Here is a 280,881-nt window from a genome sequence, read left to right as displayed (position 1 = left end):
CCGGGGCGGCGGGGAGGGGGCGCGCTCGGGCTCCGGCGTGGCCGCCGCCGCTTTGCGCGGCTCGCTCGGTCGGCTCTGGCGGCGGAGCCGGGGCCGCGCGCTGCGACCGGAGGGAGGGCGGCCGGGCGGCCGGGCCGGGCCGGGCGGACCGTCCCCGCTGCGCACAGGCCCTGGTCGGGAGGGAGCTCTGGCGCCAAACCCGGGAGGGCCGGGGGGTGGGGTGCCGACGGGGCTCATTCACATTCAGCGTTTAGAGGCTGGCGGAGACAGAGCGTCTCCGAAAGGGATGCAAGTCTCCAGAAAGTCTGGAAGGGGAGCCTCACAACTCGCTGTTCTGCAGAGCCCGAGCGGCGGCGGCGGCTGGGCCCCGGTGCCCTCTGCGCAGGCCCTGGAATGTCGCCCCGTTTCCCGCGGCCCGGGGGTCGTGGATCGACTCCCACCGGCTCCGTTTACTTTCGGTTTGTCTGGGTCGGTAGCGCGGGGACGGGCTGGGCGCGTGCCCCGAGGCTTTCTCGAGGAGCAGGCGCTTTGATTTAGAAGTCGGAGGGGAGGCCCTATTCTAAACGTGGAGCTCGCGCCTTTGCCTTCCTGCCTCCCCCACGGGAGCTCCGAGGATGCTCCTCCGGACCCTCCGACTCCGGGTTCCCCTGCTTCCCACGCGACCGCAGGGCAACCCCCGGTTGCCAGTAAAACCCGTGGGACGTCCATGTTTTAATACCTTATACTTTCTTAATAACGTAGCCTTACTGCGTTTGCACGTGATGCTGAAAGGCTCGCTCTACACTGAGGGGGCTCTGGTTCAATACATATTTTAAAAACCGCTTAAATACATCTTTTCTCTTTGCATTTTTTTTGAGCACTTAAGCAACCATGATATAAAGTTCAGGTTAAGTCACACGTGCATATTGTGGGGCTGTGCAAGATGATCTGATCAAAGACCTCAGAAATGACAGGCCAGCTACCTCTGGATTTCCCAGTACATATTCAAAAATAAAAAATGCGTGAATCATGATTCTCAAGTCTAGAGAGTTTTTATTTTTTAAGTCATTAACCTACCCCCCCCCCCCCAATAAAACAATACTTAACATGGCTCTGGGACCTCGGGGGAGGTATTATTCAAAGGGCATTGTGTGTTTCTGTATTTATTTCAACATAACAAGTTGCATTCAAAATTTAAGTCGACAATTTAACAAGGTTACATCAAGTACATGAGGTTTTAAAAAAATTGACATGGCACATGTCACTTCATCTGTTTCCAAACTCAAAATGTATTCATGCTGAATATTACAATGTAAATGGTACAGCCTTTCTAATTAGAAAATTTTAGCCCTAATGTTGTGGACATAAGCATTACACAATTTTCCTTTGAAGTGTGGTGCTGAGAAGAATGAAAAGGAAGTTTTTTCTTGGGAAGTGATTAAAAACAAACACCAGAACTTGACAATTTATACACACAGTTCCCTTTTTTACTTGACTCTCCTCTTTGGAGAATTACTACTCAAAACACCAAAGTTACAGGATACTAAGTTAACTGTGGTCTTCAGTTTAAATATTTTATTTCTACTTCTGAAAAACTGGCTTTCATTTGTCTCAGGAACTTTTAGGGACAAAGTCAGCTAAGACACTTAGTTGAATAAATAATGAGACAATAGCATTTGACTACTTTCAATTTCCATTTAACTTACAATTTTTAAATTTTTAAACTACAGTTTGAGTGAACCTCTCAAGTGTACTGAATAGAGGAAACATACCTAAAAACTGCTTAAATACATATTTTCTCTTTGCATTTTTCTGAGCACTTAAGCAACCATTATATAAAGTTCTGGTTAAGTAAAACATGAAAAATACATACCCAGTTTACATATTCTTATCATATTCAAATATTAATACAACCTGCTCCCCACCCCCTGAATATTGACGAGATTTTAAAACTCTTTTTTTCTTTTCTTTTACTACCAGAAAGAGAAGCTAACAACCAAAACTTTTCCAAACAACACAATTTCCTTGGCCTTGGCCCTTTTCCTGTGTCCCAGTGCCAAGACTAGATAGGAAAAATATGACTTGTTATGTCCAACAGCAGCCTGGCTCTAACCTCTCAAAGCGAGGGAATTCAGTGTTTTCCACAGTTTTATCCTGAAGAAGAAATTATGAGAAGCACAGAATTTTAGAGCCTTAGCACTCTCATCATAATGCCCACCACAGGCGTGTATCGAGACTGGCAATCCTCAGCTTGTTGGTGGTCAAAGGGGTCAAAACTAGGTGTCCAGGGTGGTGGTACTTCCCTCACCACACCAGTTCCATGCAATTTGTCCACAATACTAGGTACTGTGTCCTGGATTGTGCTCAGGATTAAAAGCCCAATTAAAATACCTTTTGACTGAATGTAAGCCTAAAGCCGTGGTCGGCAAACTGCGGCTCGAGAGCCACATGCGGCTCTTTGGCCCCTTGAGTGTGGCTCTTCCTAAGCCTTAGGAGTACCTTAATTAAGTTAATAACAATGTACCTACCTATACAGTTTAAGTTTAAAAAATTTGGCTCTCAAAAGAAATTTCAATCATTATACTGTTGATGTTTGGCTCTGTTGACTAATGAGTTTGCCAACCACTGACCTAAAGCATCCATCTGCCTTAAAGGGGTTGGAATTGAAGATGACCTGGGTATCCACTGTTAATCGCAGATAGGAAATGTGCAGTGTTGATAGAAATGACCTTCAAAGCTTGGGTTCTGGATGATGCTCGAGAAATGTCTCTTGGGTTTAATGTTGATGTTTCATTGGTGACCGTTTCCCTGACTGAGTTCAGACTCCACTGAAAACTATAAGAAACTGTAAGCTTCCTGTCTGAATATGCCTGTTACCTGTCTCTTTCATGTGTCTTGAACACTGCCTGGACATATGCCTAATATTTTATAGCACAGAATTCCAGTGCAAGAATTCCATGTTTAGTAATAATTTGATAGAAGGAAAGCAGGAATGATCCTTCAGGAATCACTATGTGGAGTTATTAGAGAAGGATATGAATCAACTGACAGTAAGAAAGAAACATTAAAGAATGAGGAAATAAAAAAATGAAGTAACTACCAAAGGAGACTGTTTTATTCATCAGTAATCATAATAATGAAAATGGGTTATAATAACAGCTAAAGGCATTTTTTCATCAATAAGCTGCCTTTACTTATTCCAGTCCATGTGACACAAAATCTCATTAACTTCTACAAGGAAGGTGTGGCTCAGTATTAACAAACATTCTGAAGACACACTTCCTATTTATAATGAATGTGTCTGATAATCTCTTAGCAGTGAAACATTTGGAAGCATAATTAAGTCATGACTACCACTTTCTTTGAAATACCCAGTACCTTGTTGATGCATATGGGTCATAAGCAAACTCAGTACTATCAAATAAACAAACCACCCCTCCCCCCAAATATCCCTTTTTCAAACATTTCCTAATGTATATAGAGAGGTGGGCAAAAGTAGGTTTACAGTAATTAAGAAAGTAGGTCTACAATAATGAACAAATAACACAAGAATAAACTGTTTCACGTACTCATAACTGTAAACCTACTTTTGCCTACCCCTGTATATAGCCTGTACAAGTTAGAACTGGAATTTTTTTCTTAAACTTTTACTGCCCCCACGTGTCCCTTTAGGAAACTGAGTGTTAAATCGAAATTGTTTATTTAGCACCTCTTCTACAGTATTCACAGTTGAGATACATAGAACTACAATCAGAGAAAAACTCTAATTATTGTAAGAGCACCAAAGACAAGGTGAGAGAAAGGTGGAGAAAAGGTCTACTTTTGCCACAGATTCCTGATATAATCTCTGGTAATCACATAATTTCTCTGTGCCTCTGTCTCTTCCAATATTAAAATGGGTGGCAGGTTGGTGGGATGGGGAGAATGGGAGAGCCAGATTTTTTAAAATATATTTTTATTGATTTCAGAGAGGAAGGGAGAGGGAGAGAGAGAAAGAAACATCAATGATGAGAGAGAACCATTTGGCTGCCTCCTGCATGCCCTCTACTGGGGATCGAACCTGCAGCCCTAGCATGTGCCCTTGACCGGAATCGAACCGGGGATCTTTCAGTTCGCAGGCCAATGCTCTATTCATTGAGCCAAACCGGCTAGGACGAGCCAGATTTTTTTTTTTAAATCCCATCTAATATTTGTTTCCATCTAATTAATATTTGGTCATTCTCATTGAGGATAATAAAGCAGAAGTAGGAAAATCTAGGTATCCCATTGTCGGCTAAGTAAATTTGGAGACATGCCAAAAGCTCATGAATGAATTTCCTGTTTCGTCATTGGAATCCATTACCTTGGTCCTCTGTCATGTTGACAAACCTGCTTCTCAAAGTCTAAGTAGCTCTGAGCCTAAGGAGAAAGAAGGAATTAATTTTCATTAATGACCAATGATATGTAGGAGATTGTGACTTCAAAAATGAAAATCATCTTCAGTGTGTATAGTATATATCCACAACAGTGCTTTTACAGCTCCAACTAGCTCTTAAGTCTTCTCTGTAATGTCATAATGGATCTGACAATGCCATTCTCTCCCTACTATCTTGATATGAAAACCCCAATTTTGTTCAGTTATCAGGCAACCATATGTTTCAGGAAAGGCTGGGTCCCTCTCTTACCCAAGGGGACCAATCGCAACTCATCTAAGAATTAGATAGGTTCTCACCCCTCATTTTTTTTTTAATTCAAAAGTTTTTGTTTTATTGTTATTATTGCTTTTTAAATTATGGAGGTATAACTGACATATAACATTAAATTAGTTTCAGATATACAACATAATAATTGAATATTTGTATACAGGGTGGGACAACGTAGGTTTACAGTTGTGAGTACACAAAACAGTTACTCTTGTATTATTATTTATTAATTATTGTATTATTTTCCATATGAACAACTGTAAACCTACTTTTGCCACACTCTGTATATTGCAAAATGATCACCACAATCCGTCAGCACAAAATTTTTTTCTTGTGATGAGAACTTCTACGATCTACTCTCTTAGCAACTTTCAAATATACAGTCCAGTATTATTAACTTTAGTCACCATGCTGTACATTGCATCCCCAAGACTTATTTTATATCTGAAGTTTTGTACCTTTTGACCCCCTTTCACCCATTTTGTCCACCCCTCCCCCACTCCCTGCTTCTGGCAAGCACCAATCTGTTGTCTGTATCTATAAGCTTGGTTTCTGTTTTTGTTTTTTTCAGATTCTGCAGATAAGTGAGATCGTACAGTACGTCTCTCTCTGTCTGGCTTAGCATAATGCCCTCAGTGGTCATCCATTTGTCACAAACAGCAAGGTTTTCTTCTTTTTTATGGATGAGCAATATTCCATTGTGTGTATTTGTTTATATGTGTATATACAGTTATATATCATATTTTCTTTATCCATTCATTAATCTATGAACATTTAGATTCTTTCCATATCTTGGCTATTGTAAATAACTCTGTACTGAACATGGGGGTGCATATAGCTTTCGAGTTAGTTTTTCCCCTCTTTGGATAAATACCGAAGAGTGGAATTGCATATGGTAGTTCTATTTTTAATTCTTTGAGGATCTCCGTATTGCTTTCCATCATGGCTGCACCAATTTACAAATTTTATTTCCACCAATAGTGCAGAAGGGTTCCCTTTTCTCTGCATTCTCACCATCACTTGTTATATTGTCTTTTTGATAACAGCCATTCTAAGAGATATCAGTACCCCTCACGGTTTATCAGAATCTTCTGGGAACTCTGTGAAAATACTGATACCCAGGCCCACCTCCAGAGAACGTGGTTAATTAGTCTAGAGTTTGACAGTTTTTGAAAACTTTCCAAGTGTTGTCAGTGTGCAGCTTGGGCTGAGAAACACGTTCCTAAGCCAACGATGATCATTCCACTCCCCTCTCTGGTGACTGGTTTGGGAATGAGCACAGGATGCAGTTTTCAGCCTTACAAAGGGAAATCGGGTTGGAGTTGGGGCATCTGAGATTGTTGTTCTCACTCTTAGGAAGGAACAGAATATAGGGCTGTGTCTTTATTTTCTCTTCTAGGTTTTGGTTGTTATTCTGTGGAGATATAAGGGAAGTGATGTCTGGAACTACTGCAGCCACATTTGACCATGAAGGAAGCCCCCACAGGCAAGATATAGCAGAATGGAAAGAAGAAAAGAATTCTAGGTCTTTGATGGTCTTGTTAAGCTGCTGAATTAACTGACCCTGTGGCTGTTCTACCTCAGGACTTAATATGTGAATAAAAGACATTTAACTTAGTTGGAACCAAAATCATCCTAACCCCGTGGTCAGCAAACCACAGCTCGCGAGCCACATGCGGCTCTTTGGCCCGTTGAGTGTGGCTCTTCCACAAAATACCAGGTGCGGGTACACACGTACAGTGTGATTGAAACTTCGTGGCCCATGCGCAGAAGTCAGTATTTTGTGGAAGAGCCACACTCAAGGGGCCAAAGAACCCCATGTGTCTCAAGATTCACGGTTTGCCGAGCCGCAGTTTGCCGACCACTGTAAACCGATACACAGATAATTCCAAAAATGCACACATTTTACATTGGGTTCCTCAAACTACGTTCATAGGAATGCTAGAATCCCATGGGGTTTTGCTAGTATTCTCTAGAACCGTTTTATAAGTAGGATTTTGTATGGATGTGTACGTATTTATATAGTAAAATGTGTGAAGATATAACTCCATAATATTTTGTCATTTCTGTCTTACAAAGTAAAGCAACTCATTTATTTGCAAATATGAAACAAGGACTGGAGCAGAGATCACTACAAGTGGAACATTTCTTATTTGACCTGGATAAGATTAAACCTACAAAGAAAACCTTATAATTCATATTAATTTAATCCCTAAACTGTCATAATATGTACAATTGTTATTTTTTACTACCACTATCTTTTGCGTCATTATTAGTGATATAAACTTTATTGCCGCTTGCCTTGAATATGTAAATCATTAAAATTTTACCATCAGATAAGGTTTTTGATTGTTTCTTAACAGTCGTTTAGCTGTGAAGATTGTGACTAAAATGTTTGAAAACCGCTGGGCTCAAAATATATTATTCTTTTGCCCTGGCTGGTGTGGCTCAGTTGGTTGGGCATCCTCCCATGCACCAAAAGGTCACTGGTTCAATTCCTAGTCAGAGCACATGCCCAGGGCGCAGCCTCAATCCCCAGTAGGGGGCATGCAGGAGGCAGCTGATGGATGTCTCTCTCTCCCTCTTCCTTCCTCCCTCTGTAAAATAAATAAAAACACATATTAAAAATATTATTTTTTTAAAGAAGTGTTTTTGAGGTCCTCCTTTTTACTTTTAGCTTTTGTTACCATTTTCATCATTAATGTGCACTTCGTCACTTGATGTACTGTGAAACCCTTTAACTCTTTTCCTTTGTGTTGTATTTGTTGCACACGTAAAGCATTAACACAATAGTTATGCACCTAATGCACAGGATTCTAAGTCATACTCAGATTTATGAACCCAACTTTGGATAGCATGTCTTAGTGTTAGAACGTTTATATGCTAGCCTATATGCTCGATAAGTGAATGCACGATCTGTTGCTTGGAGGAACTGGAGTCTAGTCCGGCATTCTTGTGTGTAATAAGTGTGCCTGTGTGCTAGTACATGCATCTTGTTATGTGAGTTATATGCATGTGTACCCTAAAACGTGTGCAAAGGTATAGGAGAGGTATTACTTTTAGCTTGATCACCCTCTATTACAACATCATAAAATTTAAAAATTCAAAGCCCCAAAGGCAGGAAATACAACATTTCAGATTAATTTGGGTGGGTTTTCAAACCATTTTCTCAATTACCAGATGGCCTACTATGTAATTGAATATAGAAAACAGGCTTATGGTGTAAAATATTTATGTGTCCTTATTTACATAGGGATTCTGTTATTCAACTTCTTTCTCTGGACAAGAGACCAATGAAATGCATAGGCATTATTACCAACTATAATTAGAGCGACCTGCTGGTAGCCACAGATGAGATGTGCGTCCTCAGAGCCAGGTGCAGAGCCACAGAACCGCAGTTCAGTTTGGAGCCCGGGAGAACGGCAGCCCACTCTTCATTACCAGGGTTTTATCACTGCCACAGTGATTCCCAAACGCCAGTCCCCACACACAGGCTGTTCCCATCCTCTCCTGAAGCCATAGGATCTGCTCTAATACAATACATACCCTTCTGAAAACTGCCGCTATCACAGGTAGGGCAGTGCTCAATTCACAGTGTTTTGGAAGATCCACAGGTTTTCTGAGCATGGGAAAAAGGAAAGAGACCGGCTGGAATCGGAGGAACCGGATTCTAGTGTCAGCCTGGCCATAAGCTACTGTATGCCGCTGGGCAAGTTGCTTCATGTCTCCCGGGCGCATTTCCCCGCGGTCTCTGAGGCCCCTTCCAGCTCTAAAAGCCCCTTGAGTCAGAGTCATACATCTGTCAGCTGAGTTCTGAAACAACATTGTTTTCAGAAAATGATTCTAGAAATGAAACATACAACTAAAAAAACCACAAGTCACAAGACGAGGAGACGCTGCCTAATGTATTTTGTCACCTTCAGATGGAAACTTAAGTAAAATATTTGGTACATACGAGAATCAATCCTAATTTTAGATTTATTGTTATTAGGCAAAGCATGTTCACATATTTGTATTTCGCTCTGTACCCTAACTTATAAAATTCAGATAAGTTCTGCCTGATGTGGAAATAACATGCTACTAAATCACATTATTGACCTCTTTGAAGAGAGCTTTATAAACACGTGTTAATAATATTCAGGGATATCATAAAAATTGTGACATTTCCTGAAGGGAAGGGATTCAGACAAGCCTATGAATGGATTATATACAATAATCTTTATAGGCAGTCTGCTGTTTTTTAAAAAAAAATACAAACAACAGGATTAGTCTTACAATGCTCTTTGTTGTCTACAAAATCCTCTAAGCATGGAACAATGCTGCATTTGGATATTTAAATGCACAAAAGTTAGATAAAGAAGACATTTATTTCAGCTGTAGATTTCGGGGCCTGGAAGGCCACTTGAAGCCATCCAATCCCTTTGTGTTCAGACACACTGAAGGTAAATAGCACCAACATATTTAGAAACTGTCCTATTTTCCACTGTGTCCAGGGATTTGGTAGTTTTCCTTTATAGCTTATTGCAATACTTAGGAATTCTCAATGTCTGATAAATTTTTTTATTCTATCTAATCTTTCATATAGTGGTTTATATGTGATTTCGTTTTGTTTTGTTTTCTCTCTGTGAGATGTTGGGAATTCTTCTTTGCACAATTACCCTTCTTATTCTTTTTGTAAAAAATATTTTTATTGATTTCAAAGAGGAAGGGAGAGGGAGAGAGAGACACACACATCAATGATGAGAGAGAATAATTGATTGGCTGCCTCCTGCGTGCCCCCACTGGGGATCAAGCCTGCAACTCAGGCACCTGCCCTTGACTGGAATCAAACCTCGGACCCTTCAGTCTGCAGGCTGATGCTCTATCCACTGAGGCAAACCAGCTGGGGGCAACCCTTCCTATTCTTAATTATTATCTCTAGGTTCTTTCAGTTATTGACTATCTTCCATGTGCCATGCACTGCTCTAGATTTTGGGGCTGGAACAGTGGAAAAAAAAAAAAAAGGACAACCATCCCTGCCCCTGTGGTGTTTATATTCTAGAGAGGAGGAAGCAGGCAATAAACAAGGTAAGTAAAATATTTAGTGTGTTAGATAACTAAGATGAGGGAAAGGGCAACATAAATGAAGAAAGAAGTAAGAAGTACTGGGAGTGTGTGATTTGCAATTTAGACAGTCATGCCCCCAAGGACATGATGCCATCTGCATCACCAGGGAAATATTCCAGGCAGAGAAACCAGCAAGTGCAAAGGCCTTGAGGAACAAACATGACTGGTTTAGGTGGTGGGAGTGAGTGAGCAAAGGAGAGTAGTAACAGATCAGGCCGGAGAGAAATTTAGAAATAGCAGGGGCCTGGGGGCTAGAGGTGCTCACGGTGCAAGTCCTTGAGAGCCATTTCCTTTTGTTCTGAGACAGAGGAGAGCCTTTGCAGGGATTTGAGCCAAAAAAATGACATGATCTAACATGACTTTATCAGGGACACCTAGGCTGCTGTCGCTGTAGGGGGACAAGTATGGAAGCAGGAAAACCAGTTTGGAGGCTGTAGCAATTCCCGTGAGACTGGTTCAGATCACCAGGGAATGCCTGCAGATAAAGAAGAAGCCCAGGCCAGGTTTAGAATCAAGGACATGCAGGGACACCAACAAAGCCCACCGGAGAAGAATGACCAAAGAAGTAGGAAGAACAGAAGCGAGCATGGGCTGTGGAAGCCAGATTTCCAGAAGAGGGAGTGAAAACCTGTGTGAAATGGTGCCTATAGGTTGAGCACAATGAAGACAGAAAGTAGACCCTTGGCTGCGGCCACAGAGAGGTCATTGTCTGCGGTGGAACCAGCCAGGGACATTACAATCAGGGAACCCTACAGTGAAGTGTTTTAGACTGGATACTGTTAATTTATCCCTTTCCCTCAGTGTTCTCAGTACAACAGATATAGTAATTCCTACCTCAGGGTGGTGAGAACTTAAAGATATAATGTTAGGGAAGTCTGTGTTAGTGCCTCAGGCTGCCATACAGAATACCACAGACCGGGTGGCTTAATAACATGAGCTTATTTTCTCACATTTCTGGAAGCTAGAAGTCCAAGGTCAAGATGTCATCATGATTGTTTTCTGGTGAGGACTCTCTTCCCGGCTTGTAGATTCTGCCTTCTTGCTGTGTCCTCGCGTGACCTCCCCTCTTTGTGTCCACAGAGAGAAAGGTGTCTGGGGTCTCTTCCTCTTCTCATGGGGACACCAGTCTTAGTGGATTAGGCCCCACCCTTGTGACCTTACTTAAACTTAATTATCTCCTGAAGACCCTATATACAAAGGCAGAGTGTGGGTAAGGGCTTCAACATATGAATTTTGAGAGGTCCATAATAAAGTCCTTAGCCCTTGTTAGCACTCAATGTTAATTACCACTCAATTATTGTTTACGTTACCACTTGAAGATTTTCCTTATTTTTACCATTTAGAGCACAATATATAATTTAAAAACACATTCAATTCATATTTAGAAATTAAAGAAATATTTAACTTACCCAACAAAATTTAATTAGCATCTTGAACTTAATTTTTTTTAAGGAAAAAGTTAGCCAACACTGCCATCTACTGGAGTTTTATTAAAAGTTTGTTTGTTGGACAACATTCTTTATCAATACCATGCTTTTTATATGCTGCCAGGCTTAATTTTCCCTTTCTGAATGTATATGGACTTGAATGATTTTTAAAAAATTGAATCCCTCTAAGAAATCCACGAACAAAGAGGGTAGTCTCTGCAGCCTGCTAGTGGACAATGAGGTTTCATACCTGAAGCTGACAATTGTTCACCTGCTGATTCTGAGGACCAAGTTCGATAGTGCATAGGTGGTTTAAAAGGCTGTGTGGGAGCGCCCTGGCAGGGTAGCTCATTGGTTAGAGCATCCTCTTGAGATGTCAAGGTTGCAGGTTTGATCCCCAGTCAGGGTACATACAAGAACCAACCAATGAGTACATAAATAAGTGTAACAGCAAGTGGATGTTTCCCCTCTCAAAATCAAGAAATTATTATTATTTTTTAAAAGGCTGAGTGGGAGGATACTAGAAGATGGCTGCCAAGTAGATAGATGTTACACTCACCACCTCCCAGGATCAAACTGGAATTACGGTTAAAATATAGAGCAATCTACCTGAATAAGCAACTGAGACCAGCTGAAGAGAAGTCTTATAACCAAGGTTTTATAGAAGCCACATTGAGACAAGGACAAGAGGTGAAAAGGAGTGGCCCTGCTCCCATCGGTGGCAGCTGAGGTGCCTGAGGAATATGTCAGCTGCAAAGGCTCCCCCTGAAGAGTGTGGAGTTTCAGCCCCACACAGGGCTCCCCGGCTCAGAGCACCAGAGCCTGTAAGAAGAACCCACATAACATCTGGCTGTGAAAATCAGCAAGTATTCTGTCCACCAGGGAGAGACAGGAGCCTGCTGGAGACATGGGCACCTTCTTAAAGTGCCAATACACAAAATCTCGTTCACAGCCACTCACCCTGGGCTCTAGCGGAGGGAGAGAGTCACATGAGAAGAGGCTCTGGGGAGAGAGCTGAAGGGACAGCCACCAGTATTCCTGTGCTAAGGAACACCACCACAGATACCATCTTTCTTGGGTGGTACATGCCCATCTATAGGGCATCAGCCTGGGGGGATGCAATAGCCCCACCCTCTGTACTCCCTCTCATGCCACCCTGCAGAGCAGGCACCTAGCCGAGGAGTAAGCTGCTGGGCCGAGGTGTAGATGTCCGAGCAGATTCAGGCAGTGTCAGTAACTGAGTTGTGTGGTTTGGGGTGGGAGCCGTTCCCCATAATTTCTCATGAAGCTCACTGGCACCTCTCCTTCATAGGAGATCCTTTAGCTCCACTCACTGGGATCCTAGCAACCCCCACCCTCCGTACTCTTGGTAGCTCCACCCTGCCGAGGTCTGAGAAGATCCTGGGACAGACTGAGTGGTGTGGCTCATTCCCCGAAGCCTGACTGGCACTTCCCCCTCTTGGGGGATCCCACCCTCCTAACTCCCAGCAGCCCTGCCTGCTGAGCTTGGGCCCCTGGCAGAATGTGGGACAGAATGAGTTGTGTGGCTCGAGGATGGGGGACATTTTTCCCTTGCACGCCCAGCGGATACAGAGGCCTCCTTTCACACAACCAAATCTTGGTCTACTTGGGCCTGATATAAACTGCTGGTCTCATCCTGATGACTCCCTGAGATCCTGCCCCACACAAAGGTGTGCAAGCACCCAGCGGGTGGCAGCTGGATTTGGTGTACCCCGGGACATTTGCTGAGTGGCCTCAGACCCAGCACTGGCACTATGATCTGGCGAACACCACTCGCCCCTACCTGATGACTCACTGAGAACCTACCTCATGTAACTTGAGTACCACCGGAGGCTCTTTCAGTGACTGACCTAGCAGGCAGCTGGCAGGTGGAAGCAGATCTTGGGGTGCCTTAGACTTTTTGCTGACCTGCTCCCAGGCCTGGTGCTGGTAAAAGCCAGCTTTGGTGCACAACTAGGTCCTTCCCACACACACCCAGGCCAAGCAGAAGCAGGCACAAACTGTGGATTGCTTTGTATCTCCAAACACATTGCCCAAGGCCAGTCACAGGCAGCACCTAAACAGCAATGAGCAGCTCCTAAAAGTTTGGGATGCTGTTTTAAGAAGAGTGGGAGAATGGCTGCTGGGATAGGCAACTTGCAGTCTTCACCATGGTCTGCTCATATTTATGTGGTGGCGAGAGGGCACAACTAATATATATGTCTTTGTTTGGAAAATCTTGGAATATCTAGAAATATACAAGTACCTAATAACAATATTGTCTTTGCAAAGACCTGGATGGCTGAGAGAAAAGTGAGGAACAGAGACCATTTTTGCAACTTATAATTTCGTATCTTTTGAATGTTATAGAATATACATGTATCTTCTATAGAAAAAAAATTTATGCAAAAAGCTGCTATTGTAGCAATCAGATTGCAATATATAAATGTATCAAACCAACACATTGTACACCTCAAACTTATTCAATGTTACATGTCACTTATATCAAAAAAAGGGAAAACATTTAACTTTGAGATTTTACACCTGAAACTGCTTTGTTAGCTAAAAGTTCCTAGAGGGAATAAAATGGAGAGGAGAGGTAAAATACCTCTAGTGGAGGAAAAGGCCTGGAGAAATCTGAGTTATGTTTTCATTGTGACCACTGGGAGCAAGGAGTTGCAGTCCGGTTTCAAGTTGACTCACACACCCTTCACATGACTGACTAGAGCAAATATTTCTTAGCTGAGATGAGATCTGGGAAGAGTTTGAAATAACAGAGAGAAAATAAAAACTCAGGGCAAAGTAAAATATTTGTCTTCAGCATCACTAACTTTTCCTTTATGCTATGCCTGCATTCTGACACATATACCGGTACATTTACAAATGAAAAATACACATTCAAACATGGAATTAGGCACCCTGGACAGAAATGCTCAAATCAGTTGAACGCATTTTCTTTTCTCCAAGAGGAAGACTTGGGGAGCTTGAGAGGTGTGCCCAGTGAATCAGATCAGGAAGAGGAAGGTCTTCACCAAGGGGGCAGTGGCTGAGTGGAACATATGTGTGAGTGGCCGCCTACAGGACTGGGTGTGGCTGGCCTCGTACCCCACCTGCTTATTGATGCCTGAAATTCCCTAACACAAGATGAAACTGCTCATTCCACAATCTATCCTATCTAATAAAAGAGAAACATGGTAATTAACTGTAACTTCACTACCCTTCCCATTGGCTAATCAGGGCGATATGCAAATTAACTGCCAACCAAGATGGTGGCCGGCAGCCAGGCAGCTGAAGTGAACAGGAGGCTTGCTTGCTCCAGTGATGGAGGAAGCCAAGGTTCCCCGCCTGCCACCGCCCAGCTCTGAGCTGCACTCTAAGCAACTGTGTTGCAATTATAGAAGCTAAACAAACCCCAGAAACCTGCTTTCAGCCAGCCGGGCCTCAGAGCTGGAGCTGCAACAGTGTTTCAATTATAGAAGCCAAACAAACCCAGATACCTGCTTTCAGCAGCAGAGGCCTCAAGCTGGAGCCAAGCCTCAGAGCTAAAGCCGGCTCTCAGTTCCAGTGACAGTCATAGAAGGTAAATAAATCCCAGAATAAAAAAGAAAAAAAGAAAAAAAGGAGAGGTTGGGAGCTTCAGTCACCCACCAGCCTGAAAATGGCCCACAGCCCCTCACCCAGGCTGGCCAGGCACCCCAGTGGGGACCCCCACCCTGAAGGGGGTGTGACCAGCTGGAAACAGCCATCATCCCCTCATCCAGGCTGGCCAGGCACCCAAGCGGGACCCCTACCCTGATCCGGGACACCCTTCAGGGCAAACCAGCCGGCCCCCACCTGTGCACCAGGCCTCTGTCCTATATAGTAAAAGGGTAATATGCAAACTGACCCTAACAGCAGAAAGACTGGGAATGACTAGTCACTATGACACACACTGACCACCAGGGGGCAGATGCTCAATGCAGGAGCTGCCCTCTGGTGGTCAGGGCGCTCTCACATGGGAGGAGCTCTGCTCAGCCACAAGCCAGGCTGATGGCTGCCAGTACAGCGGTGGTGGTGGGAGCCTCTCCTGCCTCCTCAGCAGCGCTAAGGATGTCAGACTGCAGCTTAGGTCTGCTCCCCACTGGCAAGTGGACAACACCTGAGGGCTGCCGGGCTGCCAGAGGAATGTCTGATTGCCAGCTTAGGCCCAATCCCCTGTGGAGCAGGCCTCAGCCAGCAGATGGTCATCCCCTGAGGGGTCCCAGACTGCGAAAGGTCACAGGCCAGGCTGAGGGACCTTCTATCCCCGAGTGCACACTGGGCCTCTAGTTTCCAATATTTGTATTTAGTGTACAGTATTGTGATTTCAAAATGGATTCTAGATTTAGCCCAACATTTTGGAATGTATTTTTCTGTATAAAAATTGGTTCAGAAAAAAACAATATTTTGAGATTTAAAAAACATCTTAACAGTTATTCTAACATAGATTTTAGTCACATTTATATTCTGTGGTGTTCAGTGATTCCACTACATTACAAACTCAAGGAACAGATAAAATTGTTTTACCCACTGCCACCTAAGCAATGTGGGACATTACAAATAATATGTATTCACAAACAAGAGCCGCAATGGTATGGCTCCTAAAGCAGGAAGGACATTACGACCAGCCTGTATAGGAAGAGCCTGACTGATTTCTTCCAAGCAATGCATTTTCATTCAAAGCTCATACATATTCAGTGAAACAAATAGAAGGCCCATGAATTCAATGAACTGCCACTGAAACCAAAACGTCGGTTTCCTAGCATCTGTTTGTGGGAATTATGCAAAATACTGAACGCAATGTGTTTTCACTGCAATCCTGTTTTTGTTTCCCAACCAGTAAATTTTCATTTAAACCAATATGTTTACCTCAGACCCATGTGCGTGCATTTATTGGAACTGAAATACAGTTACAGATACAGGCAACGTGTCGACGGAGGCCAAACCAATGCATTTTGATTCAACTCAGCCAATTTTCCACCACATGTATTCTGATTCTCTGGGGACACGAAGCCCCTCTAATGATAAATGCACGAGGCTGTGAGGGAGGGCAGGAGAAGTGACGTCCTGGGTGGCAGGGAAATGGCACGAAGCAGCAGCTCTCTTAAATCCTTGTTGCCCAACGTGTACCCTGTGGCCCAGCAGCCCTTGGGAGCTTGTGAGCAAGGCAGACTCTCAGGCCCACCTTAGACCCACTGTTTCAGAATCTGCTCTTAGCAAGATCTCCAAAGTACTTCATTTGAACACTATCATTTGAGAAGCACCAGTTTAAAACAAACTCTTAAATGTCCTTAGGTTGATACTCAAAGTTTTCTGAGACAAACAATTTTTCCAGTGGAAGGACAATCGGGTAAAACAGAGTTTCAAACCAGCTTGCTTGCTTTTTATTGCACACGATACATGAATACACGTTCTTCTTTAAGACTCAAACAATTAAAAGTCTGTAGAGCAGTGTCTCAAGTGAGAAATCAATGGCAGAGATGAAACTCTGTTTAAGAATGCAAATTCAGCCCTAGCTGTGGACTGAAGTGTCCTGGGTTCAATTCCGGTCAAGGGCATGTACCTTGGTTGCAGGTTCCCCGGCCCTGGTCGGGGTGCATGCAGGAGGCAACCAATTGATGTGACTCTCTCACATCGATGTTTCTCTTTGTCTCTCCCTCTCCCTTCCACTCTCTAAAAATAAAAGAAAAAAAAAGAGAAAAATACAGCACATACAGTAATGCACAATATACAATACTTGGTCATAATAAATACCTATGTTGCAGTTTGTTAGAAAAAAAGGAATGCAAATTCATAAGTTAACATATTTCAGGTTGCATGAATGAGTCTCCAGTCTTCTTTGGGTGGTAGTATATATTGCAGGATGTACAAAAAGTAAAGAGTCAAGAACAGCTGAATACAGTGCAGCTCTAAGGAGGTCAACTTTTTGCCTCCTCACAACTCGCTCCCCATGTGGTGACTCAAGCAGGCTTTCTGTTTCCAGGTGGGGTTGTTTTGGCCAACCACCTTCAGTCTGGCAGACTTAATTTTCAAACTCAGCCACAAGGGTTACCTTGAGGAACCTTGAAATGATTGAGAACAGAAGTTTTTTTTTTTTTGGATCTGAAGACCCCATTACATAAACTTTCATTTGGCCTTTTAATGGTAACCAATGCAATAAATTATTAAATGTTATTAAGCTTGGTAATGATAAGTTAAAATCCATTTACTGAGGATTCTGAGTCAATATTCCAGCAAGAAGTCTTGGTCTTGGCAACTTTACAATCCTGCTGTGCACATTGTGTAGTCACAGAGATATTTTGAATTCCAGCAAAGGGAAAGGACACTCTTGAACAGGTGACATGCCAGCGTTATCTTGAATTCTTGTGGTTCTCAATGATTGCTACTTCGTTGCTGTTGTTTAAAATTTTGTTCAAAATTATTTATTAAAAGGACCCGGGCTAGGGAGGAGCCTGAAACCAAACGAAATTGTTTATTAAAGGAACACAGTTTGTATCTATTGGTTTGTGCTAATTGGTCAGGCTGGTGTCTTTAGCATGATATGAAACACATCCACGTAATTTTTAAAATTACATCCATGTAATTTTTAAAAAATATGTTTTTTTAGAGAGAGAGAAAGGGAGAGGGATAGAGTGATAGAAACATCCATGAGAGAGGAACAATCAATTGGCTGCCTCCTACACACCCGCCACTGGAGACAAGCCCACCACCTGGGCATGTGCCCTGACTGGGAATGTAACTGTGACCTCCTGGTTCATCATACACCTGTAATTTTTAAAAATTAGGTGAGGTAAAAGCTTAGCATTAACACTTTTTTAGGTTAAGAGATATAGTTTATTCCTGAAACGAATGTATCTTCAAATGGAAGGGTTTTTCTTTATGTGAGTTTTAAATAATTTTCAGTGCCCAAGAATGTTCTCTATAAAACAACAAAATGCATAAGAATAATAGTTCAATTGAAAATAGTTATCTTAAGATAGGATTTGATTTGCAATTCTAATTTCCCTATGACTTGAGTAACAAATTTACTATAAGATTTGGTCAACTATAACTTATCATGTGGGTGGATATAGTATAATTTAGAAAGTGTTTATACTTACTACATGTTTCACTTATTACATCTTCCCATATCTATATTATTTAAAATAAACACTCTTAGTTTTATTAAAAAGTAACACTCATGCCCTGGCCGGTTTGGCTCGGTGGATAGAGTGCCTGCCTGCGGACTGAAGGGTCCCAGGTTCGATTCCGGTCAAGGGCATGTACCTTGGTTGCGGGCACATCCCCAGTGGGGGGTGTGCAGGAGGCAGCTGATCGATGTTTCTCTCTCATCAATGGTTTTAACTCTCTATCCTTCTCCCTTCCTCTCTGTAAAAAATCAATAAAATATATATATTTTTTAAAAAGTAAGACTCACAGGAAACGGAAATTATTTTGTAGTAACTATAAATAACAGAGAGGTTAAAGGTGATATTATGTTATTAAAGAAGGAGTCCTCAGTAAAACAACAATAACTAAATAACCTGTTCCATATTGCTTATGCTAGTATTTCCAGAATTTACTTTTCCATGTAACTCTTTTCTTCACAAAATTCTCACTAATGCTACAGGAACGGCTGAGTTAGGGACTGTGTAGTCAGAGAACATACCGCCTTAGGGAAAGACAGTCCAGAACGACAATGGGTCATAGTTAAATATTTGATGCAAGCCTAAGGCACATACTGTTCTTGTGGTGTGGGCTAACCATGTGAATAAATCACATGGGATATTATAGCCACTCCATGTTCGGTGTAAGGACTGAAGAGCTAGGGGCCAGATTTCTATGTTCATAGCAGCAGTTTAGAAGAACTAAAAGAACCTGGATCTTGGAGTTCAACTCCTGACCTTGAGGTTGTTTGAGATGAACTTAAGCTTTCTGAGCCTGGTTCCTCCCTCGTGTCATGGGGATAATTTTATCCTTACCTTAAGCATTGTTGTGAGAACACAGTGAAATAAAGCATTCAGTAGATGGTAGCTGTTATTAATATTACAGTAATGTTTTATAACAGGTAGGCTATAAGGTATTTTGCAAATGTATCTCAAACCTAAATGAGAACCAGTTAATTCTCTTTGCCTTGTTTTTTGTTCTTTATAGTATTTACTACTATCTAGCATGCTACATATTTATTGTTTATTAGTTCATCATCTGTCTCCCTAACTACAATGTAGGCCTCTTGAAGGTGGCAGTATTGCACATACTAAGCACTCAATATATATTTGCTGAATTAAATAATCACTACTAAAAGCTCTCATGTATTGAGTGTCACTATGGACCACACCTTTTACTAGGTATTTAACATATACATTTATATTGTATCATTTAATATTTACATTAACCCTAAAAGATGGCTATTATCCCCCTTTTAAAAAGTGAGAACTGAGAGTGAAATTAAGTAACTTGCCCCAAATGACACTCTAGAAAGTGACAGAATCAAAATTCAACCCCAAATCTCAATTTACACTTCAAATATTCACTTACTGTATTAGCTTCCTAGCACTGCGGTAACAAATCACCACACTCTTGGTACCTTAAATTAGCAATTTATTATCTCACAGTTATGGAGACCGGAAGTCAGTATCCCTGGGCTGAAATCAAGGTGTTGGCAGAGCAAAGCTCCCTCCAGAGGCTCCAGGTTCTCCCAGCTCCTGGTGACTGCCAGCATTCCTTGGCTTGTGGCTGCACCACCTAATCCCTGCCCTAGGATCACATCGCCACTTTCTCTTCTATGTAAAATCTCCTTCTTACAAGGGCATTTTGATTATATTTTAAGGTCCATCTGGATAATCCAGGATAATCTTTCCACCTAAAAGTTCTTAATCACATCTGCAAACTCCTTTTGTGCATGTAAAGTCACATTCACAGGTTCCAGAGGTTGGGATGTGGTCGTCTTTTGAAGAGCCATCAGTCAGTCTGCTATTCTTGTATCCTAAAAAAATGACTTTGCATTGAGGTCCCAGTCCCCAGGTCCAAGACAAAGACTGCTCACCACGACAGGAATGCCAGTTACAACACTCAGGCCCAAGAGGTGAGGGGAAACTTTACAAGATGCAATCATTTTCCCTCTGGGTCTAGGGGAATATAGTCTAGGCCTAAGTGCAGGAAAAACTGGATAGGTCAGATGCTGGGAAGGTAAAAAGATAAATGCTCATTTGTCACAGAGACAGCGATTTGTCTCTGAGACCCCCTGAAAACAGAAAAAAGAGAGAAGGAAACAGCCTGAGAATTCGCTTTAATTAAGTAATCAAGCTTAGAATCACCAATAATCGGAAAAACTGATGCTTTCTGATGTGATGCAATAAGAGATACTTGACATATCTATGCAGTATCCTTAACAAAGAAAAGAAAAGAAATCATGTAGAAACCATCAGAGAAATCCAGAATATGAGACATCATATCTTGGACTCTTCAAAATATTTCAGTGCCATGAAAAAAAAAAAAATTCTGAGATTGTTCTAGATTAAAAGACACAGCAGCTAAATGTATTATTTGATCCTTAACTGGGCCCTGGATTGTGTTGTTTTGTTTTTTAAAAAAAGCTATTAAAGTCCGGCCGGTGTGGCTCAGTGGTTGAGCATTGACCTATGAAGCAGGAGGTCACAGTTTGATTCCTGATCAGGGCATATGCCTGAGTTGTGGGTTCGGTCCCCGGTGTGGGGCGTGCCGGAGGCAGCCAAGCAGTGATTTTCTCTCACCATTGATGTTTCTATCTCTCTCGCCTCTCACCTTTCCTCTCTGAAATCAATAAAAATATACTTTTAAAAAATTAAAAAGCTATCAAAGTAATTTTTTGAACTATTAGGGAAATATGAATATAGGTCGTCTTATATGATGTTGAATTGACATTAATTTTCTTAGCTGTGACAATGCTCTTATGTCAGGAAATATTTTTAATCTTGGAAAACACATGCCGAAGTACTTAGGGATGGAGTATCCTGGTGCTCGCCAGTAAATTTAAGTGAAGGGCATGTGGATGTTAAGTGTACTATTCTCCAACTTTTCTGTAGGCTTTGAAGTTTCTTCCAAATTGAAATGAGAGAGAGAGAGAGAGAGAAAACAAAATTACTTTATGGTTACCTTGTGAATTGGTGGTGCTCATCATGACTGGGGTGGGTGAGGAGAGTACTGCACAGACTTGCACAAAAGGTGAAAAGAACTTGTAATTGCTGCATTCTGTCTTTGGACTGCCCTATTTTCAGTAACAATCAAGAAACAAACAGCGTGGGAGACTCACTGGGGCTCCAGGGCTGCCATTCTTACTATACCAGTCTCCAAAATGTAGCTATGATGTGGACTAATATAAATAGATTATTTGTGGTTTTCTGTTATCTGTGGTTCTGTTCTCTTCTATTGAGATGAATAATAAAGCACTAATTATTGGTTTAACTGTTTTTGTGAGCATTTATTCATTGAATACATTTGCATTGAGCACCTACAAATGGCCTATAGACACAGGGGATTCAGCAGACAAGATATAGTACTTGCCATCAGGGAGATAACATTCTAGGTAATCTAGATAACATTAAAACACTTGAAAATTCTAGAAGGAGTGAATCTACTTATGCGTGCTCTTCATTTTACTCTCATCATGTCTAGCAGAACACAGCTGAACATGTTCAGAACACTATATCCACACCCTTGTTTAAAGCCCTTTCACTAATAAGATGCTCAATGACTGTGTTTATTTTTGGAATGGATGGGATGGCCAATGGAAGAAGTATAGATAGAAGAGAGAAAACTTCCCAAATCCAAGTCTTGGGTACCCCAGGGATATAAGGAGGAACCAACAAAAAAAAACTACAAAAGAGCCCCAGAGCAATAGGAGAAATTTCAGGTAAATGTGGTGTCCTGGAAACAAAGCAAAGTAAGTTTTTAAAGAAAGATGGATGGATAGATCGATAGATCGATAGAATGGATCAACTGTAGCCTTATCACAAATTTCCTCTGTTGCTCAAGTGGTTGATGAGAGTTTATTACTTGCAAGCAAAAGAGGTGTGATTATAGAATGTAGTAGTTCTAGTACATAGTAGTTGATTAAGAAATAGTAGCAACCATTTCTAGTTCTGGGAAAGGTTTCGTTTTTGTGTGTGTTTGTTGTTGTTGTTGTTTTTAGTTAATTGACCAGAATTGAATCATATGTCAGGTGGGTGAAGAAAAATGTCAGAAAGTGGTACTATAGAGAGAGCAAATCTGTGCAGAGTTTTGAATAGGGTGGTCAGAGGGGCTTGAGGGCCCTGTCTGTTTGGCCACCTGTGTAGGGTGGTGGTGGAAGCAAGCACTAGAAGATCGCATTTACCTGCCTTTGGCTTCACCTGGTGGGACCTGCCCTTGCAGGATCAAGGTACAAAACTAAGGAGAAAAGGTTTAATACACAAATACTGCAGTTAATACTTATATTATTAGTACTTAAAGGGAAAATATTTTAGGACTGACCCTCTTTTTGTAAACTGTCTTTAAACCAAGAAAAGGCCTGCCAACTCAAAAGCAGTTTTTAAGGTAGTGTTGTTATTCTATTATTTGCCTTCTGAAAATATAGATTCCCTGCTGCGCCCCCCCCTCCCCCCCGCCCCTGCTCATTCTTACAGCAAGTTTTGCTGAATAAACTTCTCTTCAGACACTTCCTGAGTCCCCTTTGTTCCAGTCATGGATAAGGCATATTTGTGTACTCAGCATTGCTCATCTATCTGTCCAGCAATCTCTTTACCCACATCCTGCAACCCTACACACACACACACACACACACACACACACACACACACACCTGATGTCTGTCCTTTACCTGTCAGCCCAAACCCACCTTCCTATTGCTCTGTGGTGCTGGAACTTGGAGCTTCACAAGCTAGTTCTTTAGCAGCTGGTTTTAGCTTATATTTTGAGCGTAGAAGACCATGGGGGAAGATTGAGGGCAGGAGGAGGAGGGGAGAAAAGCCTTTTCTTTTTGTTTGTTTGTGTGTTGTCCCAAAAGTGGTGCTTCACCCACAGCAGCCGCTGGTTTCAGCCTCCATTTTCTTCAGCATTCCCAGGACTAGCCTCCCCTAAAATGTACCAGCAGCCAGGCAGAGCCATGCTTCCTCTGACGGCTCTAGGGGAGAATCCTTCCTTGCCTCTTCCCAGCTTCCGGTGTTGTCAGCAATCCTTGGCATTCCTTTGCTTTAGCAGCATCACTCCTATTTCTGCCTCTGTCTTCACATGGCATTCTTCATGTGTCTTGTGTCTTTACCTGGCCTTCTCATCTGGACAGCAGTCATCGGATTTAAGGGCCCACTCTAATTCACTTAGACTTCATCTTAACTTGATGACATCTGCAAAGATCTTATTCCCAAATAAGGTCACATTCACAGATTCTAGGTGGATATGAATTTTGGGAGGAACACTATTTTTCCACCAAGCTTCTAGTGTTTGTTTTCCAGTTTTGGGTAGGCTTGTTTTCTTTCTTTCTTTCTTTCTTTCTTTCTTTCTTTCTTCCTTCCTTCCTTCCTTCCTTCCTTCCTTCCTTCCTTCCTTCCTTCCTTTCTTCCTTCCTTCCTTCCTTCCTTCCTTCCTTCCTTCCTTCCTTTCTTCCTTCCTTCCTTCCTTTCTTCCTTTCTTTCTTTTTCTTTCAGTCCTCCGATGTCTGTGGTACCATTTCTCTTTCTTGAATTCTCTCTGTTGAAATATATTATGTATTATGTTGTTTCTTCTTTCCTGATTTGACCCTGAATGATAGAGTACTTGCTACCAAGAGTGGTTCCAGAAAACAGACCATCAAAAATTAGATTCTTGGCTCTAGCTGGTTTGGCTCAGTGGATAGAGTGCCGGCCTGTAGACTGAAGGGTTCTGGGTTCAATTCTGCTCAAGGGCAACTGCCTTGGTTGGGGGCTCTTGATCCCAGTAGATGGGCGTGCAGGAGGCAGCCGGTCAATGATTCTCTCTCACCATTGATGTTTCTATCTCTCTCTCCCTCTCCCTTCCTCTCTGAAATCAATATGATTCTTGGATTAGCTTGGAAATCTCCCTTGCCTTGAACACAGTGCTAAGTTCCTTGCAAATCAGAATGACAGTAATCCATGCTATGCTGTAGCCCCACAATTAGTTATATTATCACCTCTTGTGATTGTGATACAATGCCTAATGAAGCAAGTGTTGGGAGACCAAGTAGCTGCTGCACTGGACAGTTTATTAGCCATGATCTCTAAAAGGACTATATACTGATGTCTTAGTTTTCTTCTGCTAAATGACAAAGAACCACATACTTAGCAGCTTAAATCAAGATTCATTTATTAGCTCAGGATTCTGTAGGTCAGCAGTTCTGACATGGCATAGCTGGAATCTCTGCTCACAGTCTCATGAAGCTAAAATCAAGATGTGGACTAAGAGCCATCTTCAGCTCTTGTAGTCCATCCACATTCCTTACCACATGGTCCCTTCCAGCTCCAAACCAGCAATGGAGAAATTCCTTTACATCAAATTCCTCTCATGCTTCAAATCTCTGGCTCCCTCTTTCTCTGACTTCTAGACCCAGATTTAGAAGGCTGATTCGATTAGGCCAGGCCCACCTAGATGATGTCCTTTTGGATAAGCTGAGTGTCAACTGATTAGTATCCTTAATTGCAATTCTTTTGGCATCATGATACTGATATCCCATCATATTTACAGGTTCCACCCACATTCAAGAGGAGGAAATTACATAAAGAACATACAAAAAGGGGTGGGAATCTTAGTGGCCATATTAGAATTTTGCCAACCACAGATGGAGTGACTATTTCTGACTTCCCCAGAGAGCTTTCAGGGGTTAAAAAAGACGGGCTAAGACCACAGACCACTCAGCTCGAGTCAGAATGAGAGAACCAGAGTATATCTAAGTCAAGCCCTCCCAAAAAATCTCTCTCTCTCTCTCTCTCTCTCTCTCTCTCCCTCTCTCTCTGCAGGCAGCCCTCGCTGAAAATAAAAAAAATAAAAATTTAATTGTGCAGGTTGTGGAATTACAATGTAAATGGACTTCAGAGACTTGCCAAATCTCTTGTATGAAAGAGCACTGATTGGCATCTGGATAAACTTAGACAAAGCTGAGAACTTTGAATCCTCACGTCTCTTTGCCTTCAGAAGCAACACTTCCTTGTATGTGAGGAGATAAGCTTTCCCTTGCTTGGAAACCTTGTAATAGCTTTACCTGAGGCCATTACCTTGCAAGAAGATGCTTATTCTCTTCAGATCTGCCTCTTCACTTCTTTGTGCTCTTAGACCTCTAATTGGAGGCAGAGCTCAGCATGTTTTATGGAGGAAAGTCCAAAGTGCATCCTGGAAAGAGATAGCTTAAACTCCCACCAAATTCAAGGTTTCCCTAGTGTATATTGGTAGAAACCTGGTAAATATGCTTGGAACTGGATTCTAAGAATGTTAGAATGAACTATGGCATGCCTTTAGGTCAGCTTATGAAATGGGCACGCTTCCTGGGGTTTCTGGATTCAGTGTGTTAGCTTGAGCACCTGGGAGTGGTTTTAACAATTTAATTGATTAGTTGGGTAAAATTTGGATTTAATGGTAGTCTATATTCAATAAATTAAGATGCCAAATCTTCCTGTATAATACAGAGAAAAGAATCTAAACAAAGGCTAAGAGAGAAAGAAAAGTTGGAATGGACAGGAAGGTTAACCATGTGCCACCACATCCCCTTCCCTAAGCACACACCCCGGAGGGCCCGGAGGACACTCCCTTCACTCTGTGCTTTACTACGGACCGTGGAAGGTCACAGATGTCACGCCCATTACACAGTTATGTACTTTATTTATGTGAATACGCAGGAACTCATGGCACCCGAACCAGAAAAAACAGCTCTTTATTGATACATTCAGATCAACAGCCAGAGCAACATTACAGCATCGGTGCCCTACACCTCCGTCCTGCAATTAGCGCTGATTGAAACGTCCTATGTGCTCACAGGTTATACCCTTTTGACAAAGATTGGAGATCAACAGATTTTCTCTTTGTAGATAGAAGAGAGAGATAGTCATTCCTCTCCCCTCCCCAGAGGAGAGAAAAAACCTTTTACTCCTTTGAGACTGGACAGAAAGGGCCTGGGGTTCTCACCCTCATCTTTTGGAATGGGAATATGTTTTTCCAAGGACTTAATCGATCGATCTATCTATTATCTATCTATCTATCTATCTATCTATCTATCTAGGTGAATCTTGCTGTTATGACCCAGATATGGGACCAAATTCTAGGCTTCACCCCTTTGGACATACAAATCCCTAAGGAAGTAGTGTTTCAGTTTTGCTATCATCTTGGGGCTTAGCCAAGGGTAGAGTCTAGACTGTAAACATCTGGCCCTCTATGGGAGATAAGAATTTTATTATCCTTTCAGATCTGGGCAGTTAACTGGACAAATGGTTTATGGAATGTGAAGAGTAAAATATTTCTGAAGGAAGTGAAAATTTTTATCTTTAGCCATACAGGTTTCTGTGTTTCAATAAGCTAGGGTTTTTGCAGAAGCAACAATAAATTCAAGGACATTTTATTTCTCACAGTATGGCATTAAGAAATGTGAGTGGGAATGTCAGCAGTATTGAAAAGCTGAATGAAAAGAAGATGAATGTTCTCCACAAAGAAATGACAGTGGAAGATGTTGCCATTGAGATGGGCCTCCTGATTTCAATGGAATATGGGCTTTGAGAGCCAACTTTACTTCCAGAGTCAAAGTGGGTACAAATGTCATAATAGACAACAGGGATGAAATTTTAATCAGAATGTTTTGACCTATAGGGATCTTCGGTGATGGCTAAATGTTCACATTGTCTCTAGGAATTAAAAAAAAAAGATGATGGCTTACTTAAATATGATTTGATCTATATTATAGAAAAACTCTAGATCTGAGGACCAGAAACCTGGTTTGGGTTGCCACAATGGAGTGACACTGTCTGTCCTCCAGTTTCTAGAACCAAGCCAGTTGTTAGACCTGGAGAAAGAGCCAGAAACACTATCAAGTGTATTTCTTCCTTCAAACCTGCCCCAGTAATAGATCTGTGATCACTCCTAGGGTTATTGTGCATATAGAAAGAGAAATACTCAGCTGCATTACCTGGATCTTTTGTAGATTACTAGGTAGATACTGATTCTGACCTGCTGCTAAGTTTGGGAGATTGAATATACCATTACACTCCACAGCTCAAACTGGAGGCTTCGTAGTAAATGGGGTTTATAACCAGGCCATCTCACTGTGGGTACAGAGGGTCTATGGGCCAACCTTATCTATATACTCTAGTTTTTGAATGTATAATTCAGGAGTTGGTAAACTTCTATAAATGCTTAGAAAGTAAATATTTTAGTCTTTGCAGGCCATATGGTCTCTGTGGCAACTATTCAGCTTTGTGATTTTATTATGAAAGCAACCACAGACAGTATGTAAATAAATGAGCATGTTCTACGTTTTAATAAAACTACATCTACAGAAGCATCTAGGCGGGCCAGATTTGAATCACCACCATAGTTTGCCAACCCCGAGTAAACTTGATGTAGCAGTATCTGGAAGAATCCCCACTATATCTCTGATCCATTAATGAGAGCTGCTACATTAGGAAAAACCAAGAGGAAGACCCTGGGATTTTTCTTTCCTGCTAGAATGATACATTTTAAAAATTGTAAACAGTGCTGCATCCATGGCAGAATAGCAGAGATCAGTGACAACATCAAAGATTCAAAAAAAATGCAGAACTGATGGTTCCTAACACATTTCCGTTTAACTTGTTTAATTGGCCTACATGGAAGGCAGATAGACCTGGGAGAATGATTGCTATTCATTAGAAATGTAACCAGATGACAACTCCTGTTGCAGCTGCTATTCTAGATGTGGTATCTTTCCTGGGAAGTTCAGCATGTGACACTGAGTAGGCAGCAATTGACCTAGAAAATGCTATTTTCTGATTACCGAATTGCAAGGCCCTCCAGAAGCAGTTTGCTTTCACCATGCAGGCACAATAGTGTATTTTCACATTTTGTGGTACCAAGGTAATGTTAATTCCCTTACCTGCCATAATCTAATTTGCAGAGATCTTGACGGTCTTTATATTTCAAAATATCACTCTGTTCCACTACATGGATGGAACATGCTAACTGAACCTGATGAGCATACATGACAGGATCTTGGATGCCTTAGAGACCTGAGTGCCATAGGGTGGGAGGTAAACACTATAAAATTCAAAGTCCAACAACTTGAAGTTTCTGGAGGCCCAGTACTTTTGGCATGTTAAAATATTTCCTCCACATTGGAAGAGGCCTACCACTTAAAAGAAAGGCATCACTTGGTGACATCACTAGTGTAAATATTATGGAGGCTGCAGAGATTTCTCCTCATGAGAAGAGATATGCATTTGGGATATAAATTTGCCTCTCCTACATGCAGTGCTTCTTATAACATTGCTATCCTTGACTTAAAGAATGCTTCACTTATCATCATGGTATTCTTACCAGTTTTGCCTCTGATCAAGAAATTACTTCAATGGCAAAAAAGCAGCAATAGGTCCATGCAATATGGAATTCATTGGCTTTACCATCCGATGACTGATAAAATGGTGGAATTACCTACTGAAGATCCAGCTATGATGTCCATTGGGAGGCTACACAAAAAGACACCACATGAAAAATATCATAATGACACACACAAAATAGAGTAATGGATTCATACACATGAAATTCACTGCTTTTATCTTACTCAGAAGACAAACCCAATAAAATGGTGGAATGGCCTACTGAATACTCAATTGTGATGCCAATTGGGAGACAACATACCAAAAAGATAAGGTTCTCTCTTACAGGATGTAGTTTATACTTTAAATTAACTGCCAATTTGTTGGGGGCCAGATGTAAGCTGGCAAGGTCCTTGCACCTGAAGGGACTAGCAAGGCTGGGACCCTTACCCACACAGGTTTCCCAGACTTGTTTGGATGGTGATTATCAGTAGAATGAGAGCAACATTTGTAGAATGAGAACAGCCTTTCATAGCTTACCAAGAAGTCTGTAACTATTTACTGAGATATGCTGTACTGAGAACTTGTCCTTCTGCTATGTCTCTCCCTTAGAGATTAAGAGGAACAAAGAATACATTCCTCTTGACAGACCTCCTATTCAGTGTGTTATCTACACTAATAAAAGAGAAACATGGTAATTAGCGTACGACCGCTACCCTTCCCATTGGCTAATCAGCATATCCTTATGCAAATTAACTGTCAGCCAAGATGGCGGCTGGCAGCCAGGCACTGAAGCGAGCAGGGAGGCTTGCTTTCTCCAGTGACTGCGGACTCCAACGTTCCCGCCTAACTTGCCGGCCTCTCAGGGGCAACTCTAAGCAACTATGTACTATGTTGAAAATAAGAAGCTAAACAAAACCCCAGAAACCGGCTGTCAGTCAGCCAGGTTCAGCCAGCCGGCTGCAACATTGTATCAATGTTTTCAGCAGCGAGGCCTCAGAGCTAAAGCTGGCCCAGAATAAAAAAAGAAAAAAGAAAAAAAGGAGCAGTTGGGAGCTTCAGTCACCCGCTTTCGGAAAATAGCCCTCAGCCCCTCACCCAGACTGGCCAGGCACCCCAGTGGGTACTCCCACCCTGATCCAGGACACCCTTCAGGGAAAACCAGCCATCCCCTACCCATGCACCAGGCCTCTATTCTATATAGTAAAAGGGTAATATGCCTCCCGGCACCGGGATCAGCAGAGCAGCGAGGCTCCTGGCACCGGGATCAGCGTGACAGGGGGCAGCACCCAAACCCCCTGATCAGCCCTGCTCTGTGTGTGACAGGGAGGAGCTCCTCAACCCCATGATCGGCCCTGCTCTGTGCATGACAGGGGGGAGCTCCCCAACCCCCTGAACGACCCTGCTCTGTGTGTGACAGGGTATGGAGCCCCCACCCCCCTGATGGACCCTGCTCTGTGAGTGACAGGGGGCAGTGCCCCAACCCCCTGATCGGCCCTGCTCTGTGAGTGACAGGGGGTGGCGCCGCAACCTCCTCATCGACCCTGCCTTGAGTGTGACAGGGGACGGTGCCCCAACCCCCCAATCGTCCCTACCCTGAGCGTGACTGAGGGTGGCATCGCAACCTCCCGATCCGCCCTGCTCTGTGCATGACAGGGGGCGGCGCCCCAACTCCCCAATTGGCCCTGCTCTGAGTCTGACCAGGGGCTGCACCTAGGGATTGGGCCTGCCCTCTGCCACCCAGGAGCAGGCCTAAGCCAGCAGGTCGTTATCTCCCGAGGGGTCCCAGACTGAGAGAGGGCACAGGCCGGGCAGGGGGACCCCCCCCCGAGTGCACAAATTTTTGTGCACCGGGCCTCTAGTGTATAAATAAGATTGTGTGGCTAGTAAAGTTGCTTCAGTTCATCGAGAGAACTGGAGTCCTCCCGATCCCGCTTTCCTGTCTTTCTTTCTTTTCTCAATTCCCACCTCCCTGCCTCAGCCCGGCTCAACCTTGTCAGGCTGGCCCTGACACCAATTTACATACTGTGTCTTCCATAATCAGGATATACAAGCTCAGGTATCAAGAGGTGTAAGAGAGGGGTACTCTCTCTATGATACTTAATAACCCACTCACAGAATTTTTGCTTTCCAGCCCCCCAACTTTACACTCCACTTATTTGGAGGTCTTAGCTCCCAGGGAAGGAATTTTTCCACCATGGGACATACAAGGCTCCATTTAATTGGAAACTGAGACTGTCATCAGCCATTTGGGACTCCTTGTGCTACTAAACCATTAGAGAAAGTTAAAAGTATTGTACTGACTGGGGAGATTTATCCTGGATACCAAAAAGATATTGGGGATCCTATATAATAAAACCCTAATATGCAAATCAACTGAACTGCAAAACAACCGGTGGAACGACCGGTCACTATGATGCACACTGACCACCAGGGGGCAGGCGCAGGAGCTGCCCCCAGCTCACAGGCCCCTACCAGAGGTGGCGGCAGGGGGCAGGAGGCGGGGCTGGGGAGCAGGCGGTGCCAGGCCAGCCAAGGTGGGTGCCAGCGGGGGGGCCCCCCAATCGTCCCACCAGTTGCCCCACAGATCAGCCCTGATCGCCAGCCAGGCCTAGGGACCCTACCAGTGCGCAAATTTCATGCACCGGGCCTTTGGTTCTTACATAATAGAAGCAGACAGGAAGTTCTGGTTATCTCCAACTATACTCAAACTGCCTCAAACAGAGTGGTATAAGACAACCATTTATTATGCTCACAGATTCTGTGGATTAGAGAAGGAAGAATAGAGATGCTTTGTCTCTGTTTCATAAGTCTGGGGCCTCTGCTGGGAAGTCTTGAATGACTAAGGATGACTTGAATGACTGGGCTTGGAATCATCTGTGAGCTTCTTCACTCAGTGCCTGGTAACTGGACTGGAATGACTCAAAGACTGAAATCAGCTGGGATGGTCAACCAGAGCATGTATATGTGTCTTCAGTGTGGCTTGGGCTTCTCACAGAATGGTGGCAAGTTTTAAGAGGGAGCATCCGAGAAATAAGGCAGAATCTATAAGACTACTTCTAGCTTAAGCACAGAAGTCACACAGCATTACCTCTGCCTGTTCTATTGATTATAAGTGAGTCACTAAGGCCAACCCAGATTCAATGAGAGGGAAATTAGACTTCACTTCTTGATGGAAGAGTGACAAGGCCACACTGAAGAAGAGCATGTGAGATAAATGATATTGTTGTAGCCATATTTGGAAAATACAGACAGCTATGTCTAGAACCCAAGAGATTCTCCAGGATGCCTCTTAATAATTCCTTGTCCAGTAGAAAAAGTTAATGAAAAACTATAGCAACCATAAAAAGGCTAGAGGTTCAAGAATAAAAGTTTGGGTTACTCCACTAGGTAAATAACTTCAACCAGCTGAGGTGCTGGCTGAAGGCAAAGGAGACATTGAATGCCAATGGAAAAAGGAGATTAAAACTATTAACTACAATCTCATTACCAGTTACTAAGATGGGGGCTGCAGCTATGTCTTTTCTTTTTTTTAATATATATATATATACTTTTTATTGATTTCAGAGAGTAACCGAGAGGGAGAGAGAGATAGAAATATCAATGGTGAGAGAGGCCCTAGCCAGTATTGCTCAGTGGATAGAGCATCAGCTTGCAGACTGAAGAGTCCTGGACAGATAGAGTGACCACTCACTGAGCCCGAGTTGTGGGCTCAATCCCCAGTGTGTGTGTGTGGGGGGCGGGGGTAGGGGTGGCAGGAGGTGAATCAATGATTCTCTCTCATCATTGATGTTTCTATCTCTCCCTCTCCCTTCCTCTCTGAAATCAATTTTAAAAAAAAGAAAAGATTCTCTCTGTCTTTAATAGTTGGCATTTTAATTATGATGTGTCTTGGCATGAACCTCTTTGGAGTCCTCTTATTTGGGACTCTTTGTGCTTCCTGGACTTTTAAGTCTATTTCTTTCACCAGGCAGAAAAAGTTTTCTGTCATTATTTCTTCAAATAGGTTTTCAATATCTTGTTCTCTTTTTTCTACTTCCTGCACTCCCATAATTCAAATGTTGTTATGCTTGAAGTTGTCCCAGAGGCTCCTTACACTATTTTTATATTTTTGGATTCTTTTTTTTTTTTTTTTTAATTAAATCTTTATTGTTCAGATTATTACATTTGTTCCTCTTTTTTCCCCCCATAACTCCCCTCCTTCCAGCTCCCACCCCACCCTCCACCCTCACTCCCCACCCACTGTGTTCATCCATAGGTGCATGATTTTTGTCCAGTCACTTCCCGCATCTCCCACACCCCTTTTTCCCCCAAGAATAGTCAGTCTATTCCCTTTCTATGTCCCTGATTCTATTATAATCACCAGTTCATTCTGTACATCAGGTTATTTATTCACTTGATTCTTAGATTCATTTGTTGATAGATGCATGTTTGTTGTTCATAATTTGTATCTTTACCTTTTTCTTCTTCTTCCTCTTCTTAAAGGATACCTTTCAGCATTTCATATAATACTGGTTTGGCGGTGATGAACTCCTTTAGCTTTTCCTTATCTGTGAAGCTCTTTATCTGACCTTCAATTCTGAATGATAGCTTTGCTGGATAAAGTAATCTTGGTTGTAGGTTCTTGGTATTCAGCACTTTGAATATTTCTTGCCATTCCCTTCTGGCCTGCAAAGTTTCTGTTGAGAAATCAGCTGACAGTCGTATGGGTATTCCCTTGTAGGTAATTGAGCCTCTTTCTCTTGCTGCTTTTAAGATTTTCTCTTTGTCTTTTGCTCTTGGCATTTTAATGATGATGTGTCTTGGTGTGGTCCTCTTTGGATTCCTTTTGTTTGGGGTTCTCTGCGCTTCTTGGACCTGTAAGTCCATTTCTTTCTCCAGGTGGGGGAAGTTTTCTGCCATTATTTCTTGAAATAGGTTTTCAATATCTTGCTGTCTCTCATCTTCTGGCACTCCAATGACTCTGATATTAGACCGCTTAAAGCTGTCCCAGAGGCTCCTTACACTATCTTCACACTTTCGGATTCTTTTTTCATTTTGCTTTTCCAATTGGGTGTTTTTTGTCGAATCTTTGGTTTGATTATTGTACTCCTCTGGTCTGCTATTGGGTATAATATTCTTTATTTCAGTCCGTGTATGCTTACTTTCTAATTTCTTTATCGTAGCATCGAGGGTCTCATTAGTTTTCGTGAGGCTCTGCACAAATTTATGGCAAGCCCTCAAAATTGCGATTCTTAGCTCCATATCCTCCATTTCTGTCATGTTTTATTGTCTCCGCATCTTTTATGCTTTCTTGGTGCACCCCCTTGTGGTCTCTGTGCGCAGTCTTGTTCTAGCCAAGCCTTAATTGTTGTAGTTAACACTAGAGGGATTTGACCCCCAGGCCCCTTTTTTTTTTTTTTTTTTTTTAATATATTTTATTGATTTTTTACAGAGAGGAAGGGAGAGAGATAGAGAGTTAGAAACATCGATGGGAGAGAAACATCGATCAGCTGCCTCCTGCACACCTCCTACTGGGGATGTGCCCGCAACCCCAGGTACATGCCCTTGACCGGAATCGAACCTGGGACCCTTCAGTCCGCAGGCCGACGCTCTATCCACTGAGCCAAACCGGTTTTGGCTGGATTCTTTTTTCTTGTTGTTTTCTAGATGGGTGTTTTTTTTGTTTCTGCATATTTCAAATCATTGATTTGATTCTCAGAATCCTCTACTGTTGAATCCCTGTAATTATTCTTTATTTCAGTTAGTGTACACTTAATTTCTTTTTATTTATTTACTTATTTTTATTTATTTATTTATTTTTTTAATTTTATTTTTTTTATTTTTCGCTTAAAGTATTACAAAGGGTATTACATAAGTGTCCTTTTTTCCCCCCCGCCCTTGACAAGCCCCTGCCCTCCCTTACCCCCCAGTGTCTTATGTCCATTAGTTATGGTTATATGGGTGCATACAAGTCCTTCGGTTGATCTCTTAATTTCTGACTGGTCTTTTTTTATGTTTTTGACATCCTCACTAAGATCTTTGAAAGTCTCACAAGTCCCTTGAAGCTCTGTGCTCCTGCTAAGGCAGCACCTCCATCTCCTTCCAGCCGCCATCATGATCATCTACCAGGACCTCATCAGCCATGATGAGGTGTTCTCCAATATCTACAAGATCCGGGAGATTGAAGACAGGCTGTGCCAGGAGGTAGAGGGGGAGATGGTCAGTAGGACAGAGGGTAACATTGATGACTCGCTTATTGGTAGAAATGCTTCCACTGAAGGCCCTGGGGGCGAAGGTACCAAAAGCACAATAATCACTGGTGTTGACATTGTCATGAACCATCACTTGCAGGAAACGAGCTTCACAAAAGAAGCCGACAAGAAGTACATCAAAGATTACACGAAATCAATCAAAGAGAAGCTTGAAGAACAGAGACCAGAAAGAGTAAAGCCTTTTATGACAGGGGCTGCAGAACAAATCAAGCACATCCTTGCCAATTTCAAAAACTACCAGTTCTTTATTAGTGAAAACATGAATCCAGATGGCATGGTTGCTCTGCAGGACTACCGTGAGGATGGTGTGACCCCATATATGACTTTCTTTAAGGATGGTTTAGAAATGGAAAAATGTTAACAAATTGGGCAGTTTGGCTCTATCACCTGTTATTGTAACTGGCTGCTGCTTTTCATCCACACACCAAGACTAGGACAAATGGGACTGATGTTATCTTGAGCTCTTCATTTATTTTGACCTTGATTCATTGGGAGTGGAGGCATTGTTTTTAAGAAAAAAAGATGTCATGTAGGTTGTCTAAAAATAAAATGCATTTAAATTTAAAAAAAATCCTTAAGCATCCTTATAACCATTGTTTTGAACTCTGTATTTGCTGGGGGTCCAACCCCAGCGGGTCCAGGGGTCCCCAAAGGTGTGGACGGAGTCGGCGAAAAAGGAATGACACGGAGACAGCGTTCAGTTGATCAGCAGCCTAACCAGGATCTCTAGCCAGGAACTCCAGCCAAATTCTGTGTAGGTTCTCTCGCCATGTCTTGTCTAGGTTCTACAGCCAGGTTCTATCCAGGTTCTCCTGCCATGTTCTGTCTAGGTTCTCCAGCCAAGTTCTGTAGCCAGGTTCTGTCCAGGATCTTTTGCCATGTTCTCTCCCTAGGTTCTCTCTCTAGGTTCTGTGTAGGATCTCCAGCCAAGTCCTGTCCCTAGGTTCTGTCCCTAGGTTCTGTGTCTAGGTTCTGTGTCTAGGTTCTGTGTCTGGGTTCTTCAGCCAGGTTCTCTCGCTAGGTTCTGTTTCTAGGTTCTGTCTAGGTTCTGTCTAGGTTCTGTCCCTAGGTTCTGTCTCCTGTTGTCTTCTTACATCTGTATTTATACCAGTTGATTTTAATCCTGTCAATTTCTATTCCAAAGGTTAGGGTGTTTCTTATCTCCATTCCAGGGAGTAAAGATTATGTAGCTTAAGTGTGATTGTTCTTAGTTAAAGTGATTAACTACCCGCCTGGCACTTAGTGAAGGGGTTTTATTCCCTCCCTAACTTCAGGGAAAAATCCCTACTTGGGGAAACAATCTTTCTTGGAGAGGTGACCTTGGTTAAAACACATAGCGCCAAGAAGGAGAGCAATCATATTAAGAACAGTATGCCTTATACGCCAGATTCCTTGAAACATATGCTGTGCAGATGTTTCTTCCCTGCAGCGACTGTGTCAAGCAGCAAGGATGGACCGGCTCCCGGCATGTATTCAGTAGTTTGCTTGCTTCCATTTCTTTCATTTGTGACGTTTCTTTGTCTCCGCATTTAGGCTGCTTCCCTGTGTTTGTTTCTATGTATTAGGTAGAGCTGCTATGTCTCCTGGAATTGGTAGTGGCCTTGTGTAGTGGGTGTCCAATGGGGCCCAGTGGCTCAGCCTCCCCAGTCACCTGAGCTGGGCTCACTAGGTGCACCCCTGTATGGACTGTGTGCACAGTCTTGTTGTATATGAACCTTGATTGCTGTTGGTGTCACTGGGAGGAATTGACCTCCTGGCCAATTGGCTGTGAGGACCAGCTTCAGTGGAAGAGCTGCTGTGCAGGAGATACCCCTAAGGAGTAGGACTTGCTTCAGGAGGGCTTTGGTGCTCACTGAGTCTTCCCCTTGAGTGTGTCGCTTGTGGATATGTAGAGTTGTAGTCTGATATGATCTGAAGCTGTCCACTGGGTACATTGGCTCTGGGGTCTCCCAGGAGGTGCAAAGTCAGCCACTGCTTGGGGCCACCTGGCAGGAGCTACCAAGCAATCTGCAGATGGCTACTACTTGTATTGGGCTTGGAAATGCCCAGGTGAGGCCCAGCTGTGAAGGAGGGCAGGCTGGTGCTAGTGCCAGGTCTTGGGCCTCTTATTGATAGATTTGGGGCATGCTGATGCCAGCTGCTGCTTGTTTGAGAGATTTTAAGAGTCTGAAGCTTGAGCCAGGGTAAGCCATTCATATGAAAAAGCCACTGCAAACAGCTTGGGTGAGCTGCAAATTGGATGGAGCAAAGTCTCAGGGAATCACCAGGGTGGAGTGAACAGTGTGGGCCACTATGATGGGAACTCAGATATGGCTTCCAGTTAGCTCTGTGACAGAGGAGGTCCAAGCATAGGAACAATATCCCCCGCAAGCACCCCCATCTGTGAGAAAGCCACCCCCAAGTTCTTGTTCCCATGCCAGACAATCCAGTTCCTCCCAGTTTGTTCCTGGATCCACCAAAGCTGCCACCCTCTGCTGGAGCTCAGAGGAAGCAGGACTGTGTAAGTTCATGTGCCGGCTCTTTAAGAGGAACACCTGTGATTCCAGCAGCCTCTGTATCACTTAGCCACAATCCCACTGGTTTTTACCGGCCAAAGTTAAAGAATTCTCTTCCCAACTCTGAACCCAGGGCTGGGGGTCTGGTGTGGGGCTGGGACCCATTGTTCCTCATGGGAGACCTCTTCAGCCACGCTATCGCTTCTGATTTTAAAAAAACGCCACATGTGGGTGTTGGACCACCCCTCCCAGTCTCAGTGTATCTTTACTTATCTAGTTGTAGGACTTTCATTCAGCCAGATTTCAGGTGGTTCTGAATGACGGTTGTTCTGTATTTTAGTTGCAATTTTGATGTGGTTGTGGGAGGCAGCGAGTATAGGCATTTACCTATGTCTCCATCTTAGTTCTCCATTCTGCAGCTATGTCTTTCAAAGTAGACAGTGAGAGAGCTTGTCAAGCAGGATATTCATTAGGATATATATTTAACACCTCTAGAAGGGTTGGGAAGCAAGTAGGATTGGGCAGAAGTCAAAGTACATTGCATATCCAAAAAAAGCCTTGGCCAATCTTATGGGAAAATCTGGTTCTTATACAATTTTTCAGAGTTGTCCAACATTTGGCCAAAATGGTTGGGCTTTTATGCCTGTGTAGCCAACAGCCACTGGAAGTGAGCTGCATCATGAAGGGCCTGAGGGTTGTAGGCTGTGGCTTACAGCATTCCCAGCAGCCACTAGTCTTTTATTGAATGGAATTTTTATATTCACCTCTAGTGTCTCCATTACTGTGCTGCTCAAATCTACTTCTTCATCTACATTTGGGGAACAGCTCCTGAAGCATTCCAGTGAGCCTCTCTTCCTTGGGGGAAACATAAAAGAAGAAGGTTCAGAAGCATGAACTGCAACTTTTGTTGCTGCAGTTGGTCTCAGGATCACAACTGATATTCATCATTACCTTCCTCCACCATTTGTTCGTGGTTTCCCCTCACCTCTGCTGGTCTATGTGTGGGACCCTGATCCTCATCCTTGTGGAGTCTGAACTCTGGTCACCATGCCCTTTTCAAAAGGATTGCTGCACTTGTCCATTTATCATCACAACTGAGCAAGAGAGTCCCATGAGTTGCCCAAGTGGATCACAGGTGCCACCTGTCTCCTTTCCTGTCTCCATGTAACTGCAATCTTTCTTCCTCCTGATGATCAGGGTCACAATTACCCCTGCAAGATGATAACTTCTCTTTTATTGCTGGTCCCTGGTTATAAGAAATCCAAAGCACCCAGGCAGCTGGCACAGCTTGTAATTCAGTGGGACTCTTGCTGTGTTCCCTGACAAAAGTGTGTCCCCTTTCAGTTACAGGATCTCTGAAACTAGAGTTTTAGGGACAGGAACACAAAGTCCTCCAGTGGGTCATTGGGAATGATGGTAAGTGAAACACACTTGCTTCATTCCTTGGATCACAGATCAGGATATTCTTCCTACTGGGAAGACAGCTCCCTATAAAAACGTCTTTGATTCAATGTAAATACTGCATCCTGGAGGATAGAGCCCCATCCTCATAGAGTATTGCCTCTAATCTGGTGTTTTAAATGTGCCTTCTGCAAGATATCCCAATGCCCTACAAGGCTGCAGCTTCTGGGTGGTGTAATATATAATACAATCAACACCATTATCATGGAGCCCACTGATCTTACACAATCTACACTAATAAAAGAGAAATATGCAAATTTACCATACCTCTGCGATGCCCACCAGCCAATCAGGAGTGAGTATGAAAATTAACCTGACAAAGGTGGCGGCGGCCCCACCCCCAGCCGCTCTGGGCCTCTGGGAAGCACGCATGCAGGCACGGAGCTGCTGAGCGGGGCGGGATGCCTGCTATGAGGAGGAGGACAGGGGGCGGAGGGAGCTACAGGAGCGGCGCTCCGGCTGGAACGAAGGCTGAAGGCTCCTGCCACAGTGAAGGCTCTGACAAGAGCAAAGATTCCAGCCAGAGCAAAGATGGAAGGCGGTGGCCAGAGCGAAGGCTTGGGTCCCGGGTGCTGGAGGAAAACCGGTGCCAGCAGCCAGGGGAAGGAAGGCCTATTGCACAAATCTTTGTGCAATGGGCCTCTAGCCTATACTAATAAAAGGATAATAAGCTAATTAGACTGGGAGACCTTCTGGATGTCCTTCCAGACAAAGCCATGGTGGTGGGGCTGAGGCAGAGGCAGTTAGGGGCGATCAGAGGCAGTTGGGGGTGAGCAGGCCAGCAGGGGTGGGGCAGTTGGGGGCGATCAGGCCAGCAGGGGGGTGCAGTTGGGGTTGAGCAGGCCGGCAGGGGGCAGCTGTTTGGGGCAATCAGGCCAACGGTGGGGGGGGGGGGGCACCTGTGGGCAAGCAGGCCGGCAGGGGGTGGCAGTTGGGGGCAATCAGACTAGCACAGGGGGGGCATTTGGGGATGAGCAGGCTGGCAACAGGGGGTAGTTGGGGGTGAGCAGGCCAGCAGGGGGACAATTGAGGGTGTCAGGCCAGCAGGGGGGCAGTTGGGGGCAATTAGGCCAGCAGAGGGGGCAGTTGGGGATGAACAGGCCTGCGGGGGGGCAGTTGGGGGTGAGCAGGCTGGCAGGGGGGGAGTTGGGGGTAAGCAGGCCGGCAGCGGAGGCAGTTGGGGGTGATCAGGCAGGCAAGCAGGTGAGAGGTTAGGAGCCAGCAGTTCTGGATTGCGAGAGTGACTTCCCCCGGGGGGTCCCAGATTGGAGAGGGTTCAGGCCAGGCTGAGGGACACCCCCGCCCCACGCACAAATTTCATGCACTGGGCTACTAGTACTGTATAGAATTCCATGTCAGTGAATCAAACATTCCTTTAGCTTCAGATAGTAGTTCTGGAGGAGGCTCTGTGAGCAGGGAGGCAAAGTCATACCTGGAATATGTGTCTATTCCTGTTAGAACCAATCTTCGCCCTTCCAGAATGGAAACCAATGTAGTTAACTTTCCACCAAGTCACCAATTAGTCTCCTGGAGGAATGGTGGCATCTCAACAACTCAGCACTGGTCTCATTGCTGGAAGTTTTGACACTCCGCAGAAGCGGTTGCAAAGTGGGCCCTGAAGTGCTTTTCCTCTCACGCTGCAGCTGCTTTCAGTTGGGAGCTCAGTTGGAGCACTGTGGTGTGACCCTGATCTCCATCCTTGCGTGCCGGAAGCCGGAGCCTGAACTCTGGTCTCCACGCCCTTTCCAAAAGGATTGCTGCACTTGTCCATCTATCATCACAACGGACAGGATGAGGGTCAAGGTCACAACACTGGGTTCTCTCTTCACAGGTGCCTCATCCTCCAGGGCCTCTTTACACGGCCTCCCTCGGCAGGAGGACAGCTTTATAGCGTGGCAGGTGGGTTTGGAAAGCACAAGCACAATGTGCAAGCACTCATCAAATCACTGATTGCGTGCTTCTAGTGTCTGTTAGCCAAAGTAAGTCACACAAATGGGAATGAGCTTTTCCTCCAACTATGAGATACTGAGCCAGCACAAACAAGTGAAGTATATTGAAATATTATATAGTCAATATAATACACACTCAGACATTCTTTCTCTTTATTTATTCATTTGACTGCATTACCTACCAAAACATCAAAACAAACAAAACACTTTTTTCATGCTGTGAAATTAGTATATTTTACTTTATTACAAAATATGAGTAATTCATTGTGTGTCATGCAAGGCCACTTGGAGCATGGAGGGGGGTGTTTCAGGAAATTAAGAAAATAATTCAATTTACAATATCATCAGAAAGAATAAAATACTTAGGAATAAGCTTAACTAAGGAGGCAAAAGACTCATACACAGAAAACTATAAAATGTTGCTGAAAGAAATGAAAGAAGACACAAATGCCCTAGCCAATTTGGATCAGTGGATAGAGCATTAGCCTGCAGACTGAAAGGTTTCAGATTCTATTCCTGTCAAGGGCACGTATCTCGTACCTTGGTTGCAGGTTCCTGGCCCTGGTCCACGGGCATGCGGGAGGCAACCAATCAGTGCGTCTCTTTCACATCGGTGTTTCTCTCTGTTTCTCCCTCTCCAGTCCACTCTAAAAATCAATGGAAAAAATATCCCCAGGTGAGAAGAATAAGAATAAGAATAAGAATAAGAATAAGAATAAGAATAAGAATAAGAATAAGAATAAGAATGAGGAGGAGGAGGAGGAGGAGTTGGAGGAGGAGGAGGAGGAGAAAGAGGAGGAGGAGGAAGAAGGAGAAGGAGAGGAAGAAGGAGAAGGAGGAGGTGAAGAAGAAACAAATAATCAGAAAACTTCACATGTTTATGGAGTGGAAGCCTTAATATAGTTAAGATGTAGATACTACCTAAAGCCATCTACAGATTTGGTACAGTTTTTATTAAAATCCCAATAGTATATTTTTTACAGAAATAGAAAAAAATGTATCCTCAAATTTATGTGGACACTCTCAAGGAAGTAGCCAAAATAAGCTTGAAAAAAACAAAGTTAGAGATCTCACACTTCCTGATTCCAAAACTTTTCACAAAGCTACTATAGTCAAAACAGGATAGTACTGACATAACATCAAAGCTGCTGGAATAGAATTGAGGGCCCAGAAATCAATCCTGAGTATATAGTCAAATGTGGCTACCATTAACAAATCAACAAATGACAAGTGCTGGTGAGGATATGGAGAAAAGGGAAACCTAGTACACTTCTGGTGGAATGCAGACTTGTGCAGCCATTATAGAAAATAGTATGGAGTTTCCTCAACAAATTAAATATGGAACTGCCATTTGACCCAGTGATCATCCCACTTCTAGGAATATATCCTAAGAAACCCAAAATACCAATCAGAAAGAATGTTCATAGCAGCACAATTTACAATAGCCCAGTGCCCATCACAGTAGATGAGCAGATAAAAAAGCTGTGGTACATCTATACCCTGGAATACTATGCAGCAGTACAAAAAGAAGAATCTCACCCTTTGAGTCAGCATGGAGGAACCTGGAGAGTATCATGCAAGTGAAATAAGTCAGTCAGAGAAAGACAAGTATCACATGATCTCACTCATATGTGGAATCTAAGTAACAAAATAAGCTGATGAATGGAGTGAATCCAGAGACATGGAAGCATGGAACAGAGTGCAAGATCTCGGAGGGAAGAGGAGAGAGGGTGGGTGGGTGGGAAGTAATCAACCAAAGAACTTGTATGCATATATGCATAACCCCATGAGACAGACAATAGAGTGGTGAAGGCCTGGGGCGGGCTGGAGGAGGGCAATGGTGGGGAAAAAAGGGACATATGTAATACTTTCAACAATAAAAAAATTATTTTTTAAAAAATGGTTAAGATAATAAATTTTATGTAATGAGTGTTTTACCACAATTTTTTTAAAAAGCCAGGGGGACATTGGATGGAATGGCTACAATTAAGTTCCCTTTTCTCTGGAAAATAATAAAATCCTATGTAATAAAAAGGTAATATGCAAATTGACCATCATGCCCTCATACAAGATGGCTGCCCCCATGTGGTCACAAGATGACTGCCCCCATGTGGTCACAAGATGGCCACCACAGATGGCTGGCAGGGGAGGGCAGTTGAGGGGGCCAGGCCTGCAGGGGAGGGCAGTTGGGGGTGATCAGGCCTACAGGGGAGGGCAGTTAGGGGCAACCAGGCCGCCAGGGGAGAGCAGTTGAGGGAGGACCGAGCTGGCAGGGGAGGGCAGTTGGGGGTGATCGGGCTGGCAGGGAAGCAGTTAGGCGTCGATCAGGCTGGCAGGGGAGTGGTTAGGGGCAATCAGTCAGGCAGGCAGGCGAGCAGTTTGGAGCCAGCAGTCCCAGATTGTGAGAGGGATGTCCGACTGCTGGATGTCCCACAGGGATCAAGCCTAAACCAGCAGTTGGACATCCCCTGAGGGGTCCCAGATTGGAGAGGGTTCAGGCTGGGCTGAGGGACACCGGGCACCAAATTTTGTGCACCGGGCCTCTAGTGGTAACAAAAAACTGAAAGCAATTGCCAGGCAATTGCAATCTAAGTGTGGTAGCCAGCAAGCCTTCCAGAGACAATCTCGTCTGCATTGCGAAGCCAGAGAAAGCTGAGGACCAGGCCCAGCAATTAAGCATCTGAGCCCATGAAGACTAAACTCCCAACCAAGGCAGAATGACTGTGCCAAGGTCAAAGCCTTGGCTGGGACAGCATGGGACAAATAGGATGGGATATCTGTGTGTTCATACCCCTCCCTCATCTTGAGTTTCTAGCTTCCTCTGAACCATCCAAGCCCACAAAAATGAACTGTTCCTCCATATTAAGAGCTAACACTCACCCTTCTTGCTTGAAGACAATGCAAAGCCTCTTCCCTTTGAGATCTCTTGTGTTCCCCATCCTAGGATGTGCCCCACCTCCCCTTCTTGCCCCCAGGTATAGCACTAGATGTAAGCTGCACTGTAACCTCGCCAAAGTTGTGCTGGGCCTTAGAAGAAAAGAAAGGGCTACACTCCCCAAGCTGTACAACTGCCCGGCATGTCAGCAGTGCCCGGGAGTAGGTGCAGGGCTGGATCCTGAGGGTGCCTGATCCAGGGGCCAAAACATAAATGTGGAAAAGGGAGAGCTCATTGACTTGAAAACCCTGCTCAGAGATACAGGATTTAACCACTTGGTAAAGCCTCTGGAAGATACATTCATCTCCCGTGTTGCATTCATTCCCCTATGCGCCTTATGCGCAGGTGCACCGTTTCTCTCCACTAATACTAGCAGAGAATATTTTAGCAGCTGATTGCCATGTCTTTAGTCTTGGACTGACTTGTTTGGTGTGCGCAACAGGAAACATTTCGCTTTCAGAGACCAAGAAAAATAGGTTTATTTGCATTACACTTATTAATTTGTGCAGTTATTCAGTGTCTGGTGAGTTAATGTTCAAGAAAAAATATTAATTTTTATTAAAATATTTATGTTAACGATTACTCATTAATTTCAGTCCTTTGCATTCATCATGTCTCTGTCGAAATAAACCTATGTTTCTATGAAAATTGAAGCTTTTGGTGTTTGTTTGTTTGTTGCGGCCCACATAACCTTAAACTTCGTTTATTTGGCCCGTGTTAGCCTTTGAGTTTGCTTGGTGTAAGCTCATGACTAGAATGGTGTAGTGGGTTAAATGGTTCTCCCCCACCCTCCTAAAGCAGATACACCTACATCTGAATCCCCAGGACCTGTGAATGGGGTGGAGGGACAGTCTTTGCTGAAGTAATTTAGTTAAAGACCTCAAAATGAGATCATCCAGGATTATCTGGGTGGGCCATAAATTTAATAACAAATGTCTTTGTAAGAGACACACAGAGCAGGATCGCATAGCCTCAGATACTTGGGATGCAGCCACTGCTCTGGCATCCATGCCCTTTTCTACCCCTGTCAGGGGAGATCAGGAACAGCTTGCATTTGCATTAGTTCACAGCACACATCCACATTTTGCCCCAGGGCTGTGTTAACTATTCCTGAAAACACTTAAACCCTGAAGGACATAGTGCGAAGTATCCCATTGGTCCACTACCTCAGTAACCTTTCCTAGGGGTCACTGTCTGAGTTACTGTTTTGGGATCCAGAGTAACAGTGCCCTGGACCAAGGAGACTACTCAATAATGAATGAGGTGAGCACAGCCACAGGGCCTGCTGGTCCATATGCCCACCCCAAATCTCCTGTCCTGGCTGAGGCTGAGATAGATTCCTGGAGCACAGCTGGGACTCCAGCTTAGGTTGACACCCTGAAGGGGCTAGCCACTGTCCTTCAACACGTGGAATACACCTCGGCCTCTGTGGTTACAAAGTGTTTCAAGCATATTGAAACAGAAACAAGGGTCTAGGGTTTTCCTCTAATATTTCCAATTTGTTAGCTTTTGCTGTGATCTGAAATGACTTCAACAGAAAACAAAAGTAGAGAGTAACTTCATTAAATGTAAAACAGATTATTGTAATTCAGAGATTAACCTGCAGATGGTGCCATATTACTGCTTTCTCTCCTTTATGTCTGTTGAAATGCCACCGTCTTAGTGAGGACCACCTTGTCCACCCTTTTAAAACTGTAGCCTGCTTCTTCTGCCAGGGCCTCTCGCAGTAAGCCTTCCCCTGCTCACTCCCCCCCCCCCCCCCCCCCCCCGCCTTCTCCATAGTGTTTAGCATCTTCTAATACAATGTAATTTATTGTGTGTACTGCTTGTTTTGTCTTCCTTCTCCCCACAAGTAAACCCCATGAGGACAAGGACCTACTGTGTCTGACACATAGTGTTTAATAAATATTTGCTGCGTGAATCAGGAGACACATGATATAAAACAAGAGGAAGGTGAGGGGGACCCTTGTTTGGGAAATGGCAGTGGTAAGGGACAACAGGAGATGAATGTGAGGTAGCTGTGAAAGAAGTGTGCCTAGAACTTGGTGACTAACTAGAAGGGGGAGTGGGTGGGATTATGGATGACTTCAAGAACTAAGGCTCAACAGCTGGTGGCAGATGCTATGGCTGAGAGCACTAGACAAGTCTGGTGAGAGGGCTGACCCTGCCGGAGCTGACCAGCAGACCCTGAACGAGTGACAGATGAACAGATTACTCTGACACACATTTCTGTGACAGAGAGGGCTAAGGCATTACTTGACTATCGTACCCTGTTCTCCTGCCTCCTTTGGCTTTTATTGTTATAACAGCTTGAACTAAAATTAGCCTCTAGATACAATTAGCAGGGTAAGTATCCTTGAGAAAGTATATGCTTCTACAAGGTCGGGTCTAAAAGACTAAACAGAGATTTTAGCAAAACATCCAGGGGATCAGACTTGTTTGGAAAAGTCAAGGTAGGGGCTGTCGCCTTCAACAAGATCCCCCCAGGGGCCCTCAACCTTTCAGAGAATCCTCCTTACAGACATTCCAACCAAGCAAGTCCCGTGCTTCCCCCACACTCCTCGCTTTTTGTTTTGCTGTCCGTAGAAGATAGAGGGAGGCAGCGAACTTTCTGCTTTGGAAGGTCAGGGTCTGTAAAGCGCATTCACTGCTCAAGTTCTGATTTTGTAGACTATAAGAAAAACAAAGAGAATTACAATGATAGTAATGGTTACTAGTAGTCTAATTAAGAAAAAAGGGTGCTTACAAGTATTAAATCTTGCATTCTAGCAAGGTGTAGGGGACAAGATTATAAAGGGGAAGGGGCTAGGGTGAGGAATGTAGCTACGTGCAGGCCTGGGGTCTGTAGACATTAGCTATTGTCAGGCGATGAGATGATGTTGAGGAGATGCTGACTCCCGGTGGGTCGGTCTGACCATGCCTATCGGTTCTGCTTGCTGGATTCACAGCTGAGTCACTTACCTAATTACTTCGAACAGGCCTTGAAAAGAAAACTTTAAGAAAAACTTAACCCCCTATTCACATATAAGTATATGTGTTCTAAGATTTAAAGTAATATGATTACTTTCTAGATTAATTCAGGTGTTCTATCTATTAGATTATTCAGTAGACTTCTAATTCCTTTTAAGATTTCTTTTTATAAACCTTCTATGACCTTTATAAACATTCTTATAACTTTTATAATAAACATTCTTATAATTTTCACAAAGTATTCCTACTCTAATTTCCTTTCTTCCTGCTATATTCCTTTCTTTATATTTCTTCTTATAATTTTACTTACTCAACTTTAGCTCTTCTTTACTTGTACAGACCCTTTGTAACTTATATATGCCTTTTACAACTTACACATATCTTCTGCAATTTATATATACCTTCTGTAACTTACACATACCCTTTCAGTTTGTCTACTGCACTTCCTTTTTCCTTTATCTCTATACCTTTTATTACACAAAATCTATAAATTCCTTCAAATTAGTTATGATTAAAGGTTAGTTTTATACAGGTTCCTTTATTCCTAGCTTTAGAGTAGTTGGAGTGGTGAGAAGTATGTCTCAGAATCTATCTCTCCTCTAGTTGGCCTATCATCCTTGCTCTGCTCATGTCTGTCTAACTGCCTACTATATCTCCCTCAAGGATCTTGGCTCTTAATTCTTTTAGGGAAAGGGGACGTCAGATTTCTTCTGTAATTGCTTCATGCTGAGGCGGGTTGAAGGTTTCTCTCAGAGCCAAGAGATCCTTGCTCTCTGTCAGAGGGACGATGAGGCCTGGGCACATAAGGAGGTGGCCATGGTGCCTAGTGGTGATAGTCCCTAGGTGTAAGTAGGGCTTATAATCTTGTGGAGACAAACTGTGACTGTATTATAAAATTTAGTATTATTGGGCAAAAGTTAGAACAGTTTCTAATAATTTTCTGTTGAAATAATTTTTCTCCCTAAAATTACTCACATTTTTATTAAGACTCATTTTCTTACTGTATAAAGTCTAGTTATAATTTGGCCTGTTTGCATAAACACAACAAGAATAACTGTTGATCATATAGGCTATTAAAAAATATGCTTTGCTGGAATCTCATGAGAAAGTTTACTCTGAGGATCAAGAAGCCAAGCCACACAGTTATCATCAGGCTTTGCCTGCAATACCTACAGAATTGGGGTCTATTCCTCAAGTTGAGGTCCCCACAGATGTCTTGAGGTTTCTTTCATGCCATCTTTCAGGAAAGCAAACTTCGTTCCTTACTTGGAAAGATTGCTATGAACTATATGACCAAGCAAGGTACCAGGTTATTTATCCAAGGGGCTTATTGGCTTCGAAGTGAATCTTCATTCCTTAGAGCTTTCTGGTGACATCCAGAGTCCTGGCATGTCTCTCTTTCAGACATGACATTCTAGCAAAGTTTTGGTTAATAAAACTACAATTGGAAACTGACCTATGTCCTGCTATGAAGAAATCAGAATCTTATTGGATTTATGCAAATAAACATAGAGCCATGAGAATAATAATTAACAAAACTATAATTACTTTTAGTTCATTTAGTCCTATAATCAAATTCTTTTTCTCTTGATTTTTCTTGCCAATATTTCTATAAATCTAGATACTTTATAGAGTAATATAAATGACATGAAATTTTGTCCTTTATTGCAAAACACAATATTATAACTTATAACAATTAGTTATAAATGAAAGCTTATTAGAGTCTATTTAATATGCATATATAAATAGGATATAATTTTTTTTATCTGACAGAGCTTCCCATATACCTTAAATATAAACTTTCCTTCATAAGGAGAGAAAGCAATTCTTAAAATTTAAACCCTGGGAAGGTAGTCAAATATATTATATTATTATATATTATTATTATTAAACAGTATTAAGTAATCTATTCATTTAAAGTAATTAACTTCCTGATTAACATAACATAACTATTTTAATAATATGTAAAACCTTTTTTTTCCCCTTACTTTTAGAAATAGGCTTATTTTTCTAATAGAAAACATTTTCACGTTCTTAAGAAGCATAACAGAGACAGTGATTTCCTTAGCTGAGAAACAATTCCCTCAAACTTAGAAATCCCAAGCGGGCTGCAATGACTTACTGCACAGTTACTTTCATTTCTTTTTTTTTAAATAATTTTTATTTCTTAAAGTATTACAAGGAGTATTACATATGTCTCCTTTTTTCCCCTCCTTGACATTCCCCTGGCCCCTACCCACCGCCCCCCCCCCCCCCCCCGCCCCTACTTTCATTTCTTACTCTTAGTTTTTGAGGGTTCCATTGCATTTCGTTGCATTCCTGGTTCCTCCTCACATGGGAGGCACCACTTTTGGGGGATTGACTGGAAGACCCTGAGCTACGGATGAACAGATTACTCTGACACACGTTTCTGTGAAAGAGGCTAAGGCACTACTTGATTATCATCGCCAAATAGCCCTGTTCGCCTGCTTCCTTTGCCTTTTATTGTTATAACAGCTTGAACTAAAATTAACCTCTAGATACAATTAGCAGGGTAAGTATCCTTGAGAACGTATATGCTTCTACAAGGTCGGGTCTAAAAGACTCAACAGAGATTTTAGCAAAACATCCAGACTTGTTTGGAAAAGTCAAGGTAGAGGCTGCTGCCTTCAGCAAGGTCCCCCCAGAGGCTCCTGACCTTTCTGAGAATCCTCCTTACAGACTTTCCAACCAAGGCCCATGCTTCCCCACAGACCCGAGGCAGACTGCAGTTTTGTTCCTACTAAGTTTGAAAGGGTAACCAGAAACTCCAGAGAAAATATTCTGTGCTGGGAACATTTAACTAAAAACAATACCTTCTTGCCCTGGCCAGGTAGTTCAGTTGGTTGGAGCGTCATCCTGTATATAGAAGGTTGCAGGCTCAATTCCTGGTCAGGACACATACCCAGGTTGGAATTTTAATTCCCAGGCAGGGAGAGTAGGGAAGGCAACCGATCAATGTTTCTTTCTCACATCAATGTTTCTTTCTCTTTCTCTTTCTCTCCCCCGCCATCTCTCTCTAAAATCAATAAACATATCCTATGGTGAGGATAAAAAAACAAAAACTCCTCCAACCCAGAAAACCTCTCCAAAAAAGGTAGTAGGGAAAGAAAACAGCTTTATTACTGAATAAGCATTATGTCCCAGTGTGAGATACATCACAGGCAATCCAATAAGAGATTAGATATATTACTGAATATAGCCAAGCAGATACAACCCATGTTCTCAAGATAAATTCATCTTCCAATGAGAGGACAGGATGGCACCATTTGTTACACATGGTTTATCCTAAATTCACCTGGTAGTTATGAGACCATTATAATAAGTTGGTTATTATTTAACAGGAAAGGAGTAAAGGAAAGACTAGATATATAGGCATGCCATTTATATAGCTTTGCTAATTTAACACTATCCAAGTATGTTCCCTATTGATCTATGGGGGATGAGACTGGGCAAAGACAGTTTGGATGCATGTCCAGTAAGGTCTGAATGATGTGGGAAGGTACCTACCTGTTTGTCAGTCACATCTGGGAGCAAGCCAGTGGGCAGAATAGGCATGGCCACGACAAGGGCCAGAAACCTGAATATTTAAACTTCTGAACAAAGGGAGTTCCTCCCTTTTTGTCTCTCTTGGCCTTGGGCCCTCTGGCCTTTGGGACTCCTGTTGCAAGGGTGCACTCCCCAGCTCCCATGTGGCCCATGGCCATGTGGGACCCACACAATGGACCAATGGATTTTCATTAGCCTGAATGCTGACCTGGACCCGGCTGCAACATGGAACGGAAGCTCTGGACACTGGCCCTCCTTTTGGCTCTACTGGAACCCCAGCTGCGCCTTTTCCAGGACTGGGTGAAGGAGCATGAGACTTTGCACCCTGAGGAATGCAACTCCACACAAATAAAGCCTTTTACCACATCTCATTCTCCCATGGTGGCTTCTGAAAATGTTTACTTCAGCAGTACCCCAAGAACCTCACACCCACTCATGTCTGGGAAATTTGGCTCACTAATTTCTTTGGCAATAGTTAGGGTGACCATCTGTGTTAGTTAATTAGCATTATACAAAGGAAAAACAAACTTCTTTTATTTTTATGATGCGAGGTAGTTTTGCAACTTGGAGCCAGGCACCTGCTAAAGTAGGTTCTTACTCTCTCCCAGAAACTAGGAGGTAGAGTAAATAAATAAAAAAAAGTGGGCAAGGGAGCCACAGGCCAGCACCTCTCTGCTTAGTCATGCTTCATGATTGTGTTAGCCATGATGTGACCACTTTGTAGAAATTGGAGACCACAAGCTCAAAATTTTCAATTAAGTCTATGCTATCTACTGCTAATCTGCATGTGGGGAGGGACAATAATTGGGAGAAACACATATATGACTGGGGTTCAACACCCCAACTCTCATACATCTCGATGTTACAAATATTCATGTGTTCAGCTTAATGAGAACTAGCTCAGTCACTTGAGCAGGATCTTATGATAACTGCCTTTTTCGGATCAGCTATCTGTATTTCCAAGAGCTTCCTTCTCTGCTTCAATCAGTGGTCATGAGTTTCTTGTGACACTGGAAAGCTGTGCTGTGTGTCGAGGTGGAAGGGAGTACCTTTATGACATGAGTACTGAAGGAGAGTACACGGTTACACAGGGAAGATCTGGATGGGGATATTTTGTGACAGAGACAGGTTGCAGAGATGTCTGGCAGATGAGGAAGGTTGGTAAGGAGCAGACTATTGGATATCGTTTTTTATTTATTTACTAGAGTGTCAGGGCCAGCCTGACAGGTTGAGCTGGGCTGAGGTAGGGAGGTGGGAATTGAGAAAAGAAAGAAAGACAGGAGAGCGGGATCAGGAGGACTACAGCTCAATCGAGGAACTGCAGCAAGTTTATTAACCACACAATGCTTTTTATACACAAGACACTGAATAGGAGGTCTGTCAAGAGGAATGTATTCTTTGTTCCTCTTAATCTCTAAGGGGGGACAGAGCAGAAGGACAAGTTCTTGGTACAGCAAATCTCAGTAAATACATTTGCCGTGGACATGACCACAAAACATTTCCCCAATAGGTTTTTTTCTGCTATGTTGGTAGCATAGCATTCAGCTATGCTTGGGAACATTTAAAAAAAAAATCTCAGTAGTTATAGACTTCTTGGTAAGCCATGAAAGGCTGTTCTCATTCTACAAAGATTGCTCTCATTCTACTGATAACCACCATCCAAACAAGTCTGGGAAAACTGTGTGGGTAAGGGTCCCAGCCTTGCTAGCCCCTTCAGGTGCAAGGACCGTGTCAGCTTACACCCAGTCTCCAACACTGGAGGCCTGGCACACGAAATTCATGTGTGGGTATGGTCCCTAGGCCTGGCCTGCGATCAGGGCCATTTTCCCCAACTGCCCGCTCACCAGCCTCATCCCCTGTTGCCACCCACCTCCGGGTCCCTGTTTGCCATCAGGTGATTAGAGCCTGCAAGCCAGGGAAAGGGACCTAGAGGTGGTCAGTGTGCCTCATAGTGACTGATGGAGCGGTCTTTCTGGTCGTTCTGCTGTTAGGGTCAATTTGCATATTACCCTTTTATTATATAGGATAGAAACCCGGTGCATGGGTGAGGGCTGGCCAGCCTGCCCTGATGGGGCCCCAGAATCAAGGTGGGGGTCCACACTGGCGGGCAGGGCAGGCCAGGGTGAAGGACCATGGGCATTTGCAGGCCAGCCAATCCAATGATTGGGGTGGGGATCCTACTGCAGGGCTGGCCAGGGTGGTTTGCAGGCTGGCCATGCCCCTGATCGGGGTGGGGTCCCCACTGGGGGGCAGGGCCGTCCAGGCCGCAGTCGTGCTGGTCTCTGGTTGTTCTGGTCGTTCCACGATTTCAGTCACTGGGCTTTTATTATAGAGGATAGAATTATTTATTTATTATATTATTATTGTTTTAAATCTTTTTTTATTTCTTAAAGTATTACAAAGAGTATTACACATGGCTCCTTTTTTCCCCCCTTGACATTCCCCTGGCTTCCCCCACCCCCCAGTGTCTTGTGTCCAATAGTTAGTCTCATATGCATGCATATAAGTCCTTCGGTTGATCTCCTACCCCCCCAACCCTCCCCAGGGTTCCCACTGTAGTTTGACATTCTGCTCAATGCTGCTCTGCCTCTGTATCCATTTTTGTTCATCAGTCTATAATGGTCCTTATTATCCATAAATGAGTGAGTTCATGTGGTATTTTTCTCAGCTTCCCATGGGCTGTCTCAGTCTCACAGAGGCCATCTTAGCCTCACAGGGGCCATCTCAGCCTCACAGGGGCCATCCCAGCCTCACAGGGGTCGTCTCAGCCTCACAGGGGCCGCCTCAACCTCACAGGGGCTGTTTCAACCTCACCGGCGCCATTGCATGCTCACCGGGGCTGTCTCAACCTCACTGGGGCTGATTCAACCTCACCGGGGTCGTTTCAGCCTCACCAGGGCCGTTTCAGCCTCACCGGGTTCGTTTCAGCCTCACTGGGTCTGATTCAACCTCACCGGTGCCGTTTCAACCTCACCGGGGCCGTTTCAACCTCACCAGGCTGTCTTGACCTCACCGGGGACGTCTCAACCTCACCGGAGCCGATTCAACCTCACCAGGGCCGCCTCAACCTCACCGGGGCCGTCCCAGCCTCACTGGGGCCGTCTCAGCCTCACGGGGCTGTCTCAACCTCACCGGGGCCATCTCAACCTCACCGGGGCCATCTCAGCCTTACCGGGGCCGTCTCAGGCTCACCGGGGCCGATTTCAACCTCACCGGGGCCGTTTCAGCCTCACCGGGTCCGATTTCAACCTCACCGGGGCCGTCCCACCCTCACCAGGGCTGCCTCAGCCTCACCGGGGCTGTCCCAGCCTCTTGGGGGCCCTCTTGGCCTCACGGGGACTGTCTTGGCCTCACAGGGGCCGTCTCAGCAACATGAAGTTTGGCATTCTGTCCTTTGTTGGGTGGCTCCTTGCTGGACAAAATCTCCAGGTGTTCCTGGTGGCTGAATATCTGGTATGCTTGCTTGGATTTCGTTTTCTATCAAGTGCACAAACTGCCTGTTTGCCGGCTCCCAGCGTCCCATGTGAGACTGGATCTGGTGGACCTGCCTGTGCGTTTGCTGGTACAGTGGTTCCACGTCACCGACCCAGCCATGTCCGGCTCCTGCTTCCTCCAAACCTGATTCTGTTTCTTGAGTGTGTCCCTTATGTATGTGAGAAGTTGAAATCTGCATTCTGCTGGGCTGGGCTGCAAAAGCACCAGTGGTTCTCTTTGTGCCACTGGCACAGCTTGGGTGGGGATGTAAATTGAGTAGGGCAGGGTCCCCGGGAATCACCAGGGTGGAGCAAGGGGCAATGGCATCTCCGTGACTCCTTGCCTCTCCGCAACTCAGTGTCTTTGTCCCCAAGTGCCGGCGAGCAGCTCCGCGAGACAGCCACTCTCGCTCTCCGGCCTGTTGCAAGGCCGTCCTGCCTCTCCCTGTAGGGGTCTGGGACCTCAGGATCCCGCCGCAAACACGCTCAGTGGATTTGAAAGTCTGCAGCCCTTTCCGATTGAAAAAAGCCATGCATACAGTTGCAGCCTGCCTGGCGCACAACTCCGTACCTCCATTCTTGGAGCCTCTGCACAACCTACTCAGTCTCAATGCTCTTCTTTCTTTTCTTCCAGTTGTAGAGCTTTCACTGGGCCAGCTTTCCCATGGTTCTGAATGATAACTGTTTGTTTTATAGTTGGTAGTCTCGATGTTGTTGTGGGAGGCAGCACGCACAGGTCTGTACCTTACACCGCCATCTTGGTTCTCCCTGTTTTAAACCTTTATTGTTAAAAGTATTACATAAGTCCCCCTTTTTCCCCTATTGACCTCTTCCAGCCTGCTCCTGCTCCTGCCCCCCGCACAGACAGGCCCTCACCACCCTATTGTCTGTGTCCACAGGTTATGCATATATGCATACAAGTTCATTGGTTGATCTCTTCCCACCCACCCTCCCCTGCCTTCCCTCTGAGGTTCAACAGTCTGTTCCATGCTTCTGTGTCTCTGGGTCTGTTTTGTTTATCAGTTTATTTTGTTCATTAGATTCCACATATGAGTGAGATCATGTGATACTTATCTTTCTCTGACTGGCTTATTTCACTTAGCATAATACTCTCCAGTTCCACCCATACTGTTGCAGATGGTAAGAGTTCTTTCTTTTTTATAGCTGCGTAGTATTCCACTGTGTAAATGTGCCATAGTTGTTGTTTTTTATACACTCATCTGCTGATGGGCACTTAGGCTGTTTCCAAATCTTAGCTATTGTAAATTATGCTGCTATGAACATAGGGGTGCACATATTCTTTCTGAGGAGTGTTTTGGGTTTCTTAGGATATATTCCTAGAAGTAGGATTTTGGGTCAAATGGGAGTTTCATTTTTAATATTTTGAGGAAACTCCATATTGTTTTCCATAGTGGCTGCACAAGTCTGCATTCCCACCAGCAGTGCACGAGGGTTCCCTTCTCTCCACATCCTCTCCAGCACTTGTTGATTTGTTGATGATTGCCATTCTGACAGGTGTGAGGTGACATCTCATTGTCGTTTCCTAGAGTTCCAAATGGGACCAGGGGCAAGAGCACCTTGGGCCCTTGGCTACCGCTACTTACTGTATGAGTCATAATGTCTAATGTACCTCTCACCCTCCAGGCCCAAGGCCAGAGGAAGGAAGTCTGGGATACCTGCCCACCTGATTTTCCCACCTCTTCTCACCTCTATTTCCCATTATTTTGGAGCCAGAAGGGCAGGCTGTTGCCTGCACGAGTCTTCCTCTTTCCTAACTCCCATGTCATAGCTATTTTATTTTATTTTTCAGCCTGGAAGTTGACTTTTAGTCATAAAATATAGGGGGGAGGGCAGAGGGAATGCAGGAGGTGGTGTGGTGTGCTGCCACACCAGAGTCAGGGCTGGCTACACAAACTGCTGCTGCTGCTTCTTGGTGGCTGCCTTGCTGGCAAGGTCCTTGGCCTTCTCTGTAGCTGCCAGTGCTGTCCCCTTGGCTTCCTTGGCTCAACAAGCGTTTTGGAAGGGGCCTCACCTTGCAGCTTGGCCAAGATGTATTAAAAACCCTTCAGTGACTTGGTCACATTGCTTTTGAACCGGGCAGCTCTGGAGAGACCAAATAAGCTAGAGGAGGCCCAAGCTTCCTGGTGGGTTTCGGTGCAGCTGCTGTTATCAAAGTTTGCACAGTAAACACATGGTTCCTCCACCCCCGTCAGTCGGGCACGGTTGATGTTCCAGGTGAAGGGGTCATGGTCTGGTTCTGTGGATCCACAATAGAACCCTTCAGGATGTACACCGAGTGAGCAACATTGGCAGGAAATAGTGGCTCGGCCCAGCGGGGCATCCTGTTGGTCTTGCTCAGGAGTCTCCAGGAGAGGAGCTTCTGGTCACCTCCCGGTGCACTATGTCTTCTGTCAAGACACGTTTGCTATAAAGATTTGGGTACTGCTGCCAGAAGGCAGTGAACACTTGGTCCCAGGAACTCCAGAGCACGCTGTGGCCCCAGAAATACTTCACCATTGTCCTGGCCGGGCAGGGTCAGCACCTGAGCAGCATCAGGGGTGCAGAGCCTGGGGGGCACGCAGAGGCCATGCCGGGCTCGGAGCATGCCCACCAGGCACCAGCTCAGTCACTGCCCCACTGCACCCAACCAACAGCCAATGCCTTGAGGAGTTGTAGGGCCATAGCTATTTTCTCTACACGTTGAGAGTCTGTTATACTAAATAAGAACTAAAGGGATTTGGAAAAATCTCTCTTACATAAAATCTGCCTTTCAAGTCTATTGTTTTGCTGCAAAACCCCATTTTGCATGTCAGAAGCTGAGAAAAATGCCTTATTATTTATTTTTCTAATAAATAACCAATGCTAGTCTAATTCCAAGAAATGGGGGCCTTGGGTTGACAAAAGGAAACCATCTACATGGAAAGACAAAAAAGTGGTGAAGGAGAGAAACCAAGATGGCGGCATAGGTAAATACCTGAAATTGCTGCCTCACACAACCACTTCAAAAATACAACTAAAAGACGGAACGGACATCATCCAGAACCACAGGAAGGCTGGCTGAGTGGAAATTCTACAACTAGCAGGAAAGAGAAAAGAATACTGAGACTCAGAGGAGGTGCGGTGCGGAAGGAAAATACAAAGGTGTGGAGGTGCATGCGGAGAGGGCTGGCGGCTGAGGACACGATTGTCTTTTTCAATTGGGGAAGGAGTCTCAGGCTCTGAGCTCCAGTTCCGGGAAAGACTCTGGGGACCCAGACTCATACGGGAGAAACGGGACTATCTGGCATTGGTCGGAACTCGAGGGCAGCTTTCTCTCGGAGGCACTCGCAGAGGCAGGACTGAGAGCAGCCATACTGCTCGCTCTGCCCGCCTTGTTGATCCCCTGGGACCCCGCCCCGCCCAAGCCATGCATGGAGGCTTTTGCATATGAAAGGCCCAGCCCTTTGTAATCTGAAAATTACTTAACAAACTGCAGCTGCCCCAAGGCCCCAGGGCAACTTGCATTGCTTTACAGCTGGCTTCTGCTGGGTAGCCTCAGGCAGCAGCTAGATTAGCACCTCTTTAGATCCAAGAGCCAGTGTACCTAGTGGTCAGAGTGGGACCATCCAATTACAACTCAGATCCATAAGGGAGACACTCAGGGGGCAGACTCACTGAGCACCAAAGCCCCACTGAAGCAAGTCTTGCCCCATAAGGGTGTCTTCAGCACAGAAGTTCTCCCACTGTAGATACAGGTGATTCTCACAGCCAATTGGCCTGGAGGTCAAATCCTCCCAGTGATACCTACAACAATCAAGGCTTAACTTTAACAAGACTGTGCACAAAGCCCACAAGAGGGTGCACCAAGATTGTCTACCTCAGGTAATTGGGGAGGCTGAGCCACTGGGCCCTATAGGACACTTAGCACAGAAAGCCACTCTATCGACACAGCAAAGCATAAAAAAATGCCAAGACAAAGAAACAGGACACAAATGACAGAAATGGAGGAAAGCAAACTACTGGATATAGAGTTCAAAACCACACTTTTAAGGTTTTTCAGGAATTTTCTAGAAACCGCCGATAAACTCAATGAGACCTTCAAGAAATCTAGTGAGACCCTCGAGGTTGTGATAAAGGACCAACTAGAAATTAAGCATACACTGACTGAAATAAAGAATATTATACAGACTTCCAACAGCAGACCAGAGGATCGCAAGAATCAAGTAAAAGATTTGAAATACAAAGAAGCAAAAAAACCCAACCGGAAAAGCAAAATGAAAAAATAATCTAAAAATACGAAGATAGTGTAAGGAGCCTCTGGGACTGCTTCAAGTGTACCAACATCCGAATTATAGGAGTGCCAGAAGAAGAGAGAGAGCAAGATATTGAAAACCTATTTGAAGAAATAATGACAGAAAACTTCCCCTACCTGGTGAAAGAAAAAGACTTACAAGTCCAGGAAGCGCAGAGAACCCCAAGCAAAAGGAATCCAAAGAGGACCACACCAAGACACATCATAATTAAAATGCCAAGAGCAAAAGACAAAGAGAGAATCTTAAAAGCAGCAAGGGAAAAATAGTCAGTTACCTACAAGGGAGTACCCATAAGACTGTCAGCTGATTTCTCAACAGAAACTTTGCAGGCCAGAAGGGAGTGGCAAGAAATATTCAAAGTGATGGGATGCCAAGAACCTACAACCAAGATTACTTTATCCAGCAAAGCTATCATTCAGAAGTGAAGGTCAGATAAAGAGCTTCACAGATAAGGAAAAGCTAAAGGAGTTCATCACCACCAAACCAGTATTATATGAAATGCTGAAAGGTATCCTTTAAGAAGAGGAAAAAGAAGAAAAAGGTAAAGATACAAATTATGAACAACAAATACACATCTATCAACAAGTGAATCTAAAAATCAAGTGAATAAATAATCTGATGTACAGAATGAACTGGTGATTATAATAGAATCAGGGACATAGAAAGGGAATGGACTGACTATTCTTGGGGGGGGGAAAGGGTGTGGGGGATGCGGGAAGAGACTGGACAAAAATCGTACACCTATGGATGAGGACAGTGAGTGGGGAGTGAGGGCAGAGGGTGGGGTGGGAACTGGGTGGAGGGGAGTTATGGGGGGAAAAAGAGGAACAAATGTAATAATCTGAACAATAAAGATGTAATTTTTAAAAAAAGTGGTGAAGGCCTGGGAGGGGCTGGTGCAGGGTGGAAGGGGTCAATGGGGAAAACAACAAAGGGGACATTTGTAATACTTTCAATAATAAAGATAAATTTTAAAAAGAAAGCACATATATAATTTTTTAAAGAATATAAAATTCTTGTTAGAAAGATATGAGAATTATTAAATCAACTAGAGGCCCAGTGCACAAAATTCGTGCATGGGGGGGGGGTGTCCCTCAGCCCAGCCTGCACCTTCTCCAATCTGGGATCCCTCTCACAATCTGGAACCACTGGCTCCTAACTGCTCACCTGCCTGCCTGCCTGATCCCCCTAACTGCTCTCCCCTCCTGGCCTGATCCCCCTAACTGCCCATTTGCTCTCCCCTCCTAGCCTAATCACCCTAACTGCCTATCTGTTCTCCCTTCTTCTCTGTGCCCTTTGGACCCCAGGCGCAGGCATGCTGAGAGCTCTTCACCACAGCCCGGTCCCCGTCCTGATTGGTCGTTATGTGATGGTGTCCTGGACAATTTGCATATTCTTCTATTATTAGTATAGACTAGAGGCCTGGTGCATACAATTTGTGCATAGGGACAGATCCTTCAGCCTGGCCTGCACCCTCTCCAATTCGAGATCCCCCTTGCAATTTGGAACCACTGGCTCCTAACTGCTCACCTGCCTGCCTGTCTGATGCCCCTAACTGCTCCCCTGCTGGCCTGATGGCCCTAACTGCTCTCCCCTGCTGGCCTGATCTCCTTAACTGCTCTCCCCTCCTGGCCTTATCTCCCTAACTGCTCTCCCCTCCTGACCTGATCTTCTTAACTGCCTATCTGATCTTCCCTCCTGGCCTGATCCCCCTAACTGCCTATCTGCTCTCCCTTCCTCTCCGCATCCTTCAGACCCCTGGCGCAGGCTTCTGAGAGCTCTCAGCTGTGGCCCTGCTCCCATCCTGATTGGTCATTACATGATGGCATCCCAGACAATTTGCATATTCCTCTATTATTATTATAGATGTTTTTCAGTGAATTGTTCTTAGAGGAATTAGCACTAGGCCTTTTTCACCGCCTGTCCAGGGCCATCATGGGTCGCATGTATGCTCCTGGGAAGGGCCTGTCCCAGTGGGCTCTGCCCTACCTCTGCAGACCCCTGGCTGAAATTGACGTCAGATGACCTGAAGGAGCAGATCTACAAACTGGCCAAGAAAGGCCCGACTCCCTCACAAATGGGTGTGATCCTGAGTGACTCACAAGGTGTTACACAGGTAGGTTTTGTGACAGGCAATAAAATCTTGAGAATTCTTAAGTCCAAAGGACTTGCTTCTGATCTTCCTGCAGATTTCTACCATTTAATTAAGAAAGCTGTTGCTGTTCCAAAGCATCTTAAGAGAAACAGAAAGAATAAGGATGCTAAATTCTGTCTGATTCTGATCAAGAGCTGTATTTACCGGTTGGCTTGATATTATAAAACCAAACGAGTCCTCCCCCCAATCAGAAATAGGAGTCATCCACAGCCTCTGCCCTGGTTGCATAAAATGTCTATGTACTCAAGTAATAAAATCATTGTTTAGTGAAGAAAAAAAAAGAATTAACATTAGGAGTGTTGACCTAAGTCCATTCTGTTTTCCTTGCTTTTAATCTGTCATCTTTTTGCTGTGTATGTGTGTATATGTGTCTGTGTGTGTATGTGTGTTGTTACTTTTGGTGCCTCACTTTTGAAAATGAGTGGGTAACCACCCTGGCAAGTGTGACTCCGTTGGTTGAGCCTGGATCCATGCACCAAAAGGTCACCAGTTCGATTCCCATTCCCAGTCAGGGCACATGCCCAGGTTGTAGGCTTGATCTTCAGTTCATCAGCAGGGGGCATGCAGGCGTCAACGGATCAATGTTTCTCTCTCACATCCATGTTTCTCTCTCCCTCTCCCTTCTTCTCTCACTAAAATAAATAAAAACATACGTATTTTTTAATGAGTGGATAACCTAACTTCCCATGAGATTATGTGGAAACAAGGCCTTTAGGAAGTAAAGGTTACATGAGGTATAAGGGTGGAGGCCTTATCCAATAGAATTGGTGGCCCTAAAAGAAGAGGGCTCAAGATGATTATGAGAACCAAGAGCTCCTGTTTCAACAGTTGACTTTGGGGGAGCTCTTGGATGACCCTCTCTCCCTTCGCTTTTTCCCTAAGATTTGTAGGACTGCCATTAAGGCTTTTGTCTGTGGATGTGTTCTCACTGGCACAAGTTGTCAGCACCATGACTGATACCCTCGCCACACTGTCTTCTAGGGAGTGTGCTTTAGTCTTACTTGAACTACCTCTGCCTTCCCCTCCTAGGGCTGCCACAGTTTTTTTAGTGTAGTATATCCCATGCAAACTCTGCTCTGGATACACTTATGCTAAATATTTTTAATTTAAAAAGTTATAATTAAAATTTAAAAAGTATTCTTTGTTTATCTGAAATTCAGATCTAGTTGGGTGTCCCATATTTTTATGGCAAACATACTATCTTTTCTACTATGCCCAGCTTTAATAACTGAGAGAACTTGGGCGAGTAAGCTTATTATTTCTTCCAAAACTGGGAAGAAGGCTTTTTATTAGAGCAGCCCCCACCTAAACTTAATCAGTGTGGTTTTATGCACATTTTCTATAACCCAGTGTTCTTTCAGGTACGGCTTTCTGCACCCATGTTTTCAACCTCAGTACAGGAGCACAGTTAGGTCCCAGTTTTCTGTTAACTGCTTAAGGAATCAACTAGCTTTGCCCTTGAGCTCTCTACTATCCAAAAAAATGCATGACTAAAGGCACTTAGACAACCTGTCCCAGTCTTGGAGATACTGAATTTTTAAGGGAGTTCAAACTTTGATGCCCTCCGTTTGAACAGCAATAACTTGGTTGGCTATGGAACAGCCACCTCACTGGGTATTGTTTCTTGTATTGCATCTCTTGTGAATAGTCTTAATTGTTGACAAGTTCCCTCAGTAATGTGAAAAATAATTTCCTCAGTAAATGCATCTTAGTGACAAGATTTACTCTTCAGATTTCTGACCTTGAGCATAGCTCCCAACTAACCTGAGTCGATCAGCCATGATGGGGTCTTCTTAGGAAGGAAAAAGCCATTGCTTTCTAAAAATGACTTCATCACCAAGGAAGAATCTGTGGATCACTTTCCAAGATATACCCTCCTCTAGTTCTGTCTGTGGGAAATTACCTTGATGCAATGCAGCCCCAAGTGTTCTACCAAGGCAAGCTATCCCAGAGGTCAGTACAGAAAGACCCACAAATAAATTAAATTCTCAAATCATACAGTTTATTATTATTTGTTAAATATATTTTTATTGATTTCAGAGAGGAAGGGAGAGGGAGAAAGAGAAACATCAATGATGAGAGAATCATTGATTGGCTGCCTCCTGCATGCTCCCTACTGGGGATCAAGCCCACAACCTGGGCATGTGCCCTTGACTGGAATTGAACCCAGGACCCTTCATTTCACAGGCCAATGCTCTATCCACTGAGTCAAACCAGCGAGGGCCATACAGTTTATTATTAAATGACACATGCATGGTGACATCTCCTCCTGATCTTGTAAAGAACCACCTTGTCCTTCATGAATTTATTCTGTCCAAGAGGCTTATGAGATCCAGGATGGATAAATGGTGGCTTGTTCATGAGTGATGAACCAGAGGACTCAGATGGTACTGTGTCCACTCGCCTCTACCTCTTGGCTCTAGTACAGGAAATCCCTCCCCCCACCCTACCCTCTACTTTAGGTACTTCCTGTTTCTTCTGTTACTCCTGTCTATCCTCTTCAGGTAAAGTTGCTATATGGCTCACTAGCCTCTCTCCTTTCCTATCAACTCATTTAACAACTGGGAGAAGAAAAGCAGGTGGTAATGGACAAAAACAAAATGAAATACGCATGGCTAAGACAATAACTTAGAGTTGGGAGACTATTAAAGAAGCAGAGTCTTATGCACATCTTGTGCCTCAGTTCTCAGAGCTGCTGTTAAGTTGTTAAACCTTTTGTTTAACTCAACTCAAGAGCCATAAACATCCAGTAATAAAACTGCCGCATGGACATATATATGGACTTTACTTTCTTCCTTGTGGTTTCTACCTCCCTCATTTACATATTAGAACTAACCAATTCCTGGTTAGTTGATTCTTTCTTCCAATTGACCAGATCTATTATTGAAGCTTTCTATTGAGTTCTTCAGTTTAGTCATTGTATTCTTCAGCTGAAAATTTTTAGTTTGGTTCCTTTTTATGTCTTTTATCTCATTGTTGAATTTCTCATTTTGTTCTTGGATTGTTTTCCTGATATCACTATATTGTTTATCTGTGTTCTCTTGCAGCTCTCTGAGTGGCTTTAGAACAATTACTTTGAATTGGATGTGGGACAATAACTGAATCTCCATTTTGGGGGGGCCAGTTGGAGGTTTACTCTATTACTCTATTTACTCCAATTGGTGGAGTATTGTTTCCCTGATTCTTGATGAACCTGTAGCCTTGCATAGGTGTCTGTGTATTTAAAGAAGCAGTGACTTTTTCCAGACTTTATGGACTGACTTCAGTAAGGGGAGACTTTCACCTGTAGCTAAGGACACCCTGGAGTGTACTTGCTATAAATCCAGGTCTAGTGGTGCAAAAAAGCCAAGTACAGAGGTGTGTGGTGACACTGAGTTCAGGGGGTGCATGGTGTCTATTCAGCTCAGGTCTCTGGAGTCCAGAGCATAGGCAACTGTGTGGTACTTGGCAAGAGCTGGAGGGGAGCCGGGGATCCACAGTAGATTCAGTGGCTGTTGGGATCCTCAGCCATTCTTCCAGGTGCCACCAGCTAGCAACCAGGGCAGGCAGAGACGGTGGCCAGAGCCAGTAGTGTGCACACACTCAGCTTCAGAGGCCAGTTGCAAGGGGCTGTGCAGTGCCAGGGGCTGGTTTCAGACACATACATAGTGGTGGGAACCAGAGCAGGCAGCAAGGGCTGGGGCCAACTGCAGGTGCACTGGTAGCTGTGAGGACCCTGATACGTACTGTGGCTGTTTGGTCTTGCCACGAGTCTCACAGCAGTGGATGCCAGTGACAGAGGTTGGGCTGACCACACACAGGTGCTAAGCTAAGGGGACTAGCTGCATATGAGCACAGTGATGCCGATCAGAGGCAGAAGACAGGGCCTGAATTGGGCCTGCAAGTAGCTATAGACGCCCTGGTTGTCAGGTAGGCTCTCCCATAGCTGTGCAATCTTTCCTGATGCAAGTGCATGCAGATGTGGTGGGTGACAGGGGTCAGATAGGTAGCATGCAAGTGCACAGCTGGAGGTGCTGTCCCCAAGAGTGTGCATGGTTGAGGGGGTCAGCTGTGGGTATTTAGGTGGCATCTTTCACTCATACAGTCACAGGGGCCTGGGGTGGCTGCCAGTGGGTTTCTGGCTCCAGCAGGTGAGGGAGGGAGAGGAAAGGGACTCAGGCTGCTGGAGACATTGAGTGTGAATACGGGGGGGGGGGGGGGGGGGGGGGCAGGGGGGGGGAGCGGATGAAGAAGCTGCTGTGCCATCCGCCATTTGCTTCTTCAGTGTTGAAAGTTGCTGGATTTGTCTACTTGGCAGGTCACTGTGACTGCAGTTGTGTCCACTGTGTGGCTGCTACTGCTAGTCCCTGCTTTTTCCACCTGTGTATCGCCATTTCTACACATCTCAGTTTTGCCCATCTGAATGGGATGATATTGAGCGGGGCCTTCATATGGTTCCCCAATATAGGCTGGGGAAGCTGGTTGCCACCCCACTCTTCCTTTCCCGCAGGTGAGAACTCATTTTGGCTGGGAGTTCCCTCTTGGCACTGAGCAGTGCCAGCTCTGGGGATAGGAAGATGCAGGCAAAATTACGCTGTCTGCCTTCTCTCTGTGTGCTTATTCTCAGGTACGTGACCTTGACCAGGAATCGAACCTGAGACCCTTCTGTACATGGGCCGACGCTCTAACCACTGAACCACCAGCCAGGGCTGACTTTTCTTTTAAGTACAACGTGACAGAAATGATTCTCTCCAGGGATGATAATGCTGCACAGGGGTTCCTGCGTTTTCCACCACCTCTGATAGAGATCGCCAATGGGAATGGGAAGGAAAGCCAATGAGCATGCCAAGAAGGCATTTCCCAAGGGATTTAGCATCTCCTATCATCCAGAAGCTGCTCCTCCACCCTGCAAGCTCAGAATCCAGTTTGTTAGAAGTCGAGAGCCACTCTGTCTGTCAGGAAATAGGTATTTATCAAACCTCAAAGACCGACACACTCTCAGAACACCATTTACATACACAAAAGGGACTGTAAATGCCTTCCGGCCAGAGCACATAGTTTGAAGGCATGACACACGGGAAATGAAATGCAGTCAGAGGTGGTGTGATGAGAACAAGAAGCGTTATTGCATCGGAGTATCTGAGGACTGAGTGTGTCCCCCAGTCTCCCCACACCGACTGAGTTCTCAGCCAGAGCACCGGCTCCCTGGACAGTGCTCCGACGGACACGAGGACGCCTCCCTCTCTCCTTGGGTGTGTTGGCATCAGCAGTCACAGTCGAGTCCCGTCTCTTGCCATCTATTCTGAGCTGATTTCAGTCTACCTCTCTCAGGGAAATATTTGATTTCCAAATTCTTGGGAGAAGCCTCACGGAAACTAACACCACCCCTATTATTCAGTGGCTTTTTTCCTTTCCACGGTTTTCCTTTCAGTTTCTGGGTCCATCCGAGCCTCTGCTGTGGCTCGTTATTAATGCCCGTTTGCTATGGACTGGGTTTGCTGGGAGGTGCATTTTCAGCATCACTCGGCCTTTGTATTTTGCACTGAGGCTGCCTTTGAGAGCTCTGTCAATGTCGCTGCCTCCCACCACAGCGTTAGAGCAATCTTTGCCATCACCACTTACTCCTTTGTGCACCATGTTCATTATTCCATGTTTATTGATTTCAAGTGGGGTAACATTTTTCAATGTTTGGATTCTGCTTTATTTTTTGTTTGACACTGTTCTGCTGCCCCCTCCCTCACACGCAGTTCATGTCGCTCCCCCCTCGCCGCCCCCCCATCTGCCCCCACCACCTGGTCCTTGGAATCTTTTCTCCTAACATCCCAGCTCTCAGCTCTGGTGGCACCTGAGAATCAAGGGGGAGAGTGACAGCTCCAGGTACCCAGGCTGCACCCAGACCAATTCATTCACATTTTCTGGGGTGGGGCCCAGCATCGGTACTTCCCAAAGTGCTCATGACTCCAGCGTACAGCCAAGGCTGAGAAATGTGGTGACTCCAAGGGATTTGCTCCGCCAGCTGCCTCCAGTCTCACTCAAGCAGGGGTCCTTTGGTTAAAAAGTTGAAATAGCACAGCTGGCATGGCTCAGTAATTGAGGGTCAACCTATGAACCAGGAGGTCACAGTTTGATTCCCAGTCAGGGCACATGCCCAGGTTGAAGACTCAATCCCCAGTGTGTGGCATGCAGGAGGCAGCCAATCAATGATTCTCTCTTATCATTGATGCTTCTATCTCTCTCTCCCTCTTCCTTCCTCTCTGAACTCAATAAAATATATATATTTTTTTTTAAAAGTTGAAATATATTTAACATCTAGCATTGTCTAAGTTTAAGTTTACAACATGCTGACTTGAGACCATACTGCAATATGATTGCCATGTAGGGTTGGCTAGCACCTCTGTCCCGTCACATTATCATTTGCTTTGTGGTGGAAATAAGGGGTTCTTAACCTGGGCCTCCAGCGTAGACTGTGATAGGTTCGTGCAACTCTGAACTTGTTTCAGTTTATCTGTTTTTTAAGAGAGGATCACAGCTTTCACCTGGTTCTTAAAGGGGTCTATGTATCAAAAAAAGGGAACTCTACACCTTACACCCTTCATTCCCGGATCTTATCCCAGGGGCTGTCAGCTTTTCCACCATGGAAGCCCCTTTCTTCTTTCCTTTAAGCACAGGAGTAGCACATGCCAGGGCAGCCATAGCAGGCACTCCTCCACATCCCCTCAACTCTGCAGAATTTGTTGTTGGTAGTTTGTTCATCTTGTGTTTGCTGCTGAAAGTCCCGGCATTCTGAAACCCTCACTGCAGTGTGTCCCTGGTTTATCTGATGCTTTATTATTTTGACTTGGGTGGTGTCTTTATTTTTCATTTTAGAGTCCTTATTATTTACAAATTTATCTTTCTGGGTTTGGTCCTTTTCATTGTTTCTGACATTTGCATTTTGGGGGGAATTTCTATAAGGGGAAATACCTTGAACTTTCTTACAGAAGAGAAAACTCCTTTGTGCTTTTTCTCTCGTTGTCTTCCCAGAAGTGGAGGCAGGAAGGGTCAGGGATATTTATTGAGCCTTGGATGCACCAGGAGCTGGGCTTCAGTACTTCCTCAGGTGGAATTCCTGCAACACCCTCTCAGGTAGCCAGTTCTATTTGCCAATGTGGAACTTCCCCTTTTTAAACACTGTTATTTATTTATGTCGATAAATCATTTTCAGGGGAGGGTAAGCTCCATTCTTTCACACCTTCCAACATGCAGAGTCACATATAGACTTGTCACCTGCTCCCCTGTCAGGAAGAGAACCTCTCATTCCACAGTCTGTGTTAAACTTACCCAACCCCCAGCCCCACCCCCTTTTTTTTGAGAGAGAGAGGGAGAGAGAGAGAGAGACAGAGAGAGAAACATCAATTTGTTGTTCCACTTAAGCATTCATTGGTTGCTCCTTGTATGTGCCCTGACTGGAGGGATCCAACCAGAAACCTTGGAGTATCAGAATGACACTCCAACCGAGCTGCCCTGCCAGGACAAACTTCACCCTTTTTCTTTTTCTTCTTTTTGTTAATCCTCACCTGAGGATATTTTTTTCATTACTTTTCAGAGAGAGAGTGGAAGGAAAGGAGGATGGGAGGGAGGTAGAGAGAGAGAAAAAGAGAAAGAGAGAGGGAGAGAAACATTGATGTGAGAGAGACACATAAACTGGCTGCCTCCTGCACGTGCCCCACTGGGGGCTGGGACCAAACCCACAACCCAGGTACATGCCCTTGCCCAGGAATCGAATCCTCGACCCTGGTATCTAGTGGGTAGAGACCAGGATTGCTGCTAGCCATCCTACAGTGCACAGGACAGCCCCACAACCAAGAATTACCTGGTCCAAAATGTCAATAGTGTAGAGATTGATAAACCTTGCTTTAAATGATAATGAAATAATAGATGTGAAAACACTCTACAAATCCAAACTGCTATTTCTATTGTCTTACATATAGATTTCCTGGAATGCTAGCCAATAGGAGGCTCTCAGCTCACATTTGTTAGATAGACCAGTGCATGTCAAAAGTGCTTCAGCAACCGTTATGCTAAAGTGAAATGTCAGTCACAAAAGACTTCACTTAGCCCTGGCAGGTGTGTGCAGTGGTTAGGGCATCAGCCAGTGCACCAAAAGGCCTTGGGTTCAATTCCTGGTCAAGGGCACGTACCTGGGTTGCAGGCATAATCCCCTATGATCTTCTACCCTGGTTGGGTAGGAGTTGATGTGTCTCTCTCACATTGATGTTTCTCTCTCTCTCTCCCTCCCTCCCTCTCTTCCACTCTCTCTAAAAATCAATGAAAAAAATGTCCTTGGATGAGGATTAAAAAAAAAAAAAAGCTTCACTTATATGAGGCATCCACAGTAGTCAAACTCATAAAAAGAAAAGTAGACTGTGGTTACCAGGAAAGAGTGGGATGGAGGAGGGGATGGAGGTGTTGTTCAATGAGTATAAAGTTTTAGTTATGCAAGGGGAAAAGTCGTAGAGCTCTGTTCAACAATGTATGTTTAGTTAGTACTATACACTTGCACATTTAAATATGGTTAAAATGGCAAATTTTATGTTATGTGCTTTTTACCACAATAAAATAAATGCTTTAGCAAGGCTTTAATGCCAGTGATTAGGAGTAGAATTTGAACTCTACCAGGTTTCAGATTTCAGTGGTAGGGACTAGAAAAGGATTCTTTGTCAAATTTTCCTGTGGCAGTGTGTGCACCTGAGTAAAAGCTACTCTTCCATCCTAGCTAATTTTACAGAAAGGCAAGAATATGTCAAATACGGAAGGCCAGGGGCAGGGGTGGTGGCAGGGAAGAGGGGTGAAGCGTCTGCAATAGGACCTAATGCTGGAGACATTGAGAAAGTGCTTGGAAATAAGCTGATGTGTTGAATGAACTCTTGTTTTCATGCGAAATAATCTATTCTAGAAAATAACTAAGAATTTAGAGAACATTCCGAAATATCAATGTTATTAGAATTGGGTGCCTTTAACAGGGGTCTGAATATACCTGTTGACTTTGGCCACAAAGGTTCTAAACTCATGTTTGTTTTACTTTGGATCTATTTACCTAATTTTGATAAGGCTAGCCCAAATTGGTGTTATCATGCTGTGCTTCAAAATGCAAATATTTTACTAGCCTCTTTTAAAAGCACAAATATTGTCTTTAGCTTAGGTTTCTGAGGGTAGAAACTGATTATAGGAATGAATCTCACGAAGTTAGGATAATCTCAGCCTTTGTTTAATTTGTCCTTCAGTTGACCAGTGGGGTAAGCCTAGAGAAGGGCTTGTAAGTTTTTGTTTCCTGAAGTCCTCTCCGTCAGCGAAGGGAGGAACGCTTTCTGGAATCCGCTCATCGCACTGGGCCAGCAGGGACCAGGTCGGGTGCCCAAGAGCTGCGTGACTTTAGGCGAGGCACTTTCCATTTTGCTTTCTTCTGGAAAATGACAGCATGGGTGGGACAAGATGACCTTTCAGCTTCTTTCCAGTTCTGTTTGTGGACTATTCTCTTATATAGCCATTTACTTTTCCAGAGAAAAATAGAATTTAAAAGTTGATATTCAATCAAAGTCCATGAAATGCATTAAAATGAAACTATGTAATTTTGATGTGAGTTTGCCTAGGACACTGGGGAATTTTTTACTTTTAAGACACCTCTAATTCTGAAATGAATAATGCAAGTGATGGTTCATGACCCCAAGTGCATCTTACAGCCTTCAGGTTCTCTCCTGGCTGCCCTCCACGCAGCACCTTCCAAAGGATCTGCAATAGCACCCATACTCCAGCCCTTGCTTGCTTTCCTTCCATCTAATCTAACCTGTACTTGCCCTATTTTTTCCTCAGAAACTCTACTGAGTGTTATTGGTTGCTAATGGCTTAATAAGACACTGTTATCTTTCTTGAGTAACCCAAACAATTGCCTTCTTATGAGACCTGTTTAATGTCATTGTGGAAACCTTGGCTGGTGGTGGGGTTGAGACCTTGAGAGAGGACTTTTCCAGTGCCCCTCAAATGCCCTGTTGAGCACTCTTTATGTCTTCAAAGACATGTTTTTCCCTTCAAGTTGTTCCCAATCTGGTGGGAAATAAAATGCTGTAATTCCATAAATATTCTCCCTACTCATCCACAAGATTTCAACAGGGAAAGATATGTGAAGCTACTCTGCATACGGCCACTAAGTGGCAGCACCACATCTTGCCACAGTGAAGTCAGGCAAAATGCAGGGCTGAATTTCCAATTCATCAGCATGCAGGTAAAGTCAAAAGGGACCGAGTGCAGGAAACAATAAATAGGTAGCATTGGCTCTGGCCAAGTGGCTCAGTTGGTCATTCCGATGCACCAAGGTTGTGGGTTCGATCTCCAGTCAGAGGGCATACAACAAGCAACCAATGAATGCCTACACAAATGGGTGGAACAACAAATTTCTCTCCCTCTTTCTCTCTTTCCCTCTCTCTCTAAAAAGTAATCAATAATTGTTTTTAATAATAGCTAGCACTTATATTGGTATTGTCTTTATTTTACAGACAATGAAACTGAAAGAGAAGGATAGAGCAACTTGGCCAAGGTTACACAGCTAGGAACCAGCTGAACCAGGAACCAAACCCACGCAAGGATCTCTTTAAAGCCCATGTCATGCTACTAAATAGGATGTTATTTACCAGAAAATCTAGAAAATAAAGGGAAAGTTGTAAAATTATGCCAAGTCCAAAACAGTCATCTTGATGTAGCAAAAACATATGGTTAGCTGAGGCATCAGTAATTAGAGCTAAGCTCTTCTGTCAACGGTCACATGGTAAATATTTTAGGGTTTGGTGGCCAGATGGTTTCTGTTGCAACTAGCAACTCTGCCGTTGCAATGTGAGAGCAGCCACAGATAACTCGTAAACAGATGAGTGTGACTGCATTCCAATAACACTATATTTATGAACACTGAATTTGAATTTCACGTAATTTTTACATGTCACAAAATATTTTTCTACTTTGGATTTCCCCCCCAAACATTTGAAAATGCAAAACTATTCTTAGCTACAGATTGTACAAAAACATGTGGTGGCTGGATTGGTTACTCCACACCTCCTTCCCCACTCCCCACCAAAGTATTGCTGACCCCTGGTATAGAGGGAGGAAGAGTAACTGGACGTATCCAATGATGAGTGCTTAGCCTTAGCTAGGTGACAAAAATACAGTGACCAGTAGACAGAACGAGATAATGATGAATGAAGCAAGCAAACAAGCCATTGCAAGGGTACGAGGTTCTATTAGGGCAAGTGGAAGGGCTCCTAACCCAGACTTGGGAGGGAAGGGAAGGGACTCTAGGAAAGCAATGCCACATGGGGACCACCTGATGGATCTGGATGGGAGGAACTCATCAAGAAAAGGTGTGGGGGCTGAACATTCCAGGTAGAAGGCCTGTGAAATCAGAAGAGTTAGGTTCCATTCCTGATGCTACCATTAACTCATTATTGGCTCTCAGGCAAGTCAGCCTACATAAGGACTTCAGTTTCATGTACAAAATATATGTAATGTCAATTCTTACCTCACAGGCTATCAATGACATAACAGAGGAAAGAGTAAGATAACATATCAGTTATAGTTCATTTTCAGTGTTCCTCATTTGTAAATCGAACGAGTTGGTCTGAATGATCTGCAAGATTCCTTCCAGCTATGAAGGTCTATGAATTTTTATTTTTTAGGTAAAGAGAAACACTACCATTGAGCAATTCTGGGTGCTGTACTTGTCAACGGTGGCCTGCCTCGTGACAACTGAGACTGCCCAAAGTGGAAGAAATATATTATCCCTTGTATTCAAAGATGACATCAGTGATTATTTCTGGGGAAGGGGGCTGCAAGACAGACACACACTGTATCCTCACTTCACATGGGGAGTGAGGAGTGGGGAAGGAGGTGTGGAGTAACCAATCCAGCCACCACATGTTTTTGTACAATCTGTAGCTAAGAATAGTTTTGCATTTTCAAAACTATTCCCTGAATTGGCAGCTGTCCTCTGGCTCAAACTCTAATAAACTCACAAAAATTTTCTACAGATTTGGACGGTCTTACGTTGACACTCTGTTAAAAGAGTTGGGCTTCTTTTAGTCTTTCCAGCAGTGAGTAATTTTAAGAATTGTTGATTTGCTGTTCTTTCGGCTTCTCTTAGCTCTACTCCCACAAAAAAAACATAAACTCCATTGAATTTTATAAGTTGCTTCAAGCCATTTATGGAAAAGAGATAAATGTGTGGAAGAGAAAGAAACTTTCCTCTACACTCAAAGTTCTTTTGACTGGTCTAATAATCAAACAGACATGAGACAGATTAACAAGAGAAAATAACCAAATTTAATACATATATATGGATGGGAACCCCACATATATGAGAGAGTCAGAGACCGAATGCATGAAAGGTTCAGGGATGAAAGGGAACATGGGTATATGACAGATCCTGAGCTAGGGATGAGGTGAGGTACTTTGGGGGCTTCAAAAGATCATTGAAGAATGTTAAAGAAAGCAGATGTTTAGTAAATAGAGGTTTGTCCTGCCATATAGGTGGGTCAAAAAAAGATTATCACTGATTAGTTAGGCAGTTAGTTAGATAAGGAAAGAGAAGGACACAAAACTGGCTAAGCCTAAACCTGATTAAGTCTGGAAGTTACAGCTTCAGACACCCCAGGGGATAGCTGAATCTCCACTAAGGGGATTAACATACCTTCATGTAGAGTGGGAAGACTGGCTTTCCAATCTCCACTGGGAAAACCAGGCCACTGGCTCAGAGTATGGGGGTGAGGAATAAACAACAAAGGGGAAATTCCTCTGCTGGGTGCATGCCTAGTAAAAGCCAGAATGGCACAGAGGAAGGTAAGTGCATGTGCAGTAGAAACCAGACGGTGAAGCAACACTTTGGGGCAGGGGTCCTCAAACTTTTTAAACAGGGGGCCAGTTCACTGTCCCTCAGACCATTGGAGGGCCGGACTATAGTTAAAAAAAAAACAACTATGAACAAATTGCTATGCACACTGCATATATCTTATTTTGAAGTAAAAAAACAAAACGGGAACAAATACAATATTTGTATTTGCATGTGGCCCGCGGGCCGTAGTTTGAGGACCCCTGCTTTGGGGCATGAGCAGTAGGAGCCAAAATGGTGACATAAAATGGGGGAGTCTAGCCTGAAAAACCTGGGGGAAAGACTGGATTGGATAGAGGGATGACCCAGCTCAAACCTCAAAGAGATTGGTTAGTTCAGCGGTTCTCAACCTGTGGGTCGCGACCCCTTTGGCGGTTGAATGACCCTTTCACAGGGGTCGCCTAAGACCATCCTGCATATCAGATATTTACATTACTATTCATAACAGTAGCAACATTACAGTTATGAAGTAGCAATGAAAATAATTTTATGGTTGGGTCACAACATGAGGAACTGTATTTAAAGGGCCAGAAGGTTGAGAACCACTGGGTTAGTTTGAAAGAAAGCCTGCTCTCTCCCAAACCCAAGGTAATATAATCAAAGCTTAACAAAGGCCAGTCTTGGTAGCGAGTTAGTGCATTCACCTGTTCCTTCGCATGCGTTTTTCACTCCGTAGCAGCCCCAGGGCTCCAAGTACAGCTCCAAGCATAGCTCTTAGCACAGGCCTGGGTGCAGCCATGCAGCGTCCACTGGAGTGCAGCCTGGAACAGAGACTATGCTAGGCTACCGGAGCTTAGGGTGATGGCATTACAGTTCTGGATCCTGACCTTCCTGGCAGGCAGTCCAAGCCCAGGATTTCTTCAGAGAGACAGAGCTAAGCCACCTGGTCCTGGATGAGACATTGGGTACCCGGGAGCAGTTATTTATTTTCACTCCAGTAAATCTTACCACCACACCTCATTCTCCTATGTGAAGGTCCCCAAAATGCTTTTCTTGCAATACCATGGAAGAACCCCTATTTCTACCGGCAACAGGATGACTAGCTCTGAACTCCCCCAAATGCACGAGAGCATTTAGCTTCTTCCCTGAAAGATGAATCATAATTCATTCCTAGAAGAGCTTATGAAAAACACATTGGCCTCCTGTTTGCCTGGCCTGGGAGGAGTCTGAGGTTCAGGGAGAAGTTTCTTACTGAAGATACAGAACCTGCACTGTGGAGACTAGAATCTAGTCTTCTAACTCCCAGCCCAGGTCATTTCCACCTGGGATTTCTCTTCCCTCGTAGGCAGAGCTAAATCTGTTAGAGGTCACTCTGGACCTGGGGCTATAGGATTTCCCAGCTGGAACTAAATTTAAGGGTGAACCTGAAGCACACCGGGTCTGTGAAGGGAATCCAAAAGTTCCTTCTCTGGGAAGAGCCGCGTCTGGGTGGGTAAACTGGAGAATAATGTCAGGAAACTACTGGAGAATAATGACCAGGAGCCCTGTATTAGAGTGTGCTAGTGAGCAATCCAGCTACTTCAATGGCAGTTATTTCCTTGTGCAATTTTTTTATAACATTTCAGGATAAGCTGGTATTGGTGGCACCTAGACCTTAGTCACTTGAGACATCACGATAAGGTTCTCAAAGACTCTAAAGGCCAGGCCTGTGGAGGTGGAACTAAAGGCCACAGAACTTTGTATTTCCACATTCCAGCTTTTGTTATTCTATTTCTAAACACTGCAGTTAACTTGGTTAACCCGCCTTTACCTTAAAGAGAAGGAAAGTGCTCACTGTAGGACATGCTTCCTGGCAATTTTATCCTCCTGGGAACTGCTTGAGAGAGGAGGTCCGAGTCAACCTACCGGAAAATTACAGGAGGGAGACTGGAGGGAGTTGGTCTTCCTGCAGCATTACCTCTATGCAATCCTCCATAGCAGTTTAAGATCCCCTAGGCTTGTATTCATTTTGGCTATATTATGTTTTATATTTCCAGAACCGAGTCTGGTGTATACTAAGTACACAAAAAAATGTATTGTTGAATGAGTCATTTGATTGTGGTACATGAGATTTTTAATTTTTAAATAATTCTTTATTGTTGAAAATATTACATATGCCCTCTTTTTTCCCCCATTGACTACCTCCAGCCTGACCCCCACCCCAGGCCCTCACTGCCCCATATATGCATGGCCTCATCTGTGTCCATGGGCCATACACACACACACACACACACACACACACACACACACACACAGTCCTTGGTTGATTACCTCCACCACCACCCCCAACCCTCCCCTACCTTCCCTCTGAGATACTGCATCTGTTCCATGCTTCCATGTCTCTGGATCCACTCAATTCATCAGTTTATTTTGTTACTTAGATTTCACATATGAGCTTGATTATGTGATACTTGTCTTCTTCTGACTAACTTATTTCACTTAGCATGATACGCTCCAGTTCCCTCCATGCTGTCTCAAAGGGTAAGAGATTCTTCTTTTTTACTGCTGATAGTATTCCATGGTATATGTGGTACATAAGATTTTATTTCCAAAAGTTTTTTCTTTAAATAGTGCATTTTAGTATAGTGTTTCAGTTTGTGATGTACTTACTGGGGACTGACTTTTTGTCTTATTATATCATTAGTACCCATATAGATCTTAGTTCCAACTTTTAATTCTTTATTAAAGGACCATGTTCATTTCTAACTTACTGGTTTGCATTATGTCCCTCTGTTCCTTTCAGGCTAGAGGAAAATGTTTCCAGAATTTAATAAAGTACTTGACCCTGTCTGGTGTTTAAAATATACTTTATTTAATTAGTCACTCCCCACAACATTCCTGTGAGGTATGAACTTCCTTTGATAATAGGTAAAGCTGAAAATAAAGTCCTGGACTATCTAAAAAAGAAATGAGGTAGTTTTTCAATTCTAGTGAAATTCATCTTCCACAATTAAAGACAGATTTACTAAGTAAATTCAGGTTTTGCCAAATACAAAGCTACTTTTCTATTATCCCTATTTTTTTTTTCAATTTGGGCCTTTGATTATGTCCCTGGTAAAGACCTTTCTCCATCCAGAGGCGGATTGGCCAAGCAGAGAGGAGACATCAGTGGGTTCCTGGTAGACTGTGGGCTTCAGGAAGAAGTGGGGACTCTAAAATCCAGCCAAAACTCTAACTTGAAGACTTTCTGAGCAGGGGGGACAGGTTAGACTTAAAACATCTGAGGTCTTTGGGCTCAGACTCCTCCTTTAGCCATTAGCATTTAAAGCCTTGGCTGTCAGGTAACTTTTTATGTGCAAATGCAACCAGAATGTGTCTTCTGGGCACAGACTCTATCTAATTTTGAGGAGCTATTCATCTTTCAAACCTTTGCTCTGTTTTGCATTGCCCCAATGGTATTTAATTGACTGCTTGGAAAGAACAAGCTTTTTTGTGCATTTTCCTGCTATCCTATTTCTGGTTATTTTATGTTAAACTATGACAACTCTCCCCATTTACTCCTGGCATTCTTTTCGCCCCCATGGCTTTCCTGCAAGGTCTGAAATTATGTATATTGCTTCTGCAATCCTCCCCACTCCATCAGGAGATTGATGTTGTCTTGGTTTTAGAATTGGAAAACCAAGACCCTGAGGTGTGGGTGTCCTGGCTAGGAAGGAAGCCACTCCTGGGGGTTGGAGGTCCCTGAGTAACTGCAGGCATTGTTTCCTCACATTTATGAAAGAGGAAGCTGTGATGTGTGAGAGCAAATGACTTGTTCAAGGGCTCCAAGATGTCAAGAGTGGCTGTGGTCCAATGGAGGCTTTCTGACACCCACAATTCAGGGCTCTTTTTGCCCCACTTCTTGGCTATTATAAGCCCTGTTGTTTCAGGTTATTTCCCGTGGTTATAAAAAGACATTGATGAGGGTAAAACAGGGTACTGCATTCAACAATAGTAAATACATGAAAGGAAGAAGAGAGAGAGAGAGAGAGAGAGAGAGAGAGAGAGAGAGAGCGCCAAGGTAGGAAAGCAGCTTAAATAGTGAAAAAGGAACCTCAAGTGCACTTAAAATCAATTTAATACAAGCTGCTCTTTCTCTACAAACTCACCAGACTTTCATAGACTCTGAGAAAATTTCCTTTGGCATCCCTGATTTCTAACTTGGGCCCAGAGATGATGTCATGATGAAATGAGTGTAGGGAAAAGTGTTTTGGGCATCATATGGATCCAACAATAAGACAAGGGTCTATTCACATCCATTAAAATGTAGCTCTTTCCTTCTGCTCCCCTTTATATAGCCAGTTGTTGAAATGAAACTCTAAGTGTAGTTATTTTAGTGAAATTGTTACCAGAGAGCTGCCTGTGTCAAAGGTGGCTCTCTCCTCCGCAGCTCTTGTCAGGTTGAGAGAAAGAATTCAGAAGAGTGACAGATAACAATGTTGAAGCAAATCAACCCTGGCCAGCATAGCTCAGTGGTTGAGCATAGACCTATGAACCAGGAGGTCACAGTTTGATTGTCGGTCAGGGCACATGCCCAGGTTGCAGGCCTGATCCCCAGGAGGGGGCATGCAGGAGGCAGCCAGTCAGTGATTCTCATGATTGATGTATCTATCTCTTTCTCCCTCTCCCTTCTTCTTTGAAATCAATAAAAATATGTTAATAAAAGAAAAAAGAAAGAAAGCAAAGCAAGCAAATTTATTAAAGAATACACTTGGAGCCCTAACTGGTTTGGCTCAGTGGATAGAGCGTCAGCCTGTGGACTGAAGGGTCCCAGGTTCGATTCCAGTCAAGGGCATATACCTTGGTTGTGGGCACATTCCCAGTAGGGGGTGTGCAGGAGGCAGCTGATCGATGTTTCTCTCTCATCGATGTTTCTAACTTTCTATCCCTCTCCCTTCCTCTCTGTAAAAAAATCAATAAAATATATTTTTTTAAAAAAGAATACACTTGGAGCCCAGCCAGTGTAGCTCAGTGGTAGAGCATCGACCTATGAACTAGGGCACATGCACAGGTTACAGGTTCAATCCCTAGTAGGAGGCATGCAGGGGGCAGCCGAACAATGATTCTATCTCATCATTGATGCTTCTATCTTTCTCCATCTCCCTTCCTCTCTGATATCAGTAAGAAAAAAACATTAATAAAGAAAAATAGTCCTAGCCAGTTTGGCTCAGTGGATAGAAGGATCTGAAGGATCCTGGGTTTGATTCTAGTAAAGGGCGTGTGCCCAGATTACTGGCTCAATCCACAGTGGGGAGCATGCAGGAGACAGGCAATCAATGATTCTATCTCAATTGATGTTTCTATCTCTTTCTTCCTCTCTGAAATCAAGAAAAATATATTTTAAAAAATATAACACACTTGGCATAAAGCACAAGCTGGCAACGCACCTAGTCTAAGCATACCACCTGGTGGAGGTTCAAGTATTTTATACTCTCCCCTTCCCAACCCCACCCCCAGAGGTTTCAAGATTCCTCTGCCAGAGAGATTAGATTTCAAGGTCCCCCTTTTACATTGTTGAGGCTTTTCCCCCGAGTTTATGAGAACATCTGGCAATTTTATCTGGGCAAGTCCCAAGACTGCTGACTTCCTTGTTCAGTGAGTGAGATAAACTCCCCTTTTTTCTCCCTTTCCCCTTCTCCTGCCCTGCAGATGTTTATCCTGCCACATTTTTCCCTCAAGTGATACCATCCCAATGTTCTTGGGGTTTTGGTTATTTGTCCCCCAGACTGCATTTGTCCTTGGGCTTAGCTGGCAAAAATGGTATTAATCATGTCCTTGTTCTCTGTTTTCCCAGGCCAGAGTGATTCAAGGTATGTATTCTCTGGTTAGGGAGGAGAGATATAAAGCATTTCCTCTCAAGTGTCCTTGGAGAAGATAAGGTCTTACAATTCACAGGCTGGCTGCAAGCTGCCCAAAGTGTATGGCCTTGTTTAATTTTTTTTTCTCAGTTTTCCCATTCTACTTGTCCAGGAATTTCCCTAGCTTCTTACTATGCTGCCACAAAATAAAAATTAATATATATCCTGGAGTAAGAATTTATAAGAATTCTCTTTATTATATATTATATAGAATATATGATATAGAAATAAGCAAGTATTCTAGTAGATTGAACTTTGGGACATAAATGTATTGAGTGACCAAGCCACAAGTCTATATTGATTCCCAATTTCTTCAGAACTTTAGCCTACCTGGTCACCTCCTCCAACTTAGTATTTAAAGTTTTATTTTGATTTAATGTTCAAGTTGGAATAGAGAATAATGCTGTTTTTGTTTGGTTTTTGGTCACTCATTACCATACCCCTCTATTATTTTGAAAAAATGTAAGAGCATGGAGCCCAGAACTTAGAAGAATGATTAGTGGTATACTGCAGAAGGGTTTGGGAAAAGCCAGGAGGGTCAGGAAAACCAGTTTCCCACATTTCCTACATGACCACCATGAGAGTAAGCATCAGATAGCATAGGTTAATGGAGGAAAAATAATTGATACTAATCTACACTAATAAAAGAGAAACATGGTAATTAGCGTACGACCGCTACCCTTCCCATTGGCTAATCAGCATATCCTTATGCAAATTAACTGTCAGCCAAGATGGCGGCTGGCAGCCAGGCAGCTGGAAGTGAACATGAGGCTTGCTTGCTCCAGTGACTACAGACTCCAACGTTCCCCGCCTGCAGCTGCCGGCCTCTGAGCTGGCAGTTTGAAACATTCTAACAAATATAGGCCCGGGATCTCAGAGCTGGAGTTATACATTGTTTCGATTATAGAACCGAAACAAACCAGATACCTGCTCTCAGAGCTAGAGCCAGAGCTAAAGCTGGCCCAGAATAAAATAAAAAAAAGGGGCGGTTGGGAGCTTCAATCAACAACCGCCAGCCTGAAAGCAGCCCTCAGCCCCTCACCCAGACTGGCCAGGCACCCCAGTGGGGACCCCCACCCTGATCCAGGACACCCTTCAGGGTAAACCAGCCGGCCCCCAGGCCTCTATCCTATATAGTAAAAGGGTAATATGCCTCCCAGCACCGGGATCAGCAGAGCCTCGAGGCCTCCTGGCACCAGATCAGCGTGACAGGGGGCAGCGCCCAAACCCCCTGATCGCCCTGTGGCTCTGTGTGTGACAGGGTGCGGCGCCCCAACACCCCCCCACCACCACCACAACAGGCCCTGCTCTGTGTGTGACAGGGTAGAGCCATAACCTCCCCATCGGCTCTGCCCTGAGTGTGACAGTGGCTGCGCCCCAACCCCCTGATCGGCCCTGCTCTGTGGGTGATAGAGGGCGGTGCCCTAACTCCCCTATTGGCCCTACTCTGTGCGTGACACGGGGAAGCTCCCCAACCCCCTGATGGGCCCTGCTCTGTGCGTGACAGGGGACAGCGCCCCAACCCCCTGATTGGCCCTGCTCTGTGCGTGACAGGGGACAGCGCCGCAACCTCCCCATCGACCCTGCCTTGAGTGTCATAGGGGGCGGTGTCCCAACCCCCCAGTCAGCCATACCCTGAGCATGACTGAGGGTGGCATCGCAGCCTCCCTATCTGCCCTGCTCTGTGCATGACGGGGCGGCTCCCCAACTCCCCAATCAGCCCTGTTCTGAGCCTGACCAGGGGCTGCACCTAGGGATTGGGCCTGCCCTCTGCCACCCGGAAGCAGGCCTAAGCCAGCAGGTCGTTATCTCCCGAGGGTTCCCAGACTGCGAGAGGGCACAGGCTGGGCTGAGGGTCCCCCCCCTTCCCTCCACCCCCCCCCCCCCGAGTGCACAAATTTTTGTGCACTGGGCCTCTAGTTCTTTTATAAATGTCTAACATTGTCAAAGATATGATTTTGAATAATTGTGAATGTTTCTAGAATTCATGACATTTCAGATGAGATACAGTTAACTCCACTGTAGCAAAGTACTGGAACATTGTATTTCAAACATTCTTCACCCTGTAACTAAATTCAGAGACCTGTAAATTCAGAGAAGAGCAGGAAAATTATTAGAGACTAGTGGCCTGGTGCACAAATTCATGCACACTGAAAGTAATTAGAAGAAATATTTTAATATCACTATTTGCTCTCTCTCTATAATAGAAGTGTCAACTAAATTCACTATTGACCATGACAGATCAAAACACATGCATGGGATTGGCGCCAGCGAGAGTTTTATATGTATTGTGTATGCGTGAGTCAACTTAGCCTTTTATGATATAGAATAAACTTGCTTAATTAGACCTGCTTTCTGATTTAGCTAGACTTTTTTCAGCCTAGTGAAGCACCCCAACTTTCTTTCAGGTAATTGTCAGCAACACAGCAGTAAATATCAACATGAAGCAGATTATTATTGTAGATCACACAGGGAGAACAAAGGGTAAAATATTTAACTGCAGCAGTGTTTGACTATATTCTGCACAGTGAGAAAACCTGGAGTCATTTTCAAGGTCCACCATTTCTTACTTCTTTTTAGTTGGGTCAATTTTCTAAACTTCCTAAATCTCCATTTTCCAGCTAATGAAAAGAAAATGGGATTCCACCAAGTCTCCTATCTATCTACTCCGGGACTTCTGAGAGGATCAAATGAGATGAAGCACGTGAACATGCTTCACAGACATTTGGTTAAAGTGTAAATGTTTCCACCTGGCTATAAAGCAAGTCGTGTTCCTGGGCTGAAGAAACTGCTAGGAGGTTAGTCACTAGGGAGAGGAAGCCGGGTGTTGCTATGTGATGTCATTACCCAGATGGTCGGATACTTAGCATATTAGCCTTTTATATATATACTAGAGGTCCGGTGCATGAAATTTGTGCACAGGGGCAGGGCGGTCCCTCAGCCCAGTCTACACCCTCTCCATTCCGGGATTCCTCTCTTAATCTGGGACCGCTGGCTCCAAAATGCTCACCTATCTGCCTTCCTGGTCACCCCTAACTGCCCTCCCCTGCCGGCCTGGTCACCCTTAACTGCTCTCCCCTGCCAGCCTGGTTGCCCCTAACTGCCTCTGCCTCGACCCCTGCCACTGTGGCTTTTTCCAGAAGAATGTCCGGAAGGATGTCCAGAAGATGTCTGGTCTAATTAGCATATTACCCTTTTATTAGTATAGATAGATGTTTTTATGCATGAAATGTGTGAAGGTATGAAACTGTAAGTAGTGGACAAGGAGGTCTCTGGCCAGAAGTAACCCAGATAACTGCACACCCAGTTCTTGTCTTGCTTGTAAGAATGAATTCAAAGAAGAGACTAGAAATGGCAGCAAAAGCAGGCAAAGATTTATTTGTAGGAAAGTAATACAGTCAGATAGGACCTGAGCAGGCAGCTAAGCTGGCTGAGACTGAACCCAGTGCCCTGATATTTGGGAGTTTAGAGGATTTATACCTATAGTCTGGAACACCCCTAGGTAAGGAGCTAGTCACTCCCTCCCTCATGTCTCAAAAAAATGCATATAACGCTTCTTCATCTAGGTGCTAGGCCACCAGTTAGACCACATCCTGGAGAGCTCTGAATCTTTCCTGTTCACATAGGGGCCTACCACCTCCATGGTCTATTTTCAGTTTGTCACATCTCACTCCATTTCCTCTGAGCCCCAGCTACCTCTCGCAGCCTCTTCCAGCTCAGATCTTTCTATCCACTTATTCTAACAAAATTGTGCCAAGAATGAGGCAATAGCAAAAAGAAAGAAAGAGCTGCTAAAAATTGTGGCTATGTTAAGAGAAAAGAGGTATAAAAATCATTTGACTGATGTAGACAATATAATTAGGTATTGACACCTTTATTTAATCATCCCTAGTAAATTTCATTTGACATGGGCAGTGACTACCTCAAGAGATATTAAAAATAAAATAAAAATTAGAGAAATTTTAGTAATCATTTCTTTTTTAAAAACTAAAACACTTTTCTATTACCATTGACAAACTATGTTAGATTCAGGTGTACAGCACAGTAGTTTGACATTTATATAACTTATGAGGTAATCCCTCTGAAAAGTCCAGTCCCCACAGGCACCATATATAGTTATTATAATATTATTGACTATATTCCTTACATCCCCATGACTATTTTGTAACTGCCAATTTGTTAATCTCCTCACCTTTTTCAGCCAATTTCCCCAACCCCTTCCCCACCCCCAATCTGGCAACCATCATTTTTTTTTCTATATATCTATGAAGTTATCTGTTTTGTTTGTTTGTTTATTTTGGGTTTGTTTTTTTTTAGATTCCACATATAATTGAAATCACATGGTACTTGTCTTTCTCTGTCTGACTTATTTCACTTAGCAGGATACCCTCTAGGTCCCTCCATGTTGTTGAAAATAGTAAGATTTCTTTCTTTTTTATGGCCAAGTAATATTCCATTGTATATATGTACCACTTCTTTTTTAACCAGTTGTCTATTAATGGACACTTAAGCTGCATATATCTTTTCAAATTAGTATTTTAATAGTCATCATTTCTGAAAAGATTGTCCTTATATGACTGCAGTATTGAAGAAATAGTTTGTTCAAAAGAATTATACATTGATACATAAAAGATAGCAATGTAAATAAAGTGTTTGGGTTGATTGAATTACACTTTGGGTCATATAGACAAAACTATGTACCTGAATCAGGATGTGGATTATATTTCTTAAAACAACTGAAGACTGACTCACCTAGTTTGGGAGGACTCCCCTGGGTCCTTTCTTATCATCATTTCCTCTGCTCCTGATGTTACTGAACTCAAGGGGTTTAAGGTTTAGGGCAGTGATGGCGAACCTATGACACACATGTTAGAGGTGACACGCGAACTCATTTTTTTTGGTTGATTTTTCTTTGTTAAATGGCATTTAAATATATAAAATAATGTCAAAAATATAAGTCTTTGTTTTACTTTGGTTTCAAATATAAAAAAATTTCTATATGTGACATGGCACCAGAGTTAAGTTAGGGTTTTTCAAAATGCTGACACACCGAGCTCAAAAGGTTCGCCATCACTGGTCTAGGGTGTTCTATTAAAAAACAAAAGGTAGTTATCACAAGATAGTTTTATTATAGCAAGTAAAGGAGATGGGATTCATATCCAAAGCTCTGCCTCCTCAAAGGAAGACTTAGCCATCGCTTATACACACTATTTGGTCAATTACATGTTGATTTCTTCTTTGCAGTTTGGCTACTTTTTTTTAAATGTCTTTTTATTTCTTTGGAATATATTTTTATAAGTAAAGCTATTAGACCAGCTTTATGCACATACTTTTTTTTTTTTTTACATTTTTGAGTAGCCACTTTAAAAAATTTGTTTTTCCTTTATTGATTAAGGTATTACATATGTGTCCTTATCCCCCCATACAGTTGGCAACTTTTATTTGTTGAGTTCCTGTCCGGTGCAAAATACTGTGCTATGTTTTAACACGTAGCAAGGAAGAACATTTAGAGATGCCCAGACCCTGAGACCCTTGTTTTACTAACACTGATGCTTACAAACCATAGTTGGCAACCATCTTTTTAACGGGTGTGGGTAAAACAACAAATAATAACTTCAGCCTTATTTTCTAAAGTAATGATTGTGAAGGCAATGCCCAATGAAGACTGAGTAACATTATGGAAAAGTTGTGCTATGATATGAATTGCAAAATGTATGATGCAAACTTGCATGTCCCCTGACTTCTTGGTAAAATAAAAATATGTATGTGTCTGGGCAGGAGGTAAATGAGAGTACAGGCCATGAAAACACTGTGTTTATAAACTCTCTGTAATATTATGTTGTCTTTATAATTAAGATATATTGGGGAAAATAGGTAGTTGAATGCACCTCTACTCACAGATATAAATGTAGGTTGTAAATTGTTAGTACTTGGAATCTCACACTAATGTGCTCAGGGAAACAGGGAAATGAAAACTTGAGCACTTGATCGGTAAATATTTGATTGCCTAGTATGTGAAGTCAATTGTGGGAGCGAGACACAGAGGAGGAACAGTGAGCTCAGAGCTAATGCGCCCCTTCTTTAGGCATGCACAGGGTGCAGTCACACCCCTTTGCAGCTAACTACCACGTAAAACAGAACTAGTCAATGCTATTCTCGATGTATGATTTCATTGGCACGGGCTCACAGAGGAAGAAGTAAGGGAGGAGCGAGAAGATTTCCGAGAGGTGCTGATTGTGTTATTTTCTCGACTTGTGGTGTGAAGAGAGTTTCTTGTTTCCTCTTCTCTGGTTGTCCCATTTATTGCTGGGCGTGGCTATGAGCTCTTTCTATATGCGATCTCATTTTTATTCTCACAACTGACCTATGAAGGTGGTAAAATTACATAGCCTCATTTTTTTTTCAGCTAAGGAAACTCCATTGAAAGGGTTTATAAATCTGAATCTAAGGACCTTCTCTTCTTCAATTTTGGATGGTCCCAAACTGAGATGGCTCCTGTCTCCTACCTCCGCAGGCATCAGGCTGCTTCTCCTGTATCCCATCTGGGCTTGGGTGAAATAAACTTGACGTCCAGCTTTAGCCTCTACATAATTTTTGGATGATGACGAGCTCTTGATTTTTTTGGCTTAAAAAAAAAAAAAAAGCTGTTATTCAGAGTACCCCAGTCACTTTGTGGAGTAAATTAGGTGGTGAGGTAAGCTTGCTAATGTGTGTTGTAAAAGACCTTATCTAACAGCAGAGAAAATTAAGTCCTGGAAAGGATTTGACTCAATAGTCAGTCATATGCCTTGCTTTATAGCGTGCCCAGCCAATATGGAGATGGGGGGTGCGTGTGGAAAAAGACAGAGTTAAATATTTTATTTTTAAGCACTAAATATTTATTGACAGAATATCTCTCCAGGCGGTGTTCACATGCTTAGAACTGACGCTTTTAACTTGGCAGTGCGGTTTAAGCAAACAAGCTCAGTCAGTTGAGCGCAATGATTAACAGGAAGCTGGGGAGCTGACACAGTTGACAACCTTTGGCCACGAGAAGAGGCCGGGTTTGAAGTCTTGTGGCAATGACTCGCAGGGTGGCCCCTCGCCCTTTCGTGATTTTATTATGGGGACAGGTGGGCACACTGGAATCACAACCTTCCTGAGGCAACTTATTTTTGTGTAGGAACGGGTTGCTGATTAGTGGGAGACTGAGCAAAGCAAATCCAAAGGAATTACTTCAGAAATGCATAAAAGAAAGGTGGAAATGCAACACAGCTGTAAATGGAAGAAAGAAAAAGTACGAGAACGATCCACTGGAAGGGCATGAAACAGCCCACCAGAACTGCATGTACCGAAAGGATGACAATGGATTCTGGAGAAAATGTAAGTTAAATATTTATCTCCACTCTCGTCAGCTCTCAAGAGACATTTTACTCATTTCCTGGTTTTGAATAATGGGCTCTTGGAAGCACTGTCTTTTTAGTGTGTCTCTCGTCACGGCCCTGATTTTCGTATTTGTTTACAATAACAAGCTCTGGGAGAAGAAACGTCTTCTGAGGGCGTCTCTTACCAATGCTTCGCTCTTAGCAGAAACCTGTCATCAGATTCTTAAGGAGAAGGTTTTTCACTTAACAGAGAATGCGTTGAAAACTACCCTCAGTGGATCTGCCTGTTATGAATACATGGTTCAGAGTCACTATATAACAGAAACGCTCTCTGAGGAGGAGGCTGGGTTCCCTTTGGCTTACTCAATGACCATCCACAAAGAATTTGCTACTTTCGAGAGACTCTTCAGAGCTATTTACATGCCCCAAAATGTCTACTGCGTCCATGTGGACGAAAAGGCAACAGCTGAATTTAAAGATGCGGTGGAGCAACTGCTGAGATGCTTCCCAAATGCCTTTCTGGCTTCCAAGATGGAGCCGGTTGTCTATGGTGGGATCTCCAGGCTCCAGGCGGACTTGAACTGCCTGAGAGACCTGGTGGCCTCCGAGGTCCCGTGGAAGTACGCCATCAACACCTGTGGGCAAGACTTCCCCCTGAAAACCAACAAGGAAATAGTTCAGTATCTGAAAGGCTTCAAAGGGAAAAACATTACCCCGGGGGTGCTGCCTCCCGATCATGCTATTGGACGGACTAAATATGTCCACCGAGAAATATTAGACACAAAAAATTCCTATGTGCATAAAACAGAAAAATTGAAAACTTCCCCTCCTCACAACATGACCATTTACTTTGGCACTGCCTATGTGGCCCTCACAAGGGAATTCGCTAACTTCGTCCTCCAAGACCAGCATGCACTTGACCTACTGTCCTGGTCCAAGGACACCTACAGTCCTGATGAACATTTCTGGGTGACCCTCAATAGGATTCCTGGTAAGTACGTCTCTTAACTTTTGCATTCACATTGCACGGTCAATATTGACTAAAGTGCTTAAAATATAGTAAAAAAAAAAATGTTTCAAAGGTCTTTCCAGTTTCAAATGTTAACTTAAAATGCCTTATCGACATTCTACAAATGAGGAAACAAGGCATAGTGGTCAGCAGGGCAGTGGCAGAGCTCTACCGTCTGGCTTGATTTTGCTGATATCCCAGGCTCCTTTCTGGGCCCAGAGACCCACTTCGAACATGTGCTGCAGCCTTGACACAGGGCAGGGGGCTGAGGGAACACTGGCTATGCAGATGAGATTAAACCTAGTTCTCCTTTAAGTGTGATGCGCTTATAATCAGGAATAGATATTATAAATTAAATTTGAATGACAATTTGAACATTTTAATCATATTTTTGGCCTGTTGAAGCTCCTATGGCTAAATTCACAGCCTTTCAAAATAGAGCAGGGTACAACTTTAAATTTTTCATTTGCAAGTTCTGTCCTGAAACTGTGCCAGAATTTAGAGCACCTTAAAGATTTCTAGACCAGTGCCTTCATTTTATAGACAAAGAAACTTTGGTGTGGTTACGCGATGTGCTCATTACCCAGCTAGTAAGTGACCTTGCCAATTATACACCAGGTCTCCTAAGCCTGATGTTCTTTTTAACTTGATTTTCAATTAGGTCCCAGCTGTTACTAAATTAACTCCTCTTTCCCTGTGACCCAAGTTCCAAATAATGCCAATGATCTCAAGTTGTTTACAGTGAACCGATTCAACTCTGCCAGTTCAATTCAAAATAAAAAATTCGGAGTCAAGGGTCAAGGGAAAAGTCACTTGAATCAATATGAGGATCAGGCTCCTGGTTTCTTGAGATGAGTGGTTCCACCCTAGACACATGCTATAATCACTTGGAGCTTTTAAAGCTATGCAAGGCCAGGCCCATTTCCCAGAGGGCCTGACTTCCTGAGTGGATTAGCCTCTTTATGTGTTCAGTCTCCAGGATATTCTCAGGAATAGCCAGGCTATTAACTGTTCATTATAGCCATTAGTTTTAGATATTAGTATGCAAAGCTTCATAGACTTACAAAGCTTTTTATTTACCCCCAACCACTGGAAAACAATGTCCTTTCTTTCTTTCTTTCTTTCTTTCTCTCCTCTCTCTCTCTCTCTCTCTCTCTCTCTCTCTCTCTATATATATATATATATATATATATACATATAATATATATATTATATATATATAATAGAGAAATATTCTAATTAGCTGGGATGCCATAACTGGTCGACATGACAGGAGGAGGTTGCGCACACAGCGTTGGGGGCGGGGTGGCAGGGGCCTCCTCGCACCTGCGCTGGGGGAGGGCCTGATCAGCAGCGGCCTCGGCTGCTTCAAGGGCCAGAGAGGGAAGCAGGGCCTGACCCGCGACTCGAGGGTGGGCGGCGCCGCGCAATTTTGAATCATGCACTGGGCTCCTAGTTGAGACATAATTGACATAACATTATATAAGTTTCAGGTGTACAACATAATGATTCAATATTTGTACATATCACAAATGATCACCACAATAAGCCTAGTTAACATCCATCACCACACAGGATAGAATTTTTTTTCTTGTGGTAAGAACTTATTGATTTCAGAAAGGAAGGGAGAGGGAGAGATAGAAACATCAATGATGAGAGAGAATCATTGATCAACTGCATCCTCTATACCCCCTATTGGGGATCAAGCCTGCAACCCAGGCATGTACCCTGACCTGGAATTGAGCCATGACCTCCTGGTGCATAGGTGACACTCAACCACTGAGCCATACCGGTTGGGCCTTGAGATAAGAACTTTCAAGAATTATTATTTTAGCAGGTTTTAAATATTCAATATAGTATTATTTTCTAGAGTCACCGTGCTGTACCTTACATCCCCAGGACTTATTTATTTCCAGTTTGAAAATGAGTAAGTCCTGGGGATGTAAGGTACAGTATGGTGACTCTAAGTAATAATACTGTATTATTTCTTCCTTTTTCTAATGTCTTTTTTATTTCAGATAGATGATAGATAGATAGATAGATAGATAGATAGATAGATAGATTTCAGAAAGAAAGAGAGAAGGGGAGAGAGATAGAAACATCAATGATGAGGGAGAATCATTGATTGGTTGCCTCCTGTATGCCCCCTACTGGGGATTGAGCCTGAAACCCAGGCATGTGCCCTTGACCAGAATCAAACCCGGGACCCTTCAGTCCACAGGCTGACACTCTATCCACTGAGCCAAACCAGTTAGGGCATAATATTATATTGTTTCTTTTTACCATCTTCACCCATTTCTCCCACCCTACCCTCATTGTCTAATGCCCCCTGCACCCTGATTCCGGCAACTACCAGTACCTTCTCTGTGTCTGTGAGTTCAATTGGCTTCTTTTTTTCTAGAATCCACATATCAGTAAGATAATATGGTATTTGTCTTTCTCTGATTTATGTCATATAGCATAATGCTCTTAAGTCCATCCATATTGTTGTAAATGGCAAGATTTCTTTTTTTTTTTAATCAGTGATATTTGGTATATTAGTTTGGGCTGCTATAACAAAGTACTACAGGTGGGGTGAGTTAAATGTCAGAAATTTATTTTCTCACAGTTCTGGAGTCTGGAAATCAGAGACAAAGGTGCTGGCAGGTTAGTTTCTTCTGAGGCTTCTTTCCTTGGTTTGTAGATGCTGCCTCCTCACATGGTCTTCTCTCTCAAGATTTCTTTTTAATGGCTGAATAATATACCACATTTTCTTTCTTTTCTAAAGTGTTTATTCATTTGAGAGAGAGAGAGAGAGAGAGAGAGAGAGAAAGGAGAGAGAGAGAGAGAGAGAGAGAGAGAGAAACATTGATTTGTTATTCTACTTATTTATGCATTCATTGGTTGCTTCTTGTATGTGCCCTGACCAGAGATGGAATCTGAAACTTTGGCATATTGGGATGATGCTCTGATCAACTGAGCTACTTGGCCAGGGCTACACCACATTTATCTATTCATCCATCAATGGACATGTAGGTGGTTACCCTATCTTGGCTATTGTAAATAGTGCTGCAGTGAACATAGGGGTGCATATATCTTTTTGAGTCAGTGTTTTTGTTACCTTTTAAATAGTGATGGAAGAAATCAAGGCTCAAGAAAGTGAGGTGGGGGAGGTTTGACCATATAGCCGTTGATATGGAATTATAATGTCCAGAATAGGGGAAGTAAAAGCCCTGCTTCTCTCTGATGTGTTTCTTGGACCAAATGTGATGAATAGTGTTTGGGTCTGGGCACCATATCTTAAGGGGAGTCATTGACAATACAAAGAGAGTAGCCAAGAAGGATAAAAGCCAAATCCTACTTTTTTAAAGAAATTATGAATGACAAACAAAAAAGATGTTTAATCTGGAAAAGGCTTGAAGAGGTATCACTGTCTTTACATAAAGATTTGCTTGTGAGAGAGAAATTGAACCAACTCTAGTTTTGAAAGAAGAATCCAGGATCAGTGGTAGGAGATAAAAGAAGAACCCATTGGCCTGAGGTTAGAATGGATAGCTTCTCAGTGGTGAATAAGCCCAAGGTATATGTAGAAGCAGAAGCTGGAGAACGACTGTGGAAGAAACTCATTTATCCAGAGTTGGGCCAAATGAGAGACCATGATCCTAAATCTCATCAGTTTATTGGACAAAAAGAGTAACGCCCTTGCTTCTTAGCATTATTTACCTACTGGAACTGGATTTTTATACCTCTGCTTGGCAGTTACAGGTTAGCAACACACTAGAAAAAAAAATGTACTTCTCCATGTATTTCAGAAATTTTAAAGAGTGAGCCCTTGAAATGCTCTGCGTGTCACATGTAGGAAGGATACTGGCTGGAGGCTGTGGCCCATCCCTGGTACAGCTGACTCCTGTAGGACCTGGAGTGGCCAGAGTGCAGGACTTGGTCATGAGAAGGGGAGAAAACTGGAAGTTTAGGTGGCCATTTGTTTAATTGTTACTCCTGCTATGTGGGTCATTTCTGTTTTACGGGACCTTCTAATTGAGGTATGAGTTATTTGTTTTGGTCATTTCTAAGACTGTTCTAGTAGACTGCAGTGACTGTGGGCTAACTAGGATTCTCAAAGAAGTAATAGGCCAGGAAAAAAACACACACCTCACAAATGAAATGGCCTCATGGAGACCTAGAACAACACCCAGTGGAAATATAATGTGAGCCACAAATGTAATTTTAAGATTTTCTAGTAGCCACATTAAAAGAAACAAAAACAAATGGGTGAAATAAATTTAAATAATGTATTGTGTTTAACTCAATAAAAGGTAACATTTATACATATAACTGGTGACTTTCATTGGCTTTGTTTCATTTTTCTGTGTTTCTCGGATTTAAAGATTTAAAAACTGACCAATGAGCCCAGCTGGTGTGGCTCAGTGGTTGAGCATTGACCTATGAACCAGGAGGTCACGGTTCGATTCCCAGTCAGGGCACATGCCTGGGTTGTGGGCTTGATCCCCAGTGGGGGGCATGCAGGAAGCAGCTCATCAATGATTCTCTCTCATCATTGATGTTTCTATCTCTCTCTTCCTCTCCCTTCCTCTCTTTGAAATCAATAAAAACATACACAAATATTTGGAGTCTAAAAAACAAAATAAATGAACAAACAAAACAGAAACAGACTCATGGATGCAGAGAGCAGCCTGGTGATTGCCCGATGTGAGGAGGTGGGGGCTGGGTGGGAGAGGTTGGGGGATTGGAGGTACAGGTTAGCAGTTGCAGAGTGGTCATAGGGATGTAAAAAAGAAGGGTTAGGCCCAACTGAACTGGAGTCAGTGCATTTCAGACTTTTGCTGACTGTAGAGAATGGTGAACAAATGATCTAAAGATGTGTTTACACTGTAGAGTGAAATGGTTGCTCCCATATGCTGGTGGCATTTAAAGGCAGACAGTCCTGGCTCTGCTACATACACTCTGTGTAACATTGGGCAAGAGGCCTGATTTCTCTGAGCCTGATTCTTCATCTGTGTCTTGAGAATAAACTCTCTTCTTGTTGGGCTGTTAGATGGCTTGGAGTACACAAATTGTACCGGGTGCATTGTAGGAACTCTTTAAAAATGTCCGGAGGAGGAGCAGACTAACTTCTTAAATGTTTATCTTTGAGGTTTTGGTGCTATTATTTTAAAACTTCTGTGTGTAACCAAAAAACCCCAGGAACATTTGGCTTTGCAGGTGCAAAGATAATGTTTTGCTAGCAGTCAGGTTTGTGGCCCACAGAGGGTGCCCTCGGCTGCAGCCGTACTTAGCAATGTGATATCTGTAGAGCCCTAGGTAGTTGGTCTCTCTCTCCTGTCATTAGGAAGCAGCATCTGTGACAAGCTGAAAGCCTGGCCTCCTGTCGCTGTAGACTGGTCTGGAAACAAACGGTCTCCTCTTCCCTGGTTCTGGAATGCTCTGCTTTTGCTGCTCATTCTAGTCTCTTCTCAAGACCCACTAGAAAAGGCCCTTCCTCAGAGAAGCCTTCCCTGCCCCTTTCCTATGCCTCAGAAGCAGCCACTTGTGCTCTTGCTTGGGTAAGAGATCTCCTCCACGGCATCCTCGCTGTTTGTGTGGATCTCCCCGCTTTGCTCGCATCTCTGCACCTCCCCCGCTGCACGCACTCCGAGGTGAGAATGTGAACTAGACATCTGCCTAGCCTCCTCATTCTGTGGGTTCCAATATAATGCTGAATAAGGAGCAAATGAAAGGGAGAGCAAATGAGTGGGAGAGAAAAGAGTATTACTCTGCTTGCCTAATGCTTTCTACAAATATTTAATATTTTTAGCAAATAAAGAAAATTATCCTGCAGCTTTGCACAAAGTGTATTTTCTTCTTTCTCAATTCTGGTTCAGTTTTTACTGTCTACAGGGCAGGAATCCTGCCCCTGATTCCCGCCCCTCCCCACCTCCTACTTTTCTAAAGGGCAAATATTCGTGGCCACCCTTGCTGAATGCACTAGAAAACACTTAGGGAGTGGTGTTGGCGGTGGGAGTTGTTAGTCATCTGACTGTATAAGGTCAGTATAACCTCTTTACGCATTTTGAAGATTGAAATTGTACGTTTTAGTTCAGGTCTAGAAAAGTAAAGTCAGCAGCTAAGGACATTTGCCAGAGTCATTTTAGCCAGGAGAGGCTTTGATGATGGTATCCAGAAAATGTAGTTTATTTGGCTACAACTTGAATTCCCTGTATAATTGCTAAACTCCAAACACACCTCTAGGCTTTTATGCCAGTTTTCCCCAGGCTCTTCTTTGCCTGGAGGCATCCTGATTATCTTTGAGCAACACTCCCCTCCATTGTTGGGTCATCACCCCCACCCGCCACACACAGAGTTGACCTTTGTCCTCCATGCCCCAGGTGCTCTGTTCACCTCACAGGTAGTCCTTACCTTCTTGTTAGGGTTTGTTGCTTGGGCATCATGGGAACTGACAGAATGCAGAGGCCTGATGCTCCGCTGAGCTTCATATCTTCTCGAGTCTCAACCAGCACAGTGCTTGGCTTCAGCTTGAATTTGATTCACTTATGTTGCTGGTATAAAATAAATATAGAGCTGCTTTCATACAAATCCAGAAGTTTTCTTCTCTCCAAGTCACTGACAGCTTACAACAGACCGACAGAATTCCCGGCTGCTTTACAGAGCCTTTCTAGAAGGTATGTAAACCATCATCATGAGTCCTTAGCAATGTCCAGCACTGGATGTATTACATTTTTTTCTTCCAAGTTAATAGCTTTATTGAGATATTATTTACATACCCCCAAACCGAGGTATGTTATTCAGGTATATCATTCACACACTGTAAAATTCACCAACTTCACCATTCCAAGTGTACAATTCAATGATTTTTATTATATTTACAGAGTCATGCAACTAAGATCCCAATCTAATTTTTTAAATTGTTGACGTATTACTGATGCCCCCTAATTATATCCCCCTTTTGCTCCCTTCCTCCCAGCCCCTGCCCCACCCCAGGCTGTCACCACACTATCGTTTATGTCCATTGGTTATGCATAAATGCATATAGGTCCTTTGGTTAACCTCTTTCCATCTCCCTCCCCTTCCCTCTGAGATATGTCAGTCTGTCCCATGCCTCCATACCTCTGCACCTATTTTAGAATATTTTTATCACCTCCTAAAGAAACCTCATGTCCATTTATAGCTACTTTCCATTTCCACACCCAACCCTTACCTTTCTGTGTGGATTTGCCCTTTCTGGACATTTCGTATACTAGTAAATTGAATCATGTTGTTTTTTTTTTATGTCTGGCTCCTTCCAAATAGTGTAATATTTTTGAGGTTCATCAACGTAGCATGAATCAGTGCATCCCTCCTCTATGTGGATGACTACTATTCTATTATATGGATAAACACTTTGTTTATCCATTAATCCACTGACAGGTACTTGGGTTGTTTCCACTATTTTGCCATTATGAATTAATGCCGCTATGAACATCCCTGAACAAATCTTTGTATAGACACATTTTCATTTTTCCTGGGTAGATCCCAAGAGTGAAATTGCTGGCTCATATGGTAACTCTATGTTTAACATTTTAAGGAACTGCCAACCTGGTTTCCAAAGCGAAGGCACTATTTTACATTGCCGCCAGCAGTATACGAGTGTTCCAATTACTCCTCATCCTCACCAACACTTGTTATTGCCTGTCTTTTTACTTAAGCCATTCTAATGGGTGTAAAAGAATATCTCACTGTGATTTTGATTTTCATTTCTCTAATTATTATTATTGGAGAATTGAGTGGATGGAATTTCCCCGTTGCTAGTGGAAGTGGGGTTCTTGGGGTGCTGATGGAATAAGAATTTCCAGAGGCCTCTACGAGAGCATGAGATGTGGTAGAAAGCTTTATTTGCATGAACTTATATCCCTTGGTTTCCAAAGTCCCATTTAATCAAGATACTGTCCTAATATGTAGTTACTATAATTTGACCCCTTTTCTAAGGTTTTATGCAAACTATAAGTCTGGAATTAGTCTGATGCTGCACTGGACCCAGCTTCACCGTGGAAAGACACTGGCTTTGCTTCTAGCTCCACCAACACCCCAGCTGCACCTTTCCCAGGACTGGTTTAAGGGAAATGGGACTTCCCAGCAGTGTGGGGGCCACAGGGCTGTGGGCCATGTGCGCGAGTGCAGGGTTTGAGAGCCCTACAAGCCAGGAGTCAGGCTCGAGCAGCAAGAGAGAAGAGGGCCAAGAGAGGGAACTATCTTTGTTCAGGAGCTGATGTATCTCAGATTTTGTGCTCTTGCAGTGGCCACGCCCGTTCTGGCCAGTGACCTGCTCCCAGGTGTGACCAACAAGTAATCACCGTTCTTAAGTCATTCAGACCTTACCGGGCATGCGTCCAAATTGCAGCTTCCCTTTGCTCCTTTCCAGTTATTAATAACTGGGTTACATGAAAATAGTATCATAATGAACAATGATGTTGAACATCTTTTCATGGGCTTGTTGGTCATGGATATATCTTCTTAGGAGACGACTAAGTGCCTTTAGAGAATGAAGAGATGAAATTGTCTAAGAGAAATTGAATTAGGGACACACTGCATGGCCAAAATGTTAATTTCGGTTTCTACCTCCTCTAAGCAATTAGCTAAGCCTCATTCAAAAAATAAAGCAACCCATTTAATCAAGATACTGTCCTAATATGTAGTTACTATAATTTGACCCCTTTTCTAAGGTTTTATACAAACTATAAGTCCTCCTCCTTTTAAGTATCAAACGATTGCAATTCCCTCCTTTCTAATAAAACCAATCAACTATCTTTAGTCTATCCTGTCAACATAAGAAAGGTCTAAACCTACAGAAAATTTTTATCACAGTTTATTTGAGCAAACTGACGACATTTGCTGGGAAACAAAATCTCAAGTGCTCCACAAAATAACAGTTTTTCAGTTTCTTTTATGCATCTGGAATTAAGGTGGGAATGGAAAAAGGATTACATGAAGGTGGGGAAAAGCAAGACAGGGATTGGATTACAGGATAGTCCATAAGATTATATGTTCTCTCAGGGTGGTCACACTTCTGTGGGGTCTTTATTTTTTAAAACACATTTTTTAATTATTTTTTTTAGAGAGAGGAAGAGAAAGGGGGGAAGAGAGAGAGAGAGAGAGAGAGAGAGAGAAAGAGAGAGAGAGAGAGAGAGAAAGAGACATCGATTTGTTGCCTGACTTATTTATACATCCATTGGTTGATTCTTGTAGGTGCCCTGACCGGGGATGGAACCCACAACCTCAGTGTATCAGGACGATGTTCTAACCACCTGAGTACCAGCCAGGCAGAGTGTTAACCTAGAGAAGCACAAAAACAATGGGCAGGGCTTGCTTAAAGCAAAGATAAACCTTTTACTAAAGAAGTTATAAGCCTGGGGCATGACAACTCACCATCACCTGCCCAGTTAGGAATTCATGATCAGATCACCCTGGGAGGTTACTTTTGGTGAGATTTATTACAGAGCCCCTTTTATGTCCACAGCCCTCATCCTCCCAGCTTTTTACGCAGTGAAATGAAGGGCTGTGCCGGAGTCCTAATTAGGATTTTTGTGGCTTTTACTTTTTGTTTCTTCCATTTTACAAGATTCACTCCTTGGCTGTGATCTCCTTTCGTGTGTGTGCATTGATTGGCCTGTGCTAGCTACATTTGACCACCTAGAAACTTCGGAGGGGCTTGTTTAATCCACATCACTTTGTTGCTGCAAATACGAGTTCCTGTGTTACTGAGCTTGACAGATTTAGACAATGTCCGACGGGGTTTCACAATCATTTGTTTTTACCTCAGATGATTCATAAATGTGTTCACAGCTTTCTCCTTATTAGGAATGAAGCGAGCTCCAAATTCCTATCATTTTTGCAATCTTAACTAATCTCTGTGTAGCTTTGGAGAAAAATTCGAACATTTTTTATGAAAGGTAAACCAGCCACCTTTGTAGAACTGCCCATGCAAATGCTGAGGCGTGTGCCGCTCTCTTTAGTTGCCTTTGAGAGTTTACAGGACGCGCTTCTGCTCTGCGAGACTCCAGCATCTTCGGTCTCAGGCACAAGCTCTGCGAGGGACAGGGTTTAAGGCGTTTGTTTCTTGCTTTCCACATTCGAAGCCATAAAAGGGAAGGTTAAGATAGAAGGGGAAATGAAATCAATGACAAGGCAGAATTGAGAACGAAATTCATTGCTACGATAAGTCACTATTGATCAGAAAATAGAAACCTGGGCTTGTTCTGAAGGTCATAGATTAAGCCTGTCAAACTCAAAGGCTAACTAACACGGGCCAAATAAGCAAGGTTTAAGGTTATGTGGGCCGCAAAAAAACAAAAGCTTCATTTTTCATAGAAACGTAGGTTTATTTCGATAGAGACCTGCTGAATACAAAGGGCTGAAATAAATGAGTAATTGTTAACATAAAATAAAACATTTTAATAAAAATTAATATTTTTTTGAACATTAACTCACCAGACACTGAATAACTGCACAAATTAATAAGCGGAACGCAAATAAACCTACTTTTCTTGTCCTGCGAAAGCAAAATATTTCCTGTTGCGCACACCAAACAAGTCAGTCCAAGACTAATGACATGGCAATTGGCTGCTAAAATATTCACTACTAGTATTAGTGGAGAGAAATGGTGCGCCTGCGTGTAAGGTGTATAAGGGAAATGAATGCAACATGATTATAGTAATTAGTCATTAGTGAATGCTGTAGTTCGTTATTAATAATTATGTATAACAGGATATTGTAAAAATTAAGTTAAAATTTTTATTACATTTTTATTACATACCATTATATTGGCTGGGCCACAAAAATATTCGCTGTGGGCCACATGCGGCCCGCGGGCAGCAAGTTTGACATGCCTGTAGTAGATCCTCATTCATACATGTTGCAACTAGAAAGAGCTCCTTTTTCCAAAATGTGTGGAGTGCTTTTAGCTCATTCCCATCTGTTTCCTGTAATGGCAGCTCTTTCCTTGTTATACTCTGTGCTCATTGCCCACCTTCCCAGCTGTGGCTGTGCACGCTGGCACATGACAGTGGTTGCTGACTGGCAACATATCAGACCCAGCAGTGTGTACAGCACACAAGGCCCAGGGCAGTTGACACCCTTTGGACAGACACTTCTGGCTGAAAGAATTTTGTCCATTATTTTTTATAGGTGCCAGACAAATGAGGGCTTTCAATATATCATGGTGAGAAACTGTTAAAAAGTACTTCCTTAATATACCATCCCAAATTAAAACTGGATTTCAAAATCCCAGAAGGGCAAGTTTTCATTTGGTTATAAAAGGTAGAGAAGAGCTCAGCCAGTGTGGCTCAGTGGTTGAGCGTTGACCTATGAACCAGGCAGTCATGGTTTGATTCCAATCAGGGCACATGCCCAGGCTGTGGGCTCGATCCCTAGTGGGGGGTGCGTAGGAGGCAGCCAATCAATAATTCTCTCTCATCATTAATATTTCTATCTCTCTCTCCCCCTCCCATCCTCTCTGAAATCAATTTTAAAAATTATTTTAGCCGGAACCGGTTTGGCTCGGTGGATAGAGCGTCGGCCTGCGGACTGAAAGGTCCCAGGTTCGATTCCGGTCAAGGGCATGTACCTGGGTTGCAGGCACATCCCCAGTAGGAGATGTGCAGGAGGCAGCTGATCGATGTTTCTCTCTCATCGATGTTTCTAACTCTCTATCTCTCTCCCTTCCTCTCTGTAAAAAATCAATAAAATATATTTTTAAAAAAATTATTTTAAAAAGGTAGAGAAGAACTGAATCCAGTGACCCAGCATCTATCTTTCAGTAGAATCATGCTATAATGAGTGGCCTATGTTAATTGTACAGAAAGGGCTATTTCCACACTCCAATACTGGCACTGTTGAGGACATCCTATAGCACAAGAGTTTTCTCAAGGAGGGAGCAGAAAGTCCCAACATGATATTTCGTTTGGTTAATTTACTTAAGCCTCACAGAAATCCACTGAGGGAGGTAGATGTTATCTCCAATTTGCAAATGAGGAAGCCAGGGTTCCACACAGTAGAATGACTTAATCCAGGTTTGCCTGACCCCTAATTTATGATCAGCCTAATCTACCATGCTGCCTTTCAGAAGTTCCCATGGCTGAAGCAATGTATTTAATAAAAATACTACTCTTTGAATATATAGAAAATGTTTAAAGATCTTAATGAGTTTTCAACCTTTTAATTTAAACTAACTTCAAAATTACTATACTTATAAGTAGAGTATAAAGAACTCTCCTATACCCTTCACCACATTTCCCAACCCATAACATTTTACCAGTATATTTCCTAACACCAGCAACAAAGATAATCTCTTGCATAACCACAGTACAGTCATCAAGTGATACAGCATTTCTCTTTTTTTTTTTAAATTAAATCTTTATTGTTCTGATTACATTTGTTCCTCTTTTTTTCCCATAACTCCCCTTCTCCCAGTTCCCGCCCCACCCTCCGCCGTCACTCCCCACCCACTGTCCTCATCCATAGGTGCATGATTTTTGTCCATTCTCTTCCCGCATCTCCCATTCCCCTTCCCCCACCCCCCAAGAATAGTCAGTCCATTCCCCTTCTATGTCCCTGATTCATTGTAATCACCAGTTCATTCTGTACATCAGATTATTTATTCACTTGATTCTTAGATTCACTTGTTGATAGATGCATGTTTGTTGTTCACAATTTGTATCTTTACCTTTTTCTTCTTCCTCTTCTTAAAGGATACCTTTCAGCATTTTGTATAATACTGGTTTAGTGGTGATGAAGTCCTTTAGCTTTTCCTTATCTGTGAAGCTCTTTATCTGACCTTCAATTCTGAATGATAGCTTTGCTGGATAGAGTAATCTTGGTTGTAGGTTCTTGGTATTCAGTACTTTGAATATTTCTTGCCATTCCCTTCTGGCCTGCAAAGTTTCTGTTGAGAAATCAGCTGACAGTCGTATGGGTATTCCCTTGTAGGTAATTGAGTCTCTTTCTCTTGCTGCTTTTAAGATTCTCTCTTTGTCTTTTGCTCTTGGCATTTTAATGATGATGTGTCTTGGTGTGGTCCTCTTTGGATTCCTTTTGTTTGGGGTTCTCTTTGCTTCTTGGACCTGTAAGTCCATTTCTTTCACCAGGTGGGGGAAGTTTTCTGCCATTATTTCTTCAAATAGGTTTTCAATATCTTGCTGTCTCTCATCTTCTGGCACCCCTATTATTCTGATATTAGTGCGCTTGAAGCTGTCCCAGAGGCTCCTTACACTATCTTCACACTTTCGGATTCTTTTTTCATTTTGCTTTTCCAGTTGGGTGTTTTTTGTCGAATCTTTGGTTTGATTCTTGTGCTCCTCTGGTCTGCTATTTGGTATAATATTCTTTATTTCAGTCCGTGTATGCTTACTTTCTAATTTCTTTATCGTAGCATCGAGGGTCTCATTAGTTTTCGTGAGGCTCTGCTCAAGTTTATAGCAAGCCCTCAAAATTGCGATTCTTAGCTCCATATCCTCCATTTCTGTCATGTTTTTTTGTCTCCGCATCTTTTATGCTTTCTTGGTGCACCCCCTTGTGGTCTCTGTGCGCAGTCTTGTTCTAGCCAAGCCTTAATTGTTGTAGTTAACACTAGAGGGATTTGACCACCAGGCCGACTGGCTGTAGGAATCAGCTGTGTGGAAAACGTCTGTCTTCTGGGGAGGCGCTAATCCAGCCTTTGCCTGAGGCGATCGGCAAATGGCTGTGCGCAGGGCTTGGGTGGGGCGGGATCAACAGGGCGGGCGGAGGGAGCAGTTATGGCCGCTCTCAGTCCCGTTCCCAGAGGCTCTGCTTCTCAGAACCCCGGCAGCCGCTGCAAACCTCGGAGAGAAAGCTGCCCTCAGGTTCCAACTGATGCCGGATAATCCCGCTTCTCCCGTTTAAGTCTGGGTCCCTAGAGACTCGCCCGGATCTGGAGCCCAGAGTCTGAGACTCACTCCCGACCGAAAACGACAACCGCGCCCTCAGCCACCAGCCCGCTTTGCGCGCGCACCTCGGTACCTTTGTATTTTCCACACTGCGCCTCCTCTGAGCCTCGGTTTGCTGTTCTCTTTCCTTCTAGTTGTAGAGTCTCTCTTCAGCCAGCCTTCCTGTGGTTCTGGGTGATGTCCGTTCCGTCTTTTAGTTGTATTTTTGAAATGGTTGTTTGCGGCAGCGGTCTCCGGTGTTTACCTACGCCGCCATCTTCTACAGCATTTCTCTTTAATCCACACACCGTATTCCAGTAACTCTGGTTGTACTGATAATGTCTTTCATAAAATTAGGGTCTCATTAAGGATCTCAAACTACACTTACTTGTCATATCTTTTTAGTCTCCTCTAATTTGGAACAATTTCTCAGTCTGTGTCTTTCAAGGTTTCATCATGTTTGAGGGTGCAGGTCTGATGTTTCCTCATGATGAGATTCAAGTTATGTCTTTTGGGCAAAGATACCAGAGAAATAATGTTGTAGAAGCATGCCGTGCTGCTTCGTTCTGATCATGGCATTATTAACTTTTGCCATTTCATTAAGATGGTACCTGGCAAATTTGTATTTTGTATTTACTACTAAGTAATTACTAAGTATTTTGTAGGCAGACACTTTCAGACTATTTAGATATCCTGTCCTTCATTAAATGTTCACTCTCCAGTTCTACCATCCACGGATGGTTCTTGCCTGACCCAATTATTACCATGTGATTGCCAAATTGTGATTTTTTTTCTAACTCCATCCTTCTGTGATTATTAGTTGACATTCACCAATAAGGTAGGGTCTTCTCTTCGCCCCATGTGCTTACTTGCTTTGTTTGTTTATTTACTTATATTTATCCCTATGGGTGTGGATTCCCATTTTACTCAATGGATTATAATTCATTACTATTTATACTTATTTTGCTGCTCAAATGTCCCCGACCTGGCCTGTGGGGCCCCTTCAATGCTGACTTCTGTGTCTTTTTAATATGTCCCCATTATTCTTTGAGTACTTCCTTACTTTCTAGCTCAAGGAGATATTCTGTTAATCTTGTACTTAACTTGTCCCTGTCTTGGAGTCAGCCATCTCCTTTAAGGAATCCTCATCTCATTTAGTAGAGAATAATATTTAGAAACTGAAGCCAGACAAAGAGTCCACTGCCTATCACTACCAGAGTCAACAAGTAGAGACACAGTTGAATCTTTGTTTATATTCAGAGGGCTGGTGATCCAAGAGAGCAGCAGGCATAATACCCTGAGAGAAACCGCTCTGATATCTCCACTCACGCCAGCCTTCATAGAGGGTCAGAGGTGGGAGAGGACCTAAAACTACATGAGTTCCCAGGGTGTGCTTTGTATAATTGTCCTTGGGAAAATTAGCCCTCACACATTTCTTTCCCTTCAGGCATGTTTTGCTCTTGATCTACTTTCAAATGTATCTTCTTTCAAGGCCACTTATCTTTAGGACTCTGTCTTTCTTCTTACAACATGTGCTCCAGAGTTAACAAGATTCTATAAGAAAAATCTATAGTTAGTGCAGGAATAGCTATTAATCAACTGTGATTCTATTCTTATTGCATAGTCCTTCCTATCAAAATGGAGATCTGGGCATTATTAATTCTATGACCATTCAGGGGTCAAAGCTAGAAAAAAAATACATATATGTGTACACATCTGTATACACGATGACACACACTCAGACATGTGCTCCAGCTCACACATTGTCTCATCTCACACATTCACTCATGCATACCCATCTATATTTTAATTTTTTAAATATATATTAAAAACCACAATTTCACACTATCTATAATTGTAATCCAACAACACGGGGTCAATGCTCTCCACTTCCTTCTCCAGCAGTGAGGAACCTGGCTCCCATTAGCCTCAGTGCATTCGAGTATTGTCTCAGTCCTCCCCACGGTTGGCAAATTAAACTATTCTTATTCCCAGGACATACAGATCTACCTCTCACCAGCTGTAGCCTTGGTCCCTGGGAAGAAAGCAGGAGCTCTGAATGAGTTCAAATACCGTTATAAATCTGTTAGTATTAGGAGGCAGTTAAGTATATAAGTGTATAAATTCAAAGTTCTGCTTTAATGCCACCTGAATTCATGACCTTAGGTAATAAAGTCTTGCTTGCTTATCTGTAAAATGAGGGTAATAATTGCATTTATTACTTTAGGGTTGTTGTGAGCATTAAATAGTAATCAACGTGAAATGTTGACCAAGTACCCAGCACCTGATAAGTATTACCTCAATGTTATCTTTTATTATTGTATCAGTCAGTGAAAAGGAAAATGGGGGGGAGGGGAGGGCTAAAACTGTAGTCTTGCCCTAGCGGTTTTGAGTCAGTGGATAGAGTGTCGGCTTACAAACTGATGAGTAGCAGGTTTGATTCCAGTCAGGGGAACATACCTAGGTTTTGGGCCCAATTCCCTGTGGGGGTGCAGGAGGCAACTGATCATGATTCTCTCTCATCATTGATGTTTCTATCCCTCTTCCTCTCTGAAATCAATAAAAGTTTATTTAAAAAACAACAACAACAAACTGTAGTCCTACTTGCCCACTCTGACTGACTTGGGTGGAGCTGCAGAGCCTAACCCCAGGGCCCTCCACAGCTGACTCAGGCTGAGCTACGGAGACCCTCAGGGGCCCACCACAGGAGGAGGTATATAGGTCAGAGCCTCTCCAGGAATTCAGTTCAGGCTTTGGATCCGAAACTCTCTTGGACTAACAGATCTGCGAAATAAAGGTTAAACGTTCCTCCCTCAGAGTGCTGGCTGATCATTCTCCCGTGCATTCTGCCACAGCATTAGGACCCCAGGAAGAAAACAGGCAGCATGCTCAAAGTAGGCTAATCAAGAGAGACTTAGAAAAAGCACCGTGGACAGAGCCAGGCCTTCTGGAACCCAGTTTTGCATGGGCCCAGGTGTCCCCTGGATCAGGCCCTCTGCTTGTGACTGGTCAGACCATACAGAAACGTGATCACCTGAAGAGGGAGCTGGGGAGATGGAATTTGGAAGTCAATCCTAATAATAGCTGGAAGGAAAAGATTTGTCCACATGGTTTTCTGAATAATAAAGAAAATATGTTGGCAGGAATGGAAAAGAAATGTCACGGTGCTTCAGGCTTAGGTGTCTTTTCAACACATGTCTATTGATTGAATGTGAGAGAAAGAAACGGAGTGCTGGACAAAGAATGCATGTGTCTTACTGAACGTGAGCAGCTCTCCTTATTTCTCATGTTTTCTCCAGGAAGCGGATCTGGGTGCTGTGGCCTAGACATTTCTGGGCACAGGATGGTGACTGAGAGCGAAATGCTCTGGAGCAGAGCTGCTCACATTCAAGTCCTGGGGCAGCCCTTCTCAGTGACCCTGGGCAGGAAGGTTCCCTGGGAGAGCAGTGACCTTCTGAGTCTCAGTTTCCTCACTGGGCAAGTTGGGGTGATAACCCCTAATGCCAGCTGTCAGCTTTGTCACTCATACTTCTTGGTACCCTGTTGTAACATACATTCTGTTTGTCAGAGCAGGGCCTCTTCCATCCTTATCTGATCTAGATGACAAGTCCCTTAACAGTTGGCACTCAGTTCTGTGTTGATGAGCACAAAGGGTTTTTGAATTAGTTTTTAAAAAAATATATCTTATTGATTTCAGAGAGGAAGGCAGAAGGAAAGAGAGTTAGAAACATCAATGATGAGAGAGAATCATTGATCGGCTTCCTCCTGTACGCCCCACACTGGGGATCGAGCCCACAACCCAGGCATGTGCCCTTGACTGGAATAGAACCCGGGACCCTTCAGTCCACAGGCCGATGCTCTATCCACTGAGCCAAACCGGCTAGTGGCACCTAAATGCCAGTAGCACCCCTAAAATACACAGGAAGCACCCACAGGCTTATTCTGCCCCTAATGCCAATAGTGCCAAGGTTGAGAAACCCTGATCTGTAATAACTGTTGGTGGGAGTTTGGGTCTATTATGAGTATGGCTGGAGTGAATATTGAGCTATAAGTCCTTTCATAAACATGTACACATTTCTGTCGAATAAATACCTGGGAATGGAATTTCTGGGTCACAGGATGTGCCTATGCTCAGCGTTAGTAGAGACTGCTGGTTTTTCAGAGTTGTACCAATTCACACTTCCACACGCAGTACATGAGCATTCGGGTTGTTCCACATCTGCACCAATATTTGGTATTTTCTGCCTTTTTCTTATTTATTTATTTATTTATTTATTTATTTATTTGACTTCTTCTATACCCTCCTCTCATTCAGCTTATGGTGCACTGGATCCTCAAAACATCAGTGTTTGTCAGTAAGTAGTACTGTTCCACATTTTGTGAAAGATTGGGATTATGCCCAGGTGTGCGGTGTACAGTAAATTAGAGACTGCATTCAGGGCAGGACAACTTGCTCCTAGGATTTTTCTCATTTAAATAAGAGCCCCTTTTCTGTATTTTCATTCTTTTCATTCTTCCTAGGAGTACTGATTGCTTTCCATAATAAAATTTTATAAGTTTATTTATAAAACTGACCAGGGCAATCATCCACCATTTGAGTTCATGTTTATTAAGCATTTCCAAATTGTATAGGCTGGTTCATGCCAAACATTGGTTGTTTTATTATATAGTAAATTGCCTAGTCATAGGAAAATAGATCAAGTGTGGTCATTGAGAAAAAAAATCAAAGAATTTTGGTCTGTGATCCATTGGTTCCCAAACTTTGGTCCCAATTCCTTGTTAGAAAAGAAAACTATTAAATTTCATCTGAAACCTACTGACCTCTCGGGTCAGAGCCCTGTAACCTGTATTTTATTTTATTTTTCCCCAGAGAGGAAGGGAAAGGGAGAGAGATAGAAATCAATGATGAGAGAGAATCATTGATTGGCTGCTTCCTGCACACCCCCTACTGGGGATCAAGCCCACAACCTGGGCATGTGCCCTTGACTGGAATTGAAGCAGGACCCTTCCGTCTGTAAGCCGGCACTCTATCCACTCAGCCAAACTGGCTAGGGCTGTAACCTGTATTTTTAACAAACCTTTCTGGTGATGAAATGTTAAACAGAAGTTTGCAAACTTTTTTTTGCGGGGGGGGGGGGGGGGGTTAGGGGGGGAGGTAATCCTCACCGAAGGATATTTTTTCCATTGATTTTTAAAACGAGTGGAAGGGAGGGGGAGAGACAAAGAGAGAGAAACATTGATGTGAGAGAGACACATCGATAGGTTGCCTCCTGCACACACCCCGACTGGGGCCAGGTATCAAGCCTACTCTCAACCAGAATTGAACTCATAAGCCTTCAGTCCTTGGGCTGGCACTTTAACCACTGAGCAAATTGGTCAGGGCAATCTAAACTATTCTTGTCCCCAAGCCATAGACACCCCTAGTTTGGCTGAATAATTTTGAAAACAAATGTTTTGGTGAAACAATAGAGTCAGTTATTCTGCTAGGGTTAAGATATTAACTTCCACATGTAAATTTAATGGTAAGTTTCATCTTGAAATGATAATTAGCTGTGACTTATTTTGGGTAATTTATTTTTCATTTTCTAATGCCCTAAATTTCAGGTTCTTCATATTTCTAATTGCTACATTTATGCTGCCAGAAAATTGTCGCCTATCTGTGCGTGCTTTGAATGTGCCTATTTGAATCTGTGCACTGTTTTTTGCAAGTATTTGCTTAGCTTTCTTAGCAACCAGGAAGTGTTTCCATGATACCATTGTTACATCAAACTCAGATGCAGGTCACTTCAGCTCACAGTACCATGATATGATCTAGCATGACCACCTTTCAGACCTGCCACCTAGGCCTTTACAATTCTATATATTAAACTCCTTGCCCTTCTCAAAGGTGAGAATTTGAAATAATGTTTTGGGTTTTGTGATCTAGACAACAACTCCTTCTGTTGCTAATTAGATGAATGGTATAGAAAGTGAAAATGATTGGGTCCCAGGAGAAGGAGGGTTTTCCCCGGTGACCCCCACTGGAGGACACTCCGTTATGGGAGAATTATCATTTCAGTTAAAGGTGTGCTTGGAAATGTCTCCTTCCTTCTCCTCTTTAACATCATGGTCGTCATTATTTTAAAAAAAGAAAAAGAAAAGAAGGCTCCATCTACAAACCATCGGGCTACACAGAACAGAATTACTCACGTGGCTGTCTTTTCTGGTGAATTATTCTTAGCTCAAGGGGGAAAATTAATCCTGATATTTTATAATTAAGCATGACTCCCAGAGTCACTTGACATGCTATAATCACAAAGCAAACCACACAGAAATGGTTTTTCAAGGAACAGCCATCAGTGAGCCCAAGAATTGATACAATCTCACCTCACTTACCTAACCTTTCTGCAAATATTACTTAACCTCTCGATGCTACTTCAACAAATTTTATCGGAGCCAGTCCTTCAAGTGACCTTTTTGCTGTTATTTAACATTATAAATCCAGTGTTTCTGCTCAAGCCTGTGTTCCCTCCATTTCTTTCCCAACTAAAGAATAGCAGTTAATTGAGAATGGAAAAACAAGTCCCAGAACAATTATGAAAGAATAATGAAGTTTGAATTAGTACATGCAATTAAACAAAGGTAAGATGCACAAGAAGGTGCGAATAAAGGTCAGTGCTTATGTGTGTTTATAGTTAGGTCTCTGTAGGCGGACCCTGAAAGGGAAGAGATGAAAAAGCCTACAGGTACAGTAAAACTATACTTCCGCATAACTAGAAATTGGCTTAAAGGAAAAAAAATCACGGAGGCCTTAGCCCATGATATTCTAATATATAAATTGAAAGCTTATATAAACATAGGTTTCAACACTCCTTTTCTTTGTAATTGAAAATTGCATTTTCCAATGCCCAGATGATTCTGGACCCATTCAGTACGCGTTGAACACAGGCCCCGTCAAGTTGCGGGGCTGTCATAGGAACAGGAGGCCCAAGCCCGGCACTCCTGCCTGGCACTTTGAGACAATGGCTTACTGACTTAAATGGTTTTCTCTGGTGCCATGTGAATTGAGAAGCTCCGATTCAACAGTTCTTCCCAGGAACGTTCTCTACTTTGCTTTCCTGTTTCTGTGTTCTTGCTCTCTTATGATTTCTCCAACTGAACCGCCTCCTGCACGCTCTACGTGTCTGAATCTAACCAGCGAAGCCCTTTCTAACCAGTCAGGCTCCATTTCTAACCATCTTTGTCCTCTGACCTCCCATGACATTTAGTAGATAACTTCGGGTTTGGAACTTACCCATAGTCTTTCCTGTTTTGTTGGTTATATTTTCTGTTGTAGGTATTTTGAGGCCTACAGGACAGGGGCCGTACTCACACTTGAATTCCATCACTGTGCTTAGCGAACTCACCTCACATATACCGAGTTACACAGCTCACGTAAGCTGGAAGGCACCGCATAGAACATCCTATTTAAGGCGAAGCAAGCAGGATCTAAGGTCACATAACCAGTGAAAAGTGGATAGTGACTTGCACCAGGCCCTGTGAGTATTATTGTGGGAGTTAGTAGACAACCCTTTCTTGACACACAAGAAGAAACACATTTTTCATGGTTTCCCCCAGAAATTTGATTCAAAGTTGTGTGTCTTTGGTCATTTAATCTATCAGGTTAGGCTGTTCAGAGTTATTGTTTGTCAAAAGTAGAGATACCAGTTGCTCTGTTCCCAATTCTAATTGAGGCCCTTTTACCCAGGGGCACCTGGAACCATGGGGGTTGTGGACTCCATTCATTTATTCATTCATTCAACACATATAAATGGGTAAATAAATAGTATAAATATGGTAATGTACATACTTCTACATTACAAAGTTGAGGGGTTGGAAAAATAAGTCTAGACTTTCCTCTAATTCCCAATCATAAATTCCATAATGTCCCTGGGACTTTAAATCTTTCCCCTATCTTCGTTTATTTAAGAAAAACCTCAACCAATATGCAGTATCTGATGTTCTGTGAATATCTACAGGCTTAAAAGCCTTGTTAGAGCCTTGGAATTGTTTCTAGGACACACTATTGATTAAGGAGTAGGTAGCACCTTTACCTCACAGTTTCAGAGGCTTTACTTACATCTAATATTTTCATTATTATTAATGTGCGCATTATGCGTATATATATGGGCTGCCGTGTACTTTCCCACCATGGTTTCTTCTGCTACTGTTCCTCCTCCACTGGCACATGTTCCCGGGGAGCAGCCCTCCACCCAGAACCTTTGCTGGTGCTCCTTTGGCAGCAGGATGAAATTCAAGTTCTCAGCACAACACAAGGTCTTCCACCACCGCCTGACGCTTCCCTCACAGGCCTGACAGCCTGGCAGGCAGCACGCTAGCCGTGCAGCTCCCCCACCTCCTCCTCTAGGGCTCGCAGCACCAGGCACGTGCTCCCCTGCCCCTTCACACACAGGCCTGGAGGGGCCCAGTGTCGGAGGACTCTCTTTCTCCCCTTTGATTATCTCTTTATTTCACTGGGATCTGAGTCTCCCATCATTTCAAAGAAAGGACACCCTCTTCATTTTGGAACCGTGTTCTAGATAGTATCACAACTGGAAAAAGGTCTTTAAAGTGCACAAAAAGTAAAGACTTCTAAATGGAATGAAGAGTAGCCCTGGGGGACGGGGGGTAGGAAGTGAGGGGGTGGGGCGTTAAACATGTCTAGCCAGAATAATTAGCTAGTCCGGGAATAGGTGCTTACAGAGGAGGGACAGGTGCGGTTGTCAGGGCTGTGAGAGTTCAAAGGGATGAGCTAGTTCTTTGCAGCCAAAGGCAGGTTGGGGGCCGAGTTGCTCAGTCTCAGTAGCAAAACAATTGCATAGGGTCTATTTCAGATAAGCAGACCAGATGCCTATGAGGAAGGAAAGGTAACAGCCTTGCTCTTTGCAGCAACAGGTTTTTAAAAAAGTTCCCCCTTAGGGATTTCTTAAGAACAGAACCTGAGGGTGGGGAAAGTTGGCCCAAGGACAGCTGAAAGGGCAGAGAGGAAAAACAGGTATATATTCAGCACACAAAACAATGCATTTGAAGTAATGGACTGAATACAAAAGTATCATGAAAGTTCTTAATTTGTCCAGTGTCTACATTTCTTACTATAGAAACATTGTTAATGCCTGTGTATATTGAACCCCTGTATTATTGGCTAATTGGAAATAATCATGTAAACAGCCCCGTTGGCCTAATTAACTTATAAGTTAATTAGGCACTATATCTGTATACTATACAGATATAGTATACAGATACAGTATACTATATCTGTATACTGAGCACTTGGTCAAATTGCAAATATATATTTTTGTCTTCTGTTAATACTCATTGGAGGACATTTTGCCATTGACTTTTAGAGAGAGTGGAAGGGAGGGAGGGAGGGAGAGAGAGAGAGAGAGAGAGAGAGAGAGAGACATCAATTGGTTACCTCCTGCACATGCCCAGACTGGGGCTGGGGGATCAAGCCAGCAACTGAGGTGTGCCCTTGACTGGAATAGAACTCGGGACCCTTCAGTCCGCAGGCCAACACTCTAACCATTGAGCCAAAGTGACTAGGGCAAACTATAAATATTTTTAACACTCATTCTAAGTCAACAGGCTTTGCCAAACTAGATACTGAAATTACTCTAGGTTGTTTTGAAACAGAACATACAATAACCTAATATTTAAAGGAATTATTTAGAAAAAGAGAAGCTTGGGATTGCATTTTCTGTTATCCTGAACTTTCAGTTGTTTTCTTGGCTTTACTCCTTAGAAACACTAAGGATGAGATTGATCTGCTTTACCCACATAATGGCTGCATTTTCTTTTTCCACTTTGCCTACAAATCCAATGGTGGAGGCTACGCAGAGTGTATTTATGATGGGTCTTAAAGAAGGAGGAGAGGAAAGGCAGAGAGGAAAGAATGTCCAAGCGGGGAGAATGCACAATGGGAGCAGCGACAGTGAGAAGAAGGAAGCAGACGGTGTGCTCAGGGAGCCCTGTGCCGTTCAGTGGGGGTGGGTGCTGACTGAAAGCAGGCAACCCCCACACCTGTATTGTTCTAGTTCTTTGACAGCAGGGTGGAGACTTGTCAAAAGGAAGGAGAGAGTGTGCATTAAAGGACAGGATTTCTTCATGAGGTGGGGTGGGGCTCAGTCTCCATTGTGAGACTAGGGTGGAGGCACTGAGGCATTTAGTTCAGATAAACAATGAGGAGCAATGGGAAGGCATTTAGTAGTTGAACTGGTGCTTCCGAGTAATTTTAAGTAAAATATATGAATCTACATTTAAAAAGTACTGGTGCAAAAGGGAACGGTGGAAGAACCTTTTTCAGTGGTTCTCAACCTTCTGGCCCTTTAAATACAGTTCCTCATGTTGTGACCCAACCATAAAATTATTTTCGTTGCTACTTCATAACTGTAATGTTGCTACTGTTACGAATCATAATGTAAATATCTGATATGCAGAATGGTCTTAGGCAAACCCTGTGAAAGGGTCGTTTGACCGCCAAAGGGGTCGCGACCCACAGGTTGAGAACCGCTGTAAGTGGAAGAGCTTGGTACTCCTTAGCCAAAACACTATTATTTGCAAATAGGGAAACCAACATTCATCTCCTAGGACTAGGAGGTTGAGACACTTAACTGGGCTGGAACAGTGTCTGATGATGCTCTTTGGGTGGTTAAACCCGGAATAGCCCCAAGGTTCCCTAATCTGAACTATTACTTGTGGCCAGGATTCAAGTAAAGCTTTAAGGTCTCATCTAAATCAGGGTATGAAGCTCGAAACTTGTTCCTGTGACCCCGACATTCTGTGACAGGCCCCACGGTGGATGCTGGAAGGGGGAGAAGAGGCGCTGTCACCTGATCTCAAAGTCACAGGGCCAGGATCCCTGCCATTCAGATCCCCCAGGACTGGAGCTGAACACGGTAGGGCGGGGCAGGAAAGCTTTATGGAGGAGCCAGGATGGATGAGCTTTATTTTCCTTGTCACCTCAGTTATTTGTTTTCATTGAAGCAGCATAGTTGAGAGTGGAGGCTACATTATACCCCGTGGATCACACTGGGAGAGCTGAGGGACCGGGTTATGGATGGATCACTGCCCTGAGCAGCGAGAGGGGTGAGTGCCGCAGCCAGTCGGATGACTAGCAGCAAACGCACGCCTGCCAGCACACATCCTTTCAACTTTGGCTTTCACTGTGCTAATTCCCTGAATGGCAATAACAAGGGGTGGGGAGAGAAGGAGAGGCGGGGGAATGGGAAATGAAAGAAAAGAGATCTGAGAAAGGAAATCTGCAGGGGAAAGCAGTTAGCAGAGTTTTAGTGAAACAGCTCACAGATGCCAGCCCGGAAGCAGAGGGAGGGAGCAAGGCTGGGCTTAACCTGCTGCTGGGATTTAGACAAAGGCGTTTTGAGAGAGGCAGAGAACCAGGCGGGATCAGTTGCTAATGTCAGCATGGGGACGGAGCCTGCATCTGGACTCCCGGCATGAAACTGAATAAATTCCCAGCGTCTCCTTCAGGGTAGAAATGGCTGGAGCAGGTACCAAAATAAGAACTCAGAGGAAAAAGTAAGTTTGGGAAAAGACTTACAGATTTCCACCGGCTTTGAAATCTTGCTCTTCTGTGAGGCATGTCTTCATCGATGCGTTACCTTTTTATAGTTTCTGTCTCTTGTGTCATAATTTTTATCGTGTTCTATGTGTTCATATTTGGGGGAGAGCAAGGCTTCCAGAGGCTGAATAATTCGGACACTCTGATGCTGACTCAAGTTTGCGCATCCTTTATCAAAGGCAAAACACCTTTCCTGTGGCGAGACAAACTGATGATATATCAGAAGTCTTCCTGCAGAGAATATCTGACCCAGAGCCGCTACATCACGGCCCCGTTATCCAAAGAAGAGGCTGGTTTCCCTCTGGCATATATAATGGTCATCCATCACAACTTTGATACCTTTGTAAGGCTCTTCAGAGCTATTTACATGCCCCAAAATGTCTACTGCGTCCATGTGGACGAAAAGGCAACAGCTGAATTTAAAGATGCGGTGGAGCAACTGCTGAGCTGCTTCCCAAATGCCTTTCTGGCTTCCAAGATGGAGCCGGTTGTCTATGGTGGGATCTCCAGGCTCCAGGCGGATCTGAACTGCATCAAAGACCTGGTGGCCTCCAAGGTCCCGTGGAAGTACGCCATCAACACCTGTGGGCAAGACTTCCCCCTGAAAACCAACAAGGAAATAGTTCAATATCTGAAAGGATTCAAAGGGAAAAACATTACCCCAGGGGTGCTGCCTCCGGCTCATGCTATTGGACGGACTAAATACGTCCACCGAGAGCATCTGGGCAAAGAGCTTTCCTATGTGATAAGAACCGCAGCTCTGAAGCCGCCCCCTCCCCATAACCTCACCATTTACTTCGGCTCTGCCTATGTTGCTCTGTCAAGAGAATTTTCCAACTTTGTTCTCCATGACCCACGGGCTGTTGATCTGCTCCAGTGGTCCAAGGACACTTTCAGTCCTGATGAGCATTTCTGGGTGACGCTCAATAGGATTCCAGGTATGTGAGCTCCGTATTTGGCGTGATGGTGATGTCACCCTTGAAAGGGCTTCTCGAGGCCTGGTTCTTTTCATTTGAGTAGAAGATGAAAACTGAAACACACAGTTCTCACCTTAACCATTTCTAAAAGCAGAATGATGCTTTTTTATGTGATAAAACAATATTGTAGCACAGCCAAATAATACTTTTTTTTTTAAAATTTTTCGCTTAAAGTATTACAAAGGGTATTACATAAGTGTCCTTTTTTCCCCCCCAAATAATACTTTTCAATGGTGTTGCTTTGCAGTTCATCATGTTCTCTTGCAATTATCATCCTACGAAGTCTTTACCACAATAGATATTATTGTTCTCAATCCCCGCTAGAATTCTTTCTCCCAAATTTGTCAAACTTGCTCTAACCCCAGGGTTTCTCGCCCATTCTCCTGCCTACCCCTACACAGGCACAGGCTCCTTCTTGTCAGCCAGATGTCCTCTGAGCTGACCACCCCACCCTGTCTTTCCTTCAAAGAGTTTATAACCCTCTGGAATTGTCATATTTACTTATTTGCACAGGTTTGTTCTTGGCCTCCTCTGCATTAGCTCCATGAAGTCAGGCCATTTTCTATCTTATTAACTTCTGTGTCCTCAATGTTTAGAACACATAGTAAATGCTCAATAAATATATATTAGGTGAGTGAGTGAATGAATGAATGAATGAATGGCAAAGTATAAGGCTTTACTATGGTACCACAGCTGTTTCCCAGTAAACTAAGAAATATATGGACTCATGCCTGTACCATATCATAGGTGTAGACTTACCAAAAAAAAATATATATATATATACACACACACACACACACACACACACCCTATCTAATAAAGAGGGAATATACAAATTGACCGCCACACCATCACAAAGATGGCTGCACCCACAGCGGAGGCCGAGTTCCTGTAATGAGCCTTAACGAGCAATCAGCAGAGACCTGAGGCTGTGCCCCCCACCCTGACGCCAGGCTGGGGGACCTGAGGCTGTGCCCCCCACCAGGTGGGGCTTGATGGGAGCCCTGAGACTGTGCCCCCCACCCGATGGGGCTTGACAGGGTACCTCAAGGCGCACCCCCTGCCCCAGCCCAAGCTGGGGGACCTCAGGCTGTGCCCCCTGCCCGGCAGGGCTTGATGGGGGACCTCAGGCCATGCCACCCACCCAGCGGGGCTTGACAAGGGTGGGGCCGGCCGGGTCTGGATCTTGCCCAGTGAGGGTGGGGCCAGCTGGGTCTGGGTCTCACGTGATTTTGAGGCACCGCGGATGGGTGGGGAATTGACTTTGGGTCATGCAGTGCGCCCCAGACTCTGAGAGGAGGAAGATTTTCATATACATTTTACTAATTTTCTTTCATCTCTGACACTTCTATTATAGAGAAAGGGCAAATAGCAATATTAAAATATTTCCTCTAATTAATCCCCTTTTAATGTGCATGAATTTTATGCACTGGGCCACTAGTATGTATATATATTTGTGGGTTGTTGTTTTTTTTTTTACTTCAGATAAATAATGAGGCCCTAGGAGAAGCTCTTTTCTTTTTCGTCAAAAATATTCCTACTTTTACTAATCAAGTAGATCAACTATTTTTAAAACTATAAAAAACACAATAGGATTTCTCCTGAAGGAAACAGCATGCTTTGAACTCAATGAAAAATACAAAATGGATCTCTGATGAACTCGACAGCATTATTATGGCAAGAGAAAGGCAATCATTGTTCTGCTTCTTGGGCGACTGCCAAGTTGGAAACACTGGTAGGTGCTCTCAGCTGCAGGGCAGGGCCTGCTGGGCGACAGACACTCCAGTAACCTCTGGGAAATACTGTGTTTGGGCTCTGAGTCCCGGGTGACTGGCCTGGGGGCCAGGGCTGGCTTTTGTCCTGCACATTGTCTTTTGCCTGACCTCCTTCTCCCGTGTTTTTTTTCCATCGTTGACATTGAATTTGAGATTATTAGGTACTTAGAGGCTGATTTTTATAGTTAAATATTTATCCCCTTTCTATTTTCACTGTTCCCTTCAGATTTACAAAAGTTTGGTCCTAGCCATGTGTTTCCTTAGCTATCATACTGAGACGAAAGCATTTCGTAATTTAGCAAAGCCTGAATTGTCGCTTTTTAAGAAAAGAAAAACATGGGTTTTGTTTAGCATGAAGTGTCTGTGATTACTTTGACAGAAGGGACGGTCAGTCTTATCAATGTCAAATCAGTGTAAGAAAATGAAGGAAGAAAGAAACTTTCACCATCCCCCTTTTTTCCTTAGCCCCTTTCTCCTTTCCCAGCCCTAATCAAATAGACCAAGTGGGAGACTGAGAATGATACTTAGAAAGGCACAGGAGAGAAAACCATGTTTGCTATAGGTCTTCGGCGTAGCAGGCTGGCTTCCTCTTGGAACCTCACACCTCCCAGCTACAAAACGAGGGCCCCAGTGGGAAGACCCCTTTTGTTCCTACACATGCTTTTCCTTACGGAAGATGCAATGTCCAGACCACATACACACCCAGCTCTCGGCTATCGGGAATTCTTAGGAAGCTGAAAGTGCTGGGGAGTCTGGACTCCGAGTTGCCCATTTCCTGTGGCGAACGCATTCCATTTCCCTTGCAGGAAATTGGGGGTGAGAGCTCTGCCAAGAGACCATCTTCCCAGGGAGGCAGGTGAGCACAGCCCTGTGAGTACCCGATAATGAGATACCAGAAAACAACGTGAAAGTCGTTTAAAATTGGTGGGACTCAAAGAAGACATTTACAGAGGTAGCACTAAATCGAGTATCTTCACGCTGCTCTTACCTGGCCTTTCTATTGAGAAAATGACTGTCCCCTTGGTTTTCAACGCTTAGGCCTTCCCCATTTTGCACTAGAAATAGAAATGGTGGGGCCAGAACAAGTCCCTTGGGAGCCCCAGTCTCACTTCCTTCTTCAGGGAGGCCAGACAGAGTGGCTGTCAGTCTGTCCTCTGTGGCTGGTGGACAGACATATTGTCTAGACCCCTCCCTCTGGCCATATTCTCAAAGGAAACCCAGGAGCACAAACTTCTTTGACTCACAATACAAAACATCCTGCTCTGCCAGCAGTACCTCCCCCCCGCCCCAGTGCTGGTGCACACATATTTTCTAACTTCTCAGAACTTCGTAATTGTTGCTACTATGTCACCTTGAGAAAAGCCCATTTCCCTATCTTTTCTGGTTATTCCTCTAGCATTTTCTTTTCCCTACCTGCTCCAGGGCAGGGTGTCAGTGGCTATTTAGATTTTTGCCTCAAGTCTTGTGGAATTGTTTAGCATCTGCAGAAGCTCCTGGTGTTCTGGTTTTCTCCCTTCCCATGGCTACATTGTCCTCTTGCCCCACTCAGGGCGGGGCCGTCTCTACTGAGGAGGCAGAGCTGCTACAGGATTTGGCTTCAGCTCCTTTTTCTCCCTAAGTTTGTTCTTGTGAATTTTCACTCATGCATGACTCTGACCTTTCTCATGCCATGATGTTTTTCTTCCATAATGTTTTCATTTGCTTCTCTTCCTTTTGCCACTTCGTATACATTTTTTCAAAGCTCCTTCATCAAAGTGACCACATGATCACATTTCCTCATTTTTTTTTCAATCCTAAAAATAGCATGCTTCATACTTTGATTTATATTGCTTTTTAAACTTTGAGTTTTATTTACATGTGCACATTCTTTGGGAATGTGTTGTCACTCTTTGAGTTGCAAGTGACAGAAATGCAACTCGAAGTTGCTTCAACAGACACCAGCACTTACTGAGTCACAGAATTAAGATGTTCAAGGATGGACTCCAAATAAAGCTGGATCCAAAGTTGAAACAATATTTTCGGGACTTTTTCTTGGCAAGTCATCTCTCTGTGGGGAGACCAGCCATCCCTGTTTGCCCAGGTCTGAGGGTGGGTCCTGGGAATGGGTCTTTCAGGAATGTCAGACTGGGCAGGTTGGCCACCCTGTCTCTCTGCCTCTGTCCCTGGAGGTCTCATTGCAGCAGGTTCTCCCACAGGGTGTCGGAAACGACCAGAAATAGCCTCAGCTGTTTGGTTCTGACAGCGGGCACTTCTGGGGGAAAGGGAAGTCTTTCCCCTGAGAGTTTTAGCAATAGCTCGGGGGAGTCCTCGGGTTTGTTAGGCTGGGTCCAGATCCCTATCCCTAAATAAATCAGGGCGATGAAGCATGCCGGCCAGCCTTTCTTGGGCGGCTTTCTCACACTAGAGCTAGAGGTCAGGGGCAGGCTCCGGTGGGGAATGACTAACTAGCTCAGTGATGGCGAACCTATGACACGCGTGTCAGAGGTGACATGCGAACTCATTTTTTTTGGTTGATTTTTCTTTGTTAAATGGCATTTAAATATATAAAGTAAATATCAAAAATATAAATCTTTGTTTTACTATGGTTGCAAATATCAAAAAATTTCTATATGTGACACGGCACCAGAGTTAAGTTAGAGTTTTTCAAAATGCTGACACACCGAGCTCAAAAGGTTCGCCATCACTGAACTAGCTACTTAGGGTGATGCTGGGCAGACAGCAACACAGCGCACTGCACCGTGGTTCCCTGTCCTGCAGGCAGAGTTGTCCTGACCATCTGCACACATCAGAGGGGCAAGATTTAATGCAGCAATTTTCCATCTTTTCACCTCATGGCACATACACTAATTACTAAAATTCTGCGGCACACCAAAAAATATTATATATTTTGCCAATCTGACCAAAAAATAGGTATAATTTTGATGTATTCACAACAGACGGCTATTGTTGTATTGGTTGTTGTCATTTTTTTATTTGACAATTTTAAGGGAAAAGAGGGCGGTGCCCCCGACTAAATATTCTGGCGGAGAGACATGGAAGCATGGAACAGAGTGCGGAATCTCAGAAGGAAGGTGGGGGAGGTTGGGTGTCGGGGAGGTGATCAACCAAAGACCTTGAATGCATATATGCATAACCCATGGACACAGACAATAGGGTGCTGAAGGCTAGGGGCGGGGAGGGGGGAGGGAGGCGGGGGTGGGGGCTGGAGGGGGTCAATGGGGGAAAAAGGGGGACATATGTAATACTTTCAACAATAAAGACTTATTAAAAAAAATCTGGCAGCACACCGGTGGAAAATCACTGATTTAATGAGATACATAGCTGTAAGCACTTGAGCTATTTAACTTGGAGAATCCTCATTGAACTGCTTCTGTGGAAATGGCATGAGCTCAGTGAGCATAAACACATTTTTCCTCATAAACACATTTTTAATAATGTTCCTTTATTATATTTGGATGGTACTTAATTTGCAAAAGGATTTCTTGTATATTAGCTCCTTTAATTTTTATAAGAACCCTGTAAGAGAGTTATTGTTCCCATTTTGCAGATGAGAAAATTTATAATTAAAATATGTGACTTGTCCAAAGACAAATATTACATATACCTAATAAGAAATAAGAATAAAAGGAAACATCTAGGGCAACGGTTCTCAACCTGTGGGTCATGACCCCTTTGGGAGTCAAACGACCCTTTCACAGGGGTCGCCTAAGACCATCGGAAAACACATATATAATTACATATTGTTTTTGTGATTAATCACTATGCTTTAATTATGTTCAATTTGTAACAATGAAATTGGGGGTCACCACAACATGAGGAACTGTATTAAAGGGTTGTGGCATTAGGAAGGTTGAGAACCACTGATCTAGGGGAAGGAGAGGTAAGACTAATGTTATATATTTACATAAAACTGAACCTAATTTTACAAAGTCTTCATTTAATTATTTCAGTAAAAGTGTCCAAAAGATGAAATTTAGCTAATTGTAAGTCTCATTAAGCTTATGGGATGATTATATACTTAGACCCACCCAAGAATAATATTCTCTTGTTCCTTCTGTCATCTTGGTATTTAGCCTATTTTCTCACTCCCTCCAGCTGTTGCTAAAACTATTGCTGTTGTTGAACTTTTGGCTTTTTCATGTGAGCAGAGGTGCGGAAAGATGAGGAAACTAATGTTTACGGAATGTCTGCCTGTGGGTCTGCGTTACCTCAGCTTAATCTTCCCAAGAATTTGTCCAGTTGGAACTTAAGTCCACATTTTACAGATGTGAAGGTGGGATCAGAGGGTTGAGTAAGGTGCCCTGCTAAGAAGCAGAAAGCACAGTAAAGGAAAGGGCATGGGCAACGGGCACCTCAAATTCTACACGCTCAGACGTCAGCTCCTACACTCACCTTGTGTGCCCCTGAATTCAACACCATCCTCTGTTAGCTCAGACCTACAAACTGGCTTGTCGCTCTCCTTAGTTCTCAGCACCCCGATCCCTGTTGATTTGCCTTTCCCTGGAGCGTGAAGAGAACCAGCTTGGAATCCTAGCTACTCCATCACCAGCCTGTGGCCTGACACTTTAAAGTGCAGTCTCAGGGTATCAGTGTAGCATAGATGTTGGAAGCATGGGCCCTGGAGCCATACTGCCTGCATTTGAATCCCTCCTCAGCCATTGACAGGCTGTGTGACCTTGGATAAGCTGCCTAAATTTGGGGGCCTCAGCTTCCCATCTATAAAATAGAGAAAATAATAATATTTATATCAAATATGTGAGGCTTAAATGAGTTGGACCAGCACATGTTTTAAGTGTTCATTTTTATAATTGTTGTTATTGTTATTATTGAGCATGAGAACTGCATTAGTATGGGGATATGGTAGTGAATAAAACAAATAAGAAGACTGAGAGACCCCCAGCCTCTGCCTCCCGGACTTGCCCACCGTGGAGATGACCCCAGAGCTGTGCTCTCGCCTGCGCCTGGGCAGAGGCTGACAGTTGGATCCCTCACCTCCTTTTTACGGGCGGAGATGCCCAGGCTTAACAAGACCGAATCCAGCCTAGAGAGGACTGTTGATGTTACAGGATGTCCTTAAGAGTGGGGTCCCAGCTTTGCCTTTGCCACTTACTAGCTGCCTGACCTTGGGATAGTTACTTAATCTCTCCGTGCCTCAGTTTTTTCACCTGTAAAATGGAATTGTAATAGTACAGTCTCCAGGAATGCATGTGAGAATTGAGTTCATATATGGAAACCACTTATTACAATAGTTGGCATAAAGATCTAAATATATTTTCTTTTTAAACCTAAAAAAGAAACACAAATAAGATTCCTACTCTCATGAAGTATGTTTTAGAAGTGGGACACAGATAAAAAGTAGACAGAGAAGATAATTAGAAATTATGGTAAATGCTATAAATGCAGGTTGATACAGGAAAGGAATATATATATATATATATATATATATATATATATATATATATTGGAGGCCTGGTGCATGAATTCATGCACCAGTGGGGTCCCTTGGCCTGGCCTGTGGGTACCAGATTGCAAGAGGGTGCAGGCCAGGCTGAGGGACCCTGCCAGTGCATGATCAGGGCTTGGTAGAGACGTGGGACGTTGGCCAGCCGGGGAGGGACCATGGGAAGACTCCAGGACAAGTCCAGCACGTCTCACTCAGTCCCGATTGGCCAGACCCCAGCAGCAAGCTAACCTACCGGTTGGAGTGTCTGTCCCCTGGGGGTCAGTGCACATCATAGTGAGCAGTTGAGTGGTCTTAGCATATCATTAGCATATTATGCTTTGATTGGTTGAATGGACCACCAGACGACCGGACACTTAGCATATTAGGCTTTTATTATATAGGATATATATATATATATATATATATATATATATATATATATATAATTTATTTTGTTGTTGTCATTAATCCTCACATTAGGATATTTTTTCCATTGCTTTTTCAGAGAGAGTAGAAGGGAGGGAGGGGGAGAAAGAGAGAAACATCAATGGAAGAGAGCTACATGGGCTGGTTGCCTCCCACAAGCCCACAGCCCACGTATGTGCCCTTGACCTGGAATCTTGACCTTTAGTGTGTGGGCCGAGGCTCTAACCATGTAGCAACACTGGCCAGGGCTAATTTATCTTTTAAATGGAGTGGGTCAGGAAATGCTTCTTGGTGAAATTAGCACATGAACAGTACTTCCTATATGAAAATGAGCCAGCTATACACTTGGGAAAGAGGCTCCATGTAGGGACGAGGGCTCGCAAAGGCCCTGAAGTGAGCAAGAGTGCCCTGTTCAGGAGCCAGAAAAGCAGCCCTGGTGGCTGTGGCTGAGTGAGCGAGGCGGAGGGCTGGACCAGGCATGACGTGGGCAAGGCCCATGTGTGAAGGCCACAGAGACGAGGTGGCCTGGCAGCACCCTGCTCATAGGGTTATTGGCAGAAGCAGCAAGACAATGTGTGCAATTGTTTGGCAAGATGCCAGGTACAGAGTCAACAGTCAATAAACTGGATCTGCTCTCAGCCTCCTCCCCGTTGATCTGCTCTTGGCCTCCTCTCTATTTCTGGTTGCCATTGGTCTCTCTCCATCTCTCTCCTACAAGGATCTAATTTCTTTCTAAGTACTTTCCTTGAATCCATCCTCAGCTTGTTTAAACCCATTCTCCTCAGGGACAGGATGACCTTCATAAAAATGCACCTTGAGCCCTGGCAGGGTAACTCAGTGGATTAGAGTGTCATTGAGATACACCAAGTTTGCAGGTTCGATCCCCGGTCAGGGCTTATATAAGGATCAACCAATGAATGCATAAATGAGTGGAACAACTAATTGATGTTTCTCTCTCACTCCCTTCCTCTCTCTCTAAAATAAAAATTTAAAAAAAGGGTCACCTTGACCATGCGCTCACATCTCTCTCCTTTTTAGAAACCTATGGATCCCTGTCACTTCCAGCGTGACATTCTAGCCCCTTTACTGGGCACAGGGAGCTCATTACAGCCTGGCCCCTTGCTTTCCGGTGCCTTCTCTCAGTAGGCACCCCATCCCATACTGCACTCCAGCTCTCCCAGATGGCTTGTGGGTCCCAAATGTGCCCCTCCCACCTACCCTGCCTGATTCATGCAAGTCCTTCTGCCGGAATGCTCTGGAATGCTCTTCAACCTCCTCCATGATCATTTTACTTCTAACCCAGTGTTCTGTCCCCTATTTACAAGGCAAAGTACAGAATTGCTCTTTTCTAAAGTCGTTTTTACTTAGAAAGGCGGATGAGGTCAAAGTGCTACGAACTAATTATCAAAGATGGAAGCCCTTGAGTGACACTTTGTCCGCCCTTTGACTGTCTGGAACTTTGAGGCACCACTTGCAGCGTTATGAAGAAGAGGTTCTATGTTGCCAACTGTGCCAAAGGGTACAGCTTGCATACTCCCTCTTGGAGAAACTTGTATTTAACTGGATAATTCTGTTCTTTTCTGATTTTTGATTACCAACTATTAAATTGAGCCTTGGGTAAAAGTTTGTTTTAGAGCCACTCTTCTCAGTGAAGTTCAGAATTAGGGAAATGTAAGCTTTCAGTAAACATCCCCCTTACGTCTTTCCTCAGTTTGCTTTTCTGCTCTTACTATTCTTTCTCCCTCAGTGACTCGTTTCCATCCACAACTAGCCCCATTTCTGGGCTCCCAGGCCCTCGCCCACACTTCTCCCTGTCTTAGGACCTCTCTGCCTGCGGCTCCCTTGGGAACCTGCCGACACGTCTCCCCACCCCTACTCCCCACCAACACACGTCTCCCGCATCCCCGTGACTGGCACGGCCATTTGCAAGGGAGCCAGCTTCGCCTGGTGCAGGCTCCCGTATCTAATCAGCACATTCTGCACATTCTGCCTGTGACAGGTTTCTGATGAGCGGCACCCTCCCTATTCCCATCACTCCTGCTCTAACTCGGCCCTTCGCGCTTCTCAAGTAGATTCCCAGACCCTGCCAAGTGTTCTCTCGGGCCCAGGTCTCCCTCTTCAAACCATTCTGACACTCTTGACATATTTTGCTTCCTAAGGCATAGCTCTAAGAAAAACTTCTCGATCCCAAAAGCTTCAGTGAGCTCAACAGCTTCTTGAATTATTCAGTATAAACATCTCAGTGAGGCATGTTGGGTATCAATATATCCCTATTGGATATCACCTCAGCATCACCAGCATGACCCACTACCAGTTCCCACCCCTGCTTTCCCTGAAAGGGACACTCCAGAAACGCCGCCAGGCCTGCGGTCCTTTCTGCCTGTCATTACCTGTCCTTGGGCCATTCTCCTCCTCTTTCCCACTTAAATAATGACCTTGATAGGTCTGCATTCACTGGCTTGTCACTTAGGAAGCTCTTCCTGATCTTTTTTCTCAGTGGTACACCCTTGTAGCCTTTGTTGTAACTCTCTTACATCATTCTATAGTCTTCTTCGTATTATGATTATGAATGTACGTACCATATTACCTTATCTGGGCTATAATCACTTTGGGGCCTTTTATTTACTTTTTTTTTTTTTTTAGCAGCCCAATTAGTGAGCATCCAATGGGATAAAAAATAAATATTTATTGACTTCAGTCAGATGGAAATAATTTTTAATATGTCCTTTGTGCTGCTTCCCAGTCAGCTGCAAATCATCATTCCCTCCTCCCCCTTCCCCCCCCACCCTACAGAGAGAGAGAGAGAGAGAGAGAGAGAGAGAGAGAGAGAGGCTAGATTATCCTGCCAAATCCTGAGGGTCCGCTGCAGGTAGCGTCTTCTAGCCATGCCCAGGTTTCCTGGGACATTTCCTGACACCCTTTCTGTTTCTGGTCAACAGCAATGGGACTGTTCTCCTGTTCTTTCTCCCTCCGTCTTTCCAAAGCATCTGGCTCATCCTGGGAATGCTTCTCAAGGCCAAGCTCATTGTGCTTCACTCTGAGGCCCACCATCCCTGCACTTACCAGATGGGTGTCTTACTCTGCACCAAAGAAATAAAACGAACAGCCCAATAGCAGAGGCCTCTGCTATAAAGACCAATCTGGCTGTTATAAGTCTGCTTCTTTGCTGGAGTTACCCTATCATTTGGTGAAGCAAACGACCCTGCTAAGATTTGGGGTGATTCCCCGCCCCCAACACCACCCCCCGAGTCTCAGAGTGGACAGTGTGCAATCTTAGAAAGCTAACTCCAAAGCAGCAAGTATTAATTACTTCCCTAACTAACCGTTTCTTAGTCTGGTTTCTCAGTGCTAGACCACTTACAAGCCTCTCTTTTCCTCTTCTGACCCGCACAGTGTGTGGCATTTTTTTCAGAGATGCTTTTGAACAAAACCATGAGTGGCAAAAGGTTTTCCTCAGATATATTTACCCTGCATCCACTTTATTTATTTTTTTAAAATATATTTTATTGATTTTTTACAGGGAGGAAGGGAGAGGGATAGAGAGTTAGAAACATCGATGAGAGAGAAACATCGACCAGCTGCCTCCTGCACACCCCCTACTGGGAATGTGCCTGCAACCAAGGTACATGCCCTTGACCAGAATTGAACCTGGGACCCTTCAGTCTGCAGTCCAACGCTCTATCCACTGAGCCAAACCGGTTAGGGCCTGCATCCACTTTAAGCGCTGCATTTTCAGAGAATGGATAGATGATAGCCATGCCCCGTAATCTTCAGCCAGATTTGAAACATCGAAACGTAACTGTAAACATATCCAAGGACAAAATTATCATCTTTACAGCAAGCTGAAGATACTAAGATCATCCTAATGCAGTTAGCTTTCTAGTTATTTCTTCCATAGCCACCCCTTCCTTCACCCCAATCCTCAAAAATTCCTCTTCAATTGAAATCCTGTAACTTTCTCCTCAGTTCAAGTCAGGGCTCCTTCTTTGAGCTTCTTATGGTTCTACAGGCGGAAAGCTCTCCCGTGTCCCGTGGGAAAACTGCCCACCAGACCGGAAGTCCTGCGAGATGCTGGGTGGTCTCCTGGACAGGTGGGACGCCTCCCATCTGGGTTCTACTCTCCTAGGACTTTGGTCTGAGCTCACTGCCCTCACCTCCGAGCCTTCTTGATTTATTTCTGGTCAGTTAGCCTACCACATTTTGGACTTTCCCTGCACTTACTCAATCTAAACGGAATTCCCCAGGGCAGGTTCCTGTAAAAAACAGCTTCCTTTTTATTCTGAGCAGAAGCTATCCTAATCACAGCATTTAGAGCTGAAGGAGCCTTGGGGAGCACTAGTCCAATCCTAACATTGCGTACATTTGGAAATTGAGAGTCAGAGAGATCCAACAGCTGACTGATTATGATGTTCCATAAAATGAGTTAATATTTTCTGGCGACATTGCCCATTTATTAAGAATGTTAAATAAGCACATCAAACACACACACACACACACACACACACACACACGAAGCACTTCCATTCATAAGACCCCACATGTTCCTATTAGCTCCACTTTACAGGAAGAAGAGCTCTCAAGTCACATGTGAAGTAGAGGGAGGGGATTTTAGATGCAGTTAACATTGTAATAACACAGCTCTTTTTCCTTTTAGGTTCTCCCAACATTAGATAGGTTGTTGCTAAGGCATTCTTGTATCCACTGGGGAACATCTAGGTAGATAGAATAGTTTAAGTGCATTCTTTTCCATTTCCTGTAGAGCTACCCCACAAATATTAGTCACTTTGTCCCAGTGCCTCAGTGGTTTGGGGAAGGGTCATGTAGAGTTTCCATGCGCTACAATTTGCAGACTTTTGATGATTTGCATGTTCCTCCCACACAGACGAATGGTTTAAACATCTTTTTTCCTTCCACACTGATTAGTTACTGAATCCCCTCTATAGGGTATATCTTTCAGCAGTGAGTGGGTAGGACCAATGATGTCTCGGGTGACCAGTTCTCCTTGGTTTGCCCAGGACTTTCTCAGGTTTGGCATTGAAAATCCCAAGGCCTGGGAACTCCCTCAGTCCTTGGTAAACTGGAACAGCTGGTCACCCTGAGTCCTGCCCCACACATTGTTGCTCACCCTTCCAATGCCCAGGGCCCCTTGGAATCTAGAATTAGTGCCCTAGATATTTATGTTCCCCAAAGTAGCACTGATCAATAAACTGGAAAGAAATTATAATCAAAATCCCCCAGTCATGTAAGTCACAACACATTGAAGACACTGTCAGCCATGAGGGCCCTGACCAGAGCAGCCAGGACTGAGCCTGCTCTGTTTATAACAACTTTTCCATTGTTTTTGCAGAGGAAGGATAGAGTTTAAGGATGTCATCTCAAAGGATGGATTGGTAAACATAAAATTTGAACCTAAAGTCACTTTAGCCCTAACCAGTTGGCTCAGTGAATAGAGCATCGGCCTGCGGACTCAAGGGTCCCAAGTTCAACTCCAGTCAAGAAGGGCATGTACCTTGGTTGCAGGCACTTACCCAGTATGGCGTGTGCAGGAGGCAGGTGATCGATGTTTCTCTCTCATCGATGTTTCTAACTCTCTATCCCTCTCCCTTCCTCTCTGTAAAAAATCAATAAAATATATATAAAGTCACTTTAACTAGGGGATAAATCAAATGTGAAGATTTTCTTCAACTAAGTACAAACACAGGACATATCTTGGCGGCACACTTGTTTCAGCTTTAATTTCTAGGGAAGCAGAAGAAACATCTGCTTTTGGGGATTTATCCAAGCATTCTGCCCTAACAAACAGTCTAAACTCAAGTAAACAACAGGTTCTGTGGGAAAGAAGCTAGTATGACAGTGGATAGAATAAACTAAAAATGAGCCAAAAAGTTAATAGAGCTATTAATATTAGATGTTGGAGCAAACCACTGCCTATCTCTATTTTTAGAATGTTTTTTCATTTATTTAAAAATGTTCAGCCCAGCCAGAGTGGCTCAGTGGTTGAGCATCGACCTATGAACCAGGAGGTCACAATTCGATTCCCGGTCAGGGCACATGCCCAGGTTGCGGGCTTGATCCCCAGTGGGAGGTAGGCAGGAGGCAGCCAACCAATGATTCTCTCTCATCATTAATGTTTCTATCTCTTTCTCCCTTTCCCTTTCTCTCTGAAATAAAAAAAAAAATCAACCAATGAGTGCAACAACAAGTTGATGTACCCCCCGCCCCCCACCGCCAAATCAATAAATAAAATTTTTAAAAATGTTCAGAAGATAAAGAGTATCTTCAAGACACACATCTCTGGCAGCAACTGAATTGTAAAATGCTATCTTTTAGTAGAAATACCATATCATCCCCTTGTCACTTCAATCCATATTCAAAAATATGGTGTGGAACCCGGCCAGAGTGGCTCAGTGGTTGAGCGTCAACCTACAAACCAGGAGATCTCGGTTTGATTTTCTGTCAGGCACATGCCCGGGGTAGTGGGCTCGAACCTTGGTGGGGGGGGGGGGGGGGGGGGGGCAGGCGTGCAGGAGGCAACCCATCAATGATTCTCTCTCACCATTGATATTTCTATCTCTCCCTTTTCCTTCCTCTCTGACATCAATAAAAATATATTTTAAAAAAAATGGGGTGGAGGAGTTTGGAGGTGTCTGCTATGAGAAGCATACCAGAAGAAAATGGACAGACCTTGGACACGCAAGGTGTTCTCGTGAATTTGCAGTCTTTGTTCTCAGAGGAGACATTTGGAAACAGAAAAGTTGCATAGAAAGATAGTCACCTATTCTTTTCCTGGAAATGTAACAGAATATAGGCAAAGGCTAAATTTTTGCTTATAAGAATTTTGTTTGTTTGTTTGTTTGTTTGTTTTGGACACTTAGAGTTACATCTGGGCAACTAATCCCAGAAGGGAAAGAAATGTGCTACCACAAGGAGGCTGCTAGGAAAGCAGAGAAATGCAGTGTGGCCCTAGAAGAATGAGATGAACTGGGGTAGTGGCCTGAGGAATAGGAGGGGAGAAGACTCAGAAGGCTTCTTCAGCAGATTTACTTTCCACCACCTGGCTATTCTAGAAACTGTTCTTTTCTTTTTTTTCCAATGAGTATTTTTAGACTTATAAATAATACTGATGAAACTACTTTTTCAAAAGTGGGAAACTGAGACACGAGTGATCCTAAGAAATGTTCTCAAGGTCACACAGTAAACAGCAGAGCCAGATGTTATATCCTGCATCAGAGCCTTTGTCTTCCCCACCGTGCTGCCACGTGGTGTCTTTCGCGGGTGCAAGGCAGGCTGGCTCTCCGGAGAGGGACCCACATGGAGGCAGTTTAAAAGAACAGGCTCCGTGTCTGCAGTTGGGAATGAAGGGCAGTTCCCTGCTCTTGGGGGAGAGGCAGAAGAAGCTCCCAAGCGGAGCTGTTCTCACCAAATGCACTAAGGAAGGTGGACAGGTGTTTACCCGTTTGAGTCCCAAGCAGCGCAATCGCGCTGCTTGGTATTTCTCGACATAAAATAAAACAAGCGCTATCACGCTGTTTGGGTCTTTTCGTACTCATTTAGAGAAAGCGCGGTTGCGCTGTTTGGGATTCTTCGACAGTGTTTTTTCAATACCCCCTGGGACACAAACGAATCGTATGTTTTCTCGATATAAAATCTCAGCAGCGCGATTTCGGTTAAGGTCTCAGATAAGCTGAGTTTGGCAACAGAGAGAGAGATGACTCAAGATTTGCTGAGTGCTTTTAAAGAAACTAATTTTTTGAACTGATTTCAGAGAGGAAGGAAGAGGAAGAGAGAGATAGAAACATCAATGATGAGAGAGAATCGTTGATCCACTGCCTCCTGCACGCTCCCCACTGGGGATTTAGCCTGCAACCCATGCATGTGTCTTGACTGGGAATCAAATGGTGACCGCCTGGTTCATAGGTCGATGCTCGACCACTGAGCCACAGCAGCTGGGCTGGCCTAATTTTATATTGCCCACAAGCCAAGAATGATTTTACATTTTTAGATATTTGGGAAAAAAATCAAAAGAAGACTATCTGATGGCATGAAAATGATATGACGTTGAGATGCTGATTGCTAGAGTCCAACTCCAGCAGGTCCAGGGGTCCCCAAAGGTGTGGACGGAGTTGGCGAAGAAGGAATGACACGAAGACAGCCTTCAGTTGATCAGCAGCCTAGTTAGGACCTCTAGCCAGGATCTCCAGCCAAAGTTCTGGTTGGAGTTCTGGTTAGGAACTGATCAGGATCTGATGAGGATCTGATGTTTATTGTCTTGTTACATCCGTATTTATACCAGCCAATTTTAATCCTGTCAATTTCTATTGCAAAGGTTAGGGCGTTTCTTATCTCCATTCCAGGGAGTAAAGATTATGTAGATTAACTACCCGCCTGGCATTTAGTTAAGGGGTTGTATCCCCTCCCTAACCTCAGGGGAAAATCCCCACCTGGGGAAACAACCTTTCTCAGAGAGGTGACCTTGGTTCAAACACATGGCGCTAAGGAGAGCAAACATATTAAGAACAATATGCTATATATGCCAGGTCCCTTGAAACATATGCTGTGCAGATGTTTCTTTCCTGCAGCGACTGTGTCAAGCAGCAAGGATGGACCGGCTTCCGGCAAATTCCCCCTTTTTTATTTTTTAAATGATAGCGCATGCAAATCAGTGGCCACCTCTCAGATTGGGCCGTTTAAGACTCGGAAGAAGACTGGCAAGCAATGACAATAAGCATAGCTATAAACATAGTGGATGAAGCGCACAAGGAGCCCCTTTCCTTAGAAGGTTGCCGGCCTCTTCAGTCAAGAGATTTCAGCTGTCCTCAAGCTGTTGGTTTGCTTGTCTTTGTTGGGCGGCGTCACTGGCGACGGGCTTCCCGAAGTGTTAGCGAGTTGAAGGGCTGCATCAAAGGGTCCATCACGGCCATGCTTGATGGTGGTGTTGGTGTCCAAGGAGGAGTAAGCTGTGTCCTCTGGGTCAGATGTTATGGAGGATGGAGGGTAGTAGAGAGAAAAAGAAAAGAAAGCAGAAGAACTATTTAATAACACCACAGTTCAGATGACAATAGTCAAAGTTCAAGGTCTTAAAGTCAATCATAGTATTTCAATGTCCATTTTCTATTTGTTCCAGCGTTGTCTCGTTTTGCTTCTGTGTCACACGTAGTCTTTCCCACTGGAAGGTGCAGGCTTGGGATAGGGCCGTGCTGTTGGGTAAGATGTTTTTCGGGGGCAGGAGCAGCAAAGTAGGGCACCTCCCAGAAGGCAGAGAGAAGCAGCAGCCCAGCCAGTGAAGAGAGCTGCAAATTCATACCTGGCATTGACTGGTGGAATTCTTGAACAAATCTGTGGCCATACCATGCTGTGGCAACTAAAGCAGCTAGACCTGCAATAAGAAATATCACACCTCCAATGACAGCCATCCGCATCTTCTGGACCTCATCATCCTCCAGGAACTTTATACACTTCATGCCAACAGTGGCCACAAAGATAGCTATTAGTCCCAGCAGGATGCAAACCACCATCAAGGCATGGGTTGCTTGCAAAGTGCAGTTCATGTTCAGCAAGGAGTCGTAGACTTTGCACTGGATCTGCCCCGTACTCTGCGACACACAGGACATCCACAGCCCCTCGTAAATGGACTGGGCTGTCATGATGTTGTCGCCCGCATAGGAGTGAACCTTCCACTGGGGCATCCCAGTGCTGGCGATGGCTCCAATCCAGCCCACGAAGGCCAGGATGAAGCCCAGCAGTTGCAGCCCCCCATTGGCCATGGTTCGCTCGGGCTCCCTGGCTGGCTCCGGGATCACAGGTGCAGCAGGTGGAGTTTGCAGAGGCTCCGTCGGGGCTCCTGGGGGGTGGCGGAGCCGCACGGGGGAAGTTTTTGTGGGGAGTCCTGCTCCTTGCGGCGCTACTGGAGAGATTCTAGGTCCAGGTCCGGGTCGGCGCTGGAGTCCGGGTGCGAGAAGCTGTGTAGAGCATGGGACTCTTAATCCCAGGGTCATGGGTTCGTGCCCCTCGTCAGGCGCCAGATGCTGGGGTCCAACCCCAGCAGGTCCAGGGGTCCCCAAAGGTGTGGACGGAGTCGGCGAAGAAGGAATGACACGGAGACAGCCTTCAGTTGATCAGCAGCCTAGTCAGGACCTCTAGCCAAGATCTCCAGCCAAGTTCTGGTTAGGATCTGATGATTATTGTCTTGTTACATCTGTATTTATACCAGTCGATTTTAATCCTGTCAATTTCTATTGCAAAGGTTAGGGCGTTTCTTATCTCCATTCCATGGAGTAAAGATTATGTAGCTTAAGCGTGATTGTTTGTAGTTAAAGTGATTAACTACCCGCCTGGCATTTAGTTAAGGGGTTGTATCCCCTCCCTAACCTCAGGGGAAAATCCCCACCTGGGGAAACAACCTTTCTCAGAGAGGTGACCTTGGTTCAAACACATGGCGCTAAGGAGAGCAAACATATTAAGAACAATATGCTATATATGCCAGGTCCCTTGAAACATATGCTGTGCAGATGTTTCTTTCCTGCAGCGACTGTGTCAAGCAGCAAGGATGGACCGGCTTCCAGCAGCTGATGTCCATAAGCAGTTTCTGTGGGGACACGGCCACATCGAGTCATGGCTGCTTTCATGCTGCAGAGGCAGACTTGGGTGGTGGCCTCAGAGACCAAGCGGTCCTCAAGCCTGAAATATTCACTGCCTGGCCTTTCCCAGAAGTGCTGTCACCCGAGGTAGATTCACATGGTGTGCATAACATTTTTTAGGAAACATTTTGGTCATAATTGTGAATTTTCTGGACAACCAAAAGCCCACCCTTTTGTGCACAAAATGGTTGAAGACCTATTTTGAATAAACATTTCAGAAATGCCTTTTAAAGTAGGATATGCAGAATCTATGTAGAAGAGTTCTGTTACTACATTTATGTTTCTATTTCACTAAACGTTAGGACTCTTGTTTTCAAAGAAGGTCCGGCTGGCCCAGTGTTTGGACTGATTGTCAGTCTTCCAGCCCTTGCAGAGACATTAACTTATTTGATAGTTACGAATGCTAGAGATATTGTCAACAGTGATAAAATGGCCAGTCAGCTGTACAAATAAATGCCGGCCACCCTGACGTTGAATGATCTTGCACTGATATGCTTGTGGAGTTTTTCTTGGGCCTACTTCATTCTCAGTCCATCACCTATTGCTGACAGCAGGGTGGCCAAGTCTACCAGTTCTACATCCCTCTTCTAATCTGTGACTTCTTGCCTGCTTATGTCTGAGAAAGTTTAAGGTTTCTCTAAGCCAGTGGTTCTCAACCTTCCTAATGCCACGACCCTTTAATACAGTTCTGTGGGAAACTGCCTATTGTCTTCACTGGCAGAGAAGTGTAGACAGAGAACCCGGAAGGCTGGTGACCCTTGAAGCCCTAGCAAAGGTCAGAGCTGTGCACCCACTGTTAGTCCAGACAATGGTAGCTGAAGCAACTTCCCCACCAGATAGTCATGTAAATCCTTATTGATAAGATAGTCTGTGTGTTACCGGAACTTGCCTGCCTAAGGGCTATGGGTGGATCCCAAACCAATAAAAGGTTGGTGCAGCCTGAGCACCAGTGGAAGTCCTTCCTCTTGAGTTGGACTTATCCGCCTGGCCCCCCAATATTTCCAAATTATCTCTTGTCTCTTCTCTTTCATTTGTGTGCGGCTCCTCTTCCAGATCCTGAACCCTGAACCACGCGGGACGTGGAGGGAAACATTTACAACACAGTTCCTCATGTTGTGGTGACCCCCAATTTCATTGTTACAAATTGAACATAATTAAAGCATAGTGATTAACCACAAAAACAATATGTAATTATATATGTGTTTTTCGATGTATCTTAGGCGACTCCTTGTGAAAGGGTCGCTCGACCCCCAAAGGGGTCGTGACCCACAGGTTGAGAACCGCTGCTCTAAATGAAGAGTAAGTAGGCTGAGCCTCAAGACGGGTTTAAGCCTTTGGTGCTTTAACCAGAGATGATGAACTGGCATCCCGGGGGCCAGTGCTGCATGTGTGTGCATGCACTTATATTTTAACATTTTGTTAATATCTTGATGTCATTTAAAGAATTTGGGAATTTTAAAAAATAAAATTCAGATTTCTCACTTCTCTTATGCCAGAAGCCGGTCCATCCTTGCTGCTTGACACAGTCGCTGCAGGAAAGAAACATCTGCACAGCAGATGTTTCAAGGGACCTGGCATATATAGCATATTGTTCTTAATATGTTTGCTCTCCTTAGTGCCATGTGTTTTAACCAAGGTCACCTCTCCGAGAAAGGTTGTTTCCCCAGGTGGGGATTTTCCCCTGAGGTTAGGGAGGGGATACAACCCCTTAATTAAGTGCCAGGCGGGTAGTTAAGCTACATAATCTTTACTCCCTGGAATGGAGATAAGAAACGCCCTAACCTTTGTAATAGAAATTGACAGGATTAAAATCAGCTGGTATAAATTTGCATGTAACAAGACAATAAACATCAGATCCTCATCAGATCCTAACCAGAGCTTGGCTAGAGTTCCTAACCAGAACTTTGGCTGGAGATCCTAGCTAGAGGTCCTGACTAGGCTGCTGATCAACTGAAGGCTGTCTTCGTGTCATTCCTTCTTGGCCGACTCCGTCCACACCTTTGAGGACCCCTGGACCCGCTGGGGTTGGACTCCAGCACCCTTACAATATCTAAAGAGCTGGCAGCATTGGCCCATGGTGCAGCATGGATTAATCGCTAGTGTTGAGAGGGAGTGTTATGCCCAGATTTCAAGATTCCCAAGAAACCACATCAGGGAGCCATCCAATCCGATGCAAAAGCATAAGAATCTGTATTTCAGGCTAGCTTGAGCTCTCCATCCACCAGACTCACATACACATCGGCTAGCCAAGTGGCCAAGAGAGAGCCAACCCCGCCCAGAGACCGGTTATATAGGGGGGGGTCTGAGTAAGGGGAGGAGAAAGGACTGTGCTCTGCCGATTGGCCAGGCGCAAGCCGGGTCCTGTTACACAGGATGTGGTCATATCTATGGCGCGCACTTCCCTTGATTGTCATTGGTTAGTTTAAAATCCCAGGCGTGGCCAGCAGAGGCCTGGGCTTCCGGGAAGAAGGCCGCACGTGGCCCCAACATGGAGGATACAGGCAAGATGGAGGGCATAGCCCTCGCCCTTTCAGGAGCTGCGTGCTTTAGGTGGGCACAGCTTTCACCAGGGCCCCCACCGTCTCTTCGCCAGGGTCCCAACCTCTCTCTAGGTCCATGACACCATGGCCAAGCATTAGCTCCCACTTGTGAACTCACTAGCTCTGTTTTTCCTTCCCTCCAATCAGCTTTACTTACTTTTGTATCTTACCTGCCTGTACACATCTGAGTGTGTGCATCCAGCCTACAGCGTGTGATCATTGTTTTGGTTGCTGGGAGATCTTATTTACTTGCTGTGTCTCGCTTGTGGCCAGTGTTTGAGGTTGCCAGAGAGATGCAATAGAGCCTCAGAATGGGGAACAGAATGGCGTGAAGTCGATGGAGAGGGGAGGACCCATCAGAAGCATTGCTTTGATTCCGTGGCTGGTTATTATGCCAAGAGAAGCAATCTGAGGTAGAGAACTATAAGGACTTGGGAACAAGTCAGGCCTGGCTTCCAACCCTGCCCCCCAACAGCCAGCAATCAATTTGCCTGTGATAGCCCAGCTGAGGTGGGTGCACAGCTCACGGGAGGTTAATGAGAGGCTAAGTGACTAAAGGGAACAAAGATCCCACTGGGTTCTCAGAAAGTCCCCAGGCAGCCCAGCCTTTGTTTGAGCTGAGCTGACTGTGCATTGTTAGTTGCTGTCCTTGTCCTTGTTCCTGAGGAAAAGGTTATCCTGAGGTTGCGAGAGGCAGGGAGTGTTACAAAATGTCCACCTGACAGCACTTTTCAATATGTTAAGCAACTAAAGTGAAAAGAGCAGAAATAATGTCCTGGTTGGAAGTTAATATTTGAGCCCACCAATTATTTGCTGGAAGACAATGCCTGCTCAGTTACCACAGATAACAGGTAAAACAAACCTCCTACCAGGCCAGATGCTAAAAAGGCATCACGCTCTAACCTCGGGCTGTTTAGCTAAACCACTGTAAATAAGGCAGGACAAACTATAAGCTTTTTAAAAAATTACTGCTGTTTTGAATGTAAGTGATGTTACACTCCCACCTGCAATGTGCTGTGACTCAGGCATGAGTAAAGATGGGTTGAGTTTGCTTTGTGTTGGCATTCTCGAGAGCTCCCTACTGTAGGACCAAGGCTCAAGGCATAGAGAGGGGGGAAACAACAGCCTTCATTGGAAGCCTTTGCCTTACTCCCCACCCCACCCCCACCCTTGCTCTCCACAAGTCCTGCCAAGGAAGTATTTTGCAGAAAAGGGTGCGGCTCTAATAAGAATGAAGGAAAATGAAAGCATCAAAATGGATTATTCAGTTCTGCCCTTTATCTAGTCACATTCTTACTAATTCCCTCCCTACCCCCTGGGTGGGGGTGGGGATAATGGTGAGGGAGGAAAAGAGTGAAATTTAACCTTCATTCTTTTTGAGTGGGAGTACCCATTTCAACCCATTTGAAAGCCTTAAGAAGGTGTTTTTCTGTTCCATTAGTAAGAACAGAAATCAAAATATCTGTTCATTAACAGGGCAAGAAATGGCTATTTTTCAAAAGAAAAACGACAGCAGCAAAAATTGTTAATGCTTATTGAATAGAATATATGTGAATATATACATAAACCCTGAATAAGAGTTATCTCATTTAATGTGCTCAACCATGTGAAATAGCAACCACTGCTATTTTCCATTGTTATGGGTTGGCTCAACGAGATAGACCACCGACTCAGAATTTAAATTTGAGAGCCTTTATTAAGCTGGCCAGCTGATCACAGCCCGTACTTTCCCCCTCTGGGAAGCCTCGCAGCATATGGCAGCGACCAAGGGTGCAGTATGATCCTTTATAGCAAAACAGTGTTAAAAAAAATACAAAGCATTTCATTAGAAGTTCACAAAAAGTTCATGAGAACGGAGAGGAGGTAAACAGAGTCACACCTGGTTGGAACGTATCATAACATATTGTTTTTCTAAGACAATCTAGCAATATTTCTTCCATGCTCTCTGACCCTGACACAATCCTACACAATCCCTCTCCATACGTCAGTCCCCCCCTCCCAGTACATTCAGTTTCTCATGTTTCCTTTCCTCCTCTTAGCACATTCTGTAACATTTTGTAACCCTTTCCATGGCTCAGTCCTACACACTGTGACACCATCTGAAGAACCTGGCGCTTAGAGAGGCTACGTAACTTCATCCTGGTTGCATAGCTGGTCTGTGACCAGCTGGGACTTGAAGCCAATTAGACTGGCTCCAGCATCTGGACTAGGGAACTGCAGAATTAAGGAGCTGGCTTCTATCCAGCTGAATGACTTAGAAAAAATATCTATAATAATAAAAGCATAATGTGCTAATTAGACCAGATGTCCTTCCGGACATCTTTCCCGACGGCCTTCTGGACAAAGCCAGGGCTGCGAGGGAAGCCTGGGTCCCAGGTGCCTGCCATCAGCCAGAGGGAAGCCAGTGCCAGCAGCTGGGGGAAGGAAGACCTACTCTTGCACGAATTTTGTGCATTGGGCCTCTAGTATATAGTATTGGCCTTACTTTCCTCAACTGTAAAATAAAGGGTTGTGTTAGGTGATTTTTAAGATCCCTGCCAACTCTTTGGGTCTATGTCTAATCAAAATCCATCATATCTATGCTACTGTGGCCATTCATTCATCCAGGAAATGATAGGAAGTTAGAGAGTGGCGTGGGATAGGAAGGGGCAGGGAGATTGTTGCATTGTACACCAGGTGTTTTCCTAACAGGGGCAGCTGCTTCAATTGCCACACCAGGACCAGACAGGAGGGATAGCTGGGTGACTGGGGGAATGAGATGGGAGCACACCCACTATTTCTTTAGTTGGGCTGGTTACCTGGCCCAGGAGCATTCTTACCATCTGCACCAATCTGCAGCCCGCCCTCCACACCTGCTGAGGCTCCAGGCACCAGGATGTGAGCTTGGAGAACCCCTCTGTAATGTGACCAGACCTGCTGGGCTTCTCTTCCTGGCTCCCCTGAATCTCACTAACCAGTACTTCCAGGAATTTTCCTGCCGTCCAGCAGCCTTTGTTCTTTCTTAAGAGTCAGGAAATGGGAGAGGGCAATGGGTGGGGAGTAGAGTCCTCGGAGTTCTCTGAAATGCCCTCAGATCTCAAGATGTCAGGCTTATAAAGAGCCCCAGTGGGCAGTCACTCATGTTGCAGATAATACCGCGTCAACAGCACCAGCTATCTGAAGCTCTTTGTGAAATGGGAACCAACTTTTGCCCTCTGGGAACAATGACTATCACCTTCCTCTCTGGCAGGCGATCGGAGGTGTGCTTCCTTCATTGATGTCATCCGCACCCACCCTTTAATGTTTCCAGTCGCTCCTAGGTTCCTTCTGCCCTCACCCCATGCCCGCCGCCGTGTAATCCTCACTTCCCTCTTCTGATAGCCTGCACAGCACATATGCTGTGTAACACCATCAGAAACCATCGGATTCAATCCAGCCAACACCCACCTCTCCACCAGACTTTCTTGCTGCTGACAACAGTCATGTTGCAAGTGCCTTTTCCTTATCTGTGTCTGTGTGTGCTCAGAGGTAGCGATAACACTGAAATGAAAAGAGGTGGCCGAGAAACGGGAAGAGAGAGAAGCCGGAGCAGGAGTCCTCCACGCTAGGGTTTCCAACGACTGCTAGCCGGCTTGCAGGCTGACCCGAAAGAGGAGAACCACTTACGCTGAAACGCAAGGGGAAAGTGTGAGAAGAGAAGGGAGATGAGGTCAGAATAGAGTGGAAGGAAAGGGGGTGGGGTGAAGGCAGAGAAGCCCAGCCCCGGGGCAAAGGACCCGTCATTCCTTTCCTCAGCGTAATTTGCCGAGATCCGCCACTTGGGTTTCGTATGCAAACGAGGAGGGCTTCCCGCAGGCGGGGCCGGGCTGGGCGCCCACTCTGCTCCGCGCTCTGCGTGCGAGCGGCGGGCCGGCTCCAGCGCCCAGGACCGAAGCCCAGGAGCCCAGGAGCCCAGGAGCCCAGCAGCCCAGCAGCCCAGGAGCCCAGCAGCCCAGGAGCCCAGGACCGGAGAAGCATGCCCTCGCCCGCCACCGCCGGAGGACGGCGCGACACTGAAGCGGGGAGTAAATGAGGAATAAAGGAAGCCCGTCTGAGAAGCTGGCGAAATTCAAGACTGGCGGAGGAAGTCCATTCAGCCTCTTCACGCTTCTGTTTTCAGGGACTGGCCGTTTCTCAGTCCCTGGAGGGAGATTCCCTGCTCCAAGGAAGTGAAAATAATGAACTTTTGGAGGTACTGCCTTTTTGCTTTCACTGCGCTGAGTGTGGTTCTGTTTGTGATACGTTACAACGGCCGATTAAGCCTGCCCCAGAGGAGGCTGAATGGTTCCAGCGAAAGGGACTCCGTAGTCAGTGCCTGTGAGGACGCCCTGGAGGAGAAGTCCGCTGTTCTCTGGGAGAGGACGTTGCCATCGCCTTTGGGAAGCGTCCCCTGCGAGGACTACCTGATCCAGAGCCACTACATCACCAGCCCCCTGTCGGAAGAAGAAGTGGCGTTCCCGTTGGCATATGTCATGGTCGTCCATAAAGACTTCGGTACTTTTGAACGGCTCTTCAGGGCTGTCTACATGCCCCAGAACATCTACTGTGTTCATGTGGATGAGAAGGCCACGGTGGAGTTTAAGGCATCTGTGTGGCAGTTACTGAGCTGCTTCCCAAATGCCTTTCTGGCTTCAAAGACCGAGTCTGTAGTCTACGCGGGAATGTCCAGGCTCCAGGCGGACCTGAACTGCCTGAGAGACCTGGTGGCCTCCGAGGTCCCGTGGAAGTACGCCATCAACACCTGTGGGCAAGACTTCCCCCTGAAAACCAACAAGGAGATCATTCAGCATCTGAAAGCCTTCAAAGGGAAAAACATTACCCCAGGGGTGCTGCCTCCGGCTCATGCAATTGGACGGACTAAGTACGTCCACCAAGAGCACAGAGGCAAAGACGGCTCTTTTGTGAGGAACACCAATGTTTTGAAAACCTCACCTCCACATCAGCTGACCATTTACTTTGGCACTGCCTACGTGGCCCTTACCAGGGAGTTTGTCAACTTCATCTTCCATGACAAAAGGGCCATCGATCTACTGCACTGGTCAAAGGATACGTATAGCCCTGATGAACATTTCTGGGTGACACTTAATAGGATTCCAAGTAGGTACCGATTTCCATTGCCATTTGTTCTTATTCATAGATTGAGTTTGCTGCTATTCAACTCCTCTAGAGAATGGACTCATTTGAAATTATTTGAAAAAAAAAAGATTAAATGCTTAGAAAGCTATTTGTCTAGTTGGTTTTTAGTGACATTTTAGTGCCAGCTCTGTTGTCTTACAACCACGTGCAATATGGTGATCTAAGACATATGCTGAGCTACAGGAGCTCTGGCAAACCACCTTTGATGATGTATCCCCACAGTTGCCAACGTTCAGCTCAGTCTTTTGAATGGATGCTTTTCGTAGTCCTCCATAAGCACAGCTCTAGCATCATGAGATTGGTATTTTCCATAAGCATTCTAGAACTTAGGAGTTGAAATAAGATGTTATACAGTATTACATTGATGCTCAAAGTCATTGCTCAAAGTTCATAGGGTTGTTTTCAGAATCTTTGAATTCTCTTTGGATAGTTCACAAATTATCACTCCAGCTTAAATGTCTCTAGTCTAAGACTTGGACAAATACCCTGGTCTCGACTGATTTGGTTTAATAAATCTAGTCTGGTATTATATTGCCTAGAACAGTGGCCGACAAACTGCAGCTCGAGAGCCACATGCGGCTCTTTGGCCCCTTGAGTGTGGCTCTTCCACAAAATACCGACTTCTGCGCATGGGGCATGGGCCACGAAGTTTCAATCGCACTGTACATGCGCGCCCGCCCGTCGTATTTTGTGGAAGAGCCACACTCAAGGGGCCAAAGAGCCGCATGTGGCTCGTGAGCTGCAGTTTGCCAACCACTGGCCTAGAAGAATGGTTAACCAGGAGATGAAACATACAGAGAGATTCTAGGTCAGGGATGGGCAAACTTTTTGACTCGAGGGCCACAATGGGTTCTTAAACTGGACCCGAGGGCTGGAACAAAAGCATGGATGGAGTGTTTGTGTGAACTAATATAAATTCAAAGTAAACATCATTACAGGAAAACAAAACAAAACAAAGCAAAAACATCATTACATAAAAGGGTACGGTCTTTTTTTTTTTTTTTTTAGTTTAATTCATTTCAAACGGGCCGGATCCAGCCCGAGGGCCGTAGTTTGCCCACGGCTGTTCTAGCTGGAGTTAATCAAAGGTAAATTCCTAATTTTTAAGTCATAGGTTTTTATTATAAATTCTAGTTTGCAGCCTCTTGTGTTTATATGCTGTGAAGTCTTTTCTGTTGTGTTTGATCATTCGGAAAGGGGTCCAATGTATGCTAGGCAACTGGAGGCAAAAAAACAAACAAACAAACAAAAAAACGCCACCAGCATCAAACTTGTTCTTTGATTAAGGACTGGGTTTCTTTTCACAGTTCTGTTTCCCATATGTTTTCTGGGATTACCTGTGTGACCTGCATTCCTTTCCCAGTGAAGTCCCAACACGGTAGTTTCCACTATTGTGCCAGCGTGGCTGTGGTGCCAGCCAGCCCTGTGTGAGGGTGGCCCTACGCTTGTCATGCTTGGAATAACTTCCTGATCTTGCATGTGGTATTGTTATTGTTGGGGCATTGAGTGCTGTTTGAAACTATGCTCACACCTGAAAGTACACTCACAGCCGTCATTTCCCAGTAACTCAACATTCCTAAAAGCTAAGCAAGAGTGGTTGGGCATAGAAATCTGCTCAGAGAAAGAAGCAGAAAAAGATCCAGCAAGATGTCTGGGGACACAGATGTTGGGGTCCAGCCCCAGCAGGTCCAGGGGTTCCCATAGGTGTGGACGGAGTCGGCGATGAATGAATGACGGGGGAGGGAGGGGGCAGCGTTCAGTTGATCAGCATGGTTGGGTTCTCTCTATTGTCCTATTACATCTATATTTATACTATTTGATCCCATAAGCATGCCTCTATAATTACATCATGGTATGTTTTGGGAAACCTTCTACAGTTCCTAGTTTCATTTCCATAATCCTGTCTCTATCTAGTTCTGTTGATTTTAATCTTGTCTAGGTTAATCTCTGTGTTCCATTATAAGTGCTATTCCAAGGTCACTATTCTACTGCTCTACTGATAGGCTACAAGGAAGTGACTGAAGGAGTTTATCCTACCCAGTAAAGGTTATGTCCTCCCAGCCCCACTGCTTGCCTTCCCTGGGACTGCCCTGTGTCAGTGAGTCTCCAGGGGTATAGGCTTTGGTGCTTTCCCTGGTGGGCAGGCCCCTGGGGATGTGGGCCCAACAAGTCCCAAATTTATTGCCAAAAGTCTTAGTCCAAGTTCTTCATAAGTAGTACATGGTATTTCTGTAACACTAGGGGGATTTACTGATTTATTCTCTTCCTTAGTCCTGTTAACCCCTAACCTGGGGAAACAACCTTTCTCGGGGAGGTGGTCCTGGTTAAAACACATAGCACTTAAGAGGGGGAGCAAACATATGTCATATACACCAGGTCCCTTGAAACATACGCTGTGCAGATGTTTCTTCCCTGCAGCGACTGCGTCAAGCAGCAAGGGTGGATCGGCTTCCAGCAAATGGGGCTGGACCCCAACACACAGACATATGCTATCCTCTGAACAGTTTATTTTCAGAGATGCTAAGTTGTCAAATCAGGAAGACTGGGGAGGGGGGAACCAACATTTACCACAGTGCAGTGAGTGTTCATCCTTATTGTTTATTAGTTCTAACACATGAAAATATTATATGTGGCATCTAATAGTGTTTTCATTGATACAGTTTGTGCCAGATATGTGATGTTCTACATCATTTCTTTTAATTATAAGAAAAAATCATTGTTATGCTCATATACGGATGAAGAAAAAGAGACGTAGAGAGCCTGAGCACTGTGCTCATCTTCACACAGCTTGTTTAAGGCACGGTGCGGATCTGGTCCTGGATTTGTGTGGCCGGAGGTTTAAACTGTTCCTCTTGCAGCGGGAAAGGAAGGAATGATTGCTTATTCTTTCCTATATATCTAAAGCAAAGTCCCTGCGGAATCACAGAGAGGAGAGAGGAGAAGAAGGGTGGGGAGAAATGAGGAGGGCAGCGGAAGGAAGCTCCACCTCACCACTTAAGCTGGAAATAAGGTTAGCAGGGTGTGTGTGTGTGTGTTGAAAGACAGTATGCTGAGGCTTAATGGGCCACTGTGCTAGCTTGAGTCACGGGAGGGCTGTTCTTGCTGGAATTGGTCACCACACCCTACCTTGGCCTCTGTGCCAGCTTCCTGAGTCCCATCTGGAACAGGCTGTGAAGAGCATTGAGGATTTGTCTTCACACAGTACAGGAAAGAAGTCTTCAAAAAAGAATAGAATATTTTGACATTTACATTGTCAGCAGTCAACAAGTGCTTATTTAGCCTTTCGTGGTACCAAGCATTATTCTGTGTATTGAGGATGCCTCTGTAAGCAGACAGACATGACTCATGGAATTTTAGTTTCAGGATTTGAATGGTTGAGCATGAAATTTAGTGCCTGTTTAGTACAATGGGCTAAATTCAGTATGATTTTAGTATATTGGACTAATTTTTCTCCACTTTAACCCCTCAAAAAATACTTTTTCCCCCTGAATATCTGTCCCTATATATGTTTTTTTTTTTTTAAATTATTGACTCATTTGACAGAGAGAGAGAAACATCAATTTGTTGTTCCACTTGCTTATGCATTCATTGGTTGACTCTTGTATGTGCCCTGGCCAGGGATTGAACCTGAAACCTTGGTATATCGGGACGATGCTTTAACCATCTGAGCTATCTGGCCAGGGCTATCTGCCCCTATTTTTAAAACAATTTTAAAAGTTAGCTTTAAAAAAACAAACACACCAGAAAATATGTTCACAAAGTTCAAAATTTTTAAATTTTGCACTCCATTAGTGACTAATATTATAGCTTTCTTCCAGAGGAGTTTTATTAAGTTTGTAGATAATAAAACTAATTAAATATGTGTGGAAAATAGTACACATACTTTTTAAAAGTTCACCACAGAAATACACAGAAAAATAAAATGGTCCTTATCTTACTAGTATTTTTTTCCCCCCTTATTTTAAACACTCTGTTGTCTGTGAGAACAAAAATACCACAATATGTGGTTTTATTTAAATAGATCATAAGCAAACACTTAGGGAGCTGATTTTAAGGCACGGTGGGGATCCTTCTTATTTTGAAGGATTTTCTATCAAAGTCCTAGGAATCTTGTGGGACAAAGGCACCAGGAACCTTTGCTTCCCAGAGTCCAACAATGGTGAGCTTTCAGACCAGCTAGTACAGCGGTTCTCAACCTGTGGGTCGAGACCCCTTTGGGGGTCGAACAACCCTTTCACAGGGGTCGCCTAAGACCATCGGAAAACACATATATAATTGCATATTTTTCTGATTAATCACTATGCTTTGATTATGTTCAATTTGTAACAATGAAATTGGGGGTCATCACAACATGAGGAACTGTATTAAAGGGTCGCGGCATTAGGAAGGCTGAGAACCACTGGGCTAGTAGAACACCCGTTGTTCCCTTGTTTAAAGTTTACAGTGGCTCCTCATTACCTTGAGTCAGGTTGAGCTCTTCATATGGCATGACCTCTGCGACCGGACTCCCTCCCACTTCCCCACCCATCTCTCTACCCTCATTTCTTTTTACTTGATGCCTCATACTTTTTGTTCCAACTACTTGGTTCTACATACTTTTTAAATTTTCACCTGATTTTTTTGGGTGGCTCTTTAGATGTCCTCTTCGGGATACCCTTCCTACCATCTCTAACTCCCATCCATACTTTATAGCCAACCCTGATGTCACCTCCTCTGGAAGCCATCTCTGATCAACCACCTCAAAGATGGTTGGAATTCCAACTCCGGGTTCTCTTACACCCAGTGCCACTGCTACCAGCATTGAATTATAATAACCTGCTAAGTGAATAATCTTCTCCGCCCACCTCTTTAGTTTTTGGGTTTCTTAAGTGTAAGAAATGTGACATTGCACCCTGGCTGGTTTAGCTCAGTGGATAGAGCATTGGCCTGTGGACTGAAGGGTTCCATTCTGGTCAAGGGCACGTGCCAGGGTTGCGGGCTCGATCCCCAGTAGGGGCTGTGCAGGAGGCAGCCGATCAATGATTCTCTCTCATCATTGATGTGTCTATCTCTCTCTCCCTCCCTCTTTCTTTCTGAAGTCAATAAGACATATTTTAAAAATAAATAAAATAGGAGTAAAAAAAAAAAAAAGTGACATCCCTATCACCCTGCCACAGTACCACCTGTCACTGTGCCTGATTTGAGGGCAGCAGAGTGCCGGATGGTGGTGGGTTGGTTTGGGGAGTGGCTGAATAGCTATGAAAAGATCGGAGGGACGGATAAAAGTGTCCTGTACCTGGGTGGGTGCAATTTCTTATAGAAAGGATTAGAGAAACAGTGAATAAGATACTGCTTGAAGGTATAATTCCATTATAGCTAGGCCAACAAATAATATCGGCAAAAGGAAAGATATATAAAAAAAAAACACTTGTAGAATTAGTTAGCTCTAGAGTTCTCGTTGGAATGTTAATAGGGCTGTCTTTCCTTAGAAAATCTGGTTCCCAGCTAGCCAACCTGGGCCATCATACAGGCAAATCTGATGCCAAGAGAAAGCACTGGCATTCTATGTGGACGCCCCCAGTCTTCGCCTTACTTGCACCTGGTTTGAGTTTCTCTCACAACTTGGCATCCTTCCAGCCCTGCTGTTAGGCCCATTCCTGGCCTTCTCCCGTCTATGCAGTGGGCTTCTGCTGCCTGAATTGGATCTAGGCTGCTCCTCAGCTACTAGCTTACAAAGAAACATGAGTATACGGAAATAAAAGGTTAGAATAATATAGCAATAATAGAAAGAAACTTGAAACTCTTCAGGCGTAGCTCTCAGCAAACATAAACATTGAGCTTAAATAGGTATGTGTTCTCTGCAGAAAGGTTACTAGGGCTTTAAATCTGGGTGTGGCTGGATCAGTCCCAGTTTTGTAGGGGTTTTTTTAATCCTCACCCAAGTATATGTTTTTATTGATTTTAGAAGGAGATGAAAGGAGAGAGAAAGAGAGAGAGAGAGAAACACTGATTCAAGAGAGAAATATTGCCTCCTGTTCGACCTCCATCTGGGCTTCAAACCTGCAACATGGGTGTATGCCCTGACCGGGAATCGAACTCAGGACCTTTCTGTGTATAGGATGACACTCCAACCGAGTCACACCAGCCAGGGCCCCAGTGTTTTTTAAAGTACAGTCATCAACTACTGGGATATGTTTCTGAAAAATGTGTCAGGTGATTTCCTAGTTTTGTGAATACCATAGAGTGTACTTACACAAACCTAGATGGTATGGCCTACTACACACCTTGGCTCTGTGGTATAGCCGGCTACTCCTAGGTTACAAGCCTGTACAACATGTTAATGTACTGAATACCACAGGCAATTGTAACACAATGGTAAGTATTTTGTATTTAAATGTACCCGAACAGAAAAGATACAGTAAGAATATGGTATAAAAGATAAAGGGTGATACACCTGTATAGGGCACTTGCCATGAATGGAGCTGGCAGGACCGGAAGTTGCTCTGGGTGAGTGAGTGAGTGAGTGGTGAGTGAATGGGAAGGCCTAGGACATCACTGTGCACTACTGCAGACTTCATAAACACTGCACTTAGGCTCCACTAAGTTTATAACAAATATTTTTACTTCTTCAATAATAAATTAGCCTTAGTTTACTGTAACTTTTTTTATTTTATAAACTTTAAAATTTTTATTTTTTACTCTTTTGTAATAACATTTATTTAAAAATATATTTTATTGATTTTTTGCAGAGAGGAAGGGAGAGGGATAGAGAGTTAGAAACATCGATGAGAGAGAAACATCGATCAGCTGCCTCCTGCACACCCCCTACTGGGGATGTGCCTGCAACCCAGGTACATGCCCTTGACTGGAATCGAACCTGGGACCCTTGAGTCCATAGGCTGCTGCTCTCTCCACTAAGCCAAACCGGTTAGGGCTGTAATAACATTTATTTAAAATACAAACATATTGTATAGATGTATAAAATATTTTCTTTCTATATATCCTTATTCTATAAGCTCCTTCCTATTTTTAAATTTAAATTTTTTAAAAAAAATTTTAAACTTTTTTGTTAAAAATTTTGACACAAACACACACATTAGCCTAGGCCTGCACAGGGCCAGGATCGTCAGCATCGCTGTCTCCACCTCCACCTCCTGTCCCAGTGGGAGGTGTTCAGGGCAGTAACACACAGGGAGCTGTCATCTGTGATAGCAGTGCCTTCCTCTGTAACTCCTCCTGAGGGACCTGCCCGAGGCTCTTCTTGAGGAGGTGTCACTCCTTCAGAAATGTGTCCATGGTGGTTCGCTTGGTCTATTTCTTTTTGCCATCATGGATTTGCTTGTAAGAAGATAATGCACCATGAACATTCCTCTCTATTAAGGAAAACCTTTCAGTGTTGGTCTGTGTTTTCAAACTTTCTACAGCGCTTCCTGAGGTCTGCAAAAGCTTCTGTTAAATCCGTCTCTGTGAATTTTCTTGGAGGTTCTTTTTCTTCTGCAGTTTCCTTTGTTACTGCCTCCTGTTCCAGTTCCAACAACTTCCTCATTAGTTGATTCCTCAGGAACCATCCAGGAGCTCCTCAATAACATCCCCATCCACACCAGGTTACCGAGGTTTGCCCTCTCAACCACAGCCTTCTCGATGTTTGCAACCTTTGCAGTAGGACGTCAGAATGACGTCACTAGGCATTGTTGACTGAAACATCGTTTGGGGGCACATGACTGCATGCATTGTGTTTTCTGTACATCGGCAAATTTAGAATTCAGTTTGTAAAACCACAAAGGATGCATTTAATCATACCGATTATACCTAGAATGATAAACATTGGGGGATTGTAGAATCAGATTGTAATGAATGTCATTAGAACATTCAGGTCTAAAGTAAAGCTATTTTGTGTGTGTGTGGCCATATGACAATCCACACTGATACTTATTTTGTCAGCAAGGAAATAAATTCTGGCTGAAATAAAAATTATAGAGGGTTCTATCTATTTAACAGAGTTTTTAAAACAACATCATTTTTGTGTAGCCAGATAATATTAAATACACATAATAAATTTGGACATGATTTTCAAAATACGGTATCAGTGATTTGGGCCTGTGTGACTTGTTTTTCCTTATTGGTAAAGGGCTCTCGGCTCTCCTAGGGCCAGTCATTTGAGGAATATCTATAATGTACAATTTGTCCTGGCTCTTGAGTACCTAGATTGATAAGTCAGCATCAGAAAATGCTGAGCTCTTTCTTGGGAGAGAATCCTTAAACAGGTTTCGGGGTATTAACATAATTAAACTACTAGGCATTTGAGGGATCATCTGTGAAGCCTCCAGCCATGGGCTGTGCTGTAATATTTGGATCATCTTCACTGGGGAATCTGTGCCCAAACATTTTTGCTCCCCCCGCCCCCCCCCCCCCCCCCCCCCCCCCCCCCGCCCAGCTCTGTTAAAGGAAATAAGCAGGAAACTCTGCTCTTAACTAGCTTTTAGTTCCTAATCTCTAGAACAACATTATGCAAGATTTTAAAAAATAGGCTAAGGTGCATTAAGAACACATACCATTATGACTGGTAAACATCCACTAAGCTGAATTTAGGTAAATTTAATTCTAACGGAAGGGATTGATGTAGCTACCACTTACTTTAGAACTGGCAAGACCATTTCTCTAAATTTCATTCAACCTTCCATCGTTCTCTACCAATTGCATAAGACAGATCTTTTCTAGAGGTAGTGGTTGTTGTTGTTTTTTAACAAAAACATAAATTGCATTTCAATGACTTTTTTAAAAATTATTTTTAAAATCGATTTTAGAGAGAGAGAGGGAGAGAGAAACATCGATTTGTTGTCCCACTTATTTATGCATTCGTTGGTTGACTCTTGTATGTGCCCTGACCGGGGATCAAGCCTGCAGCCTTGGCATATTGGGACGATGCTGTAACCAACTGAGTTATCCAGCCAGGGCTCAATGACTCTTAAAACAACAACAAAAAACATGACAAGGTATTAATTGTATATTGAAGCCCAAATAGATTTATAATCAATGTCTAAGTAATCTCTAACATAAATATCCCTGCTCTTGTTTCTCTGAACCACAGCAATAGCATCTCCATCCCTCCCACTTTGAGTCCACATGCTACTAGGGAAAGGGACTAGACAAGTATGTTTTCTAAGTCCTGGCTCCCATCTTTCTCTCTGTGATACTGGCCTTAGTCTACTGCACCTCAGTTTACCCATCTGTGATGATGGGAATAATAAATAGTACTTAGTTCCCAGAGAACTTATGGGTATTAAATATGATAATGTATATAGTGTGGTAGGTCTCACAGACAGAGCACAGCTCAGAATCTGCCTTAGGGCCTATTAAACACAGATTGCTGGGCCCCGCCCCCCGTATCTGATTCACCAGGTCTGGAGCACGCCTATAATCTGTATTTCTAGCAAGTTCCCAGGCGACACTGATCATCTGTTTAGGAAGCACATTGAGAACTGCTAACATAGACCATCTTCTACTGAGACTGACATGTTTATAGATTTGCAGCAAATGTTGGTTCTGTTCCTTTCCATTAAGGACTCTGCTTGATTGAGAAAAAAGGCAGTTGCCAGAAAAAATGAAAGTGAGTTTGTATAAGGAAAAGCTTTCTGATGTTGATGGCATAAAGTGGATATTATGAAAGTGGTACACAAATGACTAATGCTTCGAAGTACTCGGATTGCGGGAATATCGTGGGCTCTGGAATGAGAAAAACCTGAGGATGAATTTTAGCTTTGCCCTCATTAGCTTTGTAACTTTGGGTACCCCTGCACCTCAGACTCCTCATCTTTAGAGTCACAGTAATGATGGCTACTCAGTAAGGTTGTTTTGAGAATTAAATGAAGAAAAAAAGGTTATAAAGTGAGAGGTTAAGTGTTTATCCAGTTATTATTATGAATATTATTAAGAAAACCTAAATGTAACCTAGTATTCCTAAGTTAGTAAGATCCTCGGGTGTTAAATCAAATTATTTTACATCTCTTTTCACAACAAAAGGATGTCTACATTATGGCTTCCCATCTAAAACTAGATGTAGATATACCCAAGCAGGAGTAGGAGGAAATATAAGAAAATTGAAGCAGTTTAACATGTTGGGATGGATACTTATTCTTCATCATTTTGATTTCCCTTAATGTTATTGGTATAATACTTGAAATTACTAAAAAAAAACCTCACTTCGTCGTTATAAGAATACTGTGGAGTATGTATTCTATTCAAAGAGTGTTTCCTTAAAAATGCAAAGGACATTAATAGTGTTTTGAGATCACATCACGTGACAGAAACAGGAATTGGGATTGTTTTATTTTCTTAAACCCTACCATGTAATAGAAAGGACTTACGATGTCTGTTCAGAACATAAAGGTTTTTGCTGGCCCAGCCACATCCTTCCCATTTCAGGTGTTCAACTTCCTTAGTGTTAGAACAAATGTTGTGTCTCCTAGCTACTGACACAGAGATCATTTTAAAACCTGTATTATGAAATTTACAAAATACAACAGCACTGAGAATAGTACAGTAATCTCTTGTGTTCATCAGCCAGTTTCAACAACCAGCAACATTGCAAGAAAATTTAAAATTTATAGTAAACCATTGAGTTGACTTTAATTTTCAGAAATGAGTAGCTTCCTCTTTTCAGAGGAAATGCAAACGCCCACTAGTCCAGACTAAGACTTTCTGCATAGCCTGTAATAATGACTTCCTGACAGGTGAAGGTCTCTCTACCCCATGGAAACTTCTAGGATGAGTTTACCCCACTTAATCTTCTAGGATGGTTTTCTTTTCCCTTTTTTCTTTTCTAATGGACAAAGCTGAATCTACAAGCACATGCTCTTTAGGCATTAGAAGCAAAAGTCAGAACTTTGCCTGCTAGGATTTCCATCCCTTTGGCCTTCCTCTCCCTGTATGGAGAATGGGAGGAGTATGTTACTAAGTGCCAGGGCTGATTAGCAGCCCCTGAGCGATGGATGAATGGATTACTGTGTGACACAACCTTAGCTGTGAAAGCAAGGCTAAGGGATGGCCTGGCCAAAGGGACCAGGCAGCCTCGATTGCCTGCCTCATTAGCCTTTTATTGTAACAGCAGTTTGAGATAAAGTTTATCTTTTAGATACAAGCAGTAGGGTGAGTAATCTTGGGAGGACACATGTGTTTACATTGTCCTCTAGGCAAGGACATCCAGGGATTAAGCATAAGGATTCCAGTAAACACCCGGGGGTCGGGGGGTCTGCACATGCACAGGCTTGTTTGGAAAGGTCAAGGAATAATTAGGGGCGCCACCTTCGACACTCCCCTAAGTCTCTCCTCAGTTAGAATTTTGACAAACAGGCAGGCGGCCTTGCACACACTTCTCTTTTCTCAGAATGTCCTCCTTACAAACTTCCCAATCAAGTCTCACCACCAACTAAGAGCAGTGAATTAATTAATGAGATAAACTGTTCCATGTCCAGTATTTAGAGGTACCTTTTTAAATCTCTTCTTGCTATTGAATATTCTGCTTCTTCTATTAAAAAAAAAGGACCAATTGGCAGTCTTACTATTTTATGAGTCCTCTCTGAGTTTGACTTTGTAATTGACATGAAAATATTTTGCTTTCAAAAAGGGAACATATGTAATACTTTCAACGATAAAGATTTTAACCCCTAGAGCGCCGGGGAGCGCGATCCCCGCTCCTCCTGTCTTTCGCCAAAAGTGCCGGGAGCGCTATCGCGTTCCTCCTGCAGTGTCACTATTAGATGCTAGTAGTTCACTCTTTATGTGGGAAAAAAAATTTAAAAACCTTAACTCAAAATGCCTTGGCAATTTTAGCATAGTTCCTAGGATATTGGTTGGCACTCAAAGGGTTAAAAAAGATATTTTTGCCTTCAGCCAAATCCTAATGTATTTTCCATTACCACATGTTCTCCTAGAGCCTTCTTTGTTGGGTTCAATCATCTTGTTAATTTTCCACTTATGTAATTTAATCTGAGATGCCCTGGGCATCAAGCTCTGGAGCTTTGTATGAGGTTCCTCTGACCTTTCAGGGCAGTATGGGAGAATATGGACTCGGGCATCCCGGCCTTGTCACTGAACAGCTCATCTGACACTGGACAAATTACTTAACCAAGCAACCTCAGTTAATTTTGATTTTAGGGGCAGGGTTAGGGTCAGGGTTAGGGTCAGGGTTAGGGTCAGGGTTAGGGGACACCAGAGAAAGTATGGAAGGTATTTGAGAATTTACGAAAAAGTAAGAATTGTATATTAGGCAATTTTTATTCATCTTCAACCCCCAAAACTATATATCCAGAGAAGAATATGTCTCACAGTTGTGACTATGACTTGCTCGTATTTCTTTTCAAAGGTGTTCTCTGGGTGGCTCTAAGGATGTGAGTTTCAGATGATCCCAAAAGGCTTTCAAGGATTGGAACAGTCGTTTATGGACTTTGACATTTTATTTTTATTTTTAAATATATTTTTATTGATTTCAGAGATGAAGGGAGAGGGAGGGAGAGAGATAGAAACATCATTAATGAGAGAGAACCATGGATCAGCCGCCTCCTGCACGGCCCCTAATGGGGATCAAGCCCTCGACCTGGGCATGTGCCCTTGACTGGAGTCGAACCCCGGACCCTTCGGTACCCAGGCCGATGCTCTATCCACTGAGCCAAACCGGCTAGGGCGGACTTTGACATTTTAAACGCTTCATAACGCACAGCTAAGAGCAGCAGAATATTAAGCAAACAGGCAGTAAGTGTTGCCAGCCCTGTGTGATTATTTTACTTTCCTTTTTATAAGTGCTGCAAACTCCAGCCACTGGGTTATGTAAAAAGGGCCACTGACCTAGATATGCACACTGCGAAATTATTTCCTAGGTCCTGGCCCCTGTTTTTAACTAGCTGTTTGACCTCGGGCAGTCACTTAAACCTCTCTGGGTCTTAGTTCCCTCTGTAAAATGAGGAATTTTGGCAAGGTGATCTCAAAAGTATTATTTTGCTTTAACTCTGGAGCATGCAATGGAAGGAGCAAAAATTTTAGAGACAGACAGACTTGGGTTTCATCTACCTGCTGTGTGATCTTGAGCAATTACCTTCTCCTACGTGGGCTTCAGTTTACTCATCTATAAAGTGGAGACAATATCAACTTCATGAGATTGTTACAAGACCATGCAGGTATAGCTCACAGCCCAGCCATTGTTAATTGTACTGCCATCTCCATCCCTCCCCTCTCCCTCTCTATGGTGTATCGGTGCCATGACTTTCCTATTTATATTGCACCGTGACTAGTAGAATTAATGGAACAGTGGACTCGGGGCAATGACTTTCTCTCTTTGTCAAGGTTACTATGTCCATTCTGGATGCCAGCTGCCACTGCTGCCATGACTTAGAACTCAGGCCAGTCTCCATAGGCAGTGTGTGGAGGTGATTTTTGTGCTCAAAAATTCTGATCAACTGAGTAAATTGGGTACTGAGTACTTATACACTCTCCCCACTTGTCTGCTTGTCTAATGTAGCACATTAGCTCTCCTTTCTAGAGAGTATTTTCTGGGTGTGCCCATAAGTGTTGAGCTAGACTAAGGCTACTGTAGCATATCAACTGTGGGCACGGGACAAGGGCCCCCTGGAGCCAGACCAGTTGGCTTCACATCTTCTCAGGTTCCAAGTGTATACTAGGGTATGATTTGAAGCAAATTACATATGCAATCTCTCTGAATTTCAGTTTTGGCATTTGTAAAATGGGGATGGTAATAGTACCTTCAGTTGTAACCCAATTATGTGTATTAATATATATCAAGTGCCTAGATTGGTGCATGGTGCTTAGTAAATACCAATAACTGTTAGTTGTTTTTATTCCTCCAGTTGCCTTCAACAGGGGCTGGAAAAATGCAAACTCCCAAGATTCAGAGGCTTCTGATTACTACAAAGGCTCTGGAAGATTTTCTAAAACTCAGACGAAGTCAGCTTGAGCTCCTCTCTACTCCCAACTTACTACTAGGGCTTATCTTGCTGGGGGAGATGAGAGGAGCAGAGCCCTAAGCATGTCACATTGGTTAGTGAGGTGGATTGTCCCGTGTGCATGAACCCATGTTCTAGTACTTAAGTAGTAGGAAACACAGATGGCCAACAACAATCTTATATCAGTATTGATATCTTGACTCTTGAGAATACCTACAATTTTCAAATAACCTGAATCTCCTCTCTGTCCCAGGTAAAAAGAAAAATTTTTTAAAAGCAGTGATGTTTCTACTAGAATTAGGAGGTACCTGAACCAGGTTGGAACAGAGGGTCTCAGCAAGGGGTGTCTTGCCCGTCTCCCAATCAGCATCCATCCATTGTGTTCCGATAGGGACATACGTAGTAGGGGGTGTGCCAGATGAAAGAGACATGGCCTCAGTTACCTTCAGAGTCCCCCAGTGGTCCCCATGGAATGGAGAACTATTGTAAAATGAAGAGTGTGGGTCCCCCTCCCCCTGCTCAAATCATGGCGTCTTCTAGCTTATGATCTTGGGCACTCCCTTCAACTCTTCAAACAGTTTCATCAGCCAAGGATTGATAGTCTCTTGGGGGGTAGAGGGGGAAGGTAAGGAGACACGTGTTGTGAGAAATGAATGAACTAATCTATAATAACACATTGTATGTGGGAAACGTATCATTCCTTCAGAGAAATTACCAGCTGAACTGGGTCACAAGATGGGACTTCTAAGTCATAAGACAACAGTCTTATTTTAGTGCTTCTCACAATTTTTCTCTAAAATACCCTAGATATTGGAACCAAAGGGCGGTAACAGCATTTTGGTCTATACATTGCCTAATACCGAAAAACTTTTTTAATAACAGGATTCCATAAAGAGTGTTCAGGATTCATTTTAAAAAAATAGTGAATTTTTTAGTATTTCTCAAATGACAAATTTTATATATAGGTCAAAGATAAAACAGAATTAAAATTTATGCATTTATTATTAAGGTGATCCATTCTGTTACATACTGTTCTTAAACGTGAAGCAATGTCCCATTTTATTTTTAAATTTATTTGGAGTAAAATTTATTCTCTTTGGTGTTTTGACAATAGCAGAGTCATGCATGTACCACCACAACCAAGGACAACTCCCATCTCCTCCAAAAATTCTCTCGCGCTGCCCCAGACCAAACCCTTGACACATCCTGACCTGTTCTCCATTCCTATGGTTTTGCATTTTCTAGAATGTCACAACATGGGTTCATAGAATATACAGCCTTTGGGGCTGGAAAAGCAGTTTTCTATTCTGCCTTTTAAAAATGAATTCATGCCCTAACCGCTTTGGCTCAGTGGATAGAGCATCAGCCTGCGGACTCAAGGGTCCCAGGTTCAATTCTGGCCAAGGGCATGTACCTTGGTTTCGGGCACATCCCCAGTAGCGGGTGTGCAGGAGGCAGCTGATCGATGTTTCTCTCTCATCAATGTTTCTAACTCTCTATCCTTCTCCCTCCTCTCTGTAAAAAATCAATAAAATATATTTTAAAAATGAATTCATTTGTGTTTTCCAAGGTTATATAATGGTTTCACACAGATGCTCTGGCAGCTTTCATATCTGTTGAGTATTGGTTCCATTTGACTCACTTTTCTTTTCACATGTTATTTATTTATTATTCTCCATAATAAGTCAGTTGGACCAATTATTATTTAAAAGAAAAGGAGGGTTGGCCTGGCTGGTGGCTCAGTGGTTAGAACATTGGCCCACATACCTAAGGGTCTCGGTCTCAGGTTGGATCGTGGTCAAGGGTACATTCCTGCATTGCAGGTTCGATGTATTTCTCTCACATTGATGTTTCTTTCTTTCTCTCCCTGCCTTCCTCCTTTCCTCCCTCCCTCTCACCCTTCCACTCTCTCTAAAAAATCAGTGGAAAAAATATCCTCATGTGAGGACTAACATAAATAAATAAATAAATAAACAAATAAATAAATAAATAAATATTTTTAAGAGGTGGGGTTATTTTTTAGTAATACGCATCTGGGATAATAAACTAAAAGTCAATATAGCATATAATTATATCATAATTAAGCTTAAATCTGGTATGCTTTTGTTACCTTGGATGTTGACAGTCTCCATGATTCAGAATAAATAGTTGGAACATCATGAACTTAATTGGAAGAATAAGAATAATCAAAACTGTGTTCCCCTTTTATTCCAGAAACTCATGTGACCAATACAAAACTTCCCATAGTGAGCCCTTTCAGTCAGATCATGTGACAGTACCAAAATGAGCACACCACAACTCCCCAATGTGACTTCTTACCAGAAGTCCCACAGAGAGGCTCTGTCTGGATTTGTAGATGGCTCAAAGTTTTACTTTTTACTATAAATTGAACATATTAGTCATTGTTCTGAATTGAAAGATGATCATAATTCAGAATTACTGAAATATTGAAATAACTATTGCACAAATGAAAACACCAGTATTGAAGTGCTTAAAAGTCAAGCCTTCAAAGCCAGAAAGCTGGATACTCAAAAGCGACACTGCAATCCCTAACGTGACCCTGAGCAAGGGAATGGGGGCAAGGGCAAGGTACTGAAGAGGCCAACATTTTTTCAAGTCTCATGTTTTATTTTATAAATTTATGTAAATATCACTGTCCTGTGAACTCTATAAACTTAAACTTTTTTTGAAATACTAGAGGCCTGGTGCACAAAATTCATGCACGGGGTGGGGGGGGCGGTGGTGTCCCTCAGCCCAGCCTGCACCCTCTCCAATCTGGGACCCCTCAGGGGATGTTTGACTGCCAGTTTAGGCCCAATCCAGTATCGGGCTAAATCGGCAGTTAGACATCCCTCTCACAATCTGGGACCGCTGGCTCCTAACCACTCACCTGCCTGCCTGATTGCCCTTAACCGTTTCTGCCTGACAGCCTGATCACCCCCTAACTGCTCCCCTGCCAGCCTGATTGACGCCTAACTGCTCCCTTGCCGGCCCAATCGCCCCCAACTGCCCTCCCCTGCCAGCCTGGTTGCCCCTAACTGCCCTCCCCTGCTGGCCTGGTCACCCCCAACTGCCCTTCCCTGCAGGCCTCGTCGTCACCAACTACCCTCCCCTGATGGCCTGATCTTGCCCCCAACTGCCCTCCCCTGCCCGCCCGATCGCTCCCAACTACCCTCCCCTGCTGGCCTGATTGCCCACAACTGCCCTCCCCTGCCAGCCATCTTGTGGTGGTCATCTTTTTTTTTGTTTTTAATTTTAGATTCTTATTTTATTTTATTTTTATATATTTTATCAATTTTTTACAGAGAGGAAGGGAGAGGGGATAGAGAATTAGAAACATCGATGAGAGAGAAACATCGATCAGCTGCCTCTTGCACACCTCCTACTGGGGATGTGCCCGCAACCGAGGTACATGCCCTTGGCCAGAGTCGAACCTGGGACCTTTCAGTCCGCAGGCTGATGCTCTATCCACTGAGCCAAACCGGTTAGGGCTTGTGGTGGTCATCTGGTGATGATGTGGGGGCAGCCATCTTGTGATGACATGAGGGTGAGACACCACCTAGGCTTTTATTAGTATAGATAATGTATCCAGAAAACTGCACATATCAGAATTGAGACCACTGAATTTTCAACTGATCCTTACGTGAGTAACAAGCACAAGAAGTTATGTTACCACTAGTACTCCAGGAACCTGTTCTCCCTCCCAGTTACTTCTAAAATGACAACCATCCCACACCATAAACTAGTGTTGCCTCTTTTTGTGTTTCTATGTAACTTAAAATTTTTATTTTTTAGTTACAGTTGACATAACTTATGAAGTGATTACCCCAATAAGTCTTGCACCCAACTGATGCCACATATATTTATTAAAATATTAAAGGCCCAGTGCACAAATTTGTGCACATTGAAAGGAAATTAATTAGAAGAAATATTTTGATATCGCTATTTGCCCTTTTTCTATAATAGAATTTACGATTGACATTGACAGATCGAAACACACACGTACGATTGGTGCCAGCGAAAGCTTTATATATATAGACTAGAGGCCTGGTGCACAAAAATTTGTGTACTCGGAGGGGTCCCTTAGCCCGGCTTGTGCCCTCTCGCAGTCTGGGAACCTCGGGAGAATGTCCACCTGCTGGCTTAGGCCCATTCCCCGGGGTATCGGGCCTAAGCTGGCAGTCAGAAATCCCTCCGGCAGCCTGGGAGCCCTCGGGGGATGTCCAATTGCCAGCAGGGAGCAGGCCTAAGTTGCAGTCGGACATCCTTAGCGCTGCTGAGGAGGCGGAAGAGGCTCCCGCCATCATCACTGTGCTGGAAGCTGTCAGCGTGGCTTGTGGCTGAGCAGAGCTCCCCCTGTGGGAGCGCACTGACCACCAGGGGGCAGCTCCTGCATTGAACATTTGCCCCCTGGTGGTCAGTGTGTGTCATAGTGACCAGTCATTTCCGGTCGTTCTGCTGTTAGGGTCAATTTGCATATTACCCTTTTATTATATAGGAGTGCCTGGCCAGCCTGGGTGAGGGGCTGATGGCTGTTTGCAGGCTGGCCACAGCCCCTTCAGGACAGGGGTTCCCCCTGGGGTGCCTGGCCAGTCTGGGTGAGGGGCTGAGGGCCGTTTCAGGCTGGCTAAGCCCCCCAGTGGGGACCCCCATCCTGAAGGGACTGTGGCCAGCCTGCAAACAGCCATCAGCCCCTCACCCAGGCTGGCCAGGCACTCCTATATAATAAAAGGGTAATATGCAAATTGACCCTAACAGCAGTGGGGGCCATGAGGGTGTGGCCATCCTGAGTGAGGGGCTAATGGCTGTTTGCAGGCTGGCCACGGCCCCCAGCCACCCAAACTCCTAGTGGAGGCTGGCTGGAAGCAGGTATTTAGGATTTATTTGTCTTCTATAATTGAAACTTTGTTGCCATGAGCGGAGGCCACAGCCGGCTCAGGGCAGGCAGGAAGCCTCGCTTTCTCCATCGCCCGGGCAAACAAGCCTCCTGCTTGCTCCAGCTCCGTGGCTGCCAGCCACCATCTTGGTTGGGTTAATTTGCATACAGTTGCTCTGATGGGCTGGTGGGCATGGCTTGGGGCATAGCAAAGGTATGGTCAATTAACATCTTTGTCTTTTATTAGTGTAGATAAACTTGCTTAATTAGACCTGCTTTCTTATGTAGCTAAACTGTTTTCAGCCCAGTGAAGCACCCCAACTTCTCTTTCAGGTAATTGTCAGCAATACAGCAGTAAATACCAACAAGAAGTAGATTATTATTGTAGATCACGCAGGGAGAACAAAGGGTAAAATATTTAACTGCAGCAGTGTTTGACTATATTCTGAGCAGTGAGAAAACCTGAAATCATTTTCAAGGTCCACTATTTCTTACTTCTTTTCAGCTGGGTCAAGTTTCTTAACTTTCTAAATCTCAGTTTTCTAGCTAATGAAATAGGATTCTACCGAGTCTCCTATCTACCTACTCCAGGACTTCTGTGAGGATAAAATGAGATGAGGCACGTGAAAAACACTTCACGGACATTTGGTTAAAGTGTAAATGTTTCTACCTGGTTATAAAGCAAGTCATATTCCTGGGCTGAAGAAACTCCAAGGAGGCTAGTCACTAGGGAGAGAAAGCTGGGCATTGCATGTGATGTCATTACCCGGTGCCCACAGCCACCGTTTCCGGGCTGGGCTGGGCTGTGGGCTGCATTTTGCACCATGGGGTCTTGGCAGCATTGGCTGCGACTTGGTGGGGTGTCGCTCCAGGGTGGTGGCGGGGCCTGTGTCCTACTTGGGGGAAGCCTAGTGTTGCTTTGTCGGCACCAGGTCCACGGTGCTGTTTCTCTATGGCCAGTGTGTGTCACAGCAATTCCTGCATTGAGTGTCTGCTCCCTGGTGGTCAGTGCACATCATAGCGACCAGTCAGACAGTTGGACAATTAGCATATTAGCCTTTTATATGTATAGATCATTAATTATATTCCCTATTGATTACATTCCCATGACTGTTCTGTAACTGCCAGTTTATACTTGTTAATCCCTTCATCTTTTTCATTCAGTTTCCCAACTCCCCTTCCCATGGGCAACCATCAGTTTGTTCTCTACCTGTGGGGTTGTCTATTTTGTTTATTTGTTTATTTTGTTTTTTAGATTCCACATATAAATGAAATCATACAGCATTTAACTTTCTCTTAAGTTAAGTTACTTATTTCACTTAACATAATACACTCTAGGTCCATCCATGTTGTCATGAATGGCAAGATTTCATTCTTTTTTTTTATGGCTGAGTAATATTCCATTTCATATGTGTACCACTTCTTCATCCAGTTGTCTATCAATTGCAAATAATGCTGCAATGAACATAAGGGTGCATATATCTTTTCAAACTGGTGCTTTCGGTTTTTTTCAAAAAATACCTAGAGTAGAATTGCTGAGTCCTATGATAGTTTTATTTTTAAATTTTTGTAGGGACCTCTGTACTGTCTTCTATAGTGACTACACCAATTTGCAATCCCACCAACGGTACATAAAGGTTTCCTTTCTCCACATCCTTGCCAACACTTGTTTATTGATTTATTGATGATAGCCAATCTAACAGGTGTGTGGTTTTAATTTGCATTTCCCTGATGATTAAGAATATTGAGCATCTTTTCATATGTCTATTGGTCATTTGTATGGCCTCTTTGAAGAAGTATTTATCCAGGTCCTCTACCCATTTTTTAAATTGGATTGTTTGTGTGTGTGTGTTAAGTTGTGTGAATTCCTTATATATTTTGGATGTCAACCCCTTATCAGATGCATAATTGGTGAATATATTCTTTCATTCAGCAGGTTGTCTTTTCAGTTTGTTGATGGTTTTCATTAGGTAACTTCTAATTGTAGCCCAGTGCTTTTCATCCAAATGTTCAGGTTAAATAGATGTTTCAGGAAGAAATGCTACCCTATGACTTCCTATATTTCTAAAAAAACAACCTGTAAATTCCATGGGGTCAGGGATGGCAGGGCTGGGAGGGGAAGGGATGGGCACATGTTGTAGGTACCGCACAAGGCTCTTCCTCCCACAAGGTGTCTTCTCTTTTTAAAGTTTATTTAGACGTTTCTCATATTTGCAGAAGAAGAGTGTAAACAGAACCATGTTTGCCGTCCTGTATAAAAGATTGGGCTTGCTATAAATAGGCACTTAGTTCCCAGAATCAGCAATCTATATATACCCCAGCACATGAAGCAACAAATGGAATTTACCACTGACCTTCAGCTCCTTTGGGCCTGTCTTGGGTTGTAAATGGGAGTTAAAATTAGATGAGTCCTAAGCAAACATGATTTTTATTTGGCTGCTTTTACATAAAATTGGACAAAATGGTTTACAACTTGCAAGCAAATTCTTGATTTATATTCAACTGGGTGTAGCCTGGTGCCTAGTTTTGAAGAGGAAGACAGCACTGTGTGCAGGGCAAGATGAAAATTTGTATAATGGACTCGTGAAGGACCTTTCTCCAGACAACAGACAAAGCAGTACAGGGCGTGCTATGTTCTGTGGGCGCCAATAGGGAAGGACGTGGCCATGAAACCCACTCCTGTGTAGTAAAGTGAGAAGGCAAATCAGTACTGTAAGTACTTTTATTTGAAACAGTTACATCAAATTAGAAAGTGCCACTTGAAATGTAAATACCTACTTCAAACTGTGAAAAACACATCTGAACAGGTAGATCACAGAGAAAACTGACTACCTGATGTTCATGTGTTGCAAATAACAGAATCTCCCGAGTTTCTGTCATCTGATAAAACTGAACTCATAGGGAAACAGTTTTTGAGTCGATAAACCCATCAAGGTGGTAAACGTGTTCATAAGCACTGCCCAAACTCATTTAAGGAAACCCAACCCATCTATATCATTGGTAAAGGCTCCTTGTGAAAGATTATTTTCAATCTACATTTAATATAGGTTAGTCAACTAGTTAATAGCTATGTTGTAGTTTGAAGGTAACACAGAAGTATTTATTTGTACAAAAAGATGCTTTGTGAAATAATGTTTTCGTAATGATTGTTACTTGTAGGTATAAGATTTTGTAGTGTTTGGCCTTTTTTTAACTTTCAATTTTGTTCTTTGTACTTTTATGCATTTTTGATTCCATTGTAATTTCCGTGTTCAGTTTTTCACAGATTATAGAATAATATTTTTAAGAGGAAAGATATAAAGATTCACAAGGTAAATGTGTTAGGATGCTTAACACTAACTAATTTGGGGGAGTTGGGAAATAAACAATTGTTTCTCCTTTGACATTTTGTACTTTTAAAATCGCCAAAGCTTAAAAATAACATTGCTTTATTTGGTGAAAAATAAAACCTCTCCTTACTGAGGCACAGTACAGGGTGTTTTAGAAACTAAAAAGCATTACCCTTATGAAGGGATGTTCAAGAAAATATTCTGCAAAGAACAGGTGTTCTCAATCCTGGGTACACATTACCATTGTGTAGGGCATTTTAAATATATATTTTTTTTATTGCTTTCAGAGAGAAAGGGAGAGGGAGAGACAGAAATATCAATGATGAGACAAAATCATTGATTGGTTGAGCCCACAGCCTGAGCATGTGCTCTGACTGAGAATTGAACATGACCTCCTGGTTCATAGGTTGACACTTAACCAGTAAGCCACACCGGCTGGGCTGTGTAGGGCATTTTTAAAAATACCAGTGCATGGGCCTCACCGCTGACCCATTAATTCAGAAAACCAGGCAGATGAGGCACAGTCATTGGTACTTTATTTTAAAGTTTTATAGATGATTCTATGAGTGGGGAACTAATGTAGATGACCGGTTGAGTGAAAGATAAAAACTGAAGAACGGAATTATCTTATTGGCCCTTATTCACTCCCTAACATTTGCATCCAAAAAAAAAAAAAAAAAAATCAGTGAAGGATTTGTTGGGAGGAAAAGAACTTGCAAAACTTAGTGACTTAAAGAAATTTTTTCCTGATTCTGTGAGTTCTCTGACCAGGACCAGCTTCACTAGGGCTGGGTGGGCTGGCTGAGCTGGATGGTGTCAGTTGCCAGACCCAGGCCCCTCCTCAGATGGTCCCTGGTTTCCTAGTGGGCTTACCAGGGCTGCTGCACTTGGCAGCCTGAGGGGAGGGCAAATCCTAATCAGTGAGGATCAGAACTTCTTACTGAGCTGAGACAAGAACTTCCATTTTACCACCAATTACATAAAGCTTTCCAGTTAGTACTGCCACACCGACTCTGCTCCTGAGGGTGGACACAGGGGCAACAAAATTCCACTGTCAGGCCTGAGAGTCCCATTTTCCACTGTGTTCAAGTAGCTTCAGCCATCATGCCCTCCGACTGCATACCTGGGACCTTCCAATACTGTATTGCCAAATTGTTCTGGGGTTGTAGCATTCTACGGTATTCAAAGTCTTCAGTGCTTCTCCTCCTCCAACCACATAGTTTGTCATCTAACACTGTATCACTGAACTATAGCCTCCTCCCATTCATATTCACCACAGGGCTCCACATATTTGTACAGAGGTCGTACTTTTCAATGCTTGCTGCTTCTTTTGTTAAATCCATTCCTTCAATGAAAAATAGTGTACCAACAGTTGACTTCCTCGGTTTTATCTGAGGACTTTGTAACATGGGTCATCTCTCTGATAATAAATGATACTCCAGTGCTTCCATAATGAGTTTCTGACATTCTATATTGATACGGGATTTTTGGACTGAAACATGCAGTGTTCCCCTGGGCAGGATGGTTCCCAGGCTCTTTCTCCGATGGAGTCGAAAAATGAATCCACGAATGGAAGATGATGTAGCAAAGGTGGAAATTTACTGAAAACAAGTACAGACTCCCACTTGAGGAAGGGGAAAGAAACTCACAGCACAGACTCCCACTAGGGAGGGGGAAAGAGTCCCACTGAGTTCCTTTTCCCTGGTTTATAAAGGCTGCAGTTTTTTGTGCCTCGATGTCCCCTCTGATTGGCCACTATTCCCCTTTGATTTGGTCACTATAGCAACTTCTGAGCTCAAAGGTCAAAACCTCCCTCCTCCCTCATTGTTCTCCTATTCCCTCTGGGCTTTCTTCCTCCTTTATTTTGTAAATATAGACCTCTTGCTACTTCCAGTTTCCTTATCTTATGGAAATGTAACTTCTCCCAGTCTGTAGCCCTGTGTTTTTTTCCATGGACCTCTTTAATTTTAAAAAATTTCCTAAACCTATCTATAACCCCCTAAAATTCCTATTTCAATATCATCCCCAAAAAGTTCATTATTTTTCCATGTCTGCCAGGAACTGTGGCCCGAAAAAAGGTAGCCTACTATAAGCCAAAAGTTTACTGAGATCTTTCTGACTCTGTTGCAAATCATGAAGGCCGTAGTTAGAAGTGCTTCCAATATTGTCTCCTCATCTCATCACTGGCCAAGAGCTTTGCAATCTCACTAGCTGGTAATAATACAAATTCCTGGTTTCGAGTTACTCCATGAAATGTATTACAGTATAATTGTGAGCCACTTTATGCAAATCTGTACAACCTTGGGAATCAGCAAAAGAACGGATTCCAAGGCAGTTGGATGGGTGACGCTGTTTCATTAAAAACTTACAGCATGGCCCGGCTGGTGCGGCCCTGTGGTTGAACGTGAACCCAGGAGGTCACCATTCCATTCTGGTGGGGCACATGCCAGGGTTGCCGGCTCAATCCCTAGTAGGGGGCGTGCAGGAAGCAGCCAATAAATGATTGTCCCTCATCATTGATGTTTCTATCTCTCTATCCCTCTCCCTTCCTCTCTGAAATCAATAAAAACATTTAAAAAGAAAACTTACAGCATGCTTCCACAATCTGTGAAACTGAAAGCAAACTATAAATAGCAGGCACTAAATATTATCCTTTTGTAATTCAAGGCGGCCTGCATATGCATACTGAATCAGGAACCATAGTGAATTCGGTTCTACAACTTCCATTTTATTTCTTCTGGTCTTGCTTCCCTGACATCATTAGAAAACATGGCAGCAAAGCAATCAGCAGAGGAGAGCACCTATCTATGAGCTGGGATTCTGCCATCACCAGCAACTAGAATTACATCACATACTGTTTATGTCTCAAATAGATTTCCATCTTTCTAAATGTTTGCTCAGCATGATTAAGGGCTTGGAAAAATTCATCTGATGAACATGGCTGCATAGTACAGCAGGATGTTAATGCCTGGTTACTGTTGGAAGTCCACGTTGGGCTCCTGAGGCGGGGTGTGTGTGGGGGGGGGGGAGGGTAACGGCGGGGCGGGGCGGGGCAGGGCTCCGGGGAGAAGGAGAAGAGGGATGCTCCGCCCCTCAGGCGCCCCCAACCCCTTCCTGGCAGCCTCACCCCGCGCCCGCGGGCCTGGGAGGGTTTCTGTCCCTCGTCTAACTGCCTCTGGCCAGGGATTCTTCCGGGAACTCCGAGGGGCTGGGCGTCGGGACCGGCTGGCCTGTCAGGCCCAGCACCTGCTGGAGCAGCGGCCCGCCCGCCCCTCCCGCCAGGCCCCGCCTTCCCTGCGCCAGGCCCCGCCCCCTCCTCTCGGGGCCGCTTGCCCTGGGAGACTGCCACCTGCTCCGGCCAGGTGCTGGGGAAGTGAAGAGACCCAGCAGGAGGGGTGGGGCGCTGGCTGAGGCCTATTTTTTTTTCTTAATTGAGTTATAATTGACACATTATATTAGTTTCAGGTATGCACCATGATTGGATACTTGTATATATCGCACAATAATCACTACAATAAGTCTAGTTAACATCTGTCACCACTTATGGCTACAGACTTCTTTTTCTTGTGATGAGAAATTTTAAGATTTACTCTTGGCAACTTTCAAATACACAATACAGTATTAACTATGGTCACCATGCTGTGAACATTACATCCCCAGGGTTTATTTTGAGCTTGTTTTCTTGTATTAGACCTTTGCATAAGCCAAAGTATGGGGAACCAGGTGAAAATGAAAGACCCATTAAGGAATTCCCAAAAGGGTGACAGGAGACTTTGGTGTGTGTGAGCAGTGATGAGAGATGAGGCCTGAAAGTGTTGCAAACTACAGGTGAACAGGGCCAGGCAGACAGTAGGAGTGAGTGAAGCATGGTGGGAACCGGGGTGCAGGAGAGCCCCTGCCTGCCTATAGCCCCAGTGAATTGTTGTCTAGGGACCCAGCAATCCAGACTTTCATGAGAAATCTGTTTTCAGTGTTCCACTCCCCTTCCTATGGTGGCCAAACCAAACACACCCATCAGATGCGGGTTATGGGCTGTTTGTAGTCTGGGGACAAGCTTGCAAAATATCCTCATGTGCATGGTCACAATTTGGGGATCTTCAGGTCGGAATGTGGTCTATAGCAGCAAACCGAGGGACCCAGCCAGGGTTATGGTTGTGGGGAGATGGCTGGGGCTTGATTAGTGACAATCTAAAACAAAAGAAAAAAATGCCAGTTTAGCTTTTTAAAAAAATTTTTTATTGATTTCAGAGAGGGAGAAGGAAAGAGGTAGAGAATCATTGATCTGCTGCCTTCTGGACACCCCTTACTGGGCATTGAGCCTGCAGGCCGGGCGTGTGCCCTGACTGGGGAATCAAACCGTGATTTCCTGGTTCATAGGTCCACATTCAACCACTGAGCCATGTCAGCCGGGGTTTTTTATTTTGGAAGGAGATAAACGTTAAACTGTGTCCTAAAATGAGAAGGGGGTGAGGAATCAAATTCTAGTAAGAGGTGGAATGGACATCAGCAGGAAAGGTCTAGGATCAGGGGTGGGCAAACTTTTTGACTCAAGGGCCACAATGGGTTCTTAAACTGGACCGGAGGGCCGGAACAAAAGCATGGATGGAGTGTTTGTGTGAACTAATATAAATGCAAAGTAAACATCATTACATAAAAGCGTACGGTCTTTTTTTTTTTCTTCAGTTTTATTCATTTCAAACGGGCCGAATCCGGCCCTCGGGCCGTAGTTTGCCCACTGCTGGTCTAGGATGATACAAGTCTGAATGTGCTTTCATATGTCATAGGGTGAGTGGTTGCTGGGTATCTTCAAATGGCTTGAAGAAACAGACACAGGGTGGATGATTCAAAGTAATCCCATATCCCCACACAGAAGAGCAACAGGGTTAACAGACTATAGGAAGAGCATCCGGTGGTGTTGCCAATGAAATGGGCAGCCTGGATCAGAGCCTGCTTGGCAGGCAGTTAAAGAGTCGGTGAGAGATGTAGAGCGCCTGAGCCAGGGCAGTGCCCGCAGAGGGAAGCAGCGCTGCCAGAGCCAGGGGAGGCTTGGACTGAGCTGCCAGTCAACTGGAAATCAGTTGAAGCGCAACAGAAAGTTGGTCGGATGTTAACTGGACTTACATTTCACGACATATACAAATATCAAGTTATGTTCTTCACCTCAAACTAATGTTAAATGGCATTTATACCTCAATTTTTTTTAAAAAAAAGAAAACAAAAGGAACTCTGGGTCTAGGACTCAGTAGCTTTTATTTTAACAAGCCCTCCAGGAAGTTTTGATAAATTCTTTAGTTTGAAAACATTACTTGACATTCATTCCTTCCTTCCCTTCATTCTTTTCTTCTGCTCAGTAGTTTACAGAGTATTTGCTAGTTATTTGGCCACTTGTCTGAGGATGGCTCTGTCTATATATCAAAGACAGTGTTCTGGCATTTGCTTAGACACTATGGTATTCCTGGAACTGATTAAAGTCTGTTGTCAGAGGACTTCCCTCCTGTTCATGCCAGAAGTAGTCTTGCCTGACAGAGCTCGGGAAAGGATACTCTGCCACTCTCAGTGAATGAATGGTTTGCTGACCAAACGGTGGGCAGACACTATGATGTGAGATTTTTTTCTCCCAGGTGCTCTCATTAACCTTCAAATAAAAGGTCCACTCCTCTCAGTTGAAAGGCTACTTGAACTCAGACTTTCATGAAACAACATGATCATAATGAATTTGTTCATTGTTTCATACTTTACTCGCAAAACTTCACACTCTCAGAAAAACAGGATAACCTAAGGAAAGTTCCAGAGAAACTAATGGCCGTTTTTGGCTGCTTGGGATATGTGATGCCTAAGAGAGGGCCCCTGAAACAGAACTAGTGGGAGGGAGTGTGAAAAATAATAACACAGACTAGTGCATGTAAATGTAACCCAATTGCTCTTCATTTTAATATTTCTTTTCCACATTGAATTAGCACTAAAGACAAGCAAACCAGTTTAAAGAAAACTTATTTTGCTTTGACATTTTAAAAACAAATGTACAACATGTACTCACACAGGTGAGACTCTTCTAAAGAATGTACAGAGGGGCCCTAGCCTGTTTGGCTCAGTGGATGGAGCGTTGGCCTGCGGTCTGAAGGGTCCCAGGTTCGAGTCTGGTCAAGGGCACATGATCGGGTTCTGGGCTTGATCCCCAGTAGGGGGCGTGCCGGAGGCAGCCAATCAATGATTCTCTCTCATCATTGATGTTTCAATCTCTCGCTCCCTTTCCCCTCCTCTCTGAAATCAATAAACATATTTTTTTTAAAAAGAATGTACAGAGGGAAAATGCTGAAAGACGAATTATTTATCCAAGGTTATTCTCAGAGCTGGAGCTCAGGAACTTGCATTGGGCCACTGGAAACAACACTTTTTGGAAGGGAAATAGTTCTTAAAGGTGACTACTTTTATTCTTTTCATTCCTTGTTAGCACAATTTTGATGCAGCCCACTGGATGGGGTGGGTCAGATTTGGGGCTCTCCTCTCACATGCTAGAACCATTTCCGCCTCCATCCAGTCACTTCTAGTGTTGCTTCTGGGCAACACTGTCAGCTAATCACATGCTACCCGTCATTCAAGACTCACCTCACATTCTACCCGTCTACCTTTTGAGGAGGGGTTTCTAAAGCCTTGTTAAAATTAAGGGCTTGTTGAAATAAAAACTTCTTGGTCCTATGCGCAGAGTTTCTGATTCAGCCTGTAATGAGGCTCAAGAAATGGATTTCTATGTTTCACCAGTTTGGACTGAAGTTTAAAAAAGTTATTTTATAAAGCTACATAATTTTTTTGGTTTGTTTTTTAAAAAGCCAGGGAAGGCTTGAAGAACTGCCATTAGATTGGAAATCAGTTGGGGGCTCCTGTAGGCACAGAATCACAGCAGTCAGAGCTGGGAGGATTAACTAGATTTGGATCAATTGTGACGTGAAGGATTTTGAAGAATGTCATGGTTTAGTGGAGGAAGGAAGGGAAAGTTGTCGGGTGACAAGTCTGGCAGTAGTGAAACTGAAGACCTCCACTGCCTCAGAAAAATTTGCCATAATGTAAGGGGTGTTTGAGAGTTACAGATGACAAGCAGCCAAAAAAAAAAACATAGGCAGAGGGCCAAGGGACAAGGTCAGGGTTGTAATGAAACCTGAACTGCTCTGGAACAGCACTGCCCACTTTTCCAAATGCTCCACTAACCTTTCCTGTTCACACCAGCACTGTCCAGGAAAGACTCTTTTTTAAAAAGTTATATTTATTGTTGAAAGTATTACAGATGCCCCCTTTGCAGGAAAGACCCTTGAGTAGAGGTGCCTGGGCTGCTAGTGAGGATATCGGTACATATAAACCCTCTGGATACACTAAGCTAAAAGCTCCAAGAACATCTCATTCAGGGCTTTCCCCCCAGCATCTACTCTGGAACATGGGAGGCACATAAGAAACCACTGAGGGAGGTGGAGGGGTGGGGAGGAGAAAAGGGTATAGGGAGGATAAATGGTGATGGAAGGAGACTTGACTTGGGATGGTGAACACACAGTACAATATAAAGGTGATGCATTATAGAATTGTACACCGAAACATAATTTTATTAACCAATGTCACCCCAATAAATTCAATAAAAATAAAATATGTAGGGTAAAAAAACCATAGAATAAGTGAGCAAATTATCTTGAAACAAAACAAGTTATTTAGCAGGTCCACACTCCTGAGCAATTTATTTATATTTCCTAAGCTCTAGTTCACACAGCTTAGCATTAAGGGGAAAAGATTAAAATATTAAAACATATTAAAATTTCTAAAATCCCTTTGAGTTGAAAACTCTGGATTTTCCTTCCTTCCCCTGTTCCTTCTTTTCCTTTTACAACCATTTGTGGGCAGTTATCACGGTGAATGAAGAGCTGTTATTTTAAGGATGTTATGCCATTTATTATCTCAGGGACTGCAGACCTCTAGAAAATACCCACATTAAATAAACACGCCATCTCATGCTTCATGTGTTAATAACCCCATGTGATTCATGAACCATTGGTAGGTGAAAACAATACTGTATCTTTTTATTTTTAAAATTAACTTTTTTAAAAATTGATTTTAGACAGAGAAAGGGAGAGACAGGGAAACATCATTGTGAGAGAGAAACATCTATCGGCTGCCTCCCGTATGTGCCCCAACCCAGGATCAAACCCAAAACCTGGGTATGTGCCCTGAACGGAAATCGAACCTGCAACCCTTTGGCACATGGGACGACACTCCAACCAACTGAGCCACACCAGCCAGGGCTCTTCTTATGTTTAAAAATTACCCCAGTTAACAATAAGAAAAAGAGGCTATGTTACTTAACACTGCCTTTCTGTTATTAGCTAATTTTCCATTTTTTATTGTGAAAGCCAATTAACAATGAACATTGTGTTGAATTATTCTTAGAATATTTACAAGCACAGTTACTAAATCAGTGAAGCAATTAAGACTCAGATGTATATAAAAATGTTTAAAAATAAAAAAGCAATACAATAACATTGAAGAAACTTTTATAAATTTAAAACATTTTTCATTTCACATGCAAATGTTTATACATGGTTTTATTAATAATTAAGATTTCATATTGTCAACCAGGGCTGATTTTGCCCCCACCCCCACCCCCAGGCACATTTGGCAACATCTGGAAACATTTTTGATGGTCACAACTGGGGATGAGATGGGGGAAGGGAGGGACTGATACTGGCATCTAATGGGTAAAGACCCAGGATGCTGCCACTAAACATCCTACGATACACAGGGCAACCCCACAGCAAAGAAATCGTCTGCAAAAAATTATCCAGCCCAGATGTCAGTAATGTCGAGGTTGAGAAACCTGCTTTAGATTATAGTAAAAAAAGCTGTCTTCTATAGCAACATGTCCCCGTGATTTTAATAGAGGAATTATGTTTTCAACCATTTATTGAGTAGTCTGTATGCCAGGCTCTATGCTAAGCACAACACATACATTATCTTATTTAACACTAACAAAATCCTGTGAGGTTTTGAAGGTTAGTAGATGATGTTTCAAAGAAATTACATGACTATTCAAGGTCACAGTAAGAGCAGATGGGGATTTAAAATGCCTACTAGTGAGTATGTGTAAATAATGTCATAATGAATATGGTCATATACAGATTTTTACACTTTAAGAATTATTTCCTAGCTTACTTTGAAACTATTGTTTTAAAGGGCCAAAGGAAATTGGCAATTATGCTGATCTTTCCTACACTGTTTTCAAATTGATTTTCCAGAGTGGTACCAATTTACAGCACCACCACTAAATGTGAGAAAATCCTTTCAGTAAACTGACATCAGCATTGACTTTTGACATTTAAAAACGAAATTCTTTGTTTATTTAATAAGTTAGAAAGTATATATCTGACCTTAAATAGCTGGAATTTGTCTCTTAAAATGAGGGCCACACTGTGTGAGAACAATAAGAAGAAAGTCAAGCCAATGTAAATAAAGCTTGTATTTCAAAGAATCATCTTCATTTATTCAACAAGTGCAGTTATTTGACTAATAAAGGCTTAGTCCCAAGAAAAACATTGCTGGTTACTCTGTAAACTTTATTTCAAATCTTTTGTTTAAATAAGCCTATGAAGAGCAAATGAGAGAATTTGGTTTAATAGTTTGAAATGTTTTCTCTGATAATATTGGTGTCTTCTTTTTCCGCATCCCAGAAAGAATGAAAAATAGATCTTTCCTGTGAATTGAGGGTAGACTATTACCCATATACCCCATAACTATCCTCCTAGAAGCCTGATAGTCAATAATAATAACAGCAACAACAAAAATACAATCATCTAGTCCAGTATTTTTTAAATAGTAGTTGTATCTCATTAGTGGATCCAGCAATCACGTTAGTAGGTTTTGACTAGAGTTTTTAACATGAGAATAGACCAGAAAATAATGTAAAATTAGCAACTGCAATGCTTGTAATAAGCCTAAGAGTTATTTGTGAAACTTAGGTTTGCACTGTGTGTGTGTGTGTGTGTGTGTGTGTGTGTGTAAGTGATGGAGTAAAATTCTCTGTGGTTTGCAGTCTAAAAGGTTGAAAAACCCTGATCTAATCTACCTACTTCATTTGAAAGGTGAGTCTGAGTGACATTAAATGAGGCACAAAGGTACAGAGCAGGTTAATGACAAAGCAGTAGGAAGAAATATCACTTAATAAATAGCATTTTTCTTGAATATTCAACACGTATAAGCAGAGTTTTCAAGTTTGGCAGCAAGAAAGGAAGATTCTTGAGGTGTACCCCTAAAGACTCATGCTATATATAGGAAAGCCATGCCAAATTTAATTTTAGTTAGGAAACCTTGGTACAATTCTTGATTTAGATCATCATATAATTATTATGTGACATCAGGGCAAAAGAACAGAGCTTTTTTTGTTCTGAAAATGCACATGTTTTTGTTAATGTTATTAAAGAGGAAATATTTTTATGTGCCTATCCAATTACACTTCTTGAAAAGTATTAGTATTAGTTGTGTCTATTTTTCTCCTTTTTAAAAAAATATTCTGCCCAGCCAGTGTGGCTCAGTGGTTGAGCGTCGACCTATGAACCAGGAGGTCATGGTTTGTGGTTCGATTCCCGGTCAGGGCTCATGCCTGGGTTGCTAGCTCGACCCCCAGTGTGGGGCTTGCAGGAGGCAGCTGATCAATTATTCCCTCTCATCATTGATGTATCTATCTCTCTCTCCCTTCCTCCCTGAAATCAATACAAATATATTTTTAAAAATTCATCGTCTTGGGTAACTTTTTCTCATTAGTATGTACTTAGTTTTCCATTTGCCACCCTAACAATTACCACAAGTTTAGCAGCTTAATGGACACAGATGTATGGTCTTACAGTTCTGCAGGTCAGAAGTCTGACACGGGTCTCACCAGGCTAAAATCAAGGCATGGTTGGGCTGTTTCTCTCAGTGGGGACTGGGCAGCATCTGTTACCTGCCTTCCAGCTTCTAGAGACCACCTGCATCCTTCGCCCCTTCCTCCACTTCAAATGGCAAAGACGTGGTGGTGTCCTCACATCACACCAGGCCAATCAACACTCTGCCTCCCACTTTCATTGTTAAAAGACCCTTGTGATTACATGGGGCCCACCTGGATACTTCAGGATACTCTCCCTATTTCCCAGTTTAAGGTCAGCTGATTAGCAGCCTTAATTTCCATTTGCCATAAAACATAACATATTCTCAAAGTCCAGGGATTAGGATACGGACTTCCTTGAGTATATGCTTGGGGGGCATTATTCTGCCTACCACAGTATATCTTATCAATATTTAAAGTCTTGTAAGAAAGGACTATTGCAATTTGAATACAGATAACATCTGCTTAGTGCCATTACATCAAAATGGTGCTCAGGTTGAATTTCTCACTGGTGAAAATTGCTGCAGTTCTTATGAAGTGAAATATTCCTCCGCTAGTAGGATTTACATTGATTCCCATATACTCCTTTTCCAGTAATGGAAATCTTGGGGTATAACTACTCTATGTGATTAAATGGGCCCTTCATCTCTGGGACCTCTCCAACATTTATTGAGATGAAGAGGGTTATTTGAGTAGCTTGGCACAGTGTTTCTCAAACAGGGCAATCTCGCTCCCCCGGGGATATTCGGCAATGTCTGAAGACATTCTTGATTATCACAGTTGGGGGGTATGTATTACTGGCATCTAGCGGGTAGAGGCCAGGGGTGCTGCTGAACATCATACACTGCACAGGACAGGACCTATAGCCAAGCATTATCCAGCCCAGAGTGTCAGTCAATGATGCCAAGTTAGAGAAACCTTGGCTTAGCAAGATGACAACCTAAAACTCCCCTCTCCCCTTTTAAGGCGAATTCTTTATGTTTCAAAGGTGCATTAGATAATTTCTAACTAGAAAATAGGTCAGCAACAGCATTTGGTCAAAGAACAACTGAAAGAGATAGAGAAGATGAGTGGATCCGTGTATATACCAACCTTCTAGGAAAAACTCAAAGCTCAAAACCTACTACTGGGATAGACAATTCATTATCCTCATTGGGTGATCAGGAATGATTTCTCTGTCCCCAGTTCCCAGCACATCAAATATCAAATGCTCAAGAAGTATTTTAACAAATAAAAAGCACAGTGTGTTAAAAGATTTATGTTAAACATGTCGTGAACAAGCTGTCTTTCTCTGTATGCCTAAAATTGCAATGTCATATAAGAGCGACCCTGGAATTGCTCTCACTTAATTAGCACTAAGAACCTTGAGCAGCCTTTTTCCAGGGCTTGCACTTCTTAGAAGCCATCTGGAAAATCCTAAAAAAAAAAAAATTAACATTAGGATTGCAAGTACATTTAATTAAAGGCCATGAAGAGACCAAAAATCCCCAACCTTCTCTTGTGGTTTTACACTACAGTATTTCTTAAACTCTATGTGTGTGACCAAACTTTTCAGGCTTGGTCACACACACTATGAAAAAAAATCAATAGATTCTTTTTACTGGTGGCAAAGCCAAGCCCATAACCACCAACTATTCATACCATAATGATGAAAAATCTGATGTGAAAGATAATATATTTAAAGAAAATGACTTGGAGGGCTAATTGAAGAAATTGACACCCTTCTCTCTTGGTTCTCATTTATGCTTTCTTCTTTGTCAACATTGCAGGTGTCCCTGGCTCCATGCCAAATGCATCATGGACTGGTAACCTCAGAGCCGTGAAGTGGATTGACATGGAAGACAAACACGGAGGCTGCCATGGTGAGGCATGCATCTCATATTTTAAAGCCATACTGCTTGTTGGTGTTGGCATGAAGGAAGTTGTAGAATACAGGGTTTTCACGGAGAAAACTGCTGGTATATTTAAACCAATCTGTGAGTGATTAAAAGATTAGCTAGAGGCTTTTAGACACAGTTCTTGAAAAATACATTTAAACATTGTCCAGGTAGGTTCAAATTATAGTGGTACTTTCTTCTTGGTAGTTTCTGCTTTCTTATTATTGCTTATTCCTCTTTCTGATCCTTTGGGGAGTGCAGTGGTTAGGAAAGTGGTAGGGGTGAGTAGTGATGTTATCCAAGAGCAGGCTGGACCCCATCCCTCTCATCAGCCTCTGCTCCCTCCACAGCCAGGCTTCGGGTTTGGAGGTGTTTACTGCAGCTCTGGCCTGGTGGCAAGTGGCATTAATTAGAGATTTCTCTTCCAATGGACAAGAACTTGAAATCCCATGTAGTCTTGTTTCTATAGAACCTTATGAAGAAGGGTTTTTATCAGTTCTGTTTATATTTCATTCAAACTATTGCCTTCTACATAGTGGGCATGTGTGTGTGTTTGCTAGGGCTAACATAGCAAAGTCATTCTACACATAACCACAGACTGGGTGGCTTACACAAAGGAAATTTATTTCCTCGTTGTCATGGAAGCTGGAAGTCCAAGATCACGGTGTCATTGGGTTTGGTTTCTTTGGAGGGCATGCTCCTTGGCTGATAGAAGGCTGCCTTCTCCCTGTGTCCTCACATGGACTTCCCTCTGTGTGTATCTGTGTCCTAATCTCTTCTTAAAAGGACGCCAGTCATATTGGATTAGGGTCTACTCCTATGACCTCATTTTAACTTAATTATGTCTTTAAATATAGTCACAGTCTCAGGTACTGGGGGTTAGGACTTCAATATGTGAATTTTGGGGGTACACAACTCAGCCCATAATAGCACACAATTAATATTTATTCAGTGAGTGATTAAGTGAATGAATGAATGACTATGGAAGTTTGACCTATTTTCCCTGCGATAATAAGGCTTTGCCTTCTCCACTCTTGTATTCAATCCAGAGCCTCACTTATCAATCCATTTTCTCTACAAGTAATTGTAGATTGCTGCTTTCCATATCTCTCCATCATACTCAGCCTCCTTTTATATATATATAAAATTCTTGATGAAAGTATTACATATGTCACCTTTTTCCCCCCATTGACCCCGTCTAGGCCACCCCTCTCACCCTCTATCCCCAACCCCCACCCCGCCCCAGGCCTTCAGCTCCCTATTGTCTGTGCCCATGGGTTATGCATATGAGCATACAAGGTCTTTGGTTGATTACCTTCCACTCACCCACCTTCCCCTGCCTTCCCTCTGAGAGTCCACACTCTGTTCCATGCTTCCATGTCTCCAGTGTCTTTCTCTTGAGAGTCCCACCCCACTGTGGATGGCAACATCCTCACATCACTGTACAAAAATTTCAGTCTATTCTTTAGCACATTTATATCTTTACTTTATTCAGCCCACATTTTCTCAGAAGACAGCTCATGCCACCTGCCTGCATTCTCACCACAGCCTGCCCTTCTACTGGAAGGAGGAGAATGGGAGGAGGTGGCTTTGCTCTTAGAGCTCCTGGGTCTTCTTTAGAAAACAGACCATCACCATCAGTCACGGTCCCAATATCTGGGCTATGGTGTCTTCTCCACACCCTTCCATAACCCCTACCATCCTCCTTCTAGGATCACTGCAGTCATCCTTTGATCTGCTTCTCCACCTCCTCTCCAGCTGAAGACTTGAGGACTTCAACATCCCCAACAGGGACCCACATGACATCATTCCTTTGTAGCTCTAGCCCTCCCGAACCACAGAAGCTCCCATTCCCACTGTGCAGCAGCGCCCCCGCCCCGCCAAGTGAAGCCTTACCTCAGTCTCCTTGTCATCACCTCTATCCAGACCCTGTCCCAGTAGAGAAGGTGTAGGCTAGTCAGATTTGCATTTTTTTTTTAGGAACCTTTACTGATCACATGACAGGAGGGGGCCCGGAGAGAAGCCCCTAGCCAGGGAACCTACACTGGGTACAAAGCTTAGATAGCCCAAGCCCTTCTCAGACAAATGTCTCATTTTTTCTTCTCTTGGTACCTGTTGTGCCAATGAACATCTGAAAGCCTTATCAAGTTCAGAGCATAAAAATTATTCGTCCCCCAGCCCTGGCCAGTGTGGTTCAGTTGGTTGGGCATCATCCTTTACACCAGAAGGAGGCGGGTTTGATTCCCACTCGGGGCACATACCCAGGTTGTGGGTTCAATCCCCAGTCAGGGTACGTGTTGGAGGCAACCAATCAATGTTTCTCCCTCACATCAATGTCTCTCTCTAAAATCAACTAAAAATAAATTATTTTTCCCAAACAACTATAGAGGAAAAAGAAACAGACATAATCCAACAGAAGTAGAACACTGCATGCCAAACCAGCAAGCCAGTAATACATTCTGGACTTTTTCCCCTTGGCTGTGAGTAATAGGATTTGTTTCAAACTCATGTGTGTACCTGCTTTACAAGCCCTCTTAGCACTTAGACTCACAGAGCACCAATCTAGCTTTATGGTCTTGGACTTAGAGCTTTCATCTCTGATTACCATCTCTTTGTCACACTACTAATTTCCTTCACCAATTTATGTATTATATATACTTACTTTCTCCCGGGAACAGAATAGAAGCTCTAAGAGGGCTAGGATTTTTTACCAAATTGTTCATTGTTATTTTAAATGTGTTTGCTTTTTTTAAATTGGGATTTTCAGAGGTTCAACTTTTCCAGCCTCTTCCTTGTACTGGTTTCCTTCCGGGGACTCCTTGTGCAGCCTCTGTACTCTACTGGCCATCCCATGCTGTCTTCACTAGCATTTGAGGTTCCCTCGCCATTTGACCCTGCAAGGCTGATTCCTACACTTGATCTTTACTGGCATCTGCTTTTTGCCACTTGTGTTTCCCTAAACAGAACATTGCTGGAGAATGGGTAAGGGACCTGCCATTTAACTTAAGCTAGATGCTCCAAAGTACCTACTTATTCTTTTATCTACCTCATTATTTTCCTGGTGCCCTTCCCAGCATATACCATTTTAGCTTTCCTGCTTACCTCTAAGCTCTTAATCTTATGCTAAAACACCCTTTCAAACAATGCATATTTTAATTCTAGGAAGAACTTTCAAGACATTTAATCAAAATCCCCTTACCAATTCCTTTTCCATATCATCCCTTTTCTCCATCTTACAGTATTTTTGACACATTCTCTCATTGTTCCTTCCTATTTCAAGAGGAAAAGTTACTCATTCTCACCACCAAGGTCACCATCTGTGGTCTTAGTTATGTGTGGGTCCCCTACATGATCCCCTTGCTCTCTTGCATTCTCAGTGTCTTTCTCTCTGATGATTTTTTTTCCCTTCTCTCTGCAAGTATGTACTTACTGCCTCTATCCTCAAGATCAAGTTGTCCACGCACCCTCTGCTTGATACAAACTGAAGTATTCTCTCCTGTTCATTTCCATTTTTTAAGCAGGGGTATGCTGCCTATGCGTTCAGTTCTCCTCACCACCAAGATGTTCTTAAACTTCTCACCCAGTTATTCTTTTACTTCCCGTAACTCTGGCTTCTTTCCCCAGTGATTTCCTCTCAATTGTACTTCCTCCCTGCCACGTTGAATTAGTCATCAAGACCTGTCAGTCCTTCTGTATTCTATCTCTAATATCCTTTCTTTCCCACTCATGGAAACTATTAACTTTGAATGAGCTTTCTGGTTTACATTAAGTTATTACTGTAGTCTCTTGATTGACTTCTAATGTACCCTGCCAAGTTCTGCAAAATTAATATTGCTCAAATGAATTTCACCATTTGATTCATCTATTCAAAAATCTTCAAAAACTCTCCATAATTATGGGATAAAAAAGGCACAAGTCTTTTTAATTTGTTTTAAGTCAGTCATCCATAATAGTTCTACTTTATGCCATACAACCTCTGAAAAAGAGTTCCAACTTCCTCCCATTCTGTTTCTAGGCCATTCCCCAATAAAACTACTTATTCTTGCAGAAAATTCTCATCTCTACAGTTTTTTAGAGGCATTTTCCCCAACTGAAACCACCACCCATCCCCCTGATACTTGCTAATTCTACCCATCCACTAACTCTCCACTCCTCCTTCTCCATCCTTTTATTCAAAAAGTATTAATTTAATACCTAATATTTACCAGGCACTGTTCCAGATGAAGGGGACACAGAAGTGAACAATCTGGTCTCAAATGCCAGCTCTTCTGGAGCTTATATTCCAATCTGGGGAGAAAGACAATAAACAAAATACTATTTTCCTTCATGGCACTGATATATATACATCAGTTAGTAATAAGTGCGAGAAGAAAAATGAATCAGGGAAAGAGGAAAGGAGGACAAAGAAGGCCACTCTGAGAAGATGGCCTTGAAGCAGAGACCCTGGGTAGTGCAAGAGGGAGCCTCGAGGATGTCTGGTGAAAGGGGGTAGTCCAGGGGAGGAAGAGCAAACAGGGATTCTCAAGTAGAACATGCCTGGTGTGCTTGGGACCAGCAAGAAGGCCAGTGTGTCCGAAATGAATGAGCAAGGGTTATTAAGGATTATAAGTGATTGAGTAAGTGGTGGGAGGTAAGTCCAAGGGCTAGACTCTGAGAAGTCTTTTTTTTAAATCCTATCTAATAAAGAGGGAATATGCAAATTGACCATCACTGTCACAAAGATGGCAGCGTCCATAGCCACAAGATGGCGGTGCCCAGTCCCCTCAGCCCCACCGGAGTCCCCCAGTCCTTTCAACCCCGTGAGAGTGGGGGTGGGGGGGAGCGCCGCAGGCGTAGGTGCGGCCGGACCTGCCCTCAGCTCCCCAACTGCCCAGGGATGCTTGAGGCTCAGGTAACCAGGGCTGGCCGAGGCTTGTGCTGCTGGCAGTGGCCTGATTGCCGGGTCGCCTCCCACCCCTGAGGGCTCCTGGACTGTGACGGGGGCAGGCCGGGCTGAGGACACCCCCCCTCCAGTACATGAATTTTCATGCACCGGGCCTCTAGTATATATATATATTTTTTTATTGATTTCATAGAGGAAGGGAGAGGGAGAGATAGAAACATCAATAATGAGAGAGAATCATTGACCGACCGCCTCCAGCATGCCCCACACTAGGGATCGAGCCCGCAACCCAGGCATGTGCCCCAACGGGGAATCAAACTGTGACCTCCTAGCTCATAGGTCGACACTCAATCACTGAGCTATGCCGACTCTGAGAAGTCTTAAATGCCATTGCTAGGATTTTGGCTATTGTTCCACATAGATGAGAAGCCACTTAAGCAGAGGAGGCATGGTCTGCTTACATTTAAAACTCATTGTGGCTATCATGCTGAGAATATTACTAACAGGCAGAGGTGGAGTCAGTGAAACCAATTATTATTACAACAGCTCAAGACAGGAAGATGGAGGTGACTTGGACCAGAATGGTAATAGTGAAGGTGGTGAAAAGTAGTCAAATTTTATTTTAATATTTTGAAGATTGAACTGACAGAATTGCTGAGAAGTTGGATGTGGAGTGTGAAAGAGAAGGGAGAAGTGCTGAAATCATCAGAGAATAGAATTGCTGTGGATTTCAATGGGGAAGACTTGGAGAGGACTAAGGAGTTCAGTCCTGACATGTTATTATTGGTTAGGTTTATTACTTATCTAAGAGAGGGTATAAAGCAGGCACTTAGAGAGACTAGGCTGGAGCTCAGGGAAGAGGCCTGACCAGTGTGACCCATTAAGCCATCTGCACACTTCTAGAACCTCTCATCCATAACTCTTAATAAGATAATACATGAATTGTCTCATGATGCCTAGTGTGTTATTGCTTTGTGTTATTTAACTCTCATTTTCTTCAAAGACATATTTATGCCCTTTGTCTTTCCATAAATGGTTGAACTTCTTTGTAGGCTGGCCCTACACAATCATGTTTCATTAGAATTCCATAGCACTTGGTCCAGTGTTGGCTACTCAGTAGTCGGGCAGTAACTGGACCATTGCAAGTTCATGGCCCCTGACTTTTGAAAGCAAGCATGTTTGATGTTTTTTGTTTTCTCCTTTGCAGGCCACTATGTGCGTGGGATTTGTATCTATGGAAATGGAGACTTAAAGTGGTTGATTAATTCGCCGAGCCTTTTTGCTAACAAGTTTGAACTTACTACATACCCCCTTACTGTGGAATGCCTAGAACTGAGACTTCGAGAAAGAACCTTAAATCAGAGTGAAACTGCAATACAACCCAGCTGGTATTTTTGATCGCCTGCAACTTGTGATTGAGGGGAAGTCGCTGTTGGGAAGAAGAGCTTTTGAGAGAGGACTTCACCTTGGCCAACAGTTTCAGGACTGAGGTCATGACCTCAGGATCTGGCTCCACTACTATATGTTGAAATATCCACTGGACAATAACGAGGCTGTGCAGAGCGGTCCTGACCCTTTGTCCACTCTGGCTGCTTCCTGATGCTCACCTCTGTGCCAGCTTGTTGTTCTGATCAATGATCATTTTCGCTATTGTCACATCTTTGCACCAGATATTCACTATATATAAATGTTCTAATCGAAAGGAGAAGTGTATGTAATATGATTTAGGGAAGAAGAACTGGGTTTCTTTGAAGAGGGAATCTTTTATAACAGACCTATAAACCACATATTAATGAACACCACTCTTCTTTGCTCAACTGTACATAAATGTACAAGCAGCTTTCTGGATAACTCACCGATCTCCTTTCAAACTTGAGCTACTAGAACTGAAGAACTAGATCCTGTTCCTGAGTTTTAGCACTAGCATTTTCAGTTTTCTTGCTGAGGTTCTGTATAAAGTCATTAACAGGAGGCAGAGAATGACTTTAAGCAGTCACTGTGCTTTAAGCAGTCACTGCCTGCTGCTTCAGTAAAAGGATCCCGGGGAAGCAGAACATTTCTCGATTATATCAGAATGTGCTCTGATCCTCCTTTCATCATTTTTCATTGAGAAAGCTGAAAAGTTCTTACAGAATGAAGAAACTCCTAGAAGAGAGGTGGTATTGCATGGATCTAGTCTCAAGTCTCTTATACCTCAGAATGAACCAATCTCTTCTGCCACCACCCTCCACCCCCACCAAAGTTATCTTAACTGCAAAATGGAGACCAAATTCTATCCTTGAGGCTTTAAAAATGCTATAGTGTTCTCTGAGTGGCTTAACAATGTCTGGTGCTGATAAGAATGCCTAGATTTTTAAGAGCTTTCAATTGTGGGGAAGCATCCCTGACATTTATCTCTTGTCCATTCCCTCATCCAATTCATTCAGCATGCAGTCAGTAAATATTTATTGTCTACTATACACCAGACACATGCTGAGACAAAGAGGGAAAAGTAAGACACAAGCTTTTTCACTCTAAAAATCTTGGTAATGTGAAGGTTGCATAGACTGCTCTAGAGAACCTTAGATAATGGTTGTATTTTAATACATTCACATGTAGACTGTAGATTGTGATATCGAACCAAGGATCTCAGTAATTACAAACTGAGGTTTAAGTCAGAGATCACTCAAAAGAGAGAAGGGAAGGAAGCTAAAAAAGCCTATGTGTCCAAGACATTCTGCTAGCTCACTGCACTTAAACCTCACAGCACTCTTGTGAGGCCCTCATTACCCCTACTTTGCAGACGGAGTGAGCGAAGCTTAGAGAGGTTGTTACTAAGCATTAGGAAACAAGCTGTCTGACAATTGGGATTCTCCTACTGGTCTTAGTTCATTTCCTGGGGTGGAGTATTAAAGGAGGTGAAATATAGCCAGATAAGGTAGGTTTTAAGAATGACCTCAGCCCTGACCGCTTTGGCTCAGCGGATAGAGCGTCGGCCTGCGGACTCAAGGGTCCCAGGTTCGATTCCGGTCAAGGGCATGTACCTTGGTTGTGGGCACATCCCCACTGGGGGGTGTGCAGGAGGCAGCTGATCGATGTTTCTCTCTCATCGATGTTTCTGACTCTTTATCCCTCTCCCTTCCTCTCTGTAAAAAATCAATAAAATATATATTTAAGAATGATCTCAGTGTTAATATTGAGAAAATGTCATGTCACCTCAGAAAAGTGTGAAGTCTACTTTTGTATTCCTCTGATCCAGTGGTTCTCAACCTTCTTAATGCCGCGACCTTTTAATACAGTTCCTCATGTTGTGGTGACCCCCAACCATAAAATTATTTTCGTTGCTACTTCATAACTGTAATTTTGCTACTGTTATGAATCGTAATGTAAATATCTGATATGCTATATGTGTTTTCCGATGGTCGAGATCCACAGGTTGAGAACCGCAATCCATTGAGCTCCTTAATATTTATCCTCATGAAAAACAGTTACTTCAACTAATGATGCATTTAATTAACACAATTTTTCTTTTTTTCCTATAATTGTGCCTGTTGAATGTTAATCATATTTAAAGAGAATAACTGAAATAAAGCCTTCTTTGTTCCTGCTGCTTAAAAAGATGGAAGTCCATTGGGTGGTAAAGGGCTGAGGGTTAGGGAACACACCGAGAGCTAATGGCAAAGTCATTTTTCAACTTACTTAAATGACACCACCTAGAAGAAGAAATGTTTTACACTGGATATTCTCACATAGAATGAGAAATCTTTTGGAATAGATGTTTACATGTCCATTGCTAGTCACCTCTCCTGTGTCTTTAATACTTTAATCTTGGAAGTGTGTAGTGTTGGACTAGTGGCTTTCTCCTTTCCAAGGAGACGACCCAAAACTACTGAATCTGTCTTTGTTTTTGATGCTGTTATATATTGTTTTCTTGGAAATAAATTAATATATTGTTTTCCACCTTTGGGGCTGTTATGCATTTTTTTTAAATTTTTTAAATATATTTTTATTGATTACAGAGAGGAAGGGAGAGGGAGAGAGTGATAAAACATCAATGATGAGACAGTATCATTGATCGGCTGCCTCCTGCACGCCCCCCACTGGGGATCGAGCCCACAACCTAGGCATGTGCCCTTGACCGGAATTGAACCAGGGACCTTTCAGTCCTCAGGCCAACACTCTATCCACTTGAACCAAACCAGCTAGGGCTGTTATGCATTTTTATTTGATGGTTGGTTAATAGCCACTATTCCTGTGTGAGCCACTCTGATGGAACCTCAGATATGGCTGCCAGTCAGCTCTGTGATGGGGGAAGTCTCCTCATAGGAACAATGACCCTGCGAGCTCCTCTGTACAGAAGAAAGCTGTCCCTGCATTCTGGCTCCAATGCTAGACAATGCAGTTCCTTCCCGTATTTCCCTGGATCCCCACAGCCACTGCCCCAGCCCTGGAGCTCAGAGGGAGTGAGTCCAAGTAAGGTTGTCTGCCAGCCCTTTAAGAGGAACTGCCTGGGTCTCCACCAGCCTCTGTGTCACTCAGCCACAATCCCTGCTGGTTTTTACAGCCTGAAGTTCTGGGGACTTCTCTTCCCAGCTCCGGAACCCTGGGATGGGGCTATGGTGTGGGGCTGGGACCCCTTGTTCCTCACAGGAAACCTCCACAGCTGAGATATCCCTACTGGTTAAAAAAAAAACACCACATGTGGAGGTCAAACCAGCCCGTTTCACACTTCTGCCCCTTCTACCAGTCTCAATGTGCTTTCTTCTTTATTTCTCTAGTTGTAAGACTTCCATTCAGCCAGCTTTCAGGCAGTTCTGAATGATGGTTATTCTGTATTTTAGTTATGATTTTGATGTGGTTGTGGGAGCTGGTGAGTTCCAGTGTTTACCTACACCACCATCTTGGTTCACCTCTGCAATACTATTTTAAATATTAGCAGTATAGCAGCGATCCTTGACTTGTTCCCAACATTAAAGGGCATGTTTAACTCTTGTGCATGTTGTTAGAAGTTTCATGTAAGTTTCTGGTAGATACCTTTTTATTGAGTTAAGAATAAGAATACCAGAATATAAATATAAATATATTATGTTTTTCTTTTTAATTCCCTGTCGCTATTTCTTTTTTGTTGCTTCATGGAATTATGGGTGATTTGGGTATTTTAATTTTTTATTTGCACATGTTACTTCAGAGGTGAGAAGTCACTAATTTTTTAAACAGTAAGAATGTAGTATAGCAGTCTATGTCAGGGGAAACTGGAGCAGGGATCCATTGAACTGACTAGGTAAATAGTTGGGAGTTTGGAAGACGAATGCCTGAACTGGAAGGTTCCTACTCCCTTTTCTTTTTTGTTTTTTACTGTTTTTGTTTGTTTGTTTTGTTTTGTTTTGTTTCAGAGAGAGAGGAAGGGAGAAGAGAGAAATATCAAGATGAGAGCACAATATCAATCAGCTGCCTCCTGCAAGCCCCCCACCAGGAATCAAGCCCGAAACCCAGGTGTGTGCCCCACTGGGAATTGAACCAGCAACCTCTCATTGTACTAGACAACACCCAACCAACTGAGCCACATGGGCCAGGGCACAACTCCCTCTTATGGTCAATTTGACTTAGGGATCAAGTGGTCAAGCTAATGGGAAAGATACTGGAGGTCAACCTTCTCCCAGGGTCAAGTTCTGACCTTGGAAAGAAGACTAACAGTGATGTCTCTGACAGGAAGAGAGTAAAAGGTGAAGCTGACCATGCTCACTTTTCTGTGGGGAACACCTGTAAGCTTTGAAAGTGGTGGGCATCCATGGTGGCTCTCTGGAAGATTAACTTTGACTAGTCCAGTTGTGAGCCCAGGAAGCCTAACCTACATCTAAGGAAGGATTCTGGGCCCATATTAGATGGGTGAGCTGAATAATCTAAAACTAACGGTTTCTTAAGAAAAGCAGACAAAGTTCAGAAACTGATGGCCAGCATCAAGTGTCAAACTATAGAAATGAATTTCAGGCATTATGTGATCAGGAGTTGAGGATGTTAGGAAAAATAGTTGAAAAAGTTAGTGCAAGATTAAAGTGAATTATTTATGAACTTCATGCCATTTATTTCAGTTAAAATGAATTATTAGTGAAATTCAGGCTATCAGCTATCTACAAGGCAAAAATAGAGGGTTCTAGAGGGCTTTATAAAAGTTTTATTTTGAAATATGTAACTTTAGACTTAGAGGAAAAGTTACAAAAACAGTACAGAGAGTTCTTGTAGATCTTTCACCCAGCTTTTCCTAATGTTTAACATCTTGTATAGCCAAAGTTAAATTCTCCAGACCAGTTTTGTTTTGCTTTTAATTCTGTGCTGGCTGTGTTGAGAGTTGGAGCCAGCTGACTCTGACCTTTGCATAGGACAGACCAGATGGGTAAGGAGAGTCCCAATAACCTGTTGTGCCATCACATCAAACCAAATGACAGAAAGAGACTGGTTTCAGGAGATGCTTCCTGATAAAAACAGTACTATGGAAAGGAAAACTCTAAACATTCTCTATTTCAATCTATGGAAATAAGATAAAAGAGAGGGATGAGAAAGAAGAACAGATTTATAGTCATATCCCTGAGCAAACTGTGGAGGAAAAGCAGGTGTGTGGCAGTTAAAATATGTCTTGCACCTTACAGATCACTGATTGGAAAATTCTAATTTAGATTTATTTTCTCAGGATTTTTCTAAATACATTTAATGAGTCCTGAAGAACTAAGAGGAAAAGCACTGATTACTGCCATGTCTACACATTTAAACTCTTTCCCTTTGATGATCCTCTTCCACATACCTCCGAGCAGGTGAGGTGTGGTAACTTCATGATTAGCATTCACATGATGGCTTTCACAGATGACTCATCTGGAAGTACTTGAATTAGATTTTCCAACTGCACCATGGTATCAGAGATGACCCAGTGAAAAAAGATTGGTTTAAAGAGTAACCACAGCAATAGCTTGATATTTTGGAAGGATAACACTTACAAAAAGCAACAGGGCCGAAGCCTGTTTGGCACAATGGATAGAGCATTGGCCCTTGGACTGGAAGGTCCCGGGTTCTGTTCTGGTCAAGGGCATGTACCTTGGTTGCAGACTTGATCCCTGCCTCCATGAGCAGGAGGCAACCAGTTGATATGTCTTTCTCATAGCAATGTTTCTCTCTCTGTGCCTTTCCCTCTCCCTTCCATTCTCTCTGAAAATCAATGGAAAAATATCTCAGGTGAGGATTAACAACAACAAAAGCAACAGGGTGACTTAAATCCATTATAGGCTGATAGAGAAATATTTGAACACGTAAAATATTTACTAAAACACTGTCATTGGCCCTAGCCAGTTTGACTCAGTGGATAGAGTGTCGGCCCACGGACTGAAGGGTCCCAGGTTCGATTCTGGTCCAGTACATACCGTGTCCGGGAGGCAACCAATCAATGTGTCTCTCTCACATCGATGTTTCTCTCCCTCTGTCTTTCCCCACCCCTTCCACTCACTCTAAAAACCAATGGAAAAATATCCTCAGGTGAGGATTAACAAACAAACAAACAAATAAATAAAATGCTTTAAAACACGGACATTGTAGTCATTACCATACATGGGAATTTTCCTATCTGGATATAGGATCAAGAAACTTCTAAGAAATGGTGGGAATCTGGTTAGATGTCATTTGAAAATCTTCCACAAATATAAAATTTGGTATGCAAATGTGTGTTCATAGCATTTTTGAGCAGAAAGATGCCATTCATTCATTCATTTATATATTTAACTGTGCCAGGCTCAGGTTCTAGGTATAAAGCTATGAGTTAGGACTGGTAGGTCTTTTATATTCTAGTTGAAGAAATCAAAAAATTACGAATATATGCCAACAAACAAGATACTTTTAGACAGTGATTGAGTGCTGTGAAGAAAATAAAACAGGGTTAAGTGATAGAGGCCAACAGATGTGGAGGCAGAGGGCTCCTTTAGATTTGGCTGCCAGGCAAAGCCTCTCTGCAGAGGGGACAGTTTGACACTACAGTTTGCTATCTGCAACTGACCATAAAGGCTATCGCTGGGCGTGAGGACTCGCCTTTACGAATGTATTCCTGGGCTTTGTTAAAAATTCAGCCAGTCAAGGGCTCCTTGAAGACAGTGCAGGTTCCAGAGCTTGGAAAGGGAAAGCATAAGATGAGTCATACATACAGAGGAGGCAGAAAAGGTCTCACAGTGAAAGGTCAACTAACTGATAAATGCAGAAGGAATGATGGAGTTAGGGATTTATTAAGGGTTGCTAAAACTAGTGCGTGAAAGTTTGATGAGGTGCAGAATGTTTTTGTAGTTTCACAATATTTCCCTATTGATGACTTAATTATTTCCAGTTGTAACTTCACAGTGGAAAACCCTGGAGCTATCTCCTAATCAAGTGGTCAAAGTTACATCACTAACCCTGGGACAAATGGACTCATGTGCCTCCTGATGGGAAGCACTGAGAAGATCATAACATCACTTTAGTGGTGCTCCTACCAACACTGCATAGACTGGATTTGTAGTTATGAGAAAACATCAAACAAACCAAAACCAATCAACGCGGTACAAAATAACTGGCCTGAACTCTTTCAAAGATATCAAAATCAAGAAAGACTGGAGAATTGTTCTAGATGAAAGGAGATTAGTGAGAAATGAAAATCAATGTATACATAACCCTGGATTAGATTCTAAACTGGAGGTATTAAAAAAAAGCTATTAAGGACATTACTGGAACAGGAGGGAAAAACAATCTATGGACTATGGATTAAATAACAGTATTGTGTTCATGCTAAATTTCCTGACTATGTAAACATTTTTTCTTTGTACTTAGGAAGTACCAAAGTGTTTAATGATCTCTCCAACATACTCTCAAATGGTTCAAAAAAGGTACGCGCACGAGCGCGCGCGTGCGCGCGCGCACACACACACACACAGAATGATGAAGCAAATGGGGTTTTGCAAGCCATTAGTGGATCTGGGTAAATGGTATAAAGGAATTCCTTGTACTATTGTTTCAATTTTTCTGTAAATGTGATTACATGTCAACATGAAAAGTTACCAAAAAACCAACTATGCCCTAGCCAGTTTGGCTCAGTGGATAGAGCATCAGCCCATGAACTGAAAGATCCTGGGTTCGATTCTGGCCAAGGGCACATACCTCAGTTGCAGGCTTGATCCCTGGCCCTGGTTGGGGTGCAGGAGGGAGGCAACCAATTGGTGTGTCTCTCTCACATTGATGTTTCTCTCTCTGTCTCTCCCCCTCCCTTCCATTCTCTCTAAAAATCAATGGAAAATTAGCCTCGGGTGAGGATTAACAAAAAAAGACAAAACAAGAAAACCAACTAACCAAACACACACACCTCAAACCTCAGTCAGTTAAGCTTCTTCATCTGGTGGGATGACTGAAGTGGTCCATAGCAGCATAAGGTCGAGCCAATCTCCTACTCATTTGTACCCCTGGAGAAGGCAGTAGCATAAGCCAAGTCCTAAGCATAATCCTCTCTGCCCTCTGAGTGCAGACAAAACCTAATTTATCCTTCTTAATCAGTGCTTATCAATCTAGCCAAAATCAGGATCTTTTCTTTCGGCTGGTTTCCCAGCAACATAAACATGCAAACTGCCCTAGCTGGTTTGACTCAGTGGATAGAGCGTCGGCCTGCTGACTGAAGGGTCCCAGGTTCGATTCCAGTCAAGGGCACATGCCTGGGTTGCGGGCTCCATCCCCAGTGGGGGGCATGCAGGAGGCAGCCAATCAATGATTCTCTCTCATCATTGATGTTTCTATCTCTCCCTCTCCCTTCCTCTCTGAAATCAATAAAAATATATTTTTTAAAAAAACATGCAAACTATCCGGGTGTTCTTCTCAGTGGAATCATTTTCATATCTTCAAGTAGAAGAAAATTATCATTCAAAGTTCTTAACAGCAATCAACAGAAACTGATTCTGGCTACTTTAAATATAAAATGAATTTATTAAAAGGTACTAGAGCTGATTTTTACTTCTGGCAATTCAGACCAACCATAGTGCTGAAAACAACTAGGGAAGCTGGATGAAATATAAAAATGTTCTTCCTAAGAGCATCAAAGATCTAGTAAGATTGTGAGGAATTACTAAGATACCAGAGAAACAGATACCCAGAGATTTCTAATCTGGGAAAAACAGAGGAGAAGTTGATGAGAGTCTTTGACAGTTTCACTGGGTTAGAGTAGGATTCTGAAAACTTTTCCTTCAATACTTTAGTTCAGATAAATACTTTAGGATTGCAGGACATGTAGTCTCTGAATCTTCTAACATAACTCTTCAACTCTGACATTGTAGTGCAAAAGCAGTTATAGTAGTTATAGCAGTTATAGTATTTGCACACTCGTGTTAATAGTAGCACTGTTCACAATAGTCAAAGACATGGAAGCAATCCAGATGTTCACTGGCAGATATTGCATAAACAAACTAATATATATATATGTATATATATACACACACGCACACTGAGTGGCCAGATTATTATGACCGGCCAGATTATTATGACCACCCCATCAGTACTTCATTGACACTTCCAAAAATACTGAATATTGAAAACTTCCTAAGCAAATACTCTCAAGGTTTTATTATTATTATTATTTGCATAACTAATTCACTTCATTGTACTGATGGGGTGGTCATAATAACCTGGCCACCTTTGTAATACTTTAAGCAATAAAACAATTTAAAAAATAAAATTAAGCCACAAGAAATATGGGAGGAGGAAGGAGAGTTGGAGTACTAAAACAAAAACAAACAAAAAAAAAAACTGGCTAAGAGCTGGTTACTTTTGAAGCAGGATATGGATACATGCAGATTAATTACACTATTCTGTCTAGTTTTATATACAATTGCAGTTTCATACAACCAAAATTTAACAAAAATAGAACAATTTAAAGGACATTTGAAAACAATAGAAAGCCAACTACAAAAGAGAAAATTTGAACATCAAAAAAATTAGTGATTGAGATGAATTCAAACATATAAAATATATATTTTTTAAAGTTTGTAAAATACTATTAAAAATCCTCATTAGTTAAAAAAATAATAATAATCTGGCCACTCAATACACACACACACACACACACACACACACACACATATATATATATATATGTAAAATGGAACATTATTCAGCCTTAAAAAGGAAGGAAATTCAGTCACATGCTACAACATAAATGAATCTTGAGGAAATTATGCTAAATGAAATAAATAACAGAAAGACAAATACTGTATAATTCTACTTATGTGAGGTATTCAAAGTAGGCAAATTCATAGAGATAGAAAGTAGAATGGTGGCTACTAGGGCCTTGGGGAGGGAACAAAAGGTAAGTTGTTACTTAATAGAATTTCAGACTTGTAAGATAAAAAGTTCTGGGTGTTACGCCCAGATTTCAAGATCCCCAAAGAACCACCAGGGAGCCGAGTCCGATGCAAAAGCAAAGAGCCTTTATTCAAGCTCGAGCTAGGTCCCTCCGCTCCACCAACACAGCGGCAGCATGCGAAGAGCCCCGAGTCTCAAGAGAACAAAGATTTTATAGGGCTTGGGGTCGGGAGGTGGGGGCATACTTCTAATTGGTTGGGTGAGGGCTAGGGGCTAGTGACGCAAAGGCAGGGTGTGGCTAGGGTCTGGTTACACAAAGACAGGAGGTGGCTAGCATACTTTTGGCCTTGGGTTAGTTCCCTTTGCATTCCCATTGGCTGATTTAAGGGCGGGCTGGGTAACTGACACATTCTGTGGTTTTTTCTTGGAAGAGGGGTCAGGGACACAGCTATCAGTCCCGTTCTGTCCTTTCACTGGGGGGGAGGGTGGTGAGGGCATGTGCTGACTTATGTAATACTTTACACAATAAAGAATTTAAATTTAAAAAAAAAGTTCTGGAAATCTGTTTCACAATAAAATGAATAGATGTATCACCACTGAATTATATGCTTAAAAATGATTAAGGTGGTAAATTTTAAGTTATGGGTGGTAAAAAAAACCACATATCCAACAACAAAAAAGAATAACAATGGCCTGGCTGATGTGGCTCAGTGGTTGAGCATCAACCTATGAACCAGGAGGTCACAGTTTGATTCCCAGTCAGGGCACATGCCAGGACTGCAGGCTCAGTCCTCAATAGGGGATGTGCTGGACAACCGACCAATAATTCTCTCTCATCATTGATGTTTCTATCTCTCTCTCCCTCTCCCTTCCTCTCTAAAATCAACAAAAATATATATTTTAAAAAAGAATATCAATGAGGATGTTAATATAGTCAGTGATCAGGATCTTATGGTCGAAACAAAGCTTTAAGAATCAATAAAACATTCAAACAGGTTTTTTGTTGAGGAGCACAAAAGACTTGGTTGGAAAGTTTGTAAAGAGAATATTCTGATAAAAGGGAAGTGTGTGGAATGCCGACTGCCCTGTTTATCGGAATTCCAACCTAGGGGCAACTTAGGGGAGTGTCGAAGGCAGCCCCTAATTATTCCTTGACCTTTCCAAACAAGCCTGTAAATGCAGTCCCCACCCCCCGCCCCCCTGGGTGTTTACTGGAATCCTTATGCTTAACCCCTGGATGCCCTTGCCTAGAGGACAACAGAAACACATGTGTCCTCCAAAGATTACTCACCCTACTGATTGTACCTAGAGATAAAAATTCCAATAAAGGCCTAACGAGGCAGGCAATAGAGGCTGCTCTGGCTACTAAAGCCAGGGCCCCTTAGCCCTCTCTTTCACAGTCAAACTGTGACTGAGTAATCTGTTCATCCATCATTCAGGGGCTGCTGGTCAGCCGGCAGTTTTTGAAAAATCAGTCATATAAAATATATAAACAAGTGCCCTGACTGGTTTGGCTTGGTGGATAGAGCGTCAGCCTGTGGACTGAGGAATCCCAGGTTCAATTCCAGCCTTGGTTGCGGGCACATCCCCAGTGCTGGGTGTACAGGAGGCAGCTGATCGATATTTCTCTCTCATCGATGTTTCTAACTCTCTATTCCTCTCCCTTCCTCTCTGTAAAAAATCAATAAAATATATTATACACACACACACACACACACAAAAGTGAGTGTGACTGTGTTTCAATAAAACTTTATGTACAAAAATTGGTAGCTAGCCTGTGAGCCATAGCTTACTAAATCCTGGGCTGGGAGACAAAAGTGAGAATCCAAAGCAACTGGTAATGGAGGTCCTGAAGTCACCCAAGCTTAACTATGACCTTGTCTGCCCATGTAGTTTCTGGCTCCTAGAAATACCTCAATAAATTTGATGTCATTGTCATTGCCATAATATCACAGATGAGCCAACGTGGCCAGACCATGTACTAGACAACTGCGAGACCAACATGGCCAGGAGACCCATCACCTTCTTCAAGAATGCCTGGGCCCAAGAGCAGGTGGTGGTCACATCCTTCACCATCGGGGGTCTCACTATAATTCTAACCCCTTCAGCCCCTACACCAAGTACATGCCATGATCAACCAAATGAGACCCTACAACTGAGATGATGGGAACATGACTGATATAAAAAGAAGAGCCCACTGCCAAATCAATTCAAAATCTACCTTATTTCAGCTTATGTCGCCCTTACAAGGGAATTTGTCCATTTTGGTCTTTTTAAATAAAATAGCCACTGAGTTACAACAGTGATCCCAATATATCTACAGTCCTGATAAACTTTTCTGGATTACACTTAAGATTCCAGGCCTGTGTGGTTTTCTTTCTTATTTCTTTTATTATTAATTTTTTTAAATCAAGGCAATATATCATTATGGTTTCAAAATAAAATATTATTAAAAGACTTATTATAATGAAGAATTGAGGGTCATGCCTCTCCCCACATGCAGTCCTAATTACCAAAGGCAACTATTACTATGTTTTTAGCCGTTTCTCCTGTTGTTTACCTCTATGAAAATAATGTCTATTCCAGTGAGGGCAAATCTCTACTCCTTCAATGATAAAAGAGGTCCAATGTAATCAATCTGACACCAGATGGCTGGCTGGTCCCCTTAGTACCATTTCAGAGCTCTGTGTTGTTCTCTGCTGTGAGCAGATTTGACATTCAACAGTACCGTTGGCCAGGTCAGCCTTGGTAATGGAAAGCCCTATTGCTGAGTCCACTCACAGCTTCCATCCCTGCAACCACAGCCACTTTGTTCATGGGCCCATGGACGAAGCACTGGGTGACTGGGGAAAGTGGCCGGTTGATATATACAGGATGTGTCATTTACTTCACCTGAAAATTAAGTGCCTCCTCTGTAGTATATGCTGTTTGGCAAGTTTTACGTGGGCTACAAATATCTTCAGATTCTATGCCCGTCCTGAGAGATCCTTCCACATACCTCTTCCCCAGGCTTCCTTGTCACCAATCTTCCAAACCTGTTTCTTCCAAGTCCCTGATATCCAGCCCAACTGCACAACTGTTCACATAATGAAGGTAGATCCACACTTCTGGCCGTCTCTCCCTCCAAATAAAGTGAACTCAGCGTGTACTCCAGGTTCTGCCTATTGGAGGATTTTCCTTCACCACTCTCCTTCAGGGTCATCCTTGATTGGTGCTGTAAAGCTGCAGCTGTCCACCCACTTCAAGTAGTATGAGAATATCATATACACCAAGACCCCTACCCTGACACAGCATTCAAATTTGTATTTCTATCACTAGCCCCAACTCTCTCCTCAGCTCCACAACCTATCAATCAGCTTTAACAATCATCAATAAAATGCTATGCTTGATTCAATTACTGCCCTCCACATTTCCTTTAACTTCAATATTTCAAAGAAAATTCTGAGCCATTATGTCTTTTCACCCCTGGAAATGTCAATATGCATCTCAAAAGAAAGGAATACAAAATTTTCTTACTCAACATAATATGTTACTACATGTAACAAAATTAGCAATAATCCTTTAATATAATTGGATACCCAATTTAAATTCAAACTTTCTAATAATCTAAAAGATCCTATCTAATAAAAGACAAACATGGTAATTGACCATACCTTCGCTACGCCTCCCATGGGCTAATCAGCATGATATGCAAATTAACCGCCAACAAAGATAGTGGCTAATTTGCATACTGCAGGCAGGGCGGGACAGCGTGAGCCACCAGCGTGAGCCGCCATCCAGGCCCCCGTGTGCGACCCCAGAAGCCGCCTGCCTGCTGCCCGTGATCGGATCCAACCCCGGGCTGCAGGCGGGCCTCAGAAGCCCCAGAAGCCACCTGCCTGCCGCCCGTGATTGGATCTGATCCCGGGCCGCAGGCCGGCCCCAGAAGCCCCAGATGCCGCCTGATATGGCAGTAACTCTATTAGTAAGCACTCTGAAAGTCAGTGGCATAAATGTACCAATTAAAAGACAGATTATGAGGCTGAATCAAAAACAAAACCCACTTTAAATATAAAGACACATATAGATTAAAAGTAAATGAATTACGCTGCAGCCTGTTTTGCTCAGTGGATAGAGCATTAGCTCGTGGACTGAAGGGTCCCAGGTTCGATTCCAGTCAAGGACATGTACCTCAGTTGCTGGCTTGATCCCCAGTCCCTATCAGATCATATGCAGGAGGCAACCAATGTGTCTCTCCCTTTCCCTTCACTCTAAAATTCAATAGAAAAATATCCTTGGGTGAAGATTAACAAAAACAAAGTAAATGGATTAAGTAACATTAAAGAGATTCTAAGAAAAATATATTCCAAATTTTGTTAGTTGTATAATGATTATGTTTAAATTATTAACACCTAAGAAATTGGGTGAAGGGTACATATAATATGCTGTAGTATTTTATAGTTTTTTTACATGTATGAGATTATTTCAAATTAAAATATTAAAAAATTAAAAATTAATAAAATATTAATTGAAATTTATCTGCATTACATGAAAAATCTCCTAATTGCTTCTAGCATAATTTATTAAATTGTGCTAAAATTTACAAGGGTTCAATTAAAAAATATCTTAATTCTAAATGATATAATAGAAAATATATAATAGTGCAGTTATAAGCACTTACCTGAAAATAGAAATTTAAAGAAGTGAATTTAAAGAAGGGATTAGCCAAAGAAAATATATGCACAACCCATGGACACAGACAACAGTATGGTGATGGCCAGAGAGAAGTGGGGGCAAGAGCTGGGTAGAGGGGGCAAAAGGGGGGAAATAGGGACATCCTATATAATAATAATAAAAGGCTAATATGCAAATTGACTGAATGGCAGGATGACCGGTTGCTATGATGTTCACTGGCCACCAGGGGGCAGATGCTCAATGCAGGAGCTGCCCCCTGGTGGTCAGTGCACTTCCATATGGGGAGTGCCACTCAGCCAGAAGATGGCTCATGGCTGGCCAGCACAGTGGTGGTGGGAGGAGCCTCTCCCACCTCTGTGGCAGCACTAAGAATGTCCAACTAACAGTTTAGACCTGATCCCTTGGGGGCCTAAGCCTTTAGTTGGACATCCCCCGAGGGCTCCCTGGCTGCTGGAAGGATGTCTGACTGCAAGCTTAGGCCTGATCCCCCGGGGAGTGGGCCTAAGTCAACAGATGGACATCCCCCAAGGGGTCCTGGACTGCAAATGGGCGCAGGCCGGGCTGAGGGACGCCCCCCCCAGTGCACAAATTTTTGTGCACCAGGCCTCTAGTTTTATATAGTTGGTTAAATTGTTGAAATAAGGATCTGAACGATTTGAATTTGTTTATGATGCTACCTAAATCTCTTTCTTTTCTTCTAGAACAACTCTTTTGTCTTGTAGAAAAATCCCACATTCTAGATTTGGCTGACTGCTTTTTGTTTTGTTTTCAACTTATTTCACTATCTACACATTTCCTGTAGATTGGGAATTAGATCTAAAACTTGATTAAATTAAGGCTTAATTGGCTAGGAGGGCAAGAGGGCCCTCTTTCATAGAAGCAGGATACATACAAAGTCTGATTGTTTCCCTTTTAGGAAACTTCCTAAACCTGGAAACTTCCAATAGATACACTTCTTCTTAAAGTCCCTGAGCATATTCCCAGGAGAATCCACCCACACACTCCCAACTGCTCTTCTTCCTTTATTCATCTGTCTCTGTTCAAGGCTGAATGTTCTGAGACATCCTGCATTCTTCCCTTTCCATTGATTCACACAGTTTTTAAGCAAGGCACATTCCTTATATCAGATCACTCCTCTCCCATCACACCACACTGCCTCACCCAGAGAAGGTTCCATAATGGAGATACTTGAATAGACTTCAAATAAACAGAACCATCTAAGGACACGGTTCATTTCTCTGCTCTCCTAGGCAGACTAATCACTCCGACCCCTCTATTCCCATATCACTTTTGTGATCCCTTTAGGATCGTATGTCATCACATTATATATCTAATGTCTATTTCTGTTTGTCTCCAGCATAGGGAATATTGTCAATAGTATTGGAAGGTGGGATCCTTTTAAGAAGAGACTAAGTTTTAGTCAATCTCTAAATTCCTTACACATGGTAAAATTAAATGTTTATTATTGAATGAATATTTATTTCCCTTATGGACAATACTAAACATCTGAATATGAATAAGTAGTATCTTTTCTAGCTCTTCTTTATTAATTAAGTTATATTTAAATGTTTAAAATATAACATTCAGTTTTATGCTAATAATCTCAATCTGATATGAGACATAAGAAAAATTTACAATCCATTATTTTACAGACTAGAGCAATGATGTCTCCTGCAGGCCCCCTACCAGGGATCAAGCCCACAAAAGGGCATATGCCCTATGCCCTGACCAGGAATCGAACCGGCAAACCTTCTAGTGCATGGAACAATGACCAACCAACTGAGCTACACCTGCCAAGGCAGTAAAAGTTTCTCTTGAGCCCACAGGGTCTTGTGGATGAGGAAGAAACGTTCCTTTACCCTCAAGGTTCTTTCAGCTAGTCTAATAATCAAACAGACAAGAGACAGATCAACAAAAGAAAATAACCAAATTTAATTACATACATATGCATGGGAACTCTGCATACATAAGAGAGTCAGAGACCCCACATACATGAGAGATTCAGAGACAGAAAGGGAAAATAAGATCTATATGACAATCTGAGCTAGGGGTGGGGTAAGGTGTCTTGGGGCTTCAGAACATAATGGCAGGAAGAGCACATGTTCAGTAACCAGTAGTTTGCCCTGCCACAGAGGGGGGTCATCTCATAATCTGTTATTATGGGCAAGGCCCCTATTTCAAATTCTTCTAAGTATTTAAGGAAGGAGGGGTGAGGTGTTTATCTTGAGCTCACAGGATCTTGGTTGCCTTTAGCTCAAAACAATTCGAATACCATAGAGCAGTGGTTCTCAACCTTGGCTGCACATTAGAATCACCTGGGAATCTTTTTAAAATCCTGATTTCTGGGCCTCATCTTCCGGAAATTGTTTCTTTGTTACTAATGTTGTGGCCCCACCCCATAACAAAGAAACAGAATTTCTGGAGGATGAGGCCCAGAAATCAGGATTTTAAAAAGATTCCCAGGTGATTCTAATGTGCAGCCAAGGTTGAGAACCACTGCCATAGAGGCATATCTTGAGTGACTCATTATGAACCCCTGTAATTGCCTTCAGCTCAAAAACTTCAGATGCCAAAGTGGCTCACCTTAGGAAGACCTGTCTGAACCCCTTTAACATGCAGCAATAACTTCTTGCCCAACTCATAGTAAAATTTTCCATTTCTAAGACAATCTGACATTTCTTTTCATTATAAGGATGTAATCATGTTAAAGGCAACTTTTACAACTGTCCCCCAATTCTTCTCATTCTCCAAGTACCTTAAAAGAACAACTCAATCTACCACTCTTCATCTCTTTGCAGTTTGTCTAACCACTACCACTGTACTTCTTTTACACATTCTATTTTACTCCAATTTCCCCTTCTCCAGCCATCTCCTACCTTCATTCTCTTTTGCCAACAATTTAAGTTTCTGCACCCTTTGTCTTTTGGTTACACCCGTCTAGAAACCCCAGACCTGGAATCAATTCAGATATCCATCATCTTTATTCCTACACTCAGGCTGCTAAGTATTATTGTAGAAATTGCATTACCAGGCAGAACCCTCTCACTGTATGTTTACAGCCTATTTCGGTGAACTCAGTTGGAGCCTCAATACCACAAAGGCTACTATGACATTTTAATAGTCAGCACATTTCCACTACCTGCAATGACTATTTCAAACTTTCTCCACTCTTCTCCAACCTCCAGGCTCCTGGACAGCCTCACTTTCTGCAGATAGTCTTGCCTCCAAATCAACAGAGTAAATAAAGGCAATCAGGTGGAAATTCCTTCAGCCTCCTGAGTTTATACACATTCTTATTTTTCCTGCAACAGTAAAGAAGAATCGTTTCCATCTAAGATCCTTTCCTCTCTCTGTGCTCTGGATCTTGTCATTCATTCATTCAGGCAGTTGGCATCTAATTTAGATTGAGCGGGGGTAGACTGAGTCAAAAAAAGACCGTAAGGCAATGACAAAAAAGAGATCTGAAAGACAAATGGGAGGATGGACCAGAAGAAACAAGGGTGAGGTGGGGGTTGATTTAAAAAAATTGTAGGCTGAGAGAAAAGAAACGGGGTGTGTACATCTTGAGACAGGCAAAAGTTACACATGTTCAAGGAAACTTCTTTCTCAGGGAACTTGCACTAATCATGATTCCTTCTCTTCTAAGTCTTCAACCTATCACATTTTAATGGCTTCCTTCATTTTGCATTTATATATACTCAAGTTCTTCCACCTTAAAAAAAAATTTTAAAAATAAGAGCTTGCTTTAGCCTGTGTGCTCTCCCAAACATAGCAGTCCCTTTCCCCCATCCAGTCAAAGTTCTTGAAAATGCTGTCAACAGTCACCATCTCCAGTTCCTCTCATACCACTCTCCCCACAACCTGCCTCATCTGGCTTCTGCCACTCTTCCCTTCGCTCTTCCTTTCAAACTGCTCTCCTAAGGACATTAATGATAAATCAAGTGGTCACCCTTGAATCAAGTGTGATAACACTCCCTGTTTGTCCTACTCTCAGACAGGTTCTTAGTTTCTTTTGCCAGTTTATTATTTTCTTTCTTTCTTTTTTTAATCCTCACCCTAGGGGATCTTTTTTCATTGATTTTTAGAGAGAGAAGAAGGGAGAGGGAGAGACAGAAACACTGTGAGAGAGACGTATCGACTGGCTGCCTCCCGCATACCCCCAACCAGGGCCGAGAGCCTGCAACCTAAGTACGTGATCTTGACCGAAATCAAACCCGGGACCCTTCAGTCCGCAGGCTGATGCTCTATCCACTGAACCAAACCAGCTAGGGCAGTTCATTATTTTCTAATACACCACTAATTCTAATAAATGTGGACATTTAACAGAAGGTAGACTGAGGCCTTCTTCACTTCTTATTCTATCATCTTTGTCTAAGTCAGGGGTCTGCAAAGTTTCTGTAAATGGTCATAGAGAACATATTTAGGCATTGCAGACCATACAATCTCTGGGTCTCCATCACAACTACTAAACTCTGCCATCATAGCTTGAAAGCTGTCAATAAGTAATGTGGCCGAAACCGGTTTGGCTCAGTGGATAGAGCGTCAGCCTGCGGACTGAAAGGTCCCAGGTTCGATTCCGGTCAAGGGCATGTACCTTGGTTGCAGGCACATCCCCAGTGGGAGATGTGCAGGAGGCAGCTGATCGATGTTTCTAACTCTCTATCTCTCTCCCTTCCTCTCTGTAAAAAATCAATAAAATATATTTTTTAAAAAAAGTAATGTGGACGTGTTTCAATAAAACTTTATTTACAGACATGAAATCTGAATTTCATATAATTTGCATGTGTCAAAAAATATTATTCTTCTTTTGAATTTTCCCCCAATCATTGAAACATGTAAAAATAATTCTTAGCTGGTGGGCTGTACGAAAACATATGGACAGCCCAGGGCCATTGCACTCAGTGGTCTCCTCTACCCTTGGCTTTAATTACCATCTATACACAGAAAATCCCAAATTTAAATCTGCAGCCCAAACATATTTTTGAAGCTCCTAACATATACATCCAACTTATTACAACATTTCCTCTTGGATGTCTCAATGATACCTTAAAATTAACATATTCCAAGATGACCCTGATTCCACTTTACCCTGCAAATTTGATCAAGCACAAGGTCTTGTTGAGTATATATCCTACTTATTTCTTGAAACCAAACTTTTCTCATCATTCACTCTTTAATCCAAACCACCTTCATTGTTTGCTTTCCTGCAACTACTTTCTAAATTGTCTCCTAATATCTCTCTAGTCCTCCTGCAATCCATTTTGCAGCCAGCGTAATATCTGAAAATACTACTCTGATAAAAATACTTCCCTGCTTCAAACACTTTTGCCACTTTGTCAAAAAGTCTTTAAGTCAGGTTAAACCTGGAGATTGCTACATGATCTGGCCAACCCATGCCCCTCCCTCCTCATCTGTGCCTCTTACCACACCCCCCTTCCCTTACTCTAACCATACTGAGAGTGAACTGGTCTGTACATTTCAATCTTTCTTTCAGAAATCCTTACCTACCCTAAGATCATAAAGACATTCTCCCATATTTTCTATTAACAATTTTGCTGTTTTTGACTTTCACATTTACCACTTTAATATACCTGGATATAATATGTGAGGTATAAGTAATAAATAAAATATTATCTTTACCTATTTGGGTAGCCAATGTGTCCAACACCATTTATTGCATAGTATTGATTTCTAGTGCTATTTCCTTCCCATTCTTAGTTCCTTGGGTCAGTTTCTAAACTCTCTATTATTTTCCTAGTGATTTTTTTTATTATGTTCAATGATTTTTCTTATTATGTTCAAAAATTTCTATTTTTGGTCCTTAAACCTGCAAATTAGCACTAGGCTCAGCTTGTAAAGTTCTGATAAGAACCTGCCGTGATTTTTACTGAAATTTGACAATAATCTCCTTTCGAGGATAATATCGAAAAGCCAGGAGAATGAGAACTACAAACTCTAGCTTTGATAAAACTAAAGGAATTCAAACTAAACTACAGAGTATGTGGAAGGGTTTCTAAAGCAGGGAAAATTGCACAGTGGTGCATGTGGAAAGAAGCAGACATGATGTGTGTACCTCTACAAACCTCAGAGAGAGCCAGCAAAGTATATTTACCCAAGGTGAGGGACACTCTCAGGACCAAAAATTCTCCCTTTTTAATATACCAACTAGAGGCCCAGTGCATGAAATTTGTGCACAGGTGCACCCGCCTTGGCCTGGCACCTCCCGCTCACCTACTCCACCATCCCGCTGCGGTCCCGCTCTCATCAGGGCCCATCAGGGTTGGCAGTACCTCCACTGCTGCCCACTGCCAGCACCATGTCGCTGACGCCCACCATGGTCCGTGCCGCCCCCTGGTAGTCAGCGCACGTCATAGCGAGCAGTTGAACTTCCGGTCAAGGGGGCAATTTGCATACTAGGCTTTTTTTATATAGGATGAGATCAGAATGCCTGGACTGGCAGTGAGAATGTCTATGGACCTGGTTTCCAAAGAAGCAAAGCAGATGTGGCTGAGAAAACTCACAAATAAGCTGAATTTATAATTACCTATCCAAAACCTACAGCAAAACATTAGTGGAATGTGGAACCTCAGAAGCATATTCTTAATAAGGATGCCCATTAATCACTATTATGTTAAAGGAAATTGAAGCCAGATGAATAAGGCAAGAAAAATAAGAAAGGTATAATAATTGGAAAGGTAATTAATTTGTCATTATTTTCAGACAGTTTGTCTTGATAGGAAGTAAGCTAAGAGTCTACAAGAAAGCTACTAGAGTCAATGCACAAGGTTAGCAGGTTGCTGGATATAACGTCATTATATATAAATGAATGGTGTTCATATATACTAGCAAAGTATATTTACAGCACTGATTTAAAAAATCACAAATCACTAAGGATAAATTAAACAAATGCTGTACAAGATCTTAACAGATAAATTTATAAATTTTATAAAAGACTTTAAAATGGAATGTTATACCATTTCAATGGACCAGAAGACTATATTTTGAGGATGGCAATTATACCAACAAAAATCACAACAGAACTCTTAACAGCACTTTACAAGCTGGTCCTAGTACTAATTTGCAAGCATAAGGACTGAAAACTGGTCCTTATACTTCTCTATAATTCTATTTTAGCTGCCTTTGTTTATTAACTGTTTTCTTAGGTGTTAGTGCTTCTGTTTATTAAATTCAGGGTTTATTTCATGGTTTAGTTTTCTTCAATTGTTACTGATATTTGTTAGTATGTCTGCTTTTTTTTTTTTATGGAAAGGTTCCTTGTCCTCCTATCTGTGTACACTAGTTATATTCATTATAGTCTGTGATTTTGGGGAAAAGGGCAGATTATGTTTTCAACCAGAGGACATTGTGTCCTTTCATTTATATCTTTGCTCTCATTCCTCCAGAATGTCACTAGCCAGTCATTCAGATATTGCACAACTTTTCTTTCCAGCAACTTACACCAAGGGCCAGCAAACTTTTTCTATAATGAACCCAATAATAAATATTTAAGGTTTTGCAAGGCACATATGGTCTGTCATATAGTCTTTTTCTTTTTTAAATGTTAAAATGTACATGTAAAATGTTTTAAAAGTGAAAAATGCAAAAACCATAGTTACCTTGCTGGCAATACAAAATAGGTCACAGGCTGATCTGGCCTCTGGACCATGATTGCTGACCCTCGCTCTGATTCTACACTCATTGCTCTAACCTGGGACAAATGCCTCTTTTTCCTATTGCTTAACAAAAGTGGAGGATGAAAGAGAAGACTGACTTATCAGGTTTTTCATAGTGTAGTTTTCCAACCAATTACTCTGGCATTTCCCCAGGGTTCCATCTTCTTCTGAGCCTTCCTTCTGCTTTGTAGCTTAATACAATCCCCGGACCCTTTCTACTTTAATCAGAAGGCATTGCTTCTATAAGCTTTAAACTTGGATTACACTCTTTTTTAAAAAATATATGGTTATTGATTTCAGAGAGGAAGGAGAGGAAGAGAGAGATATAAACATCAATTGGTGGCTGTACCAATTTACAATCCACCAACAGTGCACAGGAGTTCCCTTTTGTCCACATCCTTGCCAGCACTTGATATTTTTTTAAATATATTTTTATTGATTTCAGAGAGGAAAGGAGAGGGAGAGATAGAAGCATCAATGATGAGAGAGACTCATTGATTAGCTGCCTCCTGCACGCTCCTTACTGGGATCAAGGCCACAACCTGGGCATGTACCCTTGACTGAAATCAAACCCTGGACCCTTCAGTCCACAGGCTGATGACTATCCACTGAGTCAAACCAGGTAGGGCTGGACTTACACTCTTAATGCTGCTCCATCTGCTCTCTATCTTCCAAAGGACTGTATGATATTACTCTTTCTTATTTTCCAGTGTTATAAATTATTAATTACTAGTGGCCCAGTGCACAGATTCATACACATTGAAAGGAAATTAATTAGAAGAAATAGTTTAATATTGCTTTTCGCCCTTTATAATAGAAGTGTCAACCAAATTCACGATCAACAATGACAGGTCAAAACACATGCATGCGATTGGCGCCAGTGAGAGAGCTTTATATGTATCGTGCATGAGCGAGTCAACTTAGCCTTTTATATACATAGATAAACTTGCTTAATTAGACCTGCTATCTGATTTAGCTAACTTTTTCCAGCCCAGTGAAGCACCCCAACTTCTCTTTCAGGTAATTGTCAGCAATACAGCAGTAAATATCAACACAAAGCAGATTATTATTGGAGATCACCCAGGGAGAACAAAGGGTGAAATATTTAACTGTAGCAGTGTTTGACTATATTCTGCACAGTGAGAAAACCTGAAGTCATTTCCAAGGTCCACCATTTCTTACTTCTCTTCAGTCGGGTCAAGTTTCTAAACTTTCTAAATCTTTGTTTTCTGGCTAATGAAAAGAAATTAGGATTCTACCAGGTCTCCTATCTACCTACTCCAGGACTTCTGTGAGGATAAAATGAGATGAGGCACAGGAAAATGCTTCACAGACATTCTGTTAAAGTGTAAAATATTTGCACCTGGCTACAAAGCAAGTTATATTCCTGGGCTGAAGAAACTGCAAGGAGGCTAATCGCTAGGGAGAGGAAGCTGGGCGTTGCTACACGACGTCATTACCTGGTGCCCACAGCCAGCTTCTGGACTGGATTGGACTGTGGGCCACATTTTGGGCCATGGGGTCTTGGCAGCATTGGCTGTGATTTGGTGGGGTGTTGCTTCAGGGTGGTGGCGGGGCCTGTGTCCCACTTGGGGGAAGCCTAGTGTTGCTTTGTAGGCACCAGGTCCACGTTGCCATTTCTTTGTAAATGGCCAGTGCGCATCACAGCAGCTCCTGCATTAAGCGTCTGCCCCCTGGTGATCAGTGCACGACATAGCGACCGGTCAGATGGTCGGAGGGACACTTAGCATATTAGCCTTTTATGTAGGTGTCTAAAAACATATCTTCTCTAAGAGAGAGATTTCTTTCTGTCACAGGTAGAAATTAGGGCAAAAGGGAGAATATAATATCTCTACCTCTATTTTTTTAAAAATATATATTTTTATTGATTTCAGAGAGGAAGGGAGAGGGAGAGAGAGATAGAAACATCAATGATGAGAGAGAATCATTGATTGGCTGCTTCTTGCATGCCCCCTACTTGGGATTGAGCCCACAATCCGGGCATGTGCCCTTGACCAGAATCTAACCTGGGACCCTTCAGTCCGCAGGCCAACACTCTGTCCACTGAGCCAAACTAGCTAGGGATCTACCTCTATTTTTGAGGGAAATTTTCTTCACAATTATCATGAGCCTCAAAGCTATGTAATCAACAAATACTTAAGAATTAACTATGAGGCTAACTTATTTCTGTTTGCTATTTTTCATTGTATTCCACTTCTCTCTTTCTTAGATAAATATTTTATGGAGTTGGAGTACATTCCTGAGTAATTATTTAATAGGTGTTCTGAAAGTGGTATAAACTATTTGCTTTCTTGCATTTGATTTCACTCTCTGATAGATTAATTGCATAATTCTGAATTTAAAATAATTTCAGTTGGAACTTTGCTTTGATCACTCTTAGTATCAAGTGTCACTAATGAGGAATCTGTTACCAAGACCTTTTATCTTTATAGGTAAACTATTCTCTTTTTCTCCATAAAATTCTTTAGGATTTTATCTTTGAAGATATGAAATTTCATCAGAACATGATTTTTTTCCAGTGATGTGAGGTAGGTGTTTAAATTCATTCTTTTCTATGTAGATATTCAATTATTCTAATATCATTTGTTGAAAAGGTTATCCTTTCCCCCATCAAACTGTCATGGCAACCTTACTGAAAAATCAATTGACCACAATCATAAGGGTTTATTTCTGGACAGGTAATTCTTTTCTATTGATCCATGTCTACCCCTGTACTAGTACCAGTCTTTTTTTTTTTTTATCTTTATTGCTGAAAGTATTACTTATGTTCCTTCCCCCCCCCTTACCTTTTCTAACCAATCCCGTCCCCCTCCACTCCCCACTTTTACCACCTTATTGTCTGTGTCCATGGGTTATGCACATATGCATACAAGTTCTCTGATCTCTTCCCACCCACTCACCCACCCTCCCCTGTATTCCCTCTGAGATTCCACAGTCTGTTTCATGCTTCTATGTCTCTGGATCTATTTTGTTCATCAGTTTATTTTGACCATTAGATTCCAGGTATGTGTGAGATCATGTGATACTTGCCTTTCTCTAACTGGCTTATTTCACTTAGTATAATACTCTCCAGGTCCCTGCATGCTGTATCAAAGGGTAAGAGATCCTTTTTTGCTGCTGCATACTATTCCAAGGTGTAAATGTATCAGAGCTTTTTTATCCACTCGTCTACTGATGGGCACTTGGGCTATTTCCAGAGCTTAGCTATTGTACATTGTGCTGCTATGAACACAGGGGTGCATACATTTCATATGTTATTTCTTAAACAGGTTCTCTATACCTTGCTCACTTTCCATCCTTGGTTATCAGGGTTCTCTCCAGCTAGTCTTCAGGTGATTTTTCAGGGTGGATTTTTGTATTTTAGTTATATTTCCAGTTTGGTCCTGGGAGAATGTCAGTGTACTTCCACTTACTCTGCCACCATTTTGGAATCCTAGTACCAATCTTTATTACTGTTGCTTTGCAGTAAATGTGAGTCCTCCATTTTTGTTCTGCTTTTTAAATACTGTTTTGACAGAACCTAGAGACAGGACTTGGCTGGAGATCCTAGACAGAACCTAGAAACAGAACCTAGAGTCAGAAAAAAAAAATACTGTTTTGGCTTTTCTGGAGTCATAGCTTTAAAAACTTAATCTATTCCTTTCTTTCTCTCTTTGAGTACAAAGAACATAACTGAAGAAGCCCTTTCTGCTTTCCTTCAAATTTCTGCAGGCCTTAGCTCATACAGGACCATAATTACCTTCCTAATAGTCACTTGGGTTTATACTATTTTATTTATTTTATTTTTATCTTCTATTTTTCAATTATAGTTAACATACAATATCATATTAATTTCAGGCGTACAACATAATGATTAGACATTTATATAACTTAGAAAGTGATCACCCCAATAAATCTACACCCATTTGACACCATACTTAGTTAGCATAATATATTGACTATACTCTCTATTCTGTACTTTATATTGCTGTATTCATTTTTATTTATATGCCTTTCTATAACTATCATTTTAGAACCATGATTATCAAATAGCCCCGGTGCATTATGTAAGTTTTATGAGCTACTTCCCACTTTTCTTCAATGGAGTCACTTGTGACTGTGTTGTCTGATTCTTATTCTTTAGAGCTTCCCATCCCTTGGAACCATCTTTCCTTTGAAAGCTAGGGGACATATAATTAGATCTTTCTCGTTTTTCCTGAACTTTCTGAAATTTTCTTTTCTAAAGTCATGCCCCAGGTCCTTCCTTCACTGTTATGGGCAACTGTTTGCTAAAAGACTCCTGACACTGCAAGTTCCTGGGGGGCGGGGAAAGGTGCATGGGGGAAGGGTGGGGGGGGCGGCGTGTCAGAACCACCACCAGCAGAACTGAAAATCTTCAGGTCCCCAACATTGCTGAGGTCCAATCCCAGCGGGTCCAGGGGTCCCCAAAGGTGTGGACGGAGTCGGCGAAGAAGGAATGACACGAAGACAGCCTTCAGTTGATCAGCAGCCTAGTCAGGACCTCTAGCCAGGATCTCCAGCCAAAGTTCTGGTCGGAGTTGTGGTTAGGGACTGATGAGGATCTGATGTTTATTGTCTTGTTACATCCGTATTTATACCAGCCGATTTTAATCCTGTCAATTTCTATTACAAAGGTTAGGGCGTTTCTTATCTCCATTCCAGGGAGTAAAGATTATGTAGCTTAACTACCCGCCTGGCACTTAATTAAGGGGTTGTATCCCCTCCCTAACCTCAGGGAAAAATCCCTACCTGGGGAAACAACATTTCTCAGAGAGGTGACCTTGGTTAAAACACATGGCACTAAGGAGAGCAAACATATTAAGAACAATATGCTATATATGCCAGGTCCCTTGAAACATATGCTGTGCAGATGTTTCTTTCCTGCAGCGACTGTGTCAAGCAGCAAGGATGGACCGGCTTCCGGCACAACATCATACTCAATGGGCTAAAACTAAAACCATTTTCCCTACAAACAGGAACAAGACAAGGATGCCCACTTTCACCACTCCTATTCAACATAGTACTGGAAGTGCTAGCAATAGCAATCAGACAAGAAGAAGAAATAAAAGGCATCCAAATTAGAAAAGAAGAAGTAAAATTGTCATTATTTGCAGTTGACATGATATTGTACATAGAAAACCCCAAAGACTCCATCAAAAAACTACTAGACTTGCCCTAGCCGGTTTGGCTCAGCGGATAGAGTGTCAGCCTGTGGACTCAAGGGTCCTAGGTTCGGTTCCGGTCAAGGGCATGTACCTTGGTTGCGGGCACATCCCCAGTGGGGAGTGTGCAGGAGGCAGCTGATCAATGTTTCTTTCTCATCGATGTTTCTAACTCTCTATCCCTCTCCCTTCCTCTCTGTAAAAAAATCAATAAAATATATTTAAAAAAACTTCTAGACTTAATAAGTGAATTCAGCAAGTAGCAGAATACAAAATAAACACCCAGAAATCTATGGCTTTTTTATACACCAATAATGAACTCACAGAAAGAGAAACTAAAAAAAAAAAAAAAAAAAAAAAAAATCCCATTTACCACTGCAACAAAAAAAATTAAGATACCTAGGAATAAACTTAACTAAGGAGATAAAAGACCTATACTTGAAAAACTACAGGACATTGAAAAAAGAGATAGAGGAAGACATAAACAAATAGAAGAATATACTGTGTTCACGGATTGGTAGAATCAACATCATTTAAATGTCCATACTACCCAAAGCAATCTATAGATTCAATGTAATCCCCATTGAAATATCAATGGCATATTTAACAGACCTAGGACAAACTCTCCAAAAATTCATATGGAATAAAAAAAGACCCCAAATAGCCACAGCAATCCTGAGAAAGAATAACAAAGTTGGAGGGATGACAATACCAGATATCAAGCTGTATTACAAAGCCACTGTTCTCAAAACTGCCTGGGACTGGCACAAGAACAGACATATAGACCAATGGAACAGAACAGAGAACCCAAAAATTGACCCAAGCCATTATGCTCAATTAATATTTGACAAGGGAGGCAAGAGCATACAATTGAGTTAAGACAGTCTCTTCAATAAATGGTGTTGGGAAAACTTGACAGATACATACAAAAAAATGAAACTAGACCACCAACTTACACCATACACAAAATACACTCAAAATGGATAAAGGACTTAAATGTAAGATGGGAAACCATAAAAATCTTAGAAGAATCCATAGGCAGCAAAATATCAGACATATGTTGTAGCAATATCTTTACTGATACAGCTCCTAGGACAATGGAAACTAAGGAGAAAATAAACAAATGGGACTACATCAAAATAAAAAGCTTCTGCACAGCAAAAGAAACCATCAACAAAACAACAAGAAAGCTCACTGCATGGAAGAACATATTGGCCAATGTTATATCTGATAAGGGTTTAATCGCCAAAATTTACAGGGAACTCATACAACTTAACAAAAGGAAGATAAACAGCCCAATCAAAAAATGGGCAAAGGACCTAAATAGACACTTTTTGAAAGAGGACATATAGAAGGCCAAGAGGGGCCCAGTGCACGAATTTGTGCACCTTAAAAGGAACTGTGGGCCGTGAGGTTGTGGTGGGCACAGGGGCAGGTTTCGGCCATCCTCTGCACCCCTGCCTGGCCCCTCCCGCCGCGGCCCTCAGTCCCATCTGCCGGCAGCCCCACTCCCACCACCACTGCTCCCACGCGCTGATGGCGCTGGCCCCGCTCGCAACCACTGACATCACAGAGTGATTAGGGCCGATGCCAGCAGCGGGTGCGAGCGGGGCCAGTGCTGTCAGTGGGTGTGAATGGTGGCTGCCCTGATCGCCCCTCAGGAGCAGGGGAAGGTGGAGAAGCCCTCAGGGGCAATCGGGGACAGCAGCCGCTGCTCGCATCCGCTGATGGTGCTGAGCAATTGGGGCCAGCGCCGGGCGCCAGCAGTGGGTGCAAGTGGCAGCTCTGGTGCTGGCCACGGGTGTGAGCGGGGCCGGCGTGGGCAGCAGGTGTGAGCTCTGGGCGGAACTGTGGTGTGCGGGAGCAAAGAATTTTCAGTAATCACCAGAGGCTCACCCCGATGACAGCAACTGGTGCCCCGCTTTGGTTTGGCGCCCCCGCTCACCTGCTCCACCATCCCGCTGCAGCCAACACCCGCCATGTTCTGCGCTTGCCCCCTGGTGGTCAGCGCATGTCATAGCGACCGGTTGTCCGGTTGTTCAGTTTTTACACCGTTCAGTCTATTTGCATATTAGGGTTTTATATATAGATGCTCAAAGTCACTAATCATCCAAGAGATGCAAATCAAAACAACAATGAGGTAACATTTCATACCTGTCAGAATGGCTACCATCAACAAATCAACAAACGACAAGTGCTGGTGAGGATGTGGAGAAAAAGGAACCCTCCTTCACTGCTGGTGGGAATGCAGACTGGTGCAGTCACTGTGGAAAACAGTACAGAGTTTCCTCACAAAATTAAAAATGGAACTCCCATTTGACCCATTAATCCCACTTCTAGGAATATATCCCCCAAAATCAGAAATACCAATTAGAAAGGATATATGCACCCCTATGTTCACAGCAGCCTAATTTACAAAACCTAAGATTTGGAAACAGCCTAAGTGCCCATCTGCAGATGAGTGGATTAAAAAACTGTGGTACATCTACATAATGGAATACTACACTGCTGTAAAAAAGAAGGAACTCTTACCATTTGCAACAGTATGGATGGACCTGGAGAGCATTATGCTAGGCAAAATAAGCCAGTCGGAGAAAGGTAAGTATCCCATGATCTCACTCATTTGTGGAATATATTGAACAACATAAACTGATGAACAAAAATAGATCCAGAGACATAGAAGCATTGAACAGACCGTCCAACCTCAGAGGGAAGGCAGGGGAGGAGGGCAGTAAGAGCTCAACCAAAGAACTTGTATGCATGCATATAGCATAACCAATGGACACAGATAGTAGGGGGGTGAGGGCATGTGCTGGTGGGTGGGAACAGTCGGGGAGAGGTCAATGGAGGAAAAAGGAGACATAGTATGTAATACTTTAAACAATAAAGAATTTAAATTTTAAAAAAATCTTCAGGTCCCGCCTAGCTGGCATGGCTCAGTGGTTGAGTGTGTCAACTTATGAAGCAGGATGTCATGGTTCAATTCCGGTCAGGGCACATGCCTGGGTTGCAGGCTCGATCTCTTGTCATTGATGTTTCTCTCTATCCCTCCCCATTCCTCTCTAAAAAATATCAATAAAAACATATATATATATAAAGAAAATCTTCAGGTCCCACCCAGACCTATGTAGTCACTGGGGTTGCTGATAACTCAGTCCTCCAACCAGCTCTAAGACAACTATTTGGTCAGCACAGCTTGGAGAGAGATAGAAGTAGAGGTGGGGGAGCACAGTAAGGAAACTTGCAGCTGCCCTGGGAGAAAGGCTGGAGGCTTATCCTAGGGTAGTAGCTGTGTATTTGCAGAGAGATGGAGAAATCTGTGGTGGATAAAAGGTCACACATAGTGTGATCTGTATAATTCCACTTATATGATATACCAGAATAGGCAAATCCATAGAGACAGAAAGTAGAATGGTGGTTGCCAGGGGCTGGGAGGAGAAGGAAAAAGGGCGTTATTGTTTAATGGGTACAAAGTGTCAGTTGTGACCCAGCCAGTGTGGCTCAGCGGTTGAGCATCGACTTATGAACCAGGAGGTCATGGTTTGATTATGTCAGGGCACATGCCCAGGTTGTGGGTTTGATCCCCAGTGAGGGGCGGGGGGCATGCAGGAGGCAGCTTACCTACTAGACCAGTTGTATAATAAATCTTGTGCAGTGATGGAAATGTTCTGTAATCTGCACTGCCTAATACAGTATCCCTAGCCACATGCGGCTATTGAACATTTGACATGTAGCTACTGAAACAGAGAAACTGAATTTTTAATTTTCACTAATCAAAATTTCAATGACCACATGAGCTACTGTATTAGCACAGCTCTAAACACAATCACTGGTATTTATTTATTTATTTATTTAAATTCTTTATTGTTGAAAGTACTACGTCTCCTTTTTCCTCTATTGACCTTTCCCCACCTGATCCCGCCCGCCCCACCTCCCACCCCCACCCCAGCACAGGCCCTCACCTCCCTACTGTCTGTGTCCATTGAGACTGGTCTCCTTTTGATTCAAGGACTCTAAAGTTTTTGCACGTTAGCTGTATCTGTTAGAATGCTTTGCTACAATATCAAAAATTAAGAGTGAATTATATAATAAGAAAATTTATTATCACCCTGCACCAAAAGGTTGCTGGTTTGATTCCAGGTCAGGGCACATACCTGGGTTGCAGGTTCAATCACCCGTAGGGGTACGTTTAGGAGGCAACCAATCAATGTTTCTCTCTCACATCAATGTTTTTTTTTCTCTTTCTCTCTTTACTCTTCCTCCCTTCCTCTCTCTTTAAAATCAATAAAAACGTATCCTCGGGTGAGGATTTAAAAAAGAATATATTATTGTACAAAATAAGTCCAGATATTGAGAGATTCCAGGGTTGGCTAATTCAACAGCTCAATGCCATTGGTATAGGACAGGGTTGGGCAACCTTTTTGTGAGTGCGTGCCAAAACCAGCAAAATCTCTGACTCAAAATTCTTCTGCGTGCCAACCCTAATTTTTTGAGAACATGTTACGCCTACTTGATATCTCTTAAGGTGTACGTATGTGAAGAACCTTGAAGAAATAAAATTCATTTGAGCAACAAAAGCACAGTATATGATGATGAAAAATACATTTATTTTTTAATGTATACATGTACACTGATAGTCAGACAGAAAACTTTATGACTCCGTTTGATATTATCAGTGGGACTTTTGCTGCTGCATCACTGATGACAGAGATTTTACATCAGGTTTATATTTCGTGACCTTCAGAGATATGTACAAGCTACTACTTTCATCCGTCAGGCTATTCCTATTACGAGACTTAACAAAATTCATCACTGAGAACAAAGATTCACAAGTGTATGTGGATGAAAACATGGAGAGTAACGCTGTTGCAAAGTTTTTTAAACAGAAAAAGTTTTCTGGAATGGCATTCCAAGTCCTCAATAGTTCGTTTTTCGACTATTGAAATTGCTCTTCCCCTCTCTCGTCAATCCATGTCTATGGTCTTTAAGATAACTTGTTATGTAAAATTATTTATTTATCTAAGATGCACCTACACTGAATTTATCTGAAAAATAAAAAAGTCGATATTAAGAAAAAAATTGTAAATGGAAGATTATAAGAGAGGGTTTCGTGTACCAGCGAAAGTTACTGGCGTGCCATGTTTGGCACGCGTGCCAGGGGTTGCCCATCCCTGGTATAGGTTCAGGCTCTTCCTTCACTATCATGTCCAGTGGATCCGATTATTCCCTTAATGGTCATGATATGGCTGCAGCAGTGCCAGGCATCACATCTAAACCTAATGTCCAGAGAAAGAGAAGACAGCTGTCTTTTGTTTCTCCATTTAAAAGTGAGGAAAACTGCCCTAGCCTGTTTAGCTCAGTGGATAGAGCATCGGCCTGCGGACTGAAGGGTCCCAGGTTCAATTCTGGTTAAAGGCACATGCTCGGGTTGTGGCTCAATCCCCCAGTGGGGGGCGTACAGGAGGCAGCTGATCAATGATTCTCTCATCATTGATGTTTCTATCTCTCCCTCTCCCTTCTTCTCTGAAATCAATAAAAAATATATATATATATATATATATGTGTGTGTGTGTGTGTGTGTGTGTGTGTGTGTGTATATATATATACAGTGAGGAAAACTCACTTTAGCCAGAATTTTGTCATGTCTCTATATAAATCAATCACTATCCAGAGAAATGGGACCACTATGCGAAGCTCAGATCATATAAGAGCCATTCCCTGGGATCAGACATGGTGCTGGTCCCCAAAACACATGGCTCTAGGAGGAGAGTGGATACAGGAAAATAGGGACTTACACAACCTATGTTGGGGTGAGGAACATGAAAGGAGAACCTCACCCTCCTACCACACAGAACTAAGTGGAACCAGCTGGGGATTTCCCAATGCCAGTGGTTCTCAAAGTGTTGTATCTGCGCCAGCAGCATGAGCATTACCTAGAAACTTTTTAGCACTGAAAGTCTTCAGGTTGCACCCAGACCTATTGAATCAAACTCTGGGGGTAGTACCCAGGAATCTGTTTGAACAAGCCTTCCAGGAATTTCTGATGCACCCTAAGGTTTGAGAACCAATGTCCTATTCAAGTGATTCTCAATTGGGAGCAATTTTGTCCCCATGGGACACTTGACAATGTTAGAGACATCTTGGATGTCACAACTTGAATGTGGAGTGCTACTGGCATGCAGTGTAGAGGTCAGGACAATACACAGACAGTCCTCACAACAAAGAAGTGTCCAGCCCAAAATGTCAACAGTGCCTGTGTTGAGAAACCCTGTCCTCTGTTATGAGGCACAGCAAGCTCCTTTAGAGCGGCTGCAGCCACCTGGCTCTCCATATTGGATTCAGCTCTTTGAACTTAGTTGGGAGAAGGATTAGCATGTTTTAACCACTCACAGAGCAGGAGAGAGTCTGACCAACTCTTCTAAGTAACAAGTCTTCAGGCCTTCAAGTCAGCCAGATCAGTCCCAGGGGTCTCACTTAGGTATTTATCTCTGACAAAGCAATAAACATGACAATGTTTATCTTCAGGACAAAAAAAAAAAAAAGAACATCTACACTAATAAAAGAGAAACATGCAAATTGGTGTCACTCCGCTACCCTTCCCATTGGCTAATCAGCATATCCTTATGCAAATTAACTGTCAGCCAAGATGGCAGCCGGCAGCCATGCACTGAAGCGAACAGGGAGGCTTGCTTGCTCCAGTGACTGCGGACTCAAACGTTCCCCGCCTGAGTTGCTGGCCTCTCAGCTGCAACTCTAAGCAACTATGTTGCAAATATAGAAGCTAAACAAAGACCCAGAAACCGGCTTTCAGTCAGCCAGGCTTCAGCCAGTCGGACTGCAATACTGTATCAATGTTTTCAGCAGCAGAGGCCTCAGAGCTAAAGCTGGCCCAGAATAGAAAAAAGAAAAAGAAAAAAAGGAGCTGTTGGGAGCTTCAGTCACCCGCCAGCTGGAAAACGGCCCTCAGCCCCTCAGCCAGGCTGGCCAGGCACCCCAGTGGGGACCCCCACCCTGATCCAGGACACCCTTCAGGGCAAACCAGCCGGCCCCGACCCGTGCACCAGGCCTCTATCCTATATAGTAAAAGGGTAATATGCCTCCCAGCACCGGGATCAGCAGAGCCGCAAGGCCTCCCGGCACCGGGATCAGCGTGACAGGGGGCAGCGCCCAAACCCCCTGATCACCCTGTGGCTCTGTGTGTGACAGGGCGCGGGGCCACAACCTCCCTATCCGCCCTGCTCTGTTCGTGACAGGGGAAGGCGCCCCAACCTCCTGATCAGCACTGCTCTGTGCCTGATAGCGGGGAGCTCCCCAACCCCCTGATCGCCCTGCGGCTCTGTGTGTGATAGGGTGCGGCGCCCCAACCCTCTGATCGGCTCTGCTCTGTGCATGACAGGGGGGAGCTCCCCAACCCCCTGATCGGCCCTGTTCTGTGGGTGATAGAGGACAGCGCCCCCCCGCCCCCACGAGCCCTGCTCTGTGACGGGGTAGAGCCATAACCTCCCCATTAGCCCTGCCCTGAGTGTGACAGTGGCGGCGCCCCAACCCCCTGATCCTCCCTGCTCTGTGTGTGACAGGGGGCGGTGCCCCAACTCCCCTATGGGCCCTACTCTGTGAGTGACGGGGGGAGATCCTCAACCCCCTGATGGGCCCTGCTCTGTGCGTGACAGGGGGGAGCTCCTCAACCCCCTGATGGGCCCTGCTCTGTGTGTGACAGGGTATGGAGCCCCAACCCACCTGATGGGCCCTGCTCTGTGCATGACAGGGGGCAGCGCCCCAACCCCCTGATGGGCCCTGCTCTGTGTGTGACAGGGTACGGAGCCCCAACACCCCTGATGGGCCCTGCTCTGTGCATGACAGGGGGCAGCGCCCCAACCCCCTGATCCGCCCTGCTGTGTGTGACAGGGAGCGGTGCCCCAACTCCCCTATTGGCCCTACTCTGTGAGTGACAGGGGGGAGCTCCTCAACCCCCTGATCGGCCCTGCTCTGTGTGTGACAGGGTACGGAGCCCCAACCCCACTGATGGGCCCTGCTCTGTGCATGACAGGGGGCAACGCCCCAACCCCCTGATCGGCCCTGCTCTATGCGTGACAGGGGGTGGCGCTGCAACTTCCCTATCGACCCTGCCTTCAGTGTGACAGGGGGCGGTGCCCCAACCCCCCAATCGGCTGTACCCTGAGCGTGACTAGGGGTGGCATCGCAACCTCCCGATCCGCCCTGCTCTGTGCATGACAGGGGGCAGCGCCCCAACTCCCCAGTCGGCCCTGCTCTGAGCCCGACCAGGGGCTGCACCTAGGGATTGGGCCTGCCCTCTGCCACCTGGGAGCAGGCCTAAGCCAGCAGGTCATTATCTCCTGAGGGGTCCCAGACTGCGAGAGGGCACAGGATGGGCTGAGGGACCCCCTCTACCCCCCGAGTGCACAAATTTTTGTGCACCGGGCCTCTAGTCCTATATAATAAAAGCCTAACATGCAAATTGTCCCCTCTAATGGTCGTTTGACCAGGAGTTCGACTGCTCGCTATGACATGCGCTGACCAACAGGGGGCAGTGTGGAACATGGCGGGCGTCAGCAACGCGGCACTGGCAATGGGTGGCAGTGGAGGAGCTGCTGGCCCCAATGGGCCCCGATGAGAGCAGGACCGCGGCGGGATGATGGAGGTGAGCGGGTGGTGCCAGGTCAAGGCGGGTGCAAGCGGGGGCCCGATCGCCCCACCAACTGCCCTGCAGACAGCGACCAGTCGCAGCAGCAGGGGGCGGGGCCACTGCCTGGCTCCCAGGCACTGAGGCAGCCAGGCGGGGAGCCTGAACCCGATCCATCGCCCCGCAGGCGGGACGGTAGAGCAGGTAAAGGGGCAGCACCAGGCCACAGCAGGGTGTCAGGCGGGGCTGCAAGGCTGGGGGCGCGAACTGGGGCCCAATCTCCGCAGGCCACTCCGAGGGGCCCCACCAATGCATGAATTTGTGCACCAGGCCTCTAGTATTGACTTACGAGTGTACCAACTAACGAGTTTTTCGAGATATGAGCCGTCTCTCGGCCGATTTTTTGCTTTGAGTTGCGAGCTAAAATTCGGGTTACGAACCAGCTTCAGATACCCCACCGCTAGTTGGCACAGCGAACGTCACTGTGAACTCCACAACATCAGCCCAGCATCACGTGTCTCACTCGTTCACTTTTGATTTGACATACGAGTAATTTGAGTTACAAGCTCTGTCATGGAACGAATTAAACTTGTAAGTCAAGGCCCCACTGTATTTTATAAGAGGCACAGTCAATACATGCATTGAAGTTTCAGAACTGGCCTGTATGCGGGCCTAATTCCTCTCTTAGAAGACTGATAGGCAAACTTTTTCCATGCTTAGGAATTTTTCTGTTCAATTGAAATGAGTGAGTCTCTACTGCTTGAGGGTCAGAAAATGGAGATCAAACATCCAAGTTCTAATCTACATTTCCTATACAAGATGCAGGCAAGAAACCTTGCATCTCTGTGTGTATGAGAGTTTAACATTAGAGGAAAGTAGCAAAGGCCCAATCAGTTCAGATCAGACCCATCACATATCTATTTTCAAATGTCTCACAGTGCAGCTTGTTCTACCATGACATCGTCTGGCACTTATCCTATATAACAAAAGTCTAACATGCTAAGTGTCCAACTGTTCGTTCAACCGTTCAACCAATCGCTATGACATGCACTGACCACCAGGGGGCAGACACTCCGACTGGTAGGTTAGCTTGCTGCTGGGGTCTGGCCAATCGGGACTGGGTGAGACGGGCCCTGGAGCCTTCCCGCAGTCCCTCCTGGGCCCCCTTCGTGCACTAGTGGGGTCCCTTGGTCTGGCCTGCACCTTCTCACAATCTGGGACCCATCAGGGGATATTGGTGAGCCAGTTTCGGCCTGATCCCTGTAGGCCAGGCCGAGGAACCCCACTGGTGCACGAATTCGTGCACCAGGCCTCTAGTCTATATATATATAAAAGGTAAATATGCTAAGTGTCCAACCATTCAACCTATTGGAGGCTAATTCCAGCATATCATAAATGCAAGAAGTTTCATCAAAAGGTTGATGGAATCTTGAGGCTTCAGCAGGGCTGAATCATGTTATTACCTACTAGAATGGCCGAAGGCATTTCCCCAAACCTGAAAAGGATGCATAAATGATTGCTTGCTGCCAGATAGCTGAGGGCATTTTAATCTTCATGTTATTGCCTCCTGCTGGCCAAACACCTGAACAGCCAAAGGCAGTTCCCCCAAAACAGACAATACCTACTGTATACTAAACCTTAACCTTTAATACGTATATATATGCTTTGCCTTAGGACAATTTGTGTTAATAAAGAGCAAGGGGTCCAGAGATTCGGAAGAACTTGGTTACTGAAGGTAACCATGGCTCCCCATGGATTACAAATTTATATTATATTTCTAGTCTCTTTATCAATATACACGCAGCGCCTTCTCCAGATTCCTGGCGCCTTCCAGATGCTGGGAAAGACCCCGGGCATTACCAACCAGTCACTATGACGTGCACTGACCACCAGGGGACAGACGCTCAACACAGGAGCTGCTGTGATGTGCACTGGCCATTTACAGAGAAACAGCACTGTGGATCTGGCGCCCACAAAGCAACACTCGGCTTTCCCCAAGTGGACGACAGCCCACCAAATCGCAGCCAACACTGCCAAGACCCCATGGTGCAAAATGCGGCCCACAGCCCAGCCCAGAAATGGTGGCTGTGGGCACCGGGTAATGATGTCACATAGCAATGCCCAGCTTCCTCTCCCTAGCGACTAGCCTCCTTGCAGTTTTTTCAGCCCAGAAACACGATTTGCTTTATAGCCAGGAGCATTTTATACTTTAACCAAATGTCTGTGAAGCATTTTTCCTGTGCCTTATCTCATTTGATCCTCACAGAAGTCCTGGAGTAGGTAGATAGGAGACTCAGTGGAATCCTGTTTTCTTTTCATTAGCAGGAAAATGGAGATTTAGAAACTTGACCTGACTGAGAAGAAATGGTGGACCTTGAAAATGACTTCAGGTTTTCTCACTGTGCAGAATATAGTCAAACACTGCTGCAGTTAAATATTTTACCCTTTGTTCTCCCTGCATGATCTCCAATAATAAACTGCTTCATGTTGATATTTACTGCTGTGTTGCTGACAATTACCTGAAAGAGAAGTTGGGGTGCTTCACTGGGCTGGAAAAAGTTTAGCTAAATCAGAAAGCAGGTCTAATTAAGCAAGTTTATTCTCTATATATAAAAGGCTAAGTATACAGGAAGATATTAGAATAAGTTTAATCAATTTATCAGTCATTGTTTTTATGTTTTTGTTTTATATCATCTTGTTTTTATGTTTTTGTTTTCATATGTTGTTACATCATGTTATTAATCAATTTATATATTATTGTCATGTACATTTTACTAATTTTCTTTCATCTCTGACACTTCTATTAGAGAAAGGGCGAATAGCAGTATTAAAATATTTCTTCTAATTAATTTCCTTTCAATGAGCATGAATCTGTGCACGGGGCCACTAGTCTAATATAACACACTTCCAGAATTGGATGTGGTGGTAAAGTTTATTTACATTATGTTTTATCATTTCAATCGTATTTGAGTCCTTGGAATTTGTATTTACATACAGAACCCAGTATATTTCTGGGAGAATTTTATTTTTTGAAAAACAAAAACAGAACAGGATATAGTTAATATAATAATTGGGTAGCTTAATGAACATCTGGTTTCTGTAGGGTCTCATCTGGGATTTTAGAGTAAACTGTATCCAGAGGCTGCCAGCGGCAATTCATGAGAGAATCATAAAGTTCTTCACTTTTCACCATAAATTCTTTGTTTAATTCCTCAATATTCAAATGAAGATTGGGATCTTCGGAAGCCAATAACGCATATGAAAAAAAATAGAAAGTTTGACAAGACATATATCAGAAATGGTTTACAATTTTTAAAAAACATTAGCAGGAAATATTAAAGGCAATTAATGTTAAAATTTTTAAAATGTGTGTTCCTTTCAATAAGGCTTAAAAATAGAAATTGAAGCCAAAAAAGTAGTGCAACCAGACTCAAGGAGCATCAGGATGGTGAATGAAAATGAGGAAATGGACAGAATTAAGAGAGGTTTTGGAGATAAGTAGGCAACATTTGGAGGTGGAGTCAATTTGGGGTAAAGGAGAAAGGGAGGGTTGAGGTTGACACCTGAGTTTCTGGCAGGAGCACTTGTGTGGATATGGTGCCAAACAGGGAGCCAGGACCAAGTCCCAGTCGGGACTTTGAAAAAATAACCATGCTGCTTTACCTGCTTAGTTAACAGACTGGTATGTGAATAAATTATATATATATAACAACTAATTTAGAAAAAGAGAGGAGCCTGACCTTCCTTCTCTGAAACCTGAAACCCTGTGATGAGATGTGGTATTATGTTATCATGAAAACATCAGACTTAGATGTTCAGTTAAAGTTGCCAGGTTTCCAAGATCACTGACTTTTTAAATACAGTCCATTTTTTTCTCCTTGTATTGAATGTAACTGTAGAAGCCTTTTCTGTTTTCCTTTATAACTTTTGCAAGCCTTAGTTCATTTAGGGCCATAATGTGCTTCCTAATATTCACATGTGTTCATGCTATTTACTAGAGTTCCAGTGCCTGCGCCCTCTCGAAGTCCGGGAGCTCTCAGGTTATCTCTCACTGATGGATTAGGCATGCTCCCAGCAGGAAGCGGGCCTAAGCCATCAGTCGGACATCCTTAGCGCTGCCATGGAGGCAGGAGAGGCTCCTGCCACCACTGCTGCACTCACTAGCCGTGAGCCCGGCTTCTGGCTGAGCAGCACTTACCCTGTGAGAGCCCACTGACCATCAGGAGGCAGCTCCTGCGTTGAGCATCTGCCTCCTGGTGGTCAGTGTGCATCATAGCGACCAGTAGTTCCACTGTTTAGTCGATTTGCATATTTGCCTTTTATTATAGAGGATATGCCTGTTACAGTTTGTGCCTCCCCGCCCCCCCCAAATTCACATGTTGAAGCTCTAACTTCTAATTTGATGCTATTTGAAGATGGGGTCTTTGGGAGATAATTAGGGTGAGATGAGATTGTAAGGATAGGGCCCTAGATCCATGGGCTTAGTGCCTTAAAAAAAGGACAGCAGAGCTCTAGATCTCTCTTCCCTACCACATGAGGATATGAGAGGGTGGCCATCTGCAGCCAGGAAGAGAGCCCTCACCAGAAACCAAATCAGCGGCACCTAATCTTGGACTTTCCACTGTCCAGAACCACCAGAAATAAATTTGCTGTTAAAGCTACCCAGTCTGCAATATTTTGTTATAGCAGCCTGAACTCATTAATGCGATGTCCTTTTGTATTTATCATTTTAGAACCAAGATCATCCAATAGCCCCCGCCCATCATATAAGTTTCATGAGCTACTTCTTATTTTTCTGCACTGGAGTCATTTGTGACTGTGTTGTCAGATTTTTGTTTGCTGGAGGCTAATTCCAGCATGTCATAAATGCAAGAAGTTTCATCAAAAGGTTGATGGAACCTTGAGACTTCAGCAGGGCTGAAGATACATATTATTGCCTGCTGGAATAGCTGAAAGTATTTCCCCAAACCTGAAGATCTACATGTTATTACCTGCTGCTGGCCAAACAGCTGAACAGCTGGAGGCATTTCCCCAAACCTGAAGATACATATGACTGCCTGCTGCCAGACAGCTGAGGGCAGTTCCCCCAACCTGACAATGCCTACTGTATACCACGCTTACCTTTTGGTATGTATATCTGCTTTGCTATAGGCCAAAAAGCCCTGGGTCCAGAGATTCAGAGAGAACTTGGTTACTATAACTAAGTCTCCTCTGGCTCCCCCATGTATTCCAAATTTATATTTCTAGTCTCTTTATTTTTATGTACAGCCCCTTCTCCAGATTCCTGAACCCTTTTAAATGCTGAGAAAAACCCCGGCACTTGTTCTTTAGAGTTTTTATCCCTCGGAACCATCTTTCCTTTGAGAGCTTCTAGTCATAAAATTAGATGTTTCTATTTTTTTATATATATAGATTTTTTTTTCATTGATTTCAGAGAGGAAGGGAGAGGGAGAGAGGGAGAGAGAGCGAGAGAGAGAGAGAGAGAGAGAAACATCAATGATGAGAGTGAATCATTGATCAGCCGCCTTCTGCAAGCCCCCTACTGGGGATCAAGCCTGCAACCTGGGCATGTGCCCTTGACCGGAACTAAACCTGGGACCCTTCAGTCCACAGGCTGTAGCTCTATCCACTGAGCCAAACCGGCGAGGGCTAGACGTTTCTATTTTTCCCTGAATGTTCTGAAATTTTTTTTTCCTAAAGTCATGTGCTAGGTCCTTTACCTCTTTGTCTTGGGCAGTTGTTTGCTAAAAGGCTCCTGACTCTGCATGTTCCTGGTCAGGGGAGCGCATGCTTATGAGCACTCTCTCTTGTAACTGTGGCCTAGAAAACAAACGTCAGCTAGAAACCTAGATTAATGATCTAGGCCAGTGGTCGGCAAACTGCGGCTCTCGAGCCACATGCGGCTCTTTGGCCTGAGTGTGGTTCTTCCACAAAATACCACATGCGGACGTGCACGTACAGTGCGATTGAAAACTTCGTGGCCCATGCGCAGAAGTCGGTATTTTGTGGAAGAGCCACCTCAAGGGGCTAAAGAGCTGCATGTGGCTTGCAAGCCGCAGTTTGCCAACCACTGATAGGCCCTTCCAGTGATGTTGGCCAAAGGGGCACTAGAAGCCCATAAAAGTCAAACTCATTACATATTTCCTAAACCTGTGGGCCTTCTAGACTTATGCTGTAGCCACTAGCCACATGTGGCTATCAAGCACTTGAAATGTGGCTAATCTTAGGTGAAATGTGATGTAAACATACATTGCATTGTGAAAACTTGGTATTAAAAATTTTTAAGTCTCATTAAATGTTTATATTGATTACACGTTGAAATAATATTCTGACTATATTAGATTAAGGTTAAAATATTTAAATTAATTTTCCCTGTCTCTTTTTGTTTCTTGAATTTGGCTACTAGAAAATGTAGAACTACCTATGTGGGTGGATTTGTGTTTCCCATACATTTCTACTGGACAGAGCTGCTCCAGATCTGTGAATAGCTAACCCTCATGTGGTTGTTATGTGCCAAACCTGTTAAAACACTTAAAAACACTTTAGAGCTACTGCCATCATTTCATAGGAGGTAGGTTTTAAATCCCATTTTACAGGTGGGGACACCAATGCACTGGAGATGAATTAATGTGGAATTACAGAGCCAGTAAGAGAGATCTGAACTCTGGCAGTCTGGCCCCAGAAAGCACAATCTTATTGTATGTCTTTCTCTGTTCTTTTTATAGACTGTTTCTGAAGAACTGATAAAAGCAGGGAGAATAGACACACTTTAGACAGAATGAAATCCCCCGCCCCCAGCTACTATGAGCACCTGTTATTCATATTCCAATCAAGTACTTCCAACTAGAACTGCCCCTCGTTTTCTTTTAAACATCAATTTCATTGCATTCACTAGTAAACATTGAACACCAACTAACATGCAGACTTTGTATTGGTTCCTAGGACTACAAAGATAGATGCTCCCAGATTTGATAAAATCACAAAGGCAGTGGGTTGTAGGGATGAGGTGAGGGTAGGGAAAGAGACCAGGTGGACACGTGATAAGACAGACATTTGATAAGGAAACAGGCAAAAGTGTTCTCTGCATTTTGTTTCTATTCCTCTTTCCCATAACTTAAAATAAATAAAAGAAGCCAAATGTTTTCTTTCTTTCCTCAAATAAGACACATTCAGAAACAGGGTTCTTCTCTGGGCAGATACACTTTGGTCTTTTCAAAACAGATCAAGAACTACATGAAGAAACACCTGACTCTACAGAGGGGGCCTGCTGGGTCCTCCAGGAACCAATAACCCTAAGGCAGTGGTTCTCAACCTTCTGGCCCTTTAAATACAGTTCCTCATGTTGTGACCCAACCATAAAATTATTTTCGTTGCTACTTCATAACTGTAATGTTGCTACTGTTATGAATCGTAATGTAAATATCTGATATGCAGGATAGTTTTAGGTGACCCCTGTGAAAGGGTCGTTCGACCACCAAAGGGGTGCGACCCACAGGTTGAGAACCGCTGCCCTAAGGGGAGCCAGGAAGCCAAGGCCACAGCAAGTGCCTCATGCTTTTCTCCTTAAAAATCTAAATTAAAGCATAATTAATCCCAAAGTTTAAACTTATGGAGGAAACATCTTAAAATCAACTTATCGTCTTATTTTGTGGAAATGCCCCCATTTCCCAGTCCTTCAGAAAGACCCAGAGTGGAGGTTTCACTAAAGCTGTTCCCACAGAGGCAATTTCCAAAGAGTAGATGAACTGTTGAAGAAAATGGCTTAGACAACCTACTCTGGTATTTTCCAGTAGGACCTTTCAGTTTCTACCCATTGTCAGTTTTGTTTTTAAATACTGCGACACAAGGTTTATGTTACCTTCGAGTAGGTTTTCATCTTGGTTTCCCGCCAGAGCTGTGGTTTCCTACAATGAAAGTAAGTATTTTATTTTAAGAAAAAAATAATTTCACTTAAAGGTTGACTATCACACAGGCTTTCTTAGAAAAATCTAGCTCTCACAAATAATATCTAAACTCTCTTTAGATTAAATTTATTTTTGAACTTTGATTAGGAGAATCTTTAAATGATATATTACAATTATGAAATGAGTGAACTATATCAACAGAAGAAAACCCACAAAGGAGGAGCAAGCCCAACAAAGGCCTCTGGCCTCTCTGAAGCTTCTGAGAACGGGCATCTTAGAGCCTGCGATAGGCGTCCGACACCAGGAATGTTGGCATCCAGATGCCACAGTCCCTGTACTAGACACCCAACTCTCTACCTGGAGCTCAGCCCTTCTTTCCAGATGACAATCTGCTAAGTCTCCACAGCCACATCAGCCCACCACGGCCTTCTAATCGCACCACCAACTCCATGGCTCAGCCGAGGATGGGGATAGTGGGTGCTTAAGGAAATGCAGAGGGTACAGAAAAAGAAACCAATCAACCATTGCCTTACATACTGAGAGAAGTAAGTTCCAGAAGTATTCCCCAAATAGATCTTGGCTGGTTAACCCAGTTTGCTCTACTGGGGCCTAAGTTCCTATGACTCCTCTTTATAGGCACCTGTTGGAAACCTGTTTTTGTTAAGGATGTACAGCTGTTCCAAGCAATCAGCCCATCCAGGAAGGGCTGAGTTAGCTGGAAGCACTAATGACTTTAATTAAGCCTCTCCTGCTAATAAGGACAATATTGCATTGAAAGCCAAAGATCCATTACTTCTTCTCTTCAATCTACCTGAAAGTATGCCTCCCTTTTGCTCTGAAATAGGTCCTGATTTGCAAAATAAATTATATGGTTACCATAAATTTAATCACACCACTGATTTTTTTCCATTTAGAAATGACTAAGAAGCCAGAATCTGTGCTTAAATGAGTCTTTCTTTCCTTCCTTTGTGTGTGTGTGTGTTTTAATCCTCACCTGAAGATATTTTTTCCATTGATTTCTAGAGAGAGTGGAAGGGTAGGGGGGGAAACATTGACACGAGAGAGACACATTGATTGGTTGCCTCCTGCACATGCCCCTACTAGGGCTGGGGAACCTGCAACCGAGGTATGTGCCCTTGACCCTTCGGTCTTCGGGCCAACATTCTAACCATTGAGCCATGGCCCAAACGATGAGACCTTTCTTTTAATACAATGTCCAAGTAACCTCACATTTCCTCCTTTTCAGTGTGTACTCTGGTAAATGTGGATCCTAAATTAAGAGGCTGTAGAGAGCAGGAACTGTCTGAAGACAGGGCATTAGAGAATGAGGTTCACCTGGAGAGTGTATGCTGCTGGTTGTCCTTAAAGAAGGGCACATCTATAAATGGTTTTCCTCTGTTGGAGGTAGTTTGGGCAAGTTGTGCTGACGGACACCCAAAGACCTGAGAATCATTTTGAAGACATCCACTTCCTGTAATCTTAAGCAGGACACAATGCCAAAATGGGGAGGCTAACCCTTAACTTGGGGAGGCTAGGGCTTCGGGTGTGCTACAGTGGGGGAAGTGGGCGAAAAAACTGACATCTCATAGAGGGCGCACCTTATTAGGGAAGACTCAAGTGAAGATGTGTGAGTGAGACTCACTGGAGAGCCTTATGGTCTTGACTTTTGCTGACCAAAACTCTCACTAAGTTTCCTAACCGGGAACTCCCACCAAGAGAGCAGGCAGGTGGCACAGGTATGGTAACCAAAGCCATTAAAGAGAAAATATATATAATTCTTGAAGGAAAAACTACATGTTATAATAAAAATTTGACTAGAGAATGAAATATTAAAAATTCAAAATGTGTCAACACAAATGGGGAGAAGAAAAAAGGGAAGGAGTGGCAAGGAGAGAAAAAAAGTGTTAATTTCTTATTTATTCATGAGTGGAGAGATACAGAAATAGTTTCATTTCTGGAGTTGGTAATATACTCAAACCAATACTTCTCTATTTAAAGATCTAAAGGTAGCCACTAGAAGTCAGACCATCTATCTCTCAAAAAAAAAAAAAAAAGAAAAGAAAAGAAAAACAGGAGGGTAAAAGAAAAAAAATGTGCTAAAACCTCAGGCAATGTAGCAAGATTTTTAAAAAATATATAATACTAGAGGCCCAATGCACGACATTCGTGTACTGGGGAGGGGGGTGGGGCTCAGCCTGGCCTGCACCCTCTTGCAGTCCAGGACCCCTGGGGGATGTCTGCCTGCCGGCAGTCAGACATCCCCCGAGGTGTCCTTAGTGCTGCCATGGAGGCAGGAGAGGCTCCCACCACCTCTGCTGTGCTCACCAGCCATGAGCACGGCTCATGGCTTCTGGCTGAGCGGCGCTTCCCCTGTGGGAGCGCACTGACCACCAGGGGCAGCTCCTGCGTTGAGCATCTGCCCCCTGGTGGTCAGTGTGCATCATAGCGACTGGTAGAACAGCCTTTGGGTCAATTTGCATATTACCCTTTTATTATATAGGATGAAGCATCTGCTAAAAGGGTACAGCCCAGGTTGGGTTTAAAAGAAAAAAATAGTGAGAAGTCTAACAAGATATTTTCTCTAAGAGGCACACCTAAAACAGACTTGTAAAACTGAGAATGAAAATTTGGGCAAAAAAATTAGCAAGCAAATACAAGTTTTAAAAACAGGGCTTAGCTGTTCAACTCTGGTGTTAAGGCCAAGGCCATCACACAAAGGGACACTGTGCACATCAGGAAATAAACTGGGGAGAAAAGCCTGTGACACTTTGACTGCAAAGGGCTCATTTCCCTAGTATGTAAATACCACAGTCAAGAAAAAGGGGCACAACACACAGAAGAAAGGTAGGCAAAAAAGGTCAACTAAATCAGAAAACAGATACCAATAAACACCTGAAAAAATATTTGCACTCAATAATAGACAAATGCCTTCCTCGCTTGTCCAATTGACTAATCACACAGAAAAACAAACAACACAAAAAAACAGAAGCAAGCACACCTACAAACAATAGTGGAAAGCGCAAACTCAGGCAGGTTTTTGGTAAGTTGCTGTTTAAAATTTTTAATGATATATCCTTTAATCCAGATCTTCCACTTCCAGAATTTGTTCTTAGCCAAAAAATAACAACACTCAAATGCCTGAAGATAAATAAGTAAAAGTCTGTTAAGGCACTGACAACATTTAAAATGTTAGTCAATAGGGATGAGCTAAACTCAAAGCACATTCAAATGGGCAGCTTTAAAGAAAGCTCTCCAGATGCAATCTGTAAGCAGAAGCAAGCAAGAAGCAAACAAGTATATATCACACAGTCCATTCCTGCCCAAGGCGCTCCCAACCCCCCAAACAGAAACAAACCCCTATCACACTGAGTTAGCAAGAGTACAGGGGGAAAATCTAGAGGACAAGATCACCTTCAACAGCATTTTCTTGAAGTGGGGAGCTGGAGGGGAAGTGGGAATGGGGGGAGGCTTTCAGAAATAGGTTACTTGAGTTACTTGAGTAATCAAAATATTAAAGTATCTTTTAAAAAGTGTGTTAATGTTCACTGCCGTATCAAAGCAATGCAAAAAAAACCCCACAAACCTACCTCCTGTGCTATTTTAAGTGTTTAAGAGTAAAATCTATTGAAAGATGATAATCTAAAATTTAGTAACAAGAAATTAGGCATCAGCCCATTATTTTGTTTTTGGAAGAGAGTGAGGACTTAAATTGTTTGCAAGTCAAAATTTCTGGGGTCATCAGCTGTTACTCTCTGGTATTACAACAGGGAACAAAAGCCACCGCTGCCGGAAACTGAATGGCAGGATGTGGAGGTGTGAGGATAGGAAAGAGATGTTTCACGCTGGGCACACCCACCAACACACGATTCATTGAGAGAGTGATACCTCGGGTGTAATGGGGGTTCCAGCTGGGAGTCCAGAGGTCCCATGCGCAGACAGGGTGTGCTCATTTCCATCCACTGCAGGACCACAGCCACAGCCAGGAAGAAGACGACAGCTGTGCTGTTGCTCATACCCGTTGCCAAAGGGGTCCCTCTGGTAGAAGTGGAATTTAGGGTTCACTCTAATAGTAGAGGGGAGACGACAGGAATGGCATCAGCAACCGAGGCAGAGTCGTCCAAAACCACAGAGCTTTCTCCTTTCCCAAAAGTTACAAGTGAGTATGACTTCTGCTTTAACTGTTTAAGAACACCCATTTTCAAAGCAATCGTTTGTAAATTACCCCCAAAATATGTAAGAAATAGAACCCTAAGCAACCTTCATTTTCACTCAGAGCAGGAAAAAGCACCTCACCTTTGCCAGTACCAGTAATAATTATTCTGTTGAGCTCTGTCAAAACCTGCAAAACTCTTCGGTCCAGCCATTGATCCAGAAACTTGATAAAAAGAGACAGAGAATCCAGAGTTTTTACTTCTGAGTCAAAAATTCCAGCTCCGGAGCTAAAACCTCTCAACCAGACAAACAACTCTCACAACTGCCTTAATCCCTGCTAGGCAATTAACTGCTTGATTTTCAAGACAGTGGGGTTTAAGGCACGGGAGTCACCTGAGGGCACTGCCACTATTCAGCTGGCCTTGAGCCTCCGGCCCCTCTCCCAACTGTCAGGCCTGGGGAAGCTGCCCAGGGGGGCGGAGAGGGAGTACGTGTTGGGCAACTGCACAGGACACACTAGTCTCCACCCCGCCTCCTATGTAAGGGTCACTTTTAGCAATTAAAGCTTTTAAGACAAATACAATTTGATGTTCTCTTCTCAGTTATCAGCACCTAGTGGACATATTTCCTGCAGGCTGAAATCATCCCAACCAGCTGGTAGGAAGCACTGGTACATCACACACACACACACACACACACACACCTTAATTCGAGTGCAGAAAAAAAAATTCGAGTGCAGAAAAAAGAAATTCGAGTGCAGGGAAATCTGTGGTTCAGTGTATTTTTTTAAAGCACAAAAACGCTCCCCAAATTTTAATGTACATTTGCACTACCTGGGCATGTTGTTTAAAATGTAGGTTCTGATTCAATAGATTTGGAGTGGAGCCTCAGATTCTGCCCTTTCTAGCCAGCTCCAGTGTACTTTAAGTAGCAAGGCTACACAAAGTGTCAAAATTTAAGATAACTTGTGAGTCTAAGAAGGAACAGTTAGGGCCTGGTGGGAGTGGCTCAGTTGGTAGAGCATTGTCCTGTGCACGGAAAGGTTGCTGGTTTGATTCCAGGTCAGGGCACATACATGAGTTGCAGGTTTGATCCCCAGGTTGGGGCAACTGATAGATGTTTTTCTCCCTTTCTTTCTTTCCTTCTCTTCCCTCCCTCCTCCCCTGCTCCACTCTCTCTCCCTCTTTCCCTTCCTCTCTCTAAACATGTTCTCTGATGCCCTCGGGTGAGGATTAAAAACAACAACAAACAAACACATACTATGCTCTCAATAAACATTAACAATAATTACTTTTTAAAAAAAAAGAAACAGGGTTTGGCAATTTCCCTGAAGCTTGTTAGTAACTAACAAGCTTATTAATTAATATTCCACTATTAATGAACTATTCCGCTATCCAAGTGCTTGATGTATTCTATATGTATCTGTCTATATGTGCCTGTAATGAGAAAAATAATAATCACAATTAAATTAAATCATTCACCCATTATTTACTGAGTCCCTACCAGGCAGGTGGGTGACTGGCACTGGTAATATACTGGAACTTATACTCTAGTGGATTTCCCATGTTTTCAAAGGAGAGGTCATTGATTAGCTGCTGTGGCACACATTGCTAAGTGCCACCCAATATTGATTCCTTGCCTTTTCTTCCTTAATAACAGAACCCTGATTTAATTTGGGGGCAGCAACAGGCCTCCCGAAAAGACTACATTTCCTAGCCTTCCCCTTGCAGGGAGGAGATGTGGCCAGGTGGCCAAAGGCTGGCTAATAAGATGTAAATAAGAACTATTATAAGGGATTGAGGAAAGCTGTGTAGACAAAGGGAGTTTGCTTAGCTGGAAGGTCTCCTGGTCCTCCGCCCTTTCCCCAAGCCTAATGCTGAGATTACAGATAAGATAGCTGGAGCCAAAATAATTGTGCACCTATCTTGGCCTATGGGATGATAGCAAGGAATAAGTCAGAAACACACATACGGGATTGGAAATAAAGAACAGGTTTAGGTCTCAATGACTATGGACTGACCCGCTACACCAGCACTAGACTGGCCTACCTCCAGATTTCTTTTAAGGAATAAATGTCTTGTTTAAGCCACTACTGTTTTAAGTTATATGAAGTTAAACACAATTCTTAATAACTATAACAGCTTAGACATCAAAAAAACATCAGTTACGGATTCTCTTTTTGTAAAAACTTTAATACTGGGGTTTTTTCCCTTCTATTTTGGGACTTTTTTTTTTTTTTTTTTTTTTTTTTGGTAAAAAGAAAATTAGAATTTTGGCTATGAGGGTAAGAAAGACCACTGTAGCTGTGAAGGAGTTTGGGAGTTGAACATTGATAATAAGGTAGTAAGGAGGCTGAAGATGGGAGAGGCCAAAGTAGCATGTTGAAACCACCTGGGAAGATAGCAGGAGTGAAGCACAGAGCACCGTGAGCAAGGCTCCAGAGATGAAAATAGACATTCAAGGGTTTTGTTGATGACAGTGACAAGGAAGACTTCACAAATTTAAAAAGAAAAAAATTATATATATATAAATTGATTTCAGAGAGAGAGGAAGGAGGGAGAGAGAGAAAGAGAGAGAGAGAAACATCAAGCCCGCAACCGGGGCATGTGCCCTGACCAGGAATCGAACAGTGACCTCCTGGTTCGTAGGTCGACGCTCAACCACTGAGCCACACCGGCCAGGCCACAAATATTGTTTTACTTTTTTGGCATGCGGCCTACTGGCCGAGAGTTTGATATGCTTGTTCTATAAGCCTCAAGTGCAAACGTCTCATATTTCACTTGGATTAGTCCCATGAAGCAGGTGAAGCAAATTTATACCAGGGTAGACTATTGGCCAGTGTCCAGGTGGAACAGCCCACTCTCTCAGCTTCCCTCAGCTTTACGTGCAAAGACCAACGTCTTCTGGGAATACAAGCACATGCACCCTCTGTAGTCCTAAAATTTAAGACTTGCTACCTGTTACACTGAGAAAGAAGGATAATTGGGCAGGAATATTAGACACATGATATTTCTAACAGGGCTGACTTTTCTCCACTGTATCCTTCTTTTAGCTCAGTATATCAACTTTGTCACTACCCCTAGTCCCCCCCCCCCCAAAAAAACCTGTTTTTTCTTTAGCAAAACAAAGCAAGGTACTCAATAAATATCTATTGAAAGAACGAGTAAATAAAAGCATTGCTTAAATGTAAAAAGTTTTCAATTTAAAAGCAAAACTAAACTCCTGTTTTAGTGTTTATGAACTCTAAACAGTTGGTTGTTTCTTAGCAACTGTAGTTTTTACAAGAAGTGTGTTCCGTTTGAATCCAGTTGAACAGGTATATAATTTTGTAGTTTTTCTTTAGACCAGGGGTGGGGAACGTCTGGCCGGCTGTATAAGGCCCGTGAAATCATTTGGTCCAGCCCTGCCAAGGCATTAGGGGTGAGTTAATTAAATGTTTGACCAAATATAGCAGGCCAAATTTTAAGTTGATAACTTTGTATGGCCCTCGAATGATATTATAAATATCCAAATGGCCCTTGGCAGAAAAAATGTTCCCCACCCCTTGGTTTAGACAGTGAAAAACCACTGTTCTTCTGTTAAAGAGAATGCCCAAGCCCAAGGAAACAGAAAAAGCAGCAGCAGCACTAGGTCTACCGTTACTTAGCTGTGTGGTTTGAGGAGTTCCTTTTCTGTACCTACTTCAGCATTTATGACCTTAGACTCCATTGGTGTATTAAAACCTCAATTAGGCCCTAATCTTTTTTTAAAATATTTTTATATATTTTATTGATTTTTTACAGAGAGGAAGGGAGAGGGATAGAGAGCTAGAAGCATCGATGAGAGAGGAACATCGATCAGCTGCCTCCTGCACACCTCCTACTGGGAATGTGCCTGCAACCAAGGTACATGCCCCCGACTGGAATGGAACCCGGGACCCTTCAGTCCGCAGGCCGACGCTCTATCCAGTGAGCCAAACCAGTCAGAGCTAGGCCCTAATCTTTTAAAAAATGTAACAAAATTTTACCAATGCTCTCTCCAAAAATGTACATATACAATTTTGCATATAATTTCAGGAATTCAAAACCTCCAAACCAATCTATGAACTCCCTAGTTTTAACACCTGAACCAGATGCTAAGATCATCTGAGCTCTCTAATTGGTTCCACTAATTTCTAACAGTAAAAAAAAGAAAAAGAAAAAGTAAACCACTTTGAGTTATGTTTATGTTGCTTACACTACAGTTTTCATTCTAGAACCAACTATATTCTAAAAGATTGAAGCAAAATACTTTTCCAAGTTACAAGGTTCGTCTCCAAAATGTGTCAGCAGAACAGAGAACCCAGAAATTGGCCCAAGCCATTATGCTCAATTAATATTTGATAAAGGAGGCAAGAGCATGCAATGGATTAAAAAACAAAACTGTGGTACATTTACGTGATGAAATACTATGCAGCTGTAAAAAAAAGAAGGATCTCTTACCCTTTGAGAAAGCAGGGAGAGACCGAGAGAATATTATACTAAGTGAAATAAATCAGTCAGAGAAAGACAAGTACCATGTGATCTCACTCAAATGCGGCATCTAATGAACAAAATAAACTAACAAAATAGATACAGAGACATGGAATCATGCAACAGACTGAGGATCTTCAGAGGGAGAGGGGGGAAAGGCAAGGAAAGAGATCAACTAAAGAACTTATATGCATATATGCATAACCCATGGACAGAGACAACAGTGGGGTGAAGGCCTGGGAAGGGGGACATCTATAATACTTTCAACAATAAAGATAAATTAAAAAATAAGTAAATAAATACAAACTTTCTTCAAGTTCCTAAAAAAATAGTGTCAAATACTTAAGCAGGTAAAAGTGTGACAATCTGGTAATACATGTTGAATATAGCAATTATCCTGTTATTGTGATGTTAAAATAAATTTTTAAAAAATATTTTTAATTGATTTTTTCAGAGGGAAACACTGAAGTAAGAAACATCTATCAGTTGACTCCCGTACACATCCCAACAGGGGACCAAAGCCACAATCTACATATGTGCCTTGACCAGGAGTCAAACCAGCAACCTTTCGGTGCATGGGCTGACGCTCAACCAACTGAGTCACACCAGCTATGGCTAAAATTAATTTTAAAAAATATTAAATAGATACTACTTCTTTTTTTCTTTTTAAAACATATTTTTATTGATTTCAGAGAGGAAGGGAGATAGAAACTAATGATAAGAAACATCAATTGGCTGCATCCTGCACGCCCCCTACTGGGGATCGAGCCCGCAACGTGGGCATGGGTCCTTGACCAGAATCAAACCGGAGACCCTTCAGTCCGCAGGCTGAAGCTCTATGCACTGAGCCCAACCGGCCAGGGCAATGAGTACTAATTCTTAAACAGCAGTTGAGATTTCTCTGGGGTAATGAGGCCGGGCACCAGGGGCATTCCAGAAGCAACAGGATATACAAAGCACAGAATTTTCAAACAGTTTTATTCAAACATTTTTTTTTCTTTTTGGATGAGAGAATACTACTTTCACATTAAAATAAACAGGTATGGGGAGAGAAACCAAGATGGCGGCATAGGTTAACGCCGGAGTTTGCTGCCTTGAACAACCACTTCAAAAATACAACTAAAAGACGGAACAGACATCATCCAGAACCACAGGAAGGCTGGCTGAGTGGAAGTTCTACAACTAGGAGGAACCGAGAATCAGAGGAGGCGCAGTGCTGAAGTAAAATACTAAGGTGCGGAGTGCGCACGGCGCGGGCTGGTGGCTGAGGGCGTGGTTGTCTGTTTCAATCCGGAGGGAGCCTCAGACTCAGAGCTCCAGATCCGGGCGAGTCTCTAGGGACCCAGATTCAAACGGGAGAAGCAGGACTGTCTGGCTACGGTCCCTCCGAGGTTTGCAGCTGTTGCTGGGACAGAGAGGCAGAGCCCCTGGGGACGGACTGAGAGCAGCCATAACTGCTCCCTCCTCCGCCCTGTTGATCCCGTGGGACCCGCCCCGCCCAAGCCCTGCACAAAGACATTTGCCGGATAGCCTCAGGCAAAGGCTAGATTAGCACCTCCCTAGAGGACACAAGTTCTTCCACTGCAGACACAGCTGATTATCACAGCCAGTCGGCCTGGAAGTCAAATCCCTCTAGTATTAACTATAACAATCAAGGCTTAACTACAACAAGACTGCGCACAAAGACCACTAGGGGGTGTACCAAGAAAGCGTAAAAAATGCAGAGACAAAGAAACAGGACAAAACTATCAAGGGAGGATATTGAGTTCAGAACCACACTTTTGAGGTCTCTCAAGAGGCTTCTAGAGTCTGTCAATAAACTTGATGAGATGTACAGGAAATCTAATGAGACCCTCGATGGTGTGATAAAGAACCAACTAGAAATTAAGCATACACTGACTGAAATAAAGAATATTATACAGATTCCCAACAGCAAACCAGAGGAGCGCAAGAATCAAGTCAAAGATTTGAAATGCGAAGAAGCAAAAAACACCCAACTGGAAAAGCAAAATGAAAAAAGAATCCAAAAATATGAAGATAGTGTAAGGAGCCTCTGGGACAGCTTCAAACGTACCAACATCAGAATAATAGGGGTACCAGAAGATGAGAGAGAGCAAGATATTGAAAACCTATTTGAAGAAATAATGACAGAAAACTTCCCCCACCTGGTGAAAGAAATAGACTTCCAAGTCCAGGAAGCGCAGAGAACCCCAAACAAAAGGAATCCAAAGAGGACCACACCAAGACACATCATAATTAAGATGCCAAGAGCAAAAGACAAAGAGAGAATCTTAAAAGCAGCAAGAGAAAGAAACTCAGTTACCTACAAGGGAATACCCATACGACTGTCAGCTGATTTCTCAACAGAAACTTTGCAGGCCAGAAGGGAGTGGCAAGAAATATTCAAAGTGCTGAATACCAAGAACCTACAACCAAGATTACTTTATCCAGCAAAGCTATCATTCAGAATTGAAGGTCAGATAAAGAGCTTCACAGATAAGGAAAAGCTAAAGGAGTTCATCACCACCAAACCAGTATTATATGAAATGCTGAAAGGTATCCTTTAAGAAGAGGAAGAAGAAGAAAAAGGTAAAGATACAAATTATGAACAACAAATATGCATCTATCAACAAATGAATCTAAGAATCAAGTGAATAAATAACCTGATGTACAGAATGAACTGGTGATTATAATAGAATCAGGGACATAGAAAGGGAATGGACTGACTATTCTTGGGGGGAAAAGGGGTGTGGGAGATGCGGGAAGAGACTGGACAAAAATCGTGCACCTATGGATGAGGACAGTGGGTGGGGAGTGAGGGCGGAGGGTGGGGTGGGAGCTGGAAGGAGGGGAGTTATGGGGGGAAAAAAGAGGAACAAATGTAATAATCTGAACAATAAAGATTTAATAAAAAAAAATATCTAAAATAAACAGGTATGTCACGGAGTAAAATGCTAAAAGATTTTTTTAAGATAAAATATGAGACTTCAAAGAAATGTCCTACTTACTCATTCTTTCGCTTTTAAAATTCTTACCTATTGATTTTTTAAAGAGAGGAAGGGAATGAGAAACATTCATTTGTTGTTCCACTTATTTAAATGGAGGAAGGGAGTGAGAAACATTCGTTGTTCCACTTATTTATCATTCTTTGGTTGACTCTTGTATGTGCCCTAACTAGGGATCGAACCACACCTCAGCCTCTAGGTAGGACGCTCTAACCGACTGAGCTACCTGGCCAGGGTTCTGCTTAGTCATTCTTTGCCCCATGCCCAGGGGACACCCATTCAAGCAACTTACACTCCGCTGACCTTAGTGGAGGTAATAGTCAAGAAACAGTAAATAACTGAAATAGTAAAATAAATTCTGGAGTTTTGTAACATAAAAAGATAACTAGCACAAAGCAGTTATTACAAAACAGCGAACGACTACTCTGGTTTCCCAGAGACCGAGAATTAATTTAACTACAGCATTTTCCAGTACCTGGGGTCTGTTTACATGGGGAGTCGCCCACGTGCACAGAAGACAAGGCCTTCCTTGCGCTACAATGACAACCAAAGCGGCCCAAGTGAAGGCATTTCTACAAGACCAAACATCAATGAAAACAAACCCAAGTTAAATACAACTTTGTACTGACAACTCAGAACACCAGAGAACATGGTCTTGGGAACAGAAGGGTGTGCTACAGAAGCAGCACTAAATGGGGTTTGAAGAATCGACATCCACCTCCCGCTGGTCAAATCCAGGTGCTAGGACGTTTGTGAGACGAATTACACTCCAAGGTTTACTCTACTGGAAGTTTGTGCAAAGATGTAATTTCTAACACATCCCTGAAACTCCAAACCTCATGAAAAGTTCAAATGTAAATGAAGGTCATCTTCCTTTTGTTGATGTTTGGCTTTGCACCTAACCTGCGGAGGGGGTGAAACTTTGAGATTTACTTCTGGACGCTCACCACGGATGGCTGCGCCTTTCTTCCCCAAGTAGTCGGTCTTCACACCGTCAGGCCAAGCGTTCTGCTCCCTCCCCAGGATTTGCCACAACTGCAGTCCCGGGAAAGGAAAGGAGTGCAGGGCGGGTTACCTGGCCGGAAGGCGGGGAGCGAACTTTCTGGGCCCAGACTCTCCCGCCTGCTCTGTTAACAGCGAACCCCAAATCCCACCTCCTCTTTGCCCTACTATGAGAAAATGTGAGAAAAAAGTGCTCATTCCATTGCTTCCTGCACGAAAAGGAAACCTACTACCCCGTCTGTCACAGCGCGCAACAGAGAACCATCACACACCTACAGCACCTTATTGCCAGGGGTCCCGCCCAGGTCGGAAGCTGGCCCGCCCCTTCCTTAGACGTCCCGGAAATACGGGGCTTCCGCCAAGGATGTCCCGCCCACTCCCCTAGTTCACGGCTTTCTAGAATATGCCTGCTTACCCCAATTTTTTCCTCATAGCAATGAGAACCTCTTCGTGTGGCGTCCTTCCTTGTTGTTTGCTTGTAAGTCTCGCGTGATCGTCGAGCGCTGAAACCGTTTTCACGGATGCAGGCGCTTTGGCAGCCCTGCGGTGCTGACGTCTATCTGCGCGCCGACAGCGGAAGGACCCCGTCCTCCTGCATCCGCTTTGGGCTCCGCCCCCGACGCGGCGCGCCGATCGCAGAAGAGGCACGTGTCCTACTGAATGGAGCTGGTCGCAGGTTGTTACGAGCAGGTCCTTTTTGGATTCTCTGTACACCCGGAGCCCAAGGCGAGCGGCGACCACCAGGTAAAAGCTGGGGCGCCGAGGGACCCCGGGAGGCGTGGGCGGGCAAGGTCAGGTCTTGGTTCCTGCACGGCCGAGGTAAACACTGAGCCAGAGGTGAACACACCGTCTGATTTCTTAGGGATTAATTGACGAATCAAACTCAGGAGACCTAAGTATAGGTTAGCTTTTTAAAACATGGAGTCGGCATTTCATAAAACGAGATACTGTCTGTTTTGTTAGATTTTTTTTTTTTTTTTTTTTACCACGGTACACAAAGCAGGCATTTCTGCGAACGGGCAAATGAGTCGCAGATGATGGATTTAAGGGTCGCTTTCATAAATTGACAGCCAGTTTATGTCAGGGCCAGCCTGACAGGTTGAGCTGGGCTGAGGCAGGGAGGTGGGAATTGAGAAAAGAAAGAAATACAGGAAAGTGGGATCGGGAGGACTACAGCTCAATCGAGGAACTGCGGCAAGTTTATTAACCACACAATGCCTTTTATACACAAAACACTGAATAGGAGGTGTGTCAAGAGGAATGTATTCTTTGTTCCTCTTAATCTCTAAGGGAGAGACACAGCAGAAGGACAAGTTCTCAGTACAGCATATCTAAGTAAATAGATACAGACTTCTTGGTAAGCCATGAAAGGCTGTTCTCATTCTACAAAGGTTGCTCTTATTCTACTGATAACCGCCATCCAAACAAGTCTGGGAAAACTGTGTGGGTAAGGGTCCCAGCCTTGCTAGCCCCTTCAGGTGCAAGGACCATGTCAGCTTACATCTGGCCCCCAACAAGTTTAGGTGTTCCCTCTTGCACTGAATTTCTGTCCTGGAGTTTTACAAAATATTAGAGACGGCTCAGGATAATACTGACTCATTATTACTGGATCTGTACTGTGGGGCCATTGCTTGCAGTGAAGGTGCAAAGAAGCCAAGGGTATGGATCCTGCGCCAGAGACCTTCCCGACAGAAGCAGAGAGGACTGGGAGACAAATGTATGGAGGGAAATTACAACAAAATACAAGTATCTTACTAGATGTATGAATAAAAAGTTAAGTAAATTGCCAGTAGGCAAACATGTAATCAGGATACACCCAGGAGTAAAAAGATCTTTTAGTCCAGCACTGTTTCCCCCCCTAATCACTCCTCTAAGTATCTCTTCAAAACCTGTTTCATTGAGTGGTGTTTGTTTTTTTTAATCTTTACTGTTGAAAGTATTACCTGTGTTCCTCTTTCCCCCATTGACCTCTCCTAGCCTGTCCCGCCCCCCCCCCCCCCCCCAGGCCTTCACCACCCGATTGTCTATGTCCATGGGTTATGTACATACAAGTTCTTGGTTGATCTCTTCCCACCCACCTGTACCCGCCTTCCCTCTGAGATTCCACAGTCTGTTCCATGCTTCTGTGCCTCTGAATCTATTTTCTTCAGTTTATTTGGTTCATTAGATTCCATATATGAGTGAGATCATGTGATACTTGTCTTTCTATGGTTTATTTGCTTAGCATAATGCTCTCTAGGTCCCTCTATGCTATCTCAAAAGGTAAGAGATCCTTCTTTTTTACTGCTGCATAGTATTCCATGGTGTAAATGTACCACAGCTTTCTTATCCACTCATCTACTGATGGGCACGCTGTTTCCAAATCTTAGCTATGGTGAATTGTGCTGCTATGAACATAGGGGTGCATATATCCTTTCTGATTGGAGTTTCTGGTTTTTTAGGATATATTCCTAGAAGTGGGATCACGGGGTCAAATGGGAGTTCCAAATTTAATTTTTTGAGGAAACTCCATACTGTTTTCCACAGTGGCTGCACCAGTCTGCATTCCCACCAGCAATGTCCTAGGGTTCCCTTTTCTCCACATCCTCACCAGCACTTCCATTTGTTGATTTGTTGATGGTAGCCATTCTGACAGGTGTGAGGTGATATCTCATTGTCATTTTAATTTTTATTTCTCTGATGATCAGTAACTTTGAGCATTTTTTCATGTCTCTTGGCTGTCTGTATGTCCACTTTGGAGAAGTGCCTATTTAGGTCCTTTGCCCATTTTTAAATTGGATTCTTTGTCTTCCTTTTGTTAAATTGTATGAGTTCCATATATATTTTGGATATTAACCCTGTATCAGATGTATCATTGTCAATTATGTTCTCCCATACAGTGGGCTCTCTTCATTTTGTTGGTGGTGTCTTTTGCTGTGCAGAAGCTTTTTATTTTGATGTACAGTGGGGCCTTGACTTAGGAGTTTCCCGACTAACGAGTTTTTCGAGATACAAGCCTTCTCTCAGTCGATCTTTTGCTTTGAGTTGTGAGCTAAAATTTGGGTTACGAGCCAGCTTCAAATACCCCACCGCTAGTTGGCGCATCGAACGTCACAGTGAACGCCACAACATTGGCCCAGCATCACGTGTCTCACTCCTTCACTTTTGATTTGACATATGAGTAATTTGAGTTACGAGCTCCGTCATGGAACTAATTAAACTCATAGTCAAGGCCCCACTGTAGTCCCATTTGTTTATTTTCTCCTTAGTTTCCTTTGCCCTAGGACAGTGGTTGGCAAACCGTGGCTCTGGCTCTCGAGCCACATGCAGCTCTTTGGCCTCTTGAGTGTGGCTCTTCCACAAAATGCCACATGTGGGCGCGCACGTACAGTGCGATTGAAACTTCGTGGCCGTGCGCAGAAGTCGGTTTTCGGCCTGGATGAGTCTATTTTGAAGAAGTGGCCTTAGAAGAAGTGGGGGGTGTGGGTCGGTAGGTCGGGCAATGGGAGACGCAGGGCAGGCGGGCCTCGGGATACGCAGCTCGCGATTGATTCATGCACGAGTTGAGTGAGCCAGTCAGTCAGCAGTCTCATTGTGCAGTGGTTAGTGCTAGTCGCGTCCGCAAATCGCGTGTGGGTGACAAAAGTACATACTCGAAGCATAAAGTTACCTGTATTTTTCCAACCAGCTGCAAATCCTACAGGTATTTTTGTCATCGATTTAAGAATTGTAATTATTTTGTGTTGGTGGCTTTATTATTATAAAATGAGGACGTTTTTAGCAAAGGCCAGCTTAGGAGTACCCTAGTTAAGTTAATAACAGTGTACCTACCTATATAGTTTAAGTTTAAAAAATTTGGCTCTCAAAAGAAATTTCAGTCGTTGTACTGTTGATATTTGGCTCTGTTGACTAATGAGTTTGCCGACCACTGCCCTAGGAGATGTATTGGTAATCATTAAGTGTTTCTTAATGGAGAAGTCAAGGTGTCAGTCTTGAATTAACCAGAAAATTAGAAGTATGTGACTTGACTAATTGCTTTTGTTTACTATGTTTTCTATTCTGGTTATTAATCTGCCTTGTGTGACATATTTTGAATGTTTAAAGATGGTGCTACTGATTATGTTCTCGTTGTAATAATATTGCTTACCATGTTCCAGACACATGTAGGCTCACAGCAGTCCTCTGAGGCAGATACAGTTATACTCCTGTTACAGATGAGGAACCTGACATTGAGATGATGAAGTGACTTGCTCAAGGTCACACAGGTAGCCTGGGACTTAAATCCCCAGCTGTCTCTGACACTTGAAGCTCGTAACCATTACCCAATACTGCTTTTACACCTACACAGACAATAACATTTCTTCTGTAATACGGACTGGCAAAGGTTATTCTTTGATTTATGGCCACAGTAGCCTCCCCAGGAATGTGTGTCTTTACTCAAAAGAGCCTCCCTGGTTTTTTAGTGATGGAAGGACTATCGATGTAGTTACTTAAGATTTAATTTGCAGAGGTAGGGACGACCCCGGTGAGGTTGAAACGGCCCTGGTGAGGCTCAGACGGCCCTGGTGAGGTTGAGACTGCTCCAGTGAGGCTGGGACAAATAAAGGGGACCAGTATGGACTGATGAACAGGTGTAGATACAGAAGCAGAGCAACATTGAACAGAATGTTAAACTACAATGGGGAGCCTGGGGAGGGTTGGGGGGGGGATTAAGAGACCAACTGAAGGACCTATATGCATGCATATAAGATTAACCAATGGACACAAGACACGGGACGGGGGGGGGCGGGGGGTAGGGGCCGAGGGAATGTCATGGGGGGGAAAAAGGAGACATATGTAACACTCTTTGTAATACTTTAAGAAATAAAAATTATTATAAAAAAAATTTTGAAAAAAAAAATAAAATAAAAAAATAAAAAAAAAAAAAAAAAAAAAAAGATTTAATTTGCAATAAGACTGTAAAAATATATTGAAAGAAATTTGGTGGGTTTCTTTTCCTTCCTTGGTTTGTTTTAGTAATACTTCTTTTTTTTTTTTTTTTTTTTTTTAAATATATTCTATTGATTTTTTACAGAGAGGAAGGGAGAGAGATAGAGAGTTAGAAACATCAATGAGAGAGAAACATCGACCAGCTGCCCCCTGCACACTCCCTACTGGGGATGTGCCCGCAACCCAGGTACATGCCCCCGACCGGAATCGAACCTGGGACCCTTCAGTCCGCAGGCCGACGCTCCATCCACTGAGCCAAACCGGCCTCGGCTAGTAATACTTCTTGATAAGTCTTCTTTAATTTGAAAAGTGTGTGTGCATATATTTGCACTCAACCAATCACACTTATCCAATCCAAAAGTTACCCGTCAGTAAGTGTAGAGTTCTTGAAATCACATCATTGGTCAATCTCTAGGGCTTATTTTAGTACTAATGGAAACGTACTATTAATCCTTTTTATTTTTTCTTTATAAGACTTGTGATTATAGTTATCTCCGTGCAACATTTTATTAGTTTGTTTCTCCCACAGGAATGGCAGCTCCATTAGAACAAGGACTTTTATTTCTTGTGTTCACTGCTATATATCAACTGTCTAAAATGATGCCAGGCACATAGTAGTCACTTAGTTTTGAAGTGAATAAATTCAAATCAGAATTGAACATTTGAATGAATGAACAGTATTTACTTAAATATATGTAAATTTAATAAGGAGTTAAGGATTTGCTGGGAACTTAAAGTCCCTGTAGTCCAGTCTTCATAACTGTTTTGGAATCATGAAACTCATCATTACAGTCCTACCTTCTTATTTTATCTTCCTTATTCAATTATCGGGTTCTTTGTTTTAATCTACATATCATTGCATAGTTTTTTCTCCATTTGGAAGATCTATTGGTAGTTTTCAAGGATTGTGGAACCACTTACCAGTTTCTATAGAACTGTGATGAGATTGTGACATTGATCGATCGTATGTATGTTTTACTCTTCAGCAGAAATGGACTCCTGTGGCTGACTTCACGCACCATGCCCACACGGCCTCTTTGTCAGCGGTGGCTGCAAATAGTCGTTTTGTAGTCACTGGGAGCAAAGATGAAACAATTCATATTTATGACATGAAAAAGAAGATAGACCATGGGGCTCTAGTGCATCACAATGGTAAGAAATTATATCCTTCAAGATAATAATGTTGAGGTATTATTACTTTACAGTTTGACTTTAGTTGCGCAATTCATTAAGCAGATTCTGTGCTAGGAAATACAGAAATGAAAAAAAAAATGTGGTTCTTTGTCCTTAAGTTGTTCACAGTCTGCTGAGAGACAGAAGGGAAACGTTTAACTCATTTCTGGCTGGGGTTGGGGGTGAAGGGAAGGAGGAAATGAATTTTCACTAAAAACTTCCTTAAAAGAGAAATATCAGTTGTTAGCCAGGTGAAGTTTGCAAAAGGGAGGGCGCCCTGTTCCTGGCAGAGCAGGCAGCAAGAGGAGCACAGGTAGCAGCAGCATATTGATAGCTAGCTCTCCTGAAGGGGTAGCACGCACCCAGCAGTGGGCCACGTAGGTACAGTCCTATTTTCAGTTTATAGAAGAGAAAACCTTGGTTCAGAGATGTTACATGACTTGCCCAAGGTCACAATACAGTGGAACTAGAATTTGAACCTGGTTCTAGAGCCCGTGTTTTTAATAACGAGTGTGCATGGGAAGCTGCAAGCAGGTCAGTATTACAAGAAGGATAAAGTGAAGGTTGGGGTGTCTGGGGAAGTAGAGGGAGCCAAATCCTGGTGGTCCTTGCGAGGAGGAGGTTATGGATTGAATGGGAAGGAGGAGTGATCTCCGTTTGAGGAACGTGCTGGCAGTTTGGATATGAAAGAGGTCCTAAGAACAAGCAAAAGCACTGATGAGAGCCGCCCAATTGAATTCTGAGGCTGTGATTTGGTAACATCACTGCAGTAAGCTACAGGCATTTCTGTAGAGCAAGGCAAGTTACTTGGTTTGTGCAACAGGAGGACTGAGTTACAGGGGAATTGATTTTGGTGAAAGGATAGTTTAGGTTTTCAGCTTAGGGAAAATGGGTTTTTAAGGGTCTGCAGATCTCTGAACTAAGAAAGGAGGCGGAGTGTGAGTGATGGGAGGCATGAAAGGGCTGGGAAGACGTGAGTTGTGGTCAGAGAATAGAGCAGGGGTGGGCAAACTTTTTGACTCTAGGGCCACAATGGGTTCTTAAACTGGACCGGAGGGCCGGAACAAAAGCATGGATGGAGTGTTTGTGTGAACTAATATAAATTCAAAGTAAACATCATTACATAAAAGGGTACGGTCTCTTTTTTTTTTAGTTTTATTCATTTCAAACGGGCCAGATCCAGCCCGAGGGCCGTAGTTTGCCCACCGCTGGAATAGAGTCTTAGAGTTCAAGAGTTCTGATGTGGAGCAGCTCTAGGTGGCAGCAGTGTTCAGGCTGTGGGTGTGAGGGACTAAAATACAGAGAAGACAAAGGTCACTAGACTTGAAGAAGTCATGGTTGGGTTCTCCACACAGATGGTGCAGTTGCCCAGGAGAGTGGCAAGATCAAGCAATAGAAAGACTGAACAGGTTATTTATTTTCTCAGTATTGAACATTATATTCTATTTTCATTGCGTTTTCCCAGAAGACAAAGAATGATGGGTTCAACATGTATTCAAGAAAAGGGAACGGAAAGGAAGAACTCAAATTAGTAGAATCAGTTGATATGTACTTACTTTAAGGAAACTCAGCCAAGGAAGTTGGTTTCCTGCAATTAAGATAGGTACCCTTTTTCCTATCCTGTCTTCATATATTTTAGAAGTTCCATTGGTATCTAGTAGTAAGTTTGGAGTGATCAGTGTCTGTCTTAAATTAGGTAGGCCTTAGCTACTTTGACAAGTATCTTTTCAACAGAAGCTAGGCTTTGAGTCATTTTGACAAGTATTTCTTTTCCTCTCTGTCTTCTAAATCCAGGTTATATAAGGAAGGCTTCTCTCTTTCTAAGGCTTGGAAGAAGTAATTTAAACAAAACTCGTCTGCCCAAACCCATCGGTACAGGTGTTCAACAATAAGAAAAGGACTTCCTTAGGAGTTTGGATGGGGGGTGGGGGTGACTAAAGTAGGGCCCCTGCTTTCCTATTTTCCTCATAGAAATTCTGGTTTTCTACCAGTTGATAATAAGTTCTTTACCAGGGAGCAGAAGGAGTAGAAGATAAGGGAAAGCAAAATATCCAGAATAATAAATAGGATAATAGAGAAACAGGAAAACACTGGCAAAAGATAGCTAAAGCCTCCCACTGTGAGAAGGTGGTGTGTGAGCCTGTTATAGTCTTAGTGCGGGAAGGTGGAGTGGTGGTACATTATTCCTCAGAGACTTTTGGCTCTTTCCATCTACAGGGCAACGTAAAGGGTTGGCCAGGAGGTGTGCAGATGAACAGTAGTGGCCCAGGGTTCACATTCTTAGTCCATAAATGACAAGGCAGTAATATTTAGGCTTGTGGCCATATGGTATCTGTTTCCATTACTCACCTCTGCCGTTGTAGCACCAGAGCAGCCATAGGTGTCTTGTAGCAGAATGAGTAAGACTATGTTCCAGTATAACTGCATTTACTCCAACTCCTCCCACCAGATTTGGGCTGCTGACCCCTGAGCTATAGGGTAAAAGGTGGCTGACACAAGCTTCAAAGGATAGGGAGTTTTATTCGAGGGTAAATGTATAATGGCATGGACTGCTTTGGGGAGCTAGAGGAATGTTGGGTTATTCCATCAATTCACCTCCTTCAGCCTTTTGATATTTGAACTATGGGAGGAGATAGAGGGCATAGTGGAGGAGTGTAACATTTAAGTTCTTATGACAGTAAATGAGAACTGTATAGAAGTCAGTTCAGAAACAGCTCTGCAATGATAATAGGATTGTGGATGATTGGGTAGCTGATAGTTTAGCAAGTAGAAGTCATATGCTGTATATCTCAGCTTGTTCCCCCAGGTTAGCTGTTAGCTGGTTAGTTTTGTTTGACTCCTCAAAAATTGTTACCAGCTATCTTCTAAATTTATGATTATGGGAATGTAGACCAAAAAAAGTGAACTGGTCAGTTCAAATCTATATCTACAACTAGAAAAACTCTGCTGAAAATATTTGCATAGGCTTGAACCTATTATATTAAAAAATTAATTTTTCCACAAGTCGTTATGGTTTAATTCAGTAATACTTCCTTTGGATGTTTTCTTACCACAATATGGCCTTCAAACCAGAAGTGGATTTGCATTCAAAATAGTAATTTTCAATATTAATTTTGCCTATTTTGTTTTTCCACAGGCACAATAACTTGCCTGAAATTCCACGGCAACAGGCACTTAATTAGTGGGGCGGAAGATGGAGTCATTTGTGTCTGGGATGCAAAGAAATGGGAGTGCCTGAAGTCGATTAAGGCGCACAAGTGAGTCCTGACCTTTCTGGTTGGTGGTCTCCAGGCGCCAGCAAGTTGGGGGCTAACTCTTGGTTTCCTTTTAGAGGACATGTGACCTTTCTTTCTATTCACCCATCTGGCAAGTTGGCCCTGTCTGTGGGGACAGATAAGACACTAAGGTAAGTCACTAATGCCCAGGAGCATCTCTACTTAGTTGTGGTCTTTGCTCTCCCAAGTACAACAGGAACCCAAAAAATATTGTGATATAAGGAAAGGTTGAAAGCTAGTGAACCTTTTCATAATGGGAGGGAAAAGTGACAAGCTCTATATTCAAACATATACATTACCTTTCAGTCATTGTAGGCTGAAGTGAAGAGGAGCGTGGTCCCAAAAAGAAATGTTTTAGGAGGTGAAACCTTTTGAAAATATATTAAAGGGATGTAGGAATATCCTTTGCTATAGGAAAAATTGCCATTCTTTGGAATAGCCATGTATTTAGTAAATTTTCATTTGAGTAAGTCTTCATTATGCTTACCTTTATATTTAGTAAAAGTTAGTGATAGTGCCATAAGTGAGCTTCTTGTTTTACAGAACATGGAATCTTGTGGAAGGAAGATCGGCATTCATAAAAAATATAAAACAGAGTGAGTATTTTTGTTTGGAATGTGAATACACACACATTAGTCTTTGCCTGCTCGATGGTGGTTACCTCTGAGAGCAAATGCTTTGGATTACTTGCTTTCTTCATTTTATTTTTTTTATTATTTATTTATTTATTTTAAGTATTTTTTTTATTATTGATTTCAGAGAGGAAGGGAGAGGGAGAAAGAGATAGAAACATCAATTGCTGAGAGAGAATCATGGATTGGCTGCCTCCTGCATGCCCCTTACTGGGGATCAAGCCTGCAAGCTGGGCATGTGCCCTTGACTGGAATCAAACCCGGGATCCTTCAGTCTGTAGGCCGACTCCCTATCCACTGAGCCAAACCGGCTAGGGCTACTTTCTACATTTTACATTGAGATTCCTGTTGCTCTGCCACCTACCAGCTCTCTAACCTTTAATCATTCTTTGAACTGAGCTTATTGTCTAAACCTGAACCCACAAAATATGTATCATGTTAGTTGTGATGTGAAAATGTGCATTATAAACATTTGCTACTTTTATTATTACTCTATCATTTTATTTTTTCCTTATGAAATGTGAACAGGTTTTGTTTTTTAACTTACAGATGCTCACATCGTGGAATGGTCCCCAAGAGGAGAGAAATATGTAGTTGTCATACTGAATAAAATAGATGTCTATCATCTTGACACAGCAGCTGTTAGTGGCACCATCACAAACGAAAAGAGAGTATCTTCTGTTACGTTTCTTTCAGTAAGTAATCAGAAATCAGTGGTGGATGTTTAGTGTGGATGTGATGGTCTGAATTGTTTGATATTCTGGATATTCTTTTTCTCTCTCTTAGGAGTCTGTCCTTGCAGTGGCTGGAGATGAAGAAGTTGTAAGGTTTTTTGACACTGATTCATTAATGTGCCTCTGTGAATTTAAAGCTCATGAAAACAGGTATTTTTTTTAACCAATTTATTGTGTGTATGTGTACAGCCTCAACAAATATTATATGCAGTAGTTTCATAAAGCGGCATATATGTTTTATGAACAATTGAAGAGATAGAGGTATCTGCATATATATATGACATCCAGAGTCTGAGAGGATGATGGAAGTGTCTTCGTGGCCTTAGTAAATGCAAAAGTGATAAAATTGTTGTTAGGGTCGCCAAAGAAGGGACGCATGAGGCCAAAGTGGTAAGGGATTATAAATTTATTAGCAGATGGGCTGAGCCCCAAAATGGCACCAGCCCCCAAAGACGGTGAGTCGGATGGTTTTAAGGACTCTAGGCGGGCTTTTTCTGGGCAGAGAATTCTCTGTGCAAGTGTGGATTCTGGGAAACTCCAGAGGGGAGAGATAATGGTCTTAGCCAGTGGAATGTGGTCTACGCAAGTGGAATGTCCATTGAGAAGTCCCAGGGGAGGGGGTATCAATTCAATTATTTGATCAGACCTAATAGTTGTCATCAGGACTAGTCACTCGCACAAGATACTTTTCTAATCATTTCATTAGTCTTGGTGCCTGAAATCAACCATATTTGAACAGGAAAAAATAATTAAACAATCTTGAGCTTTGCCCCTGACCACTCTTATCTTTTTACTTTATTTCCCTTGTCCACATCTTCCTTCTTTATACCCCACTTGTTTTTCCTGCAGAAGAAATACTGGGCATTATAGACTTCTGTTTTGTGTCAGTCTCTTACCTCATACTGCTCACTGTATTTCTAGGGGTAGAGTCTGAGTCTCAGAGTAAATAGTTAAGTGACTTTGCTCTTACTCTTGGGGCCTGAAATCAACCATATTTCCACTGTTAGCTACTGGAGGTGGGATCCAAACCCGGTTCTATCTGACTCTGCCCCTGCTTTTCCCATTATAATTTTGAAAAAGGTGATAATGTAAAGAGTTATACTTTAATATGCTTCATTTGCATGTTCTACATCTTAAGTAAGTCTTAGTTCTTACCGTATTTTCAAAGTAATAGTTAGGGTTTAAGAAACCTCTCTTTGTAAATATAGTACTCAGAATACTGCAATCACTGTACAGACCTAGTTAACATGATCAGGAAAGGGGGAGTGGGACCTAGGGATGAAAAAGGAACTATTTTTTTTTAAGTATATTTTTATTGACTTCAGAGTGGAAGGGAGAGGGAGAGAGACATAGAAACATCAACGATGAGAGAGAATTATTGATCGGCTGTCTCCTGCACACCCCACACTGGGGATCGAGCTCACAACCCAGGCATGTGCCCCCAACCGGAACTGAACCCTAGACCCTTCAGTCCACAGGCCGATGCTCTATCCATGGAGCCAAACCAGCTAGGGCAGGAACTGTTTTTAAAAAGAGGAGAGAACTGCTGTCACCCTGGCTCTGAGGGGGGGAAAGAGCCTGATGTATTTCAGGAACAGATAAAAGGCCCATGTTATTAGGTCAGAGTGAGCCAAATGGTACACGGCATTGGAGGACGTTAGAAAGAGTTTGAATTTCCATTAAATGCCTTTGTAGATTTTGTTGTGTTTATTTCTTATTATGGAAACATTTAAAGGCAGATAAACCAGTTTAAGGAAGCAGCCCCTATAGACTGACCATCCAGCTTCAGCACTTGTCAATTTATGATCAGTCTTGCTTCCTAAATATCCCCAACAACTTCCTCCTTTCCTGTGTTATTTTAATGCAGATCCTAGCTTTGTAGAATTTTAAGCCTGGGAGTAACATGATTTGATTCCATTTTTAAAAATTGTTAGGGGGGCCTGGCCAGTGTTGCTCAGTGGTTGAGTGTTGACCTATGAACCAGGTCATGGTTCAATTCCCGGTCGGCACATGCCTGGGTTGTGGGCTTGGTCCCCTGTGGGGGGCGTGTAGGAGGCCGCCGATCAATGATTTGCATCACTGATGTTTCTGTCTCCCTCTCCATTCCTCTCTGAAATCAATAAAAATATGTTTTAAAAAAAATTGTTAGGGGGCAAAAATGAAAGCAGAGAGGCCAACTAGGCTACTTCATAATTCAGGAAAAAATGATAGTACCTTTTATTAATAGGGGATTTCTATGTTTTAATTAGCTGGGCAGTTGTGAAGTACCTGAGGCCACCAGAGGAATCCCTCCTGATTTGGCAAATTAGACTAGGGGTGGTGGCACTGGAATGACAGGAATGGATATACAGGAGGAAGTCTTGATTCATCTTTTTGTCTCACTTTTCTCTCTGTACTGAACATGTAGTTTCTTGCAGAGAGGGGCTTTAATATCTTAATCTCCTTTGTGATAACCTGATTAAAGTTATTTTTTCAACTTTTCTTTTTTATTTGATATTTAGAGAGCAAAGGGGAGAGAGAGAAAGAGAGAGAAACATCACTGGTTGCCTCCTGCACATGCCTTGACCATAAATTGAACCTCCACCTTTTGGTGCATGGGATGATGTTCCAACTAACTGAGCCACACCAGCCATGGCTTTTCAACTTTTTAAAGATATGGTTAACAGTCAGTTTTGTCTTAGAATTTAGACCCTGAAAAATGACTCACTGACTCATGGGAAGTGAAGTATAGTTCTTGAAAAATCGAGAGCCTGTGTGCGTAGAAGCTTATAACAGTATCGCACTATTTGAAGAGAGGATCATTTATGGTGTTAATGTTTCTATTCTAGGGTAAAAGACTTGTTCAGTTTTGAAATCCCGGATCATCATGTTATTGTTACAGCATCAAGTGATGGTTTCATCAAAATGTGGAAGCTTGCACAGGATAAGGTCAGTGCACACTATAAATGCACTTTAATGCAAGTCTTACTGTCAGTGTTGCTTGGCATTAAATGAGAATTTTTCCTTAAGGGTCATAGAGATCTTTAAGTGAGCTTTCTAAATCTCTTTCAGGCGTGGGTGATATTCATGGTTTTAAAGTTAGGGTTCCACAGAGCTGCCTCGGGGAGGGCACTGGTGAGTCTGAGCTGACAGGATCCCAGAACTCCTGCTTTTTCAAAGAAGTGCTGCTTTCCTCTTTTTTGTATATTGATTTTTCTTTGTAAAATTTTATTAGATGAAATACTGCCATTACTGGGGCGGGGGGGGGGGAGGGGGGCAGAAAATTCCTGATTAATGGTGGAACCAACCAACAGTAGTTTGTTTGTTTTTTAATATATTTTTTATTGATTTCAGAAAGGAAGGGAGAGAGAGAAAGAGATAGAAACATCAATGATGAGAGAGGATCATTGATGGGCTGCCTCCTGCACGCTGCCCCGCTGGGGATCGAGCCCATAGCTGGGCATGTGCCCTTAACCAGAATCGAACCTGAAACCCTTCAGTCCACAGACTGATGATCTATCCACTGAGCCAAACCAGCTAGGGCCCAATAGTAGTTTTGAATCAGATACTTAGAAAATTAAATTCCCTTCAATGGTCTCCCTCTCATAGACAGTTTTGGTTTATTATTCTGTGAATATGGCCTTTTAAGTGCCTACTTGGTACAAAGTTATTTGTTAAAACCTAGAAATGAACAAGACATGGTCCTGGCCCATTCCTCGGTGAACTTACAGTTTCTGAGTAGTCACAATTGGCTCTGGGAAGGCATAGTCACGCCAGTCATGAATCCAGATAATAGATTCCTTCTAAACATACTTTATTCTCAAGAAAATACAATGTTTTAAGTTAAGGAGTTGATTTTGGAAAAAGAAAATCATTTAAAATTCCCCTATGTTACGAATTTTTCTTGCTTGTTTCAGAAAGTTCCCCCATCTTTACTTTGTGAAGTAAATACTAACGCCAGGCTGACGTGCCTTGGAGTGTGGCTAGACAGCGTGACAGACACGAAAGAAAGCCTCCCTCCCGCTGCAGAGCCTTCTGCTGGTAAGTGAAATTGTTCATTTTTTAAAAATGGATAACCTGTTACTTTTTGAATGATTGAAGTGAAGGAGATCCAGATAACTTCACTTTATTGTCAGCCTGTGATTTTTCCGAAAGGGGCTAAACAATCTTAAATGCACTGTCTCTTGTGTTTTAGTAAGTAAAGAACAGCCCAAAGGCAGCAAAAAGGAATCGGGTGATGCGGTGCAGGAAGAAGCAAGGCAGTCAAAACCTAACACAAAGAAATGTGGTTTAACTGGTGTCAGTGAGAAGCCAACCAAAGGAAGTGGCCTGGTGGCAGCCAAGAAGAGGAAAGTGGGAGAAATCTTGGAAAAGAAGAGAAAAAAGAAGAAAATAAGAGTAATGCAGTGAATCCCAAGTTTCTCCCGAGAGAAAACCTTTTTAGATGAACTCGTTCTTTTCATAAGTACCTAATCCCACCCCTCCCCCCGTCTTGTAAAAACTAGGAATTTCCTCTTTGGAGAAAATGTACAGCTCTAAAAAAAAAATCACTAAAACTCAGTTTTTTGTTGTTTTTTAAAGTGTGCCAAAACATTTTCATAGGAAATATATATCATGATATATATTATGTTAATGTGGAATATAATTTTTACTTTTGTGCAAAGCAAATAAAGATCTTTCTCAAAATAATGTAGTTTAAAAGAACACAAAATCTTGACCGCATTCTGTACCAGAGTTAGATAAGAAAGTTGTTTTTTAGATTGCTCACTTAAATTGGGGGAGATTACTAGATATTTTGAAGACACATTAATAGGGGATCTCTATGTTTTAATTAGTAGGGCAGTTGTGAAACACCAGAGGAATCCCTCCTGATTTGGCAAATTAAGATATCAGACACTTGGACCCTGGAAATGCCATTCCATAGGAGGAAATCATCTAGGAAATGAGCCAGTTGGGTGTCTGACATTTCAGTCTACCTCTGTTAACTTATTTTAGGCCTATAAACAGGAATATAGATTAGGCTTTTTGTTTTTAAGACTTTAAGAGCAGTTTTAGGGTTATTCTATTGAGGAAGGTACAGATATTTCCCAATACCCCTACGTACACACATGCATAGCCCTCACCATTATCAGCGTATATTTTTACCAAGGATTAATCTATGTAGACACATCATAATCAAGTTTTAACTTGGGGATCACTCTTGGTGTACATTCTGTGGGCTTAGACAAATATATAATAGCATATCAAAATTTACAAAGTATTTCACTGCCCTAAAACAACTGTTCTGTCTAGTCATCTATCACCTCTGATAATCACTGATATTTTATGTCTCCATAGTTTTGCCTTTTCCATATGTCATAGTTAGAATCATACAGTATTGTAGCCTTTTCAGATTGGCTTCTTCCATCTATATATATAAAAGCCTAAGTGACCATTTGACTGGTCACTATGTCATGCACTGACCACCAGGGGGCAGATGCTCAATGCTGGAGTTGCCCCCTGGTGGTCAGTGCGCTCCCACATGGGGAGTGCCGCTCAGCTGACTGATGGACACCAGACACTGGGCTCACAGCTGGCGAGAGCAGCTGCAGGTGGCACAAGCCTCTCCTGTAGACACTCCCCCGCACGCCCCTCCCCCATCCAGACCAGGAGCAGGACAGACATCTGGACTGACTGGGCATAAGCCCGCAGACACTTCTTGGTCATAGGTGTGCCAGTATCGCCCTAGGATGGGTGTGCAGAGACTGCAACGGAGGGGCAGCAGGTGTGCAGAGATGGCAGCGAGCCTACCAAGTGATAGTGGCAGCTGCAGCAGGCACAGCGGGGCCGGATGAGCGGGAGGGGCATGGCACCTGGGCTCAGGCTCCTCCTTGGCCACCTGCCGCTTTGCATACTACTATATCCCTCTGGGGATGTTGGACTGCTGGTTTCGGCCCAATCCCCGCAGGCCACACTGAGGGACCCCACCAGTGCATGAATCTGTGCACCAGGTCTCTAGTAATGTGATTGTAAGCTTCCTCCATATATTTTCATTGCTTGATAGCACATCTCTTTTTAGTGCTTAATAATATATTTCACTGTCTTTACATGCCAGTTTACCATTAACCTACTGGAGGACATCTTCATTGCTTTCAAGTGTTGACGATTATGAATAAAGTTGCTAAAGTCATTCGTGTGCAGGTTTTTGGGTGGACGTGAGTTTTCATCTACTTTGGGGAAATAGTAAGGAATGTTTTTGCTGGACCATATGGTAAGAATATTTTAAGTTTTTGTAAGAAACTGCCAAACCATCTTCCAAAGCGCTGTACCATTTTTTATTCCCACCAGCAATGTGAGAGTGATTGTCGCTCCACATCCTCACCAGTGTTAGGTGTTGTCAGTGTTCCAGATTTTGGCCAATCAGTGAGTAGTAATGGTATCTCATTGTTTTAATTTGCACTTCCATGGTAACATGGAATATCTTTTCATATGCTTACTTGCTATCTGTATATCTTCTTTGTAAGGCATCTAAAGGTCTTTGGCCCATTTTTTAATGTGATTGTTTTCTTACTGAATTTTAAACGTTCTTTGTATATATAGGATAATGATCCTTTATCAGATGTGCCTTGAAGCTATTTTTCCCTGTCTGTGGCTTGCCTTGAGAGCAAAAGTTTTTAGCTTTAATAAGCTGCAGCTTATTTCTCTCATGGATTATATCTTTGTGAATCCAACAAGAAAGGCTTCACCTTACCCAAGGTCATCTAGGTTTTCTGCTATGTTACCCTCTAAAAGTTTTATAGTTTTGCATTTACATTGAAACCTAAAATCCATTTTGAGTTAACTTTTGTGAAAGATTTAAGGTTTGAGTATGGATATATTTTTTGCCTGTTTCTTTCACCATTTGTCACAAAGAGATTCTTTGCTTCATTGCGTTGCCGTTGTCAATGATCAGTTGACTATATTTGTGGTGTTCTATTTATTGCTCCACTGATCTGTCTATTCTTTTGCCAAAACTATACTATCTTGATTACTATAGCTTTATAGTAAGTCTTGACGTGAGGTAGCATCAGTTCTTCAACTTTGTTCTCCAATGTTATGTTTGCTATTCTGGGTCTTTTGCCTCTCCGTATAACCTTTACAGTCAGATTGTCACTATATATAAAATAACTTGGGATTTATTTTTTGTTGTTGTTCATCCTTACCCAAGTATATTTTGTCCATTGATTTTTAGATTGAGTGCAAGGGAGGGAGGGAAGGAGAGAGAAAAACATTGATGTGAGAGAGACACATTGATTGGTTACCTCCCACATGCACCTGACTGGGGCCAGGGATCCAACCTGCAACCCAGGTACATGCCCTTGAGTGGGAATCAAACCCATCACCCTTTGGTATGCAGGCCAGTGCTCTAACTGGAAGCCACACCAGCCAGGGCTAATTTAGGATTTTGATTGGGATTGCATTGAATCTATAGGTCAATTTGGGAAGAACTGACATCTTGACAATATCGAGTCTTCCTATCCATGAATGTAGACTATCTCTCCTTTTATTTGGTTCTTTTATTTCATTCATCAGAGTTTTTTAGTTTCCTTGTATAGGTTTTGACAAATTTTGTTGAGATACCTAAGTATTTTATTGGGGGGGGGTGCTAATATAAATGGTATTATGTTTATAATATCAAATTCCACTTGTTGACTGCTTATCAACCTTGTATTCTGCAACCTTGCTGTAATCACTTAGCTTCAGTTTTTATGTCCATTCTTTCTATTATGTCATCGGTGAACAAAGACAGTTTTGTCTTCCCAATGTGTATACCTTTTATTTCCTTGCCTTGCCTTTTTGCATTAGCAGGGACTCCTTGAAAAGAAGTAGTGGATTTGGTTCTTTTTAAAATTCAACTTTTTATTCTGAGATCATTGTAGATTCACATGCAGTTGTAAGAAATAACACATAGAAATCCCGTGTACCCTTTACCCAGTTATCCTCAATGGCAACATCTTAGAAACTACAGTGAAATACTATATCTCGGATGTAGGAAATGATACAATTAAGATGCAGAACATTCTATCATCCCAAGGCTCCCTCACATGGCCCTCCTATAGCTGCTTCCCTCCTGTACTCTTACAGCTACCCCACCCCCTCCTCAACTCTTGGCAACTGCTAATCTGTTCTTCATCTGACAAAATTATAATACATGGGATCAAACATTTTTGGGAGGTGAATTTTTTCACTCAGCATAATTCTAGAGGATTGATTCAGGTTATTGCATATTCTATGTTATGGTATGGATGTAGCACAGTTATATATTAACCATCTGTTGAAGGACATCTGGTTGTTTCCAGTTTTTAGAAATGGTGAATAAAGCCACTATACAAATTCCTGTGTAGGTTTGGGAGAGCTTTGCTGCTGGGAAGGGTCTCCTCTGAAGGGTCTCCACTGACTGGTGGAGAGGGGACTTGTTATCAGCCAGTGGGGATGAGAGAATGAGCTCCCTACTTGGTCTTTCCTGACCCCACCCAGCAGGAGTGTTGGACACATTACAGCCTCTTGAGAGAAAGTTAAGGCTCCCTCTCCAGTGGTTCTCAACCTTCTGGCCCTTTCAATACAGTTCCTCATGTTGTGACCCCCAACCATAAAATTATTTTCGTTGCTACTTCATAACTGTAATGTTGCTACTGTTATGAATCGTAATGTAAATATCTGATATGCAGGATGGTCTTAGGCGACCCCTGTGAAAGGGTCGTTCGATTGCCAAAGGGGCCGCAACCCACAGGTTGAGAACTGCTGCTCTAGGCCTTTGTTGACATGGATTGGAGGGGGCTGGAGTTTTTTTTCCTGGGTGTTTGGCTGGACCGGTTATTGTCTAAAAATGTTCTGTCTTGCAAGACTGCCCCTTCTGTGGTCCTGTGCCTAGAAAGAGCTGGATTTTGTTGCAGCTTTTTTTTTTTTTTTTAATCTGCATTGTTGGCTTTTTCAGGCTGCCAGTTTATTCAGCTGAGACAATTTAGGGAATTCACTACCATGTTGTTCCTCTAGTTCTGAGTCATTAGTCGATTTGCTTTCTCTCAGCCTTTCTGAAACTTATATGTGATCTATATTTGATATCCATCATTTCTGGGTGTCCTCACAAAAAATAAAGGAAATTATGTCTACTCCATCTTCCCAGAAATGGACATTCCCCAAAGAGAGTTTTTAGATTGAAAATGGATACAAATAATTTCCATTATGCCATTCTCTCTGGAATAATGATGTGGGATTAGCGTATTATAAAGAAGTTACTTGATGAAGCTTCCATATATTTAATTCCAGTGTCTAGGCAGGAAATGTACATTATTAGGACTGAGTATAATGCTAACATTCCCATCAGCTGTTGAACATTATTGGTGGGGCATGCTTCCTTTCCACCAAAGGCTGTGTTTCTCAGGGTGGAATTGCAACACTGAAACTGTTTTGTGGGACCAGAAGCTGCATCAGTGGTTGGAGCAAAGCTATCTCACCAAAGAGGGCTGAACTGCAACACAGGGGCCAGGGCCACCTTGCCCCAGGGCTGCCTCCACCTCTTTCCTGGTGCAGAGAAATAAGATGCACCTTCTATCGGATTCGTTTATTAAGAGATCTTTTGGTTCCAGGTTTCTAGAATCTTGGTGCTCTCAGCCATCATCATATCCATCCTGGCAAAGAGGAGTGGTCTAGCTAGAAATGAGATGCTAGTGATAAAAGTATATGAGATTGCTCTAAAAATAGAAAGGATTTCAAGGCTCAGTGGAGGATGTTAAAGCCTAAAGAGTAAGTCTTCTTTCCAGCACTGATTTTGAACACTGGAGAAAGGAAAGATGGGGAGACAGCAGGGGAGGGAGGAGAGAAATGATCCCCCCCTTTTAAAATCCTCACCATGTCTACCCAAGGACATGTTTTTATTGATTGTAGAGAGAGAGAAAGGCGGGGTAGAGAGAGAAATATTGATGTGAAAGAGAAACATCAATTGGTTGCCTCATGTATGTGCCCCAACTGGGGGTTAAACCCAAAACCCAAGTATGTGCCCTGATCAGGAATCGAACCTGTAACCTTTTGGTGTGCAGGAAGATGCTCCAAATGAGCCACTGTTTTCCACAGTGGCTACACCATTTTACCTTCCCATCAGCAAAGCACAGGATTTCAATTTCTCCACACACTCACTAACACTTATTTTCTTCTTGTATCCATCCTAGGAGTGTGTAGTATATCATTATGCTTTTGATTTGTATTTTTCTAATGACGTATCTTCATATATAGCAAATATATGTGCTTATTGGCCATATGTATATCATCTTTGGAGAAATGTCTATTTAAGTCCTTTGTCCATATTGTAGCTGGGTTGTTTGCTTTTTGTTGCCGAATTGTAGGACTTCTTTATGTATTCTAAGTTTAAAATCTTATCAGATATCTAAAATCTTATCAGATATGTAAAAATTCCCCCCATCATATGTTTTTAAAATATATATATTTTTATTAATATCATAGAGGGAGAGATAGAAACATCAATGATGAGAGAGAATCATTGATTTGTTGCCTCCTGCACACCCCCTACTGGGGGATCAAGCCCACAACCCCGGCATGTGCCCCTGACTGAATGGAACCTGGGACCTTTTAGTCCACAGGCTGATGCTCTATCCAAACTGGTTAGGGCTCCTATCATGTTTTTAATGCAACTCATTTATAAACTATTTGGTTCTTTTTGACACTTCTTTCCCATGATAGCACCATTGCCATTGCCTTCCCCTCTCATGCCTTCAACTGTGTGGCTCATGGTTGGTCTAACAAAACCTGTTCTTCCTTTCAGTAGCAGCATGAGGGGCAGGGCCAGGGTGTCCTGGGTGGAAGGTGAGGTCAACACCTCACCTTCTACCTCAAGCCACTAGAATGTGCAAAGCCGTCACTAAATGTATTTGTTTTTTCTCACTTGAATGCCTTTACTAGGAATTCTGTTTTGCTCCAGAATAAGTGTTTGGTGATCTAATGAAGAGCTCGGATGGCACCATCTAACTTGGACATGGCAAAGGCAGCAGGGTTCTTTTTGTGGCATTGAGAAAAAATACAGTTGGAATGGACATTTGCTTTTGAGAATATTTGACTCTATTAAAGAAGATTACAGCATTTGTAAACCAGAGGAAAGCTTTTAGGATGCAAGTATAAATACGTAGTTAGTAAACAGAGTTTGTTAAACATAGACAGAATTCATAAGATGGGTTAAGTAGTTAGTAAACAGAACATGTATTAAAGAAGGACAGAAAGGAATAGAAGGCCTAAAATACCCAGTTTCCTGTGACATATGAACACTAAATATCCCCAATACATGAACGACATGATTATCAATAAAACGCGGCTCTTCTGCAGGCCAACAGGCAAAGTCAGCTATTGACCAGGCTTCCTTGTGCCTGCCTCTCTTCGCTGGGCAAGTGTTTGTCATGGCTTGGGTGGTGGTGGGGTTCCCTCTGTGACTCTCCTTGCTCAAACCTCTGGTCTTCAGAACCATCAGGAGGAAGGCTGTTGAGGAGAGGAGTCGGGGGGACATGAACACTGTGGGATGCATGGTTCTTCCACCCGGCTTGGAGCCTCTCCTGTGGTATTTATCCCATCTCTTTCCCCTTGCTTCTCCCATTGTTTTAAATTTAATTAATCATGTGATTAGAGCATTTAAATTATGGTTTGTGAACTTTTCTGCATCATAACCTCTGGCAGATCTTGCCTGGTAATGTACTTGAAGGCCATTGCATTTCCCACATGCTAACAGTTAACGCTGAAATACCATTTTGCAATTCATTTTGGGAGAAGCAGGTGGATTTGTTTCCTTTTTCCTCTTAGGAATGTATAGTTTGCATATAGTCTTAACCTTAGGTATTGAATTATCTACTTTGATACTTATGTATAAACAGATTCTCATTACAAATTCACTTCTCAATACTTAGAATACCCCATAAGTCACTCATATCTTCCCCTCTTGTTTATTCAGTAGTCATCTATTGAGGCTCACCATGTGCCAGGTACTATTCTGAACTGCGTCCAGCACGGCCAGGGGTGAACCTGAGGAGGGGCGGTGAAGGATTAAAGAAAACAGACGAGTATACAGTTGGGGCAGATGGGACACTGTTCTCGGATGGAGAGACAGTGCCACAGCCTGTAAGCAGAAGCTTTATTTTATAGTCAGATCACACAAATCAAAACAAGGGCAAGATGTTTACAATGTTCTTTCGAATTTCACATCTGCCTCTTTCCTGTTGTTGCCATTCTCTGAACTCTATCAAGCTTGTTTAGGCAGCACTTGCTGTACCCCCAAAGCCCACATCCCTTAGCTACCTAGGACTGCAGGGTCGGACTATACGGTCAAGCTTACAACCATAGCCTTTTGGCTATAATTGTGCTGGGAGGGCACAGCCCTCCAAGCTGGGACTTGTATGTGGTTTTGCCACAAGTCAGTCCGAGGCTTGAACCTGTCGGAACACTGCCACTCTCCACACTACCCCAGATTCCGGGAGCTAAAAGGAAAAAAATATCCCTGCCCAAAGGACAAAAGCTTTGTAAATAACGTATTGCATGCATTAATGGCCTGGGGTAGTCCGGGCAGCTTGAGGACTTTAGGAAAAGGTGAGATTGAGTTTTTGAACAAGGACAAAAAGGCCTTTCTGGCAGAGGGAACAGAGCGCTGTCTTAGTATCTCAGTTAAGAAAGACTCTTCGCTGCAAAATACAGAAACGAACTCTGGCTATCCAGAGGGGGTGGATTTATGACAAGAACACAGGTATCTGACAGGAGCCGGGGCAGGAAAAGAACCAGAACTCAAAAGGGGAGGGTGTAGCCATGGCAACCTCTTCCTCTTACCTCCAACTCTTGCATGTTGTCTTCATTCTCCCCTCTGCCGACTAGCCTCTCACCACCCCACACCTAGTCATCCATTTAGCTACTCACCCATTATGTGCAAGGCACTGTTCTAAGTGCTGTATAAAAATCCTTATTCTCAGGAATTTACCTTCTAGAGTGGGGAGGTGACATTTCGTAAATTATATAGCATATCTGGAGGTAAGTGGCATGGAGAAAAACGAGCTGTGGAGGGAAATGCAGATGAGTTGCCGTTTTAAATAAGATGATTCAGGAAGGCATGGTTGAAGTGATATAAAGACTTAAAGGCCCTGAGGGATTAGGCCAGGGGTGATCGGGGAGAGGGCTTCTGGCAAATGAAGCAGCACATGTGGGTGCGTGAGTGCTTGGAAGTGGGAGCAAGGAGGATGGAGTGACATGAGCAAAGGGGACAGGAATAGGGGCCGAAGGCAAGGAGCTAGATGTGCAGGGCTTTGGGAGCCCCACTGGCGGGTTCTGAGCTGAGGAATGACACAATTGGACTTGTAACAGGGCTATTCTGGTCACTGTACTGAGAAGAGACTAAGAAGTTAGGGCAGCTCTGCCATGTTAGACAACCTCCTTTTCCCTTAATTTCCTCAAAGTGTAAAAGCAGGAGGTAATGGTCTTTGTTGATAGGGTGGGTATGAGGAGTAAATGAGTTTGTCAATGTAAAGCACTTCATTCAGTGTCGCATATGATAAGCACACTGTATGTTTTTGCTAATATTATTATTATTATGGCTCTAACATGTGAAGTCCTAGAAATATGTGGCATATAGGACAGTTAGAAAAAATAGTTGGTTTTTTTTTTTCATAATTTCACTTATTAATTTCTTGGGGAAAGGTTCATTGAATGGATGATATAATTCTTTAAACAAAGTTACTCCTAAAAACCTAAAATTGTAAATGGAACTCATTTCCTCACACAATCTCGGTCACACCCCATTGACACATTTGTGGTTCAGGATTCCAGTAATTCAGTGGGCTTCTAATTAAGAGCTTACATCACACTAAAAGGTTTTTGTACAATGAAGGAAACCATCACAAAACAAAAAGACAACCTACTGAATGGGAGAAGATACTCACAAATGATATCTATCTCTATATATAAAAGCCTAAGCGACTGAACAACTGATTGGTCACTATGACATGCACTGACCACCAGAGGACAGACGCTCAATGCACAGAATCGGGCTCCCTCCTGTCTGGATTGGGTCAAAACTGGCTACCCGACATCCCGAGGGGTCCCAGATTGCAAGAGGGCACAGGCGGGGCCGAGGGACCCCCCACCAGGGCACAAATCCATGCACCAGGCCTCTAGTATTCCATAAGTGGTTAACATCCAAATTATATAAGGAACTCATACAACTCAACACCCCTCCCCACCCAAGAAAAATCCCCAAACCCCAATCTAACTAAAAAATGGGGCCCTAGCTGCTTTGGCTCAGTGGATAGAGTGTAGGCCTGCAGACTGAAGAGTTCCAGGTATGATTCCAGTCAAGGGCACATACCCGAGTTGCAGGCTCAATCTCCGGCCCTAGTCAGGGCACATGGGAGGCAACCAATCAATGTGTCTTTCTCTGTCTCTCCCTCTCACTTCCACTCTCTAAAAAATCAATGGAAAAATATCCTCGGGTGAGGATTAACAACAACAAAAATAAAGTTAAAAATAAATAATTAAAAATAAAATAATTTTTAAAACATGGGCAGAGGAACTGAATAGACATTTATTCAAGAGAACATACAGATGGCCAACAGACATATGAAAAGGTGCTTAAAAAACATCACTAATCATCAGGGAAATGCAAATCAAACACAACGAGAGAACAATTGAGATTTTGCTCGCAGGCATATGTCCTCATTTTGGCTCAAATAAACTCTTATAAAAATGAAAAACAAAACAACAAAAAAAACCCCACAAGATACCATCTCACACCTGTCAGAATGGCTATCATTAAAAAAAAAAAAAATCAAGTGCTGGCCCTAGCAATTTGGCTCAGTTGATAGACTGGAGGGTCCCAGGTTTGATTCTGCTCAAGGGCACATGCCCGAGTTGTGGGCTCGATCTCCAGTAGGGGGAGTGCAGGAGGCAGCCAATCAATGATTCTCTCTCATCATTGATGCTTCTATCTCTCCCTCTCCTTTCCTCTCTGAAATCAATAAAAATATATTTAAAAAATATCAAGTGCTGCCGACACCGGTTTGGCTCAGTGGATAGAGTGTCAGCCTGCGGACTCAAGGGTCCTGGGTTCGATTCCAGTCAAGGGCATGTGCCTGGGTTGCGGGCACATCCCCGGTGGGAGATGTGCAGGAGGCAGCTGGTCGATGTTTCTCTCTCATCGATGTTTCTAACTCTCTATCTCTCTCCCTTCCTCTCTGTAAAAAATCAATAAAATATATTTAAAAAATATCAAGTGCTGGCAAGGATGTGGACAAAAAGGAACTCCTGTGCACTGTTGGCGGATTGTAAATTGGTGCAGCCACTATGGAAAATAGATGGAGACTGCTTGAAAAATTAAAAATAAAACTGCCATATGACCCAGCAATAGCACTTCTGGGTATTTATCTGAAGAAAACAAAAACACTAATTTGAAAAGATATATGCAGTCCTATGTTCATCGCAGTGTTAGTTAGAATAGCCAAGATTTAGAAGCAACCTAGATGTCCATTGATAGATACAGAGAATAAGCTGTTGGTTGCCAAAGAGGAGGGGTAGGATGGTTGGAAAAAAAAATGCTGAGCTTCTTCTATTAATGCCATTAGAAACATTACTAAACACAAATCATTGTGTGGAACTAATAGAAACAGAGCAGAAACCAGTTCCTTTATTTATGATTTTTAAAAAAACTGTGATGTGTGAGATATGGAATAAATTATATGGTAAGGTGAGTATAATGTGATTAGTCTAAATTGGACAGAATATGAAAAAGTTGTGGGAGATATCTTACACAATTCTTTTGGTTGCAGTTCAGAGACCCTGTTTTATATCTTATGATGGACTGTGCACACACACAGAAAAGCTGTGTGGTTTGGTTAAGGAATGACACAGTAAGAGGCAGTGTAACATAGACATCCACACCTGAAACCTGTATGTTTATGTTGACCAATGTCAACCCAATAAATTTAATTTTAAAAAAAGGGGTTAGATAATGTAGAGTTAAGGGTGTATGACAGACCTTATTTCAAATAACAGATCTACCAAGGACTAGGACTGTAGGAAATTTAATTTTCTGTGGTTCAATTTCTTTAGGCCTAAAGGGCAGGGGATGATCATGGGGGATAACTTAAGGTTTGAAGCCAGCACCTGCGTAGAGAGAAATGAATCCCTAAATCCATCCAGCTAGTTAAAACAAGTCCTATCTTTGGTTTGTGACAACATGGATGGACCTAGAGATACTAAGCTTTTCAGGAGAGTCTTCCATTAAGTTGATGAGGGTCTGGCAATTGCAGTAGGAACTGCTCAGAGTTCTTAGTCATTATCAGCTGTGGCTGTTTTAGAACCAGCTATGGTGAACAAGCTAGACAGGAGCTGCTGCAGGTGGAAAGTTTTTCTTTTAGAGTCCGTATGTGTTTCAATGTCCTTTTTCACTGAAGATTGTACATACGATTTATCCATGTTGATACTTGTAGGGAATGAAGAAGAGACATCACGGATGACACCCAAATTTTGGTGTACAGCAGTTGGGGTCCTCAAACTTTTTAAACAGGGGGCCAGTTCACTGTCCCTCAGACCGATGGAGGGCTGGACTATAGTTTAAAAAAAAACTATGAACAAATTCCTATGCACACAGCGGCGGCAAAAACACCCGGCGGGCCGGATAAATGTTTTCGGCGGGCCGCAGTTTGAGGACCCCTGGGTGAAGGGTGCGGGAAAGGCAAGGAAGAGAACAGCTCTGCAGTGGGAGTGGAGATGTGACCTGTGGGCAGTGGGACATCGCAGAGGAAGTTGTAAATTACATTTAACTTACCCTCCCTCCCCCTTTAAGGTGCTTCTCAAGCAGCCTCACTAAAACAAACACCGAAGTGAGCCCATTATCTACACGGTGGCCACCAAATTCTCTGCAGGTGAAAAGGGGTCCCTGTAGTAGGCCAACAAGATGGTCAGGCTTAGTGACGATCCTCCCGGTGGCCCGCAGCTAGCGTACCCCTAGTCGAGTGCCCCTCCATTAATGGGGTCCTTCGGGATTCTGCCTCAGACGTCCTCCTCCAGCTTCGGTGGCCTCCACTACCGGCCTGACCCATTCATCCGGCCTCTTGCAAGACCCGACACAAACTCCGGATTTTCGGCTTCTAGCCACGCAGTTTGCAAGCTGGGAACAGCGCGGGAGGAAACTCTCAGCCGCCCGGCGGGATTCTCAGTCTCGCGCCACTCCCCGCCTCACGCCCCGCCCCCGGCCCCGCCCGCCCCCAGCACCGCCCCGCCCCACCCGCTCCGCACCGCCCCACGGCCCGCCCCGCCCCCAGCGTCGCCCCGCCCCCAGCACCGCCCCCAGCACCGCACCGCCCCCAGCACCGCACCGCCCCACCCGCTCCGCACCGCCCCACGGCCCGCCCCGCCCCCAGCGTCGCCCCGCCCCCAGCACCGCCCCGCCTCACCCGCTCCGCACCGCCCCACGGCCCGCCTGCTTCCGCGGCGCCAAGCGCGCGTGGTGGTGACATTTCCGGCGCCGGAGTCCCCGCCCACGGCTTGCTCGTCCTCCTCCGGCGCGGACCTCTGGGCAGGCGGTCGGGTACTTGGACTTACTCTTATGAACCTGTTGGGACTTTGGGAGATTTGTAAGGGGCTTTGCTGCCCGAGCTCCGCGTCCCCTGGAGCCAGGCGGGGCTGTGGGCTGCGTCGCGGTTGCTTTTCTGGTCGCGCGTTTTCTGCTTTCTTCAGCATAGGCTGTGCCACAGGCTGTGGGTCTTGCGGAAGCCTGAGGTCTTGAGGCAAATAGCGTAGTGCTGGTCAGCTCCCTGGAGACTGTATTGCTGCCTCTCCTAAAAACCTAGGTAACTCAGTGCCGCTTTGAGTAACGACGGGCGGGATCCACGCCCCTCCTGTTAGACCCACCGAGTGGACCGAAGCGGGGGTGGGTGTTGCGTTCGGTCTTAGCCTCACTGGATGTCAGATGCGTTTCTTTAAGAAATTAGGAGTTGCTTTAACAAGGGTGTATGTAATGTACTTATGACTTGAGTTTTCCTATAGTTTATCCTCCCTCTTCACCTCATAAGAACTATGAGTCGGTAGCAAAAGTAAATAGCCGTTTAAAAGTTTTACAAACGTTAAATATTGGAATAATTTGATTCTTGGAGCAAAGAAAAGCAGCCCCCTTCTCCCCTGAAAGGGGCAACTTAAAGTAGTTGAATTAAGGGCACAGAAGATATTAGCTTTCCGTTTTGGTAATACATAACTTGGTTAAGTGCTGAAAGGCTAACTCAGCCCGTGCAGAGCTGGTCAGTGAATTTTGTTCCGTTTCCTGTGGGCCTATGTTATTAGAATTGAGGTTATTTCCAAAGTGATTGGTTCAGCACTTTTGCTTATTATGCCAAGTAGTGCCCAGAGCAGCCCCAATAAAGTTGCGTCATTGTTATCCTCATGGGACAGGGAAGGAAACGGACTTTTAGGGAGGTTGGGTAATCGCCCATTCTTCGCTGCTAAGGGGTGGAGCTGGAGCGCGGACTCCCTCCTTCCTGACTGTTGGGTTGTGCTAGGACCCACCTCTGACCCAGACCCTCCTTGCAGGTGCCCGCGGTGTAGTCTCTTTCCTGGACAGCGCGAGAGAGAACAATGCAGAAGGACTCCGGCCCGCTGTAAGTGCACAGTGAGGGGGGGTGGGGGGAAGTAGCCAGGAGCTTTTCAAACTGAGTTTTTGTCCCCATCTGGAAAGGGCTCCCACAGTGGACTGCTGGGGCAGAACTGGGTGCAAGAGGATGGACACGCAGGTCACGGTTTGAGTCCCGTCTCTGCCACTGACTAGTTGTGTGACTTTAGGTTAGCCATCTAACCTCTGGGCTTTGTTTTCATTTCTACGGTGACAGCATTATTCTGTAATGAAGACCTTTTAGTCCCAGTCTGTGATGGTGGGTCTTTGTTTTTTTAAAGACATGGTTGGCACTGATGTTTTCTTCTTGTTTCCAGAGTGCCTTTACATTGGATTGGCTTTGGCTATGCAGCACTGGTTGCTTCTGGTGGGATCATTGGCTATGCCAAAGCAGGTATGGTTTCTAGTGATTAACCTCTTAGGATCTTCACATTGTTCCTGGTGGAGAGTGAGTCCCCAGGGCCCCCAAAGCGCAGTCTTATTTGAATCAGGTGTGCTTGGCCCTCTAGCTTGAGTTCAGGCTTCTTGTCAGTCCTGTAGCAATTCCTGTAGTGGCTGCTCCTGCACTTGCCTTTGGGTTATCTGGCTGAGCTAAGCCAGGCTTCTTATCCAACCACTTGTTTTTGCCTCTTTGTCTAAAGGTGTTGGGCAGGAGTGGTAGCAGATTGTTATTATCATCAGCTACCATTTGACCCCAAAAGCCATCTCTGTACTCTTTTCTTTAAGTAGCAGGAAATGTCTAGTCTTCAGATACTCAATTTTTGAAGTCTCCTTATTAAATTTGGCAGGGGTGTGTCAGAGAGCCCGCATATTTCTACCTTGACATACACACACACACACACACACACACACACACCAGAATTCTTACTCTCCAAATATTTTTTAATTTACTAACCATTTCCTTCTTTTGGGATTTCCCCAAGGTTCTGTCCATGGACAGGTCCAGTCCTTGACGGATTAATCAGGCCTGTTTAGGAGCCCTTCTTATTTTCCTTTCCTTCCTTTCTTTTTTTTTTTTTAAGATCAAAATGTTTTTATTTGAGACAGAAGAATGCAAAATTGCAGAGATACCAAACATATTTTCTCATCCGCTACAATACTGCCACTATGTACAAAAGATCTGGTTATAAACGTGCACACATAAAAATACAGTGTGCATGGATAGTACATGTGTAAAATGTATGGCATTCAAACATGATATGGATTGATTTCAGGGGTGCAAGCTGCAAATACAAATACATGTTGTTTTTTTTTCTTTTAAAATACAACATAAAGGCAATACATGAATGGACCCCAAATTGCCATAATTTTTTGTTTCTTAAATGGGTGCTTTAATAAGGAGTAGGAGCCTTTCTTCTTAGGTGAAAGTACCCTCCCTACTAGAGGAGAGAGGAGTGGTATGGTGTGGTGTGTGGTATGGTATGATCTGAGCCTTACTTCTCTGGTAATTTTACTTGAGCTCTTTAGCAAACTCCCCCAAACATTTTCATGCTTGAGAACTTGGTTGTGACCTGTGTTGGGAGTTCTCTTTGCTATTTTCCTTTGTCAGGAAGGGAAGGCTGGTGGATTCTGTCAATGAATGAGTGTTTGACACCACAATATGACCTGTGTTTGCTTTCCTCCAGGTAGCGTCCCATCCCTGGCTGCTGGGCTCCTCTTCGGTGGCTTAGCAGGCCTGGGTGCTTATCAGCTGTCTCAGGATCCAAGGAACATTTGGGTTTTCCTAGGTATGTCAGCTTCACGCTCTCTCCAGTCAGCTATCTATCCAGAATACTCTACCACAGGCCCTAGTTTGGTGGGATGTGTCAGGTACCTCACATTAAGACAGTTTCACTGCTTCTGCCCATTCCAAAGGAGGTTTTTAAATGGGGGTTGGGGGGTGGGAGTGGGAGAGCATGGTTATGCTGGTTTCTGCTTTTATGTACAGAATGTGGAAATGTTTTCATACCTCATGAATTTAGATTTACCCAGTGAAGTTAGTATTAGACTTGTATAAGGCAAGTATATGTCTCTTAATCATTGTTATTGCCCATTAAAGACTGTTTGAGCATCACTAAAGGGTCACATGTCTGGGTTAAGTTTTATCAATATTGCATTTTCCCCATTTTCAAATCATTAGCCCTTTGGCAGTAAGCTAACCATGTAAGATGTAGGCCTTGCCTTCAAGGAGCCTGTATGTAAAAAGTGACACTGCAGGGCTGTTGATATGCCCTGTGAGTAGCACAGACAGTGAGGAGTGCAGGGGAGGGAAGATTACTTCTTATCAGGGTGGCTTTTGGTACGTTTTATTGAGCTCCACCCATGTGTCTGACAGTCTGCTGGGAGTGTGGGTCCCTCAGTGTCTCCACAAACCCATAGTATGAGAGACCATGCAGCTCTAACTCCCTTACAGGTGTGGTGGAGAACAAGCATGTTTACAGAGTGGTTTGTACAAATCTGCCTGGGTTGGGAAGGGAAAGCAGCAATGGCTGGTGTGGGGTGTGCTGGGGCGGGAGGAGGTGCCCAGCTCTCAGCTCTGCCTAACAGCTCCCTCCCTCCAGCTCCAGAATGACTTTCAGACCTACTTTCCCATTTGTGATCCCACATCACTCTAGCAAATGACCTTCATTGCCTACTTGAAGAAACAATAGCAGTCATCACACGGGGACTCCGAGCTTCATGACATTGACCTCCAGTCCTTCCCTGGCCCTATTCCTCTCCTCTCCAAGGCCAATCCCTTCATCCTGGCTTTGGGTTTCTTCTGCCATACCTTCTTGGAACTTTACACTGTCACTGATGCCATCTCTTACTTGCATTCCACCTTGCAGACGGATTCCTCTTACTGATGTTCAGATGTGCTCATCTCACCCATTTAAAAAAAAAGAGGACCTTTCGTGAACCTACTTCCTTTTTCAGTTGCTGCCATTCTTCTTCCCCTTCAGAAACTTCTCTAGAAAAAGTTGTTATACTTCCTGTCTTCATTTCCACACCTCTCATACATTCTTGATCCACTTCAGTCTCCATTTCTGTACCTTTTGCCATGGAAATCCGTAACTCTCTCTGAGGCTGCCAGTGACCTGTATTTTTCAAAAACAGTGTATGTTTATTAGTCTTTTTATTTGGCCATTAGCTGCTCTCAGAACAGTATACCAATCCAATCCATTTTTCACTCTCCTGGTCTTCCTTTTTATTTTCTCGATCTCTTTTGTTGACCCCTCTCCCCCTTTTTTTGCCACTAAGCATTAAAGTACTTCAGGCCTGGGCCTTTTTTTAACCTTCTTTATACTTTCTTGCTTGACAATGTCATTGAAGCCCAGGCCTTAAATTACCACCAATATACAAATGACTCACAAATTTATCTCTCCTCCAACCTTGACTCTTCTTTTTTAAAAAAGTATTTTTTTATTGATTTCAGAGAGAAAGGGAGAAGTAGAGAGAGATAAAAGCATCAATGATGAGAGAGAACATTGATTGGCTGCCCCTGCACGCCCCCTACTGGGGATCGAGCCCACAACCTTGCATGCATGTGCCCTTGACCAGAATCAAACCTGGGACCCTTGAGTCTGCAGGCCGAAGCTCTCTCCACTGAGCAAACCGTTTAGGGCCAAGCTTGACTCATATATGCACAGTTGTCTGCTTGAAATCTAGATGTCTCCAGGCCTGACTTCACTTGCTCACACACATTGTGTCTTTGGGTGTTCCCCCTCCATTCGGGTGTTGATTGCACTTTTCCCTTCCGTCATTCTAACTCGTCAGCAAGTCGTATCAACACTACTTGGAACACATGTCCCAGGTTATCTCCTCTACCTCCATGGCCACTCTCCTCATCCCAGGCATCCCTCTCTTTTCCCTGCACTCCTGAGGAAGTTTCTTAATTGATATCCCTACATGCTCCAGTTTCCCTGCAGTTTGCTCTCCATGGTACAGATTGGCTGGGCCCGGACTGTGAGAGCCTTATATCTAATATTTGTGCTTAGTCTCCCAGGATGTGGGTAATGAAGCTCCCCAACTTGAGAGGTCTGAGATGAGGTGTGGCCCTTGAAAGAAGGGTGGGACTTCGGTCACTTATTTTAGTTCTCCCAAATACAAGGTGTGGTGATCTTTGCCTCTTTTTCTTTCCCATCAGTTACATCTGGAACCTTGGCTGGCATTATGGGAATGAGATTCTACCACTCTGGAAAATTTATGCCTGCGGGCTTAATTGCAGGTGCCAGGTACTTTCTGTTCTGTTGCTGTTCTTCACCCACATAGATTTTAGTTTAATGCTCATAATACTTTATACACCCTCAGATTTACTTGTTCCAATATACCTGATGCTGGGCATCAACGAAAATGATCTAATTTATGCACAAATAGGAGAAGCTGCAAAAATAGCTGATTTAATGGCAAAGTGAAATATATTCATTCACTATGGAAATAGTTTTGCTTTCACATTTGCTCTCTGGTCCATCCTGGCTCCTCCCTACAGAGGGAGAAGCCTCAGTGCTAAGCTATAATGGCTGCTCATTCAGTGTGGGTTCATATTTCTTAGTTGTTTGGATGCTCTTTATTATACAAAATTTCGCTAAAAGGAAATTTTTATTGATTCCTGTTTTCTAATTAACTGATTATAAAATCCAAACCAGATTTTTTTTTTAATGTAGTCCTAAGCATAGTAAAGAGACACTGAAGATAGGGGAATTTTTAAAACTCTGTTTTGGGACAGGGTTACTTACAGCTATGATTTTGGTTGTAGTTATAATGCTGCCAAGCAAAATCTTTTGTAGTCAGTGCAGACCGAGGTCGAGAGGAGTAAACTAGGAGGCTGCAGATCCACCATTAGCTGGTTCTGTGATCGTGGGGAGGCCTGGGTTTCCCTGGCCTCCAGTTTTCTCATCTCTGAATTATTGGCAGTGAGATCAGGATCGCCAGCTGTACGTACTGTTTTAAGGCCTCAGCACAAGACTGCCCGCGGCATGTTTTTTCTTTGGTGCCTCCGGGGATGGAAGTCCCATCTCTGCCTGCTTGGCACCTGCTCACTATGTGGGTGAGAGACCCGCAGAATCCTAATCCTTTAAAAAAATAGTAAGTGCCTGTTCTGTTCGTTACCTGACATTTTTGCTTTGTGTTGTTGTTTTTTAACAGTTTGCTGATGGTCGCCAAACTTGGAATTAGTGTGTTCAGCAAACCCCATTAGTCGTAGTCATGTCCCAGCTTGGACTCATGAAGAATTTAAGAACTTCCACTATTTTTAGTCTATTAGGAGAAATAAATGCAGCATTTTCACATATACTGACATTTTACTTAAAAAAAAAAAAGATACTGATCTCTGCAGGGGAAAATATTAATCATTATTATTACAGCCCTAGAGGTGGGTATCCTACAACATAAATGCTTATTGTTATAATACCCTCATATAATTTGATTCTTGTATGTTGACATTATTTCTTCTTTTTGTATTTTTACATAAATCTCAAGGGGTAAATGTTAAGCGTCAACATTGGGGGCCCTGAAACCCCATACCCTACTTAGAGAAACTGTGTATCTGTTCTTTTGTTCATCTTAGAGCACAGACCTAACTTTGAAATTATGTTAAATGAAATATCAGAGAAAATAAAATTTATTATAAATAATATTTTCTATGGTGTCTTCATTGCTAGAGCTGCCTGGAACATAAAGTGAGATGTGAATAGTAGGAAGATAGAGGAAAATGAAAATTTTAAAAATATCTTATTTAGGGGTTACCGTTTTAAAAAATTGAAGGACCAAGGAAAGTTATTATTTGATTATAGATTTCTTTGAAGCTGGTTTTAAAAATGACCTGTAGTAAGAATTTCTAAGATTAGGGCTGTGTAAACAAAAGAGAAAATGAAATTTTGGTTAACTAGTTAATCTATAAATGTGAAACTAAAAGACCTATCCGGAACTTGAATTACCTAGCTGGGTCTCTGCTTTGGACACACTAACTGTATACTGACACATCTTCTGTTCACTTTTTTTTTCAGCATTGAGAATTAACTCACTCTGGACTCCTTATTTTAGTTTCCCTCTCTTTAAAGAGGAGGGGATATTTGCTACTTACCTCCAACCTAACTGGTATTGGTTGCATTTAGAGTATAATTTAGTCACCTGTTAATTTTATGTATTTGCTTAAGCTCCTTGAAAGGTGTCCTAGTTTTCTCTTCCTTGTTTTATGTGACATGTCTGCCAGGGCCCATTCTTACAGTATAGTGCCCAGGGCTGTACCCAAGGGGTGTGACAAGAGCACTGTATTTTAGACCATGCATTTCTGTCAGTGCACCCAGGATCAAAATAAGGTTTTTGGACAGCCCCGTCTCAGCAATGACTCATTGAGCTCTAGTCTACTGAGACCCCAGTTCTTTTTCTCACATACTGCTGTTAATAACTAGATAGTGAAGGGATTAGTGCCTGATGTCACATACTTGCAAACACTTAAAAAATTTTTTTCCCATAGTTCCTGGTATAGTCTGTGATTATATTTTATCATATAATTATACTAAGTTCATGGGTAACTTTTTTTCTGCCAAGGGCCATTTGGATATTTATAACATCACTAGAGGCCCAGTGCATGAAATTCATGCACGGGGTGTGGGGGGTGGTCACTCAGCCTGTCCTGCACCCTCTCCAATCCGGGACCCCATGGGGGGATGTCTGACTGCCGGTTTAGGCCCTATAGGATTGGGCCTAAACCGGCAGTCAGACATCCCCCTCGCAATCTGGTACCGCTGGCTCCTAACTGCTCAACCTGCCTGATCCCCCCTAACTGCCTCTGCCTGCCTGCGTGATCGCCCCTAACCGCCTCTGCTTGCCTGCCTGATGCCCCTAACCGTGCTCCCCTGCCAGCCTGATTGCCCCTAACTGTTCTGCCTGCCTGCCTGATTGCCCCTAACCACCTCTGCCTGGGCCCTGGCCACCGTGGCTTTGTCCGGAAGGACGTCCAGAAGATGTCTGGTCTATCTGGTCTAATTAGCATATTATCCTTTTATTAGTGTAGATTTACAGGCTATACAAAATTATCAACTTAAAAATTAACCTGCTATAGTCCTGACCGGTTTGGCTCAGTGGATAGAGCGTCAGCCTGCGGACTGAAGGGTCCCAGGTTCGATTCCAGTCAAGGGCATGTACCTTGGTTGCGGGTGCATCTCCAGTGGGGGGTGTGCAGGAAGCAGCTAATCGATGTTTCTCTCTCATCGATGTTTCTAGCTCTCTATCCCTCTCCCTTCCTCTCTGTAAAAAACCAATAAAAATATATTTAGAAAAAAAAGTTAAAAAAAAATTAACCTGCTATATTTGCTCAAGCATTTAATTAACTCACCCCTAATACCTTGACAGGGCCAGACCAAATGATTTCCCAGCCTTAGTCTAATCTGGCCTGCAGGTTAGACATTTCCCACCCCTGGTTAATTGTTCCTGCACCCACCCTGGTTTAAATAATAATGACAAACATTTACAAATAGTTCACTGATATGTGGTATGATTTCATGCCCTGGTAAATCCTGTTATCATGGTCTTCTACACATCAGTCCTGTATAATCTAAGGAAAATGGACAAAGCAAACCAAGTGGGCAGAACATTTTATTTTTGATATTTTAAAAATTGATTTTTAGGAAAATGTGTTTGGGAGAAAAGAAACAACTGGTATAGTTAGTGTTACAAAGGTCAGAGCACGCACAGGTGGCCTGAGTCTTGAGCAGAGAAGAGCTGTCTGTGTATATTGTATGTTTACAGAGCAAACCTTCATCATTATGCTCATTTCCCAAAACCCTGTTGTATGAGGGCCAGGTAGAAGGGAACATCAGTTATGACTTGCTACTCCCCAAATATTTGAATCAAATGAATTGTAAGGGCTGAGGTACAGCAAAAGAGTGTTCTAAATAAAAAAGCAATACCCGGCCCGCATGGCTGAGTGGTTGAGTGTTGACCTAAGAATCAGGAGGTCATAGTTTGATTCCCGGTCAGGGCACATGCCCAGGTTGTGGGCTTGAGCCGATCAATGATTCTCTCTCATCATTGATGTTTCTACCTCTCTCTCCCTCTCCCTTCCTCTCTGAAATCAATAAAAATACATTAGATTAAAAACAATACTCATTCTATATTCATCAGAAAGACTTATTTTGGGTTCTAAGGGCTCTTGGGTGGTTGTCATGATAGCTACTTAAAACATGATAGTGTGGACGAAAGGGGCCACATGCTAACCCGACAAACTCAGGGGAGGCCTGCATGGCAGTCTTGCAAACTCAGAGACCTAAAGTAACCACAAAGGATGGTCTGAAATTAAACTTTAACTAAAAGCATTTATGGTGGGTAGTTACGTCCTAGGCTGGTATCTTCACTGACAAGGTCAGCCTTTATCTTAACTGAGCCTATCTGTCTTTTTGCATCTATAATAACATACCCTTGAAATGTCTGGGTAACTTATAACTTTCCTTTTCCTGTACCCCTTGGGGCACAACCTAATGTGCTGGGCACCAGGACAGATACCACAAATTCCTTCATGATTATCATGTTAAATGTTCCTGCACCCACCTGAGTATGTGTCTATCATTTTACTTTTTATCCAATCCCAGGGGTTCCCCTCCCCCCCTCCCCTCCCCCCCCCCCCACCCCCCCCCGCCCCGCTATGCTTTCTCCCGCCTTTCTAGTCTATCACCAATGGATTTCATGTAACCCACCTAGTCCCTTCCTTTGATTGCAATGTATAAATATATATGTAACCCGCCATTCTCCAGAGCATTATCTCAATTTGTTGAGGTTCTCCTTCCCGGCATATGTTGACAGTTTGGCCCAAACTCACAAAAATTCTTCACAGGTTTCAATTTTTTTTTACATTAACAGTAGTTAAATGTATTTAATAATCCTTGTCAATATTTTATATCCTCCAAACCCAGCCACATGTGTATGTATGCCTGTGACATGTGCATGTATGTGTGTGTACACACACTAATCCTTGGTTGTTGACAATTAAGGGGACTTGTATTGTGATGATATAAGCATCAGAATACCATAGACATCTAAAGCTACCATCCTTCCAGGCTTCCACAGATATTTTGAATCATGATGTTGCCCTGGTTTTTCATATGGCTGGAGTGTTTCCAGAGGGCATCAGCTTTGGCCTTCTGTTCTAGGGAAGGGACTCTAACATTAGACTGACAAGATTCCCTGAAGGTGGGATTAGTGTAGATCTAAAGTAGGTCACCACTGGTCAGTTCTGACAGTTCCAAGGTTGCTCACAGACTGGGGTGGTGAGGCAGGGGCCTGGGTGGGTGGGGGGGGCTTCATTGCCAGGCAGCCCTGACAGTGCCCTTGCCAAGTGCCTCCTCTCTTCCTCAGCAACGTCCTGAGTACTTAACACTACGGTGTCGGGTGAATTTCCCGCCAAAATATAAGATGGCGTGGGCAATTATTTAGGTTTCCCGCGCAAAATCAGAGTTAGTTTAAAATGCCTATATCTTTTGAAGTATGGGTTCGATTGAAATGAAATTTTCGGTTTCTTGTGTAAAAAATGAAAATTTATTCAATCACAGACATTTTTTTATCTATTCAGTACATAAATAATTCGATATATATAAACTAAATACGAAAAACCCAAAAAATACTTATTACCTAAAAATATACACATATTTTTAAAGTTTAAAATAAAATTTTCATAATAAATCAAAACAAATAGAAATTAATAGTTTTTTAGCGTATGATATTTTTCAAAACACGCCCCTTTATGTAGAGGTATATTGCAAAATTTGCACATGTAGCGTGTCTCACTGCGCAATTTATGAACGGAACATACGCGACGCCTTCTCAAAATGTTTTTCTTTTTTCCACTTCCGACAATTGCCTGTAACGTATGCTTTCTCATGTCCATCGATAGCCTGCATGGTGGATCAGATGTAGGTGGTTTAGCCCGCATTCCAGAAGTAGACGGTACTGGTTGAAGGTCTGGAACAATGTCCATGTCCTCTGGAATATCATCCGTCAACCAGTGGATAGCTGTTTGTTTCAAAAACATTTTAAAACCCATTTTTCTTTGCCTCACTGATTTGTAAACTGCATAAGAATTAAATAATGCGCAATTTATCATATACATTGCCAACCTTTTTGTCCATTTGACCGTCCTCCGCAATATCGAATAATATGAAAGGTATTGGTCGGCCCGGTCAACACCTTTCATATGTTTATTGTAGTCAATGAGTGCATTCGGTTTGACAATTTTCTTTTTTGATGTTCTGTCAATATTCTGACTTTCTTCCATCTCCGCAGAATGAATCGAAGAAATCAGGTATACAGGCTTTTTTGATTGCCACACTTGTAACAATATATCATTTTTCCTTATAAATTTTGTTTCACCTTTTTTCAAAGAAATTGTTTGAAAATCTTTAGGTATACCTCGATTTTTCCGGATTGTTCCACATATTCTGAATTTGTTTTTCATAAGTGCTTCACAATTTGCGACGCTATTATAATAATTGTCCATATATATATGGTACCACGAATCAGTGTATGGAGACACTACTGTTTGTATCGTTTCCAATAATCGCTTTCCTTCGCCGCAATAAATTTCCATGTTACAGATATATCCTGTATCACTTTCGCACAACAAACGAACCAATATTCCATATTTAACGATCTTGCCAGCATTATATACCCTAAAGAATAATCTTCCCCTCCAAGGTACGATCCCTTCATCTAGTGATAATTGCTGATGAGGTTTGTAAATATTTATAAATTTAGGCACAAAATAATCTAGTACTGGTCTCACTTTGCAAAGTCTATCTGATTCATTTACGATATCCGCATTATTATTGAAGTGCCAAGCTTTCCATATCTGTCGGAACCTGTCTCTCGTCATCGTTTTACCAAAATATGGCGTCTCCGTCCATGGCTCCGTGGTCCAATAGTCATCTCTTCTATCTTTGCGCACCTGTCCCATGAGAACAATTAACCCTAAAAACTTCTTCATCTCTTGAGGGGTTATATCTTTCCACTTTAGGCTTTTTTTTGAAAGTTTGAAATTATTCCTATTTTGATTATAATACCTGTTTGACTCCTCTACAAGAAATTCAAAAAAATCATCTCCGATAAATAATTTCACGGCATCTTCTATATTATTTATAACAGCATCTGTGTTTAATCCTTGATGCCCTAAAAAATCTTCTAAGACCGGTGGATTATCAACATGCGACCATTCTTCTCTCCCGCCTTCTATATCTGACTCTGAGTCAGAGCTGGAGCTCGAAATTCTTCGTCGCCTCAATGTCCTGGGACACACCATTACTTCATCATCACTAGAATCTTCATCACTTGTACTCGCATTTTCAAGATCGCTATCACAAGAATAATTGGACAACTTGTCTGCACAAAACTCATCATCACTATAGTCTGAATGCTGCGACATTCTAGGTTAAAGCAAATAAAAATAATACTAACTGAAAATAGTGGTACTCCGATAGATATCTGATATAAAAAAATTATTATGCGAACACTTTGCGGAACGATTTTATTTTATTTGGTTAAAAAATTCTATATGAATGTCTTTATCACAATATATTTAAATATTTAAACACGTAATAATATTCACAAAACTCAAAACTAAAGACGTCCGGACACAAGAAGTATTTCTCAATAACTATTCTCTTTGCATGGTGAGATATCCAGGGATATCGGTTATAAAATGAGAAAACAGAAGTATGGAAGTGTCCGAGGTGTCGGGAGGTAGTGGGCGCTCGGTGGGGAAGCGGCTCGTCGGTGCCCCGGGCTGCTAAGCTCCCGCTGCCTGCCTTCCCGCAGCGCGGCCGCAGGGCCATGCTGGCTTCGCGCGTGGCGCGGGGCTCGTGGGGTGCCCTGCGCGGGGCCACATGGGCGTGTGGGGCGCGACCGGGCAAGGGGCGCGCCCTCGGGGCCCTGCTGCCGCCCGCACCCATCTGCCTGGGCTGCCTGTCGGAGCGCTGGTGGCTGCGCCGGGCCGCGCTCGGCCTGGGGCTGCCTGGGGCCGGCCCGCGGGGCCACTGCTCGGGCGCGGGGAAGGCGACCCCGGGGCCCCCAGCCGGAGAGGGGGACCCAGCGAGTGCCGCCAGCCTGTATGAAAACCCATGGACAATACCAAATATGTTGTCAATGACGAGAATTGGCTTGGCTCCAGTTTTGGGCTATTTGATCATTGAAGAAGATTTTAACGTGGCACTAGGAGTTTTTGCTTTAGCTGGGCTAACTGATTTGTTCCACTTACTTATATGATAATTTCAAGAGATATAATGTTGATTCTTGCTGTTTTTTATGTCAGATATCGAACTCTTCCAGAACCGCGAACACTTTCTAAGTATTTCAACCCTTGCTATGCTACTGCTAGGTTAAAACCAACCTTCATCAGCAAGGTAAACACAGCAGTCCAGTTAATCTTGGTAGCAGCTTCTTTGGGAGCTCCGGTTTTCAATTATGCTCACGGCTTTTATCTTCCGATACTCTGGTGTTTTACAGCTTTCACCACAGTTGCATCAGCTTACAGTTATTATCGTTACGGTCGGAAAACTGTTCAGGTGATAAATGGCAGATGAAGGTCATCCGCCATCATTAGCAGGGAAGCAATATACATCGTTGGCAGCAGGGCCAGTGGAAATGTACAGGAGTCTCCCTACTTTGAAAAAGGACTTGTCAGATCAAACCATGTCATCAGTATTTAATGTGCATTGAAAATAAGCTTGATCATGGGCATATGCAGAATTTCCAATGTATTTTTAAATACAAATAAAACTATCGTTTAGAATTTTTTACCTTAGGTTTCTTGATTAACTTATAAGGAATCAATTCCAATTATTGTCAGTCATTTTTACATTTTTTTTTAAAAAAGTAGTGTCCAGAGCATGGAAACTGGAGAATTGCCACTTCTTTTTAATAGAACTTAGATCGCTCACAATGCATTGGGGAATTTCCTAGGTTTAAATATATGTAGCCTACACAAGGTGGCTATACAACTTTAAGTTTAATTTGATCAGTATGTATATTAACAGTTAATGTGGTTAATAGTTGATCATTTAGGCTAATGACAATAAAGGTACCTTAGTTGTAGATGAAGTAAACTTGTAAAGAGATTATAAAGATCAAAATAGAAGGTATTGAAGTTCATGTTCAGTAGTCTTCCAACCTCTCAGGTGCCTAATAGTTTTTCAGGATAACAAGTAACAGAAGTAGTTGGAATAATAAAACATATCCACGAGCTTACACCCTCCAAGAGGCAGTGAATTATAGCATGCCTTCCCACTGTATTTCTAACATGGCAGTGTTTGTATGATATTGGAATCTGTACTCATGTATATAATATAAAACTGTATTTTTTAAACTTTGGGGAATATTCTTTTGTTAAGATGTTAAAAGAATAAAAAAGCTGGAAAACTATAAAAAAAAAAAATAAAATAAAATGAGAAAACAATACATTGGTACCCTAACGGTATTGTACTCGACCAGCGCCATAAAGTGTTCTCTACTTACAAGGGATTTTTATGATACCTATTACCCCAATGGGTATGAAACGGTTCGCATACGCAGGTAGGTATCTTTGTGAACGGCAAACAAACAAATATTTGGTAATACGCAGTTACAATCGGCCCAAGTTTACACGTTTCCCGCACTCCACCGCAAATCTATATGAACCGAGTTAAGACGGCTCCCGCGGAGTATGCGCAATTCACGCGAGCCGACTTAACTCGTTTCCCCGCAATCCAAGTGTTAACTGTCCTAAGGTTGTGCTGGGTCCTAGAAGGAAAAGACCAACATAGCTTGCATTCATGGAATCTAGTGGAGAAGACTGACGTCTAAACAAAGGCAATGTAGAAATAAATGCATAACAGAGATAAATATACATTACCATGGGGCACCAAAAAGAATGGTAAATTC

General features: G+C 43.2%; 6 protein-coding genes and 4 pseudogenes across 17 annotated transcripts; 6 read left to right on the top strand and 4 right to left on the bottom strand.

The window, feature by feature from the left end:
- The first annotated feature begins 34,785 nt into the window (after window positions 1-34,785).
- LOC139001946 (translationally-controlled tumor protein-like) lies at window positions 34,786-35,462 on the top strand. The gene has a single exon (XM_070403442.1). The coding sequence runs from the start codon at window positions 34,786-34,788 to the stop codon at window positions 35,302-35,304; it is 519 nt and encodes a 172-aa protein (XP_070259543.1). The 3' UTR covers window positions 35,305-35,462.
- Window positions 35,463-55,698: 20,236 nt separating this feature from the next.
- On the bottom strand, window positions 55,699-56,310 carry LOC139001945 (PRELI domain-containing protein 1, mitochondrial-like; annotated as a pseudogene).
- Window positions 56,311-60,033: 3,723 nt separating this feature from the next.
- Window positions 60,034-60,396, top strand: LOC139001944 (small ribosomal subunit protein uS15-like). The gene has a single exon (XM_070403441.1). It carries the CDS (start codon window positions 60,034-60,036, stop codon window positions 60,394-60,396), a length of 363 nt encoding a protein of 120 aa, XP_070259542.1.
- Window positions 60,397-85,942: 25,546 nt separating this feature from the next.
- On the top strand, window positions 85,943-183,503 carry GCNT2 (glucosaminyl (N-acetyl) transferase 2 (I blood group)). 4 transcript variants are annotated; one of them, XM_070405742.1, is made up of 3 exons: window positions 85,943-87,297; window positions 174,573-174,665; window positions 180,770-183,503. In XM_070405742.1, the coding sequence occupies exons 1-3, from the start codon at window positions 86,376-86,378 to the stop codon at window positions 180,958-180,960; spliced, it is 1,206 nt and encodes a 401-aa protein (XP_070261843.1). In that variant the 5' UTR covers window positions 85,943-86,375; the 3' UTR covers window positions 180,961-183,503. The 4 variants fall into 4 exon arrangements, with proteins under 4 accessions (XP_070261843.1, XP_070261845.1, XP_070261846.1 ...); XM_070405744.1 differs by lacking the exon at window positions 85,943-87,297 and adding an exon at window positions 111,936-113,762; XM_070405743.1 differs by lacking the exon at window positions 85,943-87,297 and adding an exon at window positions 138,140-139,737.
- Window positions 130,458-131,256, bottom strand: LOC139001942 (claudin-1 pseudogene; annotated as a pseudogene).
- Window positions 162,830-164,859, bottom strand: LOC139004403 (kelch-like protein 5 pseudogene; annotated as a pseudogene).
- Window positions 169,416-238,069, bottom strand: CUNH6orf52 (chromosome unknown C6orf52 homolog). Of its 6 annotated transcripts, XR_011470273.1 has the most exons (7): window positions 237,554-237,874; window positions 229,253-229,334; window positions 228,845-229,022; window positions 224,914-224,959; window positions 210,569-210,678; window positions 178,875-178,967; window positions 169,416-174,219 (listed from the first exon to the last, which is right to left on the bottom strand). XR_011470273.1 is itself a non-coding variant. In XM_070405752.1 (6 exons), the coding sequence occupies exons 2-5, from the start codon at window positions 229,321-229,323 to the stop codon at window positions 210,587-210,589; spliced, it is 387 nt and encodes a 128-aa protein (XP_070261853.1). In that variant the 5' UTR covers window positions 229,324-229,334; window positions 237,554-237,874; the 3' UTR covers window positions 178,798-178,967; window positions 210,569-210,586. The 6 variants fall into 6 exon arrangements, 5 of the variants coding, with proteins under 5 accessions (XP_070261853.1, XP_070261851.1, XP_070261850.1 ...); XM_070405752.1 differs by lacking the exon at window positions 169,416-174,219 and having other exon boundaries at window positions 178,798-178,967; XM_070405750.1 differs by lacking the exons at window positions 169,416-174,219; window positions 178,875-178,967; window positions 210,569-210,678 and adding exons at window positions 219,855-220,292; window positions 237,082-237,178.
- Window positions 238,070-238,217: 148 nt separating this feature from the next.
- PAK1IP1 (PAK1 interacting protein 1) lies at window positions 238,218-253,058 on the top strand. Of its 2 annotated transcripts, none has more exons than XM_070405747.1 (10): window positions 238,218-238,352; window positions 243,566-243,728; window positions 246,886-247,006; window positions 247,081-247,155; window positions 247,568-247,620; window positions 248,206-248,351; window positions 248,443-248,540; window positions 251,219-251,318; window positions 252,287-252,410; window positions 252,565-253,058. In XM_070405747.1, the coding sequence occupies exons 1-10, from the start codon at window positions 238,269-238,271 to the stop codon at window positions 252,777-252,779; spliced, it is 1,179 nt and encodes a 392-aa protein (XP_070261848.1). In that variant the 5' UTR covers window positions 238,218-238,268; the 3' UTR covers window positions 252,780-253,058. The 2 variants fall into 2 exon arrangements, with proteins under 2 accessions (XP_070261848.1, XP_070261847.1); XM_070405746.1 differs by having other exon boundaries at window positions 243,563-243,728.
- A 12,824-nt stretch (window positions 253,059-265,882) lies between these two features.
- On the top strand, window positions 265,883-272,614 carry TMEM14C (transmembrane protein 14C). 3 transcript variants are annotated; one of them, XM_070405738.1, is made up of 6 exons: window positions 265,883-265,947; window positions 266,943-267,010; window positions 267,339-267,415; window positions 268,647-268,748; window positions 271,127-271,214; window positions 272,125-272,614. In XM_070405738.1, the coding sequence occupies exons 2-6, from the start codon at window positions 266,988-266,990 to the stop codon at window positions 272,174-272,176; spliced, it is 342 nt and encodes a 113-aa protein (XP_070261839.1). In that variant the 5' UTR covers window positions 265,883-265,947; window positions 266,943-266,987; the 3' UTR covers window positions 272,177-272,614. The 3 variants fall into 3 exon arrangements, with proteins under 3 accessions (XP_070261839.1, XP_070261842.1, XP_070261840.1); XM_070405741.1 differs by having other exon boundaries at window positions 265,926-265,993; XM_070405739.1 differs by lacking the exon at window positions 265,883-265,947 and adding an exon at window positions 266,078-266,209.
- Window positions 272,615-278,681: 6,067 nt separating this feature from the next.
- Window positions 278,682-280,325, top strand: LOC139001941 (cardiolipin synthase (CMP-forming) pseudogene; annotated as a pseudogene).
- Window positions 280,326-280,881: the final 556 nt, after the last annotated feature.

This window comes from Myotis yumanensis, unplaced genomic scaffold (genome assembly GCF_028538775.1).
Source record: "Myotis yumanensis isolate MYYU_CA2020_CCGP unplaced genomic scaffold, mMyoYum1.0.hap1 SCAF_2, whole genome shotgun sequence".
Lineage (NCBI taxonomy): Eukaryota > Metazoa > Chordata > Mammalia > Chiroptera > Vespertilionidae > Myotis > Myotis yumanensis.
Note: the sequence above shows the minus strand (reverse complement) of the source record. Positions and strands in the feature narration are given on the sequence as shown.

Coding starts and splice junctions, on each gene's coding strand:
- LOC139001946 (XM_070403442.1), top strand. CDS start 34,786: ATGATCATCTACCAGGACCTCATCAGCCATGATGAGGTGTTCTCCAAT.
- LOC139001944 (XM_070403441.1), top strand. CDS start 60,034: ATGCTCCTGGGAAGGGCCTGTCCCAGTGGGCTCTGCCCTACCTCTGCA.
- GCNT2 (XM_070405742.1), top strand. CDS start 86,376: ATGGGCTCTTGGAAGCACTGTCTTTTTAGTGTGTCTCTCGTCACGGCC. Junction 87,298..174,572: donor GACCCTCAATAGGATTCCTG/GTAAGTACGTCT, acceptor TCAACATTGCAG/GTGTCCCTGGCTCCATGCCA. Junction 174,666..180,769: donor CAAACACGGAGGCTGCCATG/GTGAGGCATGCA, acceptor TCTCCTTTGCAG/GCCACTATGTGCGTGGGATT.
- CUNH6orf52 (XM_070405749.1), bottom strand. CDS start 229,323: ATGGCTGGACCGAAGAGTTTTGCAGGTTTTGACAGAGCTCAACAGAAT. Junction 224,960..228,844: donor GAACCCCCATTACACCCGAG/GTATCACTCTCT, acceptor CTTTCATTGTAG/GAAACCACAGCTCTGGCGGG. Junction 220,293..224,913: donor AGATGAAAACCTACTCGAAG/GTAACATAAACC, acceptor TGGCTTCCGAAG/ATCCCAATCTTCATTTGAAT.
- PAK1IP1 (XM_070405746.1), top strand. CDS start 238,269: ATGGAGCTGGTCGCAGGTTGTTACGAGCAGGTCCTTTTTGGATTCTCT. Junction 247,621..248,205: donor CATAAAAAATATAAAACAGA/GTGAGTATTTTT, acceptor TTTAACTTACAG/ATGCTCACATCGTGGAATGG. Junction 252,411..252,564: donor CGCTGCAGAGCCTTCTGCTG/GTAAGTGAAATT, acceptor CTTGTGTTTTAG/TAAGTAAAGAACAGCCCAAA.
- TMEM14C (XM_070405738.1), top strand. CDS start 266,988: ATGCAGAAGGACTCCGGCCCGCT. Junction 267,011..267,338: donor CAGAAGGACTCCGGCCCGCT/GTAAGTGCACAG, acceptor TCTTGTTTCCAG/AGTGCCTTTACATTGGATTG. Junction 267,416..268,646: donor CATTGGCTATGCCAAAGCAG/GTATGGTTTCTA, acceptor GCTTTCCTCCAG/GTAGCGTCCCATCCCTGGCT.